Raw genomic sequence first — 243,793 nt, forward strand, 5'->3', positions numbered from 1 at the left:
TTAGCAGGAGAGCTTCCTCTCTTCTGATGCACGACTGAGCTTCCACTCCATGGCTGTAGGCTAAGAAAAGCAAGGATCTGATTTTTGAAGGGGAGGAAGTCTGCAGTCTTCATGCCTTGTTTGGCATCGCCCACTCTTGCCGCACAATAACTTAATTTGCCCCGAAGTTGCTTGTGTGTGTTTCTGCGTGTGTGCGGTGTTGCACAATGTACAAGTGCTAAAGATGGTCCCTTCCCGTGGGACCAGCACGTCCATGCACAGACGATGACTGAGAAACACACAAAAAGCTGCCCAAGTTTGAAACAGCTTCATTAGATTTGCAAGCTAGACTTGTAGTCATCTTGTAGCGGAGTAAACAAATGGTCTGTTCTGTATGGCATCTGTGCTAAGACGCCAGTCATGAGGAGATACAGCGTACCCCCTCAGGTTACATTTTATTCCTATCCACATCACAGACACACATGCAAGCAAGCCAGGCTTCAGACTACCTCACGCACCCACAGATATATAGGTTAATGAACCTGCTGTGTCCCCTTTAGGTCTGTAGCATCTATATAAGAAGTAATGAAAATTATACACTTGAAAGCAAAATATGTCTTAAACAAAGCTGATTGTTTCCAGCTGATTTTGAAATGAAAGAAAAAAGCAGCTTAAATGTCCAGAATAACATTTCCTCCTCTTCTTACAGGAAGCTTCATTAGTGATTCATGTAATGCATTCATCTGTCATGTGAAGACAAGTGTGTTTACACATAAATCTTTACCATAATGCATATATTAGCATATGTAATGCGTAATTTGCATAATGAGTTCTCTTTGGGAAATTTCCTTTCAGGATCTCAACCTCTACCTGCAAGACAAGGTCTACCTGGCTGGGAACCAGTTCACCATAGCTGATACTTTCATGTACTATGGACTCCATCCACTCGTAGTAAGTGACCTTCCCTGTTCTTCTTCACGGCACCTTGTCATCACTCTTATCATGTGGGTCAGTAGTTCTGCCACTTGTTTTTTTTTTTTTTCTTTATGTGCAGATTTTACAACAAAACTTTTGGAGTGTTAAATTTCCTTATGCATGGGTAAATTTAATTGATTTATGGTGTCTGGGTTTGTTCTTGTCACTGCTTACTGAGGACTCAGCCATCCATCCCTTCTTCCATCCTTTTCCCTTCCTATCAGCGCTCACTTTAGTCAAACCACAGCTCTAATTATCAATTTGTTATAGTATATAAGACACAATTAGACCAGTCATCTGGCCAAAGGGCATCGAGAGCAAGCTGGCAATAAACACACGGATTATAAACACATTCTCAGTTCTCTTCAAACAGATAAAGTGATGTGGCATAAAGTGATGTCTTTAGCCTCAGACCAGGGACAAGTAAGTTTGTTACGCCTTATAGGATAAAAGACAAGCGAGTTCAGAAATGGGAAAGGCAGAATGAGATGGAGGGAGGGGAGAGATCACATGTTGAGAGATGTCAGTGGTTGTGGCGGAGATGGAAGTTTGCCCCCCGCCACCAGGCAGAGGAGCGTCACTTTGGTTTGCAATCAGTGTGGTTTTTAACCTCGGGGACAGCGGGTCAGCGAGCCCGACCCTCGGCCACAGCCTGCACCGATGTTCAATTCATAGAAAACAACTTTTACACAAACATTAAACCTGACTGATGCTAGAATGGTTTTAGGCTCAGTTGTTGTGTGTGTGTGTGTGTGTGTGTGTGTGCGTGTGTGTGTGTGTGTGTGTTTGGGGGTGGATTTCCATATTTCATTTAATGAGATAATGAAAAGCCAAACGCCTGATTAGATTTAATTTGCAAAGACGTCTCAGTGAGTCTTGCTGCTGTGTTGAATTTGGAGACACCTGCTTTGTACGAAACTGGTGGAAAATTTCTACTGGACACAAACTTCTATGTAGTTTTCAGATGTTACAATGAAAAATCTGGTAGGTATTTTTTCTTTTGCTGTTATCCAAAGCATTGATCTTATTATGTATATCCGCAAATATTTTCACGGTTTAGAGGCTTGAAGTGGAGCAAATTCTCAGATGGGCAGTATTAACTCAAAAATAGCAGCCATTTCTATTTTTATTTATTCATTTTTTTTCCCAGTGATCATTAGGAGATTCTAAGTTAGACAAAATATTAAATCAATCAAAAATTAGGTCATGTTTACTAGAGGTTTAATTCACTTTATTTTCTTCTTGTACTTATTATTTTGCATGTTTATAAACTTAGTTTGGAATAAATACAAGTTGAGCATGTCATTGTTAAAGTGCACAAAACACTTTATGGATTTCTTGGCATCCTCAGTGGTTGGGATTTTTTTTTTTTTTTTTTGATAAGCTGTTCTCTCTTTTTCTTCCCACTCTCCTCCCTTAGGTGGACTTATCCATCCAGGAAAAGGAGCAGTACGTGAATGTTGCACGATGGTTTGACCACATCCAGCACTGCCCCGGAGTCCGACATCATCTCCCTCCACTAGTTATGCTCAGGAACAGAATTTACACCAGCAGACACCACTGAGACCTGAAAAGCATCAACTTCCTTCCCTAAACCTGCCCACCCTGTCTCGTCACAACTCTTCAGACCGTCAGAGCAGAGGGCAAATAATCCTCTTTAACCCGAGACTATGTTACATCTGCATACTATCTTCTCTTATTCCTGGTTTTAGATAATTATTTCTGCCTCGATGATGACTTGTAAACAATTAGTTCATATTCCTGCAATAAAGTCAGTTATTTTATTAATTGCATTAATCAACAGCACCAGTTTTTAGAAAGGGAAGTAATAATATAATCTTAACCTCTCAAACATCCAGACATGTCGACACTATTTATGAGGATTCTGGCATCTTTATCTGTGTTTACTGTTTTGTTTATGCTAATATTTGTTGCCCATTTATAAAGGGAAGGATGTACAGTTGTGATGTAGTGCTGCTTGCCTTTTTCAAAGGTGTTTCTATTTATGAATGATTGTTTAATTTGAGCCTTGAACGTGCAAATTAACAGAAGACTTAACTGGCAGTGTGTTATTTTCCAGTATAACCACATCAAGACCACAGTCCATATTCTGTTAATCCTGCATCATTTTATCGTAATTGTTATTTTATTTGGATGTGGCAGTTCAGCCATTTGACTGGGCATTGTAGGTTCTCTGTTTTTAGTGTGTGTGTATTTGCTCATTCCCGATTACATCCCCGTTCTCCGTTCTAATTCCTCACCACCAGTTGTGTGGGCAGCAGTGAGCAGTTGAACGTCAGCCCCAGAGTCAGAGATCAGAGTGAGGCTCCAATCAGTCCCACTACCACCACTGTTGATGCTGCAGGCCAGAGAGAGGGCAGCGGGCTCACCAGCTGCCATACAGATCCAGCCAGCCAAGGCCAGAAACCTGGGCCCCTGGGCGACAGTCAGCCACTGTGTGTCATTTCAACCCTCACGTTCCCACGGGGCTGCTGGAGAGAGAAGGACGAAGGGAGGCAGCAAGCGAGCGAGTGAAGGAGAGAGGGAGGAATTGAAGTGATGGAGGCCACACAGGAAAAAAAAAAAAGCACCCAGGGGCCGTGGGATCTTTTTGTGACATGTGAACAATGATCTGTGCCTCTGAAAGCCCAACTGCTGCTGGCTGGATGTTTTCTATTAGCGCCATTAGCACGCTAAGTCACAGTGGCAGAACATGTGTGTTAAAGGTAAACAAATGCAAATAAGGTACAATAAAAGGGAATAATTGATAGTCTTCACCATTTACCATTCGTCATTTCAGTTCTGTTGTAGCCTCTTTCCAGATTAAAACTTCTCAGCATATTTCCTGCCATGTTTTTAACTCCTCCCCACTAACAAGCTCTACATATTAAGTCTCTGGCTTAAAAGTTCTTGGCTTTGTTTGTCTGATGCAAGTACGATGCTTATCTTGTGCCAATAAATCAAAGAGATGCAGAGCCCATGACCTCTGACTCCCCTACTATTTATTCAATGTGTACTTTTGGTATTCTCCAAGAATTTATTTTGCGTAAACCAGCCAGAAGACAGAACTATTGTTCTGTGAAGTTCTGTAAGACGGCTTGCTGTGTTTGTGGCAAGTGTTACAAAGTAGATGTGAAGGATAAAAACAGCTTGCAGTCATTTGAGCGAGCCTTGTGACTAGTTGGGGCAGTTTATGCTGTGGTCTCACATTAAAGAAGGCCTTGTCCTCCCGGTTATGTTAACACTGCTGGAATTCTGTTTATCAGTTTCACTTCGTTTTTTTGAGGTGTAAATAATCAAGTTTTGCCCGCAAAAGTTGCATCTGGACAAATAGTTTTAAATACACTTGTTTGTGATGAGGCCATAGCTACAAAGAGTGGTAGATAAATGTGAGTGCCAGCATTTTGCTAAATATTTAGGTATAAATAAAAGATAGTGCCCATTAGAGAGGATTAGATATTTAATCTGGCTGTACAAAGTAAAAATAAAATGTAAGAGCCTGATTAAATTTATGGCTTATCATATAAATGTTTAAGTAAAATATCATTAAACCAGCCCTTGATTCTTTATAACATGATATAAACAGATTAATTTAAATTATGAATATTTGTAAAGCACTGCACTCATAAATGTTCATTATATGTTGCCTAGTGTTCAACTTTTTATTTTACAAACATGACTTTTTGTCTTTCTCGGTTCAGTTCGATATTAAGTCCTCAAAGCATTCAGTACAGTTAATTTGAGTTAAATTATAATCCAATTAAAACAAATTATTATATGAGCCACATTTTCCAATTTAGAATAACTGTTCATATAAACCAATTTGTCAAAAATAATTGCTTCGCTAAGAAAAACCAACAAACTGCGTCACATCTTTTATTCCACCATCCTGAGCATGAGCAGGGTGGCAGGTGATGGTGGAAAGGAACAAAACTGTAAACATGAGCAAAAATTCCTCCAGCAGAACCAGGCTTATTGAAGGTGGCCATCAGTCTTGATTGGTAGGTGGGGTGGAGAGGAAAGGCAAAGAGGTGTTGATAAGCTCCATAACTCTTAACCAGATATAACTGCTGAGGCAGTAGTAATGTTATATATTTATACATGGAAGTGCTCTGTGCATTATATGCTGTCACCTAGCAGCCTAAGCCTATGGCAGCTTAATTAAAGTGATGGGTAAAAATCACCCAAGCCAGCCCAAACTATAAGCTTTAATAGAAAGTAAGTTTTATGCCTAATCTGAAAGGTAGAGAGGGTGTCTGCTTCCTGAAGCCAAACTGGGAAGCTGGTTTCACAGAGAAGGACCTGATAACTGAAGGTTCTGCCTCCCGTTCTACTTTTAATCTCTAGGAACCACAAACAAACCTGCAGAGAAAAAATGAGTCGACAGGAAAAAAATATGGAACTATGACATCTTTTAAGAAACAATGAGATTGGTCACAGAGCACTTTATATTTGATTATTTCATTGTACAGGGAGCCAATGAAGAGAATCTGAAACTGAATTATCATCTCTGCTGCTAGTTTTCATCAGATCCCTCACTGTAGAATTTTCCGAACAAAGAGCAAAACTTACATATTACACTGTGAGCTTACTCTTTGATTGATGTGCTAAACTGTGTACGCCGATAATCACCTTAAAAAATTGGCAGATGTCATTATATATACATAAGTACACTGTTTGGTTAACTTGAGATAAAACTGCTTTCTTGCAATAACTAATATAACTTTAAGATAACTTTATTTTCCCAGGGTAATAGAATAACTATTTAATAAAGTACAATAAAACAAACTGTATTATATAGATCTAGAGTTTAGAGAAGCCAATACAGGAAAGGAAATGATAACTCATGTAGGCCTGTCACAGATTCTTCCAAATGTTACAGCAAATGATGCAATTAGGTGCTAGTATGCTAACCGTTCATTTTTTAGCTCAAGTTGTTCTTTTGTTTTGTCTGGAGGTAATAAGATAAATGAACTTGTTATCACGTGAAAATGAGCTTTGTGATCTCCAGATAACAGAATAATTAACTTGTGATCTTCAGATAACAACATCAAAATAAATAATTGCAGATTGTTCTTCCTTTCCATAGTAAAACTATGATTCCAGCTCAGACTAATCATCAATGCACTTTTAAGAAAATTTTCTCATTTCTTCTTGCCTCTTTGCAGATGCTGGTGGCACAATCTCACAATTCTTTGATGGTTATGTTCACACAGTCGGGTTCCTCCCTCATCAAACCTAGACGGGCTCAAAGCGAGACCCAGTCATGGGGCCACAGTAGGGAACCAGGACAGAGGTAGCAATTAAGGATGACCTTCATGCCAGCATCGGAAGGCCAAAGGAATGACACTCCACAGGGGTGGCCCACCGTTGATGCCATGGGTCAGCACATACAAGTCCCACCATCTGTGCCAACTGAGCCCCAGCTGACCCAGCAGCCACATAAAGGCCAATTTAGCTTGCTGCATAGTGAGGAAGAGGTGAAGGTAAGTAAAGTAGGATTATCATCAGAATGAGTTGATGAGTTCACCAAGGAGGTGTATGCAAAAGAGATGGGCCTGCCACCAACCTGTGTCTCAGTTCAGACACATACATGTAGGAGTGATATTTGATCCTAAAATGAACTGTCTGGATCTGTTTACATAGTTTTAAGACAATAGTTTTTGTTCAGTTTTGGTCTGACTAACAAGTTTTCATGCATTTTAAAAGTCTTGTTTTTAGTCTGACTAAGCAATATTTTTTTTTATCAGTCTTTGTCAGACACATGACCTAACTATGACCTATCTATTTTCTTTTATTGTAATTTAATCTTTGTACCGTTGTGCTGCTACTGTTTATCATGACTGTGTATTTCAGTAAAAACCACTTATGTGAAAAAGTAAAACAGTCAAGCTTCTCATTTTATGAACAATCATGTATTCAGTTCAGTGTTTATCTCCACAAGACATTTTTATGTAATTATGGATGAAGAGTAATTTTCATTATCAAAACTGACACTGGTTATTTGTGTGCTTAAGAGAGGCTAAGAGACAGTCAAGAAGACTTAAAAAATGCCACTGACACACTTTATTATTCATGTTAAAATCATGTAAAAATGATTTTTTTAATTAGAAAATGTTTGTATGCAGGAATATGAAAACTTCCACGTGTCCAACTGTACACATACATCATCATCATGTCTTTGTTAGTCATCCCTGTTTCTAAACTATTGTTGAGCAATGTTTTGTCAGTGCACAGCACACAGTGACAACCTTATCCAACACTCTGCTTTCTTCACCATCATATGGGAGAAGCATGTTTATGGGTGTGGTTCCTGTTAAGATCCTCAACCTGCTGTCCAAAGCCTCTTTTACAAGTGGGAAACCAAAAAAAATCTAACGTTGTGGCCTACTTTTCTACCTTTTTTATCATGTGACTTAGTATAGCAGCCTTTCACACTACAAGAGACTCCCATTTTATCAGATTAAAACGCTGCCAAAGACGATGCACAGTTTACGAATAAGCAATCAACATGACGATCGACCCACAATACACTGCAGCTATCCTGAGCGATATGTCACCTGACAAAGACCGAATAATTTTCTATACTGTTTAGTCCAATTCAGCATCATGATGAGAGGTAGGGTACACCCCGGACAGGTCGCCAGTCCATCACAGGGCCACAAATCAAAATATTAAATTATATTTATTGATCATGTACACCATGTCCTCCAGGCTAAAAAGATCAAAGACCATCAGGCTTTTATCGTCACACAGTTCAAAATTCAACATGATGGTGAGAGTAACATGCAGACTTGTAGAGATTGTATTAATGTTAAATGATAATATACAGGTTTTTATGGCAATGCAAAGAAAAAAAAAACAAAAACATTAGGAGTCATCAGCAATCATCCTGCTGAGACATCCTGGATTGTAGTAGATAATCTAACAGTGATATAAAGAACTGCATGTAAGCTATTTATATTAAAATCCAATCCCAGTTCATGGAGCTGATCTAAATCACCTCATTTGGAGTGCAGAGTGATGACGGCTAAACTGATGTTGATGGTACACAAGAAACTCAAGGTAATTGGTTTGGCTTGTTTTGTCTTGCTGAGATTCTGTTGATGCTAACATGCCTTTAAATTAGTTTGACAATGACAGCATCTAAAAATTTTATAGGAACATATAACACACTATGCCATGTAATCGGATTCTAAGATTGTTCTTGCTGCAACGACCATGTTGTGTTGATGGTTCTGGCTTTCAGTAGCATAAAGCTAATGCAATTCACAGCTTCATCAGGATTAATAACAAGAGTTGAGTTCCCCCCCCCCCCCAAAAGCAATAAAGCAGTGGCTGACAAAAAACTGGAGGATTCTTCCTGGTGTTGTTTAGGTTTTACCCCCTTATCATCTCCCAACACCTTTGTCAAGTTAAGTTTAATAACCATATAAGATGAACAGCCCCATCCCCACCTACGCAGCAAACAGTCACTCAGCTGCCACCATCCTTCATTAATTCTTGTTAACAACATCAGGCTGAGGGAGAGGCATCAGCTAAGACATCTGCTAAGAACAAGGCTGGCCAGCTCTCACTGACTGATTCAGTGGAACAATCAACACCGCGTGGTGGTGAGGGGAGCGTTAGCATGTCGTAAGCTCTTTTGACAGGACTTATCGACCACGCTTTATCGTGCTCTTACACGTTGTGACAGTTGTACCATGCGCCCATAAAGATGGCATCTGATTGTCCATTGCAATTATACGAGTGTACGAGCAAGGATGCAGCGATGAAGGGCACAGAGGGAAGGGAAGGGGGGCATGTGTTTTTCACAGCATGTTCTGCGCTAAACTTATTTCTATAGACGGGAAGGAGGGAAATGTGTCTTTACCTCTCAAGGAGTGAGGATGTACACGTTTACGTACATATTGCTGCTGTGAAACTAAAGATAATCACATCAGTGTGCTGTATAGAAGCATTCCCATTATTCATACACCACTCTCATTCCTCTTCCTCTGTTTTCTGCTGGTTCTTTGTTTACTGTTTGTGTCAAAAACAGTGATTGATTGAATATGAAGTGCAACAAATCTGGTAAAAGAGAATGTCTTCTTTCACCGCTTTGGATAGCAGGTCATAAGTCAAATATGAAAGCAAGGAGTGACGCTGACCCTGGTTATCCTTGCACAATAAAAGTTGCCAGAGAAGTCTTTCCAAAGACCACAAACAAGACACGTGGAAGTGAAAAATGTTTCCTTGGAGATACCAGGCGCCTGTGTGCTCATGGTCCTAGCTGGAGCATGTGATCTGATAATATATACAGTTACAAAGAGTCTGCACACTTTTATGTCCTCACTCAAACTTTTTATCAACAAGGACAGCTCCTTCGGTTAAAATGGAGCTTTGTTACGTGGCAGAAAGTAGATGAAAGTAACGTGTTATTCCACTACCACCCCCTTGGCCTACCAGATAAGACTTTGCAGGCCCTTTAAACCTAAAAAATTCCTATAAGCAATTCTTTTTTTCTGAGTTTATAGACATGCACACACATAAAAACAAGAAGTCATGTCCTTAGAAAGAAAGACAGATTAAATTTAATTGGATTTTAGCTGCTGAGCACTAAAGGTAGGAGACAGCACAAATACTAAAGGATAATTTTGCTTTATAATAGACTTAAACAGGTGTTACTATTAGTTATCATAGACTGCACTTAATAATGTCATGCTTGGAGCCAGTTGCATAAAACCCCAGTGTACTAAAAATGTGTACTTGTTGTGTTTATTTCCTGTTCCCCTATTTCACCTATTTGCTGATCACCACACCTGCTCCTTGTTAAATCATTAGCCACCTCAGTATAAATGCTCCTTGGTTTCCCTTTTTATTGCCAGATCCTCATGGGTCTTGTCCAGAACCTTTATTTGTTTAAAAAAAAACACCTCTTGATTTCCAACATCTGACTAACTCCAACCTGAAATCTTGCTTTTAGGTCCTTCCTCTTTGGTGATCAAATATTTAAGGTTAGACCAGAAGAACCTGACAGACGTGAAACAAAGCAGCCAGATAAAACTATAATCAGCATCAAAATTCAAGAAGACAGGTAACAGTTGATAAACTATTAACTTGAACAGTATACAATCTTCCATGGAGATAATTAGGACCCTGATGCAAGGATGTGTGTATTTGTAGCACCAAAATTTAAATAAGAATATTCAAACTATTTATTTTATCATCAGTATTTTGTGTGTAGAAGGTGCACATATGGTTTTTGTATATATGATCATTTATGTACCTTTGGGGAGACTTGAAAACTGGCAGGCACACCAAGAAAAACACAATTTAACTGCTTTTCTGGGGCAAATCTGACCATTGAAGCTCTTTAAGTGTAATCAGTGAGTAGGAGCTGCCATAGTTTACTATCATCACACCAAAAACAGACATGTGGCTGCAAGTAATTACGTTTTGGCCATGAATGCAAAACTTAGAAATATTAAACATTTGGGTGACTTTAAGAACCGTGATTGTTGACAAAAAGCATATGTTCTGGGTCTCAATTATAGTAGAAAACAAAGTAAGCTGTAACGGTTTCTCTGGGTTTTTTTTTTTTTTAATTCTGTAACAAAACTGTCATATCACAAAGTGAATGAACCAATGTAATCACACTTTGAAGTAGAAAAACAAACACGCCTTCAAATCATCCATCTGCTTAAGCAGTACTGATATCAGTGGGCAAAATCCGAAAGCTGACCTTTGAATCAAACCATTTGTCACATGACCCGACTCCTCTTACCCCTTGACATGAATCTGCCTGTTGGAAATACTTGTTCAACTGGACCTTACATACTGACATGAGTTGTGCAGGCAAACTCCATTTGTAATGTGTAATGTTCTCAGCTGTAACTTCAAGGGTATATTAGCAAAAAAGAAAAAAAAAAACTGTATGAATCCAGGCCAGCAGAACTTCACTTGCTCTTTTTATTCCCTTTTCATGCCTCTCTGTTGAGACAAAGCCTCTCTTTGAGTTGCGTAAGGATCCCAGGTGTACAGAGAGATCAGAGTTTTGCGAGATGCAACCACTCAGCTCATCAATCAGAGAGATGGGTGGCTGACTCGGCACCTAGGTGCAAAACTACATATGTGTGACCCGGGGCAAGGAGATTGCACAAGCCTGCACCTTAACCCTCTCTGTCTTTCCTACACACAGGCACAGATGACTCTTCTTGAATTAGCCGCCTCGATTGCTCCTCACCCCCTTTCTGCAGATCTACCTCAGCTGCAGCTCTTTCTTCCTTTTTCTGTCAGCGTGTGTGCATGTGTGTGTTGTCATCCACCCATTCATGAGGGTTACAGTTTTGGCCCTGGGGGGGGTAAGAGGTGAATTAAGGGTAGAAAGAAGTGACAGGATGGGGATAGACCGGTTCGGCTGAATGAGTTGAGAAAACTGGCCTGTAGCAGTAGTTGCAAAATATTCACACAGAAACACAAAGTAGTAACAGTTTGAAATGTTTTCACTGTCTAATTTAAAATTAAAGATGTTTTCATTGTGTGGCCCTTATTACAATCCTTCTGCCTTTATTCAAATATTCCATAAATTTGCCATACATTTACTCTCCCCCCTCTTTCACAACTCCATCCAACCCACAGGTCATGCCACTTAACTTCACCCAGCCCCCCTGCTGTAATAGCTTCTGATAGAAAAGCTCCAGGGAAGTTGACTTCTCACAGAGAAGTGATACTAAAAGTAATTGCAGTTGAAACCCTGTGACAGGGGAGTGTGCTTTGGAAAAAATGGGGGTAAAATGGAGAGTGCAACACAGGGAGGATGGCATTTGAAATCAGCACAGAGGATAGCAGCAAGGGGAGGGGGCATGGATACTGGTGCCGTCGGCCTTTTCCTGTAATTTGACCTCCATGGGAAAAAAAAAACCCACCAACAGTCTCCTAATTTGCATATTTCTTCTCCTCATCTGCATACGTCACCGTCTTTTTTCAAAAATTATAACAGCATGGTTTTAATTTGAGGTGACAATTTTTTTAAACCTGGAGTTAATACAAAGTGCTCTTTCCTTCACAACGCATCTAATTTCCTCCATGATTAAAAAACATTTCATAGAACATAAACAAGGTTTCATATCATTAACTTTGAATATGAGTGGTTACCTTAATGACCCCCCACCCTCAGTTTATTATTCCTGTGTGTAAACCAGCTAGTTGTTTTTAATGAGGACACGGATGTGGCTTGTTTGTGTGTGTGTGTGTGTTGGTTACGGCTGACACAGAAGAATGACCTGGCACAATATTTTCCCCGTAAAAACAAAACATTTTATTCAAAACAGAGAGGAAAAAGCCCATCTGCAGACAATTTAATACTGCTCTAAAGTTCCAGTAATCTAAATGTAAACTCTCCCTCCAGAATCACCGGTTTCCCCTGGGCAGGGATTAATTCAAGACACAAAAGTACTTTTCTTACACAGCTCCTCAGTTTCCATTTAACAGATCAATCTAATCGCTATTAATTGTCTAATTTCTTCTCTAGCTTTACACGTCCACTTCTTGAACACTAGACAATGAAACACAAACAACCTTAATAGTCCTTGACTGTTATATTCAAATGGGATTAATTTTTTTTTCCACTTCATCATTTCTCTGCTTTTTCTTTTACAAATGTTTCCAACTATAGCTCATTCAATTAAAAATAAAAAGTGACGGAGTATTAGTAACTTGAAGGATATTCAGAATACAAAGGTTCAAACAGAGCAGGAACATAACAGGTTAAGTTACACTAAAATACTGTGACACTGAAAAAAGGAGAAAGCTGGTAGTATATTTACGCAGGTGTTTGGTAGGAGTGTAAATCCCAAGTTGGATCATGATATAAGATCAATTCAATTGATAATTCAGTATTTGTCAATGCCACATTATACGATGGAGTATTAGGGCCACGTCAAAAAAAGTATTTTTCACGGGCTTCTGGAATGAAGTTGTAATATTACGAGAATAACGTAGTAATTTTATTAATACAAATTTTATTTCTATTTGCATGTGTTAAAGTAAATGTGTTTTGATGGCACAGACATGTATTATGTACATTCCTGGAGCCATCTTTCCCAGCAGCATCCTGAGACTGAGAAACTGCATTTTATAACTTTTTTTTCCCCCAGGATGCTTCATCTTCTTACAGCAGTGATTCACTTTATGATACCACATCACACACTAGCAACTAGAAATCAACACACTGGCCATTTTCAATGCATGGTGTGGATGATTCATCAAAGAACCGCAAAAGTACAATATTGGAGGAAGTATTCAAAGAAAAAGAAAAGGATACAGCAAACTGACTTTTATTGGCTGGCTGTACGTGCAGCATTCTGTTGGAATATGTAGCATTAATATGGATATTACTTGATGCTTCTCACCTTTCAAGGCATTTATTTAAACTGGTCATTTATACAACCCCCCACGACAACAGTACATCACTAAAGTAGCAGCCTTGCCCAGCAAGGATATACTGTGATCTAAAACAAGGTTATAAAGAGCTCAGAGAGATCATTCTGATGCATCTATGAGAAGCAAACCCGATCCACAAAAATCCCACTTCGTTATTTACAAGTGAAGAGCAGTAAGTCTTATACACTGTCCAGGTATCCGAGCAAAATCCTGTCAATTAACCCATCTTTTACATTTCTGTCAGATTATGTCCACATTTCCACAGAAATAGAGACAAACTTCAAGCTGTAAGTGAGCTGAGAGAGAGAGCAGCCTATCAACAGAACTTTAAACAATTTATCTTATTTATGAAGCAGAGACACAAACTTGTCTTACACTTTTTGTGTGCGTTAGAAGGCTGGCTTTACTGCTGACTGCTTTTAGAGTGGACTTAGGGCATGAAGCAGCAATCTGGCAGGGACAGTCTCCCACCAACACACACATAAACGGACACACAGCCAGAAATGCCAACAGTGCTCCTGGATGACAGTACTCAGATGACTGCTCTCCCTCTGCCCTGCTTTCTTTCTCCATCACACACACAGAATACAGAAAGATGAACACATGACATCCCACAGAGAAACAGGCCTGTGTCATTAAGATGTGGTTTAGTTGGACTCCTTTAAAAAGCACTATGAATTCAAACACTGTTTTTTGCAAAAATCCTTAAATTATTTTGCTGCAATCACTTCCATTTGTCAGTTTTGTCTTTTGTCCTGGATCCTCTGAGGAAGTGGAAACATCTTTAACCCACATGTTGCAATTATTTGCTGAAATGTTCTCAAACACGAAGGGAAGAAAAATGGTGACTTGTAGGGAATGTAATCAAACACCAAATGTGTTAGTAAAACACATTTTCCTGATTTGTTGCTGGACCAAACCAGAGAAGGCAGATATTACTGCTTGTCTGGCAAACATCCTGTTAATCAAATTTCATGTAACATGTAAAAACACTCCCTCCCTGGACCGCCACCTTATTGTGGTGGAGGGGTTTTGAGTGTCACCAAGACACCCCTCCAGGTCCCGGTGACAGGCCTGGAGGTGGGGCATGGAGGCGAGCGCTTGGTAGCCGGGCCTATGCCCATGGGGCACAGTCGTGCTTCGGCCTGAAAGGGTGACATGGGACCCCCCTTCCTGTGAGCTCACCACCCCTGGGAGGGACCATTGAGTTCGGGTGCAATTTGAGTTGGGCGGTGGCTGAAGTTAGGGACCCTGGTGATGTTTTGTTATTGGCCTTCTGTGCTTGTCATAGATTGTCCATAACAATAATGTTCAAGCATAAGTGTGTCCACATGTGCACATGGCACCAGAACACTTCAAGCAACAGGTTGATTATCAACTTTGTAGTCATGTCGTCAGACTTGCGGCCGCATGTCTTGGACACTTGGGTGAAGAGAGGGGCAGAGCTGTCAACTTATCACTACCTGGTTGTGAGTTAAGCTCAGATGGTGAGAGTCTGCTGAAAACATCTTGTGGAGTCCTTTTTCAGAAAAACCTTCAACTTCCTCCTACAGCAGAGCTTCGACCATGTCTCCAGTGAGGCGGGGCACACTGAGTTTGTGTTCCATGTCTCTATTGTTAAGGTGGCTGACCGGAGCTCTGGCCATAAGGTTGTTGATGCCTGTCACAGCAGTGATCCCCGAACTCGTTGGTGGACGCTGGCAGTTAGGGATCATCTTGCAGATAAACTGTTTACCCACCTGCCCTCTGGTAAGCACTACAGGAGCCTCCGGTCAAGGACCCCCAGGCTTAGAAACAGTTTCGTCCCATCAACAGTCTCCCTGAAAACTCTGCCGCCACACAGATACTGTCACCCCATCCCCCCTAACCTGTATTTATGCTCTATGAATATCTGGGACTATCGAGTACCAGATCACTGTATGAGCTTTCTGGTCCCTGTACGACCGGTGCCAGAGCTTGGGCAGCATTGCCGGCAGTAAAGGCCCATTTATGCTCAATGCAGAAGATGGACACGCAGACTGATGGATAGTTTCATCCATTTTCTACGTTGGTTACGCTCTTAATTTGGTCCGTTTTCAGGGAGCTTAGCTATCCGTCACTTGACGCAGAAGATGGAGCAATACCACTGGAAATCACGGAGGCAGTGTTGAGCAAACACAGAACCAGTGAAAGGAAAGAAGAAGAGGAAGAAGAACTACCAAATAAAAAGTACCTGAAGAAGAAAAAGACGTAGACAAAGAAGAAGAAGAAGTTAACAACACCAGCATTCACATTTACAGACACAACTGCAGACATGGCTGGAGGATTTGAAGAGAAGAGAAGAGAAGAGAAGAGAAGAGAAGAGAAGAGAAGAGAGAGAGATTTGTTCAGTGTGTCCGAAACTACAGCCATATTTATGATGTCATGTCGCCCGGGCACAGGGCCCAGGCACAGGGACAAGCATTTTTTGAATAGCTGGGAAGAAATTGCTCACAAATTGTGACTCCAAAGATGACAAGGGAAAAATGGAGGTGTGTCCGGGACAAATTTGTACGTGCACAGAACAAAACCACGTGCAAACGGAGTGGGGATTCAGCCGATGGCTTTTCTCAGCTGCCTAGTCTCTGTCGTCTTGGTTGGCACAAAATATATATAAACCATCGACCAACAGCAACGAATTACCCCAGTGATGATATGGTGAGGTTTTGGATTAGTTTCCTGTGAGGGTCAAAGCTGCCCTTTGTCACTGATTCTGTTAAAAACTTTATGGACATAATTTTTATTCACAGCTGAGATGCTGAGGAGAGCCGATCTGGTGGCTTTAGGATTGAGTCTTTGTTTTTTGCAAATGATGTAGTTCTGTTGGCTTCTACAGGCCATGATCTCCAACTCTCACTCGAGCAATTTGCTGGGATGAGAGTCAATACTTCCAACTCCGAGACCATGGTCCTCAGCTGGAAAAGGGTGGAGTGTCCTCTCCTCGGGAAACCCTGGATAAGATGGAAGAAGTGGCCAGGAAGATGTAATTCTGGGCTTCCCTCCTTAGGCAGCTGCCCCATGACCTGACCCCAGATCAGCGGAGGATGGATGGATGGATGGATGGATGGATGGATGGATGGATGGGAAAACACAGTTATGATCAAGTCTGATCATAGGGATCTGTACAGAATTCATATCTTGATGAAGCCCTTTCAAAACAAATGCATATTTTGAAGAAAAAACCCTTTAGCTTTAGGGTAGATTGAGTGTTAAACAGTGACAGGCATGGATAAGCAGTAGACAAACAGATCGCTAAAAGGTTAAAAGCAAACTATTCACCAAATTGCAGGGCATGTTGTTAAGGATCGCTTTTATTTATTCTGGCTGTGCCCCATGAAATGAATTACACCCTGCCTGTAGAGCACAATAGCCAGTGGGCCCCGTTGTCAAAGTGAATGGCCAACGGGAGGCCTTGATTTGCCCTCTCAAATCCAAACATGAGTTGTGTCTCAAAAGACAACATTCAGTGGACAGCAGCTTCAATAGACTGATAAGTTGAAGAACTCAACATTGATTAGGTTCAAATGCCATAAGAGAATGTTTCCCCTGTAAACAGCTCCTGTTTAAAGTGACCCAGAGGGACAGATGCTGATTTGTATGCTTCAGAGCAAAGTTAATAGCAATTGATCTTGAGGGGAGACCCGAAAACACTCGTTGTTCAGGCTAAATTTAACAGCACATGACACACAGCTGATCACTGACTTCTTTGAAAAGAACCCACAAACGAGGGTGGCGTGAAATCGACATTTGGGCAGGAAAACACAAAGTCATCTCTGTATCTCCTGATCCGCTAATGTTGCACTTCTGAGGTTAACGCACACACATATGCACACACATTGGGCTATCTATCCACCTCAAATATGCCTCTGCCTTTCACAAACTTTGACCCATCTGAAACCACCAGTCTTTGAAGTAAATCCTGGGGATATGAACACACAGTCTCCCTCTCAAAGACACACAAATACACACACTGTCTGCCTGCAGGGGTGAAGGTGGGAGGATGAGCTGGCAATGAAAGATGCCGTTGATGAGGCGAATGGATGGGTGAGGAGACTGAGGATGTGGGGCACAGATAGAGTGCTGATAGACTCAACAATAGATTCTATTGTGGAGCGTTTAGCTTCAGGATGAGCCACAAGCTTGCAAACAGGCACAAAAACACACATAAATCCTTGCATATACCCAATGTGGCTTTCTCTTTTTTTAAAAAATATGCACACATATACACACTACAACTATTATATGTCCTCATAGACATATGTATTTCCACACACACATACCCAGGTCATCCCCAGAGGGAGGGAAACTTTGCCTTCTTTACAGCACTGTTGGACTCCCCTTGTGACTTTTACAGCTGCCATGCTCCTCTTTACAGCCTTCATTCATCCACTAACCTAAGGGACAGGAGCATGTGATGATGCCTCGCACATCACCACTCATGCACATACACACACACAAACACAAACACAATAATTGTACAGAAATCGATAGATACAAGTAAAGAAGCTGCGACTCGGGCTGACATGGTGTTAATGCAGTGTGTTATTTGTCCTAATGATGTTTCACACTCTGATCTGCCATTGCAATACTAATGATATGGAGTGTTATGAAATAGGGGCTCTGGGTGGAGGCTTTATCAAACATCACAGAGGTGTCAAACTGATCTCTGTTACAATTAGATTAGCTTGATTTTATGTGTCTGGATTATTGAGAGTTAACTTTTATATATCAAGTAAAAACATTAAATATGACACTAAAATATGATCATGTCACCTTTCCATAAGCGTCTCTCTTCAGTTAATGTGACACCGAAGTCTTCAGCACTTCTGTGGTGAAAGAAAATGAAGATGTCCCCTCATATCACAGCATCTCTAATAAAAATACACGAACAGCCTTTTTTTCCATGTCTGTTGCCAGAAGTGCCATGCACCCCGCCAGTTGGCTTTTTGTGCTTTTTATAAGTGACACAGTGTGATAGACCCTGCCCGCAAACCCTCTATTATAATCATATTGGTATCCTCTCAACTTGGTTCCTATGGGGCACCGTCACTGTCAAGACTGGCTGAAGTTTAGTCAAACACATTAAGAGAGCACCTCCAGGGGACAGACATTGACAGAGAAGAGAAGAGAAGAGAAGAGAAGAGAAGAGAAGAGAAGAGAAGAGAAGAGAAGAGAAGAGTTTAAGATGCTCAATCACCTTCATTCTTAAAGTTGCCCGTAACATTCAGAATGTTTGAAAGCAACCTGAGCATCCACAATTCCCTCAATCAGCATGTTACTGGTATCAATCCAAAAGAAATAAATATAGATATTTTTTCTGACTTTAACTGGGATCCACACCTGTGTTAATATCAAATGTTCAGGATTCATTTTGATTAAAAAATCAAAACTGTGATTTCCTGACGGTTTGATCCAAAGCAGAATGACAGAGCATAAAATCTACTGGTTTTTGTTCTTTCTAATCATTTAAATTGAGCTTCAATGAAATGTCTGCATCACATACTGTAAAACTTTGTGTGTTTGCATAGCCGCCACCCTAGGACTAAATCTGGAGAAAAGATAATCAGAATGTGTGTGAGAACGCTTTAATAATTAAACAAGCGTGTATGTGTGTAATAATCTCCATATTTGTTTATCAATATTGTGGATATGAGAATCTCTTACTGTGAACTTCTTGCAGACACTTTGAACAAAGCTCACACCTGAGCTTCCAGACATTCCTGTCTCCATCTGTGTTCATTTGTGGAAACAGCTTAAACTTAACAGACATGATGTATAGCACTAGTCAAAAATTTGGACACACCGTCTTATTGCAAACAAAAGGGGAGGCGAGATAGTGTATTTAAATAAATAAATAAGTAATTCCTGTCACTCTGCTTAAGACTTACTTTGGATCTTGTATCTTTTATGTTATGCATGTTACTGATGATACCTAATAAAACTGGAGTGGAAAACTTCAGTTTTGGCCATATCTGCTTTTAAAGTGTTTTTCCTAATTCAATACATTAATCATATACTTCTATTATTTTACCCAGCTGGAACATTAGAAAGCTGTGTAAAGATGGAGAATAGTTTCCAAATACAGTAGGAGTTATCCTCTGGGGACCATGAGTATCTACAAATATATATTACAAATATATATATATATATAACATTTTAATTAATCTTTGAGATATACTCATGACTGATATAGTAATCCAACAAATTAATGTTACAATCCCGACTGTAAGACTTTTCAGCTGCATCCATGTGAATGGACTATTATGGGATATACAGTTGTCACGGAGATACAAACTCCAATGTCTTTTTTTTTTTTTTGGAAAGACATGAACTTACACTGAAAAGGTTTATTAAAGTTGAGCCAGATCAAGTTCACAGCAAACCTTAAACCCTGAAGAGTGGCGGTCTCTCCCTGAAGATGAGCACTGCCAGTTCTCACGTGGTGGTTGTCAGCGCTAAACTCCTGTCAGGCTCCATCTTACACCCTAACACACACACACTGTGCTGTCTCAAAGTGGGAGAGGCTCTTGATGTGGGTCACTGTGTTTTCACACATACCAGGAAGCCATGCTGTTATTGGCAGTTCCTAACTCTTTACTTCTGCCCATGTCACCTCACACACCTCACGCTGGGACTATTAGCGTGCCGGCATGACAGGGACGCTGGTTTCACCCTGGCTGAAATAAGGCAGATAGCTTTTATTTATTTATGCATATACAGCCTTTGTGATGTTGTACCAAACATGGCATATATGTCTGCAGTGGTTAAGATTTGTAATTAAATTTATAATAATGGAGAAAAATAGTCTGAATATTAGAGCAGCAGGTTGCCTTCAGAACTGCCTTAATTCTTGGTGGTGTAGATTCAACAAGGTGTTAGAAACATTTCTTTGAGATTTTGCTCCATATTGACATGACAGTTACTGCAGATTTGTTGGCTGCACATCCACCACATTCCAAAGATGATCTATTGGATTGAGATCTGGTGACTGTGGAGGTCAGTGGTATCCAATGAACTCAGGGATGGACATGGTCAGCAACAATACTCAGGTAGGCTGTGGTCTTCAAAGCAGGTTCAGATAGTACTACTACAGGGCCCAAAGCATGTCAAGTTCCTGTTTCCATTATATCATCTCCAACACATCTGCCCATTCTCCTCTGACATCAAGAGCATTTTGGTCCAGACAACTGCTGCTCACTGATATTTTCTCTATTTCAAACCATTCTCTGTAAACCCTAGAGATGGTTGTGTGTGAAAACCCCAGTAGATCAGCAGTTGCTAAAATAATCAGACCAACAACCATGCCCATTCAAAGTCACTTAAATCTCCTTTCTTTCTGATTTACCTTCATCATGTCTGCATGACTAAATGTATTGAGTTGCTGTGATGTGATTGGCTGATTAGCTATTTGTGTTAACAAGCAGTTCAACAGGTGCACCAATAAAGTGATGGGGGAATGTATATCTGATGTCTGTATATGTTTAATGTTTGTGTGCAAAATCTCTGTTTATCTTGCTGCATGAAGTAAATGAACTATGTTGGCAGGTAAGTATGTGACCTAACTTTGACCAAACTGAGAACTTAATCTTTAAAGCACACTTTCTACACACTCAACAGTTGCTCCTCGTCTCACTTTAGGAACAGTTCTCTCCTCATAATTTCCCATAATGGTACATTTTTATAGTGGAAAACATTTACGGTTTACTTTAATGTCATCTTTGATCATGTGCCTGACATTCACAGCTGTCTAACAACTGGGACAAGAAGTGATGGCAAAAAAAATAAAATGAATAAATAAAAGTCTTGGTGGAAATGCCTTTCCACTCCAGCATAGTACATCTCTCCCAGGTGACTGCTTAGCTCTGGCAGTAATTGAAAACTTGCCCCTGGCTCTGTGTATGTGAGGTTGCTTAAATGTGTAGCTGTGAATGAGCATGCAGGGTGCATGTGTGTAAATCATGAAGCACGTGTGCATGTGCTGACGTTCTTTTTGCTGCATTTGAGAGTACGCATCTGCTAGTATTAGCATGTATGAGCGTGCATGTGTGTGTTTGTTGGTGTTGGAGCAGTGTGCATGATCATTACTGAGCTTCCCACCTCCACAGGTTCACACTACTTGGTTCCACCTTTCCCAATCTCTGTTGTTGGAAGTTCAACTACTTTTCCCAATAGGAGAATGAATTAATAACATGTTTTAATACAACCCTCCGTTCTTGCCCCCCCACCCTTTTTTTTTTTTTTTTTTTTTTTTTTTGCTCTTCCACAACGAGGGGCCAAATCTCTTCAGCATTTCCAGCCCTGTGAGCTAATTTGACAGCTCACGGGGGTGACGCTGATTCCACTTCGCAGAGACAGGTACCCTAGGGCTAGCCAGCTGGATCGCAGCGGATGCTTACAGATTTGGCTTTAGCTTCATGCTGGGTGTCATCTGTCTCTTTGGTCTGGCGCGGGATAATTTTTGTGTGCGTGCATGTGTGTGTATGTATGTTCGCCCTGACATCATGTGCCTGAGCAGTTTGTGCCTGGCAGGCCTTGTCTGTCCAGGTTGGCCATCAAACACAGCCAGCATGGCCCTAATCTGACGAGGCACTGCTCCAAACATGCCACAGCAGCCTGAGAAGTGTGTGTGTATGTGTGTGTTTGAGTTTCTGCGCATGTGAGTGCGACCCTCAGGGCAGACCCCCTTTTTTTTTCCTTTTTTTCCCCTACTCCTTGCCTTTCTCCTCAGCTCTGTCCCACGTTCAATATCACCCAACACACACACACACACACACACACACACACACGGACGCACACATGCACACACAAAACTGATGGAAAAATTTCAAAAAACATCAGTGGATTCTTCCCCTAAACCTCACAGTCTAAACTTCTGTTTAAGTTGTGTGAACATGTGTGTTCTTCCAGTCCATGCTTATACATTTAGTCCCCCAGAGCTTAAAGGAAAGGCGGATATCCATCCTTCCATCCTACATCTGTTGCTTTGATTGTGCACACTTTGCAAGATGCTCTTCTTCAACAGGTTTGGAGACTCCTCCAGCTTGTTGCCTCTGAGGACTTCAACACCTAGAGAAAGAGGTAATCCCTTTCCATGCCTTCCCATGGCAGGACAGGAGAGGAAAAGGAGACAGCCTTTCACAGGGAGACATGACAACGCACTTCCCAGTTACTTGGGACGAGGCCCAAAATGGCAGAAGGGACACGCTACAAATGCTAATCGTAGGCGACACACTGTTCTCCCCTCTATGCACACACACTTCTCCTGTCCTGTCTGAATGTATGAGCGCCAATCTCCAGCTGAAAGGAGAAAGGGCAGTGTTTGCAGGATGTGACAAGGTTTTGTTCTATTTTGCCAAAAAGAAAAAAAATGGAAAAAAAGAGAAAAACATTTCCCTCCCTGAAAAGTGCAGGATGTTGAGTACATATGTTGATTTTCAGGCTGTAAGCCTTCTACTGACAGTGAGTCTGCCCATCAGGCTGCAGGACAGCGTGACACGGGTTAGAGTCACTGCAAACAGAAAGGGTTTTAAGTGTTTCTTCTTTCTATTGTACCTTTTATTCTATTTTCTGCTTTAACCCCCCACCGCCCCACCCCCGTGGTGAACAGCTCCGAAGCATCCTGCCTCCTGCAGGCAAAGGGACAAGAGACTGGTGGCAGTCAGATGAGTGACCTGCTTCCTGTCCAGGCTCGAAGAGAAAGCCAGACATTAGATTAAACAAGAAACTAGATATCAGGATTAAAAAAAGGGCAAAAGCAGGTAGTTGGACTGCTGGGCAGCAGGTCCTCTCCTACCAACCTTCCTCCCCCATCTTCCCTCTAGCCAGAGGCCTTGGCATCCAGTGAGTAACACCCCCCCCCCAACTCCCTTCACTTTCCCCTCTCCCATCACCGCCCCCCCACCTGTTCAGAGCCGTGGTGCAGTCAGTGGCGCTCAGCGTGTTGTGAACACAAAGCAACGGCCCTGCGGCCCTCCGCCTGGACCTCAGTGTCAAGACCCAGCCAAGCCGAGAGAGAGAGAGAGAAAGAGAGAGACAGAGCAAACATGAGAGAGAGAGAGAATGGAGAGCAGCTAAATGCAGAATAATTATACCCGGTGGGTTCTTACGAGCACCGTCATTGCAGAGGTCTGTGGTCGGGGCCGGGGAGGAGAAAGGAGACACACAGGCGAGAGCGTCGCCGGGGCGAGCTCGCAGGGCCAGTGGGCATGTTTGGTAAAGCACACTCACAGACATCCCGCTGCACCACTGAAGCACCGTTGGTGGAAGTGCTGCGGGAGATCATCTGGATGCTGCCGAGCGGGAACTCACAGGGGGCAAAACACTCTTAAACACACCGTGCACATACACCATGGTAGTGAAACAAAAATAAAAGAAGAAAAAACAAAGGCTGAAGGAGAAATAATGAAATATTTGAACATCTGTGCATTGTATATTCTAGTAAATAATGATAAAAATTCATTTTAAAAATCTTCAATTTATTTAAATTTGGATACATACTACAGATGATGAAAATATTACATTTACTATAACCCTTAATTATTTTTTAATTATGTCAAAGGCACATAAAATCCTTGATAAGAACATAAATTAAAGAAAGAGAAGTTTATGGCTTGAACACAGTGAGCAGAACTAAAATAAGTACAGTAGGGGCAAAAAAAAGAAGAGAAAAAAATTACATTTATTTTAGGTTTAACAAGTTCTTTTCTCCCTCTCTCTCTCCAGTTTTGGAGAGTGTCCCAGAAAGGATTTGTAAACTGTAGGGGTGTCAAATATAAAAAGTAGAATTCACTTAATAGACCTGTGAGACTGAAAAACAGCGAAACACGATCTCCTCTCGTGCAACGAGCTACCGCATGCAAGCTGCAGCCCAACATCCCAGCGCCTGCACATGATGATGCAGAGGGACAGATATTTCCTCATTATGTTGATGTTGGCCTGCCTCTCCTAACTTTGTAAAGCTGCAGAGATCTCAACTTTGGAAAAGTTTTACAGCTTTTTTTCCTCGTGCAGAGTGGAGTATTGTATAATTTGAATATCAGACAATGAATTTAACCTTTTCAATGAAAATTAAAGTTATTAACAGTCATGCATTCAACACTCCAAATTAAACTAAATGTTGTGTTCATTGTGTCGACAGGTTCTGGTCAGTATTTTAGTGTAAATTCAACTTATTTCAGACTTGAATCCTTTAATATGCATGCCAATTTTATAATAATCTAAAATAGAAAATTGGGGGGGGGGGTTTTCGTTGTTTTTTGGGGGGTTTTTTGTTTTTGTTTTTTTGCTTGAGGTTTAGCTTTTAAATGTGTGTGATAAAATATGTGATATATATAAGACTACTTATTGTTTTAATTCAAACTCTGTTCATTTACATTGTAAACTATATAAACAGTATGTAGCCCTGTGGTATGAATATGTAAATCAATGCTGCATTTAACTTCCCCCCTTTTCCAATGCCATAGTTGATCTTAATGTTTTTAATTTCACCCTGAAGAATCATAAATAAACAAAACAACAGAATGCACATTCCTGTCAGAGACCCCCTTTCCTTTTTCTGACATCGTTTCTTGTCAGACATCCTCTCATGCTTTTCACAGAAAACCTGAGGCAGCAGCGAAGGACTCCAGTTTGTCCCTCGGCTGTTGATCAATCATTTAATCTTTTTAATAGGCCCCAATCAAAACTAATGGTGCATATAATAAGTGTTTAAGTAAACAAATGTGGACAGCGGGGGAGGGGGGGACTTAAGTGGTGTCTTAATGATTTTGTCTTAACTGAGAGCGACAGTTCAAATGAATTTGGGACTCAGGAGCAAACTTTTAACAATATGCAGCGTTTGCCCCGAACAATGCCTCTTCTCACTCTGACTGAATTAATTTGCTTTTTCCACGAGTGATGTGTTTATTAAAACATTTATGCCGATATATTTGAATTTCATAAAGTGGAATAAAAGCATTTGCTAAGCCAAGATAAATCAGGCATGTGTGTGTTAAGAGCTTTGGATTTTATAAGATAATGTGAAGACTTTAGTGCCACCCAGTGGTGTAAAAATGTGAAACAAATTCTCAAGTTAACAATAGTGGAAATAATAATTATCATTGCTATGGTTAGATTTATATTAATTTTTCTGGTGAGCAGTCATAAAAATGAAAGATTTATAATGTTGTTTTCTTATAAACTATTTTGAGTCTATCATGCACAGGGCTCTGTTCTTGGTCCTGTTTTGTTTTTGTTGATGCCTCTTCAGCTAATCCGTGGTTTTAAAAATGTGTCACTTTTATGCTGATGATATTCAGTTGTATTGTTCTTTCAATGACTCAGAGTTTCACTTTTTATCTTTGCTCCTGGAATGTATGTTCTGCATCAAAAACTTCTCTCTTCAAATTACCTTCAGATATATTCAAGCAAAACAGAAACTCTGATCATTGCTCCTGATAAAAAGATCCTTCTTATCAAAAACCACCTTGGTGCTCTATTAAAACCAGCCTCAGGAACCTTGGGGTTGTGTTTGATCAAGCTATGTCTTTGGAGGGTCATTCCCGACAACTGACCAAAAATAGCTTTTATCGTTTGAGAATTATCTCTACAGTTAGGAGAATGTGGTCAAAATCAGATCTTGAAATTATCATTCATGCTTTTATCTCATCTCGTATTGATTATTGTAATAATGTTTTCACTTGTTTCAATAATGCAACTCTCAACAGACAAAACTCCGCTGCCAGACTATTGACAGGTATGCCCAGAACTGCCCACATCACCCTTATATTATCAAGACTTCATGGGCAGCCTCTTCACTCTAAAAAGACCATTGCAATACGGTTTAGGTTTGCAAAGCTGCATCTGAACAAACCACAAGACTTCTGAAACAATGTACTTTGGACATACCAGACTAAAGTAGGGATTTTTGGTCATAATGCACAGCAGCATGTTTGGCAAAAACTAAGCACAACATATCCGCACAAGCACCTCATACCAACTGTGAAGGTATTGCTGATGATTTAGGCTTGTTCTGTGCCTTGAGGACCTGGACACCATGCAACAGGACAATGATCCAGTACATTATGGCTGAAGAAGAAGATCTCAACCAAACTGAAATGCAATGAGAAATGGTAAATGGTCTGTAGCACTTTCTGTACCTGGAATGATCCCCAAAGAGCTTTACATTATACATCTCATTCACACACTGATGGCGGAAGCTGCCATGCAAGGCGCAAACCAGGACCAATCAGGAACCCCATCAATTAGGGGTTCAGTGTCTTGCTCAGGGACAAGGATCAAACTGGCAACCACTCTACCTACTAAGCCATGCCGCCCCCCATTAGAGCTATGCAGAAACAAATCCTGTAAACCTCAATAAACTGAGGCAAACTTGTAAAGACATTTCTTCACAGCCATGTGAGACACATATAAGATCATCCAGAAAATGATTACTTCAAGATATTTTTACTAAAGGTGGCTCGATAAGCAGCTGAATCATGGGGTAGGCTCTATTTCTTCATTATAGCTTAAATTTTTTAAAATAAATAAGTGGGCAGTGGAATATGTTATGCGATGTTTTAAGTTCTAGTTAGAGTCAAATTATTATTCTTTCTTTAATGTCTTGAATTCATCTTGTCTTGAACCTGCAAAACCTTATAACTGAAAGAGAATATATTTTCTTTTTCTGCATGAATCTATAAATCTAGACTCATATCTTGCTGACAACTGACATTTCTTTGCTGAGAACATACCTGTTGGCAGAAAAGGAACCAGTCAGTGAGCGATTTCTGCTTTATGAAAATATCAGTTTGATGGGGGTATTTTACTATAACTTTAAATAGTAACTATCTTCTTATGCCCTAAGAAACTTAAGGATGCATTTATAATATTAACTAGGTTATCTGGTTATTAATAAATATAAATTTCAAAGCAACTATTTGCAAAGGAAATTCCTATGAAACTTTAGATTTAGAGTAGATGCTTGAAATAACAGTTTGCTTTACCGAAGTGCAACACTGACATCTGCTGTCCTCAGTAAGGCAAAACGCGCACATAGCACACCATCATATACAAGCAAGCAGTATTTAAACGTTACATTGTTAAGAAAATGTTACTGCATAATATCTCGGAGGAGAAAATATTTCATGTTGAGTTGTCTAAAAGCTCCAGCTGCAAGAGAAAAGAGCACATTGGTTTTTTACACCCCCCCTTTCAATCGTTTGGTTCAGTCCACTCCCTAAAACCCGGAAGTAGTTGTAAATATTTACCATTTTCGTCAGCTGACTTCCATTCACCTGACTTTGATTTGGTACTATGGTTCCGATCTTACAGTGTTAAAAAAATAAAAAGCGTTAATTACTAATAGTTTATCTAAGTTGCTATATCTTTGGCGTAACTGTTAGCCATGTTTTAGCATATAGCTTAGAACCTCTAACAGTAACTGCTTGTTAAGCCAGCTAGCTGCTCCACTGAAGAAAATATCTCACCCCACCGACGTTCAGTAGTTAACAATAATGGACAAGGTTATTAAAGGTGAGTTTTAGTCTCACTGTTTTACTTTTAAAGGTTGTATCTCACACTGAGCCGATCCAATAGCACGGAGCTGATCAACATGCCGCTAGAAAACAATGTTAGCATGTGCTATATTCTCTTTGGAATACTGAAAATGCCAGACATAGAAATGTTTATAAACTGTGTTGATTCTGCAGATGTGGGTGACATCCAGTCTCGACTGTTGGACCACAGACCTGTCATCAATGCAGAAGTCCGCTACTTTGTCAGAGAGTTTGAGGTAATTCACATAACATGAAGATGCAGCCTGGGCTCTTCATAGACCAACTAAGATGCTGCAGACACTTAACACAGTGATATTCACCCTGAAGAGCACTTTAAATAATCTGATAATTAAAACGTTTGTGTTGTGTAATGAACCCTCCCTAAACCGAACACTATAAGACCTGCATCGCTTGAATCTAAAGGTTTAGACCTTTATTATATTAATGATACTTTAACTTGTTACTGGTATTTCGTCACTGGTTTAGGGTATGTTAAGAGTCAATCTAGAGATGCTATCATTCTGAAGCATTTTGATGAACAAAACCTTTTATTAATTTATTACATTTTTCTTGAAATTTCATCCCGTCACATACGGAATATATGTAAGAAAGTAGCACCTCTTAAAGAATTATTAAGGGTTAGATTATTCCTTGTGATACATGTACTTGTCAAAGTTCCACATATCCGCACCAGAAAGCTGTTATAAACTCAAGTTTTGTTGTTTTGTCAGCAGAAAATCTACTCTTGTCCAATAACTGGAAGGTTTGTGGTTTGAATCCCACTCCATCCTAGTCCTGTTGTGTCCTTGGGCAAGACACTTCACCCACCTTGCCCCCAGTGTCGGCATCGTTGGTGTATGAATGTTCAGTGTTGGATGGTTGGTTGGAGAGCCTGTTGGGGCGGATTGGCTGCTCAGTTTTGCTGATATATTATTGAGCACTAACGTGTTCTCCTGCCAGGACCCACATTTTTCTGAAGAAAAGGTTATTTGGTGTAGATTTTCTTCTGTTATTTGACTGGCAGCAGTTCTTCCAGTTTAAAAGGTCACTGCAAACATGATGGTCTGCAGGGCACTGTGTACTGACAGGAGTGATTATATTTATTTCCAGTGCAAGTAGAACTCGGGCTCCAGTGTACCTCAGGTCCCCAAAGTCAGTCTGTAAATTCTGTCATTTTGTTGACACAGTTCAGGGCCCTTCCTCTTTTCTTTTACGTTTACAGTGTCTGTAAGTCTGTGAAATTCCTTAGACACTTCCTGGTAGAGAGGGGAGAAAAAGGGCACTACCAGTATTAAACCAAATGAGATACCACAGTCATTAGCATTTTCTTTTTTTTTTTTTTTACCGGGAAATAGTTATTTAACCGTAACTGATGCAGGGGCATCTTCTCATGTCTTAAACAACAGTAGGTGAAGACAAGCAGTTGCCATGGAAAAGATGTTACCCTCTTTCAGACAGGACATTAATTACTGGTCTCCATCAAGCAAACTAAAGAACTAAAAACAAAACTAATAAAACTGTGATCAGAACCATCAACGCCTGAATTTATTTACAATAAAGTATAAAACAATATTAAAACAAAATAAATGCAGGGGGGAAAAGACTGGAATAACAGAAAATACAATTAAATATTTAATGAATTAATAAGAATTAATAATAGGCAAAGGCAAATTTATTTGTATAGCACATTTCATTTACAAGATAATTCAAAGTGCTTTACATAAAACATTACAAGTGCATTAAAAGATACATTTTATTAATAAAGATTAATTATAATTAATACAAATAAATACATAAGTTAGTAAAAGCAAATGGCTAGATAAAATAAATCAGTTTGCTAAAAATGAAATAAAATTAAGGTCAGAAGGGATTTGTCACAATTTTGCAACAACAGGCATCAACGGTTCAAAGTCTGGAAGGAAAGCAGTGAACTATCTTTGTTGGGGAAGAAAACTGGTCAGAAAAAAAAAGTCCAGACTAATGAGAGATTATTTAAATGCCATCAGTACAACTCATCACAGTATTTAATAGTGATATTAAAAACATTTATACACAAGCAACCTTTTTTAATCACTAGATTAGCCTCTTCTTCCCTGATGCTACAGGCATATTTTAAGGTGATGATAACAGGATTCATCAGGCTCAGACAGTTCAGTACATGTGATGTTATTTTCACACATGATTTAGCCACGACAGAGTCCTGACCTTTAAGTCTTATTGATAATCTTTGATATGTGCTAAAGAAGACTTCACTTAGTGGTCCGACTTCCTTATTATTAGTAACAGAGTTCAGCGAAAATTAAAAAACTCCAGACGAAATAAAACTTGTAAAATTAAATTAAAACAACGCTGCAGTGAATGCATGCCATAATGTGAAATGTTGCCCAATTAAATATTAGAGTGTATCTCATACACACATATATCTCTGGAGGAATCTTATTACCAAAAAAAATTCAGATGAATAACAATGTTAAATTTACTATAACGTCTCATTGTTCACGTTTCTTGCTTGGTTGATTAATGTAGTTAGTATCGATTGAATGATACTCATGACTGATATCTAGTTTTATCCATTCATTTTACTCTGTCATCAACCCCAAAACAGAAGAAAAAGATCCAATGAATCTGGTGAGGGTCATAAAGAGCAAGGCTACAAACCAGAGCTGGGCACCCCTGATCTTTGATCCCTCAGACAGCAGCATCAAGAACTGTCATTAATCAATAGTTGATAGAACTACATAGTTGAGGGATTACTGTGGGACATTTTCATCCACAAATGTTAGTTTAAATTTTTACTGTACAAAATACAAGAAACAACATATCAACCTTGTCCAGAGGCACTGTTGGCTTGTTTGGGCCTGAAGACGTCTCTGGAATTGAGGTTGTATGCTCCAGACCAAAGATGAAAAGGCCCATCTAGACTGTTTTCATGGCTCTGTGATGTCATCGGCTTGTATCAGTGCCCTGTGCATTGTGTTATGGCAGCATTAATACTGAAAAGTTCACTGAGATTATACAGCAAACATATGGTTTTTTTTAGCCATCTTTTCCAGAGATGTCCTTATATATATGAGCAAGACGATGCAAACCCATATTCTGCTTAGTATTGCTTGCGTTAACATTGCAATATAATTCACCTTAAACACAGATGCTCATATATGAGTTCTGGGCTGGAGACGGAACACTACTTCTAGCACCATAATCATTTTTACTACTATTGTTTCACCTTGTAATTATGTAAACTAACTTTCTTTGCATCTGTTCAGGAGAAACGTGGCTACAGGGAGAGCCGACTGCTGGACAATCTTAATAAGATGGTGCACGAGACAAATAAGCAGATGCTGCCAACAAATGTAGATGACATGAACCAGCAGCTGTCTGATGTCATTAAACGGTGTAAGTCATCTCCTGCACACTCACACCTGAGTTGTTTTTTTTATTACTATTATTATCTCTTTTTATTAATCAACAATATATTTGAACTTTTAGGGAAAGAAATTTCACACTGAGTTTGTTTCTTCAAAACAGGTTATGCATGTTTTTTATGGGATGTTTTGCATCTGTCCCACAGTGGAGGCTGCCAATCACATGGCAGAGAGGGTCCAGCAGAGGGAGCTAGAGGAGCAACAGGTAAAAATGCAAGCAAGGGACTGACAGCAGGTGTCAGACCCAGGAAGACAGATTCCACTGTAGGCCTGTCTTCCATCAGGCTCGGTCCCTTCATACACAGTCTAACAGATGATCTGCTTACACATTTTCCAAACGTGTCATCCTCATCTCCTTCCAGGGCAACCAGCTGCAGGCCAACGTGGAGAAACTGAAAGAGGACACGGCAGAGTTTCTGAAGGAGCAGCAGAGATTAAAGGAAAAGATGGATGAGGAGCACGCCAAAGCTGTGCAAGAACTTAGCACTCGTTTCAGTGAAAAGAAAAAGGACTTGGCCCAGTATTCAGTCATCTGATTGGTTATTAAAGTATGAACAAGTCTTTTTTTTTTTTTTTTTTTACATTCATGCACGGCTGTTCTGCACATGCAAAACAAAGCTGTTGTCTTTGTTTCTTACTGGCAGGAAAGGAGAACGTGGGAGTGTTGCTCCTGTACAAGAGTCAGAGTTTTCCACATCATAAATATGAAATTTTGATTAACAGTGTGGCAGTTTCTGTCACTGCTCCGCATGAAAAGTCTGGAATATGTCGTTTTTAGACTAGCAGCCTGTCGATTGTTACTTGGCTGTGAAGTTTTCAACATTTCAGATTTTTAATGGATGGCTGCCTGAAGGCTTCTGATGATAAATGATCAAATTGTTGAAAGGAACCCAGAGTTTGGCATCAAGGCGTGATATTCAAAGCGCTGACGGCAAGATCATTCAGTGCCTGAAAGGCTCCTCTGAGCATGTGTGTTTAAAGTTTGGCTAAAGTGAATTCAAACTGCAAGAAATCACCCCTCAGCAGTTCTGACCTTTGACCTCTGACCCTGACTTTAAGTAAACTGACTGTGAAGTAACTTTCATCATGGAATGTTTTTTGCTTAAACCAGTTTGGATGCAGGAAAGCATATGCCTAGTTTTTTAATAATTCATGAATGCATTATTTCTTTTGTGTGTTTATGTTTTTTTTCTTTCTTAGCTTAACATTTGCAGAGTGATAAACAGAAATTCCACATATAACTGTTTCTACAAAAGGTTGGAGATTGTAAAATAATAAAATGAATAAAACGAAATGCAGCTTTTTTGCATTTCTGTAAACAAAGACAACGTGCTGGCTAGTAAAATCATGATGTATTTGAAAAAAATGCAATCTTGATTGTGCACAAATCTGTCAGTTTTTGAGTAAACCTGCTGACATTAACACACAAACCAAACTGATTACAATTAATGAATAAAAAAACATTAAATATCTCACGTATACTTAGAGGAATTGGCGACAGGTGAGTTAAATGTTCAAGTGTAAAGAAAAAGGGTTGCTGAGATGTAATCACTTACCTAATAAGATAATATCTAAATTCTTAAAACGAGTAGCTTCAGACGTTCCTTTTTCATATGAACATCATCAAACCTTGTTGCTTTCTTGTCTTCACTGAGCCAGAAATCCTTTCAGATGGGCCGATGTTTAGTGGAAATAACTGGTTTGGCCATTCAAATTATTTTTAAGGAAATTAGAAATGCTTTATCCTTTAGCCTCTGTGGTCTGAAATCTGACACTCTGAAAACAAAAGGCACAATTTACACTCATCACCTACTTTATTAGATTCATTTGTTGTTAAATAGTAAATCAGCCAATCACATGGCAGCAACTCGGTGCACTAAGGCATGTAGACTTGATCAAGACGGCTTGCTGAAGTTCAAACTGAGCATCAAAATAGGAAAGAAAGGGGATTTAAGTCAGTGAATGTGGCAAAGTTGTTGGTGTATTTCAGAAGCTGCTGCTCTACTGGGATTTAAATACACAGCTGTTGAGCTACTGAAACTCTGCTTTGAGCAAGATAAGTTGAAAAAGTCCAGCAGTTGGTTTCAGCTCCTAAAAATATACAGAGCACTTTTTTTCCATTTACACCCCTGTAAAAACTTTAAGTTGCTTGTATCAGATTCAAAATAACTTTATCTCTAATAAAGAAAACACAAACATTTCTCAGCTGAATCATTTGCACATTATTTGTATCACAACAGCGTCATGTCACTGCACCACCATAAATTTAACAGAGTACAAACAACAAGTAAAGGGGAAGAAGCACAATCATCTGTGTGTGCCTCCTCTGTCACACTGTTGTTAGCACATGCAGCACTTTTAGTGAGGTGTTTTCTTTTCCTCGCACAATGGCGTGCTTTTGGACAGGTTAATGGATGGGTGGGCACACAGGGCACATTCCTGGCATGGCTGAGAGCAGAGTTCATTTTGAGCTATAAAGAAGAAATATTTGTGGTACCTCCCTTCACACCTCTTTGTCCTGCACTCCTTCAAACTCAACATGCAAATGTTTAAGTCCCATAATTATCTAAAGGATCTCAATTTTGAATCCAACTCCCCCCCCAAAAACTGATGGAAAACAAAGTATCGGTGGGAAAAGAAAGAAAGGGAGTTCCTCTGCAGAGTTCTCGACTCAAACTAAATGTTGGATTTTCTCACAGAAGCTGCAACTTTTTTTCCATTTGGCTTGCAGTGACCTGTCCCCCCCCTCCCTCCCCCCTTCACTTTCTGTGGTTGCTTTGCCTGCCTGTTCTAGTGCATACACATGTCTTTAAGTCTGGCATCAGAAAGAAAAGCTGATGACATGGTTGGCATGTCATCAGAGATCACAGAGGCCAGGACATGCCAGCTGATGTTTAATCAACAGGCCAGAGCCTCTCTGCCTTGTTTACATCTGCATGTGCATGCATGCTTTCCCTCTGCCTCGGTGACTGGAGCTGTCTGACATGGAGATGGTCCATCATCAGCTAATAAGGAGTGACAAAACGGAAACAAAACCAGCTCATGCCAGCCAGGCATCCTTTCATCTGCCCTTGCTTATTTTTTTGGTTTCAGTGGGAAGAAAGAAAAACAGAGTTGCTGGTAAAACCATATGAGTGTTAGCTTTTCATGAGCAGAAGGTCATGGGCTTCCAGTAAATACTTGGTGGGCTTGATAAGTTTAGGATTTATATGAGTTGTAATGAGTTTTGACATCGCTGTTTAAAGTCAGAATTTGAAATAAACTGAAGCCAGAAAAGCCGTGAATAATTTTCTGGGGTGATGTAAGAGTAAAGCAGAGATGATCTTTTGTTTTCCGTGGAGAACAAGTCAGGCTTAAAGGGAAAAAAAAGCTTATTTCAGGATTTTAGGATCTGCTCAAGTTGATCTTTTTTCTGTTGCAAGATTCTTCCCACTAATTAGACTAAGCGTGGGAAACTCCCGCATGAAAATAACCTTCCACCATCCCATCCCAATACCACTAAATAACTATTGCTGTCAATAAGGGCACGCTGTGAGCCAAAATAAATCAACATTAAAACAATCTGGGATTTCGATCAACATCTGCTTGTGAATAAAGGATTGCAACAACACCAGGTTTTGACATTCAAAGTCAGAGAACACAGTGAAACATCAGCACCTGGTCAAGTAATTGTTCTGTGAATGCTTTTTGTTTGACAGCCAATCAGCTGCATCCAACCCAAGCTAATTTAACAGCAAGACATGGAAAAATGAGGGTAAAAAACAAGCTGGAATATATAGCGTTACACTTGGAGAAAATGCAGTGAAAAACATCAAGCTGGTCTTCTTGTAGGTAACACAGCAGAGAACCTTCTCTTGTCATTTTTATAAGACGACTCCATGTGCAGGAAGCCAGAGGGCACTGTCAGAAATCTCATGTTATCATCTTCCTCTGTCTGCTGCCTGACGTCTCTGGCTTGTTTTCTGTCTCCTGTGTCTATCTGAAAGCAGTGTGTTCTTCCTGTTTTGCAGGGAGTGCAGCGCTCTCCAGCCACAGAGCTGCTGCCCTGCCAATATAAATGGTAAAGGGAACAGCAGCACCCAGCTGGAGCTCCACGAGGCAAAGGGACAGAGATAAAGGGTGTGTTGGTTAGTGTAATCAGAGACTGAGAGTATAGAAAGAGCTTTCCTATCAGTGCAATCTCATACTGGTTATAAAATATTTTCCTGCCAATGAAATGCAACACCGGACAAAAGTTATGACCCACCTACTCATTCAAAAAGAATGTGGAGATGTTAACATATTAATGAAGATGAAAATCTGAACTCTACCAACGTCTGTCTCTACACCAAAACCTGAACTTAAAAGGGGGCATTTGGGGACATCCAGAGAACGGCACATTTACATGACAGGCCCTTTTTGTTCTAATCTTCTGTGTTTTCCCTCAAATTATGTAATATCTCTTCTGTCAGTTTTTTAATAAAAGAAATAAACATGTCAAAAAGGGACTCCTTGCAAAGCAGCAATTTGGAGATTGATTAGTGGCAGCATAAATTAGACTGAAAAGATATTACATCCAGTGGCCAAGCCACTAAATCACATCAGCTTACATTTTGCTATCAGAACATTAAACAGCAAAGCTACAGCTACAGCCTTGTAGGGTAACAAGAATCACAACCTTTAAAACTGCTTAATTTCTGTCCCTATTGTTTGTAAAAAAAAAAAAAAAAAAAAAAGCACACTCACATATAAGCCATTTCTATAACATCAACTCAGTGCTTTTAGTCATGTAGACATGGTGAAGATGTCTTGCTGAAGTTTAAACTGAGCATCAAAATGAGGAAGAAATTAGATTTAAGTCTGAGTATTTCATAAACTGTTAAACTACTGGGATCAAAAGGGGTCCAACCTGGTAGTAGCTTTGTAAACTACTTGTTTTCATCTGTGAGGAAAAAAGCAAGACAATATCCCACATAGATACAAAGTAAACAAGCAGAAAAACCAGATTCCAGATTTGAAGCAGAATTCTTCTTGTTACAAGGCATCAGTTCACATCACAGATGATCTGTTTGGCTAAACCACAAAGCAGACTTGATTTGGACCAGGGATTTCCAGAGTTCAGCCTTCGTAAGACATTTACAGTAACTTCTCTTTCCTCTTCAAATATATACAGGTCTAACTGATCATCTCTGGGTTTTCAAAACAGCTGCAAGTCAGATAATTAAGGCCTTTTTTTTTAATTTCAATAACAGCAGTTGTATACTGAAGCACATGAGAGCACATCCACATCTGTACACTCTAGATTTACAGATTTAGTCAGATGTGAGCGAAATAGCACAGATGGATGGAAATGAAAGCAGGAAAAACTATCATGTATCTGTCTTAAACAATATTTAGGTGGGTTTCCTTCATTTACTGTCAGTAAATTTGTAGTTTGAGCACAGCTTATATCATGAGCTACTGAAAACGAATTAGCCTTCAGTTTTTGTGCTTTTTTGCGTAGTTTTTCATAGGAACAAGATATTTTTTGATATTACATAGTTACACTTTTTCATGCAGTCAATTTTAAACAATATGATATATATATAGTATAATGAGAGATAAATAATATTTATCTCTCAGAAATGCATTTCTATCACATTTTAAGATTCAAATCTCAGTTGTACAAATTAGTAAAGAAAAGAGAAAGAGACCAGCTGACTTTAAAGTGGTAATGCTGCATTTTTGGCCAATTTTTGCACTTCACCGCGCCCCTGTGATAGCTAATAATTCAGCATGCATCTTGCATCCTGTCACTTTTTTAACTTTCTCCAGCCAGTTAAAGTCAGTCTGGTGTCAGTTTTTGCTCTGTCACTTTCTCAGTTTCTTTTCCTCGCTTACTCCAATAATGTCCTCTTGCGTCCCTTTACTGAATCAGCCATGGTGCACACTACTTGTAAATGTGCAAGATACACACACACAAAAAAAAAAAGCCCAGTTTTGCCTTTAGCACCATTTTTATGCCTTACATGATTTTTTTAACTTTACCATTGAGTACATAAATTTAACCCTTTTGTGTGTGTGTGTGTGTGTGTGTGTGTGTGTGTGTGTGTGTGTGTGTGTGTGTGTGCGTGCGTGCGTGTGTGTGTGTGTGTGTGTGTGTGTGTGTGTGTGTGTGTGTGTGTGTGTGTGGGCTCAATTTCTTATTTTAGCATGAAAACAAAAACTTTTTATGAGTTTAATAAATCTCATGTTATGAATTTATATATGAATCCTCTTTTTGGAGGTTGAACCTCCTAGAAGTAACATAATGCATATAACCTAAGCTGAAGCTTTTCTTTCCTTCTTTGACCTTACTGGCCACCCTTCAGTCCACTTGAGTGATGAGAAAAAGCAGGTCCAACATGAGCACAATTTCAGCATTTTGTGAGGGAACAATAGAAAAAGAGGAGGTAGGTCACCCTATCTTTCCTGACAGCTTATGGGAATTTTCAGCCTCTGCATGCTCACTTTCTCTCTTTTGTGTCACATTCTGGGCCCCTGTTACTCAATTACTAAGGGTGCCAAATGAAAATGCCAATGAAAGTACTGCTTCCAAGTTAATAACCCAACATAACAACACTTCGGGGAGTCCGTGATGGGTCCTGGGCGGACGGTGATGCAGGTTGTAATATGAATTCTTTGGCAATAGTAAACATTCACCCAGTGGATCACTATGTAAGAGAATGAGAACCCTCAAAGCTGCTGTATGAAATTGAGATTTCTCGAGGGGATGATTATAAAGCATGCTGGACAGTCTGAGGTCCTGGCAGCTTTAGAAAATGAGCACTGGGTGGCATATAAAAGCGATCAATGGAACAAAAAGACTTGGATATTAAATATCCCATGTCTCACTATAAATGCCAGTTCTCCCTTATTAGCAAGAACTAATGTGCTCCCTTGTGAAGCATGCCTAGTTTTTATTCTGTTCATTATGGAAAGTCATATTTCCTTATCTCATTCTTGGAGGCTGCCTATGACAAGAGTTCTCCCCTTTTGTAATCAGCATGTAATCAGCTGAACTGTGCATGATGTTTTGCATCTGTTAAGCCTCAACTAGCGGCCTCACTAATACATCAGCCCCCTGCTCCTGCCTTGTCCAAGAAACACAGATAAAGAGTCCAGCAACAACAAACACCGTATTCAGTCAATCATAGGCTAAACAAAAGCCAGAGACGATGCTGAACACAGGTTGTCATCAACCAGCGGCTACCAGCAGCAGCAAGGCTTGTTGTCGTCTGGATTCCTGAACCTTTGAGGAATGTCTGGCTCCACTGCCAACCAACATGCCTGCTCTGTGCCTTTGATTTTTCCTGTTCTCCGAATCAAGCAGGTATTTTTCTGCTGTTGTCTTGACTGGACATGTTTTATGAGGACTAAAATTGGTTTTACTAAAAGGTGAAATTTTAAAAAGTCTGGGTAAAGGGAATACTGCTACTGCAGGATTGTGTAGTGATTCTAAAGGAGTTCTTATCAAATCACTAGAATCGGTTCATGAAAACGTTTTGCTCAGTTTACTTTCAAAATCACAGCATTGATTTCAGAGTATGTTCTTTATTTGAGGAGTCTACTAAACTATGTTTATATTTAAAGTTTTCTCACTGAATGTATGACACATTATTGCTCTTAAACATGGCTTTAGTCCTGCAGTGTGAACACTGAAAAACTCTGAACACGTCTCTTTTTCATCTCTTCTTTTTTATTCTTTATTAGTACATTAAAAACAAGATATATTCATTCCTTCCAAATCAAGCAGTGGAAATGTGCCTAATTTGCATTTGCATTTTTCTTTTATCAGTAGCCTATCTCAGTCTGTCTCAGATGAGCTTGGCAGTCACAAGGAAATGAGATTCCTCATATCCAGCTGAGCTTCACTGAACTAAGAATGTAACAGGTCACAAAGCCCTTTTATTTCCCCCATTCAAAGTCAGAAAAGCTACCAAAAAAGTCACATTAGTGTTCCTCTGGAGTTACTCACAAAGACAAAGCTCTAGCTAGATGCTAACTAGCAAGCTGCTAATTAGCTGATAGCTAGCTAGCACTGAAGTTCGGTGGCAAAGCTATGAGATATTTGTGGGATTATCTTTTTTTTTGTCTGGAAATGAACTTATTAGGAAGTGAGAAAGCACAGTCTTCGAAAATTATTTTAAAAAGAAAATTCTAAAATCTAAATCTAAAATCAATGTTAAAAAAAATTCAACTTTGGTCAGTTCCCTGAGCTTGCTGCTGGCTTATTTGGGTCCAGATTTATTTATTTATTTATTTAGAAACATGGTGTGTAACATCAATGTTACACACCATGTTTCTAAATCTGAACTATGTTGTATTGTGTTGAGAGCATTTTATTATTAACATGTTAACCATACCCACAGACCTTTTTAAATGAATATTTTCACTTTCAGCATTATAAAACTATCATAAAATAAAATTGAAATAGCAGTAAAAGTTAAAATAGTCCATAAAATCAGACACCATTCTTTGTGAAGAGGCACAACATGTGGGATCCAGATTTTAAGTTTGTAGCCACAATTTTGTCTAATCGACCCTATAGTATCGTCACTTCAAATCCACTTAGATAACTAGAATTACATCCTAAAAATTAGCTTTCTTCTAATTTTTCCCTAATATTTCCTATTACCACGTTTATTGTTATAATACAAATAATGACTTTTAAAAGCGAACACAACAAAAGAAAATTAAATTTGTTTATAGCAGAATGGAGTAAAATGCCATTTTTTCTGGTATTCACAAAAGCTGTTCTCAAAAGGTCATGGTGGCATCTGAACAATAGGATTATTCTTAAATATGTTTTGGAAGCTTAACTATAATGGAAGAATAAGTAGAGAACATTTCACAAAGCTCACTAAGCGCTGATGCCCTTTCAAAAATACTTTCATCTCACTGTCAGTTTCAGGAGACCTGGTCCCTAGGCAGTGGAATTTCTCTCCTGTTGTTCTCAAATCAGGGTCTTTGCTCTCACTCAGTGATCTCACAATGAGATCTCCAAGGAGCATCTAATATCCCACCTACCTCAGCCCCTGAAACCCAATAAATCAATCAGTTATCCTTTTACAAGGCTGCATGTGTGTTACCATTCATGAAATAGAAATTCCCTGCTGTGGACCACATCTAGGAAAAGTATCCTGACTGACAGAACAATGAAAGAGACGGGAGGCGGAGGAACTAGGTGCATTCAACAATGTGTATGTGATTGCACACTTCTTTGTGTCTCTGGTAGACTTATGTGTCTGTGTATCACTGGAGCAGCTCCAACCCATGAACCCCCATCCGAATGTGAGTTCAGCCTCTCATCCTGGCTTTCTCCAGGGAAGCCCCAGCTCTTGGCAGAGGAATGCATGGGAGTGGGCTTCTTCAATAAAGGCAACTCTCTTTCAGGGTCCTGGAAAGCCCTGGGCTTTACTTTTCATGGTGTTCCAACCCCAGTGTCTCTGAACCAAAGTGGGCTGCTGCCTTTGCTGTTGCTGCTCCTTCGTTTCAAGCATAATGGCTTTACCTTGAGGCTGACGGGAAAAAAAAACACACCATGAAAAGGATGGCTCTACATTTAAGCTTATGACTCATCTACTGCGTGCCCATGCATTTGGTGTCATGACATCTGTAAGGCTTCGGTCTGGGTTTTCTTTGCATTTAGCAGATCTACATTTTAGACAGATATTTTTTTTAAAAGACTAGATTTTTCTTTGGTTTACTTAAAAACAGAAACCAACAAAACAAGGATATTATAAAGACTCAGGCAAAACCATAAAGAGCACATGTATGAGTGAGGAAAAGTTTGGCTTAGTAAAACAGCTATTCCTCTTTTAAAGAGCAGATGTTATCCTTAAGGGACAGATTTTAATCTGCTTCCTTGCTGAGAGACAACAAAGATGATTTACAGTAAAATAGGGGTATATCGTTGTCAAAATAACCACAATCATGCATGTTCACCTTGATACACACATGTATCTGTGTTTCTTAAGTGTATATAGTTATGTGACTTTAAGCTGGTTTCCTTATCGATGAAATCAATGAGAGCTCATGAGGTATGTAAGTGTAGGCGGTATGTTTGAAGAAACAAATCTGGTTTAGATACAGCAGTAGAAGTCTTCATGAGCTCTATGGTGTTTAATTCAGCTCATACCATGAAATATGCAGTACAGAAAGAAATAGAAGGCTAACAACTCAAGTGAATTGGAAACAAAAGTTTGCTACTCAATTTGGTCCTACGAGGGCCGCAGTCCTGCAGGTTTTCAATGTATCCCTGCTCCAATACACCTGACTCAAATTAATGAGTCATTGTGCTGAACATCATAGTCTGATCCGTTTTAATTTGAGTCAGGTGTGTTGAAGCAGGCATACATTGAAAACCTGCAACACTGCAGCCCTCGTAGGACCGAACTGAGTAGCCTTGTGTTTGAGCACCGGCCATCGTCCATTCACAACTGTGCAACCGTTAAGTTGAGAATCAGTGGTTTAGAGGTGCCTGAGGCTAAACTAATCTTGGTGGTTATAGCTTTATATTAAGACAAAACACAGATATTGGTCTTCTCATTCACTGCCACTCTGAGCAAGAAAGCAAAGTGATTTCAGTGAACTAATTCCTTTAAAAGTGAGGCAACATTTTACATCCTATTTTCTTACCTTCAACCTGTCTGCTCTGCATAATGAATCAGAAAACCAATTCAATATTGGTAGCTTCCAGCTACCTCTCTTTAATTGATCCACTGAATGCATAAATTTATTTTTGCACTCATTGCTCTGCACCTAGCAGTGTCGATGATGTGCAGCAGCTGTGTGGCTGCAACACAACTAAACCGCAAACTAAGGGAGGTGGGGGGGTAAAACAAGAGCAAAAGATGAAGAAGAGTCAACAGTCAGACAAATGGAAATAAGTGGGAGGAACAAAGATGCAGAAGGAGGGAAACAAAGAAGGGGTGGAAGAGAGGGACACCAAAAAGGGAAAACTGGTCCCTGGATTGCAGATCAAAGCAGGGAAGAAGCAGAAGCTCCAAGCCGGTCCTCCCAGCACCTGCTGCTGCCCCGCAGCCAAGTCAAACACATTATTCCAACAGACGCACTGCTTAATGGCTTCTGTGGAGAGACCTTTACCAGGTCCATGACTGCCTCTGCAGACTCTCCAAAGTGCAGCCCACGCTGACATACACACAGAGTAATACACAAACGCTTCCTCCGCTCACACAGGGTGACACATTCAGAACAGCTCACACACTGCTGCAATTTTCCAATGTGTGAGCCATTTGATCATTTTATCGCACAGCTGCTTGAGTTATGGACAAATCCAACCAACTGTCAGAATCATAAACTCCCCCACAGATTAAACGTACACACAACCGTTCCCACTTTTGCAGTAAAACATTATCACCTGGTTCAAGCATTGTGGCCCAGTCTGCCCACTCTCAACACAGCACTCTCTTAAAGTGACCTGCAGTTGGACCTGAGTCAATATTGAGCAGAGAGCAAATCATCCCTAGAAAAACAGTAAACATCTGTTTTGTGACTTGGCCACCACACACTCACCATGTCAGCCTGAACTCAACAAGGCTGGGCCCCTTTTACATTTTCCATGAGAACCAGCAGAAGTACGGTGACAGCATCTGTAATTACTTAAAAAAAAAGAAGGAAAAACATAAACAAATGTTGATTCAATGGCTAGAGGTACTAGAGGTACTGGGGTGTTCTTAAAGTGTACTGCTGTCCAGCCAAAAAGAATAAAACCACAGACAGTCCTTATATATGGCTTTTGCTCAGACAAAATGTAGCCTCATTGATTATTGACGACATTTATGGCTCGCTTCATATGAAATACTGTCTGCCTAAATTTGGCTTTAGAGCCCTGTAACTTCAAGCCTAGATGGCAGTTGTTTGATTTGTGGTATTTGGATGCACCATACATAAGAGCTGACTAACTTCTTCTTTTCCTGGAATCAAAAAGTATGTCATCGTCTACTCATCCTGTTTCGGTTTCTCCAAAAGAGCACATTTGAAGTTCGTAGCAATTCAGTGTATTGCTTGCATCTAATATTGCTGATAACCTGATGTCACATTTTTATGTAACTAAAAACTGGATATTGTAGGAATTAAAAAAAATCCTCTTCTCCTCTTCTCTCATTTTCATTGCTCGCTATTTTTCTTTTCTTCTCTGCTTCATTTTAAGCCCCTCACACCCTGGTTGTTCAACCTGATGGTTTTTCCAGCAGGAAGTGGTCCCTTTACAAAAAATAAAAATTAAAAAAAATAAAAAGCAGTGACTGTGAAAGATAGCCTCCAAGTCAAGGTGATTCCTATCACCTTCTACAGGGTCACACTTCAGGTGACAGGTATAAATATTCATCAAATTTCTTTGCTGAGTCAGTTCTTCCTTGACATAAACAAGGAGGAATTATAGTACCAGTTACAACACTGATATGACCAGTATAGGCAAAATTAGCACTGTACAAACTGGAAAGTGGCTGGGAATGGATCTGCTATATCTGCTTAAAGCAGGGGAGAGTTTCGAACATTTTTGATGGGGGGATTGTGCAGGGGTACAGACTGAAAAAGAGCTGCATTTTTAAATCAGACCATAAGAATAAATGTTAAGAAGTAAAATAAAAAAATGGTCTAGATTTCCAGAAAGAATTAGCTGATTGTTATAACTAAAGTAGTCATCTGATGATAAAATAAATTTAGTAAATGCACAAAAGCAATTATATTTTTACTTGTTTAATTACAATGATCCTGGATTGTATGGCTTTAATTTAAGTTTAGTTTTGCAGGTATTGTTGTGATACCTGATGTATAGTTTAAAGTTCATTGAAGTTAAAATACTTTACATCCCACAACAAGTGGGCGAAAGTGGCTAAATACCTGTCAGTGAAAAGATTTAAACAAATTGGGTAATATTTGTAAAGCTGCTTTCACTCCAAATGTTGCCCAGTGTGATGCCTGAGCAACTGAGGCTATGAAGGCTTCTAATCTACTTTCACAAGTATTGCAGTATTCCACATTGTTGATAGTACATTGCACAGATATCAAAGCCCCTTCTGGTCTTCTTTTTTTTCTTTCTTTAGTTTGCATGCTTACTTATCTATTGATGTAGCACCTATATTCATTGTTCTTGTATCATTTGGAGAAGTGGGGTCTAACAGCTTTGTGTGTTTGTTTAATTGCTGGAACCAATTCTCAATGTTTTTTGGATGCGGCTTTACAGCTAACTTGCATAGCCTGCAATGAACCAATCAATAGATAAGTTGGAAAAAGCCACGAGAAATTAATACAAGTTAGGTGAAGAAGACAGTAGAAGCTTGGAGGAGAAGCTATGTGGTGTGTTTTAGTCTTGTAAATGTGACAAACCTGACATGATATGTTAATAGCTGTAACAGTTTCTGCCCTCATGCCTTACCCTAAGCTCTTAAACTGCAGTGTCCTAGAGGTCCTCAGGGTTCACTTTTTGGACATCTGCTTTTTTACAAATTTGACCCCAACATAGTTGATTTTTGTCACTTAAGTCATTCCAAAGCCTCTTGGTTACAGTAATTTATCCAAAAAGTCTCTTTACTTTTGTCTGCTATCCTTCTATATTTCTACTTTTATGTCAAACAATAACTTTCAATTATTTTGTTTTCTCTTTGTCTCAAAGTTACCAAAGTAATGGGTCTTTCAGTAGCCTACACGTTGCATCAGCCGGACACTTGCATGCAACCTCATACAATTTAGCTTTCCCTTCTTAAGAATCACTCTAGTGTCACATATGTTTTCCTGAATAAGCACAATTTTAGATCTGGCCATTGTACAACACAGTGGACATGGGGTAACCAGCATCATCAGATGGGGGATGGAAATATAGGTGGGGCCAGATTAGCATGCTGGTTAAGATCCTTGCTCATAAAGTGAAGAAATACACCTTAGACTGTTTTCAAACCAACCTACTAAATACTATTAAATACTACACATACTACATAGTATGCAATATGGAGCACACACTGCATAATAAGTTTTGTAGCATGCTATGGCATTTTTTGACAGCTTCCGTTTTAGAAAAGCATAAGTATTCATTGTCATAGCTGCATTTATCATGTTTAATGCTTGTGGAAGAAACTTTAAAGATGTCCATCTTTATTATATAACTGGTAAATGAACTTAAACAGCAGAGGAATGATGCCTGCTTGAAAATGTAGAAAATGGAGATATTTCCATAAAAAAAAAAAATAAAAGCTGAAAAAACCGGTTGTAATACAATAATAAGAATAATAACAATAACATTTTCTGTTTTGAGACCACTGCAGCACATTGCATTATGGGATGCAACACAGACTGGAGAAATTTTTTTTATATCAATACACCATCTGTGTAGTTTGTCCATAGTGCAGATTTTCCAATAGGATTCAGCATACTGCGTCAATGCAGTGATGTAGAATGTCACTATGTGCTACTAGTATGCATTGATATCAGTATACTGATACAGTATAGTGCAGTAGCACAGTACAGTATAAAGGTTTCAAAAACAGGGAAAATAATGTACAAATGATTAACAGCTTAAATGATTTTAAAAATGATTTTTTTTTATTATTTTTTATAAAATTCTGATAAAAATAACTTAAAATTGTACAGTTCTGAATTTTCAGGTGACTTTTTTTTAGCTGCAATTTAGATGTGAATTTGTGTTTTCTTTTATTATTTTATGTTTGTCTTTGAGCTTTGTCTGTCACTGAGACTGTTTTAACACATTTTCCTACTATTTGTAGTCAATGACCAACTTTTATTGTTAAAATGTTGCTGTTGCTAAGGAGACGGAAGTTCTTCATTCTGATCCTCTATTTTTTACATCAGTAGGTGACCTGTTTACATTTGCAGGGATTTTTCTACAGTAAAAAGTCAACTGAACCAATAAATGTTCAGACGTCATGGAAAATGATGGCTAATCCACACTTTAGATACCATTTGAAAGGGTGTTGTCATGGCAACCCATAAGCATCAAAACCATCTCAGATCTTTTTACTTTTCTCTGCTATCCCTCTGTTTTCTAGTTTTACAAAAGTTTCCTTCTTTCTTAATCGCTTTCACTTTTCATTTCCTTCATTGCACATCTTTCTTTCTTACTTTCTTACACCCACGTTATGCTCTTTAGTCACCCAGATGAAGAGACAAAGTCCTTCCCGATTTCCATGCTTTCATGCTTTCATGTTTTCCTTTTTTTTTTTTTTTTTTTTTTTTGGACTGATTCAATCATGTGGGAGAGCCCTTTCCCCTTATTTTTTCAGCACAGGTGCATGTGGCAGTGGTTTTAGTAAGCTGTCTGGAAATGAAATTGGTTCCCCTCTGTTGGTCACATCCTGTGTCTCGGATATGATACTGCCATGAGTCCTGTGTTCCTAATGGAAACACTTCTGGCTTTGGATTATATGATGCTCATTTGTGGGAAGACGAGGCATAAAGCATTTCTACAGACAGAGAGAAATGTCCAACAAGGTAATTCCCACATGTTTACAAGACAGAATTAGAGTTGGTCAGAAATAACCTCTGAAATGTTTCAGAGAGTCATGTAAAAAGGTTCTCTCGGTGTGTCCTTGGCAATGTCCAAGAGCTGGCGTTAGAGGGGAGTAAAAGATGACTGGAGTTTTCCGGGAGAGGCAACAACATGGGAAGGCTGCAGGAGATGGCCTTCAAAAATCAGAGAAACCAAGGAAAAACAAGCAAGTTGAAAGGTCATCCAGAGGTTCTCTGGCGTGCCAGTAGAATCTAGTTGCATGCATATTTCATAGCATATGAGCAATTACAGTCCTGATGTAAGAATTTACTACATGAATTTGGTTGTATAGCTGAGAGAAGTTGAACTAAAAAGGAAGAATATTTATGCTAAATTAACTTCACAAAGTCATGCACATACTCTGCCATTCATTGTCTCTCAGCTCTCACTTTTCACCCCGTGTGCCGCCTGCTGACTCTCGCACTCTCGGCCACTAAGTTCAGGCAATTAAGAAAACAAACACAATGTCCTCGGGTCCCCAGAGTCCATTCATCATTCTTTTTTCCTATTACAACATATTATAGCTGGCCTGGCAAGATGCCTAGCTATCAACAATGGGTAACCAGCAGACACCCACAACTATGTGGCTTCCAGTTCAGCAGGCTAAATGTAAAATATGTCAGCGGTAATACTTATAAAGCCATTTGACAGGTTAAGATTAAATGACTTTGTGTGAATGAAGGCTCACCATAGTAACAATAGAACCCCTTTAGTGGGCTCAGATTTATGTGTGCATATTATTTATGTGTAAAAAAAACAAATAATCTTATTATTTTTTCTTCTACAATTAGCTGTAAAAGTTTTTTGTGTTTTACTGAGCGGCACCTGAATGTAAAGTGGTGGCATGTACGGTCTGTCAAGAATATCAGTCAAGGCCACTTTTCTTTTTATTTAACAGACTGAATAAGCTTTTGTCGGTGGGAGCTCTCATTCTGCCAACACCTTGGTGTCAGGTTAACAGACTAAATCAGGGCAGGAATACAGTATAATCAGTGCAGCCGTAACAGTCAAAAACACCTTTGACGTGAAATGAAAAGGTTAGAGAAAGTTCTCACTTTGTATTTCACTCCATGGCACATAGAGGTGCTGAACTTTCTAATCTTCAGTTCAAGAATTCAATGCTGGTTAGTTCACAGCTTTCACAGGGAACAGCTTAAAGGAAAAGAAGAAGAATCTACAGTTTAAAAATGATGCTTGGTCACTTACTTATAAGTTACTGTAGATTAAGTGATGATACAAATCTCTTGCAAATCACCATTTAGTCAGTTTAGGTACAGCTAAAAACACAACTGGCAATTAGCAAAAGTTGTTTGCACACAAACTTTAACCCAGACATTTTCTTTCCATTTTCTGTTTCTTGTCATTTCTGTGAGAAATGTCCATATAGGATTGACCAGACTTTGTTGAAAGAGTTAGTTAATCTCCAGAAAATTGCTTGCTTTCTACTGTTTTGTTTTGCTTATCCAGAAAAAAAAAAAAAAAAAAAAAAAAAATTAATATATATATATATATATTCCCAAATTTCCCTGAGGACTCTCCAAAGGGATTAATAAAGTATTTATATATATATATATATATATATATATATATATATATATATATATATATATATATATATATATATATATATGTGCTGGAGGCATCATCCACTATCTTTTATGTGCTTTTAGTGAAACCCAATTTACATTTTCTACATGTCCTACTTCCTGTTCTCGGTGAAGTATTTTCAGTTTTGAGGAAGCACCTGTCACTAACAATCTCCTGCATGTAAAAGAGCATTTGCAAAAAAAGCATCCGGACGTGATGTAAACAAAAGCCTAAATCAACTTTCCAAAAGCCCCTAAAACCCAATAGAATATTAGCTATTGATATTGGCCCTAAAAGATGTCTTTGGTCATAGTTTATTTTTTACTAGACTAACTGTTGACTTGCTATCAGCAGCAGCTTTGTAATACTGCACTGAGGCACCAACCCTAACAAGAAGCCTACCTCCTAAATTATTAAGTAAATTAAAAAAATTACTCATAGAGTATGCCTGCTTGTGTCTGGTCAGTAGGCTGTCAGCATAGATTGAGAATTGGTTGAAATTGGTGAATAAGTTCCTATATAAATATATGTTGGACAAAAGTATGAGACCTTAATGTTTGGTGACTTTAGGCTTCCCCCTTATTGGTTCTGTCAAGATCTTCCCTGGGACACAGCTCTCTGTGTTCCTGGCCAATCATTATTGTTTAATTTTATGTATTCATCAAATGGGAAAGATTGTTCACCTGTCAATATAAAAATCACACCCATCCAAATGTGTAAGCACAAATGTCGGCATTTTTTTTCCTTCAAAAAATTTAATAAGAAAACCCGTTAACATACAGTGCATGCAAGAAAGAGACATAAGATTCATTGGTATGAGTTATTTTGATAGAATTTCCTAAAATTGTGCAGAACATCTCAGATAAAAATGAAACATAAAACATGTATTTTGTTTGTAAAAGTTGGCTAAAATAATTGGAGAAAATTAGTAATAGGTCAAGTTCTTTAAGGACAGTTTCTTTAGAATGATGAGCACACCAATGCGAGCAGACCAATCTGAGGAGAAAATGGCAGCATCAATAGAAATTAAAGAAAATTTGGTGATTTCTTTAAGATAAATCCTTTCATGTGGGGATCACTTGGAGAAATGAGGAGGGTAAATGAGCTTGGCCCAGACACACCTGATTTAAAAAAAAAATCCTCTTCAGGTCAACATAGAATCATCTGTCTCAGAGAAGAAGCCTCTTAAAACTATATTGCTTCTCCTTTGACTGGATGTACTTACTGTAGGCTGAATCATGAATTGTGTGTGAATTACAGTTTGGAACTACAGGACACACAGACCACGAATATCCGCCTGCAACTCAATACATCTATATCCCTTGCTGCTCTGCATGGTAGAACAATTTAAGCCCTTTTACCAAATGGTCACAGCCAAAAAGAACTGGCTTGATCAGACAGTCTGTGTTAGTTTCAAATATAGTGCCCCAGGTCTGTAAGCAAATCCTCTGTCTAATTCCATGCCGTAACCTCTTCCTTTCTTTTTCCTGTTCTTCCTGTTTAACAGATAAAAGAAAAATAGGGCTGATGAAAGAGAAATTGTCTTAATTTCAAGACTGTCTACACTTGGTGTCATGAAATCATGACTATATTAAAAGAGGAGAGGACTTTCCAAAAGGCTGTCAGTTCAGCAAGCCAGCAGGTACTTTGCACTCTGAGTCCAGACAAACACAAACATAATTCACTGTGGGAAATGAATGCATGATTTATAACTACTGTTGCTTTTACACAAGGCAGCTCCCACAAGACGCATCATTTGTCCAGTGCATTATGCTGGATTAATTTGTACTCATTTTAAAGCGTCATTGGAAGTGATGATGATGATGAGAGGGCAACTCTGACTCATATCTGAGCATTCGTGTCAAAAGCCAACAATCCATCTGTCATCTCAACCAGCAGCGCTCACACCTGATCTGTGATGTTCATATTTTTGCACATAAAGCAAACTGTCCACTCTTTTTACTCACAGTCTATTTCCTTAATACATCATCATTTAATGTACGTCTTAACATATTTACACCACCATTTATTATAAAGGCTGTCAGTTCATTCTCAAAAGACAGCCTTCGACATGAAAGAAACTTTCACCGCCTGCCAAAGTGGTGCAGCTGACCATGACTTACTGGACCATTTGTAATTGCCCACTTTGGCTTTTTCTTATATTACTAAAGGTTGTCATGTCTTTTTTTTTTTATATATATATAATTCAAGTTTTTATTAACATTTCTGACATGACAGAGTAACAAAACATTGTGTTAAACATCGTTTAACATTGGAGAGGTTGACATAAATTGCTATTTAATTTGTAGAGTATACACTCATATGAGGCCATTTTAACCATCAGGTTGACCCATTCCTTAACTTGTAGGGTTTTGGGAGTTTTCCAGTGCTTAAGAATGACCCTGGATGCTACAGAGATCCCACCTATAATAACGGAAAACTTCCCTTTTGATACATGAGACATCCGTCCTCTATCACCAAGCAAACAGAGTCTTGGGCAGAGTGGCACTGTTTCACCCAACCAATCACTCAGGATTCGTACAATACTCAACCACAGGGGTCTTATAACTGGACATTCCCACAGACAATGTATCAGTGTACCTGCATCTTTTTGACATTTCCAGCACATAGAGTCACTTTTAAGACCCATTCTACTCAGTCTCACTGGTGTCCAGTAATATCTCTGCATAATTTTGTACTGTGTAAATTTACCTTTACATTCCCTGCATTGACTGTATTTTCCAGTCTGTGAAACAATTTTCATCCATTCCTCATCGCCGAACACGTACCCAATGTCCTTTTCCCACAAAACCTTTAAATTTTTACAGTCACTGCTGAGGGCGTAGCTGATTGTTCTGTAAAAAGTGGAAGCACGATGATGATGATGAGGTGGCCTTGCGAAGTAATCCAGAATGAGGTTTTCTTCATTTTGCTGTGTGAGTGACATGACACAGTTCCTGATCTGCAGGTATTTCCAGAAATGTTCCTTTCCAGTCAGGTTGTATTTCTTCAGCAGTTCATTGTATGACATAAACACTCCACCATCATAGAGATTATCCAGTGTACATATACCATAGTTATGCCAGCTCTTCCAGTAAACTGGTGTTTTCCCAATGCTAGTTAAGGGGTTTTGCCATTGGGAGGAATACAGGTGTTTACATTGTGACAACCCAAGCAGCCTGTGCACTTTTGTCCAGACGTCCTGTGAGTGTAATATGACAGGGTTTGTAGTTCTACCCGTACTCTGAGAGAGGCACTCAATAGGTGTGAAGGGGGAGTATAAATATTTTTCGATAATAATCCAATCCAATTCATACTGTCCCATCCAAAGTTTAGCTAGTTTTGCCATCTCAAAAGAAATGTAATATAATCTTGGATCCGGTAACCCCAAACCTCCCTTGTCTCTTGGTGCACATAATTTAGCCAGCTTAATTCTGGGCCTTTTCTTTTCCCACAGAAACTCTTTAATCAATGTGTCATATTGACTAAATATTGCAGGGGGAACGACAGGTAGCATCATTAAGGTATAATTGAACTGTGGAGACACAACCATTTTAATTACATTCACCTTCCCCCACAGCGTAAGTTTGATCTATGTTGTCGTGCCTTTTTGACAAAATTCCTCCACAGCGCTGTAAAAGACTCATTGCAAGTTAACACAAATGCTTGATTGCTGTTGTTGCTGCTATGGGTGGCCCAATCAGTTGTTAAGCATAGAGGACAATCACTTTTTCACACAGGGCCATGAAATGCAGTTTAAGTGCCTCCCACTGGTCTAAAATGCATTAAACCGCTGGTTCAATGGAGAGCCAACATGTGGCACACACCTTGGTTATCTGTAAGGGTTTCTCCCCACATTCGATGGTCTCATATATGGCTTTGTAGGCCTCCCTGCGCTTTGGAGACACTGAAAACCAGTTATAAGTCTCCCATACCAAGTACTCCACATTACGAGGGATGGTGTCATTGGATGCATGACTTACAGCAAGCTGCAGAGAGTGACTCACATAGCAAATAAGAACCAGATCTTTGAGGCCATACTCCTCCTTCAGCACTGTATGGACCCCATTGTTAATCCTGTCATAACCAAGGGGTTATCAGTCCCTATCCCCAGGAGTTTTTCTTTTTTGAGACAACACTTCTCTAGGAAAGCCACAACAGCTCAGGCATCGCCTCCTTCCAATTCAACCAACCCCAGAAATGTTGAGACAATTGTGTGTTTGGTGTCACTAAAGTACCTAATCACAACCCCCAGGTATTTAGAAACACTTACATTTGTGGACTCATAGAGGAGGAGGCTGAAAAGCTGGTCACCCACATCTGCGACCAACCTTTTCAGTGGTGCTAGAACACCATTAATCATTTCCATGCACTTTGTCCTGCGCATTTTGAAGTGAGTAGCAGCAGTGGAGTCTGAGAAAGCAGCTTGACATGCTTTCCTAATGTGGTCACATGCCAGCATTGGACAGTGTTCAGCAATAGCAAATGCCATGGTGGCTTCAGCCTTTTTTGCAATTATTAATGGTAGCTTGCTCTGGGTGAAACTGTTATAAGGCTTTGCCTTTTGAGTATGTTTTTGAGTGGTCGTGTGTTTTTTTTATCACAAAGTTTGGCGTAGAAACCATCCTTACAAGACAGGCAGTATGCTAGCGTATCGTCTCCAAACGGCTTCAGCCAGCCTTTGAATTCAGGGTTTGAGCCCCACTCCTTTCTGTATTTGTAAGCGTACAGTTTAGACTAACACATGATGAGCTACCTAGGTAGATGTTTAGCTTATGTCACAGAGGAGCGCACACACAATGGACAAGGTAAGTGATTGAGGCTGTGAGTCAAATGTAATTATTTATTTTAGTGTGACAGTGAAAAACAATTCCATTTACATCCCGCTGTAAGCCAAAGCAGGATCAGTAGCAGCTTTGCACAATTCATTTTCAGTGTGTACGGCAAATGGTGTGGGTCTCCTCTCTGCTGCTCTGACTGCAACTGCTGCACAAGCGTACTGTGAGACTGACCACCTGTGAGTGCTTTGGGACGGGGAGAGGCTCTCGGCAGCGGGTGCTCTAACAACAGAGCATGTTACACAACGTCCCTTTAAATGCACATAGAAGAAGACAGTACACATGTATACAATTTTGAAGAAGTTACCTGTAGTGCATTCATCAGTACACCTGAGGCCACTGGATCCACTTCCAGATGAGAATATGTTTATGTCTGGAAGAATTTTGGCCACTGATAGTCCCTGTCCATTCACAACTGTGCTTGGCATTTGATGTAATTTCTATACCCATCTTTACCACTAGATGTCAATAAATCTTACACATTGTTAATCAGGTGATCTTTACAAAATAAAGTAGTTTTCTCGAGATAACAAGATAAATTATCCCATTATCACAAGATGACAATAAAAATAATATTAGCCTATTAGGCTGCTCTCAGTTTCCGTAAAAAGGAACACATTCCACCATTGTCTGTTTTAGGTAGGAATTTGCTCATTTCAGCAAGACTTTCCCAAACATTCTGCTAATACAACTCCATAGCTGCTTTGTACAAGACACTTCATCAAAACTCATGGGCTCATTAAAAATGAAAGCAGATCTTGACCTGAAATTAAGAAAGAGAGATATGTTTTTTTTTTTTTTTTTAATCAACATACTTTAAAACTTGAAAGAAATTGTTCATACAACACTACAAGCAGTAATTTATTATTTTTAATTAGTAATATTCTCCAGCAAAATCTTTTATAATAAGCATACATAATGACAAGTCCTTAAACCTGTCGTGTTGAAAACTGCTGCAAAGCATTTCCCGGCAGCCACAGATCTACACAACATTGTGACAGTATGCTCCAATGCAAATTCAATGATCTCCATCTATTCGCGTCCCATCCAGAGTCTACATTCTTTTAAAGTGAAGACACTGAGGGGCGTGCTCGTTGAAAGTCAGTCCTTTTACACCAGCAGGGACACTATTCGCATAGGAGATTCACCATGGCTTCTGCACTGAATTATACACCTTTTGTGTTTTATTTTCTATATTTGTCGTTATTCTTTACTGGCGTGTTTTGCGACGCTGATTCAGAAGATGAGCATGCCAAACACACGTACACGGTGGAAATGTTCAACGAAGCGGTACCAACGGCACCCCACTTTGTCATGTTTTACGCCCCATGGTAAGTAACTAGTTAGCAAATTGTTAAAAAAAATAAAGTTAAATAAACTTGCTGATAATAACACTTGGTGTCTTAAATAGCATTTATTACCGCATGCAGAAGTAAAACCCTTCCTGTTAAAGTCTGATTACACTTGACCGGTGAATTAGCAAGCAAGCTAGTTAGCACTCTAGCCAGTTGGGTACGTCGCTCATTCCTTTTAAAAGCCGGTACGGCTAGCTTAGCTGCTAACTAGCTTAGCCAAGTAGCAGCTTAACGGATTGTAACGGTTCTTTTTACATAAGTCTTGATGCGTATTGTCTTAGCAAGCTTTCAGCTTTGGTAGTTAATTAAAAAACTTTTCAGTTGTCATAAATTTAACATTGTAGTCTTAATATGTAATGGCGGTGTTCTGAAACACAAGAGAAATTCAAAGTTATATATGGGGTAGCTGCGCTTACGTGGCACACACTGATTGACTAATGTTATGTCAGTAGTTTTAAAACTGGGGTTCACGGACCTCCAGAAGTACTTGTTAATGCATACAATGCAACATGAAGGTGAGCAGAAAATAACGCCAGACTACTGTGGAAACAATTTTAAAGTATTTGTGTTAAAGGCTGACCGCTGCACACCTTATGCAGCGTCATACATGGAAGGTGTTATAGTCACTGACAATATAATCTGAACTTAATACGATGTTTGGCATTTGCCCTGAACAGCCTGTAGCTCAAATATCTGATTTTTGTCGCTGATATTTTTATTTTTGGCCATTGACACAAATTGTTTGGGTCAGATTACTTTATATTATCATCAGCTGCTAAATATGACTTATGTCGCAATTTTTGCAGCTATATTGCATTCAGTTGGTTTTGGAAGTTGGTATAATCTAATCTACATACATATAAATCATGTAAATATTAGGAGATTTCAGTTTAAGAAAGAAAAGGGACAGCCTCAAAATGAATGGATCCACAAATGTTTTTATTTATTTATTGTTTTAATTTTAAATACAAATCAGTTGGATTTTGCATGTTCAGAATTTGCATCTGGTCAATTTAAATGACAAACACAAAATAGATAATAATGAAGAAGTAAATCATTTGTTAAAATGCCAATTAATATTTAGCTTCACCTTAAAGAGACAAGTGAAACATGTAAAATCAGATGTCTCTTATTTTTTCTATCTGGCTGATAACATCAATATACTGTACGTGTCCTCAAGACCTAAAGTGTTCCAAAAGGTTGAAATTTATCAATGTGATTGATTTAATTTAACTGAGTTTGCTGTTACCTTGTACATAAACCATGTTTACCACTGTTGTGTCCAGGTGTGGCCATTGCCAGAGGTTGCAGCCTACATGGAACGAACTGGCAGACAAATACAACAGCATGAATGACCCACCAGTATATGTGGTCAAAGTAGACTGCGTTCAGGACACCAAGTTCTGCTCCAACGTCCACGGTGTTAGAGGCTACCCTACGTAAGTATCACAGTAACGTCACCTGTCAAGCCTCCTTATTTCTTGGCCATATCAGTTTATATTAATTAGTTATTTAAATTGATCTGCAGAGATAATGTTACAGTTATATAATGAATGTAGGCTGAAAGAGGCCCACAAAAACCTGATTTATGAGAAAAAGAGTGAGTGATCTCAGAGATGGAAGTAAGTGGTTGTAGGTGGTGATAAGATCCTCTCTTGTAAAGAAAACCCTTAACAAAATTCAGCCTGGTGAAGAACGCTCACCAGGAGGTAGATTTAACATCCATGTGTATCATAAAGAAGACAACTTTGACAGCGAATACAAACATCACAACCAGGTGTGTAACATTCATATGTCCCAGTAACACAGTCAGCCTGGTGTAGGGGCTCGAGTAGAAGAGATTTCTTTTTATTACAAGTATCATTCTCAAAGAAGGAGGCAGGGAAATGCGGACGGTCCATACTAGATCCACTAGATCTACCCCTCTGTTTTTCTTTTCTGGATCAAGAAGTTGTCCTCATATAACTTTCAAAAAGGCTCCCAACACTCTGGTTGAATGACTGGGTGATCAAGAAAAAGCGCTCTTTACTGCAGGAGTTGGGATTGATCCTAAATGGAATGACGCAGTTAGCAGAAAGGTGAGAAGCCATTGTTTAATGCTAAGCCAGCAGACCTGAAAACGGGTGGCGGTGGAGCAAGGTTTTGTTAAATTGAAAAAGCAGCTGTAGTACAGATTTAGTGTGCATGAATACAGATAATGACTGAGGCAAATCATTATTTCAGTTTATATTTAAGGCTCAAGGTCAGTACTTATTTGCCCAAATTAATTATTTTGCTGTTACTTGAATCTTTTTGGGTCAACACCTTTAATAGACAGAACTGTAACAGAATGGAGGAAATTTACTGATGCATTTAAGTAAAATAAAAACAGTAAAGTTTTCATCATTGATTGACAGATGTGGCACGTTGACCTGGATGTAGTTAAATATTCTGCCAAAATGAGCCCTTTTCTCGTTTTTATTTTTGATGTTGCTGACTTCTCACCTGCAAACACAGCAATCACTGAATAATTATTTACAGACCGTCTTTTTTTTTTTTTTTTTAAACTAAATAGTACCTGATCCTGTACCTGATCTGAGGATATGAAGATGCTTAACTTGCATTATGCTACTAATCATTGTATTGTTTTTATTATGTGCAGACTGAAGTTATTTAAGCCAGACCAGGAAGCAGTTAAGTACCAAGGTCCTAGAGATCTGCAGTCTCTAGAGACATGGATGCTGAAGACCCTCCAGGAGGAGCCTTCAGTGAGTTATGTTCATTCATTTATCAGTTCAAGTCTTAAAACGGGTGCTTTTATGATTAAGAATGCTGCTCATGGTTGCACCTCCAGGAACCAGAGAGCGAGCTGGAGCCTCCTAAAGCTCCAGAGCCTAAACAGGGCATGTATGAGCTCACTGCCCTCAACTTCAAGGACCATATATCCAAAGGTAAAAATGTTTTAATGCTTCATCAAAAGGTGGTTATAAGTTAATAGGTAACCTCATCTTGTGTGTTGATTCAGCTGCATCCTGCCTTAACAAATGGTCAGTTTCTGTTTTGTACCAGTTTTTGAATGCTCTTTCAGTTTTCAGCCACACTAAGCAGCATTTCTGCATCCCTCATTAGAGAATGGAAACACCTCATTGCCTTGATTTACATAACTGACATTTCATCACAGTGCATGTGCCACAATCCACAGAGTCTGTCAACACGAAGCGACTGTAAAACCCTCCTGTCCTGTCACATCACGTTTCTGGATTGTCAGAAAAATAAACAGCGATCAGGATAACTGTCTCAGAGAAATTACGACTCTTAAGCTCTGCTGGAGTTGAATGTTTTGGTTTTGAAGAAAAATAAATGAATTCTTGTTTGGATATGAAAAAAAAGGCAGGATATGACATAAACATTTTAGAAAGTGTTTATAGGTCCCACCTTCACATCTTGGAAACAGTGCTGCAATAAATGTAGTGTAATTAGTGGCACATAATCTGAAAGAGGTGTATATTTTCATTTACAGCAGGCTGGGTTGAGTTCATGGTAGAGTCAAAATTTTTTCATTAATCAAATAAAAAAAATCTGAAGTCACATTAAAACAGAAATATGGTGTTTTATCTTCTGCGCCCGGTTTCATGACCTGGATTCAATTTTTCTTTTGTTCAGGTGCCCATTTCGTTAAGTTCTTTGCACCATGGTGTGGCCACTGCAAAGCCATGGCACCAACCTGGGAACAGCTGGCCACCACCTTTGAGCACACCGACGATGTAAAAATAGGAAAGGTGGGTCATTAGACTTGTCCTGTCCATGTTGTTCAGAACAGATAATGTTACGCCATGAAATTTCACACGCAGAGCTATTTGTTCTCCTTAGTTTGATTATCCTGCTGTCTGCCTGACAGAACAGGATGTTTGCATGCTGGGTTGTTCAACACCTCACAGGATCTGTGTTTGCATTGTCGATCTTGTTGAATAACAGGTTTATTTCCTTATAACTCAGGTGGATTGCACGCAGCATTATGAGGTGTGCTCTGAGAACGGTGTGAGAGGATATCCAACGCTGCTCTTCTTCTATAATGGACAGAAAGTAAGAAAAGTTCAGTTTTTCTAAAAGCTCATCCCTACAGATTGCTTGTTTCACAGCAACCTTAAAATTAGCTCTGCTGAATCATGCAGGTTCACGAACTCTCTAGCTGTAACAGGTAACCCACTTGGTGTGTGCTATATCGTATCGTTCACAATAATACCAGTAGATTTTTTTTTTTTTTACACCAATAGAAAATGTACTGTCATGATATTATATGATCACACATTTCCAGCGCGATGATGTCATTTTAACTGCATTTCAGCCTTTGCAGCACAGGCGATCTCAGCTCAGCGAGAAACACGGCAGAGCAAAGCAAATATATATTTTTGCAATATGTAGAATGTTGATTTCAGCTTCAATCACTAAAACAGTAATATAGACAAAAATGGATTCTTATTAAAATTATTTTTCTGTAATTCACTGCTATTTTATCACATCCCGAAAGACGCGCACACTTCTGCTGCTTCCGAAGGTGAAAATGGGCAGATACTGGAAGTAAACCCTCTGCCATTGCTGCTCAATGTTGCCAGCTTAGCGACTCTGTGGCTGTATTTAACAAGTATTCAGACCCTTTTAGCGGGAAAAAAAAGCGACTAGCAACAGGTTTAGCTACTTTTTGGGGTCTTATTGGAGACTGACATGAAAACAAGTATCATTCTTATTCTTAATGAGCAGCAGGGCTGCCGTAGGCCCCTCCCACATCTCAAAGCGCTCACAGGAGACCTGGTGTAGTGTTGAAATAAGTACCCTTATTTTATACCCTTACACCAAGCCTTACCCAGCTGTCCCTCACCTGCTTTGTTTTATTTTTTTTTTTGTGTTTCACGAAAACTTTATTAACCAAAAGGTAGAAAAATATTATGATTTAATTTTTTGGCAAAATTTCCCACCCCCTTTACTTTCAGATGTACAGTATTACAGTGTGTATATAAGACGTGATAATGACAACATAATTTAAGAGCGACACACAGCTGTGAAGTCACATCTCATCATAAACTAATTTTCCTCAAATTGACTGAAAGGTTGTGACATAAAGCAACAGGAACAAAAAGAGTTCAGCTTCTGAAATGTCCTGATGAAGTGAATGATAATGGTTTTACTCAGCGAATTTACTCTAAATATTCTTAAAGTTCAGATCTTAGATAATAGAGTAGAAACTTAAAAATAATATTGGATCCAGTTTAAGCTGCAATACTCCTCTGAAGTTACAGGTAGATCCAGCTTGTTTATCCATGCATGTTTCTATCATCACCACCAAGAAGAGTTTAAAAAATGCTCGTACTTTTGTCTGATTTTTAGGTGGTTGACAAAGTGGGAATGTGCTCACCTGTGTGCGCATGCACATGTCTGAGTGGGCACCAGGGCAGAGATCTCTGTACGATACAGAGAGCAGCTATGACACAATGTGGCATAAATCAGATAAATAACAGACTTTTTTTATGAAAAGACAAAAAATAAACCTGATCCAGAGGAGAGGGAACCTGAAATGACTTCTGTTGACATCTGTTGCTATATTAAAAATAAGATTAAACTATCTTTGATGATAATTGTCTAATATAATGGTATGAGAAACACTTGAGTTATTGAGTTATTAACTTTTATATTTGATGTTGGTCTGTTGTAGACAGAACAGTACAAAGGAAAAAGAGATCTGGACTCTTTCAAAGACTTTGTGGACAACCAGCTGAAGGCTGCGCTTACAGAGGAGAAAGAAGAGGAGCCAAAAGAGGAGCAGAAAGAAAATGAGGTCCCCACTGAAGAGCCAGCCAAAGATGAAGCAAAGGTTGGTGTGCACCACAGACACACGCGTATGATAAAATACAAGAATCCTTTAATGTGTTTACTGACTTTTAGTGATGCATTAATGTGGCTCGTTTCAGCTACCAGCATACACCTCCAGTGCTATGACCTCAGTGGTGTAGTTGCACACAAAAATGATCACACATGTTATCCATCAGGCTCTTTGTAGAGTCTTGACTCCCTGCTCAGCACCATGCTCAGCAGGCATTTAATTCCACAATTAGAGGTTTCAGACTCATTCATTGTTCTTATGGGCACCTTTGCTAGAAATCAGCACGAGCAGCTGTAAAAAGGATGACTGATGTTATGTTACAGCTACAATCAGTCATGTTTCCTTGTAATGGACCGCCTGCATACACTAGATCGCAGAACTTGATACCCGCTTAAACACTGTTTTCTGTGAGGTGAGCCATTTCCTGCTGAATGATGCCAAAATTTCACATGTGCATGTTTGCACAACTGAATACCTACCTTTTTTCCTTATTTGTTGATCCTGGCTGGTGTTTCTTTGCAAATCCCCTGATAAAGTCTCTCCTCTCTAATGCTAAATCATGCACATGACTCATAAACTCTCAGTTGCAACAGTTAATGCTGAGCTAACGTGGATCCGTGCAGTTTAAGGTTAGTATTTCTGTCCCCTGTCTGTCTGCAGTCCAATGTGGTGGTCCTCACGGAGAGCAACTTTGATGAGATCGTAGCTACGGGCTTCACCTTTATCAAGTTCTATGCTCCGTGGTAAGATCATCAAATAGTCCTGTGAAGATTCAAAATAATTTTTCTTTTAAATTGATTCAGAATGTTTGCAACAGCTGTTAATGATTTCTTCAGTATGAAATAATAAGCATCTCTAATATTTTTTTTTTCCCCCAAACCATGTGACTTTTGTGTTTCCCTGCTGCTTAGGTGCGGCCACTGCAAGAATCTCGCTCCAACATGGGAGGATCTTTCCAAGAAGGAGTTTCCCGGCCTCACTGATGTCAAGATTGCCAAAGTGGACTGCACTGTTGAGCGCACGCTCTGCAACAAGTACTCTGTAAGTGTACCTGGATATCATCCACACTATATGCCCATAAAACAGAACACTTTGCCCTCTGACTCTGACTGAAGTATGTGAAACTGCATATAATAAAACAAAGATGAGGATTTATGTTGCAGCCATAAAGTAATACAACCGCATGTGCTTCAATTAGATGCTACAGACTGAAATCCTAAAGCAGATTCCAGCAATGCTGGCGTTCACACACTTTCAGCTCGCGTTGTGTGATGCTTTGATGAAAGGCCTCAGCTAATACTGAGAAGTTAGAAACAGACGGACTTCTTGTCTTCATTCAAATTCACCAAAAATGTCTGTAGACTTGAAATTGAATCAAAGAGTGAGGCTGATAGTAGAATCGCTAGCTGCCACTCTGAGTTTAACTTTGGACAAAAACAAGCTTTATGACGATACCAGCTGCTCAAGTGAGTGAAATTCAAGTTGTTTTCTGTAGCTGGAATTTACAGATGTCCAATAAAGTACTCACGTGGAGGCAAGAGGTAGTTATGAAAGCATTACGGAAGCCTTTAAAACAAAAAGCACTCTGGTCACTTATTAGGTACATCTTGCTAGTATAATGTTTGACCTCTTTACCTTTACAACTGTCTTAATTCTTAGTGTCATAGACTCAGCAAGCTGTTGGAAACATTCCTCAGAGATTTTGCTCCATATTGACATGATAGCATCACACAGTTGCTGCAGATTTGTCAGCTGCACATCCATGATGAGAATCTTCTATTCCACCACATCCCAAAGGTGCTCTGTTGGACTGAAATCTGGTGACTGTGGAGGCCATTGGAGTACAGTGAACTCATTGTCATGTTGGAGATGATTTGAGCTTTGTGCATTATCCTGCTGGAAGCAGCCATCAGAGATGGGTACACTGTGATCATAAAGGGATGGACACAATACTCAGGTAGGCTGGGGTGTTTAAACCATGATCACTTGGTACAAAGGGGCCTAAAGTGTGCCAAGAAAATATCCTCCTCACCATTAGACCACTCCTGATCCTGAACTCCTGATACAAGCAAGGATTGATCCATGCTTTTATGTTTTTTTTTTTTTTTTTAATGGCAAACCAGGCAGCTTTTTTTCTATCTTCTATTGTCCAGTTTTGGTGAGCCTGTGTGAATTGTAGCCGCAGTTTCTTGTTCTTAGCTGACAGGAGAGGCACCCAGTGTGGTCTCATGCTGCTGTAGCCCATCTGCTTCAAGGTTGGACGTGTTGTGTGTTTGGAGATGCTATTCTGCATATCTCAGTTGGAACCAGTGCTTATTTGAGTCATATGTCATTTTGTGTGTGGAAAATCCCAGTAGATCAGCAGTTTCTGGCACACAGACCAACAACTATGCCACGTTCAAAGCCCCCTTTCTTCCTCATTCTGATGTTCAGTTTGAACTTCAGCAAGCTGTCTTGATCATGTCTACATGCTGAATGTATTGAGTTGCAGCCATGTGATTGGCTGATTAGATATTGGTGTTAGCATGCATGAACAGGTAGACCTAATAAAGCAGTTGGTGAGTGTTTGTCAGCTGCTTATCCAGGTGTCTTCAAACACAGCAAGACAACAACCATGTTATTTTGCATTACAATTTAAAAATTTATTTTTAATAGAGTGGAGAGGATTTTATATATTTTTTTTTATTTTTATTTAAAATTTCCTCATTTAGACATAATTGTTTTAATATTGAAGCAAATAAAGCCCCTGCTGTTTTCCTGTTTACTCAGGTGCGAGGGTACCCCACCTTGATCATCTTCAGAGCTGGCGAGCAGGGCGACGAGCATCACGCAGGGCGGGACTTGGAGAGCTTGCACAACTTTGTGATGAGGCAGGCGAGAGATGAGCTGTAGAAACGGGGTTGGTCGGTGCTCACTTTTCTCCACCACCGTACTCACCCACTCTGCACATCTGGCCAGCAGGACACCAAGTCTTTGTCCTGCAGCAGCCAGATCTCCGTCTCACTTTCCACTCCGGTTCTCTTCAGGAAGGAGTCAGACAATGATGGACTGATGCAGTCGGTCACATCTCCTGTTTTTTTCTTCTTCTTTCTTTTTCTTTTTACTGACAGAATAACTGTGTTTGGGATGTGAATGTATTTCTCATTGCTGTTGCCCAACTAGATTCTTCTGGAATCTGTGACCTCGGTTGGGACTTTAAATGAAGCCTGACGACCACTGCAAGCACTTCTCAGTTGATTACAACCAAAAACTTCTTTCACAGTAATGTTTGTTAAAAGGTGGAACTCTGGTTTAAAAAAATAAAACATGACTTTTGTTCTAAATTTATACGTTAAATCTGTTGTTTGATTGTTAATGTTGCGGTACTGTTAAAAAGGCTGTAAAAAATAAGAAAAAAAGTTGGCGCACATCTGTGAGGTTGCGAGTACTTTATATCCACACCGCTGATGGCTTATCTGACTTAACTCTCAGGGAAGCACCCATTCAGAGTAGAAGAAGTCGTGGTGGAGGCATACTCATCACACCATCCTGATGATGACTTTTTTGACAGATGAAGACCAGATTCTTGTTGCTTGTATAAAAGGGATGAGAACTGGTAAAAACCTGAGTCATTTCCAGCTGTGACGTTGTGTGAGCTTTATCCGCCATCTAAGATTCAGTCTCAGGCCTGGACCATGCTGCCCCGTTTGAAAATGTATCCCAATTCTGATCCAGATTTACTCAGCTCATTTTGGAATGTGTCTAAAACAGATCCTATATAATATATATATATATATATATATATATATATATATATATATATATATATATATATATATATATATATATCTCCATCAGGCTAGGCCCATGTTGAAGAGGTATTAAAGGGTCAAACATGCAGCTGCTCAGGGCCAGGTGGACGAGCTACCACCATATGTTTGTGGCTGTCAATCAGATTCATCTGTGGGTCCATATCATTTGATTTTTCTGGACTCAGGATTCTTTATTCTGACAGTAAGAGCTCCAGTCTGTTAGTTGAAGCACGTGAACCACTGGATTGGAAAGATACTCTTGCCTGCTTTCTGGAAAAAAGTAATCAAACCAAAAAATGTGTTTAATTGTCAGGAATAAATCAGCTAAAGGAGTGTCATCTCCCACAGCGTTGCTGTTTTTTTTAGTGTGATGAAGCAGAGTGTAATAAACTACATCCACCTGTGCAGATGCTCTTTGACCCAGGTTATGTGAAAAACATGCGCAGCGTGATGCAGGCCACCATTTATTGTCTGGTCCAGGTACACAAACAGTCAGAGACACAGCAGTTGTTTTTTTTTTTTGTCAGTAAAAGTTTTTATGGATAGCACATGGTCTGAGGAACTCCAGTGATGGATTTCTCCTCATTCTCCTTTTATCATGGGTTGCCGTTGTGCACTACCCACACATTTTGTACAAAAAGTGAATAATGGCAAGTTGTAACATGAGATTTCCTAATAAATTTTTCAAAAATAAGTTTTTCATTCTCTCGCATCTGCCCATTAATAAGGTGATTTTATTTATCTTTTCTTGATAAAAGGTGCAATAAATAAGCTGAGAATGTACAAGTATTTACAAAAAAAAACAGTCTAAACATGATCACAAATGTAAACAGCAGCTTACCGGAGGTATATTCTGTAATTTAGGGGCAGTTAGGCACGTAAGGTATTTTAATCATATTAGTTTTTCATTCAGATATGTTCTCTAAAAGATTCCAAGTCATTGGAAGCTCACAGTTACATGCATCAACATAATTTTATCCTCTGAGTTTGGAATAAAAGCAAAAGGCTAATTTCAGAAAGATGGCAGAAACTGTCCCGCTGGTTGTTTTTGACTCGCAAAATTATTTTCCACAATCTCTTGACGGGCTGTCAAGGCTGGAAAAGTTTGTTAGCTTTGCGAGTGCAGCAACATGGAAATGGACATTTGTGGTATGTTGGAGGGATAGGGCTGTATTCTTCACTTCTTTGAAGAAAAACAGGAGTTTAGCCACAACATGCATCATGTTGAACCAGCCTGGTGAATCGCAGCTCAGCCTGAGACTGGCAAATATTGACACAGAGGGGGATTATTTGGAGCAGTCCACTACTAAAATAGCCTGTGGTCACTGGTTCAGTCCATATTATATTTAGAGAAAGCAAATATGGCTTGAGAAAGAAAACTGTAGGAAAGAGGAAGGATATATGGATGTACTGACTCCAATGTATCACTCGCTTGGATTGAGTTAATATTTGCACTGAAAAAAGAAAACTGGACCTGTATATTCCTGTTTGATTCAAACCATTTACACAAATTTTCTGTCATCTGAGCTGGTAATCGAGTCAACAGAGAAGTTGTACATCAATAAACTGAATCTTAGAACTGATGCCATGTTATTTTGTTGGAAAGTAGATGGAAAAGAAAGCAGTGCTCCTTCTGGTCCAGCAACAATTCAGTTTAGCCCGCACCCTCTCAGCGACGCATAGGTGCAGTAGCTTGTAAGGCATTTACACACACCTTAATTAGTGCCACCCTCCACACACATACAGTCACCAACTTGGTTGCAGACCCATGAAGAGAAGGCTCCAGTCTACAGCTAACAGAAAAGCTGTTTCAACACTGCAACAGAGTGAAGCTTTGTAATAACATTTTTGCATCAGTCTCCTCTTCGTTGCCTTGTTAGCGAGGTTAGTAGGTGGATTTTTCAGAGTTGTCCTTGATTACTGAAACAGAAACCATTGATAATCTTTCAGTGGACATTTCCTTTCAGGCTGAGGAACATGAAGTCCACAGGAGGTCAACTTTGTCCATCTTCCAATGAAGAGCGACCAGTTCTCTGTGATGTCAGTGGCAGCCACAGGCACGTACCACCATGTTTTTGTACTTCTTTAGTATGACGTTGGAGTTGTCATCGAAGTAGAGCACTGAGATGGCGTGAAGTTTGGTGGGGGCACAGCATGGCTTTGGTACGTTCTCAGGGTTCATCAGGTGCACCTGGAACGATGGGAAATATTTTTAATTTCTGCATACAAAAACATTTGTACAGACTTGTTTCCACTGGACCAAGTTCCTACATGTTATTAAAGATCATCTTAATAAATAAATCGACTTTAAATGCGATACAACAAGAGCTAAATACATCCAGATTAAAATTTTCTGGATTTTTAGGCCACAAAATGTTGAAGCCTAAATTTCCCATAATGCCTCACCAGCAATTTCGTAAATACAAGTTTAAAATTTATACGCCTAGACTGATAGCAGTTTCAACTTACCACATTTAAGATGGACATTTTGCAACTATGCTTGTATTCAGCTGTGACTTTCACCTACTTCAGAAAATAAAGTGGTCACATAAACCAAAATCCATGATGTTGTATAAGAAAGATGCAAGACATCTGAGTATTTTCAAAGTTTATATGCAAGTTCATCACTAAAAACCATGAAAAAGTTGTGATGTGATGGAGCAGATCCTTATATGTTATCCAAGGAAGACTTGACAGCTACTATCCTGCAATTTTTAGATATAGTAGCTCTCAAGGACTGGACTTAAGCTCCGCTGACTTAAGCTTTGAACTGTAAAATACCCATAGTTCAGATCCCTGATAACTATCTGGTGTGTCAGACATGTTTTTACAAGGCAAAGCAGATTAAATAAAATTTCACAGAAACCCAGTTTATGTCATCTTTATCATAAAGATTGCTAGGACATCCTGGTGAACGAACCAAACCATTAGCTCAAATTAGCTCAGCTCTGTCATCGGCTTCTTGCTTGGCAACTACAATTTCGGCAAATAAAACAAGAAAGCGGCAACAGCTTCTAATCAACCCATGTGCTTTAATTTACTCATAAAATAGCAGAAGTTACCAACCAAGTGATTTACAAACTCTAAACGAAGGGGTCACTGACAAACTCCGGCATTCTTTGACTCAGCTACTTCGAATCAGAAAAACAATGTTTTTTAATAAAGATCCTTAGCTAGCTCTTCCTCTTTTATTACTTCAAGGGGAACCTTGAAGTAACCATGGATTAGTTTCATAATGTGAGCGATCAGAACCCAATATTAAGAAAAATGTCAGGCCTTTGCACCAATCAAAATGTTCGCTACACACACTGATTTACAATGAGCTAGCTTGACCACCACTTCATGTTATGCATAACAAATTATGTGGATATGACGTCATATGAATAAAAGCTGTTTTCACATGTTTACTTGTTTTCATAATTAAAATCACTTGAATAACTTAGTTATCTCTGCAAAGTTACTGATCTCTAAAAACCCCTGAAACTACATATAATTCTCATTATGTTTTCAAGCCAAATGTCTTTTTGCAAAATTCTTCTTTTCTATGACTTCACAAGAAATCCTGAAGTAACCTCAATATGTTTCATGATATGAATGAGCCACGGAACAGCCAAAAACAACACAAATGTAATGTATTTTCAACAAGATCACCACACATACTCTGGCATACGATGAGTATAAGTTGACCACCACTTAACTGTGATGTGATGCCGTGTGAAAACAAGCAATTTTCAAATGTTGTGCAAAGTTACTAATCTTTAATAAAAATGCAAGATTAGCCGTGTTAGCCAAGTAGCAATAGTGTAATTATTTTAAAATCATTCAGATTTTATGACAATGCTGTAATTAGTCAGTTTATTATATCTTGTTGCACACTACTAAAGCTACCCTACATCCACATGATGAACTATACAAGCAAAACTACTTTTCCTCTCTAGACCTAAAGAGACTTCTCCATTAAGTCTGGAAAAAGCTCACACGCATACTGAGTATGGCAAACTGTACTGAGCTGGACTTACCAGCGTCTGGACGATGGCGTGATTGGTGGCGTTCATGTGGGCGTTAAGAGGGAAGGAACACTCTCCATCACAGTAGTTGGCTGCGTAGCCCTCAGGTGCAATGATCCAGTCCTAAGAGACACATGTGACATCAGTTTAACTCGGTTGTTAAGGCAATTTCTTCACTAAGTTTATGTCTCTATGTCTGGTAGTATCTAGCTGTGTGGTAACAGTGAGCGGCAAGATTGGGCAGAGTTGGTGGTCAGGCATAAAAAAAGTGGCATTCATGTTTTACAGTGTGTCACCTGATGCCGTGGATCACCTGAGTTAACAGCCTCAGAGGACAAATTCCAGCTATATGCTGCTGTCTGTGATATCGCTCAGGAAGCAATACTTCTCTCATCCTTCCTTTCTGTGTCCAACTGTTTCCATCAGAGCAATTATCAGCATGTTTTACTTCACTCTGACTTGTTCTTGTGTTTTTAATCTGTCCGCTTAGTTTTCTGTTGTTTGCTTTTTCTGTCCAGCTCCCTTCCTGTTAGCGATGTGCACTTATATAAATATAACATAAATCTGCTTATAAACCAAGACTGAAGGGTGAGTCTTAGTATGAAAATGAAGTTATGGTGATGTCACTTTGTTTGTTTGTTTATGTGTTATTGTGTATTCACGTGAAAGATTGCTGGAAATCTCCCTCTAGATGTCAGTGCTGTATTATCAGCTAACAGCCTTCTTTTCTGTTTCTCCTTTTTCCTTTTCCCTCCAAAAACACACTCCTACACCTGCAGTCTGACATCTGTGTTTACTCCCACCCAGCTACTTAGAACCAACTGTCTCTTGCCCATCATGCTTGCTGGTACCAGTTACTTTTTACTCTTGGGTGTTTAAAATGTGAGAGGTAAAAAGGTTGTCTTTAGATTTATTTATTTATTTCGGTAATGATAAACTGAAAGATTTCTAAGATTTATGTTAAATGCGATAGTCTCCACAGTGATGAAGTAAAAACTGCTTTTGGGTGTTTTTAAAATTTATAAATAGGCTGAAATATGGACGTTTATATTATATTGACCCTCAGAGGTTAAGACACCTTTGTTAAAAACAACCTCAAGTTTTTCTTATTCTTCTACACTGAAACACTCAATTTAAACAAGGTTGGTGTCATTGTACAGCCCTTTTCAGGTCTCTGCAGAGGTGTTCTGCTGGGTTCAGGTGCGGATGTCAGGGTCACTGCTGGACATTCAACGAGTTTTATTGATTCCTGTGTTGCTTCAGGATTTTATCTTGTAAAATGAGACATTTTCTCCCAAGATGGCTTTATATTTTTATCAATCTATTGCTCTATCCCATAGCATGATACTGCCACTGCCATGTTTGGGTATGTGGATGGTAAGTCCCACCTGACTGTCATGTAACCCTTAATTAGTGATAACTCTCTGGTGGATGGATGGTTGTACCTCTTGAAGGTTCTAAACTCTGGATCTCAGTCATGATGATTAGCGGTTTAATGGCTAGCTGTCTGACCAAAGCTGTTTATACCTGATTATTACGTTTTGCTGGCAGCCAGATCTACAAAGTGTGTGTGATTTCAAACATTTTACAGTTTAGTTTAAGAACATTATTGTGTTTCTTTTATTCCTCCACAGATCTGCACCTTTACACAGTCCTGTCTCAAAGATCTGCAAATAATTCCCTCGTATTTATTTTGTTTTCACTCTGACATACACCATCAGCTAATAGAGCACTAACCAGTGGTTCCCGAACTGCAGTTGTTTTACTTTAGCACCATCCATCTCATCGAAAGCTCACATGAGGTAGTCTGCAGAGTGTGCTGGTTTAAAACACCTCACACTATAGTAGAGGAATCGATCATTCCTTCTGTCACTGACACGATTTTAACTTTCGTTAACGAAGTAGCAGCCAGTAAACTAAAGACTATTTCGTAGAACATTTCTTTGTACGTTTCCTTGTAAGCAGTGAGGTGCATGTGGTAGCAGGATCAGGGGTGGAGGGGCTTGACGTTCAGAAAAAGTTTGGGAACCACTGGCTTATACCAAACAGGTGCATCAAATTAGGCTCTCAAGGATCACAGATGGAAGGAGGACGAACCAAAGCTTCCATCAGCATCTCTTCACTGGCTGTCTGTTAAATCCAGAATAGAATTTAAAAGCTCTTAATGACCAAGCTCCATTGTATTTTTAAGATGTCATTGTTCCATATTTTCCCAAAAGAGCATTTTGCTCTCAGACTGCAGGTTAACTTGTGGTCCCTAGAGTTTCGAAAAGTAAAATGGGATGCAGCTCCAAGTTTGGGTTCAGGAAACAGACATCCTGTCTTCCTTTTAGATTACAATTAAAACTTCCATTTCTGATAAAAACGTATAGTTAGGGATGGCTTGGTTAACGCTTAAACATCTCTTTAGTTATGTTGCCGCAGACTGCTGGGGAACTTCCCATGATGCATTGAGCACCTTCCTCCACTATCCTCTCTTTGCTGTCTGTAAAAATATACAACATTATTATTGTCATTAATTGGACTAACGTAGGTCATGTATAAGTTTCGTTTTAATTGGATTACAATTGGACTACAGTGAATTGGACTGCATCTCTAAAAGTACCTTGAGATGATGTTGCATTGACTTGGTGCATTATGTGCAGCTTCGCATCCAATGTTCAATATTGCCTTACATGGTTCTATAGATTTTATATAAGTGTATCTATGTAACAGTACTTTCAAAAAGTTTGACCAGCCCATAATATTGTTGCACACACAGTATGTAGCAGTCAGTTACCACTGATTAGAAATAAACTGGTTCTTAAGTGACAGCTTGAAGACCATATCTTATTAGCATCCAGTAGGACTTGATAAAATGTGATGAAATACCTGCCAGCCCAGCTCTCGGAAGCTGACGTACAGTTCATGTCTTCTGCAGGCTGTTTTCTGATCGCTGCTGTTATAATCTGAAACATGAGAAGAAATTGCATAAAGATTAAAATCTACTGTACTTTATGAAGAGCTGCCCTGATCATTAGCATGACTTGAGAAAGGATTTATAACAGAATTGCTAAAGGATTCCCGGTTTTAGTGTCAACCATCATCTTTCTCTCAGCATTCCTAAACTCGGCTCTGTTATTTGAAGTACATCCAACTGCCTGATGATGAGCTCTTTCTTGTGTAAATGACTATTCAAAAACCCACAACCATATCCAGTAAAAATGAACACTGCAATGTGAATCTGAGTGCAGGAGGAAAACACAACACCCTCATGTAATGCGCTGGGTGGAGAGACATGTGAGGGCGTAAACCAGAGCACAGACACAACAGCTCATTACAGCGGCTGTAGGACTGTTCGTGCTTCACATTCATCTGCTGGCAAATGTGTTTGAAAGCACACCTGACTGAATTCATCAGCAGTCAGATACTATTTGGCATAAACACAAGAGGTGAGACAGTGACGACTGTGTTTATGGACTCTGCTGCCATGCAGTTTGTTGTTAATTATCTCTGCTCTGCTGCCGCCCTGCAGACAGGTATAGCTTCAGTTTATTAAAGTCGAAGAGGTCATTGCTGGCACTGGTCACCATGCTGAAGTCAGGATGCTGACACACACTTTCCAGCAAAGGTTTCAAGAGCTCCTTTTTTTTTTTTTTGCTCATTTACTGTGTTGCCTCATTGATTCGATTGTTTTGATTTTGTTTTTTATGACTTAGCTTCCAACAAAAGACAATGAGTAGGAGAAAAGTCAATATATGGTGCTGATTCAGGTCCTGATTCATGTCTGGGAGGACAGCTACATATTAGTGTAGCTTCCTGGTGGCCCTCTCCACATCTTTAGAAAGCGTGAGCTCACAACTATAATCAAACTTGTAAAAGAAAAAATGAAATAAATAAATATTAGATAAATAATAAATAATATAAATAATAAAATAATGAAAAACAGATTTTAAAAAGTTGTAAAAAAATGTAAAAAAAGATCATAAAATAAAGCATTAAATACAATAATAAAAATAGTAAAATGATAAGATTATATAATATATAAAATGATGTGAAATAAAAACGAGTAAAAATAAATTTAAAGAATATAAAATATAATAAAATAGATAATAACAGAATACAAAAATAAATTATATCAAAGTAAATGACAAATAAATTTAAGTAAAATGAAAATGTAATAAAAATGATATACTAATAAAATACATTAAATAATGATAAACTATAAAATCAAAATAATGTAAATAATATGACAAAAACAAATTAAAAGTTATAAATAATAAAATGATTAAATAATATATTAAATATTAATCTGTGCAGAAATGTGGATATGTGCATAAATGAACAAATAAATAAGAAATTATATCAGTTGTAGATGCATCCAATAGGCATTTCAGTTTGGAAATTTTTTTTTCTTTCCAGGGAAGGTTTGTGTCTTTGCCCGTCAGAGATGGCATGAGTCAGACCCTATAGTCTTAGATTTGTCACTCAGTCAGAGCCACCACCCAGCCACTCATCTCACTGGCAGCAGCCTCGTTTACTCAGCTGGACGTGGAGGGACAGACAAGACAGTATATACAAACAAATCGATTATGTAAGGGTCACTGAATTTAGTTCCTTACATCTGTATGTCTGTATTTGTTACCAGTGCCTTTACAGAACACAGAGTTAAACACCCGCAGACACACAGATTCATGCCCCAAACCCACTCAGCTGCTCATTAAAGCAAAACCTTGCCATTTAAATTCCCCAGAGCGGGTTGTATTAAGATGTCGTCATCAAACTGAATTTCATTTTAACAGACAAATTGAACGCACTGCCCAGACCCGTGTGTTTTAGCTGGACTCGTCTCAAACATAAAAAAAATGGCAAAGGAGGAGAGAAACTTGGATTAGTCTCAAATTTAAGAAATGAGGCAAGAAGAAACACTGAACACGGTGCTTAAATGGCCTGAGAAACATGTTTTTTATTTAAATTTACCTGAGCTGAAAATGTTCACATTTAATGATTAGGAAAGTGAAGGAAAGAGTTATTTTCTTCATATTATTGGCAGCAGATTGGATGGATTCATTCGGGAAGAGAAGGGAAACTGAAGGTGGGATAGCACACAGCCGTCCGTAGTGCATTGAGGTCAAAGGGCCAACTGTAACTGGCGGATACAGTCAGGTGTTTCCCCAGTTTGCGGCTCCTTCCTTTCCAATAGGAAGGGCAGTTCGTTGGGTGTCTGCTGATGTGGAAACACGTAGGTTACTGTACACGTGTCTGTGAATGCACAAGCATTCAGCCCCATGTTCATCAGTGTGTAGAGCAGACGAGGTCGGGGGTAGGGTCACATGTGTTGGTCCAGCATAAAGCACTTGGATTTAACAGATTTACTGCACGGAGACAGGATCAGCACTTGTGGGAAAATACTATTTTTTTCTTTAAATATAATAATAAAAAATCCACTTGACCTTGCACTGTGTGGGGCTGTAATAGTGTGTATAGTGTTTATATACAGGAAATATCCAAGGATTGAGGAAAAGTACCGTAGGAAGAACAAAGCTGATTGGCTGAAAACTTGGCTGACCTGATTAGACCCTGAAGTCATGTTTATAGACAGAAATGGCACATATCTGCAGTGTGATTCTGCAGGTCAGTATTTATGGAAAGACTTCATTTATAGCCATTTAGGAGTAGACATTAAAATATGACCTATTGGAATTTTAATAACTAAATTAGTGCCAGTCCACGAGTTTCTATAAGTCACCCACTGAGCACTTCCAAATACTGTAATATACTCACTACTTCCAGGTTACACACACACTCCTGCAGAGACACCCTGCTCCCACATCCAGGTTTGCTTTATGATGCATGACATTCAGCTTCGGGTCAAATCGCAGATCAGGGTGGAGGGTGGAGGAGTGCTGCCGGCACACACGTCGCACCTCAGCGCCAAAGGCCATTAATACCATAAATCACGAGGCGTCTGTGGTGACTCTGCAAACGTTTGATAACTGGGTTTCTTTATTTTTTCTGCTCTTGTTTTTTGATGATGACTTTCAACATGTTTTCCAAATAAAATTGGTCATTTTTTTCCCAAAAATAACTGAGTATGCATCTGCGCCTACAATTCAAATGAGTCCTGCTCTGCAGAGCACTTGTTTTTAACCCTCTTGTCACACATCCACACTTTTTCCTTGCACCTCCTGGCTTTCAAAGCCATCAGCATTTACAGTCTGAGGGGCTCTTTAAGAGGAATTAGGCTGATATTCACTGTGGGCTTTCATTGAGTGTAAAGGCCCAGATTTGGGGTGCCCATAAACCACATCTCCCCTTCCTGCCTGTAAAAATTTAATGCCACACAGCTACCGCTGAGCTCCGGCTCCCATGAGGCTTCCATTCATTTCTTTTTTCCTTTTGCTGACAGAGAGCAGAGAGGGCGAGAAACGTGAAAAACAGACTTTTCATAGTATAGCACTGCAATTAACCCTTAAAACTCCAAATAATTGTTTGCTATTTTTAGTCCACCTGTTCAATTTTCTAATATAAAATTGCATCTAGAATCTCAGCCTTTTTAAGAGGTCAACATACAGTCATTATTTTTCAGGACAGCCTCAGTTGTCAGATTATGAGGCTAAAATGATGTAAAATTAATGTATCAGTAGCAACAAACAGTACATTGTAGAAATAACACACAGATCAACAGTGACCAAGCCTTTCCTCATCTGCATATTGTTCTAAAAAATATTGCCATTGAAGCAAACACACAACAAAAACGTTTTTTCACTTTTCTCCCTTTTCTCACTGTTTATAGATATTTATAGGACTTTTAACCGTCACACAACCTTTTCTACCTCATTTTTGGCACCACCGTGCATCAACAACATGAGAAATTGCTGACAACAAAAGTGATAGCGATCGGGGGGCACCAGCAATCAAGCTGAGTTTTGAGGGTTAAAGATTGTACTTTAGCAGGTGTGTTTACAAAACAAACAAACAAAAAAAAAACATATAGGAAGGCTTAGTTAAGTGCAGTAGCAGTAAGTCATATCCATTGGAACAATCTGCAAGAAATCTGAGTATATTTTCCAAAAATTCTTATATTAAAGTTGCATCTTTAACAAGTGTCGATAATTTTTTGCATTTCATGATATCAAGACTAATCAGGTGAACCTTAGTCCAGTGAAAGACAAATATTAGAAGAAAATACAGAATTTGTGGGAATTTTCTAACTTTCACAAACCAAACCACAACTTCTACTTTTACCTTCCTCCTGAACTACAGTCACAAATATTTGAGTTTCCGGTAGGAGGAAAAAAAAGGGAGGATTTCCTTTAATAAGAAGTTAATGTGAATGCAAACTGTGGCACAGAGCTTTACCACCATAATAACTCAGTGTTTAACCTGGAAATGTTTCTCTGTGAGTGGACAAACATCCCATTTCACCACGTGATACGTCAACGCTCCACTAAAAAAAACCAATTCACATTGAATTCACTGAGGTGGGGCAGGCTTCCCACCCTGTCTATTCAATAGCAGGGGAAACAGTTTCTCACTGAACGTGAGCGCTGTGGCTCTAACTGTGAGACTTTTGATATGACGGGCTGATATTAACCTCTCTACAATACCTGCCATTCATGAAACCAGCCCCCTCTGTGAGGAGGAAAAAGCTGTAAATTATATTTATCACATGTTCCGAAAATATAAGAGTCAAGTGCTGCCATTTCAGATGTCGGGTTTAGAGGCAAAAAAAGGCTTTATAGGTTGCTGTTTTAAATTCTCCATTGAGAAATTCCCAAACTTTTCCCACGGACAGGACAGAAAAGTCAGTTCCTTAACCTGAAGAAGGAAGGAGAGCGTCCCAACAGCCATGAAGACATGAAAGGAAAATGTCACTCTTGTCTCTGAGGTTTCTCCTCTTTTTTCTTTCCTTCCCTTCAACCATGACTACTGAAGTTTATCTTTCTTCCTGTCTTTCATCACAGAGGTTATTAAACCCTGCGAGGGAGCTCCGCCATGTCTAATTACTGAAACGGTAAACAAAAGGAGGTTGGGTGGGGAAGGAGTGAGGAGAGCGAGGAGGGAGGGAGGAGCGGAGCGACAGATGAAAAAACACAGCTGGCTGAGCGCCGTGTTATTATAATTCTTTGAGTGATACTGTTAGCTTGGTCAGTCTTTTAGCTGTGCAGCTAATGACTGGCTAGACCTAATTACAGGCCGCCAGTGCTGTGCCGGGACGCAGTATTCCTTCCCCGGATGGTTGTTAACCTCCCCCACAGCCAAAGCCCAACCCAACTCCCATTACCTCCCCCAGTCTTCCTCGCCCACTAAACCCCAAATTACCTTTAAAGGTGTTGTATTGTTCTTTTGCTGAGGTATACAAGAGCATTTTCCACTGTGCACAAATCAGGCACACCCAGAGTGGGTGGAAATATCACAGTTGTAGTCAAGAATGTCAAAGCCTCTTTCACATCACTCCCAAAAATAAGCGTCTGTCCTCAAAAAAAGCTAAAAAGAAAATCACCGGTTCTGCTAATTGTGCATTTTTAAGAGCAAAAAGTGGAAAACAAAGATGATTTATAGCATTTACAGTTATGTCGTTATTTCACAGCTAATGTTGCAGAACTTTATTTGGCTCGAGTGGACATCTTTTATCATCTGGAAGATATTTTATATCACATGTCCTTTTAAATCCAGCAGGCTGAAATTGTGAATATGAGAAAATAATGGGCCAGAACCTCACAGGGATTTCATTTGGGAAAATAAACTTTCATAGTTAAAAGGCTGATTTACAGCCAGAGGGAGCTGAGTAAAGGTTTTTGCGAATTTTATGACAAACCAAGGACAAATATCTCAAATTAAGATATGAAAACTGACAAAAACTAGAGGACAAAATGAAACCAGCATAGGGGTCAGGAGGAGTCTGAGGGTAGGGTAGAAGGTGAAGTTATTTTTAGCACAAAACATAAATCAACTCACACTCACAAGTTTTAAAAGCCACTGTGTGGAAGCTAGTGCACACATAAGCAATTAAAAACAAACACCTTGCCGCCTTCCGGCCTTAGATCTCATGTTATTCTGAAAAAGATGTAAGGGTGAATGTTCGGTGAAATGCTCCTTTTAGCTCGGGTGGCCTGAAGTGACGTGCTGCAGCTCCAAACAGAGATCGAGGGGACGGCGGCTCCCCATGAGTGCTTCACAAGACAGATGCTCTCCCCAGCCATCGCGGCCCCCTCCCAGTCTCTGGAGCGAGTGATGCGGTATTGAAACCATATGCCCTCCTGAATTCCTCAAGGATCCTCCCATCCCGTCCAATCCCAGCAGTCCTCTGCTGGCCACGGACACACGGCTGTCGCGAGGGGGGCCTCCCTGCTTCCTGTGTAAGATCTAAATATTTACACTCCCAGTGGTCCCGAGTGGCGAGGCGGAGAGGTCTTGATGTTTTGGGTTATGTAAAGTGCATATTTAACAGATTGCCGTTGTTGGAACAGATCTTTGAACAGATTCACTTCACTGAAAGCTCGCTCATCTTCCTGATACAAACTAGGAAATAAAAGTGGTTTAAAGTCCAAGCAAATAAGCTGTTACACACTGTTGTTACTTTGTCACCTCAAGCCAGAGGTGACAGCTAGCTAGTGGAGTTCAGCTCTGAAGCCAAATCTGAACTTGAAGTAAACTAAGCAGACCAAAAGATGAGTCTTTGTTCTGAGTGGTGTCTGCCAAAGCTTTATCTAATGCACGTACTGAGAGAAAAGAAGGAGAAGTAGAAAAAAATAAAACCTGCTGGGATTTTTACAGAGAAACATCTTGTTTTCGCAGCAGTGCGACCTCCTGATAGAGTCACCGAAGATGCACTAAACAAACAGAAAAACACAGCGAACAAAGACCAAACCTGTCCTGCAAATACATCTGGATACCAAGCAGATGGTGGAACCATTAAACAGAGCAGATGAAGCAAAGCAGAGGTAAATCGCTTCCCAGGTAGCCGGCCAAGATGGGCTATTTGTAGCTCTGTGTCAGCGCACTAAGCTGGGTTCTGGCACCAGACCACGAAAAGCGAGTCAGTTCTGCCCAAGATTTGGGAAGATTTTGTGGGGCGCATATTTAAGCCTCTTTAATCTAGTGTCACTTAGCAGTTCTGTGACTGGCATGAAACATTCTCAAATATTGGAATCTGCACAAGTTCACTTGGCTGATTCTGGCACGTCGATTATTACAAAGCCGGAGAGCAGGTGCATGATTGAGACTGTGGTTGGGCAAAATTACTATTGTCTCTGAAGGTTTGTATGAGTAAAGTACTGTTTATGTATCATGGTATGAAATAAATAATATTCTTTCTCCCCAAATGACCCATGTTTCACTATTCTTACCAATAAAACTTTATATACAGAGATGAATGTTTCTGCTTTGCTGTGACACATTTGGTGCTGCTGAGGCTTACGAGTAGCACGACGCGAAATTAGGTGAAGATCAAACCGACGTTGCCAGCAGGCTTATTAAGTCACACAATGAAGTCTCACAGGAGGAGCTAAGCTTTAAGCAATACATCGTCTGGCCAGAATTACACAGCAGGTGAAAGGTGGGTGGATTAGGGTTTGATTTAATTTAAACAGCTTGCAGAGCTTATTACGTCAGGATTATACTCATCATCATCTAATAAGTAGGAAGAGGACCCAAAGATGAGGTCACCTGAAAAAATTGATCATACATCATTGAATATTCATAGGTTTTGGGGTATTTTTATGCTTTTTGTAGTGAACTTATACATATTATACACCTAAAACTCCTCCATCTTGCACTCTGTATGTATCACCATATATTATCCTACATCACATAAATCTTGTCAGCCTAAATTTGTGTTCAAATCCTCCCACCATCTGTATAACTCTCTGCCTCCAAAGAGACCCCCTTTACAAAAAAAAAAAAAAAACAAGAAAAAAAAAAACGCTATATTCCCGGATGAGGATGTAGATTTTAAGATATATTACACTTCCCTTATTCCATACAGAAAAGCTGCAGTAAAATCAGAATTTGGACATCAACTCCGAGCTACAATTTCCCTCTAACGGGAGCTGATTAGAGACAAATCCGGCTGGAGTCAGGTCCAATTCGTCAAGTCTTTCAAAAGGGAACCACTTGAGTCAGACTTCAAACACATGCTGCACATCCACTGATCTCGACAGGTCCTGGATGTGGTGAGGTCAGGATGAGGTCGGTTTCGTGTCTGACTGCGTTCACGGTCGAACTGTGTGATGAGGTCAGTTGAGGTTTAGTGTTCATGCGGACTGACCTGCTGGGCCGGGCCCTCTTGATCCCTCTTGCGGTTGTGTGGACCGGTTGCGGTTTTGGTGCCTACGTTTTCCATTAGCGGAGCGTGTAGAGCGGATGTGCACTTCACTGACTTTAAAGAATGCCACCATGAACGGCTGCTTCTCCAGTGCACCGTCCCGTCCAACGAGGCCGGCGTCCTTATAGCTGATGCTCTTTCCTGTTCCAGAAAACACAACACAAAGTGGGATTTCCTCAGTTTGTGGGCAGTTCTGGTATTTTTGTAAAAAAACAAACAAACAAACAAACAAAAAAAAAACAACAAAAAAAAAACCAATTCCTCAAGCTAATAATGGCTTGAAATGAACATTTTCATTTATCTATGGATTTCAGAGTAAGTAATTCCCTTACCGCTGCTGGTCTCCACGCTGACCTGTAGACCCAAGTTGTGCAGCGGACTCACCACCCACAGGTTGCTGGTAGCAGTGATGTCAAACTCCAGCCAGCCCTCCTCAGGAGCCCACAGCCGGCGAGATTCCAGCAGGAACAGGTCGGCCTCTCTATTTCAACATGGCAGGCAAAACAACAAAACAAAAGACAACAAAGAGGTTAGTTTTTTTATACAAAAAGACAAAAATGTGCTAAGACTTCCAGTTGCATTAAAAAAAGCAAGAAATATGATTGATGATATAGAATCTAAAGGGTTGTGTTGCCCTTTAGTTACATGGAAAAGAAAGCTCACTCTGTTACAGATCCAAAGATATATGTCAGGAGAAAAATCATCTTAAAATGAGGTAAATATAACCTGAGATTAACTGCACAGTGTCATTATTTATTTAAGAAAAACTAAGCCAATATGAAGAAGCAATGAATGAAAAACTGTGTCCACCCCCACTGCTTTCATAGGTGTTAAGATGGTATGTAGCAACCAGGTGTTGCTGATCAGACACACTTTTGTTAACTGATCATCATCAATGTGAGCATCTCTATAAAAAATTTAACTAGTTTGTTGTTCTGTAGCCTTTGGTATTGTGTTAACACAACATCAAAGAGGAAAGTCATCAGCAATGATTTTAGAAAAGTCATTGTTCATTCCCATCAGCCTTAAAAAATTTATAAGGTCATGCTCAGAAAAACTGTAAAAGTCCAAGAGCTACATCTCAGACGCTACAGACCTTAGTTAGCACGTTGAATTATAAAGGGAATTTTAAAAAAAAAACATTGAACAAGCATGTTTTGTTTGAAAGAGTTGCAGGAGAAAGTCTCTTCTCACCAAAAAGAACATTGCAACACAGCTTAAGTTTGCAAAATGGCATCTGAACAAACCACAAGACTCCTGGAACCATGTCCAAAGTAGAGATGTTTGGTCATAAAGTACAGCATACCAACTAATAAGCACGGTGGTGGAGGGATAATGATTTGTTATCAGTTGTTAATTCTTCATATTGGTACTTTTAGTTCTTGCATTTTATCTTTTTCTAGATTACTTAGTGTTTTTACTTCCTTTTGGTTATTCTCTTGAAGTTTTGAATGCTTCTTCTGCACCCTGATGTAATGCTTTTGATGTTATATGTAAAACACTTTCAGCTGTCTTGTACATAAAATGTGCTGCTTTGTTCTGCAGCCACTGGAACTGGAACCCATGTAGTCACCGGACGGACTATGAACTCCCCTGGTTACCAAATGATTCTACAGTCAAATATAAGACCATATGTCTGACTGCTGAAGCTTGGCTGAAAGTGGCTCATGTAACATGACAACGATCCCAAACACAGCAGCAGATCTACAACACGACCGAAAGATAAAAGAGTCCAGTTGCTGCAACAGTCCAGTCAAAGAAAATTACAACAATAGGTTAATCGCAGACGTGTTAATGTACACACTGGTTAAGTGCTGCTAGAAACAGTTAAAAACAGGAACACGTTTCCAGCGATGATTTCACAAAGTCACCTGTAAGTCTTTTAAAGTCTGTAAATGGAATTAAGTGAGAAAACTTCAGGTGCTTTTGTAGAATTTTTCCATGATGATGGAGCAGAAAAGGAAAGTTTTCTTCCTGAACTCTGAAAGAAATAATGACCAGAAAATCTGGTCCTGAGACTGGAGACAACAAGCACATTGTTTATGTGACACATAATCCGATAAACAAAGGGCAACGAACCAAAAATAGATTTATAAATGAAATACTAGTGGACTATCCCATGAGAAGCTGATGAAAACCAACGTGTGAATAGACCTGAAGAAAGCTGAGCATAAATGATGTCATGTGTTGTTGATTTGAAGTTGTTTTTTTTTTTATATGGTAAATGGACGTGTACTTATATAGCTAAAGTCTCCCATAACTACATTGAAGAAATATATTATTTTCATTTAAGTAAAATCAAATATATAAAGGCATAATTCTATTTTTCTGTAGCAACATTCCAACATATTTCATAAATGTTTAGAGGAGCCTAATATTTGTTATTTGTTACTCTGCAGCATATTTAAGTATAATCTGAATATAATGTTAAACTTTGAAATTAATCTGATCTGGACTCAATACAGTTTTATATCAAGGAACTTTAGCTGGTTGTGCTGGTTTAGGAATTTGTTTAGCTGCATACCACATAATGTACACTGACAAAACCTATAAAAGTTCCTTTCCTTCTTTTTTTTTAATGTACGAATTCTTTATTCAGAATTTTATGTCTTAGAACAGAAAACTGGTAACACAAATATTATGACAAATTCTTTTTCTACCCTGTTTATAACGTTTATTTGTATAATAGGGAGGGTCTTTACCTGGAATACATCTGGGGAATAAATGACCTAATAATATGAGGTTAGGCACATTGAAAATGACTGGAAAAGATGACCTCTAACCACTTCAAATCATACGTCTGCTTTACCATATCATAATTCCAAGTTAAAAATCAATAAGCTATTTCTTCTTTTTATTATTATTATTATTATTATTATTATTACTTTTATTATCTTATAATGAAAATATTTAATTAGATTTTTAAATTATCATTGTTTTGATTTTTTTTCTACCTCACCCATTTAATATTTGGTCCTTAATGAGTTTATATCTTTCTTTTTTTATATTTTCTTAAAATCTTTAAAAGATTTTTATTTCTTTTTAAAATAACTTGATTTAATTTAGTTTTTTACATGATTTTATTGTTTTTTTTTTTTTTTTTTTTGCACATCCTTTTAATCATGTCATGATATGATTTTGTTTCTCTTTATGTTCTTTTATGCTTCTTCTTCTGCAGACTGCTGTAACGCTTGTAATGTTTTATGTAAAGCACTTTGTCTTGTACATAACATGTGCCATACAAACTTGCTTGGTCATGTTTTCTTCTAAAAAGTTCTCATAATATAAAAAAGAAGAAAAAAAAACAACTATAAATGTAAAGTTGTTTTTTGGCAATAAACTGTTGAAGAATCAAAGCTGCATTCAGAATGATGGCTGCTCTGTTTCACATAACATATACGGGTTTAATAGTTTATGTGGTGTGCTTGTTTTTTCAACTGCTGTAAAATACTGGAGTGAAGTGTATCACTGAGCTCTCAGGATAACGGAGATGACAGGTCTACTTTTTTAAAGAACCAAAGGAAATGGAGAGGCTCTTGGTTTGTATCGGGGTAACAGTATCATCACAAAATGACAGCAAGATGGATCGCTGCACTTAACAGAAAACGCTGGAATAGACTGTATTCCACTTTACTGTAGACCTGACCTTAAAGTCTACCTCTCTAAGGGCCAAGAGGAGGAAGGAAGTAAAAGTTTGGAATAAAGCTTCATGTATGTTAATATCATTTACAATATTTAGTGTGAATGAGTCAGCTTGAAAGTGAAGGAATGTGTTGAACCAGTGGAAAAAGTGGGACTGTTTAATGAGAAGAGAGCAGATGAGATGTAAGGAAAAGGCAGCGTCTGAGTGATAAGAGGGCCTGTCCTCCCACTGTCACATTACAAGCGTAATAACACAGCAAGCGGGCCTGTCAGACCCTCCTCCAGAACCGACTTCAAAGCCTCGCAATCATCCAGGTGTTCGCAGAATGCCCCTGCAGTCATGCCTCTGCAGCCCCTCTTTATTGGTCATTAATGAGAGTGTTTGTGACAGCTTCACTCAACCACTGGATTGGTTTGTTTGTCACAGCTGGGCCAGAATGCTGATGTATCTGCTTCATCATCCTCACACGGAGCCACCTTAGAGCAAACTGTAAAACTTCTTATTTGCTAACTCTTTAAATGAACTGGAACAATGAGGTCAAGAGTCAAAATTGTGTTTTTTTTTCCCCAAACAATAAACAACAGTGACGGGGGTTTAACCTTTCTTACAGCTGATCTGGTTACTTCACACATTTTTATGTTCAAAATACTCAAAATGTAAGCTTAAAAAGCTGTAAAATCAACATAGAGGTAAAAAAAATAAATTGAGAGAAATTACACAGAAGCTCAATATCTCAGGTTTCCACATTTATAATGAGCTTGAAATATTCTTAGTCATATTGTGGACATGTGAGCAGATGGAGAGCTGGAAAGAAGAAGAGGATCTGAGAGTTCGGGATGGACCAAGAATATGGAGAGCTTCGAAGTTGATGAGGAGAGCTTTTGAATCAATATGGTATTGAACAGGAAGCCAATGAATTTGTATGAAGATAGAAGTGATGTGTTCTGTAGCTGAGGCTCTGGTTAATATTTGTTGAGAGCAGCTTTATTCTTCAACACAGTCAAACCCTCTAAGACAAGTTTTCTTGTACGCTCTTCAACGAGTTTTCAAAGCTCTTCGAAAATTCAGTCCGGTAAAAAGTTGCAACCCCCAACTGAACCGAGCCCCCAATCGTACCGAGTCTAGAAAAAAGTCAGGTACAAGGAGAGGACTAGAACTTTCAGAACGTCTGGAGAACTTTTGCTCAGGTACGATTGCAAGAAAGTCTGGATCCTGTAAAGAAACAAGAGGCGGCTCAAGGCTTTGTCACAGTACTGTGGACGGTATATTAGCTAGAAAAATGCTGCTCAGTGGTTCTGGCCTTTGCAACGGCCTGCCTTTTCTCACGTCAAGCTTGCTACATTTCTGAAATTGTAATCTCACATTCCTCGCCTGCTGTTAGAGAAACCACTCTCGTCAAATGAAAAGTACAAAGGGTGTCAGGCTAATTAAGCGCTCTATCATTACGGCTCAGAGCCAGAACAGGAGTCAGGTTTTTACAGGAAGAGAGGGGGGGGCACAGGAAAGTTAATAGGCTTCCCGCTGACTGGGTGATTACAAAACACAGTTTTGCAAAAGGTGAAAATGGGGGAAAAGAAGCAAAGACTATTTTTATTTTAATAAAAGCTTAATTCTGATATCTTGCCAACTTTTTCTGAGTCGAATGAGGATTAGAGTGTAAATAAGTAACAAATCTACTGTTTTTCTTAAATCCGTACTGCACGTCATCTTTTTCTCCACCTGATATTGAGCATTGCAGGCTGTTATTTTCTTCAAGGTACAAAACCTGGCCTACAATAATACAGATACATGATATATTTGGGCCCTTTAATCTACAAATATTTTTCAAAATAAATGGTTTGACCTCCAAGCTGGAGTGCACAAACCACTCATTGTCGTGATAAAAGGAATGCAGTAAATAAGTAGCTCTTGATACCATATGAACCTTTTGACATGCAGGAAAATTATACTAAACTAACATATAGCTCAAGGATTTAGCTTGGAACTATTGTCTGAAAACATGAAATAATAACTATGTCAACTGCACAACTGGATAAAAAATCAACAGATTTTTAATTAGTTTTTTTTTGTTGTTGTTTGTTCTGTGTGTTCACTAATAAATTAAATAAACTATATATAAAAGACATCATAAAGAAAGATATCAAAATTATCTCTATGCTTCTTCTCAGAGGTCGAGTTTTATAAAAGACAAATATGATTCAGACATCTTGCTGTATTTATGTACCCCTGCAGACGTAATGTAAATGTTTGGTATGAATTAAGTGTGCTTGTTTTAGAGGATGGGAGGATTTGAACCCGGGGCTATTTCTGAAAGAAGGTGTTTGGTTTGATTTAACTTTATAAACCTGAGAGTTACACACAAAGAAAGAAAACATCAAAAGAGAAGAAGTTCACACAGCACAGTTGAACAACTGCAGCTCCTCTGCACATCCACTGGAATCGGGTTTTATAGAGCCATATTTTATATCTGCATTTTCCTTTTGTGTGAAATCTATTTTAAAGGGGGCAAGAACTTAAATGGCGAAAGCTTGTGGTTTTCTTGTGGACATGTGGCTTTTACGTTTTGGGTATTTCACGTAAAGCAGTAACTTGAAAAAGCAGCCAAATTTAAACCTTTACTGACTAGATAACCATGAGTAATTTGTGTATACAAATAAGAGGTCAACTGTAGCCTCTTATAAACATCAGTGTAAGAAGTGGTGTAACAACACATTTATCTACATTAGTTCAGTGATCGGTGAGCTGATAGCATCACTCCAAACTAAAAATTTCTATCAAATATTGATACAGTAATCATATGTGAGATGTTCTTAATCCTTTAACTTTACTGTTTGGTAGAGCAAATGTATAAATGACTATAACAAATCTTATTTCAGTTTTGTGGAAGTAAACCTTCCTGAGCCATGTCTACCATTTAGTTTAGGTTCGTAAAGCCAAAAGCAAGTGTTTGTTTAATTAATTAATCAGCATTTATATACATAAAACCTTCATACAATTTCATAACTAAAAGTGCTTTAAAGAAATAACAGAAAAAAGCCAAAAAGTCTCTGAACCACACACACACACACACACACACAAACAGAAACCATCTGATTTAAGCCCACAGTATGCTTTATCAGTAAGGGAAAAACCTGTGATGAGGTGAATAAAATAGAAAATAATAAATACTGAAAATCATAGACTCAAAAAGGAAAATAAAGTAAAGTAATACATAAAATTAATAACTAAAAGAAACAAATAAATAAAAAAAGATTAAAAAAATAAACTATAGCTGAGACATTAAATTTAAAACACATGAAATGAAACTAAAAACAGAATAAAATACTCATCAAAAAACCTTAAAAAGCTTAATTCAATTGCTTTTATCTATTTAAATAAAAGCCAGGTTGAAAAGGTGTGCTTTTAGTTTGGTGTTAAAACCTTTTGAGTTTCTGTTGTCCTCAGGTCTTTTGGAAAGTTGTTCCACAGACATGGAGCATAGGAAAGAAAGTTCTTTCCCCATGGATTTTGTTTTGCTCATTTAAGTATTGTTACTATATTATTATCTGTTATCTCAACCCAAAGAAAAAAAAAACATACTTTCTTATTACTATTGTTTCAAAGGGGAAAAAAACGAGCCCATCAGGATCCTGGGTGAGGAAGTGGAGATTGCAGACAGATATAAATACTTGGGTGTGCACTTGGAAAGCAGACTGGACTGGAGGATCAACACAGATGATGTGTACATGAAGGGGATGAACAGACTCTACTTCTTGAGGAGGCTCAGATCCTTTAATGTCTGCAGCAAACTGCTGGAGACGTTCTTCCAGGCTGTGGTGACCAGCGCCATCATGTATGCTATGGTGTGCTGGAGGAGCAGCATCAGCTCCAAGTATTCCAGAAGGATCAGTAAACTGATCCATAAAGCTGATCATATAGCTAATCCATAAAGATCCTGGAGACAGTCAGAGACAGTAATTCTCTGAAAAAGCTGGTCTCTATCATGAACAGTTCCTCACATCCACTAGACAATATACTGGAGAGAGAGCGGAGCTTGTACTTTAACAGACTGCTGCAGCTCCGCTGAGTGGTTCAGGAAATCATCCCTTCTTTTCACATTAACCCTGTTCAATAACTCCTCCATGTGTGAGAGGTGATCCTCATCTCTGCATTTTACCCAAACATACCCGACAATACATATTCATAACTGTTTATAGTTTTGTGTATAGCTATTTTATGTTATTTGTGTGCTTTTAGGCTTCTCTTGTATATATTATATATACTGAGTTTATTTGCTATATGTTTACTATTTTCTTATATCAGATGGCCGCTGCTGTAATTTCCCTCACGGGATTAATGATGTATGTAACTATCTATCTTTTTAAAGGTTTATTATTAACAGAATAATTAACAGAAAAAAACAGCCTCTCTGTGTGGTTTAAAACTATGTCAGAGGTTTCTAAAACACCTGTCAGGTCATCTATCTATCTATCTATCTATCTATCTATCTATCTATCTATCTATCTATCTATCTATCTATCTATCTATCTATCTACCTATCTATCTATCTATCTATCTATCTATCTATCTATCTATCTATCTATCTATCTATCCATCCATCCATCCATCCATCCATCCATCCATCCATCCATCCAAAGGTGTGGTGTATAACCCTATAAAGTCATTTAGGTTTAATGGGTAAGCGTATCCAAACATTTAGTATATTGATTATAATTTGTAACCGAATCATTATCCATTTATTGTATTTATTATATTGTGATCAAACTTGAGATTTCTACGTCTAATTATCATTATACATGACTTTATTCTTGGTAAATCAGAACTTGCATAATAAAAACATAAACTGTGCCCACTTGCGTGCAGCACCCATAGTGAAAATAAACATATTGTGTTCCCATTAATGCAGATTGACCTGTAGTAAGAATGTAGTTTTTTTTGTAGCAGATTGAAGATAATTTAGGATAAATTTAGGGGGGGAAAGTGTTAGCAATATTGAGTGTATTTATTTTTGTGTTACCTGTCAGGATGCTCCATGACCACCTGGTAGACTTTGATTAGGAAGGTGTCGTTGCGGAACGCTTGGCTTACACACTCCTTGTAGAGGCGAAACTCGGCTGCGGTGACGGCCTCGCCCTCTGGGATCTGTGAGAGGTTGAACTTAAACTCCTTGTGGTGACGCCGGTGTGGGGAGAGCTCCCTGTCGTACTCCACTGCAGGGTGGAAATACACACAGACACAGGGGGACATTAAAACCCAGTGCTCATCACAGTTTGATTAGGTTTCTGCTCAAGCACATCTGCTAATTACCACCTTAATGATTGTATTTAGCTTTTCTCAAATTCGAGATCCATGTTCTACAAATAGAACCAAACTATATTTACAAATAGGGTTTTCATGTAAATATACAGGAGCGAATGATGAGCGGATATCCTTTTCACAGACATTGCACTGATGTCAACCACAGAAGTCTTTCAAGCATGTAAAACATGTGATTTATACATAAAGTCTAATAGGTTTTGCGGCTTCCACTTTCCCAAAATAAATGCCCGTTTTCATCAGTTTGAAGTAAAAACCCACAATTTTTTTCAGCAGCAAGAAACTTAGAGACATTCTGTTACCACTTCTGACAGCGAGAAATGACAAAAACCAACAAATGTTGTCCCTCCTATGTTTTTAAGAGCAATACGCACCATAATGATAACGTGCTCTCTGGGGAATTGGTTCCTGTCTCAGCTGGAGGTTTGTCTCCCACAGCAAAGGGATCGTAGAGTTGACACACACAGAGCAAGATGGGAATGTGAATAAAGTAGGGAATGTTGAATGCATTTACAGGGTTTTGGGCAGAAAGACCTGAAAATGTTAAGTCTTAAACATGTATGATATAGGCAAAAAACAGCCAAATCAAGCATATGCACATCTAATTAGTAAAACAACTTTATGCATTCTGCATACCACCACGCACAGACAGTCATCATCATCTCCAATCCTATTTTCACTCAGAGCTTCAGCCCTCTGTGGTTTCACCGCCACAGTCTGTAAAAGCATACTGACTGGGAACCAGAACTAGATCTATTCTATCACCTCATTTTTACAAACAGTGAAACCAAACATCGGTCCACCATTCCTTTTATCCACCGTTGACTTATCCAGCCTGATTAAGATTAGCTGAAGGTGTAGAATGACTTTTTGGGTGAAAAAATTTCCAAGAAATTTAAGGCTTAAAAAGTAAAGATGTATTGCTGATAAAGCCCCAATTTGTATATTATGATCCATCTTACCTTCACTTGTGCATAAGATCCTGAGAAGCTTACACCCCTCCAGTTGGGGCTATTACTTATACCCAACTCTCACCTGTGGTCATGAGAGTTGGGTAGTGGCCAAAAGAAAGAGACAGTGGATAAAAGGAGTTGAAATCAGCTCAATTCGGAGGGTGAGGAGCTCACACACCTGGAGGGAACTGAGAGGAGACCCAGACGCAGAACTAGAACTGTATCCATTGGTAAAGTGAAGAATCATGTGACTAAATATCAGTGCAAAATTCAAAAAGATGGTTTGATGGTGCATTGGTGTAGATGGCTTCAGCAACAACACAGTAAGTTTAGGATCACACTGTGCTGGCATCATCTTTTCTTAGTGAAATCTTTAGTTATTTTAGCACAACATTGCAAAAGCAACATGACTCTGTACTGAGTTAGGGTGCTGAACTGACCTGCCTGCAGTCCAGACTCCAGGGAGAAGTCATTTTGAAAACACCTGGAGCATTATAAAATGGCAAAATTGTTAAAGGAAGCACTAACCAGGTTGTACGACTAAAATTCTTCCAAACTACATCTATTATGCGCCTTAATGTCCAAAAAGTTAAGTGTTAATGAAACAGGTAATGATGCAATGCACAAGTGAACATCACAGTTCCAAATTTTGTGAAACAAATAGTATAATCAAATTGATTTAAATAAACATGTTTTAAAATGTTATCTTTTAATATGCTGTCTTTGCATTATTTTCAGTTTTGGGTTTAGTGTTGCACATTTTGATTTCCTTTACATTTTATATGGGGTCTGTACTTTTCTGTGAAACAAAGCTGCTTTCGCGTTCTTTCTTGAAAACAGTCATGCTACCATAATAAGTGTAGTTTTGTCCACTTACAACCAAAAGCTGGTTAGCTTAGCTTTATTTAGCAAATAGAAACAGAAAAAGTGGGGAAACCACTGAAGCTAAAAACACTTGCATAGTGACAGCTCCAAATCTTGCAAATTAGATGTTTTGCACCTCATTTGCTAAATAGAGGCTGATAGTTTGCCTGGCTAACCCACTACATGGAAACTATCATTTTCAAGGTGAGATAAATATTTTGAAGGGCAAAAGTTTCTTTTAAATGCATATGAAAATGTCTAAGATTTAATATTCTCTTTGCCATGAAGACAGCTGGCGTCTCTCTCCCGGTGGAGACACTTCTGACTTGATAACATAAAACCACAGATTTACTTTGTTTCAGCACATTTAATTTCGAATAAGTATACAGCCAAAAAATTAGGTAAGAAAATTTCACTTCTGTACCTTAGCCAAGCTTGTTAAACCTTTCTGGTAATTTTCTGATTTGTGGACCCACCCTAAATGGACTTATGACATATTTTGTTCCCAGAGCCACAGCAGAGGAGAAAATTGTGTTGATGTGAGAACGCTGGAACCAATCAGGCTCTCCCAGAAGTGCCAGCCCCACCTCGTACCCACACCCAGGAAGGTCAAAGCTCCCCTTCCTCCCCAGACACGAAACGTACAACTTAACACAGCAGAGGGCTCAAGGAGAAAATACATGTAGTTCTGCTTCTTTTTGGATTTTTGCAAACAAGTTAGAGAGCTGCTGCAATCACTGAAGCATATCAGTTTATGTCTGAGAAGTCTGCCTCTGCACTTCAGACACTTTCCATTGAAGCAAAGGAAACCACCAGTTGAGAATAAGATGTTATTCACATCAGCGTCACTGAGACTTCTATCAGATGTGACAGTGATCATTTCATCATCTTACTCCACAAGCTGCCCACACACACACACGTTGCAGCGACTGTGTGTGATAACAGGTCTGCTCTTGTGATGACGGGTAGATAGATCAGCAAAGCTTGTTTGTCTGTGTGGAGGCCTCAAACAGAGGTCATGATACTCTAAATGGCTTTACAACACTTGCTGTGCACCCAATGGCTTGAGTACAAACAGACTGAAATTTTATATTCCCCACTTAAAAATCTAGTAGCATTTGGGATAGAAAACTCTCTGATAAACTGTGGGCTGGTGAGAAGGTCAGGAAGAGTTTATATGGATTGTATATTTATTGCATATGCTGCGATGATTGTTAAATGTAGAAAAAGACACTTGTACCAACAGGTTGTAAACAGAAAGATCATAATTTCTTTTTAACTTTGCTAACCTTGATTACACCAAATAAATGAAAAATGAGCCAGTTGTGACAGTCATCATATTATATGTGAAACTGCGAGGGCAAATTTTTCTTTGACCTTGTTATGAGCAGCTAAGAAGCGTTCTGGCGATCTTTGATTTAGAATTACAACTTGAAGACTGTGAATAAAAGTTTTCTAACAGGCCGCAGCCATTTTAGTACTAATCAACCTTATGCCTCAAACACTAAAGAACAAAACCATCATACACTTTCAAGGTGAACTAAATAGGTGATTGCATGAAGATCAGCCTTTTACTCGTACTGTCAAAGGACAGAGTGCTGGTTAAACAAGCCAACATGGCTGATGTTGTGCGAGGAACATGCAAGGTGACTGAAGGTTTTTAAAGTTTAGATTTAAGAAACCTTAAAAGTGTTGAACTATGTGATGCCATACATCCGTATACATTATCCAGGAAAGATTCGAACTTTGTACTGGAGAAATACCCATAAGCTCAGCCCCCAAATAACTGGAACCATCTGGTGCTTCAAATGAGCTTCTACAAGGCAAAGCAGATAAAATCATAGAAATATTTGGAAGCTTAAAACTTCATGTGAGGATGTGTGAAAGTAGTTTGGTTTAAAACCCTTTATAACAAACCCTGCATTGTTTCTGCTCCTATAGCATGCATAGTGGTGTTTTTATAACTCCTGCGAGGTGTTTGGTTTAATAAAACCCAAACTGGTTGTTTTACTCTACCATGGCCTGGATTCCTGAGTCTATAAATCTGCTTACATGCACACCTAAAATCTGCTTTCTAGAGTTTTTTTTAGATTTTTCAAGTGATCATGTCAACAGCATATGCTTATACCCTTTATCAAATAACAGCAGTTATCTGATCATGAGAAATCAGAAATTTTCCCCAGTACTCTGTCTTCATGCATGAGCCCGTTTACATGACCATCAAAATCCGATATCTGGAAATAATTAGATAACTGCAATAATCTAATCTCACACATCTACATGCACTTCTCAAATAGGATATTTGAAAAATCTGCGTCTCCATTCATCAGTCCATTGTTGGATTTATTTTGGAGATTTCAAAACATACGATCTTTGTTGAACATGGCGATACTCATGGTCTTAGCGCTAGCTGCTAATGCTAACTGAGGTAATAAGCTGATAAATTGTTTACAACTGCTGCTGTACGCCATCATGTTTTTTTATTTTGTGTTGTACTGATGTTGTGACTACATCTTTTTAAACGGAAGACGTTAAAAGGACAATAGTGTGAAAAGACACTTTTTGCACATGCGCGTTGCAAATGATGTAAAAAGACTAAATAAATCAGATACATGGGTCTACATACATGAGAATATCTGAGTATTGGCAGAGTCGGTTTTGCCACTAAGCAAACTAAGCAACCGCTTAGGGCCCCGCACCACTAGGGGGCCCCCTATAGAAGAAGGTTGTTTCAGTGAGTGGTTTATATGCTTCGTTATGAAGAGGAATTATCCATCTGGGACAGAAAAAAAGAAAAAAAAATAGCTACACAATGACAAGGTAATTTCTTTTGCAATTATACTGTAAAGTAAGGTATTAGTCCAGTGATGATGAAGATTAGACAGATAGACATTCGACAGCACTTTTGAAAATGCGATTTGATTTAGCAGCAGGTGCTAACAGGTTTAGCAACTGGCTGGGTACTGTTAGCCAGCAAAGCAGTTGTAGCTCTTGCTAGCGGTAGGTTTGCCAACCGTCCCATAAAATATGGAATTGTTCCTTATTTGACAATTAACCATCTCTTCCTGACATTTTATTGGTTCAATAGGGATGGTCCGTATTGAACGCAATTTGTTCCCTATTTTCATAAATGTCCAAAAATACACATCTGTCACACACACATCAACACTAAATTTAACAATTATGGACAAAATAAAACACAGGGAATACTCAGGCCAGCTAAATTGTTGTGGCGGGATCTAGACAGGACTGCCCTCCTTGGTGCCTGCGTGTGTTGTGGTCACGGTTGCCTAGAGACAGACGCCACATACCGGTGCTGCTCACAACACCTGCACCTTTTTAAAATGTCCTCTGCACCCAAAACTCCACCACATCCTCAAAAGGGAAAATGCTTTCATCATTAGCTTTACAGTGTCCATGGAGGTGGTTACAAGATAAATTGTAAAATGTGTCAGCGCGTGTTTTCAGTGGCGTGTGGTGGACTGTCTGACATCAGACATCATGCATCAGGAGAGCAACACTGGATGCATGTAAGAACACAGAAGACTAGAGCTCAGTGTCCCAATTCTTCATCCTCCAATCATCTCCTGAGACTGATCCGGTGTGGGACATCATGTCATGACTGATCCATGTCCAGAATTTAGGATGATGCGTTTTTAAAGTTGAATGAATGATCATTTATTTAATATACAGTAGTATTAGCCATTTTAAATATTAGATATATGTCCATTTAAAGAAAAAGTCAGACTAATGGATTAACAGTTATTAAATAAACGTTCAGAGAAAATGTTTATTTCTAAATTATAACTTAATTTTAACTTTAAAAGTTACAGAAAGCTCTTAATATATTTAGTTTATATTTGAAAAATTCATTGTATTCATACTTTTAGTTACTATGTTCCTAGAGTGTTTTGAATGAAGTTAGCATACACCATGACTTAAGGTGTCACATCCACCCAAAAACTTTATTCATGGCATGAAAGGGTAGGGGCCCCAAAACTTATTCTGCTTATGGCCCACTGAAGTCCAGAGCAGGCTCTGAGTATTGGGGAGAAATCTATGTGTGTTCATCTCATTTCTCATAATCTGATAATGGCTTAAGAATATCAGATTTAGCTGTTCACATGACCACTTGAATTATCTGATATCCCCAGAAATCAGGCAATGATCAGATTTTTGGTGTGTAAACAGGCTCCTAGATTTCTCTTCAATACTCTGATGTCTTCATGCATGTAAATCCATATATCTGATTTATTTAGTTCCTTTACGTCTGTGCATGTGCAGAAAACTAGGTCACTTATTTAAAAAGACGGAAGTGGTGCAGTAACAACATCAGTGACATTAAACATTAAAGTTGGATTATAAACAAAGTGCAGCATTTATACATAGTATATTTTGCAGGCTTATTAGCTCCCAGATTAGCAACTAATGCTAAGACAGCGGGCACAGCCATGCTCAACAAAGACAGATGTTTGATAATAACAGAAAGTTATGTCAGCACGTATGACTCAGCTCTTTTTAATCCCATTGAAATGTTTACAATCAGCTTTTCTCAACATCTTTTTGTAAAAATTCTCGGCTTGCTCTCCCTTTTTCACGACTTCACGAGAAACCCTCAATAACCTTAATCACTTTCATGACTGGAACTTCTAAAAACAACATGAACGTTACACGTTTTCCAGAGATCAAACACATGTTCGTCACACGCGCTCCTGTCTTTAATAAGCTAGGTTGACCACCACTTCATGCAACACACAAAGAAACCCAAGACAGTCAGATAAATAAAAAGCTACAAGCAAAACCAGTCAATGAATTAGAGTTGGCATTTTTGACTATCACACCTAAAAACCACCCAAAAGCTGCCAGCAAAAGAAGCCAAATGGTCCAAAAATTTGTGCTTTGGCCATAAAAGTCTTGGATGACCTTTTAACTGGGATTATGTAAATCTTGTGATAATCCATCTACCTCACAAGCTAAAATTCAATACAGGTACAAACAGAGTTATCTATCATAACCATGTTTCTTTCAGTAAGAAGTAGCAAGTTGGCAACTTTTGCATTTCCAGACAACTTGTTTAAAATTTATACGGGTCGTAAAAGAGGAATAAGAAAAAAAAAACATTCCATTTAAGAGGAAAGCTGTTTTCACCGAGTTGAAATGTGTGCATGTATTTCATTAGGCTAAAATGAATTTCACAGTGCACATTTCTTTTAACATTCATTCTCATTACAAATCCAAACAAAATCTCCAGGCACCCCTTCCCTCACTCAACAACTCACCAGCCTGTTCATCGATCAATCATTTTTTTAATCTCAGAGAGGGGAGTCGTTTTGAGCTGCATCCAGGTGAAGACAAATAATTAAATCTATGAAATATGGAGACAGTCGTAGTTTCACATCCCACATTATGGATGTTTTTTTTTTTTAATCATTGCAACCCTCTATGGAGCAGCCTGGGAGCCACAGCGTTAGCCGCTAAGTAACATACCAGCTGCTTCTCCACCTTCTCAGCTTGAAATTCAATTGAAATCCACTGAGGTTTTGCATCAAAAATCAAAAGGAAGTCACACAGCGCATACAGGGAGCATAAATTCTGTGCTAATCCACCACAAACTTTGAGACAGGAACACACTAAAGGGAGAAGTGATTTAGACAGTCCACAAAGGAATTCATTTAAAGTGATTCTAAAGATGGGAGGGGAGCGATTATATTGTTAATTTAGGACAAGAAACACTTGCCGAACAGTCAGAACATTGGAGCAGCTTTTATTCTCACCATTTTGATCACACACATCCAGATAAACTAGAAAACCTGACTGTACTGGGGAATTTTTCTGATGATTCACCAGAATACACAGGGTGATTTAATCTGCTAGGAAAAACAAAATTACACAGGAGACTAAAATTGAAAGAAAAATAATAAAGGAGAAGAAAGAGAAAAGAAATAAAGAGTTAAAGGTTAAGAGGAAAAAAATATAAAAAGTCAAGAGGTGGATTAAAATGACAAAACCAGACAAATTACAGGATTATTGCAGAGAAGCTAAGGGACAAACATGGAGGAAGAGGAGGAAAGAGAGTGACTGGTCTGCAATGAGAGGAGGAGCAGGAGAGGCAGTTGCTGACAGAAAGAAAGTGAGTTGGAGGATTTGCAGATTCACTTGGATGCTTTGAAAGGAGCTGTTCTCTCGTTTCCACCTGCGCAACATCTGGCTCTGCTGTCTGCTCTGCTGCTGTAGGTATTACTGCACCAACCCCCACACACACATACAGTACACAGCCTCAAAACGTTCTGGATCCATATGGTCTCTATTCAAAGCATGAATTCAAAGACTTGTTATCTTTCGTGTATCTAAGAGATAATGATACAGATAAAGGTTTAGAAGATGTTAAAAAAAGAAGGCTTTTAAATCAAGTTCCATCTTAAATCATTTCTTATTTGACAAGAAATCTTATTAAACGTGTCTGAGAAACTTAATTTTGCTGTAAACTGTGCAGAATTTCAATCCAGTGGCCTACAAATCAGCTTCAATGGGGTTGTTAGATTTTTTGGAGGGGAAGAATAAAGTACTGCCAAGATAAGCTGAAATCCCGGAATGATTACAAAGAGACTGAAGGATTTTCTGAAGTTAGATATGTAGGCCTTTAAAGAAATAGGTCAGTTTTTTATGAACCGGAGCTGTGAGAAGAGATGAGTTCTGACTAGCTGCTAAGCAAAAAGCAACCCATAAAAGGGACAGGGAAAAGATCTATTTAAAACAACTTAAACATAAAGCAATCTGATTGTTGTTTGAGAAAATGCTATGTGTGAGGATTTTTACACCAAGTTCCTTTAGAAGAAGATATTTATTCACATGCTAGATACAAGATGCTGCATGATATGTTGGGTTGCCACCAACATATTCTTCTGCTGATTAGTTGAGTTTGTCAGACTTGTTGGATAGTTTGTCTGCTTTTGCAAATACTTGTAAGACTCGTCACTTATTTTCTACTCTTTTACAGCTGGGATTAGACCTGTGAAATTGGGTGTCACAGCTGATCAGTTACAATAATCTACTGTAAAGCGTTCACCATAAGTCACTTTTTTATTTCTTATTATCTCCTAAGAATTTCGCACACCGTGTTATGGAGAGATAAGCAAGTAAAACTTTTGCCCAAAGAAAGATGTGACAGAGGAACAGATGAGTCACATTATGACAGTCACCACAACAAGATAATCAATGAACAAAAGTTTTGAAAGATTCAAGTTTGAAGGCAGGGATCTCAAATTCCGGTCCTCGAGGGCCACTATCCTGCAAGTTTTATGCACTTTCCCGCTCCAACATACCTGATCCAAATTAAATAGTTCAGGCAGCTTTTTGCTAAGTTCTGAACAATGACTCATTCATTTGAGTTAGGTGTGTTGAAGCAAGGAAACATCTAAAACTTGCAGGACATAGGCCTTCAAGGACTAGACCAAAATCCCTGCCTGAAGGTGTGGTGGGATACAGAAAGAGAAAAAGAGTCCATTCTATGGACTCCATAGTTGGATGAAGATAGAATCAAGTCAGAAGGAGCTCTTAAAGATAACAGATATGTGGAAATTAAGTGTGGACACTAGAGAAAAGCAGGATAATCCACGAGAGTCCCCAGGCTGTTAGGGGGGAGGAGCCATCCTTAAATTTATGAGCTATTAAGGAGAAACAAACAGCTTTTTTTCCATCAAACTGGATATAAAAATATTTTTTTCTTATCTAATTTGCATCTTGTGTTAAAAAATCTTTCCTTGTAGTCTAGCAAGTTTTATCTGCAAGATAAATCATAGAGAAAATGGCACCAAAATAACAAGCCATAAAGGAGCTTTTATTAAGTCTGTAAGTTGCATTTTACTAAGCACCAGTCTGATGATTGATTAAGTACATTTTTCATATAAAAAATGTAAAACATTCACACGACACAATATTTTAGAGACAAAAGGCTTTAAGTTTCCAAAATCTTCTCAGAAATATGGTCTTTGAAAGTAGTTTAAGTGTCAAAAATTGGTTCAGGATCAGTTCTCTAAATAACATTTTCCTATAATGAACAAGCATTATGGTGAAAGAGAGACTGAAAGAAAGAGAATGGAAGCAAAGCAAATGACTAAAATGAAGTGAGAAATAAAACACACTTTAATGGCATTTTTGCGCACTAAAAATCTGTCAACATTAAGAGGTTTTGCGGATGGCTTAACCAATAAAAAATGCTGCGGATGTCCAAGGCATGAGAAGAATCCATCTGTGTTTATGTAATTACAGCCCATAATCTGTCTGGTTTTTCTCTCAGTCTTGGTGGCTTCTGAGAACAGGTCACATATATCCATGTCTTCAATTTATTGTTAATTTCTCCAAAGTCCCCATCTAATTAATGGTTTGGCCCAACAGACTTTCCCTGGAAATATCTGCAAACCAACACAATCCCAAATTGGTTATCACCGCTATTAAAAAAAAAAAAAACATCTCATTAAGTAGAAAACTTTATGGTGTAAACACAAGTCTTTACGAAGAGGCCAAAACTAGATTTTTGTGTGTGTGTGTGTGTGTGTCTTGAACTCTTTAACCTTTGGCATTGATGCAGTTTGGAAAAATAAAACACTGAGACAGCTCTTGATCTTTGCATGCACACTGCTGTGGTGCCACCAGGAGCTGTTTCTACCTTCTGCTGAGTAGCTCTTTGTAGTCAGTTAGCAGTGCAGCTCCTGGGGCCGAGGTACAGATGAAGGGGCTGGACGTCTGCTGGGAGTCATCATCAGCTGTTAGCAAGGGGTTAGTGTATGTGTGTGTCTTTAGAGAATTATCCTGTGCTCTGATCTTCTCCCTTGACCCTGGATCAAAGCCGACACACTGAGCACCACAGGACCAACTGAGGCCTATGGGCAAGAGTGAGTTTATATCCAGCACAAGTATGGAGTCTAAAACATCTAACAAAAACAGCTCACACACATACACAGGTTTAAATTAAAACCTATAGGATTAAAACATCACAGTTGCACCAAACTATCAAAGAAGGAGAACGGTCCTTCACTTAATTCCCACAACACATGCACACAGTTGCAGATGTCAGCGGTATGAGAATTCAGAGCCAGGCAGCAGCATCCGTGCATAGAGAGGATATGAGGCAGTGAAACTAGCCCATTTGCAGACTGTCAAGCTCCATTAGCAAACGGAAAACAGCAGCCAACAGCTCTACGCCGCATGTCCAGCAGAAATCTGTAGTGATTTTAGCACATTACCATTTATTGATGACTGTTATGTGTTCCTGACAGGCAGCTGAGAACAGCCAAGAGATATGTTTAATGCTGAGTGGGTCAGGCACACGTAACTGCCTGTAATATTCTTTATCTGTTTCATGGATAAATGTATGCTTAGCTAAGTTTGCATTGGATTGCTTCAATGTTTACACTGATCGAGCTTTTTGAAGTCGTAGTGGGTTCACACCGCAAAGATATCTGCAGCAGGGAGGTCACACAACACAAGCTTTTTCTGTGAGAATTAACCCTGGAGCCATCTGATTTTTATCAAGCAATTCCAGCTGTCATGCTGACAATCTGTCTCTTTACTGTGATAAAGGCAGCTGCTGGTGATTGAATCTGTTTTGCTCTGTTTATTGTTGTTTTCTGTCTCATCTCTGTCATGATATTGTAAGTTGAAAACATCAGTGAGGTTTAGGGAAGTTCTTGTCAAGTTACAAACACAATTCTACTCTTTTCCAGGTTTTCCATGTTATGTTCTGTCACAGGACACTGGCCCAAGAGGTCCACAGTTGGTGATCCTTGATTTGATCATGTCTATGACATGAAAAGTGGGTTTAAAATCTTGTAATGTAAACATGGCTTAAGGCAGGGATGTCCAGTCCTCAAGCATCGCTACTGTCCAGTAGGTTTTAGATGCTTCCTGCTTCTACATGCCTGATTAATGTTAATGACCCATTAATAAGTCATTAACATGCATTGGAAGAACAAGCAAGGAAACAGATAAAACCTGCAGGATGGTGGTCCTTAAGGACCTACATTGGACATCCCTGGCCTAAAGGTTATGCAGATGATACACAACTTTATGTGCAGTCCAACAGACTTACTGTGTTAGTGTCTGGAGCAAATAAACACCTGGGTGAGGGAGAATTTTCTACAATTAAATGAAGACAAAACTGAGATTATTCTGTTTGGTAGCAAAGAGAAGAGGGTCAGCATTGGTAAACACCTGGAGACTCGGGCTCTTAAAATTACCAACCAAGTTCGTAACCTTGGAGTGTTGATAGACTCAGACTCGACTTTAAGCAGCCACATCAAAGTCTCCCAGAAAAACCAAGATAAACTCATCCATGCATTCATCTCCAGTAGGCTGGATTACTGTAATTGTCTTTTAACAGGACTTCGTAAGAAAGAGAATTAAACATCTGCAGCTCATACAAAACGCTGCTGCTAGAATTTTAACCAGGACTAAGAGATCTGAACACATCACACCAGTTTTAAAATCTTTACACTGGCTTCCAGTCAGTCACAGAATAGATTTTAAAACCCTTCTGATCATTTACAAATCCCAGAATGGTTTAGGCCCAGAATACATCTGTGACATGTTCAAAGAATATAAACCTATCAGAGCTCTTAGATCCAAAGACTCTGGTCAACTAGCCCAGACCAGAGTCCAGACTAAACATGGAGAAGCAGCATTTAGCTGTTATGCTGCAAACAAGTGGATCAAACTACCTTTTTAAGTCATCTTGCTTTTAATCATTTGAATGTAATTTATGATTTTATTGTGATTCTTGTTATGTGTTTTACTATTTCTTAATATCTGTAATGCTTTTGTTTTATGTAAAGCACTATGAATTGTCCTGTAGATGAAATGTGCTATACAAATAAACTGTCTTGCCTTGCCTAAAGCAATACTACACAAGTTCCCAACCTGAAAACTCTGTGCTTCGGACTCATTTTGATGGCAGTGACATTCATTATGCACATTCCTGGAGCTCTTGTTTCCCTGCAGCATCCTGAGACTGAAAAATGCCCGTCACAACTGTTTTTTTTTCCAGCCCAAATGATCAAGTGACAGCTATATTTTGCTTTATGGCACCATGTCACATACCAGCAAATGGATATCAAGACACTGCCGGTTTTGGATACACATCATGGCTGATTTAGCAAAGAAACACATGAAAACATAATAGAAGAAAGAGAGGATATGAAAGAGAGAAAGTGACAGAACAATAAATAAGACAGGAGTCAACATATGACTGACTTTTACTGTCTGGAAAGATACAGATATTGAATTAGCCACTTTTAGGGTTCACCAAGGAGTGAAGTTCAGCAGCATTAAGGGGAGTTTTTTTTTTTTTTTACTATTTTTATGTTGCAGTTATCTCTAATTTTCATGTTTTGATGTTCAAATCAGGTCTCGTATTTAAAAAAAAATGTGCTAATTTGCAAACAATTCTAGAAAATAAGTCTGAGAACTGGATAAATGTAATTTTGGCTTCATTGCCTTTTGTCATAATCCCTGCTGCACCAAGAGACAGTAGGCAGGTGGATGTAGAAACTCAGATTTTACTTGAAGATGAACAAATGAAACTAAAAACCTGAGGACCTTAAGGAAACATTCAGGACGTAATACAACAGTTAAAGCAGAAATTCTGTAAGAATTCAAATCAATAGAAGCAAATTTCGACAGGAAAGGGCAAATAGCAGAAGCAAATGCAGCACAGATCCAGACATTTCAACTGCACACAAATGCACATTCATTGATGGGCTAGACATCCATCCTGCTCCTCTTCTATTACCTCCCACAGGTTACAGTACACAATGACCTCACTGGACAAGCATCCACAGGAACAAAGGCTGCATTTGAACCATATAATCACATTTTTCTACAGCCATCATCTCCCATATAATCCTTGAAAACCCATTTGGGTTTTTCTGAAGACAAATCCAAAACCATGACACGTAATGTCAGGCGTACCGTCCCAGAATGCACACAAATACACACATATCTGCAGAATGTTTGATTTTTGTTCCCACTCACCCGGTTTCTATCACCACTCTGCTGCATTCCATGCAGGATGATAAAATGAAGTCTGGAATCACATCTATCTTTTGTGATTTTGAGATTTTCAGCCAGTACTCAATGTGTGTGGGTTTGTGTGTGTGTGTGCACCAAACCACAAGGGTAGGAGGATAATTTGCTGTAATTGCTCCTCTGCTGGGGCTTTGCTAACAGATAGATATCCGAGGTATGGCTGTTCAGCTGTGTAGTATCAGTATTTTCCATCCATGTACTGACAGCTGAGTGGTAGCAGCCTCAGACTTAGCTCTCTGTTGACTCTCCAGATGGCCTCCAGGTAGCTGGATATGTCATACCTGTGTGTCAGTAGGAGATTTTATTCCATCTCTTCAACTACTATTACTCAGGATTAAGATGTGGACCCCTTAACTCAGAGGCTGGGGGCATTTAAACCCCAAGAGTATGAGGATGTCTGTCTCCTTCTGCTCTTCTTCCTGAGTAATCTACCATCCCATAAAGTGATGCAACATAAGGTAAGGTGAAGTGCGCACACACAAGGAAAAGTAATGCACAGTATATAAGGAGAGGTTCTGTACTATAATACATTCCATGCAAGATGAGGTGGTGTAAAATTTTACAACAACAACCCCATAAGACCTGTTAGCCTTTTGGCTTATGTATACCCACTGCAGTGTAAGATCAGCTGGGCTCCTGAGTTATAAATCTAACTTTACATCACTGATGTCAAAACATCTGTAAAGACAACTAAGATGGTTGACATGTTTGTTGCGTCTCCCAAAATTCATCAGTCCTGTTGTTCCCAAGAGTAGAATTTGGGCTTTTGGTGCATTGTTTAAGTGTCTTTGGTCTGCTGTAAACCAAACAGCTGAAAAACTCTTATAAGGTCTGGTAAGCAGGGGTGTGTCTAGAAAAATTTTGGTCAGGGGCTAGGCAGGGGCACAGACTGGGAAAAGGGTGGCACATGTAAATAAGATCTTAAAAAAAGGTGTGTGTGGGGGGGGGGGGGGTCTAGATTTGTAGTAAATAATGAACTGATTGTTTCAACTATAGTGGTGATCTAATGTAAAAATAAAGCAAACAACAAATTGTTTTTTTTAATTCCATCACTGATTGTCTTTTAAGGATGATGCATTGTATGACTTTAATCACTGCTGCACACACATTTATACGTCACTGATAATGACAAAAACGTGCTTTGCGCCAAATCAGCAGTTTTATTAGTGTTTCTTCATTCTTGAGATATTGTTTGTCATATCTGGTGGTTCTGTGACATTGACACTCTTTGTAAGACGAAAACATTTTGGACAGATAAATATTATCACCCACAGGGGCAGGTGGTGAGATGATGCTGTATAAATGCTGCATTATGATTAAGAGCATGGAAGTGTTGATGTAGAACAACATATAGTATAAATAGAACATATGTTGCATTCACTTGCGTTAGGGCACCTGAGTTTTACATAGGTAAAGGTCAGTTTATGCAGAATGCTTGGTTATTTCTTTGGAGTGGCACTTGGGGGACCAGTTAGATTTTAATGTTGGTCCATGCACCCTCTGGCCCCACCCCTGTTTGTAAGATAAAACAACTAAGGGAAAATAAACATAAGGTTGGTCAAGGCTATGTAACATCTCATGACAGAAATTCAAGGGCAAGTATCACAACAGATTTAACTTAAGGATTAAGGAAAAGTTATGCCTAGTGTAAAGGAACCATAACAGAGTCTAATATGTATAATTTTCAATCAATCTCCAACACAAACATGTGAAAAGACATCAAAAAGTTTGAATTGCAAACTATAACCAGGTGATTAAAACCCATTGTACCCCTTGTTCCAATCTTACAGGATGTTCTTTTCTGCCCTATAGCCAGCACCTGGTTTGTTCCTTCTGGGCTACTGTAGTTAACATGTCAGTGCAATGTTGCAAAGGAGGGAAAGCGACCTGCCATGCTTTTTGGTGACATGATAAAGCATACGTCTTAATTTCATTTGATTTTGCACATTTTTTTAATTGCCATGTTATCTATTTTGGTGTGTGAAGGCTTGTTTTATTTTAATATGCATTAATTGCTTTTTTAATCATGTAAAGCACTTTGTGTTGCCTTCATCATTAATTTTATAAGAAAGCATCATTGTGAACATTTTGTCAGAACATTGCTTAAAATGTCAACGTGTGAAACTACAAATAAAAGGAAACTGGGCTTCTTTGGAGGCACAGATGCCTTCTACTTAAGATCTTAGGATCACCATGTCCAGCAAGAGTAAAATAACATTAAAAATAATATTTTAAAAAGTTCTTTTAATCTTTAAAATCCCAGTTTGGCAAATGAGTAAAATCATTTTTAGACTGGGGTGCAATTCAAATTGAATTTGGTAATATGGGTTAACCTTCAAAAGCTTTTCAGAGCCACTTAGATTCGTCCTCATAAAGGATTCTTTCTTTTGCTTCCCAAGAGCTGAAGTATGAAATAAGGTTCAGCATTGGAGCAAAGGTTCAAGATTTCCCCTGTTCACCAAAACTGTTTTACAAGGATTTTGTTTAAGACCATAACAGATCATTGTTTGCAAATTCCAGCCAAAATGTGAGAGTCCTGCAGAGTTCTGGCATGCTGTTTCTTGGACTGAAAATGACAATAGATCTGTGTTTGAATCATTTAAACAAGAAATGTATGTGTAAGGCAGAAACAACCCACATGTATTGCAAGACTGCATGCATATCTTTGATCTTAAAGCAGCATTTGCATCTGTTTGAATGTTGTATGGCCACAGACAAAAACTTATCGATAACAATGGCCAGTTGTGATTTTCCCTAAAGTTACTGTAAAAACAAGTGTTCATTTCGCTGGACATCAGCTTCAGCCAACGAGCTGTCAACGAAAGACGACGCAACATCTTTTTCACATTCATAAGGAAATTCCATGAAATCAGGACAGAAATGAGCTGGAAAATAAACAACGCCGATTTTACTCCCAAACTTTATGAGACGCTAATAAAAATGTAATTCTTGAGCAGAGCAGCTGTCACAACAGCCTCTAGTCAGGATAAAAATGGCCTATGCTTAGCTTCCACTCAGATTAGTGGGTCCAGGATCTGGTTCTGTGGATGGAAGAGCCAGATGCTCGAAAGACAGAGACGATACAAATGAAAGCTCACTAAAATTCAACTTTCTATCCTCGCTTGGTTTGGAAAATCAGATAGTTAAATGGACTCCTGCAGTGAGTGTAGTACTAGATTTCCTCTGGGGTTTGGGGGTTTGCCCATTTGCTAAGTCTCCAACATTTTGATCTCTTTAGGAGCCGATTTGGCAAAAAAATATTAAAAAAAAAAAAATAAATAAAAAAAAAAAACTTTTTAACCTAAGTTAAGAAAACCACTGAGTCAAAATACTTTGCAACAACAACCTTGAATCAGAATGATTAATCTTGCATTATTCTGCATGGTTTCCTTTCATTTCCATAAATTATTGGGGAATGACATCTGCCTTGGAGACAAGTGCTTGACTGTGTCCATGACTGTCTGCTTAAAGCCACAAATCTGTCAGTGATTTTTTAAAAAGAAATAGATTTTTGGCTTCAAAGTTAAATCTCTAAATGCAGGTGAACCCCCTTTTCTAGATTACCATTAAAATCTAAATTTATTGTTTATTTTGGTTCCGTCTCCATATGAGTATCTCCATCTTTGATGTTTGCTTTCTTACTGATCATAGTCCCTTTCAGAATAATTGGCCACCTTTCAGTGTTTTAACAAAACATTTCTGTGGGTTTGAATTTTTCCCAGGCCTCATACTATTTATGTGTCATCACAGCAACTGTGTCCTCAATAATCTCCTTTTATTGACTTGTCAAGGTTTGTTGGAAACCATCTGAGGACTTGCACAGGCTCACGTCTGTGTGTGTGGTAGCTTTCTTGTTTGTTGTCTATTTATTGTTTTCATTTAAGTTGTTTGTGTTCATGGTTTTGCATGTGCGGCTTTATGTAGATCTGAGAGAGCAGCAGGACAGACAGCAAAGAGACCTGCTTTAGTTGTTAATGTCTGCTTTTAGGCAGCAGGTGTGCATATGTGTAAGAATGTGTGTGTGTATGTTAGAGCTAGGCTGGTCTGGTCCTAGATTTAGAGGAGGAAGCCAGTGTCAGGGCTGAGAGATGAATCTCTCCTGAGGGATCCGATAAATAAGGAAAAAATATCTTTGAAAAAGGGAAACACAGCTGTTTCCAAAGGAGAAGTCAAAATACTAGTGGCTTTGCATTCCACAGCCGCAAGGTAGAAGGCTGGCCGATCTTGTAATCCTGTTTTCCCTCTCTGTGAACACTTTGTTTTCTCCTCCCCACACATCTTTTCTTCCCTTTTCTAAGATTATATCTCCCTATCTTCACCTCTGCTTTCTTTCCCCTCCACTCTCTCTATCATAAAGACAGTTGGGCCTCAGTGTGATTCCCTTTGGAAAGTCTGCGGTGACCACAACACATTTCAGCAGCTTAGAGGCAGAGCATATGATCCACTGATAAATCAGTGTAGGCTGGCTTGAGTCTCCCTCTGGGCTGACTTACATGTAAGACCCACTGCTTGTTTTACACACAGGCTCAGATCCAAAAACAGCGGTGGTAACTAGATACCTCGATATTCAAAAAGCAGGTGGGCCTTGAGGAAAATCATGAGAAAAATAATCAAAGTTTCTAATAATACATCTGTCTACAATGTCAGCACAGTGTTGGTAACATGTAAGAGGATAAATCTCAGGCACTCTCCACACGCTTTCAATTTCCACTGAGAGCAAGGAATAATCAAAACTACTTATTGTAAAACGGGAAAATAATGTGTAATGATTTTTTTTTCTTTAAGATTTTGTACATGTAATTACAGCAACAGCTTCAGAGTGAAAAACAGCATAGCTGATGATGGAGATGGTACACATTGGTGAAGGGGTGAATTAGAGGACAACACATCCTGCACACACACATACTGTGTTATGCATTGTGGATTAGCTTAAAAAATGCAGCCTGAAAGAGTAACTCCATTCAGTGATGCTACATGGATTGTATATGCATACAGCCACAGTGTTGGGAAAGTTGTAGATCATCGCCAATATTGGGTCAATTTTTCACAAACTTTGACCGGCAACAGTTCAGAGTTTCTAATACAAAGCTGCCACAAGTAATCATGGGTGGTTTGACTCTTTCCAACTTCCTCTAACATGCTCACATTAATATGTTAACTATATAGACCAGTGATTGTCAATTCTGGTCCTTGCGAGCCAGTGTCCTGCAGGTTTAAAAGTTTTTCCGCTGCAACACATCTGACTTAAGTCTGGCACACACATAAGGATTTTCTAAATTTGAAGAGATTTTTTATCTGTTTGACCCCTCACACATGAAGATAAAAAATCTGGCATTTTGCAGTTTTGATTGTAATGTGTGTGGTGTGCTCTGGTAATTTCAATACAGAACACCGCACACATAACGATTCTGTCCTGCAGCCAATCTACAATCTAGTCCCCCGAGTCAGAAATCTTGCGTGATCAATTGTAAGATAACAAAAACAAAGAAGAAGAAACATAACAACAACCGGAAAAACGAAGAAGAACCATGGCAACAACTGGAAAACACAAATCCAGAACTGGAAGAAAAAAAAAAAAAAAAAAAAAAAAGCAGACTGGGGACAGCGTGAACACAGACTTTATATCCGTCCTTGTTCCCCAGTCAGCTCGTTTTCTTATTGGCTACATTCATTCCACGTCACCATCCACACAGTCACAACTCAGGAGTTGTCGGCTTTCCACACACTTGAAGATTTTTGGGCTTAAATATTGAACATGTTTAATACTTGTTATGACCCGTTACGGAGTCAATTGTCGGGACAAATTCACTCTTAACACACCTCAGACCACAGAATAGTCTTATAGGATAATCTTATAAGACTTAAGATAATCGGCCGTTTGCCTTCCTTGTCCAGGTTAAGACTTGTTCAGAGCTTAATGTCAAGTTTTGCACAAGTCTGCTTATTACCCATTGATTTGATTCAGTTGTGTTCCAGCAGGGAAACTTCTTAAACTTGCAGGACACTGGCCCTCAAGGACAATGACTGAGGATTCCTGATATAGACTGTATATAAGAAGTTACTGGTTTGTGAAATCTTGTTTTGAAGCCTCAAGTTTGGCATTCGATGTTTTTGTCTTTTAGAACTCAGAAGTGATCAAAACAAGAGGTTCATGTTGATACCTTATTGGATAAAAACATATAATGCTGATAAGTGGGCTGTAAATCACAAATTTGATGAGCAAAATTAACATAAAAACTAAGCCACATTCTGCATATTGAACTTCAAAATGTTCACATAATGTAAAAGAAACCTGAAAAAACACATTTTAATTTTTTCAATAAATTAAAGTACCTTAAACCTTACTCCTATTTGCACCAACAACATCTGGTTAATTTTTACCTGCCAGTTTTACAAATTTTCACAAGTGACAGTTCTGATTATGGGATGTATTGCTTCTACAGTTTATTACAGATGGGCTGACACTTTTCCTCTTCAACTAAGGTGCTCACATTGGCATGTTAACAGCATGTGAACATTAATTAAATTCTGTATTAACCATGGATTGCATAGAAGAGGTTTCTTTTGCCATAATCAAATTCATAATTTGTTTGAGAAGTCTTGTTTTTACGCCTCAAGTTTTGAATTTGGCTGTTGTTGCTTTTGTCTCTCTTGAAGCCAGTAGTGCAGTATTGGGGCATAGTGGAAAATTAGTAACTGACCAGATAAATTGACATTGATTTAGGCCAAAAAAAAAAGACCACCAGCACACTAATCAAAATGAATTAAAAGCTCTTAACTTGTGGGAAAAGTGTACGAGGTACTGGGACTTTGTAAAGCAAGCACCTGAAGCTGATCAGTTAGAGAAAACCAAGTTGCCACCTGTGATATAAAATAAAAAATCAAGAAAATTCTGCTTTTAACATGTACAAGTAGCAGAAATGTTACAAATCCAACTGTTTTAATATGTAAAGCTCAGTTTTAAAAGTAAAAATATTGAGTCTAAGGAATAATGCATACCTTATAATAAGAAAGAACTACAGTACCTTTTAACTGATCTAAATTATCTGAACTTTTAACTCATCTCATCAACATCATCTGTTACTTTAAGGATGTCTACACCTGATATTAGCATGTCTTAACTGACCTGATCACAGATCAGTGTACAGATCACCAAGCCTATAATTACATTGATTTATTAATCTGTATATATAATCCTTTCAGAGTGAAGAAATGTGTTGTCTGTGTGTTTTATTACAGGTTTCCAGTTGTATGCCATGGATGTTTAGTTTCTTGTGGATTTGCAACATCTTTTGCATGAAGAAATCATGTAGGTTGTGTGTTTATTTGAATACAGTTAGCAATAAAAGATAATAAAAATTGCTCACTTGAGAAGCATGTGGACTTGCATTTTCCTGGCATTGCAAACACCTGCACTACATAGAAAGCTTCACATTTCCCAGCTGAGTTCATACAGCACATAGCATATGCAGCGCAGGCATATGTTTCAACACAACTCCAAGCAATATTGACCAAAATAACAAATGGGAGACTTCCTCCTGGGACAGGATTCATTCTGGACTTTTGAACACTCAGTCAGATAAGGTATCCAGGAGACCGACTGCTTGGAGGTGTGGGCAGCGTCTGCACAGAAGGAAGGACTGGGCAGAGTTTCCCTTGCACATCCTTAGTGATAAGATCCTTTTATCCAAACGTTCTTGTGGCACTGGAAATGGATGCATTTTCGTCATAGGTTGCCTCAGCTGGGAGTCAAACCTCCTAAATCTGGAAATATCTAAATATATAAATAAAACTGACTTCTTTGTTATATTCAAATTTAGTCTCTTAACATCTCTTCTTATATTTCTTATGTCTCATTCTCTCATGATGCCTCTAGTGGGATGACATAGATGTTAAAATACTTTAGATATTCTCTGTTACAAAAAAAGTAACAGCATATAGATTCTCTTACTCTTTTGCTCTCCTCATCGCAGCTTCCCTCCATCCCTCCGACTGTTTTCCCGTCAGTATCATGCTTGGAAAGTCAGCCTGTGGGTCAAACTAGGGCTCATAAATTTGTCAGCAGCTGTTGAACAGTAAGGGAGGCTACTTGCTCTGGAGGGTCAGGACCGTTTGCGCTCGCATGGGGCCTTTTTTCTCACTGCAGAGCCGCAGTTGTTGTTTCAGGCACGTCCTCTGAGAGGCCGAGGGGTACGGCTTTCTCTGTGACAGGACTGTGTGATGAAGACTTTTTGTGTTAGTCCTGGCTGTCTAACAAGTCCATTCAATATGTTCCAACAATTAGTGGAGACACATGAACGTAAGCAAAGTCACACATGTCAGTGTAAGTAGCCACATACATTCTCTAACCCTTGACCCTAGCCTTGTGGGGAAACTTTACCCTTACAAACTTATCACTGTTAAACAAACATGTATTGTTTATCTACCTTGTGTCTCAATGTCCATTGTGTTTTTCAGGGATTGTATTTTTCAACGTTTTTAAAGATAAATAGTATGGGTGGCATTTCAAGTGAAAATGCTATCGTCCATTCAAATAACCCACCCTCTGCAGGTGTTTGGTGTTGGCTAACACCATGTTAGCATTGTCATGTACACATGCTGCTACTTTTCTGGTCAAAGAACATCATTTTGCATTTGAGCATGCAATGCCATGAGTGTTACATAAGGCTCTGAAGTAAACTGCTCATCAATCTGTGGTGAGACAGCTTGTCAACCCAAGCTGAGCGTGAAGCTCAGCTACAGTATAATCATACCGTTTCTTCAGTGTTGTGCTGATTGTTTTTCTTAATAGGATCGTAAACTCAGTTTTAACAAATTCCATCAAATTTAATAAACTTTTAACAAAACAAAGGGGAAACATGTCTTTAGCTATCATCTTTGGGATGAAGTATGCTATTTGTTCTTCATGTCTAAGAAAACTTAGCATGGAAATGGAACCGATTTCATTTTCATAAAGTTTTCTGTAAAGATAGTATTGTTTCAATAACGGTGTGCGCCCACACATAACCACTGATTACACCTTAGTATTCATGCCAGGCCTGTAAGTGCTGTTGAAACGATGTATATACCAAAAACGAAGAAGATGGTGGACAATTGAGCTAAAAAGGGACATTTTTGTGATTTTTTTTGTTGCTGTTTTTTTACAGACTTTGTTGTAAAAGCCAAATCAAGGTTCTTTTAAAGATTCAGTCCAGTTCAATTCAATTAATTGTAGTCCAGTTCTAATCCAATTAAAACAAATACATTATATGATGCACATTAGTTAAATTTATATTATTTAATTTATAATAAATAATTATATTACTTTTATATTACTTATTATTCATATTATCCAAGTCATAAAATTTAATTGCTTGGCAAAGGAAAGTAAGTACTTGTTTAAAAGAAGATGAATATCGAGACAATAATTACATAAACTTCATAAACCAGAGATCATGAACTCAGGAGCTCTTGGGCCAATTTAGATAACTCAAACAATGGGTCATTAAGAGGCTAGTGGAGAATTTGACAACAAGCTTTTGGAGAATCATTTAATTTCAATCAAGTGTGTTGGAGCAGGGAAATATCTAAAACCTGAAGGTCCCTGGCATAAACTGTTCGATTTTCAGTTATATGAGTATCTGAAAACCATTTTCACCAAGTATAACAACATTTTCTTGCTACTATAAGAAGCTTTATGACACAATACAAAAATAAAGCCGCTTTATTCTTGTATTGTGTCATAAACCCACAACACAAATATAACTAATAAAGAATGAATCCTTCAACAAAACTAAAATCAATGCACCTATTTTTGCATTTCTTTTCAGTAAAATAAAACAAAGTTTTAATTTTTCATTTATTTATTTATGTGTATATTCACCATTCACTCAGCTATCTTCTGCAATCACTTAATAAGTACAACTATTTACCTTAAAGTTGGAAACGTCTAATTTTGACAAATATTTGATGAGCATCTCACATTCGACCCACCAACCGCTCCCATTTTTTCCAACCTTAGCTTGCATCTCTAGATAACACTTATGTTATCTAGAGAATTATCTGGAACATATGTCTTATCTGGGCTTGTGTGTGTTATCTAGAATGCACTTTATAAGCTAATGCACTCATTACTGAGATAAAGTCATTGGGAAAGGGGAGTGCCATGATTTAAAAATCCTGTTTCTTGTTGGTTGATGAGTAAAGAAACACCTCTGCAGAGCTTTAAAACGCCAACAGTACAATAATAAATATATATATATATATATATATATTCCAAATTCATGTTTACTTGTTTTCAATAATTCATTTTCTGTACTGCTTAATCCAGTTAAGGGTTGCAGGGAAGCTGGAGCCTATCCCAGCAATTACCAAGCGAGAGGCAGGCGACGCCCTGGACAGGTCGGCAGTTCTTCGCAGGGCTAAGGTTTATTTGTTTTATTTTACTTAATCTGTTGAGTTTGAACTGGAATTAGGAAAATGCAAAACTGTGATTTGTGGCTGAATATAATTCAGGTGGTGTGAACTAATTTAAATTAACACCATCAATTTAGCTGCAGAGCCAAATACCACAGTGCCACTGTGGGTGCTTGTTTGAGCAAAATGCTGTTAAGGCTGCTACTGTTAAACAAGTAGTGGTATAACAGCAAAATAACAATTAAAACACTAATTACTATAATAAGTGTAGTGAATATTCATCACCCATAAGGGGGTTAATTTCAGGATTGTAAAAGTATTGATTTTCACATATAATAAGTTAACAAGCCGTAACCTAAAAGCAGCCCAGACAGAACAAATTTCATTACAATATATCCAGTTTGATTTGGTAGAAACTGAAAAGGCTGCAGATGATGATGCAGCATGAAAAGTTTTAGGATCCAGCTCAGAGGTGCTTTAAACCTTTTATTAAATCATGAAATCCTCAGAACAAACACAGACATGCACACACCTTCCTGCTCCTGCTCGTTCAAGGTCAGCAGAGGCTTTAAATCACCTGACATCTGCCCCAAGTTTTTTACCCTTCGAAACCTTTTCTGGGTGTGCCTTTCTCTTTCCTCTTTGCCCTCTCGTCTCCCTCCTTATTGATCTGAGATAAATCCCTGCAGGCTTCTCAGTGGTTTCACAGAAGAATGTGATGGCAGAAAACATCCAACATGACATTTACGCCGTTCCTGTCAGCCTCGAAACGCCGGAGTCATTATGATAATGGATGGAGTTTTCTGGGCACACAGGACACACTTGATGGAGTTCAGCAGGTCACAGGTTCACAACCTTTATCCACTCAGAAATTCCAAAGACATACCAGCAGTGTTGACACTAAAAGCTCTTGTCCTGTAGTGTAACGCTGGCTCCATCACCATAGAGAGCTACTTGAGAAAGGAAAAGGTTTATAGTTTGAGAGTATTGGAGGAGCCTACACTGCATTAAAGAAATAAACTATCCTAAATCTTTGACAGCAAATGTCCGTAAAGCAGGTGAAATATGGTTAAAGAACATGCCCAAAAGTGTGTCTTTCCACTTGCAATTTCTACATTTACAGAGGAAAATGATGTAGCTTTGTCCTAGGACCACTCACGGTCATGTGACCCAGTGATCTGTGGGCCAGTGGTCAGGGACCCTGACATATGGAATAAATGTGGCTTTTAAATCAATAAAAAAAAATTCATCACATCTAAGTAAAGTAAAACAGCCTGTGGGGAGATTAGTAGAGCAAATTCCATACATCATGATGGCTGTGAAAGACGACACTCCTTTAAAAAAACTTTAAAAGACTTTAAAAAAGGAAGAATGTACAGATTGTTCTGATTTTCTGGCACAATGTTGGCTTTTTTTTTTTTTTTTACTTCTACAGGTTGTTTAAGAGAACAACCAACATGCACCAATCCATTTGTACGTCTGTGTCTCCTTCCTAATTACCTCCATCTAAGTCTAGCAGCTGGTTACCTCAGTTGGCAGTGCATCCGTCTCCCATGTGGGAAACCAGCGTTCGAACCCCGCAGGGGCAAAAATAAACACCTTCCATGTGGGTCCTTATGCAAGACCCTTAATGCTACTGCCTAACCATGACTAAATGACTGTAATGTAAGACTGTAGAGGTTGATAGCCTTATATACAATGTATTTACATAGAAATTACCAACTGGGGGAGAATCTGCATCCCTTCATGGTCATAAGCTCATTTCTTTATAATGACTGAGATTTATTTAAGAGAAGCATAAACATGTACAACTCGATAAATGTGGCGAAAAGAATGTGGATGAGAGTTATGCATCTGGGTGCAGGTGTTTTTATCTTTCGACAAAATGAAGTGGAATTTGGTTTCATTTTTAGTACAAAACTCAGAAATGGAGATAAATTAAGATGCATAAACAAAAAGCAACATGAGTTTGCATCTCTGTCGCTTTTTCTCCTTCCTTCACAAATGCAAACCCAAGAGATACAAACAAAGCACAAACACTGATCCCCTCTTAATGATCTCCTCTGCATGGCCTCCTCAAAGACAGCTAAACACAACACGAAGGCAGACAGCTTTAAAACCTCTTGAGGAAGAAAGAGCAATGCTGGAGTTAAAATGCAGGCACGCTCTTTCCTTTGGTTTGTTTTAAGTAGAAACCCATGCACTCATGTACTTACACAAGAGTTTGCAACAATCTCGAAACCTTAATCCCACAAAGGCAGAACGTTATTGTCTATTTGATTTCTAAAATAAAAAAAAAAAAGCAGCAATCATATGAGATACGGTAAAACAGAGAAAAAGCAAGTGAAGCTCGACCTCATCCTCTTAAACAAGGCAGAGCAAGCAGAGCAAATTCCTCCATGCCTGCATACTGAGGTGATAAATGGGAGCAGCAGGTCCTAATCAGATGTTCCTCCAGGGTTATCAGCCCTGTTCAGTCGATCGTTACCAGCAGGGAGTGTGCTGCACTTCACCTCCTTATCTGGTCACACTCCTTCATCCCATGCCACTATCGCTCTGAACTGGAATTGAGCCCGACGAAGACATGAGGATTGATGGAAGGGGGGAGAAAAAGAGGAGCGCAGCAAGAGGTGTAATCTCTGTACTTAGCCCCAATCTGGGCTGCCATCTCGTCAAGTTGGAGAGTTATGGCGTGAGAGGGAGAGATATGATCGGGGTGGGTGGGCGCGGGAGAAGGAGGCGTGATGTGAGTACGTGGTTGGGCTTTTAGAGCAGGGTGTGTGACAAAGATTACTTCAACTTTACGTGGAATTGTCTCTTATAAATGGTTTCCACTGACCTTACGATCAACATGTGTGTGTGTGCGCACATCCCCATCTTGCTTAAAAACATTAGCCATATCAGTTCTTCCAGTAACTGAGCACGTAATAGTCAGCGGGCCCACTCATACACCACACTGTAACAAAAGCAAATAGCTTTAGTAATAAAAATGCTGGACAACAGGATCGTTTTTGTAACACTTCATCTTTTTATGACAGATATAAACCCAACAGGAAAACGCATAATATGCTTAATCAGAAATGTTTCCTACATCAGCCCTGTTTGTTTCTCGGAGCAGTGGCGTGTTTTTGCCAGAGAGCCTGACAACCAATACAATCCAAACATGAGAAAAAGGGAAGCGCTTTAAAAGACTGAAACTCAATATGCAGAATTATTTGTATATCTTGGGTCCTTCTTGAACATCACTGCAAGTTCAAGTGAATTTGTGGCAGCAGTCACATATTTTATGTTGTAAACAGATGAAAACAGAGGTCTGAAGTTAGTAAATGTAATTTTTCTCACTATTGCGGGAAGGTTTAAAGTGCCAAGTTTATGTCCCAGAAGAGAGCCTATACTCCGCTGTATGACTTGAATTCCTTGCTTAACTTTTGGCTAATGCTGTTTAGAGTATTCTCAGGGTTGAGGTGAAGTGACGGGTGGTCCTCTGCTCTGGTCTCCGAGGCTTTGCAGGAAGTGTTTTAAGTCGATTTAGTAAAAAATTTCCAAAGCTACATTTTGTTAGAAACAATTGGCTCTTTGATTGGAGCAAACTAATTATTTGATCATGCTGGGGCTTTGGGACACGTTTCGCTGCAAAGGAAGTGGCTTACCTGGGCTTAGGCACTGAGAAGTGTAGCCAGGCATCATATGACAAAACAGCCATCTAATAAGGGCACTTCATTTCTAAATAAGCATAGGGCTGTCTGGACGTGGCTAATCTAAAAATCTACTTCTTCAAGTTTTCTGGCTTGTTTGCCTTTAGAGTGTGTGAGGTAGGTTGGCACAAAGCTTAGCTGTTGACTCAGGAAAGAGGGTTAGTGACAGCTCAGCTTTAGCTATGTAATGAAGTGTGCTGAGCAGGAAAGGAGAAAGGGAAAAGAAGAAAATAATGGTAGTGGTGATGCATCGTTTTTTTTAGTTTGTTTTTTTTTAATGCTACAAATAGCATGTAATTTTATTTTCCAGAGGCTGGAAAGACGAAATCTGAATGCAAGTAATAGGAATTCAGGATCATTTCTGAATAACCTCACTGGCCACTTTATGTCCACCTTTCTAAAACTGCCTTTACAACTTCCTTAACTCTTGGTTTAACATCCCTCAGAGGTTTTGTTCCATATGGACATGAAAGAATCACCCAGTTGCTGCATCTTTGTCGGCTGCACATCCATGATGAGAATCTCCCGTTCCACCACATCCCAAAGCTGCTCTATTGGATGGAGATCTGGAGACTGTGGAGGCCTTTGGAGTGCAGTGATAAACCGCTTGGAGATGATTTGAGCTTTGTGACGTGGTGCATTGTCCTGCTGGAATTGGCCATAAAAAATGCAAGCTGTGGCATTTAAAATGACACTCAAATAGTTCTAAGGGGCTCCATTACACCAGCATGAGCCTAGAAACATGTTGATATTCATGCAGGATGGATCAATGATTTCATGTTGTTTCTACTAAATTCTCACTCTGTCATCTGAATGTGGAGCTGAAATGGAGACTCATCAGACCAGCAATGTTTTTCAATCTATTGTCCAGTGTTGGTGAGTCTGTGTGAATTGTAGCCTCAGTTTCTTGTTCTTGGCTGACAGGAGTGGCGCTCGGTGTGGTCATCTGCTGCTGTAGCCCATCTGCGTCAAGGTTGGACGTGTTGTGTGCTCGTTCTGCATACCTCGGTTGGAACCAGTGCTTATCTGACCTCCTGTTGCTTTTCTATCATCTCCAACCAGTTTGCCCATTCTCCTCTGACCTCTGACAGCAAGACATTTTGGTCCAGACAGCTGCTGCTGACTGGATATTTTCTCTTTTTCAGACCATTCTCTGTAAACCCTAGAGATGGTTGTGTGTGAAAATCCCAGCAGATCAGCAGTTTCTGAAATACTCACCCCAACAACCATACCACGTTTAAAGTAACTTAAATCACCTTTCTTCCTCATTCTGATGCTCAGATTGAACCTCAGCAAGTCGTCTTCACCATGTCTACATGACTAAATGCACTGAGCTGCTGCTATGTGATTGGCTGATTAGATATTAGTATTAACAAGCAATTAAACAGGTGTCTCTAATAAAATTACCTTCAAGTGTAGTTTGAGATGCATTCTACCAAGAAGTTAGAAAAGATGTAAATACACGTAGACAGAGGCAGTCTGTCTATAGTGTACTGGGATGATATTGTGTGTTGGTTCAATGATTACAATTCTTAGCATCTAAATTAAGTGCATGTGGCCCCAGGAAGTCTTTCAAACATTATCCAGATGGTGAATAAGTCTCCTCAATATTGCACACATAATATATTCTGCTGTATCACTACTGTCAAAGAACAATCATATGCATCTTGCAAAGGGCATGTACGATTCACTCAAACAAGCAGGTAGGATGAGAGGTTAAATTTAACCGGTGAGCACAAAGAGAAACTAAAACAAGACTCAAAAACTCTATGTGGATTTTCCTGGATTATCCCAGGTTCTTCCACCTCATGTCTTCCAGCAAACAAACAGACGGATGGGGCAGCAAACAGCCAGACAGGATCAGACTGCCAAGCTTAAAGAGGCCTTCACACCTGTTTGCATGGCTGAAGAGCAAGAGTGAAGCAAACTCGTCAAAGTTAAATGCAGACGACACAAGAACAACATTCAGAGTTCCTGCTTTGTGACCCATAAAACCAGCCATTTCTGTGCATCTTTGAATCACCAGAACCACAAAAACCAAACCTGATAGGAACAGCAAATTTCTCCACGCTGGCTCTTGGAACCCTCACTGCGGATTTGGATATTTATTCAACAGTGTCACTCTTCATTAATCGACTGAGCGTAGACTCCTTGTTTTTGTTTTCCACTCGGAAACCCGATGCTGGTAACTTAATCCACACTAGATTACCTTGTGAGAGATTTTGAGATGAACTAAGATCAGAATGTGAAAAAGGTGGGTCAGTTTTTGGACTGTGTATCTAAACTTTCTTAGTAGAACTTTTACACAGTCTATTGAAATACACATTAAACAAGTGCAAACAAGCCCAAAACTTTGTTAAAAGTGACACTGGCCATTGACCCAAGGATGCTGCTGTGCATTAGGACATGTTCGAAGCTGCATGACTCACACAGCATACAGCGTCACTCCACTGGACCTCAGTGGAAACCAGGACGTCCGCAAGGCAAACAGTGATGAATGTGCTATTCTAGGAATGAAGATGAAAAATGAGCTGGAAAATGTGCTTCTGCTCCCCCAATTCAAAGTTTTCCATAACCTGTTTGGCTTTTTTTTTTTTTTTTTTTTTTTTTTTAATGAGTGATTCTGAAAAAGTGATGACAGCAAAGGAGAACAGATGACTGAACAACAGATCTACATGAATCATGCAGGGGAGTGGTGGGGGCATAGAGGCATATGGTTTGCAGAAAGCCCATTTGAGACTAGATGTAACACAGAGCCTCTTAAATCTATGGGTGCCCCATGAGAATACCTTCAGAAAATGAGCTGTCTGTCTGTGTTTCTGCCTCAGCTGGCTGTGAAAGACATCAGTTTAAACTACACCTAAATCACTGTCATTGTTTTCTTTGCTGTGGGTCAGTTTAATGTCTGAGATTTGTACATCTACCTGTACGCAGGGAGGATATGCTCACATAGACAGATTAATCCAGCTTTTAAATCAATAAAAGAAGGGCCAGTGTCATCTTTTTCTGCTTTGATTGGATGGATTAACTTGTTAAAGTGTCCTCTACTGAACAATATTTGCCACATAAGGAGCTCCCTGATTTGTGTGTGTGTGTGTCAGTTCATCTCGCTCCGTATTTACCTAACCATTTCAGACAGATTGTTCAGCCTCTACACATTTCTTCCTCTCATTTATCTTAATTTTAATTTGCAGTTTTACTCCGACCACACATGATATCCAGATTTTTGAGCAATAAGAAGGACCACCCAGAAGTGTTTCAGGCCTCTTTCTACCAAGTTGCTCCACAAAAAATAGCTCCAATCGAGCACAAGACACATTAAAAACTAATCGGATGGCAGTGACACACAGTAGTCGTGCACAGCTTTATTTGCAAAGCAGATGGAAAGCCTTGGCCTGTCCAACATTAATTACAATCACATTCACAGAGGAAGCCGTCCCTCCTCCAGGGCGGTTAGGACTCTGTGTACGGCTGGAGGAGATGGCAACCTAATCCCCCTGGTCACCGCAGAAAACTGAGGGAATTGTCAAAAGATGCACAGGACGTGATTAATCAAAGTGGAGAAGCCAGATGTGCAACAACACAGGAGTATAAACCAAAACTAACACAGCAAAGGAAGAACAAAACCACAGACACACAAACAACATGCTGCCACCATCACACTCCCCCACAGAAGCCAGCGGATGGGTTTCGATATTTGAGACCAAAATCGATGGCTTCCCTCTCTCTGAATATCTGGTTTTCATCACCACATGTTGCAACACCAACACTCTGAGGACCAATAATTAGAAGTACATTTTCTAACTCAGCCCCTCCAACCTGATTTTCGTCATCATTTGTGGTGTTCAATGACTATTATTGGTTTATTCAGGTGATTGACAAAGCATTCAAAGGTCATAAAAGTCTTAAAAAAAAAGACAAAAACTCATACTTAAGCAGTGATAAAACTCCTGCTCTTAAAGATTATGACAATGGCCAAGAAGTTCTCAAGAACAATGACAATTAGTCTGGTTTTAAGTCTCCTTGTCCACCAGTCTGTGACTCAGGACCCCTGTTTATCTTCACACACTCTGTTTAGACTCTTCCAGTAAACACTGGAGCTGCTAATGGAAGGAAGGGCTTTGAGCTTTTATGTTCCCAACTCGTTGTGATTAAAGTGTCCCTCTTTATCATCGCTTGGGCTAATTAAAGACTAATCTGCTTGGGAAACACAAACAATGCGACGCAATTTACGCACAGAGCCCGCAACTCTCTGCACTGGAGGTCAAGGGCAGGAATAACACTTCATATACAAAATACCAGCGGTGGCGGTTGATGGTTTGCTGAGGATACTGGGTTTATTTTCCCGCGACAACATTAATCACTGGAGTAGATTGCAAAGAAAGTCTCACCACAGGATTTCAGTCCTATAAGTGAACCGAGGAAGGCATTTCAACCCGGAAAGCGGACGTGTAACAATAACTTACTAAAACAATACAAACACTGCTTTTCGAATCGCATGGGAAATTGGGTACTTATCTTGCCCTTGTGGTTCACGCAATTTAAAACACCAAACGTGCGTAATGATGCGTCCCTTTGCACAGTGCTCCTCAACGGAGGGCTTAGTTAAGGAGCGGGTCTACAGGTGGTTTAAACAAGTTTTCCTTTAAAGAACCGCAATACGTTACAATATGTCTTAATTTGGGATTTTATACTTCATTCAGGACAAGAACAATAACAGCACACACAGAAATGATCGATTCAAATAACTCACCTAAATTAACGAAGCTCATCACCATGTCTGCCTCATTTAGGAAGGCGGATTCTTGATATGATGTTAGAGGAGGGCTCTGGGTCGTCCGCATGGATCGGTATCTGTCTAGGACGCCTTCCACTTGGCTTTTTTCATCGCTGGATATTGTGTTGTACAAGTCCAACATAAAGAGCGGAGCGGAGTTGAACTTTCCGTGTGACAAATGCGGCCGTGGTCTGTGTGGCAGCCCCAGGATGGACAGGATCTCCTTTTGCATCTCCCTCTTCTCGTGCGTCCGCAGCCGCCGGTGGACGAAACTCGGATGCGCTTCGCTGTTTCCATCCAGCAAAAAATTACTCCCTGCGACCGTCAACGTGCAGTAATACGCGCTCCACCACAATCCAAGCAAGACGAGAAGGCAGCTGCTCATGGTGCTGTCCCGTTGTGCGCTCCGGAGTCCCAAGTGTGCGTGGCTTAAGAGTTTCAGCCGCCGATCCGAAAGCAATATACGCGAAATGAGTGTAACAGTAACCAAAATTCGTCCAAGAATGCTGCTGTCTGTTGCGACAACTGATCAGAAGCAGAAAAATAGTCGCGATTCAAGCCATTGAAGATACTCCCTGAAGCAAAATAAGCATAAAAGTATCGCTCCTGCTTTCATTTCTGAGTCCCGTAGCGCGCTGTGCTGCTTTTGGATGAAGTGCACCATGTGAAACTTTATTCTGAGCGCTCCGGTAAGTCGGTCAGCAGACACATTTCGATGCCACATTCATAAAAATAACTCCTCTGAAAGACGCCATTCTGTTGAAGTGGATATATTAACCCTTAGAGATGTGCGACACTTCTAAAAAAAAAAGTCCGTCTTCCAGCAGTTTAAGCGGCTTGAGCGGCGGTTTCTGACTCCTACAGGTTGTGTGTGAGAGTCTAGAAGGATTCAGCAGGTTGCAGTCCATATTATTCTTAAGTGCGCGTGTACGTGTGAACGCGACTGTGTGTGTATGAGTTCAGAAACCGCCCACTCCGCGTACGCTTAGCCAGAGGTGGAGCTCTTTAAACCCCCCGTAACATTTTAACATCATATTTTCATATTTTGTTCACGGCGGAATAACCACCCGTCTGTTTTAATCCACCCAATGAGCCAAGTCCTCTTTTTTATGTGCAAGTTTATTTATTTATTCCACAATTTCTTCTTCTTATTTCTGTAAGATGACTTTATCTGAGCCTCTGTTTAATATTTGCCACATCTTCAGTTTTATCTGCAGGACTGTTAGTTCAGGTCTGTGACTTCAAACTGCGTCTCACTGTTTTTGTCTCTTCAGTCAGTTGCGCCATTTCTCGGCTGCGCCTCTCTTGAAGCGGCTCAGGGATGCATTCTGCTTTTGAGCTGCTATGTCCAGTTGAGGCACGACCCCTGACGATGGAGTAGGAAACAGCAAGCAGAATACACACAGCATCTCTCAGGAGAAGTGAGCCAAATTATGATGTTGCTGCACCATCCTGGTTTCACCACTTCAAATGCATTTTGCAAGATATTTCTCCCTCAATAAATGTGGAAGCATACGTGCACAATGTATAATGAATTCCTATCCTCAACATTACCAAATAATTGTGGTAATAATTAGTTGCATTAAGTCCGGATGATCTGAAACCACAATAAAAAACATCTGTGGAGATGTGTTCAAACCAGAGTAATAGTGGCCAAATTATTTTTCAATACCAGGAGTTTGTGATATGCTGACCTCTACATGTATATGTGCTTCTAAAAGAACTGGATGGGACCTGCAGCCCTCTGTGCACCAAATGTTGGTGTTCAGGGGTAACTGGACACATATGCATGAAGTAAAATTAAATAATGTATATTAGTTTTTGTAAAAAAAAAAAAACTAATTTACCTTTAATATTCCTGCTATGGGCTGTTGGTGGAACCAGGATAACTATAACTTGACATAATTACACAAAATCTTTTAGGAGAGTTTTACTTTAGATGTGGGCGCCATTGTTCTTTCATTTATTTCTTCACCCCAATACTTCCTGTTGTTTCTTTTGCAAACTTTGCTTTCTATCACTAAAACACTCTGTTTTAACCTGATGATATTGAAATTGTGGCAAACTGAAGCTTGTAGGGTTGTTCATAGTTTGAAAGCTATGGAGAAATACTCTTAATCTTCATGTTTCTTTGCACTAGAACATTAACTCATAAATACTCCAGTAACATTAGCTTTGCTTGCCCATCGGCCCTGGGACAATTAGAACGTTGCACAAACCTAAAAAAAAATCAAAAATATTCCTTTAATGATTGTCTGAAAATGTCAACCCAAAGAGATCAAAAGGTACTCTTTATCTTCCACTGATGCTTTCATAGGCTTTAAAAACACACCTTCAGCTCTGTTTTACTGTGGGGTCTCTGCCTTTGTCTTTGCAGAAGGAATGCAGCTCAGATTGATATCAGGTGACTAACTCAAACAGTCTTGGAAATTCTACTTTTTAACTCTTGAGGGCTCTGTGGTTTGATGTTTAAGATCCTGCTTTATGATGACATGTTATCTGATGGGGTTTGATGCATTTACGCTGTTGCTCCAGTTACCAGTTTAGTCATCTATAAAAGCTAGTTGCATTGTTTGCCAGGTGAGCTTTGAGTCTGAATACGTTCCCTGTTTATTATTAATAAGTTTCTTCTTTTTAAGCGTTTCCTTTGTCATTTCTATCATCAACTACTTGCTATATTCCGAGTTAAATATGACCTGTTATGACTTCCAAATATACTTAAATTAAAGCTGAGACTGGATGCTTTCACCAAAACCAAACGAAAAAAAGAAAGAAAGAAAAAATCTGGACAGCCTGTATTCAACAAATCTGTCAATATTAAAAATAATTACATTTATATATTTAACTTTTTATTGCAATTTCCCCTCAGGAATTTAATTTAATAAAAAAAAAAGAAAAATCCAGTTTTATTTAAATTATTATTTTAAAGAATATCATTTAATTAGTACTTAAAATACCAGAGCTAAGGAATCCTCCATGTGAAGACTATTTTTCCTTTTTGCATCCATTGTCCCCTCCCACTTCTCTTTTCCTCCCATCATTCCTTTCACCCTACCCTGTGTTATGTCTCCTTGGTGCCTTCAGACTACGATGGTCCTGATGATAAGACCCAAAGGTGTCCATATCTCTCTGCGTCTGCTAGTGCTGCTGCCAGAGCCTATCTTATCTGTATGTGAAGAGTGAGAAGTAGCATCAAAGCTACACACACCATCACCACTACCACCACGCACACACACACAATCACTGCAGGGCAGCTCTCAGACTAAATACCACTCATTTGACCTCCATGCACACCAACAAAATCCCTACAATGGCAAAAATTCTTATTTTATATAATAAGAAATTATTTTCTAGGGCAGATATTTTTAGATATTCAAAGCAGAAATAATATTTCTTTTGAGACTAAAGTATGAGAGTGACTAAACGTGTGTTTGAGAGAAGTGATGGACCCTAAAATAACAAAACCTGAGCTGAAGTCGCTGTTCAGGGCTGACAGAAGCCGCCCTCTCATGAAAGCTATTTATCAGTCTTCTTGGAAGCCATGTTTCCATTTATTTAAAAGAAAGCTTGTTCCTTGATTTATAGTACGAATTCAGTGGTGATGCTGAGCTAGAGGCAGAAATGAATTATTTTGCCAGAAAGGATTTTGTGAGCAGTAAAGATTTTCAAGATGCTTTTTTGGCTGTAGAGCTGAACACAGATTAAAAAAATCCTGGAAGGAGAGGGTCATTTCTATCATCTCTTACAGTGCGAGTCAGTCTTGGTAATAAACAGCATGAGATCTACATTAAACACTTCACGGCCCATTAATCTTGGACATGTGACATATTAAACAAACTCTACCCTGATGCTCTCAAATGCTGTCACAACAATCCAGATAAACAAGCTGCACAGGCTGACGGCAACTTAAAAGGCACTTGAATATTTCTATATTTATTTGACATCTATATTATTGCATATTTGTGTGTGTGTGTAAGTGTGCATCCCCTGAGGAAGAGCAGGTGATGTGTGTGTGTGTGTTTGGTGGATTGGAAGCAGAGGGAGGAGGAAACATTAAACAGAAGCTCTGTGTCCTGTCATCACACTGTCTAGACAGGACACCTCTTAGACCTAATGAGGTCTTTGTCCATCTGTATCTGTTTTACCGTCACACACATGCACACACACACACCCACCTCTGTATTTTTTGGCTTTAGTTCTTCCTGCAGAAGAGACATTTTTTTATTCAAGGCAATTAAAAGGTCACAGAGTTCACACAAACGTCCGCATGCATGAACACGTGTGTATGCAGGCAGTTTAGACTTCAAGCCTTTTCTGTTAGATTAGTTTTACACACTGAAAACATTGACTGATAAAATATGGAGTTTGCAGAAAAACAACTGCACACTGAGGATTCACAGTGATGTAAAACAATTTTATTGTGTTTTATATAATGATGTGCAGCAGTCTTGACCCATTCCTCATTTCTTGATGTATTGGGAGCCTTTGTTTCTGTTCTCTGACCAGATGATCCGTCACTGCTTCACGTTTAGATCCAGGCTCCGGGTAGGATTTATCACTCCATAAGACCTGCAGCTACAGATTTTAAGTCCAGTTCCTGTGTCATTTGGCTCACCTCAGCCTTTTCTCCCTGTTTCTCTTCCTTAATGGCTTCTTGACAGCCACCCCCCCAAGAAGACCATTTCTCACGAGGTTTTGGCCAACAGTAGATGAATCAACTGCAGGTCCAAATGCATCTCTCAGGTCCTGTGTCAGGTCTTTGCTGGGTTTGTTCCCATTTCTTAAGGGGATCACTTTCAAATAGCCTCCATCTGGTGTAGACACATCTTTCACTTGTCCAGTTTCCTTAAGTATTTTCAGAACAAATGGCACTCCATGCTAAAACATGCCAGGTTTTCAGCTAATAGCTCTTTAGGAATCACCTTGTTTTTGCAAAAATACCATTTTTTTGTCCTTTTTAAACATGGCGTTCGCAGTAGATGCAAGAAAACATATGGGAACAAATGATGTCTTTGAAACAAGCTGCTGGTAACAAAGAACCTAAATATCCAGTTTAAAATAAGATCTTTACTAAGCTTTTTGTGAAGTGTCGACACAACGCCGGTTAAATCCTTAAGTGAGAAGCCTTTTTCATGCTTGAATGTTTCATAGGTGAGATAAAAGTGGTTTAACAGAGAAGATAAAGTGAAAAAGCAGCCAATATCCAGAGAAACTCTTCAAAAAAGCTGGTGAACTATTGTTCAAAACCAGTTTAAACAATTACAAGAAAGTCTGACGTATCTGCTAATGGCATATCATATATCATAGCCTACAAGCACAACCCACAACAACATAGTATGTGTGCAGCAAGATGTGTTAGTTCACCTGAAATCAGACTTTTCAAAGGTCTTTGATAGATAAATCTTATGAGAATCTTCCTCCTCTTCCTTCTCCAGAAGTAAATCTGGATGCTCCAGTGATGGCTTCTACTTGGATGACAGGAACTCCATGATCAAATTCATACTGCATGGCCTGAACAGAACAAGAAACATTACTCCAACAAACTTAACAAACCAAGTCTGAATGACTTCAACTCTAATAAACACTTTAGATACTTTTTGTGGTGCATTAAGTAGAAATCAAAATCCCTCCTGCAGTGTGTGCAAACCAGGTGAAAAACCACAGGAAACGTTTGACCTCTGCAATTGCAAACAAAGGCTACTGTACCAAATATTAACATTGATTTTCTCAGGTGTTCAAATACTTATTTGCAGCTGTATCATACAAATAAATTGTTAAAAAATCATACACTGTGATTTCAGGATTGTTTTGTTTAGATTATGTCTCTCACAGTGGACATGCAAATTTCAGACCCCTGCATGATTTCTAAGTGGGAGTACTTGCAAAATAGCAGGGTGTTCAAATACTTATTTTCCTCACTGTATGTGTATGCTGTTAACTATGTTTAGACCAGTCATTTTACTTGTGTTTAGTAAAAATAAAGTGTAATTTTCTGCGTAGAGACACTTAATTCATCACATTTGTTGCTACAGCAATCTGTATCTAAAGGCAGCTTCATGTGTAAAGCAGCTAGGACACGTGGCAGAGTTGAAATCTATCTGGAACAAATCTGAAATTATTTGAAGCCATTTGTCCACTGATTGGTCAATAAAACTAAAGATGTAGGTAAATCTCAGAGTTAATCATGATATTGATTGAATAGAAAACAATCCAATGTTTTCTGATATTACAAATCCTGCTTCAAGATTTTGATTGGATTATTCAGGAGACAACTATTGATATGAGATGATATCACAATTACTTCTATTCATATCAAAACATAAAAAGTGTAAAGAATCCCATATTTTCTTTCTTAAACATTTCCAAATGATTACCGTATCCATGTTTGATCAATACTTTTAGAACTGATGCTAATGGATCAGGCAATGAATCAATGCTGCTCTATGGATTGTTACACAGCTAATAAAAACAGATCTGTGTGATTGCGAAATGCACCCCAAAGCACTTCAACAAAGGTCAATCAAAAGGCCAGATAATCAATGAACTAGACGCGCTGGTACCATAGATCCATAGATAGCATGTGGCAGTGTTAAAGTGAGTATACCTGTGTGAAAGAGGGCGCATCGTAGCAGCTGTACATGGCTGACAAGCGGTCTGCCCGCAGACACTGCTGAGGAAAGGCGCTGATCTGCTCTGCCAGCTCCACAGCTGTCTGTAAAGCTGTGGTTGCAGCAGAAAGCCAGTCAACATTGCGTCATAAAAGATTTAAACTCAGAACACACAAACCTGGTCATTCATAAGACAGAAAATGCGCACACACACACACACACACCTCTGGTCTCTTACTGTCTCCATTTTCCTTTTCTATATTTAGAAAATTGATGGTTCTTTAATGGCTGCTGCTGGGATTCTAAGCTTTCTACCACTCTGCCTCCCACAAAAAAGCACTGGACTGAGTCCAGATCAGTCCTATGGAAACACAAACCCCCATTCTGATGATACACTTTGATGCCTTCTTTGTGTGTTTAGGAGCTGCTACTTTTTTCCTTCGCTCTGATGTTAAACTTAGACTAAGTGGTCATCCTTCAGAGAGGCAATTAGGCTGTGGACCAACTGTGGGAAGAAAAACTTCCTAAAAGAATTAAACTAAGGAGGGAGGAGGGGAAATCAGACGTGATTGAGCTGTGGAGAACACATGGAGCCATTAACTGTGCGAGATCTTTCCTGTACTACTGTAACAAGGAAAACGGCACATGGAGATTTGTGCTAGCTTAATCTTCAGAAGCAGACAGTGCTAATGATGAGTAATAGATGCACTGTAGTGAAGTAAATAAAGAGAACAGATTCACTGGAACAAATTTACATTAGTTATGATTCAGTCTGTTTTGTTTTTTTTTTGCAAGAGTGTTCCTTACCAAAAGAAATAAAAAGTTCCCTGAATGAAAACAGATCCCAGGACTCGGCGTCTATATGATAGTAGATAACAATTTGTTCTGCATGCTGGCAAAACAACAATACTAGGTCAGTTTAGACCATGCTGAGCTAAAATGTTTGGCTCTGACTTTCAGAATAATGGTGTGAATTTCAAATGAGTCAAAAGGGTCCAAAAGTAACTTATATCTTGATCAAAAGGCATAAACTAATCCAAAACAACTTTTATACCTTGGCCATCAGGAACAACTCTATTGGCCAGTCCATAGACGAGAGCTTCCTGTGCTCCGATTGGTCGTCCTGTCAGAATCAGGTCAAGCGCTCTTGATAGGCCAATGAGACGTGGGAGACGCACCGTGCCTCCATCAATCAGGGGAACCCCTAGAAAAAAAAAAACATTTTGAAATTCATTGCAGTGCATCAAAAATATCTAATGCAACCTCCATTATGTTTATGTCCTTTCGCTTTGCTTTCTGGGAGTTTGTTCCAGACATGTCGAACATAGAAACTGAGTGCAGCTTCTCCATGTCTGGTTCTGACTCTGGGAACCGATAAAAAACCGGATCCAGATGGTCTGAGGGTAGTCCCCAATGACCTCCGTATATATCATTTGTTTTAATCTATTTTCGGTTTTATAGTTCTCATCTGTTTGCAAATTTTTTAAACTGTGCGCAACTTTTTTATTTTTTTTTTTATGGTGGATTTATTTTGGTTTGTCCACTTCTTTGTCCTGGTAGCTTTAAGGACAAACCACCTGTGTTGGACCCCTCTTTCTTTTTTAGGCTCTGGGCTTTCACCTCAGCTTATGTCTTCATCAGTATCTAAAATGAGTCTAAAATCATCACAGGAAATCTCTAAGATACAAAAATAGTCTGTGTACTACAGCTCTGCCATATTTTGAACTTTGTGTTCCTTTGCAAAACATGTCCAGAATATATTTGCCTGTAATCAATAAACCGACTTGTGCAAGGTTAAAGGAAAGTGAAGTACTTCTAATGAAAGGAAATAGAAACAACTACTATTATTTTGCACATTTTACATTCATTCATTTAACTTTGTTTTTATTTATTATAAATAATTAAAATTAAAATTATATTCTATTGGGAATAACACAGTCTACATCTGTTAGTGGAGCCATTCTGACACATTTCTCAACTTTATCTCTACTTTCTCGACATAAGGATATGAAAATTCACCATTTTATTCTCAGTCTCACTAGACGAATTCATATAAAGCTTTATTACCCTGTCCACCAGACAGCTAGAAGTAGAGGAGGAAGAGTGAGAGAAAGAGTACACTGTAAGGTACACTGAGCTTCTGGCATCCATCCTAATTTCTAAAGTACACCAGCTGCAACTGGCACACTTTCTTCTGTTCTGTTCCACACCACAATCCCAACTCCCCAGTTTCTCCAAATCACTGATTCTATCTGACCACCTCTTATTGAGAGCACATGTGTCCAACATGTTTTCATAACCCACATCATCAGCATCATGCTGCCTTTGCCTCCCATCTTGTGGGGTTGGCTACCCTCTTTTTCCATGTCATTTAAATAAATTAAAATAAAAAACATGGAATATCAGTGCAAATGCATGTGCGACCACATGCATTTGCATATGTGCGTGTGTGTGTGTGTGGGGAAGGGGGGGTTACTTCATCTGCAACACTCGATTTCACTTAATTTTACAGTCATCAGTCATTATAGGGAAAGAATTCTGACTTCACAGCTGTGACAGCTGAGTTCCTTTAGCTGCAGTTCAAATGTAAAAATGACAGATCACTGCTACACAGGTGCGTGCTTTAGAGAATATACTCGACTCAGACTTTCAGTATTGAACAAGCCACAAACAGCTCAGTGCTTGCTACATTAATACATTTATTCATGACTAAACTATATCACTTGTTCACTGGTGTTCTTGCAGCATTTTTTATTTCAAGATGTACCCGAGCTCCTTCAGAGGCTTTTCATATAAACCCGGCAGCTGAATATAACAGTCCCCGGTGACTCAATCCTCAGTAAACTTAATTAAAGCAAGGAGGTTTTCTCTATGTCACGTCCAGGAATTGATTACAGGAAAAGGCAGACAGGGGAAGAAAAGTGAGTGACGGAGACATAAGGCTGGTTGAACAGAAAGTGAGTCTCAGGAAGACAAAGCCTGACTCTAAGAAGAAGAGATAAAGAGGCAGGCTGACCTCCAGTCTGTCTGTCTGTCTTTGGTGCTGCTGTTGGCACCACAGCTATCAGCAACCGGAAGGATCTTCTTTCTTATCCTTAGCACCCGTCTCCAGCGCCTCCTCCCCTTCACCCTCCTCTTCCTCTGATAGTCCCGTCTCTGATGTGTGCTCTTTGACAGACCTGTACTTTGTCCCACATGAAGGAGAGTCATGTTCCTTGAAGAAGCTTTCAGCTTTTTTTTTTTTAAAAAAGTGTGTGGTTTAGAAAAAAACTTCACTCAAGAGGAAGTATTTGCCAGCAACCCTGATGCAAGATAATCAGTTGTTTTAGTAAAAAGTGGATTTGTCATCTTTGGCTCAATTATTAGCCGAACATTTGGAAAAGAGTGCTGCCTTCTTGTTGAAAGCAGATAAATCCATTGTCAAAATATGGCTTTTTATTCACAGAGATCAACATGAGTTTGCAAAGCCTATTATTAGATAACCAGATAGAAGAGGTGCTTTGCTTCCTGCAACACAGGATGTGTTAAAGTGTAGAAGTCAAGAGGAAAGAGGAGTCCTTGTATTTTATCTGCTAACAACACACAGATACCCTGACATAGCTGCTAAATCCTGAATCCTTCTTGAGTCATCACAAAATGTTGTATATTCAAACTTTGGCTTCTTAACTAACAGTGTGTTTGGGATTTTTCTTTTTTTTTTTTTAGGATAAGTTATCTGAATGTTTCCTATTGTGATTTCTTCAGTCACAATAGATGATTCAAAAGGTTTTTAAATGTTAAAGTTTGTGACAGTAAGATAAGAAAAAGGCTGAATGAGTACGGCTTATTTGGAAGTGCTGAAGAGAAAGCCTCTTCTCCCAAAAATGAGCTTGGCTTTGGTTTGCAAAGTGTCATTGGAACAAACCACAACATTTCTGGAACAGTGGAGCTAGCTCATCAACATCCTTTTACAAATCTAAAATTTGTTCTTAAGTTGTACTAACAAATTTTTTTGCAAAAATCCTCCATCGGATTCATGAAGATGTTTGTTACTTTCTTAACAGATTGATTAACACTAATCTCTCCATGTGTTAAAAGGACATGTCAGTTGGCCCTAGTTTGCAAATGGAAAAGCCTGAAAATGCCTATAAAAGGTCATGAGACAGAGGAACCGTGTGGAGACACAGACAGGTGAGACATAATAAAGATAAAAACAGTTTTATGTTCTAACAGGCAAATAATTACTCCCGTGTAAAGACAGACATCCTCATTGTGTAGTGGATAAAGAGGAAAGTGGTACACTGTAGAATAAATTTTCATCTCTCCTTAAATACTGAACCTTTTAAAGTTAGCAAAGCAAATTTCCACCTGCTGTGATCAAACACATCTTGCATCCCTTAAAGACGCAGTACGCAGACAGAGCTAGTGCTTGCATCTGATCAAATAAAACCTCCAGGTTAGTCTTAAGGTTGGTCAGTGGTGTTATTAAGCAGGAGGTCAAGGCATACCCTCCATCTCCTAATAAAACTAATCCTTAAATAAAAAAAATGAATAAATAAAAACACTGTTAAAGCTTGGCTGATTTTGTGTCATGCAACAGGACGATGATCCCAAACACAGCAGCAGATCTACAACAGAATGGCTAAAAACTGGTCCAGACAAATTTCAGACCTCAGTCTGATTCCAATGCTGTGGTTGGGACCTTAAAGATGCACTGCATGACTTTCCGACATTATACTCCAAGGACCATAATATTTTACTGTGTCCTGATACATAAAACTTAAGAACTGAAAGAAGATGTACTTTCTTCTTCAAGCATGTACTCTGTATGTACATTACAAAGTTACCATGACTTCAGTACCATGTCCCATGGGAGGACACGTGGTCCTCAGTTACTCATAACCCAAGAACACTGTGAAACATGACACACTCGGGTATTCCTGTTTGCTCCTGGTACTGCTGGCATCCCCACCACATCAAAGCTAAACCCACTACAATGGCCTCCCATGAGGGTAATGCGATTAAGTTTGATGTGGATTAACAGTTTCCGGATAACTCCAGACTACACGGACAGAGGCAAAAGATCAGACCTTCAATCGGAAGCTCACTTTGAAATGCTCACTGGGAATTTTGGGAAAATACTCCAGTTGGGCTGGGTCATAAATGAGTGCCACACACTTAACTAGTTTTCATGCTTTAGCCCCTAACTTAATATGAAGGTATTCTTTGGTGCACAGAGCACAATTATACAAGGCCACCAAGGCTGAAAATAAGGCCTTGAACCATGAAAATGAAGGCGTAGCAGCTCCTAAAAGTGCTAAATCACATGAAAGTGTTACCATGATCAGATTGTATTAGGATGGAAATGTAAAGACAAGATTCTGTTTCTTTGTGTAATTACTCATAAATAATTCCCATACACATTTGTAACATCCTTGTTTTTCCACCAGCACCACTGCTCCGTTCATTCATTCTTCATGGATAAAAAAAATCCAGCAGTTTGAGAAAGAGAGTGAGTTTGAAGTAAGGTGATGTAACTGGTGGGCTATGCCGCTCAGGTTCAAACTCACTCAGCAGGTGTTTGGATTGGCTGGTTTCATGTCAGTTTTTGGACTGCAGTTCGACTTGAAGATTTGTCGCCGTCTCTTTTACGCTTCATCCAGCTGCAGAGACATGACGCTGAGCTGGCAAGGCGGGAAAGGTAAGAGAAACTGACTGCAGGATGCTGCAGGTTAGTTCTGTGTTTGTTGGAAGGATCTCTATTTCACGGTGTAATATCAGAAGCATAACATTGAACATCCTCTATGCCTGATTTAGATTCTTCAATGAAATATTAGTAGTATTTTAAGTTCCATTTCCTGTGCCAGCTCTTTTTTTATTTTAGCTTTTTGTTTCTCCAGTTTTAAGAGCCAAAATAATGTTGGGGAATTTAGTAAGCGCTGTGGTTTTTCATTCAGGTCTTTGAAAATTCAAAGAGCAGCTGACACTAATACCAGATTCCTATGATGCAACCGTCTCCTCCCTCTCATTTCCTCCATGGAAGGGCAGAGGGGCCTCAGACAGGAAGCCACAGGTTTTGGCAGCCAATCACGTGCCAGAAAACTGTCAGATCCTTGTGGTGGCCGGTGGCCCACATCAGAGCACCATGGCATGCCTCTGAGAGGTTTTCAACTCCAAAGCCACCAGGGATTCCCTCGGGCTGCTGCCATCTGTGCCCGACTAAAAAATCGTTTTCAGAATTCAACCATTTAAAGGAAATAATGCCTGAGAGACACTGAATCTTTAAATAAGAATAACAGTATGTTTGAAGCAAAAGGGAAGGGAAGTTTGGCTTGTTGTCTACTTGTCCCATCCCATTAATCCTTCCAGCATTGCCTTACTTAAATCTTCATACTGACTACAACAAATACACACTTGAAAAGGGTCAAAATGGTGGCTGTGCAGGATTAAACTATGAAGAAAACAGCTATGAAAATGTTGAACCAACAGTCAAAGTAAAAATCACTCTGTTAAATGAACATCTGAATTAAAAACCACAGCTGGAGGAAACAACTCAAATGTGTTGACAAAAAAGCCCTGAAAATGTGAGGCAATGACAAGACTGAGATTTAATTACTGGGAGGAAATGTGCAACTTAATGTGCAAAAACCGCAGCAGCAACTCTTACTGCCTTCCAAACATACTTTTGAGCTGATGGAAGAGGTTTGAGTACAGGCCTTGGACTCATCAGAGTTGCTAAGTGAAGACTGACTTTTTTAATTTGTTCAATTCCAGATATATGTTGTTAATCAAGTGCTGAGAATACAACAACAGCATTATAAGTCTTCTTCATTTTAGCCTGAAGGGTAATAGTGGTAAAGAAATATTGATTGAAAGCATTGTTATCTGCTTATTTGAAACATTTACATCAAATACTTTTAGGTGGGGCTTTAAATTCTGGTGCATATGATAAATGTATTAGTCCTACATCAGACAGTAGTGGGAGGGTTCAAAGACTACCATGGTAAGAGGAATTTTACCAAAGGTCTAGGAAGCCAACATCAGAATCTTCTGCAGAAATAACACAAGTTCTCAAATGGAAGGTCAATAGAAACAGAAGGTCAAAGCAAGAAGAGGACACATGCTGATCAGTTGCAGCATTAAAACTATTGACCCTGATAGCGTGACTAGATTAATTTTGTCTATTGTCTAGTTGTAAGAATTCTTCTGATCAGAATCTGATCAGTCTGGTCAAAAGAATTCTTACAACTATACTGACCCTGATACAAAGAAGAAGCCCTGCAAGGTCCAGGCTGTTGCTTTGTGCCACCTTCTTTAATGATGTACCAGAACCAGTCTGATCAACAGCGGGCTGAGCCCACAACCTGCAGGGCCTACAAGATCCACCATCAGTGAACCAGGACACTAGGGAAACCTGCTGACAACGTATTTTAAACAGGAAATACAAAAATGAATCAAATCAGTAAAGAAATTAACAGAATTCCTTCTTCAGTAGTTTAGGTGAAGATTTGTCTCCCCTTTCTGTTCTTTATATATAGCACCAGCTATATAATTAAATATATGAAAAAAAGCATTTAAAAAAACATCAACTCTGATGATTTAACAAAGCGTGCTGTTGTCTTACTGTGAAGACAGACATACACACAGAAAGACGAGGGCACTGCCAGGATATTCTACTGTGAAATTACAGGCCTGAGATGATAATCCTTGCATGTTTACCCTCTAAATCTAGTACTGCCAGTAAATTATAGTAGAAAACTGTACTTATAAACACTATAGTTGTATTTTAAGTCTTTCAGCAGCATGGTTTAAGGAGTGAGAGCTAAATGAGAGACGCTGCAACAGTTCAACACTGGCCAATTTTACAGAGCGAAGGGGACCATGGCTTTCTGGGATCAGGATCGGCTTAACATGTTTACAGGAGAGGATCTAAAGTACTGCTTCATACTTTAAAAGTATAGCCGAGTCAGCGGGCAAACCACGCAGCAACATGCCAAAAAAGGAAAATGTTGTTTATGCGGAACTTTTGTGACATAAATAATATGTAAGCCATGTTTGGCCCTGTAGTGGAAGCCTGGCAGTTGGTCGTTTCCTCTTCTACTTATCAAGACTGCCAGGCAGACTCTAGCCATGATGCCAAAAGGTCACGGTCACCAGTGTTATCGCGTTACGACTCCATCCTCGCATATAAACAAGAGGAGGCTGGGAGATAACAGAGAACATAATAACAGAACCGAAAAATAGAAACACAGTCAACTTCCTGGTATTAAGACAGATGATGTATGCTCTGATGCAAAGAAAAGAATGGTTTCTTTTCTATAAGTAACAGAGTAAAAACACAAATGGAGCTGCATGACCAAAAAGTGTTAAACAGGACAAATATATGTGTAATTTCTAAAAAAATTTGTAGTTTGTTAAACATACACTCACCAGCTACATTATTAGCCACATCTGTTCAGTTGTTTGTTAACCAAAATAGCTAATTGGCCAGTCACATGGCAGCAACTCAAAGCATTTAGACATGAAGACATGGTCAAGATAACTTGTTGAAATTCAAAGCAAACATCAGAATAATGAACAACAGGGATTTAAGTGACTTTGTTACTCCTGTCAGCTAAGAACAGGAACGTGAGGCTACATGTCACACAGACTCACCAAAACTGGACAATAAAAGAAAAACTTGCCTGGTCTGATGATTCTCTAATTCAGTGGCATCATTCAGGTGGTAGGGTCAGAATTTGGTGAAAATAACATCTATCCTGCCTTGTATCAACAGTTCAGGCTGGTGGTGGTGTAATAGTGTGGGGTATTTCCTTGGCACACTTTGGGCCCCTTAGTGCCAACTAAGCATTATTTTAAATGCCACAACCTACACCTTCGGTAAGAAGACTTAATGCACCGTGTGCTTTATCCTGCGAGTACTGGGGCACCCCAGTACTAGCAAGGTTTACCTAATAAAGTAGCCGCATGTACACTGAGTGCAAAACAGTGCATAAAAAAGTGTGAGGGACAGCAAATCTAAAGAACCATACAAGCTGCTGAGGTGTTTTAGTTAAGTTAAACTTTTACGTCCCTTTGTTTTGACCTGAAATTCTGCAGCTTTACTTTAACATTGAATGTTCACCTTTAAAATCCCCTGAAATCCAGCTTATTTAAGGAATTACTTGAGCTGTTGTAAGCTATATGGCACCTATATGGCAATATCAGGCTCAAAAAAAAGAAGAAGTTTTGTAAGAACTCCTAAAAGCTCAAAATACCTTAAAAAACCACAGGGTCTAGCACTAGAGCAGCAGAAGCTCAGTCGAAAAATAAGCAGCCAAAAACTGAAAGTGAAACCTAACTTTGAGCCTTTCAGTCAAGAAGAAACTAATCTTTCAACCAGAAAAATGTGCACTCTGGTTTTAACCTTCTGTTTGTAGGACACTTTTTTCTTTTTATGTAAAGCATGTAGGTTATTCAGAAGAGGAAATTCTGGATCTCAAAGTTTGCTTGCTCATGACTGCCTGGCAGGAACTGGCCTTCTGTGTATAGAGGAAACAAGTGGATACGCAGGAGCAAATGGCACTTGTCTTTGAAAACTCCAGTACTCGCCCTGAGAAAAGAAATTAAGTTTTTTTCTTAATGTTTTTATTTTTTTATTTTTTACTCTTGCATGTTTCCTGGAAAATGGTTAAACATGTGAAAAAGCTGCATCTAAATTAAACACTTCCTAATCAGGCTATTGTCACTCACCAATCGGAGCAGACTTTTTGGGGGAATGGGTTAAATTTATGTATTTTTAGAAGATATTTGAAATTTGCATCAATAACCAGCACCTAGCTTGTAGCTTTATGAAGAGTTTAACGTTTTTTAATTGTATTCTTATATTTCTAACTTAACATCTGTCCCTAGCAGCAGCAGTAGTATGAACATAGCAGCAGTCAGATATACTATATCCTCTTTATTTGATACACCTTGCTAGTACTGGATTAGCTCATTTTGACAATACACACATTATTTAACTTTTTCTGTCACTTTTGCTGCAGTTAAATAATTTATTTACATGAAGTGATTATATTTTATTTTGAGCTGCCACTACCTGGACGATACAGTTACTAGCTGCTGATGTTGCCTGGCCAATGAAAGGAGTCCCAGCTGCCTGCTTAATAAGGTTGATGCCCAATGTAAGTGCTTCAGGCAGTGTGGGAAGGGTTTAGATTTTTCTGTTTTCTTTTTGTTTTCTCTTTGACTGGGAGACTTATGATTGTAGCTTATTTAAGAAGTTAGTTTATTTTCCCTGTATGCATTTCCCTCGTGTCACAGTTCGGTTGGTCAGTGCTTGTCTTTCTTGTTTGTTTTGTTGCCCTCTTTTATGGACCCAAAGGTTACTATGGCAGAAATTTTGATTATTATTAATGTTATAATTACTTTTAATAAAGTATTTTCTAATCCCCTGTCTGCACGGTCCATGACAGAACCACACAGCGTATTACAGCAGCATCGTGAGGTGTCAGACGTACCAAACCTGCGGCAGAAGACTCCCATGACAGCGCTCTCCTCCACCACCCTCAGATCTGCCAGCAAAGCCAGCTCCAGCCCTCCGGCCACAGCAAAGCCGCTCACTGCTGCTATCAGTGGCTTGGACAGCTGCAAGCGGGACGGACCCTGGAGGAAACAGCTGGATCAGTAAACCCAAACATACAAACGCACTTACGCTGGATGTTAAGCCAAATGACTTACAGTCCCTGTGCAAGAAATAAACAGTGAAAACAAGGCACAAACATTCTCAAAACAAAGCCGGTATATTTTCTACCTTTTTCATGCTGCTGCGTTTATCCACTAAAATGTTCCAGATTTCATTTTCTAATTCATTTCTCAGACTGTCAAACAAAAGAGTAAGAAATTATCCAAAATTTGGCTGTAGCTGAACAAACGAAGCACTGTGTATTCTGCATGAGGTACAATGCTATCATTTTCTGCAGAGGAGGTCCACTTAACCCCAAAGACTTTACATGCAATCCAAACAGATTTTATGGAAGCTGAAGCTTTTATAGCTTACAGTACATCATTCTTGTTATAATTCTGCCTCTTTCTCAAGCAACAGGAGAGCTCCACAAGCCAGGACTTTCTGCTCATGTACAGCACACATACACAACTGGAGTTATTGAGGCATTCCTATGATCCAGCGTCACTTTCTAAAACAAAATCTTCACCACATGTCTTCTTGAATATTCAAAAGTATACACAATTATTACTGGTCATATTTTCTGGTTTCATATTCAGTGGAAACCTGTAGCTTTCCATAACATCACAAGGAGATGTAGATATAAACCTCATACACACACAATCGTAACCCGAGCAATGCTCACCATTGGACCTGGACCCTTGGTGACATCTTGCTCCAATTTAAGAGGGGCTTTTTGATTGGCCAGCATCTTCAGATCATAACCAGCGCAGAAATTCCCTCCTGGAAGAGACCACAAAATTCCAAAGTATGGCAATTGAAAAGTCAGAGAGGAAGAAAAAATGATGAAGATTAAAATAAAAAAAAAAGGGGGGGGGGGGGGGGGGGGGGCTTCTGTGCGGATTGCAGTTTTATTTCTTTTGGCTCGCTGGAACAGAAATGCTTCTTTTCTCTGAAGAACCTAAATTCAATGCAAAGGCACTGACCATGCATGCGCTCACATCCACCATACTCTCATTAATAGAGGAGCAACCACAGCCTCTTACACTGGATTCATGTGGTAATTACAACAATGCCCAAGAGGCAAACAAGCACTATGTCACAGTTTCAGGCAGGGACCCATAAAACCCTCTTCTCTCTGTAATGTAATAGCAATGAAAATGATCGTAATGAAGACATGTGCCAGCAACACCCATCAACTAGGAACTTTGATTTCAGCTGCGGGTCAGTGCGGAGCAATTACAGAAACACTGTGTGTCCTGGTGTTTATGGGAACAGAGATGCAACAGAGGAACCTAATCCTTTTAGTCCTTATAAGAGGTAATGAGTACAAGCTGGAGATTTATTATTTACTTCTAATGTGAGCACTGAGAAAAAAAAAAAATTGTACTAATATTACAATAAATTAAATTAGTGAATACAATAAATCAAATAAAATTAATTACAATAAAAAAATAATAAAATAAATAGCGGTAAGATATAACTGAATATATCTGAAGCGTAACTAATTTCTTACATTAAACAACCAATGCTAAACATACAGAAACACTAGAAAAATATCTAAATACTAGAAAATAAGCAGCATTTGGCTGTGTACTCACCTCACTCTGCTACAAAGAACTATTGTTGCTGTGCTTTCTGTATCCTTGAAGAACATAAACCATTATATACTGCTGGTTATTTATGGTTTGTGTAATTCAAAACGATCGTGTATTTGGGTCACTGAGCACGAGTCAAAATATTGGGAAGCACCGTTTTAAGACATCCAGATCAGTTTGACTCATTACAGCTGGAAACACCTCAGACTGCCAGGTCAAGTCAAAATGGGATGCATTTACCTCAAAGCAAGTTTCATAAAGAATCTAAAACAGCAACTTTGCATCATCTCTTACACAAATCTTATTAAAATAAAAATACATCTTTACCGGTGAGGTATATAAACCTTGAAGGTGTCCACTGTGACACAGTTGGGTCTATGTTATATCTGACCAAAAACACAAGACATAAATCTGAATCCTTTGCAAATTCAAAACCTGCTGAAAGCAATTACTTTTCATTTTAAAAGTAAAAAAACAAAAAAAAAGCTGGCACTGAAAAACGAGAGCTGAGAGAGTGATTGTGTTGGTGCTAATTTGAACAAAATGGATTCCTTATGTTAGCAGAAACATTACATCCACACTGGAACCCACTCTGCTCGTCATCTCACAGCACTGACACACTGCTAATCACCTCGGAGGGTCAGTCGTCCTGTTTTGCCGGAGCAGCAGCAGAGGACAACCTGCTGACAGGAATGTGTGCCGGGATGATTAAATTTCCATTACAGGAATTGTGGGAATCGCGGAGGAGCCACTTTTGCTCAAACTACCTACTGTGCTGCTAATTGCTAACCCATTTAAGGCAAGCAAATTACTCTCTAACACACTGTTCTCAGTTCAGGGCTGAGAGAAGTATCCAGAACCATAATGTGGAGTGGCTCCAACCCCTAAAGCACCAAAGTATATACTTTGAGGCCACAATGCACCTCATACAGCAGACAGGCTGATCCAAGCTGATGACAGTATTTCCACTGTGGGAAAGGGTTCATTCAGTGTGTGAGGATTATTTTTAGAAGCATTAGGATTGTGACATGGTTCTGGTCTTGGGTGGCTGACACAGTACAGGCCACTACACAGGTGTGTGTGCATGTGTGTTTTTACTGCACAGGCATTTGTCTGGTCTCCTCAGTATCTTGCTAAAATCTACACACTTTGAGGAGGAAGGACTGGATATTTATATAACTCTTGTTTTAAGATCTTTTCTCTCAAAGTGAGAAAGAAACCACACACTGAAGCACTGACAGGCTAGTTTTGAGGGTTTTCATTACTTAATAATGGACTTGAAATTAGTGTTTTACAACTTGTTTGAAGATGCTTCTCATTTGTCTAAAGTCTAGATATTTTTCTTTTTTCATAAAATCTTACAAAAGGGTAATTTTCTTACTGCACTGGGAGATTATATTCACTTGATTATAGTCTGAATCTTTTCAATTTAATTGTTTTCTTTTTACTCATTTTAAGATAGCTATATTTTGCAGTGTAGTAATTGAACTTTCGAACTAACAAGTTAAGGTGAAATGTTTTTTTTTCTCTGATATGTGCTAAGAGTCTAAGAGCAAACCTGCTGCAGGTAATTAGTTTCACGATAGATGATTTAAGCCTCAGACTAAACATCTTCCTGAAATAAAGCAGCTATCCTGGAAAACAGTAAAAAGCTTGTTTTCATTCATCCATTCTCATAATTCTCTTACCTTTTCCATGCAGGACAGCCACGTTCAAGTCTGGGTCACTGTCAAAGGCCTGTAGCTCCTCCAGCAGACGTCTCGCTGTCTCCTGGTTCACCGCGTTACGTACCTCTGGACGGTTTATAGCCACAGTAACTACGCATCCCTTTCGCTCTGAGACCACAGTCTGACCTACAACTAATGACAGAGAATAAGGAAGATGCACAGATGGAAGCCAATGCATGCCACAGCGTTTAGGAAGGAGAATAAAGCATCACAGGAGGAGTGACAGAGGTGCAGAATGTAAATGATCTGGCTAGATTTGATACAAAAAATGGCAGGGAATGGGAAACTAGAGGAGATCATCTGGGTTGAGGTGAGGGCCTCAGCTCTTGCAGTGCGAATGCACCGCAGATTGTGGTTTGAGGTTGCAGCAGGCAGTTGACCTGACATTGTTTAGGTTCATCTCAGGGAATCCGTCTGTCAACCACACCCAGCGACAACTGCATCCAAGAGAGAGGAGCCAGGAAAACAAAGCTTCTGGGTGCATTTGGCTATTCTGAGGAAAACAGACTCCTAAAGCAAAACCAGTGAGGGATGAAAAGCAAAGGCAATTTGTCTCAGGTGTGCCTTCTACTTTGCTACACCTCAAACAAATAATTAAACGCTGGTGCAGTTCCAGTGAAGTGAATCACTTCTTAACTACCACTGTGTCAAGTCTCTTTCGGTTTTATTTCGGTAACATTCTAAAGCTGAAGTGCTGCAAAATTTTTCAAAGCTCTTTTCAAAGAAAAATCCAGTGTTTGCTATAACAGCAAGCAAATAGATTTAATGGTTGCTATCAAGCTGTTTGCAAGTCTCCTCTGGAATAGCATTAATACTAACAGCACTATCTTGGTCTCCTTTAGCTAACATGATTTAAACTACTGCATACAGGCAGCCAGGCATGCAGCTGCAAACATAAACATTTGATGTTTATAATACTAAGCAGGCAGGTGCCTCCTTTTGTTTTGGCACTGACAGATCCTCAAATTTGGACATCAAAAAGAAAATGTAATGTTTAAAAACTTCTCTTACTTTACTTCTATCAGTCAAATCAGGGAGCCTTGTCTGAGTAAAACTTTTTTTTGTTTGTTTTTTTTACATACAATTTATTATCCAATTGTTGGAAAGCTACAACTGGGTCTGGAGATACTTATTGTTGTGACCCTGGTACTGTTCATGCAGTCACTGGAATATTTAATGGCCTGAAGCGCTGTTCAGTGTTATTAATTACAACCCAGTTGTTTATGTTCTGTGTCCCGAAATAAAAAATTTAATCTTTTTGACCCTTTTTGTGTGTTATGAAATACTGCTTTGTGAAATGTTAGCATTTAAGTGTTGATGTGGTTTTGTAATATTTTGTAATATTATTTATTCATTGTTTATATGAATTTAGTGATTTTCGGGGGGGCTTGTTGTATTTTCTGTTGTTGCATTCTCTTAAATGTTTTGGGTTGCACCTCGGGGGAGCCTAGATTTGATAATCTTTGCTTGTTTATGGTAAATGCAGCTGTTATTGATATGTTACATTAATTTAATTGCAGCCGATGTGCTGGTGTGAGACACTGTGGCTGTCTCTGCTGCCTCCTACCGCCCATAATGTGTCATTACAAACTCACGCCTGTCCCACTCTTTTACCTGTCTTGTCATCTTCACCTCCAGTTGAGACGCTGTAAGATTTTGCCAAAATCGAAGTTGTTCCTTGGTACTTTCGAAATGTCCCACCTTGATAAATAGTGTCGAAAACGGGTTTCAACGTTCGTAAACGTTTTAGCGCCATAGCTAACGTCCGTTTTTAGACCCAGAAGCTCGAGCTCGGGAAGGAATTGGAAATGTAAGTGCTCACTAATGCATTAAAAAATAAAATAAAAACCCCATTTAGCCTGTTTGGAAACAAAGTGGTAAACCGTAAAATACTCAAAACAAGTTTGCTAGGAAGGTGCAACACTTTTAAACTTCCCGTCAGAAACTAAAACAAACTTCACAAGGTTCTGGGAAGACAGACGTTATGCACTGCAGTAGTAAAAACTGAAACAAACAGCAAGGGGCGACATTTACCCTGTTAAGTCCACTGTTTCTCCCGCATTTAACGCTTTCATTTTTTGTTCTTTTCCAAAAATAATCTCCTTATATATACACATTTCGTATATTCTAATTTGATCCATTATAATTCCACTCCACTATAAGCTATAGTCATATGAAAGTTGTTTTTAAATTTACTTTCAAGGTTTAGATTTTTATTATTTCAGATACAACACATCATTAAGGTTTAAACATCTGGTTTCCAAACCTCTTGAATCCTGAAATTTAAAAAAAAAAAAGCAGGTTGGAAATCTGGTCAAATTCTAGATGTAATTCACTTTTTGTTTTTGTTTGTTTTGCTTTTTACTTTTTACTTAAATTTCAGAGAATGTCCCCATATGTAACAAATAAAATGAAAGATCAGGAAAACAAATAACAAATTCCAAAAACTAAAAAAACAAACAAACAAAAAAAAAAAACATACTAATACTAATACAAATGTATATTTTGTATTGAATGAAAAAGTCCAAACTTACCTGACTTGGAGCCACACGGAACATTGTGGTGGAAACACTTGTTTCACATAAAAAAATAAATAAATAAAAAAATCATGATGTCATTTGACTATTCTAGTACTTAATAATTTAAGTGTGTTTGCTGCCAACAGTCCTTTTTTTGTTCTATTACAGGACTGGTGATTTAACTTAAGTGAAGGATCTGAAAGCATTATATGATGAAAAACAAACATGATTTCAGATTGCCTTTTTTAATAAAAGATGTGTTTTTTATTTATTTTTTTACACATTTTAAGGCATCATGCACAGAAAAAAAGCCATACTAAAGGCATTATGCCGACCCTCTACCAAAAATTAGGCTCTAACATTTGAAGATTCGCTGATAAAAATAAGTTTGTACAAATATGGCATGTAAGCTGGCATGTCAGTGAATCCCAAAGCAGAGCAGCACCTGCTTTCACAGTTTTTGTAAACATGGCTTTGAGCAAAAAAGGGAAGAGGAAAAGAGAAAGAGAAAGCATGCTTCAATCTGGGGCTAAATTTCCCTGAAAAGCATGCAATGCATTTTAAATCATATTTACAATGCATTATTTTATTTATTTTTTAACATATCTCTTTTGTTATTTCATCAGTTAAAGTTAAGACATTACAATGTTGCCAACATTAACAAACATACCGACAGAAAGAAAGATAGACGTGTCCTTAATGAGTCCCCCAACACAGACACTGATCAGATTTGTCAACAAAACACTGCAAGATTTTTCTCTTCTTAATACCATCTATTCTTAAATTTTTAAACAACCCAACTAGGCTTAAAGAAATCTTGTAGTGTCCAATTTGGCAGACATCCAGAGGGTCTTGGGAACTTTGGCACAGATGTGTCCAGTTGTGCTCTTTTGTGGTTTTCCATGTTCGCTATACGACATTAAAGACCATGGAAAGATATTGTTCATATGAAACCTGGATCCAGCCATCCTGGTCTGTATCATACCGCCTAAACACATCGGTCAACCTCTGTGGGAGAACAAAAAACGGAAACAAGTGACTGTTAGCAAGTTTTTAAACTAAATGAATAAACACAATCATGTAGATTAGATCAGTGGTTCCTGAACTATTTGAGACATGACCCCCACAACTACATGTGTTTGCAGGGTTTTAACACCGTCTTATTAAGCTTAAAAAAACAAATGTGTCCTATTTATGCAGTTACAACTGTAGTTAAGAGGGTCAGGTTTTAAAATCAATACTAAATAACATCACTAACACCATCTTTACAGCCAGCCAAGACGCTGGAGACAGGAACACTGAGATTAGTCAAGGTGGACGAAACATGGACGCAGAGTATAGAGCAATCCTAAAAGTCTAAAAACTCTGTCTGCACAGAAGAGGTCATAAAAAGACATCATGATCATATGACTTCACTGTATAGACATATTGTTTTGATTCACTGATTGTTACCTGTAAAACAATACAGCACTGGATGAAGTCATCAAACGCCACCTGTCCCTTCCTCTGACGGTCAAACTTGTCTATCAGGGTGCCGTAGAACTGGTCTGAGAGACGATAACCTACACACAACAGCAAAAATAACATTAGGAAAGGCAGGGCAGATTTATTTATACAGCACATTTCATACATCAGCAATCCAATGTGCAGTAAAAATGTAAACAAACGAACACAAAGTGAGTTACATAAAATACAGACAGGAAATACTGTGAAAGCTTAAATAATTAAGTTATTATGGGCGAAAGGGTTTGGACTAGATACATGTTTTTTTTTCTCCAGGGGTCTGTAACTTGTGGCTCTTCAGAATTTCCTCACTGGCTACTAATACAGGGGAATTCTGGGTGGTAAAATTGTCCTTTTTATTAGTAAATGTTGCGATCCCCTGTCCTTTACCCTTTTCAAACTTTAAAAGCTTTGATTTTATTTGTTTAATGCTCTTAACCTTAACTTAGAATCCACTTTAAAAGAACAAAGGTTTGGAGGTGACATCAGGTTTTCTGGTAGTTGTTTTCCTGATATAGATAGAATCTAATTTCCTTGTTTAGTCTGAACTCATGGGAAGAAAAGCAAACTTAACCCAGATGATCTTAGATATCTCAGTGGCAAATGATTTAACACACTGGAATCCAGATCTGAGAACAGGGATGAAATGGTTTTGTGAGGACACAGGCAGCAGTATTCTGGATTATTTGCAGTTGTCTAAGTGATTTTTAGAGAAACCTGTAAACTAAAATAACAGCCGTCACACCCACTAAAAACAAATGCATGAAGGAGTTTTTCTAAATCAAGCTGAACCACCAGTCTTCTTATTCTATATATATTATTCAGGTGGGAAAACGTTCGATTTCCGGCTTGAGTTGTTTTTAACGTTGATAATGGTCAATTTTGGTTTCAAAGACAATTGTCTCAGTTTTATCTTTATTTAGCTAAATCAATGGGACCAGAGTCCCTCAGTGAGACAGTAACATAGAGCTGAGCATCATCAGCATAATTACAATATTTGGTTTGCAATAAAGTTGGCTATTCAAAAGCATCCTCTGCTCTCCATTCCCCATCTTAAACTTTCTTTTGGATTATTGAAAATTTGAAGTGTATTTTGGCCCCTTGGACCTCAGAACAGAGGTTTCCTCAGCAGTGTGGAGACATTGCGCAGTAATTTCACAAACTGATCTGTAAATTCATGCAAACATTTTGAAATTAACAAAGCTGTAGACACACAGACTGGCTGAGGTGGATCAGCAAGTTGTGATCAATTGAATGATAATGGTGCGTTCCACTTGTCCCTGAATTCCAAGCGGCTGAGAATATGTGACGTCATTACCAGGTAGTTGGTGTTTCAGCTGCTCCAACTCGGAAAAAATGGACGCCTCTAAAACAGCCAATTTATGAGCATCTAAAAATGTTGTATAAAAACTAGAAAATCATAAAGCTATTGTAAAAATGTGCACCATGAGGATACCAACCAGTTTTGGTGATAATGAGTAATAAAATACACATATTGACACGATTTTTTCACAAACAAACCCGCTGTAACAATGTAATTATCGATAACAACTTGTTGCTGTTCACACTAGAAAATTAATGGACACAAAATATATTGTAAAGAATTTTAATAAAGACAACAATGGACTACAAGTGGTACTGGGCTTAAATCTGGAATTTTGGGGTCTTCTGAAACTTAGGGGTTCATCGTTCAGAAAAACAAAATCACTTCGTTATTTCTGGCAAAAACTCCTCGGTATTCCAATTTCCGAGGTTATCTGGAACACACGATAAGCCTGTCTGAGGCTTCAAAAGATAATCATCTTGAAGAAGAATGTAAACACTGCAATGGTTTTTACAGAACTAAGAGGACAAGACTCAAGATCTCGATGAAATGAAGAAATCATGCAAAGTAATTCAGAATTTCTCTAAATTTGGGACTTTTTTCAAACTTGCCACAGATGCAGCACAAAGAGAAATTCCTCTGTCGTTCCCCAGGTCTTTCCTTTGAGCTGTAAATTGAAGAAGACTGTCCAATATTAATGTCATGATTGCTGCATAGGTGGCAAGTTGAAAACAGATAGAAATCAATACCCTTATCAAATGCATGCTGCTCCACAGATTCTGACACAGAGTTCCTGAAAAGATGGAAACCTGACCTGCTGACCCCCTGAGAAACGACAGTCTTGAAGAAAACCACGGAGCCCGCCACCACGGGGAAAAAATTTGAATACAAAAGCATACTTTGCAGCTCACCGAATCCAGTCAGCGCCTGCTTCAGCTCGTTTTTGTCAATGAAGCCGGAGTTGTCCCTGTCGTAGGTCCTGAAGATGTTCTGCCAGTCCGTGATGTACTTCCACACCCCGGCAAACTCGTTGAAGTTCACGCCGCCTTTGTTTTCTCGGTCAAACATGGCTGAGGGAGAGACGGGGGTCACAGAGTCACATATGTACACAGATCACACCCAACTCTAGAAATAATGGTTGGGACAAACCCAGTCACATAAAAGCAAGCTTTGCAAAGCTGTCAGAGTTAACAGTGCAAGTCACACACACTCACACTTGACTAACGCCTGCCTCATAAAACTGTTTCATAACATAGCAAGAAAATAGCTCCCCACTCCAATACTCCACTCCTCACCCCCATGCGGCTCAATCCAATTACCTCCCAACAAAGGGAGTGTTATCGCAGGATATGCTTCTTTCTGTGGGACCATTAAATAATGGATTTACTGCTCATGGTGCAGAGGGAAAGCAAAAGGAATTATGAGGATTTAAGCTTGAAGTCACAAAACAAATGCGGAGCAAAGTATACAGTACAAGAACATTGACAAAGATATTTAAACTACGCTGCTGAGCTAAAAGTTTTTAACCTCTTGCAGCAGATCAATATTTAGAGTCTCCAGTTTTCTCATTGCCTTACAGACGCCATCTCTTCTTCCTTTTATTGATGGCTGTTTTTTTTCCATTAGAGCAGCACTCCCCACACAAAAGATGAGTTTGTTTGTGCTTTCGTAGCTTAAAATACTTAATCTCGTTGTCATGGCAAAGAGACAAATAAACAACTTGGGTAGTTAAGTAAGTGGGGTATGTCACCGTCAGCAGCTACTTACATATGATGGAGCGCACAGTTACTGGGTTGAAAGGAGTCCATGTCCCTGTGAATCAGATGAAGGGAAGTTAAACATCACGACAAAGAATCTGCAGCAGCGGATCTATGTGGCTGTAAAAGACAAGAAAGTGTGATGAAAGGAGAATAAAAGTGTGAAAAAGAGTGGTTGATGGCTGACACAGAGATGAAGAGGCAGCTGCTGCATAACTTCCAGCTAAGATCCACTTTAACTGTCCTCAAGAGATTATTTTGAAACATTTTTTTTACTTATTTCTTAAGACCAACACTTCTTGACCATATCCCAGTTAAGAGAGTTTATTGTTTTCAAATAAAAACTGATGGCAATCCTAATTTATTTTTATGTATTTACAAAGTTACATCACAGAGTGTAAAGAAAAGGTGACACCAGTGCATAAGAATCTTAAAAGTGGATTTTTATCATGACCAGCAGGAGGCGATTTCTATGATAAAAAGCAAGAAAATTCATAGAAAATTACATTTACCCACTAAAGTGTACTGGATTCAACTGAAAAATAAAAAATACAAAGCCTTTTTTTTTAACATAAAAAAAATGATATTACAAAAAATTATTTCCAAGATATTTTTTAAATATATTTATTTATTTACTTAGCCATTTATTTATTTATCCATTATCTATTAATTTTTTCCCCCTCTGTTTTAATAAACAAAGAGATCCATGATGAGAAGTAGAGGGTACCTGCACCTACTTTTTGTAGGGCTACAATCTGTATGGTGTATAGCTCCTGTAAGAGAATGAAAATCACACTTTGTACTTTAACCCTAACTTTTTGGCAAGCTAACTATGTGAACTGGCACGGCAAAAGTCAAGAATTTGTTTAAATGACACACAATAAGTGTTGCAAGTGGTGCTGAAAATTATCCTGTTGACTCCAGTACAAGCAATGTAAGCTAACTTACACAACAAACAGCACATAAACACTAAGAGTCTACGTTTATGCACTATATGGTGCCCTGAAAATACCATATGCATGCATACAACTGTATAAAAAGAGGATAAGTGAGTTTACAAGGAAGCACAGATGTACAGAGAGAAAAGTAATGATGGTGGCTGCTGCACTGAAATGTCCCATTAAACACAGTCAGTGCAGAAGCATGCACTCTGCCAAAGCTTTAAAATCTGCAGTGAGCATCAAGTTGGAGCCCTGCAGCAGCTGTTAGCATCCTTGCATCATTACTTTTACTAATCTATATGCTTGTCTTTACTGTCCAAAACAACCGAATTAAACAGAAAATATTTATGTTAATTCCATATTAACATATTATTGATTCTACCTGCAGGGCTCCTATTGTCACAAAGCAAAAGATAGTCTGGCAACATTCTTACAAATGAATTCAAATGAATGACATCATATGTGGAAGAAATTCCTGTTGAATGATAACATATTTGGCAACTTTTTTGTCTGCAAAGAGCAAAAAGTGTGTTTGGAGAAATAAAAGGTCTCAAAATGGATCAACCAAGCTTGAGCTTTTGTTATGGGAACTATCGCATTGGTAGAATAGATTAATTTAAATTCAAACTAATTAGAAATGTCACAAAGTCTGTAAAGAGGCTGAAGATGAAATATTTCTGCAGCAGAAGAATGTTAATGTACACCCCTAAATGTCCACAAAGGACAAAAAAAGAGGTCAAAGCTAAAGGTTTTGCACCTCACAGTCCCCTGACTTTAAGCATCATACATTTATTTGAGGACAGGCCTTTAAAGGGTAGTGTATACAAGAAGGTTCAATGATCTCATATTTAAAAAAAACAAAAAACAATGCATTAAAATAAATTATTTCAAATTAACATTGATGAGATTGGCTTATCTCAGCATGTCACTGTCCCTTATTATCCGCTGTGTGTTCAGAGATGCTAGTCTAGATACCCTGGTTAAAACCAGTGCTTATTTGACCTCCTGTTACCTTTCTATCATCTCAAACCAGTCTGCTCATTCTCCTCTGACATCAACAAGCAATTTTGTTCTAGACAGCTGCTGTTCACTGGATATTTTCTCTTTTTCAGACCCTTCTCTGTAAACCCTAGAGATGGTTGTGTGTGAAAATCCCAGGTCAAAGTCACTTAAATGCTCTTTCTTCCTCATTCTGATGCTCAGTTTGAACTTCAGCAAGTCATATTGACCATGTTTACATGACTAAATGCATTGAATTGCTTCCACGTGATTGGCTATTTGGCAGGTGTGCTTAATAAAGCGGCTGGTAAATGTCTATCTCTCTACCGTTTAGTTTCCTCGCGTTTTACCGATTCAGATTTTGTTAGAGAGGCAGAAGAGACCTGAGCGTTGACGAATGAAGAACTGAGGTCAAGTTCAGTTCCCACAGGAACACCCATGCAGAAGACTCACTGACAAAGACAATGTAGACAACAGCATGATTCACCAAACGCAATGATGACTGCAACAGATGATGAGGTCATGTTTTTTTTTGTTTTGTTTTGTTTTTTGTTTTAAAACCAGAGATGTGATACTTCAAGTTAAAGTGAGGAGGAGAAAAAAAAAGAAAAAAAAAAAAACGGGTAAGAATTGAGCTTGGTGCCTAAAATACATCACTTATTGAGAAGACAAACTTCAATTATAAGCATATAAAGCTGTCATTTATATGGTCAGAGAAAGTCTGATAGACCTTAAGTTTAGGTGGATGTTTAAAGCCTGCTTAACACTCAGTTATCAGGACTAGTAGATTTATTAGGACATCTAAATCTTTGCTGAGTCACCACTTCTTTTTATGGCAGGGAGGGCAGCATTTTAACCCCATGAATGGAAAGAAGTGAGCGTGGAGGATACAGCAATTTAATGAGAAAAACACATGAAAGAGATATACATAAAACAAGAAGACACAGGAAAACCCTTGAAGATCAAATGTGTGAGAAAATTCAGTTTAATCTTTCACTTTCTGTTGCAGCAGCTTGACTCATTTTTGCTGACCTTAGTCGTTCCCTACACCTCCGTCTAGACCCTAAAACAGCGTTTACTGACACTTAATATCTTGCTAGCACTAAGGAACCTTCTCTTACGCTGTGCTGCTCGTTTCTGATTTCCCTCTACAGTTCAGCCATGCCAGCAGTGAGCAGTTCTGCAGCATGAAGCAGAGATAAGAGCACCTCATTTACATCATGGTTTCAAGCACAGCAGAACAAGCTGGTTAATTCTTAAAAATCAATTATAGGGTCCAAATAAATATTGTGGTGGCTAAAAATAAAATAAGATTTTGGGACACAACAAGCTGCATGTACTCATTTCTTCTGTCTCTTTTGGCTGGTTTTATTGATTGGTTGGGGCTGTTGCTTTCTCTGAGAGACCCTTTTTACTGAAGCTGTTATTCTTTAAACAAGATTTTAGTAATATCAGGTCTATTAACCTGCATTTACACTTATGGCCGTTCTAGCTATTCTGTACCTATCAATGATGAGGTCAAAACTTTGGTCAAATGCCACCAGTTTGTTTTTAATAAATTAATTTAATTAAGTGACCTAATAATGATGGATAAATTGGGTTTAAGTTGTCAGGGAATCTGCTCCGACACATCCACTCAGCAGCCAACTTTGATGGTCTCAGCTCTCCGAGACCCCTCTTTAGTTGTGTATATAATGAGGCACACTGTGAAGCAGGAACATTTTCAGGGAAAGTCCAGTCCTTCTTCAACACTGCCTAATGAAGCATTCGAGCATTAAGAAGACATCCAAATTGGGAGATGCATTAGTGTTGTGTCAATACATGATTTAAAATTAGACCTTTTTCACACTTCATTACCATCTACCTGTCACAAAGACACATCCTTTGTAGCCAGAGCCTCATCAGAAATGGTTTCTGTGGCCGTATGCTAAATGGCACAAGAACTGGGCTGAAGATCGGTGGCAGCAGATCTGACTAGTGACGAATCCTCCCCCGCGCCCGGACCGCAACATTACTGAAGCAGTGTGGGATCATCTGGAAGGAGTACAGCCCACAAATCGGAGAACAACCAAAGAAAACTTTTAGAAAGTCCCTCAACAACTAACAACTGTCTAACAGGGTTCAGACTGTGATGAAGAATAAAGCTGCTCAGACCAAATATCTTTCAAGTTTGTCAGAATTGTGTAAACTCTGTTTTTGCCTTCAATACTTTTCATTTCATAGATTTCAATAAATCATAGTGCCTACTTCACGTTTCCTTGAAAATATGACAACTAAACAGAGGCTTAAGGCTTTTGCACATTACTGAAGCTCTTTTAAGTAAAACCTTCTTGAGGAAAACTAGCTGACTCAGTAAGTGATTTGACAGCTGACACTCACATTGAACTGCATACACAATGTTTCAGCAATGCAAACTGGTGACAATTTCCTGCCAGTAAAACCATTAATGCCTGTGTATGTTTCAATGCTGTAGAATAAAAATTAATCCCCCTCTTAATGTTTGGAGATAAAGCACTGGTGTGTCATTAAAGTGCTCAATTTTATATCTACGTCTAGATGAAAGTTACATCAAATACTCATTTTGCAACAGTTAGTTGGAGCACACAACGAGCCATGACCTTTACAGCTGTGCGGATTCTTCATCTCACACATGCCGAGCACACAAACGTTTCACATCAGGAGCTAGCTGTGAGGTCACCGGCGTACGCCAGACAGACTGCGGCTGCCCGGTGTGAGGTGGTCGGTTTGTATGCGTCTGTGTGTTGGCAAGCTGGAACAATAGGTCCTCTGTCCCGTCCACACACTGGACTCTCTCACTGCTGACTCCGACTGCCAGTAGTGAGGCAGAGAGAAGTGAGGAGGAGGAGGAGGTGAAGAAAGAGGCAGGCTGGTGGAAAAACAGAGAGCTCTGACTGCAGTGTGTACACAAACATATACGGCCATGATCAAGCTCAGTGAGGTGCTTGTACTAACATACTCTGCATATGCAAGCTTACCTTGATATGAAGCTTTCCAAACCTATTTTTATTTTAACCCTAAACACACACACACACAGACAAACACACACACAGACCACATCCTGTCTGTCAGGAGAGGAGAACATACAACTTGCAGTTCTAGTGAAGGCAAGTTAACGAACAGCTTTGTCTTCTGTACTTTTAACTATATTGCAATGATCATAACCATATTAAACAGTTTCTTCTAAATGATTTTTTCAAGCTCAAACCAATCAACAACAAAAATAAAGACTAACAATCTTGTTTAATCCTGGCTGTCCTATTAGATTGACATTAATAAACTACACTGAGCGGACTTTATATTTAATATTGTTTTGTTTGTATACAACAATAGAAATGGTCACTGAGCAGCTAATCTGATTTGTGGTTCATACCAGACTATAACTGGCTCAAGTCATCCAGTCAGATTAGATTAGCTAGAAATGATGCAGTCAGAAACAGCTGAGGAGAATATCAAAGAAACTGGACGATAAAAAGTCTGTTTTTACTGTCATCTTAGCTCAACTTCAGGGTAAGTGAGTTTTCCAAATGTAAAAAAAGTCTAAAACTAAGTGAATACGCTTCAAAAGCCCTGCTATTCAGGCAGCTTTACGTGTCTGCAGTTTGTCAGTATACTGCTGCCACATGCTTAAAGCAAAAAACTAAAGAGGAGTGTAAATCTGGGTGTGAAGAAGTGGGAGAGTGTAGCAGAACGATGATATATCGGTTCACCGCCGAGAAAAAAAAATCCTTATTTATAGTACATGGTATAGTTATAACACAAAATTATATATATGAAATAAAAAAATACTTAGAAGTCTCATAAGGGGAACAAAGTAAATTAAATGTTTTTTTCATTATAATTAAAAGTATTTAAAATTCATAATGTAAAATTAACTACATGCACATACACTTCAACCAATCACAGTCCCATCAGAGATGATACTGTTCCACCGTGAATGGAGAGAAGGAAGAGAGATGGAAGGGCTAACAGAGATGGGGATGAATGAGGAGGGGTGGGTGAGAAAAAAATAGATAAGTTTAGAGAAGGAGAGGACAAACAGCAGAGGACATGGCAGGGATGAAGATGGTGCCACATCTTCCTGAGGGAGATGAAACAAGAGAAGATCTCAAATGCATTTAAAAAAACGGGGACGTTTCCAGACAGAGCAATGAGCCAAAGCTCAGTTGATGCACCAAACTAAACGTAGTGTTTCAGAGTCACGACAGACGCTCTAACACTGATGGGATTGGTGGTTTTAGCGAGCAAACTGCAGGACAGGATGCAGTGTAGCGTGTGTTCAGCCTCACTGGCGGCGTTTCATATCACAACAGGCTTAATGAACTGACGGAGTCTGGACCGGGAAACCTGCAGTTCACTACAAGAACACACAGCAAGGTGCACTCTCAGTAAACAACACTGAGGACACACATGCACACAAATGCCAAGTCATAAATAAATAAATAAATAAAAAAAAAATAAAAAAAAACTTTGCAAAAACTGATCAAATACATGCCTATGCATGCATAAGCAACACACACACTGACACACTAATCAGTATGCTGAGCCACTGTGCAGCCTGATAACAGCTTCTTTCACTGCTGCTGCTGGCTTCAACCCTCTTTTTCACCCCCTCTCCTTTGAAGTGCCCAGAAAATGGGTGTCTGTGGAGCCTAATGTGTTCGAAAGTCTTTGAAAATCTGGAGGATTCAAACATGAACTTGACTTTCTCATGATTTCTTCATGAGAAAACCAAACAAACCATCAACCTGCACCAGAGTTTGTGGTGAAATGTACTGCATTGAAAGGCAAGGTCAGGAAAGAGTGCTGGTGCAGTGTTTGGTGTGTGTGTGTGTGTGGCAGGAAAGCTGGTTTTATCAGCCTGCGTTGGTGTGACAGCTACTCTCAGTCACAGCAGCAGCGAAGTTGATTTCACCTGCCAGGATGTGGAGCAGAAAAGATGCATCATTTGTTCGACACTTGTCCTTAAACCGCTTCTTTTTGTTTGGGAAGCTCCGTGTGATGTGATACGTTAATCCTATTTCAATCCTCCTCCTCCTGAGCCACACAAGACCAAGAGTGACTGCACTTCCACCATTAGCAGCTGTAATCCTCACGTTGCATCCCTGGCTTCTTTTAAGGCAGATTTATAAATCATTTTTACTGAGACGTTAATCAGATTAACAGCACACTAAGGACACTAATTGATGAATTTAGTTTATTGCTATTTGACTTCAGGAGCACAGTTTAGAGGCTTTTGGAGACAACAGGCTAATTTAAAAGCCTGTAATATTTTTAGACCATCTACGAGTGTATGTTTACATGCAACTGCTTGCCTTGTTGGCCAAATGTTCTTTTTATATCATGGTATCATATGAACCAAAGCTGCTCAAGCCTGGAGCGAGTTCTGGTAATTAAGGAGGGTTGAAGGCAAACTGCTGTGGAGTAAAAGAGTGTGCTGGATTCATAACACCAGAGTGGAAAACCATAGTGAAACCAAATGCAGTTTTGTGGTAAGTTGAGCTACAGATATAGCCTCACTAGGCCATTTTATTTGTACTGCTGTCCTTGTTCCAGTATACTAGCTCGGTCAGGAATCGATTCATAAGACTGAAATATGGCTGACCTCTACAAAAGGTGGTGATAATCCCCTTTCAGCTTGGGAAACCATTCACACTTCAAGTCGCGCTACTGAACTTCCTCACTTTGACATCCTTCAACAACGGCTAATTCAGCATCCATCTTCTATCCTATCTGTCCTCCGAACTCTCTCCAGAGATGAAAAGTCAGTCCGATGTTGACTCTGGTCAAAGTATACTGCAGCCACATACATTGCTTTGTCCCTTTCTTTCTTTTCCTCTCTTCCTCTGATAATGTCCTCTTGTATTGTATTGTTTTTTCTCATTTCAACTACTTGATTACTTTCCTGTTTCCTGTTTTGGGGACAATGGATAAAAATTTGCCTTGGGCTACAATCCAGCATGTTTATATTAATATGCAATGTTCAGAAGTCAGAAACATGTCTTTGAAGGTCAGAAAGTGCTGCTTTAAGACTTTCTTTAAAATGGCTTTTTAAAACTTGAGGATTCTGAAGAACTTAGAAACACAAAAAATAAAAAATAAAAAGGTTAAATCTTCAACTTTTACTGTAAATGACCATGTTTTTTTTCCATGTAAATCGGAATTTCTTAAAAATCGAAATAGTAAGTCTTGAAAATTTCCCTGTTTCAACACTCCTGATTCAAATTAAAGGTTCATAGCAGACTTTTGTAGAACTTAACAAGCTGTTGGAAAACCATTTCACTTGATTCAGGTGTGTTGCAGCAGGGAAACATTTAAAACGGTTTATAGTAGAATGATCATCAAGGATCAGAGATGGTGATCCCTGATTTATCAGGTAAAACAATGAATATGTAGCTCCAGGTCAGGGCTAATTAACTCCGGCCCTTGAGGACCACTGTCCTGAAGGTTTTAGATGACTCCTGCTCAAACATATCTGATTCAAATTACATGGATACAACAGCTTGTTGTAAAGTTCTGAACAATGGGCCATTCATTTGAATGAGGTGTGTTGAAACAGGGAGGCATTTACAACCTGCAGGGCACTGGCCCTCTAGGGTTGAATAACTGCTCCAGATCCTAATGGGTTAATAATGAGCTTTTCACAGTTATTACATCAGAGATTACAACAACTGGCACGTGGTTCAGCAGGTGACAAATTGCCACCTTGTTGAGCTGAACTTAACACCTTTACAGATGCTATACTTTGTGGTTATTCTGTAATTTGACCGGCTGCTTCTTCTGCTGTGCACCAGCTTTTTCAGTTACTTTTGGGTCAAAGCCTGGGATGGAATAAAAGTTAAATGGAGGGAGGTCTTCAGGAAGTTTTATTTTAAGCTGGTTAGTTTATGTTTATTTTAATATGCCAGCGGGTATTGACTGTTTTTATTTGAACATGATTAGAATGACAGAACCGACTCACTCAGAATTTCTATCTTCTCCACTGTAAAAAGGCCTGCACATGTTAGAGTCAAAACAAACAACTTCCTGATTAGATGTTTTGTCTTATCTGATTCATAATGTTTTCCTTCACGTCCTTCTACTTCAATGTTGAATATAAAGTGACCAGTTTAGAGGAGCTTAAACAAAAATAAGAAAGAGACTTAAGAGAACAAGTAGCAGAAACAACTTGGCTACTGGTTTTAGGGATTTCCACCTCATCAGTGTGCCTCAAACACTGTTACACTGTTTAAGGTTGTACATAATCTTCACTGGTCTAAGGATAAACTGTCATGGATTAAGATGGAGCTGAATCCCACATATGACAGATGTAAAACAGCTCCAGCCACACTGTTACGCGTGTTTTGCCACGATGAGCCATGTTTTGGTTGTGTCCAATGTTACATGGATTCTGGAGACTTACAAACAACCCATCCAACTCTTCTGATTTCACTGTTTGGTGTGATTCCTTTTGAATCCTGTCTGAGCAAACTTCATTCAACCACGATTGTGCATTTTTCTCTGTTGGCCAGAAGACTTAAGCTCACTAGTGGAAGAACTCGGGTTGGAAAATTCTCTGCTTCCTGGCAACCATTCATAAATTCTGTTGAGAATGTCAGCTAGTAATACCGATTCATGATTGCGGCATTATGTTGAATGTATATCACTCAAGGATTTATTGATCTACATGTATATAGTGTTGTGTATACAGTACAATGTATCTACTTATGTCTGACATTATCTGGTATCTAACTAGTGGGATATGGGTGAGGGCAATGCTGTATGTTTTTGTGTTTAACTGTTGGAAAAATATTTTTAAAAAACACAATAAAAATATGCATTTACTATTATTGTTAAAAAAGGCCACTATCTAAGTGTTTAAATTTTGAGTTTCCTGTCATCACAGGAAACAGACATCAAATCTAAAGCGTTTCCTTTGAAGCTCCACTGACAAACCTCTCACCAGCCCCCCGTATTTTTTTTGTCCTGGGATAAAAATAAAACTACATTATTCAGGGATGAAAATAAATAACCAATCAATTTTCTGCTAAAACTTGTTAGATGCTTAAATCAAACAGTGAAGTTGAAGAAAGACAGGAGGATTAATGAAAGGAAAAGAAACAAGAATGCATGGGAATGGCAGAAATTTACCAGACATGAATTCCTACCATTGGATAAGGCCTGCTGAAGCTCTGAGTCTGATATCACTCCACTCCGGTCCTTGTCGACCCTGGGGAGGAAAAACACAGATTAAATGTTGCTTGCTTTAACCACTTTACACCTGCACATAATCCAGCACACAATAGCAGCGGTCATCAGCACTCACCTGCTGAAACTTTATCCCCCTGAGCGTGTGTTAGTATTTCAACAGTGTGCAGGGGATGAATGGAGTCTTATGATCAGGATGAACAAGGCAGCTTGTACGTTCACGGCTCTAGACCAGCCAGACAAATATTGAGTGTTTGGGTCTACGTGTGTGTGTGTTTATATGCCTTTAAACCTGACAAGAGTGTTACAAGTTATGTACAATGTTGAAGAGATGCAGCATTAAGCATCCTATGATGGCAAAGGATGACCCCCGGCCCCTCCAACCCTCAATTATAAGATAGCTATTTCAATTGTTCCTGACCTGATAAAAGCCCTAGTTATTCGAAAGCCTCATCAAAGCTAGCATGTTTACACATTTCCCATCATCTAGAGTGGAAATGATCGGGGTTCTGGCAATGACAGGATCCTCCTACTGATATGTACTCTGCCAGGACCTTTATTACTATTTCAAAGGCTGTACATAAAATATTGACATTTCAGTTTTTATAGCTGCTGTTTTGAAGCCTTGAGTTCAGCGTTTAGGTATCTTTTAGGAGCTGGAAGTAACAAGCATTTGTAACTGGAAAACCTCAAATTTTTTATTTTTTTTTATTATTATTATTATTTTTTTTACAAGGATAAAGCATCTGCACTCTGATTGAAAGAAGTTAAAGTAAAAAATGATCCCATAATATTTCATTTTGTTCTGACTTGAAGGAACTGATGCTTTTTGTAAGAAAGTCTAATGGACGCTGCGTTGTTTTGGAGCTTGCACATAAGGACCATTGATGGTTTGTATTTAACTTAAAACCTGAGGTTCATTATTCATTCACCCCTCATTTGTACTTGGTGATGCAAGGCTACATTTGTAGCCACAGCTGCCCTGGAGCAGATTGATAGTGACGTGGCAGCTGATCTGCGCCGAAGGCCTCTCTGACCACCACCGAACAATCATACACTAGCGATGCTGACACTGGAGTCAGGAAGGGACATTCTGTGTCAAAATGGCTATTCACCTTTGCAGAGACAATGTTCACATACTGTCTTGTGATTTTATAAAGATTTAGAGATGCAGCTACATTATTCCAAAAGAATATTCATATTCATCCCAAAAGTGCTTTTGTACTTTTAGGCGACCCTAAAATATTTTTAAATTGTGCTATGTGCCATCTTCATTTAATCTCCACCAGTAACTTATTTAAACACCTTAAAAAAAAATCTAACAAGTGTTCCCTTTACTCCAAAGTGATCCAAATAAACCCTGCGTTTACCAAGATACTTATTTCATTATGCAATTTTTAAGCAGTGGCCTAAAAAATAGGCACAGGACTCAAAGTGACTGACTTACTTCATGTTTTTATACATCTTTGCCAAATTTACATATAAATAATTCAAATATCTGTTTTTAACTGCTTTCCACTAAATAGAGCTTTATAAAATTACTTTTATCATATTCTTCTAGCAGATTAAGGACAAGGCTCAAGACATGTCAAATAAAAGCAGTTAAATATTAAATTTGATACGTTCTCTTTTTAATTCTGTGAATAAATGGCAGAACTGAAGAAAAAGTACAATACTCTGGTTAAAAAAAAAAAACTTGCTATGTTATACTGAAACTAGATTTATTTTATATTAACATCTAAGTTAAGTTTGGAAAACATTAATGTAGCAATGAGTCGTCCTCTGAGACGCAAAAGCCATTAAAACCTCAGAAGGCTAGGTTATGACACAAATAACTGTCCCCACAGCTCTGAAACACAGTTTAGTCAATCATCCAGTGACTCAGTTGTTCCTTAGCAACTCGCCCTTCCTAACCTGTTGACGCAGCGCTCATTTAACAAACACTGTCTGAATTCCAGCGGAGGAGAGAAGGGAGAGGATGGGAAAACCCCCAACACATAAACACACACTGGGAAAAAAAAACACAAGACCAGCCCAGTGTGGAATCTGTGGGTTGGACTTCTGCTCCCAACTGTGATGAATTACTTGGAGGTAAAACCTCCATGTCTGAAGCCTACGTGCCGTTCTTTATGGTGATCATCTATATATTTATGTTCACCTCCAACCACTTAAATAAAGAAAAACAAACACAGAAACTCGCTTTCCAGACTTAGGGGGAAAAAAAATGTCACTCTGCGGGATCCATAAATGAAAGCTTTGTCAAAGTGAGGGTGAGGAGCGGTTTGGGTTGGTGCAAGGAGAAGGGGGCGTCCAACCTTTACCAAACACCGACAGATTAACTCAAAGAAGTGTGTGTGTGTGTGCAGTATAAGCACTTCAATTCTCTTCGTCTACATCTCTGCAACTCACTCCGCCTGGAGCAAAGTTACCTCGCAATTGCAAAAGAAAGAAAAAAAAAAAAAAACATCTGGTGTTTCCATCTTCACACTGTCGAAAACAGAAATTTTCTGCAGGACAACGTCAAATCAGTTGTTCTGCTCAGATTTTTCCATGTTTCACTTTTTCCCTGTTAGGCAATTGTGGCAATAAAAACCCCACCCAGCCTTCTTTCCACATACAAATCCAGTGAGGCCACGTCATTGCAGAGGAAAAATGTAATTAAAGCTTCTTTTTTACTTTCCATTTTCAAACTTCAAGTACCCAGTATTTAGGATAAGGTGAGACTGAACATGATGTTGTTGCTGCATAGCAACAAATCTTATCTAAAGAAGGTGCATTGTTGTACACTCGCGGAGGGCAGGGTGCAAACATTTTTCTCATACCTTCACTGAAAAAGAAAAAAGAAAGCTGATGATTCATTTAGCTACAAGTCATATGTCAAGAAGACACCATTTCTTCTCCTCCCATGAACATTACACTCGATTTAACCGAATAAAAAGTAAGTTACGGCACTTTAATGGCTTTCCAAAAGCAATCCAGCAGCAGGCTGGTGAGTCACAGATTGGTAGGTGTGCATATGTGTTTGCATGACACACAAACTGAGAGACCTTCTGTGTCAGCCATGCTCTACTGACTCTGATCACATGACCAAGGGAATTCCAGCAAAAGCTCTGCCAGATATTCACCAAGGGGCAGCAGAAGAGGCAGCAATGGGAGGAGATGACTGTACGAGCTCATGACAGTCATAATGCCTGTATTTGTTTGACATTTACAGTGAGGATGACTCCAAATGTGTACAGTCATGTCTGTCAGGAAAGGTATTGCTCCTGAGTGTGTGGCAGATCTACACAGGGGCTAAATATGCACATCCAGCCGGATTTCTCTGAGGTTTTGCACCACACATAAATAATTAGTTAAGGTCGGCCAGAGCCTTGAATTGCCTACAGTATTTCAATAGTGTGAGAAACAAATCCTCTGCAGTATTACATAACTGTTTAGCTTATTATTACCAGGAGCCAAACCATATCATCATTTTCCTAACTGCCTACTTACTACTATGACTATCACAGCTGCTGACACACTTTTGAAACAGTCTGTGATTAAACTGATGACTATTACTGGTTAAAAGTCACATGAATGGGTTGAGAATAATATGACATCAATTATCTGACTAATGTTCTCATGTCAGCCATCTAGAAACAGATATCATGTGCTACATGTATCTACAACTACCTTTATTCCCCCTTTTGTTCCAGGAAAACTTCATTCTCACAGAATTTTGACTGACCAGGTGCAGACTTGATGCAGAGGTACGTGTTGGTAAAAGGAAAGTCCTTAATTAGGTATACACTACTAAAGTTTTAAATGAACTACCTTGCTTTGCAGGGAAAAATAACACTTTCAAGGACTCTTGGAGGTCTTTGTACAAGGTTAATAAATTCTCATTGTTGCTGATGACTGCACTGAAAAAGCAGATTTTTTTTCTACGAGTTCTTCACAGAAAAATTAGGATTAGTAATGAAGTCACGTGACATCGTTCTTTGCGCAGTAATGTAACGGATTGTAATGAGAGAAGCTGAGTGACAAGTAAAAGCTAGCGGCCAAGCTGTCCTGTAGTGTTTCCAAAACTGAAAGTAAATCTGAACACTGTCTAATAACTCATTTCACTGCGGACATTTGCTTTAAACCGAAAATAGCTGAAAGGACGCGAGCGTAAAGACACACACCCAGCCCCTGTTTCTTCCCCTTCGCACTACACACACGACAGCAGTTTTCACTGCGGAGCGGACGGAAAGCACACAGCGGTGAAACCAACCACCTTTTCTCCCCTCACCTCTGGAAGATATTCCACAGAAATCCCTGATCCGGAGGAGCGTTGATATGCGGAGGAGCTCTATACGGACTGTGATACGCCATTTTTGTTTATATATATATATAATGAAGACTGTCAAAAAAATTCTGCAGGGCAAGTACGGACTGTTTCCTCTTGCTGTAGTTTCTCTTCCCGGCTGGTGCTTCAATCAGCCTTCACCACCCAATGTTAACTGCCTGCCTCCTCGCGCACAGAGGCGGGGCCAATCATTCACCACTGCCCATAAGAACGGTGACGTTACGCATTCTCTTTTCCGAGTGAAAGAGGAAGCTATGATGTAAGGAAACATTTAAGTAGTTTAAAAGAGCAAATTTACAACAGGTTGAACCAGTTCCTTCTACAGATGTTTAATTTTAATTTATTTGAACTACTACTCGCTGTAGTATTTCTAGTAGTAGTGACAGCATGCGTAATAATATGTTGTATTTAAAATGTCAAAAAGAGAAGAATTTCTCCAAACATAGAATAGAAGCGAATGGAATAGAGTAGAATGGAATATAGTTTTGCAGTGTAACAATAAAAAAGATTGCAGATACAATGTCATACATATATGATATATTAAAAATGGATTTTGTGAATTTATAAGCTACTCACATGTCTAATATATAAGGGTGTGGCTGTATCAATGAATTAAATCTAAATGTAGAACAAAAAGTTTAATTTCTTTAGCAATGTACTGAGGCAGAACACACACCAGAGTGTTGTAATCTCCTAAATGGCACTGACATACTGGCTAACACGCACCACGCGCACCACACAGACGTATCTCGGGATCAAAGTTTTTTATGACTTTTTTCAGAGTCACATAGTAATGATTGATTTTGTGGTAGTTTCCCTTTTAGAAATAAAATATCAATGTAGCACGGGGACATACTCGGAATGCATATGAGACTGAAGTATAATATTAATGTTAATGTTGATTTTTCACAAATTATGACATGCAAAAGTACCATCAAAAGTCTCAAATTTATCATTTTCCTACAGTACTTAAATGCATCACAAATATTTACGTTCTAATGTCATTCCCGCAATCTGATTGGTCAAGTCTGATTCTACGCGGGAAACCCTGACGAAAATTCATACATCAATTTTTAATTCGTCTCCATCGGTTCCTAAACTCTAAAGTTGACCTTATAGTGGTTTCTTAATCCAAAACAAAATGTTTTACTACCCAAACGTCCTCCAACGCCATACAGGATGTTTTTCTACAATTTGGTAAGTTTGAAAATGCTAGCTTGTTTTACAAAGTTATTTTTAAGAGTTGACTATGAGGGTAATGCTAGCTAATCGTTAGCTAAGTCGCTTAATCTTTGAATGTCCTCAGGTTTATGTCTACATTTTATAAACCAGTTTTGTTTTCTAGGTTAGCAGCCACAAGAGGTATTCGGATCACACGCAGAGAGTTTCTCAGAGTTAATGTAAAGCGAACTTGGTAAGAATGACCACTTTTTCTGACCGATTTTTATCCCCTCCAAGAAAGACCTATTTCATTCAAGTCTTTATTTATTCATTTATTTGTCTGTTTTTTTTTCTGTCTGCTCTTGTCGTGTTTTCTAATGTTCTAGAAATATATATTACATATCCTTCTATACTAGGATCACAGTGCCGGCAAAGCTAACCGTTAATTCAGTGATCTCATAGTAAAGAGATTAGCATTGCAGCCTTTGCACAGTAGTTCTGCTGAAAATAAATTTTTTCCAAGAAGATTTAGACTTAATTCAATTTACCATTTTAAACACAGAAAACAAATGAAAAGGCATCCTTTATCACTCAAGCAAGGAATGACTGTAATTCTTGTAGACTGTGCCAACACAGCTGGTTATCATCAGTTGAACACATCAAACTTAAAATATTTTATCTGAAGGAATGCTAACATATATTTGGGTGTCAGTTACAATATTTCAAGATTCAAGGCAACTTTGTTGATCCCAAAAGGGCAATTCATTTGTAGCTCACCCACCTCTGCATCACCTATCAACAATCAGTCGTCAGAACAAGAAACAATGGGCTATGTCAGCTCCGGCAGTCCACACAGACAAAAATGTACTTTTTTAAAAACTTGTGTGCTTTGTAGATTTCTCTTACTCCTTTTATTAAATGTTTACAGCAGCGACATTGTGGACTATGTGACTGCAAAGGTTCCTTCACTGCAGCCGAACCAGCCCAGGCCTCGCTTCTCTCTCTACCTGTCATCCCAGCTGCAGTATGGAGTGATAGTGGTCTACCACAAGCAGTGTGTCATCCTGCTCGGTGAGATAAACGGGGAGCAATATAGAATATAAGTATCAGAAATGGAAAATTCTGATGGCTTTTTTTCTGCATAGTATAGATAAAATGAGAAAAGACAGATGAAAGCTGAAATAAATTGAGGGAATAGATAGAAAATTAAAGCATCTGCTTTATTGAGGAGTAAATATACTATGCCATGTATTATTATGACTGTAAGGAAATGAATTCTAAAATTTAAAAAAGACATTTCTTCCATTTTCAGTAATGCTCTTTTTGTGTTAAACCAAAACAGCGCTAAAATCGCAGGCCTTGTTTTCCAGTACATGTGTGACTTGGAAGCCAATTTTGAGCTGATGAAAGCTGTACCACCAGACAGCTCAACAGTTTTGATTCATTCAGATTAAAATTACACCCTGACACTGACACTAGCAGCTTCACTATCATGCAGTTGTCAGGGTTGATGAAAACTGTGAAACACAATGCAGGATGATCAGCGGTGGGAGAAGCCAAGCAACCAGCCGGTGTTTATTATGCAGAGTGGCATTTCCTTCTATCTATCAGCACTTCACAGAGCTGTTTATTAAAACTATTAACCCATTTTCTGTTTTCTAGAGGAGGCCCAACAAACTATTGATCGCCTGCTGCGCTCCCAGGGAGCCATACGTATCGACATGGCAGAATCTGACAGGTCTACACACATATAGACACACATACACACTGGTGCCTTCGGTCATCTATAGTTGTACAACTGAATTAAAAGCTTTTGGTGGAACATTTGTGAGTGATTGAAAGAATTAAAGGGAGATCAGGTTTTATAAAGTAATTAGTAGACAAATAGCGCTACTCATGTGAAACTCTTATAAATGTTTGATTAGACACATTATAAAGCTGCAGCGTTGTTTGAGCTGTTGTATCTGTTAGATATCATTTTCCACTCTAAATGTTCTCTGTTTTTATTCCAGTGATTTTTATAGTTATTATATAGATAACCAATGGAGCAAATACAAGTATGGGAGCAACTTACATCCATATATATTTTAAACTTGTAAATCAATGTTCAAAAATTATTCTAGAGGTTGTAGTTGTAATTGAAGCTCTGCGATTTTGTGAAATTAAAATAAAAAATAACACAAAGAAATTGAAAAAGGCTGTGGATATGGATTTGTTAGCATTTGTTCACAGATACAAAGCAGAAAAACTGCTCGTAAAACACACATTTATCACGTTTCTCAAGTTATAAGTATACATTTTGGCCTGTTTTTTACTCCTCAAACTGATTTGACAGTGACAAACTTATCACGTATTAAATCATCCAATCAGAGGGCAGGCGGTTCGCAAGTCCTCCCACTTTGCTGAAGATCCCCTAGTCAATTCAAGTACTAAGATGGACAGAGGTAATGTGGATGTTGTAGAAATTAAAATTAGCCATATAGTTCAAGGTATGAGGACTTGTTACTATTATACTGTAGAAGTTGTCCAAGTATATTTTTTTAAGTTGAAGAACACAAAGCTGAAGAGACAAAAGTCTTTATACATTAGATTAAACTGCTTCCTTTATTATCCATAATATAAAAATAGAAACCACCTGTGTTGCAGAAGTAGTAGCAACATTGTCTGGTCCTTCTGGATGATGTGTTAGCAATATAATTTATTTTCCTACACATGCACAAGCCTGAATTTCTCGTTTATTTCACAGGTTAACAAAGCTTCATTTATAAGCTCAAAATATATATATGGGTGTAATTTGATCCAGTAAAATAAATATGGTGGGGAGTAGTACATTAGTAGTTACAGAAGTGGGCCTTGGTCTGCATAATATGGGTTTAAGTCTCTGATGTGCCAACAAAGGTGAACCACTCTGGGTCCCTAAACAAAGCCCTTAATCCCCAACTGAAACATGGCAGCTCACTGCTCCCTAGTAAATTTAGAGATGGTTAAAATACAGAGACTAATTTACTAATTGGGATTAATAAAGTAAGAATTATCATTATTAAAAAACAGTGCAAACAGTTCTCCATCAGAACAAGTTGATCATGTTGAGGGATTTCACTGGTGCCTTTTCATCTGACAGGATGGCCATGGAAGTTCCTGACAACCTGCACATGATGGAAGAAGCTGAGGGAGCTCAGGACCCCTTTTTTGGTCTCATGGAATCTCACCAGCTACCCACCCCCTATAAAATACACCAGGTTCATTTCAAACACACATAAAATCACCCAGAAACTGTATATGTGTGTGTTAGTTTGGTAACATAGATTTAATGAGATGAGTAATACATAAACAGATACCTGCTCTTCGTATTAAATACTCAGTCTGGTTTTTGGATCAGGAGCAGCAGTGAACACAACTATTGGCCATTTTAACACAAATAAACCTCTGCAATTGAAAACATCTGTTATTTAATTATATAATTAAATTTCCCCTCAATAACCGAGTTACTCGGACCACATTTAGCACAAACCATGAGGGACTGTTTCTAACAACAGTTTGACTAAAAATTAGTTTTACAGTTATTGTGTAAAGCAAACCTGTATTCTCTTTGACTTGTTGCCTTATGGCACAATGCACATGAGTGTTGGTCACGTCCTTTCACCCCCTGCTTTGATTCTCTCAGCATAAAGCACAGTAGATAACCAACCCTTACTCACTTTGTTTCTGTAAAGCTGGCAGACGTGGTTGGACTTTGACCTTCTGATAATCTCCATGGAAAATACTGCGTAAATTCTTTCACAAAGAAACAGACAATATAGTAGGACATAGTGTGTGTTACTTGTATATACTCGGTATATACCTATGTCATTATTTTCATTTATTTCTGTGAGTAGAAATGTTCTATTCTGGTTTGTTAACTATCCATTTGCACATAAAAAATCATGTGCAGAGGAGATGACACAGAATGCTGCGGCTTGAAAACATCTGATCATCTGAGGACAATTACTGTAGCTGTTTTAATTAATCTGCATCCAAATAAAAAGTCTGTACGTGGAACAGGAAGCAAATATTTCTTCAGATATTCAGCTTCAGAAGTCTGGAAATATTAGGCTGTTTATCCCAGAGAGACAGTGTGGTCATGAAGAGGCTGTCTTGTTTTTTTTTTCTCTGTAACTTTGTTATCACTCATCCAAGAAATTAACTGCCTCTGATGTCTGTTTTCTATGTTTATAACATTTATTTGTAGACTAAATTTGTGACTGCAGAGATGGATTCTCAGCTCTCCTTGGTGTCCAGTCCCCATATCACACCTGAAAAAAAGGGTGAGACTCATTTCCTTACTTTCCAAACATTACGCGTCATTTCTGAGAAGGTTGCAATACTTGAAATACTTGTGGTCTATTTTGTGTTTATAATCTCATGTTATGGTATTTAATTCTCAGAAAGATTCAGCAATGTGAAAACATAAAAGCTGAAATTAATACACGTTCTCCTGAACATTTCCAGTGTCCATGTGTGGAAGTGGCTGAAAACATTGCAATAAATTTAATTTAGACTAATTCATTTGGGGCAACCTCCAAGTTCAGTTTACTAGTTAGTCTCCAAACTATAAATAGAGGCTGGCTTTTATTTTATTTTATTTGAGTTTGAGATTTATTTATTTGTATTTATTTTTTAGCATATTTGATTTTACACTATATTCCTTGCTTGATATTTTTATACTTCTATTTTTCATTCTGAATTTTATATTTTATTTTCTATTTTTAGATTATTGTGTTTTATATGCTTTTCTTTATTTGGTATTATATATTACTTTATTTATTTTTATGTGTGTGTGTGTGTGTGTTAGTATTTCTCCTTGGCATTTAATTTTTTTTTTCTTAAAAGCTCCACCCTCACAAAGGAAATACCTGCTAAAGTACAAATGTACTTTTTAGTATTGTCATATAAGAATGTGCTAACCAAGGTGGACTAATCTAAAGTGACAGTGACTTGTAATTATGCTTTCTGACTAAACTTAACCTGCTTTTAGATAAAAACCAATGATTACAATTTAAAGGAGTAATGTCATCATTTAAGCACTAATACTTGTTAATCTGTGCTAGTCTCACACTCTTCCTGTACCTGGAACATGCTTTGGTCCTGATTGGTCCTGTTGTGTTAAATCAGGTGTCAGTTCACCTCCAGCTCCCGTCATCCTGAAAGAGAAGGAGGCATTTGGCATCGGCACTGCTGAGGTAAAGTCTCTGTCAGAGGTCAGATACAGGACCCATCTCAGTCATGATGTCAGACACCACAGATGTCCTGTTGAATCAGAGCTGCAATGTGGACCGTGTGCACACAACATCTACTGAACACCTTCACCGTACAATGCTTGCTTTGCCCTTGCCCAATTTTTCATGAAGAAGCCCCATGAAAATCTGATCATATGCCATCTGGTGTATTTGTGGACTTAAAGTATCTGCTTTTCTTCTAAATTCACCTCTTATCAGCAGAGCTTTAAAGGAGACAGAGTTGTATTGTTTTAGTCATGCAGTGCAGCCATGTTTCTCCATATTATTTGAGTGTAAGGCCAGTGGTAACGTCACCCACCATCATCCTCCTCATTCTGTCACCCGGGGACAGATAGATGCTCCTCCTGAAGCATCGTCAGCTGATGAAGTCCATTTCAACTTGATAAGATCTGACTTAATTATATCAGTCTGTGTTCACAGAAACATGTTGTTCACATCTCTGCTGGCTCCGCCCCTGACTTCCTGTCCCGTGGCTTTACTTTTGCTTTGCAGTAAACATCTACTGATATCCACACGTCTGTTTGTTTACTGCTTTTTTTCCTAACTTTATTTATCCCTGTGGACACAGAACTAACTAAAACATATTGCCTCTATTTGTACATGTCATCCCCTTGTTGCCTTGGTCTTGCATTTTGTCCTTGTGTCATTTCTCTTCCTCTGACTCTCCCTGTCAGTATTTTGAGGGAGATGACCTTCCTGAAGCCACAGTCAGAGACATTGAGTTGTTGATGGATCAACCAGACCAGTTCTGGAGAGGTGTGTATGTTTCTGTCATAAATATTTATCTGTCTGTCTGCTAAGAAATGCATTTGAACATGAATATTTTAATTGTTTAGTTGGACATCATTGTGAAGATGTCCCACATTCATATTTTTTTCCTTAAATGTTTATTAGGTTGCTTTATCTCCCAATAAGCATAAATGTGACAGATTCTCCCTGGACTATTATCACCAGTGCAAGAAACTACACAAAACTCAGGACAGATTAAGATGAAGATGAGTTTGACTGATATTGGGACAGTCCTAATATGATTAAATTGTGTTTTGATGGACAAAATTACTTTCCAGCATTACTTTCTTGCTTGAAAAATCAAGAAGAGAGGTTTATGGCTCAGTTTGCATAGTAGCTTTTAACAGATTACAAAAAATTTTCCAGTTAGACTTTTCTTTCTCTGTGTAATGTCTACATATGCCTTAAAATTAGCAGAGGGGCAGCCGACAGAAGAGGAGACCAGAGAGCAGGGAATCATTTCCTCTATTGACCAGTAAGTATCCAAATAATGAAAACTAATAAAATATGTTATGAGAGCATCATCAGAGTAGCATTAGCAGTCATTTAAAAAAAAAAGAAAACAAAGATCACATGTGTTTGTCATAAAAACGTGGCACCAATCTGTGTCCAGGCTGAAAGAGACAACATTTGGGACAGAGCGGGACAGTGTGTGGCTGCTGGACGAGGAGACGGGTCAGCTCGTGGGGGTTTCTGTGGCTGCTGCTCCCTCTGAGACGACACCTCCGCATGTAGCAATGCCAGCTCCACCCTGCGGGGCATTTGTGAAGCTGCAGGATGGATCAACTGGAAGTCTCAATGAAGAGGTGGGACCAGGGCTGAATGAGTAATGGTTTTTAAATTCAAATCACAATTTAAAATGTTGCAATTAGCAAATTGTAAAGAGGATAAATACGTTTTTATGTTATACTGTGTCTCATCCAGGTTTCAAACCTGCAGCATCCATGACTTTGCAAATCCACTCGCTTCATTACGCGACAGCCATTTAAACATCATGTGACAGCTACACTTAGCTGTGAAGTCACATCACATTTTCTAACCTTATTTTCCATAAATGACTGAAATGCTGAGACAAAAAACACAAAGATCAGAAAACAGTCCAACTTCTGAAATGTCCTCAGGAAATGAATAAAGACAGTTTTACTGAGTGGAGTTGCTCCAATAGTCTTAAAGCTAAGTTCTCAGTAACGTGTTGATGTTAATTAAATCTACAAAGAATATTGGATCCATTTTAAGCCGTAATATTCAGGAATTACTACAACGAGGGTAGATTCAGCTTGTTCCGCTGCATCTCTGCGATGGACACAATTTTCTCAGCATAACACCAGTATTCCCATCTTCACCTCCCTGGGAGAGTAAAAAAAAAAATGCAAATTTTTGTCTTGATTTTTATAGTAATTGATCCACAAAATATATATACATACGGTGGGGAGTCATCCTGGACATTATAACTATTGATTTTAGAAAGAGCTCTTATCATTTAACAGCCAGCATCATTCACAGTGAAGAGGTGGAGATTGTGGATTAGGAACTGTGTTTGACTCATATCTAAAATTTGCTGAAAACACTGAGTTAACTGTTAAAAAGGGTCAACAGAGGGTCCACCTGATGCAGAAGCTGCTTTATTTTAACGTTTCTGAAAACATTTTGTTATATTTTTAGTCTTTTAATCTTTTCTTTTATCTGTTGGTTTCAGGGGTTGTCTGTTAGAAACTAAAACAGTTTAATAACATTATTAAAATGTGTTTGAAGATCACTGGTGTCCAGCTGACAGAGTTAGGAACCTTTTATAGAAAACAGGTAATTAAGAAAGCCAGATTCATCTCTGACAAACCAAGTCATCCACTGGCACTAGAGTTTGAACGTGTGCCGTCTGGAGGGCGCTATCTTGCCCCGGGATACTAAAACGCCTTTATCCCCGCTGCAGTCAGACTCTTAAATGCTTCTGATGGAAATAAATAATCTTTATCATTGAGCTTTTCTGCTGCTGGTACACATGGCCAACTGTCACAGTACTGCTGCGCTGACACTTTGTTTGTTGTATGTTTTTATATTCTTAATGACTGGTTTTAAATGTGGTTATTGTCGTATGAACTGAGGCCTATCAAACTGAATGACCCTGTAGGGATGAACAGAGTTGTCTTTGACTTTGACTAGTAATATGACTGCCAGTATGCCTACCAGTTTGTGTGAGTATCAGGGTGGAACTATGTGTGGATTCCAGAAATTGTGTAGAAATGAGGTGTTGTGGTTTAAATAAGATGAATAATATCAGACTGTTTAGTTTTTACGAGTATAAACCTGTTAACCATCAGGCTTCAGTGTTTTGGCTGCAGATTGTATCTTGCAGTTGGTGAACAAATAAGCTGTTCATGCTTCAACCTTTAACCCCTTTTAGAGCTTTTTCTAACCTTTATTTTGTAGTTCCATTGTCACACACAGTCTCTTTTACAAGAGAGACCTGTTAACCTAACATGCATGTCTTTGGATTTCATATTTTGAGGTTTGGATCCCCCTCCATCTCATGTTATAAATTATTTCTGTGTGAACAGAGAACGGAAGCTGGAATTTAAAAGATTAAATCACAAACCAAATTGCAGGCCAAGGTGAGACATGGCTGATGCTTGGCAAGCTTTGCTCCATACTTGGAGCTACTAATACATTCTGAGGACACCCTGTCATTGCCACATATACTCCACTGCAGCTTATTATTGTTTTGAAATACCTAAATAGAAACAAATAATCCATTAAATCTCAGTTTAAAACACTTAAACAGCAATTACAAAACCTCCAACAAAAGTAAAGTTTGCACCTTTTAAAACAATGCCAATGCCATAGAGTAAAAACTACTAACAAGAACAAAATGTTGGTGTGTGAATGTTTCAGTTTCACACTGTTATGTATTTGTATAGATGCTGTTATGTGTTTGTCATCAGGTCGGCGTTCCTCCTCTGAGGACGCATGGCAGAGGACGTAAGCGTCAGCTCATCTTTGCAGACCCTGAGGTCCAGATATCCAACCGTGTAATGCTGGAGCAGATTGAAAATCCTCTAACTGGGACACAGCAGCTGGTAGATAACAGCATCATTTACACATTTGTCTGAATGTTTATAATATATATAAATAGAGATTTAGTTCCCTTAAGTTTTGCTTTGAATTTTTTTTCAATATCAGCACCACCAAGTTTATATCTCCTTGTTTCTGTCAGTCTGATGTGATGCTGAACTTCTATTCAAAAAGCAAGCGTGCCACCCCTGCTCAGCTCTTCAGCGCCCCCTGTGGATGTAAGTGCAAAGCTTTACGCCTCTTCAGCTGATAAAATCAGCAGTTTAAACGATCATTTCTTAACTTTTTTAAACGATGCATCGGCAAAAAAAATATAGGGATTAATAAATGCATAACAATGTTGAATGTCATGATCAAGGAAATGATTTTTTCTTCATTACACTGTGTTTTTTCAGCAGATATTTTGCCTTGTCTTATCAGGAACACCACAAAACTCGTGCTTTCCATTTAAATAAGCTGTTTTTATCAAGAATATAAACTTAACTGAGTCAGTAATAAAAAATTGCCTCTCCTGTACTTTTCTTTTTTGCAGTGACAAGTGAAAATGTCCTTTAAAAAAGGTCTATAGCAAATACTTGTGGCTCTGAAAAGACGAAGAACTGATTTGCATATTAATAACTTCCCCTGAATCCTTTTAACAGCTGATACTCTAAACTAAGCTAGTGCAAAAATAACTCTGCTAACCTCTGAGGACAATACAAACTGTTTATAACCAGTCACCTTGGCAAATTTGCCTTTTGACCTCCTCTGCAGCTCTCCTTCATGATGACCTCCTGTCGCTATGGAAACAGCAGGCCTCACTCACTGTTCTGCCTGGCAGTAGGGCTGAGCAGAGAGCAGAGGGGGAGTCAGAGCAGGACATGGAAATACTGAGGGAGGAGAGCAAGAGGAGGCACTCTCGCAGGAGAGAGGTTGGTCAGATATTTACAGAGTGAAGATTTCACCTGGTTGTACAGGTGATTTAAAGCAGTTTTAGTTGATAAACCTGCACTTGTTCCTCTCAGACATCCAGTGAATCAGCACTGCAGCCTGCAGAGGGCTTATGTGAGTCGTCCACCTCTCTTGTCAAACAAAACAGCAACTTAAATACATCATTTATTTCAAATGTCCAGAAATCATTGTGTTTGCATGTGTGAACAGCTGTCTCCAACGTTATCCTGGACATGTCCAAGGAAGATAAATCAGGAAACGATGTAATTACCCCTGTCAGCACCAGATGGTGAGTCTCAGATAGACGGACAGTTAGCTGGATAAGGAACACATTGCTGAATGTTAGTGTCTCTGCAAAGGTCTCCACAGGAGGACGTCCAGCCACCGATGGAGCCTATAGCTGAAGAAAACATTGAGATGCCCGAAGCTCAGACTGACACAGAGGACTGGAACATGCTGAGGTACTTCATGCTGCAGTGCACATGCATAATATGTGCTAACATACACACAGAAATGAAATGAAAATTACTTTATCCCAGCGGGGAATTATAATGTCATAGTTGTTGTTTTCTTCTTTCATTTATTTATTTATTTATTTTATAAAAACATCAATAATGATTAAAAGAAGATATTATCTTGTTCCGGTCGGTGCAGGCTGCTGGCAGGAATGATCTCCGGTACCTTTCTGACTTGCACTGGACTTGACGAAGCCTCAAGCTGAACACACTTTGTAGTTTCTTCACTGTGGTGTGTAGAAGATGTGAAGAATTGTCCATTATTTTCAGCAGCTTCTGTCGCATTGTCCTCTGGACAATCAGCTCCAGCAGCTCCAGAGTTTTTCCCAGCAAAGAACCAGCCTTCTGGATCAGTTTCTTCAGTCTCTTTAAATCTCTGGTTCTGATGTTGCTGCACCCAACAGATGCTGCAGAGCTGATTACACTTTCCACAACAGACTTACAGGATATGCAACATCTTAGTGCAGACATTAAATGATCTTAGCTTTCTTAAGAAGTAGAGTCTGCTCTGCCCCTTCTTGTAGTTGCCTCTGTGCTGCTTTTCCAACCTAGTCTGTTGTCCAGTTTATATCTGCAGATGACAGGACTCAGAGTTGTATTAGAAGTCTGAGGTGTACAGTGTGAAGAGAAATGGTGAGAGTAGAGTTCCTTAAGGTTTTCCAGTGCTGCTGACCACCATCTCAGGCACACAACCTTTCAGCCTGACAAACTGTCTGTTAGGTAGTCATAAACCCAGCTGGTTATTGTGTCCTCTTGGATTTTTATTTATTTATTATTTTTTTTAGCTTTTCACATAGTAGAGCAGGCTGAATTGTATTAAAAGCGCATGAGAAATCAAAGAACATGATCCTCAGAGGGCTGCCTGATTGGTCCAGATGAGAGCAGGTAAATGATGGCATCTTCAACCCCAAGCCCATTATGATATGCTAACTGTAATGGGTCCTGACAGGTGTTCACTTGCCTGTTGAGGTCAGCTAATAACAGTCTCTCATGGACTTTCATGATGTGAGATGTTAAGGCAAACCTACACTGACCAGGATAACATGTCACTGGAAGAATTTAACCCTTTCATGCACAGTGTTTACTGCAGTGGTTACCCATTTAAAAGCTGTTTCCTGGTACATTTGTAAATTAGCCACTTAATAGAACATTAGTGAGTCATCCAGTACACAGAATAAATAAATATATATACACTGCCCATCAAAAAAAAAGATCACACACTTGAATATTTTGCCTTTAGCTTTGATTACAGCAGCATTCTCTGTGGCATTGTTTCAGTAAGCTTCTGCATTGTCGCAAGATTTTTTTCCATCCAGTGTTGCATTAATTTTTCACCAGGTTCTTGTAGTGATGATGGGAGAGTCCGACAGCTGCACAAAACCTTCTCCAGCACATCCCGAAGATTCTCATTGAGGTTCAGGTCTCGTCTATCCATGAATGAAAATGACTCCTGACATTGTCATCTTGACCTTGTCCTTGACGGAATAACCTGCTCATTCAGTAAATTTAGAAACTTAGCTGGCCTCATTCTTTGCAACTCCAGATCATAGACTGCCCCCACAGGCTTGTACAGTAGGCACTAGGCATGCTGGCTGCATCACTTCATCTGTCTCTCTTCTTACCCTGATGCTCACATCCCTCTGGAACAGGGTAAAACTGGACTCATCAGACCACATGACCTTACATTGCCCCCAGAGTCCAATCTTTGTGCTCCCTTGCAAATTGAAGCCTTTTTCTCCCCCACAGCTGTTTAGTCCCAATACCGTCAGTCAGTTGACATAGTGTGTGTGGAAATGCTCTTACTTTCACTATTAAACATAGCTGTGACGACTTCTGTCGGTTTTTTAAAGATTTGATTAAACTAAACATTTAAGTGATTGGAAATCACCATCATTTAAGATTTTTTTTTCCAGTCACATTTCTTCCTGGAAGTTGATGGTTCCCCACTAACATTCCAGTTTTTAAAAATATGTTCTTAACACAATTTTAGTAGTTTTAGCATCTTCTTAGATGTTTTCTTGGCTTGATGCCAACAATTTGACCCTCCTGACACAGATTAACATCTTTTCCACAACCACAGGATGCGTCTTCTGACATGGTTGTTTAAGACATGAGAAGCTGCTCCACTGCAACAGTCGTCCAATGGGAGGCTTGTACTTGTTTTCTTAGTTAAATCTAGGTTGTACCTTTTTTTTGGACAAGAAGTACGTACGTTGTAATTAGCAAGTTTGCCTCAATGATAAACAGGAAAAACATTATACAGCTATATTTTATAGAATTTATATTTCATATAAATCTGATAAAATAAAAAATATTTAATAAAATACATAGAAATAAGTTGGATAAATAAAATGTGAAATATAAAAAAATTTACAAAAGCATCACTGTACATGTTTGTAGAAGTAAAAAACTATGTAAAAACAATGTGGCTGTTCTTTAAAAATCCATGCATGAAAGGGTTAATGCCGCATGCTGCAGAGACTGTACACACCCTAATGCAAAACACCAAGGGCTTGATTTACTATTTACTACTAATATGCGGGTGATCAACTAGCGTGTTATGGTGTCGCCATGGAGAGTTTAGAGGGAGAGCTGGAAGGTCACAAACACAAAATAAAATATGAGCAAAGAAATCTAAATGTTACCAGAAGAACTTTAATATGGGAGAGGATTTGTGAAAAAGTAAAACAAAATAAACACCAGATTGAAAGGAGGTGGCAAGACATAAGACAAATAAACTAAAGAAAAAATAGCTTTAAACAAAACCTCGTCAGACAGGTGGGGGCTGGCAGAAGGGAATCCTCTGGCCAATATTGAGAGAAAGGTACGGCTCGCTTACTGAGAGGAGCAGGAAACTGGAATACGGGGATATGACATGCTAGAGCTGATGTGCACATATAAAAAAGACAAGATGTTTTCTGAACATCTACCATATTTTTTATTGGCAAAATAACAAAAACGACACTCTGCAGCTGGTCAACGCTGCATCTGCGCTGACGTCATTAAAGCCTTGGCGAGGGATCGAAGGTGGGGCACAGGAAGTGGTGAGGGCTCTTAATGCCAGCGGCCCAGCAGCACTCTGAGGGGGAGGAGCGCAGCGCAGGATGAGGAGTGCATAACCTAAAAGAAACATCCACATTAGAAATGTGACACTGGAAAAAGAGGAAAATAGAAATAATTACCATAAGTTACAGTGGCTATGAATGTTCTTTTTCATTTGTTGAATCGTGGTGTTTGCTGTGTTTTTTGTTATTTAATTAAAGAATAAAAACTAAATGCGCTGCCCTCATTTCACATAAGAAATTCTTTTGGTTCAGTGATGCGAGGGCAGTCCTGCAGCATTGGGCTGTCGCCCCCCAACAGGCTGGTGGTTGTGGTCATTCTCCTCTTTATCTCTTCTTCTCCATCTCCGTGGCATGGGACGTTTTTCATTGTTGTGCATCAACAATGATCTGGGCCACCTTGTCTTGACTATACACCAGTGCTCCCCCAGTTCGGTTCAAACACTCGTTCCAAATCAGCCCTTAACTCATCCAGAATCTACAAGACTGCAACGCTGCATAGGTGCTATATGTCTCAATGCTCTGTTCCTCTGGTATCCCAGAAATGTTTACATGAGCAGGAAAGATGAGCCGTCTGTTCATTTTTTGTGGTATCTACGCCTACTCCTCGCAACAATAAGATGTACCAGTTAATACCTGCCTTTCAGACGAGCTAAACATAGACACACCGCCATCCCAATATTCTGCCTTCTCTGGCAGAGACGCCCATATTGCATATTCATCAGAGGCAAACACGCTAATTGATGCAATCATTCGTGTGTCCAGTTAGTAAATCAGCTGCAATATGTTTTCACGTGTGCATTCAAGTTTGCACACATTGTTACACAATCAAACCCTTTTAGTAGTTCAGGCCCCAAAATGCTTGATGCAAGAACCATGTTTGTCTGCGCTGTTATTACATGAATATTCCCCAATATTGACTTCCAGGTTAGTGGTTTCCAACTGGGTGTGAAGTTGTAGGAGCCTTGAAAATTTCCACTGCAGCTAAAACTCTGTAGTATCATGTTTGTCTTTAAGTTTTATATGATTTAACCCTCTGATGCATGAATTATTAAACAGAGCCACAATATTTTCACAGACAATATTTTACTTCTACAAACATCTACAGTGATCCTTTTATTTGTATTTATCTTTAGCTCTTCTATAGAAATATGTGTGAAATAATATTCTGTCATATTTATATATCTATTGTTTTCAAACATAGCTGTATCATTTTATTTCAACCTCACATGGGCCACAAACGGCCAGTTTCATCAAAAAGCTAACCAAAGGAAGCCGAAGCAGGCTGTGCTGACGTCCTGTCGGTGTGCGGTGGAAAGCGTCCTGACATCTTATGTGGCCGTTTGCTATGGCAACTGCTCAAAGGATGAATAAAAAGACACAGCAAAGAGTGGTCAAGGCAGCTCAAGAAATGAATAATTAAATGATTAATTAGCAGCCTCCGTTCTTTAGAGGACATTTCTGTCAGCAGATGCAGATCCAGGGCATCAAACATGATAAACTATTTTTTCTCCACCCCAAGGCTGAAGTGCTGTTTCTTTCCTGAGGGTCCCCAAGGCTTATGAACTCTGCCACAGCCTGTCCTCTACAGTGCACTTTATTTATTTTATTTATTATGTTTCTTGTTTGTATTACTTTTTAGGCGTTTATTAGATATGAAATGCCTCGACTGTGAGGTTGGTTTGCTCAACTTTAAGCTTTAGTGTCAAAATAAAAAAAACTTGCATCCAGACTGACCAAAAATCTGAGTTTATTCTCCCAGTCAGCACTTCGTACTCATCGATGAGCGTCAGTCTTATTGTTAGTACATCCTTCAGTATGTCCTTACAATAACAAACGAAGGGCAGTAATTTGCTGTAACCTTGTGTCTCATTCCTGGCTGCAGGTTTGCAAGTTTTTAATAGAGAAAAGTTGATTGTCCTTTTTAGAACCCCCTATTTTATTTTATTTTATTCTTGTTAATGTCCCACAATTTCTGTGGCTACATTTGTCTTCTAGCATGATTCTGTTCCAATGAACTTGATCTGATAATGTTCAACATGCATCACAAAGGCTGATGTGATGTTCAGGTGTGAAAATGTGCTCTTTGTTTCCAGCGTCGCAGGCTGACCTACTTTCTGAGGAGTTGCTTTGAAATTCAAAAAAACAAATCAGATGTGAGGGATGAGCCTGAGCCACATTTCCCCATTAAACTGAATCATTTTACCACCACTCATATGCATATGTAATAATGGCCAGTCTGAGTCAGCACATACGATCATGACGTGTAGTTTAATTCAGGATGTTGGTGTGGTGGTCTGTGGGAAGATTAATTGTCAAAACAAAGATTGAAAGGTTGAGATCTTTCTTTATATCCATGAAAGGCCTTCAAATGCCTTGCAGATTGAATCCTGCATGCTCTGCTCACACCACTTGTGGTTTGCAGCTGGATCACCTCCCTGCAGACGCTTGAAAAGGTCACCTTCGACTCTCTGATGCCCCCAGAGGCCGACCGCTCCACTGCAGCTTACACACTTTACAAACTGCTCGGTGAGGAAAAGAAGCTACACATAATAAATGTTACTGTTCGTCCCTGAACAGCAGTGATCATCTGATATTATTTTTATGTTGACAATTAAGATTTTTGATGCAGTCATGTGTTTTTTATCACATCCACAGAGCTGCTGTCAGCTAGACAGGTGACTGTTTGTCAGACGGAGCCGTACGGCATCATCTTCATAAAGCCAGCAGCGATCAGGACGGCTGACTGAGCACAGCTACCATCTCACACTCTTTTCCCAAAGAGTTACAGTTAAGAGTTCATGCTTTTTTTATCGAAATTGTTCAAGGAAAACGAATTCAACCCCATCAGTTTTTATACTTTTTGTTAACAAGAGTTCAAGTTTTTATGCGTTTTCTTTACAATCATTAAGGAAAGGAAAGGTACTACTACTGCAGGACTTTTTCCTCACATTTTTAAGAATTTTAAAGGTTTTTTAAAACTTTTAAAGTGGTTTTAATTTGATCATATGGTAGTGTTTTTACAGAGTTAACATACTGTATTTGTTGGTATTTTATAGTCTTACTGATGTCTGGACAAACCAAGTTGTTTAGAAATGTTCTGTATGAATTTTGATACTGTTGTATGACTGTTATTCCTTTAAAATACTTAAACATTTTTCTTCTGTAAAAACTGACCTATAGTACCACAGTGACTTTATATGAAGCTTCGGACTGAAAAGCAGGGAAGTAAATCCCAGTTTAAACCTGAAGTTCTGTTTATTGTGCAGAAACACGTGAACATAAATCAAATGCGAACAGAACATATAGATATTCAATTTACTGCCTCCAACAGAACCAGGTTGTGCCTCGCTGGCAGAAAACTTTGGTCTGACCCCATGCCTCAGTAACTCTGCACAATTGAAGTGTTTGTGCACGTTATAGTGAGAGCAGATCCATGTGGCACCTCTTTGTGACCGAGAGGCCTGAGCTGAGGTCAGCTCTGCAGTTCGGGAGCAGAAATCCTAATTCGCATCAGCATGTTGGAATGGTAATTTTGTTGACTCTACGTGTGATACACTCAGATTGCAGTGTTGTGCCAGGAAACATCCCCTCCTCTGCCACATGTTTGGATACAAAAATGCAGCATTTATAGCGGCTTTGTTACAATTTTGTGTTTTTTATGTAGAAATGCAAATGTACACAGTTTGCTTTGCTGCTGAAAAGCAGCCTGATAGTTTGTCGCTGTACAAAAACAACAGAGATTCCCTGTTTAGCTACCACCTCCTCTGCTGCTGCATCACTGAAATAAAATGTGAGCATGACTTCACTGTGTTTACAAACAGTACAGTGCTGAGGAGGTCACTGGCTGGACGGGAAGGCCAGAATATCTAAGAGGTCTGGAGTAAAACTAAAAACAGAAAGATAGAAAAAAATGGGTTACTGTCTTTTTATTTATTTATTTTTGGGAGCAATAAGCAATAATCTGATACCAAGGCGCAGTTACATTAATCCAACATGGAAGTGTAAAACGGGCATCAAGTCATTGCTAGAAAGGAATGATTTTAGTCTAGCAATGATTCTTAAATGAAAAACCTTTTTAAATCAGAGAATTTATCTAGCAAAATTTAGCTCAGAATCAAATATGACCCCTAAATTCTTGGCACAGACGATGGAATTGAAAAACAATGTCCATGAGTGGAATAAAGGAGGCCAGAAATGACCACCTCTGACTTACTGTCATTCAGCTGTCGTCAGCTGTGTGATGTCTCCTAACATTTGAGGGCAGATTAATTTGTGGAACCTCTGCGTAGTAATGAAAACTGGTCCCAAAATTGAACCTTGTGGAACTCCACTGGTGACTGGGGCTTAGAGGAGGACAGATCCCCATCTTAACAAAGAAAGTCCTATCAGTTACCTTTTTGGATCATTAGAGGACAAAAAAGTCCTCCCACAAAAACTGATATGATTAGGCAAATACTTTTTCCACTTTTTTTGTTCAAGTCGTGTAATTAAATTCAGTCCGAATCAAAGCTACCAAATATGTAATTATTCAAAATAGTTAAACCCTTTATTTGCCTAATTAATTATACGATACTAAAATCAATTTTTCCATAAAGTACATGTTTGAGAAAATGTTTTTGTTGTTGATCAGACTAAAATGTCCTAAAAAGTTCTAAAAGCACTGAAGTAAAATTTTTATCCCCCTAATACATATTATATGAAAAAAAACTAAAGAAAAATTTCCTAGAAACAATGACGTGATCAATTAATTTGAATGATTACATGTTATTTTGTATTTTTCTATAGCAGCTATTAGGAGAGGACTTTTTTGTCCTCTAATGACACTGAAGGGTTAAAAAATTTGTTCCTGGTGTCCTGCTGACCTTTAAGAAAACTGAAATTGTAATTTCTCTTTAGGGGGTAACTCAACCAAAATGGTGGCCAGAAATTGAGGGGGAAATGACCTGAAAGGACAAAGGACTGTTCCCAGAATATCAACCTCATATCGAAGCTTTTAACTGCCTGTTTAACAGTTCAGTAGAGCACATTTTTCAGTGACTACAGTGAATCGTACCTCTTGGTTTGGGTATGAGATACCCAACTATCCCATTATTGTTTCAAGTTTTGACCGTATTACTATAATATCACAAGTTTTCTCAACCATATAGAAAACATTGATTCCTATTATTATCCAAAAGGGGAAAAAAATGCAAAGAAACTTGACTTGCTTTTCTCTTAGTACAAACTTTAAATGGTTAAAACATGCTGGAACCCAGGGTGTTTTAGTGTGGGATCTCTGCTTCGTATGACACAACACAGAAGGCGAACAGCATATTTCATGTTTACTGCAGCAAATACGGCCTAAACACATTTTATGAACTTGAAAATGTGACACCAGAGTGAAAAGCTCATATTTCAACCTTCGGTTCATCTCAACAGAAATGAGACAGAGGCCACAGGAGGAGGACTGGATGTGGTGGCGAGCATCATCTCATTACACGGTCGTAAATCTGTTCATAATGAACCTGAAGTCAGCAACTGGAATTTGATCTGTTTTATGTGACCTTATTTAATCATTTAAAATATTAAGTCGAATCAAAGCTGCATACTTCCAAAAAGTTTTTTAAGACTCCGCCCTGTTCAATCTGATGATGTAAGGACACCTGGGAACATAAACACCACCATCCGTCCATCACACCCCTGACAGTCTAATAAAACTAACATCTGTGTGACACATAACACACATTCACACAAGCTGCTTATATCAGCCTGGAGGACAGAGCACAACTCTGTATGCATTACACACACTTTCCAAAGGCCTTTATCATCAGAGGAAGTAGAGCTTTGAATCATCAACCCGTTGGAGAGCGTGAACCTGCCAGTATCTGCTTCAACGCCGGCTCTGAATAAAAAAGGTGCAGACAGGGAACGTCGTCCACGAAGATAACACCTAGATCATAAACAAGGGAGCAGAGAGGTGCACCATTTTGTTTTCAGAGCTCCAGAACAGTGAGCCAAACTGGCGGCAGATGAGAAAAAGAGCGTGTTGGAGGAGGAAAAGGCCAAAGGAGGACCCGACCAGCCACAGGCGGTGTTGGTGCGTGTTGAAGTGGAGCGGGACATTCCCATGTCACTGACGCTGCCCATTCAGGTTCAGCCTGATCCGGCTCACCAACCTTTCCCCTTTCTGGACACGACACTGGCCGATCTGGGAATCCAAGAGTGAGTCTGCCATGTTTCAGGGACCCCGAGAGGCTGTTCAAGGTGGAGATATTAACAGCTGTGTTTGTGTGTCCAGGTCAGAAGTAAAGGAGAGGGTTGTGTGGGTTGACACCAAGAAGACGCAGGTGAAGAACAAAGCAGGGAAGCTGAAGGAGAAAGAGATCACCATCCTAGAGGTATGACTAAAACTAAACTGAAGTATGAAGAGAAGGGCGTCTGAGCAGGTGAAGTTAAACCATTTTCATTTTGCTTTAAAGGTGCGTGTGAAGGCACAGAAGCCTGGAGACAAGCAGCTCCAGGAGGTCTTATACAGCACCGAGGCCCACACTGACCGCTCCTTCTGCCGTACCGGGATGGACATTCTGCCCTGGAAGCAGAGAGGTCAGCAAGCAAGTTTATATCCAAAAAATCTGTTATCTGTAAGACTACTGATGTAAATACAGGCCGTGTTTACTGATCCAGTTTTACTGCCGACTCAAGATTGTGTCAGAAAATCTGCGTAAATACTTCCAACAAGTCCCACAGTCCGATTCCCAAAAACAAGATCATCCCAAATGTTTCTTCCACAGCAGACACTAATGTGTTGTATTTGTCCTATTTCTTGGTTTGAAAACACTGTTCTCTGTCTACAGTGGGGAAAAATGGATTGGCACCTGTGGAGATGACCATGACGCTAGACCTGGAAAAAAAGCAGCCTGGATTTACTGAGGCTCAGGGCCAGAGAGAGATCTGAGGAGAAATATCCAGTGGGAGGAAAAAAAGAAAAATGAAGAATGCAATTTGATGTTTATATATATGTAAAGCTAACATATTGAGCTAGTTCACAGCAAAGTACACTTAAAATGAAATATTAAAGTTTGCTTTTATTTAGTCTGGAAAACATCAAGAGTGGCTTCACATCACCTGGAGCTTTGCTGCATTTGTAAAATGCATCATTTGCCTTTGTTATATTTTTTATGTACGATAGTTTTTTAATACTAAAAAACAGCATCATGCAAATTCTAAGTTTCTAAGCAAAAACTTAGTCTACTCAAGGTAAACTGCTTTCTGTTTTTAATTACAATGTGTAGCTATTTGGAGCTCTGGAGTTTCAGAGCTGCAAACAAGATCTCCAAACAAACCCATGGTGTCAAGTAGAAAGATCTCTGAACAAGGCAAACATAAAGTAGAATTCATGGGGCTTTGAATGTAAAGTTCATTAGCTTTGAATTAGGAGGTGAAAGGGGAAAATTTGTCAGGATTTATCAGGAAATTGGATTCAAAGCTTTGTGCTTTCTTTCACTTCAAATGGGGAAAGAAAAAGTAAAGTAATGGGGGTGACTATTCATTTTACATTGCACAGGAATAACAGGAAATTATAATACAAAAACATGTTAACCAGAACTCACAAAATAAAGAAAAAGTCAACACTGAATGCAGAGGAACAAATAAATTATACTTAGAAGCAAAAATGCTGAATGTTAGAACTTTAGTAGAACAGCTGAAGTGCAGTATTTAGATCATTCTGGAGAAACGTAGCACACAAACGTCCCATTCCCCACCTACAGTATAAAATTAATCGTCTTGGCTGGCTGCCACCAGTAAGAAGAAGGGTGTGTTTCAGCTATGAAGTGCTGATGGCTGCGCTGAGTTTGGCTTGCTTCTCTGCAGGGAGGGAGCGTGCAGCAGCTTGGAAGTCTGCGGCGTGGTTCTGAGCGAATTCTCTCATCAGTACAAGCAAAGTGTTCTGAGTTTCTGCAGAGAAGGAGGGGGTCCAGGAGTTAGGGATGACAGCAAATCGTTGAAGACATGAGTAAAACCAGAAGAGAATACTGAGCAGAGCTCCATGCAGGCACAGACTGGTGATGCTTTGCAATGCTTTTCTAGAACTTTAGATGAACAAATACAAACTCAATTTTTTTTTCACCTTTATCAACGTCCTTGTTGTCGATCACGTCACTGGAAGCAGCAACTATGGGCTTCATTAACTTTACAATCTAAAAGGGGAAACAAAAGCTGCATTTAAGTTCCATCCTTGAATCAGAAATTCACTTTTTGACATAAAAGATTCAATAAAAAAATATAACAGACTGTTGTAATGGTGTCTTTACATCTTTCTAAACATGAACAATAATGAATTTAGAATAACCTCATGTTTGGGTGATTTTGCCACCAAATGCAGATTCATACTAGACATGAACCTTTGTTCAAACACACACTTTCTACACCTTTAACACCAGATGAAAATGGAGTTTCTACACCTTTAACACCAGATGAAAATGGAGTTTCTACAGTACCAGGACAGGATTGTGTTTGTAGAGCATAGCCAGGCAGTTATACACAGTTTTGTTCTCCTCAAGATCCTCTTTCAGTGGAAGACGTGTCACCAGGGCAGGCACAACCTGTCAGTGAACACACCATGTCATTTCTCTGCAATGAATTTCCACCCACCAACAACATGTTTTGGTCATGTTTAGTTAAGCAGGCCAGAACAAACCTGCTCCAGAGGAACAGCATCCACGTTGCTCATGATCATCCTGCAGAGGGCAGCACACAGGTTGTCGATCACCCTGAGGTCAGACTCCTTGGTTAGCAGGTTAGAAAACACAGACAACATCATGGGATAGTCTCTGAGCCACTTGGCTAAGGATTAGCTTCGTTTATTTGATTACGTCTTCTTTATTTAACACTTCTTCCACATAGAACACAAACACATAGGTGAGAAGGATACGTTACGATGACAGGTCCAGCTGCTTCAGCCAGGCTTCCCAGCCCGAACACGCTGTTGTTGCGAACCTCGGCATCGCGGTCCTTCACTCCGGCAACCAGCACGGGAAGCAAGCGATTGGACAGTCGGCCTGCCAGCCCTCGGCCTCCTGGTGCACTCACCAGGGCTTGGAGGATTTCTCCAATAGTACCCACAGAAAAGGATCTATCTGCCACGGTGCACGAGGATTTCTTTAAAGATAAAAAGCATCAGTCTGTCAGGAGACTTTCTGCATCTATGTAATCAGAAATCCAAAAATGAGCATGTGGTTCAACTTAGAGGAATTTGAACAGACATGGTGAAGTGCTGTAATAAGCCTGTGTTGTGGATTGTGTACTCACAGCTTTGCTCATGATCGGAGGCAGCAGGTCGTTGAGAAAAGGAGCAAACTTGTCTGCAGGGACAGATGAGGCCAACAAGGGAATTCCTTCCCCTGCAAATTCCTGGAGCATGGCATCATACTCTGCCTAAAACAGATGGTACATCAACAGAAAACACTGAATAATTGATCAGGCAGAAAGAAACTCCTCAGTTTTACATCAATCACTTTGATGAATGCAGCGCACTTTATTAAGGGCAACAGAAGATATTTAAACTGTTCTGTTGGATTTCTTTCTCTGTTGCCAAGTAGCACATATTCCTTAATAAGGAATGTACAGACAAACATTCATGAGTGATTGCAGCACCTGTTGATCTTCATCATCAACTTCATCATGACCCCCATCCTGACAAGCAGTCTGAAAAGAAAACAAATAAGAGATGTGGATGCTTCTTTTTTTTTTTTGTTAGGTTATCACAGTGATAAAATCTCACTAGCTTCTTTTCGCACCTTCTTTGCGAGCACGTCACGTATGACATTACAGATCTCCTTGAGGCGTGACGGGTTTTTGAAAACCTCCTCCTTGCAGGACTTGATCATATTGTTCATGGTTTCGAGGACACCCATTACAACCTGGCGTTCGCGGTCTGTTCGCACCGTTTCCAGAAAGCAAGGAAGCACCACATCCAGTAACTTCAGCAGGGCTGGGTAAGAAACAAGATGAACGGGAACCATGAGGAGACTTCAAATTTCTCAACAGTCTTTAATGACATCTCCTTCAAAAGGAAAAAGTAATACTTGGAATAAGATGCAACATTGCAGTTTATAACGACAAATAAAAAGAAAGAAAATCCACTTTCAAGTCTAAGGTTTTACATCAGGCCATACTGAACGCATCGTCTCATCATCATAAAGTCTTAAAGTAAGTTAAACACAATCTAAGATGTAAAATATATCACGCTGAGTCCAAATGTAGAAAAAAAACTGCTAAATGGTTTGCTGGATGATGTTATCAGTCTCTCTCTCTAATTTTGATTCATTTAACTTTCCAAGGTGGCTTCAGTTCAATGAGGTTGTGTTTTAGTACAGTTCTCTTCAGGTCCCACCACAGCGTTCCAGACTAGTCTGGACTTTGAATGGACCATTGCAAGATTTTTATTATTTTTTTTCCAGCTATTCTGTTGTAAATTTGCTGCAGTGTTTATGATCATTGTCCTGTTTCATGAGCCATACATTGAGCATTGTAACTTACATTGGTATCCAGAGCTTTTTATAGAGGTAATGACACCTGCTGATGATCAGTGAATCAGTGCATCAATCAGCAGCAGACGGCTGCTACAAACTGTTTCAGTTCCTACAAAAGCATTGAGGATGGACTTGTTTCCATACATCACTGAAGCATTTTGCTCTGGGTTTTAATAAATAATATAACATGGTTTAAGCTGTCATCTGTTGATGACATGCACGTTCTTTTTAACATGACTGTATTATAAATTAATTATTTATCTCCACTAGTGCAGAAAGCAGCTTTAACCGTTTATCCATCCTTGAATTTAGCGTTACCCTGGTGGTTGGCATCAGTAGTATTCTCCTTCCACACTTTGTGCTGAGCTCGACAAAACTGGCCCATGGCTCCCAGTGCTGCCCTGCGGACGTCCTCGTGGGGAAACTAGAAAGACAAAAGAAGCCATTAAGTATGTCAGCGCTGCAGAACAAACATTCATATTAACACACAAAGACATATGACAGGTCACTGGAATCATGTGTGTTGCTTGTTCAGGTTTCCATAACAGCAAATACCTACCTTACGAATACATTCAATTTCTATCAATGTACCTAAAAACTAACATACAACCAACTCCACTGGGTTGGGAGTCAATAACGCAGAAGAAAGCTACGATCTACATATTTTTTACAAGAAATTTCATGATGCAAAGAGGTTCTATGAGTTAACTCTGTCAGCCAAAGAAAAGACACATCAACACTGTCCTATATGTCAAAAGGCATTTAGTTAACTGTTAGGTTAACCGGTCATTCTTAAGTAAACATGTTGAGTGTGTATGACTGTCTGTCTATGTGTGTTAGCCCTGGAAATGTGTATAGAAAATGGATAGATGTTAAGACTGGCATTATTAATCCCCTGACTGACACACACCTGCTGAGACACATTGTATGCATCAAACAAAAAGGGATGATCAGGCGGACTTACATCTCTCATCTCATAAACCTGCTGGAAGCTGGACTCCAGGAAGGGCTGGAAGGCAGCACTGTCAGGGAAAACCACACCAAAGAGAGAGATCTAGAAAAGCAGGTTTTACAACAAAATGATTAAAATCAGACCCGATGTAAATATCAGTTACCCAGTGCTGAAGGCAATCTCTCCCAGAGCATCGCAGGCATCCTCCTTCTCATCAATGTAGGAGTTTTCTACACTGAACCTGAAACACGAAGCCGGTCAGAGCTGTCTGCTGATGAACAGAAATAGTAAATGTGTTTTTGTGTACATGAACAAACCCTGCAACATCATTGATGTCTGTCTCTGGCTCTGGCTCATCTCCCAAAAAGTCCTCTGTAGCTTTTTCTTCTCCATTGTTGTCATGGTCATCGTCGTCATCCTCATCTAGTAAGACAAAAGTCTTATCCTCTTCGAGGTGAGCCTGTAACGAAAAGAAGGATATAAAAAGTCAAACGTCAAAGCATTTAAATTACAAAGTTTGAGAAACCGTTTCCAGGGTGTCTGTACCGTGATGCCTTCATTGGACTTTAAGGCGAGCAGCATTACGGTTGTTATGGCAGTGAGGTGGGGAGTCAAGCATTCAGGATTGACGGTGGATACGGCAGAATACAGACTGTACCTGATAGACAGAAACACAGTGAGATGTGAAAATCAGAGACACGTACAGATGGTTTAAGCTGTCCTGTAGTTCAGCCTATAAAGAAAAGGTTGCTCTTAAAAATGTTGTTTAAGGGTTAAAAACAAAACTCTGAATTCCATACGTGCAGCGTCTCAGATCAGGGTCATCAATGGCATCAGTGAGGTTTAAGCCCAGCTGAATACACTCTGCTGCAAGAGGACTGAAGACATCTTTGCCAATGGTGCGGGCCAGTACGGACAGAGTATCTGACAGCAAAAACAAAGCACGTGTGCCATTTACTCAAGTTTGTGACTTCGTTTGAGTCCACAGTGATCTAAAAACTTAGAAAACTGTATTACAAGACACAACCAGTAGTTAAGTGGAGCTGGAAAAAAAACTGTTAAAACAAAGTTTTAGGCTTAGATACAATTATAGAAGTCACCTACCTAAAGACTGAGTTTGCAGAGACCTCATCTCCTCTGTGGTGGTGGTCAGGAAACCCTTGAGGCTTTCAATAATTGGAGGGAAGTAGGGAACCAGCAGCTCCTTGGCAGCATTTGCTGATAAAAGTCAGTCAAAGTAATTCAGGAAATAAGTAACTCTGAAAATGTGTCTGATGGCTTGTGTTTAAGCACATTTGTGTTTTCACTTCACACAGGGCACAGTTACACTGGAAAACTGATGCTAGAAGTTACGTAATGAGTGTTTAATATGTCACTTTGGACTTTTTGGCAGCTGAATTTAGAAGCAAAACTAATTTTTAAGTGCCCAATAAACAATTGGTAAACAAAATTAACAAGGGGAAAAAAAAAATCACCCTCTTTAGTTGAATGTGCTGATTGGGGCCCTTTGTGGTCAGTAATTGTGCAATGCATTGTTTCTCAGTAAGATTAAATCTGGATAAACTCTTACCAATGGCACCAATGGCAGACACAGCCAGTTCTTTTATTTTGAGGTTGCTGGTGTTGTTGAGAGCAGACAACATGGTGTTCATCAGAGTGGGCAGGTAGGGCTCAATATCAGCTCCTGTTTAACGAAACAATTTAGCTTTTTTTTTTTTTCTTTCTGCATGGACTGAATGTCTAGTGTAAGTGGGAACAGTGCAAACGGTCAATTAGTCAATGCTTGAGCATTTCTTTAGTTTACCTAGATTCTCCATGAAGTTCTCCAGAGCATAAAAGGCTTTAGTGACATGTCCGACTTTGGTCTCATTCAGGGATGAAAGGTAGCCCAGCAGCAAAGGCATCAATTCTGCACAGTACTTACTCACTTCAGGCTAGGAAGTTAAAAAAAAAAGGCCACATGGTAAACAACTGAGTTTTACATTTTACATGAACTAGATATTTATACACATATTTGTACTAAAACACAAGCAGTAATCTAACAAAATATTAGAGGATTGATAGTTTTTCCTAGCTCCTGTACACACAATCTCTGATCTAAACACAGCCTCTAAACTGTAGGTGGACTCTGTCACCATACCAAAAGATGAGCAGAAATATCTATTTATAAGCACATTACTCAAATAGTAATTGAACAGCACAACGCTACACGTGATAAGTGAGTCATAACTCACTTGTAAATGTTCAGAGAACTGGCCGAGGGCAAACAAAGCAGCATTGCGCACCACCTGATTGCTGTCTGAAAGACTCTGGCATACTGTCTGCAGCACTGATGACAGCATCCTGTTATTAATATGAAAAGAAAAGAAGGAAAACAGCCTGAAATCCTGGTGATTGCAATAAATTTTAGAACAAACACCAAAATCCTGCAATTTTTCTAAATGGAAAATTTAATTCATAAAAGCTGAAGTCAAGGCCACTTATTTCTGGACGTACTTGGTGCGTATGTGGTCTGCACATCCTTCAGCCAGCACAGCAAGACACATGAGACCCCCCTTCTTTTGATAGGGGTTTTCACTGGTAAGGCAGCCTTGAGTGAGGGGGATCTAATGCACAAGATACAAAAGATGTTTTGTAAAGCAGCTGTACGAGTCCAGGTTCTGCTCAGCAGTTAGTTAACATCTAAATAACTTACGATGTGTTTAAACAGTTGTTCTGGAGGCATGTGGAGCGCCATAGTGTCAATCATCTGAAAACAGGCAAACAGAACAAGTTCACTTTCCTTGGTTCTGCACAGAAATGTTAACATTCTCCTAAGAAAGCTCAATCACAGTCCTGAGCAGCTGTTCTCCACCTGAGCTGCGCAGTGTTTGGGGTTTTCATTGTCTGTGCCATTGCCACTGTCGTCATCCTCATCCTCGGGATCCTGTTCACCAGGTGGAGGGGCTGCAGTGAGAATAGGGAAAATGGCTAGCAGGATGGGGTTCAGCAGCTTCAGCTTCAACACCGTCTGCAAACCAGAAAAAGTTCCTTATTTTAGTTTATAAATGCTTCTATTCCAATGACTTCAGTTCTGCTAGATTTTATAAAAACTATTCAATCACTTAAGACACTTTTGAAACAAAGTATTACAACATTCAGGTTAATGATTTTGTTGATTTTGTCTCTCCTGAAGGTATGCTACACTCCAACAACGTTAACATTTTTGTAGGAAACTCAAATTGAGAATTTTGCCTTTGAACCGGCAACATTTTAACATGTAGCGATGACAGAAGAAATAACCATGACAAGAATGGAGGTACTGCATGGCTGCAGATGCAGTAGACTTGTGCAGTTCGTGAACGGTGTTACTTACTACAATCTGAAGGACAAATGTTAACCACTTGTTTATAGGAGCTTGTGGATGACTCTACCTTACTCTTTAGCTTGATGAGGAAAGTGATGCAGGAGAGCGCTTTCACTCGCAGCGAGTCGCTCAGTTCCGTGTTGCTGCCCACCTAACAAACATTTTGGTTTTCTGTCACTTTAGATGTTAGACAAATCATAAAACTTAGTAAAACTTTGCAAAACCAAACTACTGATCTTACCTCCAGGCAGAAATTAACAATGTAAGCAACATGAGGCATGATAATGGACACCTCAATCTCCATGAGCTCAATAAACACCTCCATGGCCTCACTGGCTTGATCCTAATTAGAGACAAACTCAATGATTTAAAGAATCTCATTCATCTGTAGTCTCAGATCTGGGTAGAAACCCACCAGAAGTAGTTCAAAATCACTTTACCTGATCTGCTTTGATGAGGTGCTTTAGCGCAACAGTCAAATTTGGGATGATAGACTGCATCAGCTTCTGCAGAACAATAAAATGCAATATTTGTCATTAAAAAGTGTCTTTTTGATTATAATTAAGACCTTAGACAGACGACAGTATGAAGATAATGAGTGATTAATCTAAAGTAACGCATGGCTGATTTTAAAAGATCCCCAGCTGTAATAGTTTATACATCCATATGTAATTTTGACATACTGGTCCTGAAAAAGGTTAAAGAAAAAACAGCAGTGTTGTCTCACAATTTCATCTGTGCCAGTGTAGCCAGTTATGGCTGTAATCGTGAGGATGCAGTAGTACAAAGCTGTTGGGTTGTTGAGGTCCTGCAGCACAGTACTGAACAGCTGTAGCAGCTCGCAGTAATGAGGCTTGAAAGGTTCAGGGTTGGACTCTATCACCTTATTCAGCAACAGGAGGCCAACCTGTTAAAAGAAAGGCGTGATTATTCTTCAGGTCCAAAACAATAAATATAAAATACAAGCGACTTATTTATTTATTGCACCTGTCTGTCATGAGGGTTGGTGCTCTTAGTTGACTGATTAAGAAGCTGCAGCAGGGCAGGCCAGCGGTCTGGTGTCTCATGTTTAACCATGACTGCGCATAGCTGGGAGAGCGAGTGCTGCACTGTGTGCCTGCGAAGCGTGAGTACATGAGCAACAGATCAAAATGACATTTCACACATATTCCATGCATGGAATTTAGTATTCATTCAGTTATTTCATTCATGTTACTGTCAATAACATCAAAACACTTACTCTGATTCCTGCATGAAGGCTTGCAACACCACTGTTTTTAGGCTGCACAAAAACCAGTAACATCACAACTAATTTAACCTGATTTACAATAGTTGGAAACGGAATGTGGGAAAAGTACAAAGCAAACCTCTCTCTGTCACTAGGGCTTATTTTCCTCCAGTGCTTCTTTACTCTCAGCCTCAGCATCACTGCAGCTGACTGGCGAATCTGCATGTAAACAGTAAAAACAAAGAAAAGATTAGTTTGCATTAGCTGCTTAAAAGTTACATTAGTGGCTACATAAATCTGCTGCATTGGCTTATATTGCCGATCACTCTTGCATGGTAAAATACTTCTCTTATTTCTCACACTCTATTACCTGAGGGTTTTGGGAACCACTCATGACAGTACACAGGGCTGGTATGATGGCCGGATCTTTAAAAGCCTGTTTTAGTTGGGCTGTGGCCTAAAAGGGGACAAAGCACATCATTGTGAGTAATAATGACTGTCACTAACACTGTATGGAAATCACAGTGAACAGAATTACTCCGAGCCCCAAACACTGACTTAGATTTAAGTTAGCTGCTTTACTGATAGCAGTCTCTCGACCAGTTTGACAGTTAACAGGCCGATACGTTCGAACGTTAAATTGTTAGCTAACTTGGTTTGATAACAGTTATTTTTTTTAACCGTTGGCGTTAGTTTACACACTTGTCATATTTTTGGAAAATAGCGTTAGTTTAAACAAAGTTGTTAGTGGCGTTACCTGCTGAATAACTGCATTGTCAGGCTGTGTCAGCTGCGACAGAATCTGCTCAAGTTCTTCCGTCATCTCGATCGTTAAAAAGCTGTCACCGACGCTTTAAATTGTTAATTTGTTCTGTAACCGTTACCGTGGCTTTTTAAAAATAAATCCGGAGATGAACGATTTGTCCTTTAGTGATGTGGCCGGCTGCCAGTGTGTGCTACAGCTGTCAAATGTGTAAACAAAGTCTTTCTGTGCAGGTTTAGAAGCCAGCTATCGAGTTTGCCGCAAATAACTGCTCTAAAATAGTCGTGTGTGAAGTTTGGTAATCAAGAGCGACAGATTAGATCCACGAGCTCGGACTAGTCCGTGAATGCTCGGACAGGCTGCACGCGGGACAGAACCGGCCAGGAGTTCCATGTGAGTTCAGTTAAAGGGACCGGCGGAGGTTAGTGCTTTCTGATAGAAACTAACAGCGCCCCCTACTGCACAGGAGGATGTATTAAATGTCTTCGAAACCCTGCATTTATGAGGATAACTCACATTTTCTACTCGGGAATAAATTTAATTAAATTATTATTATTATTATTATTATTATTATTATTATTATTATTCTCCCTTTAAAATAGTTCGATATTATTAGTAAATTATTTTTAATAAAAACATTCCTTTCAGGCCTTGATGATTTAGGACACATCTGAGTTAACATGGCAACCACAAGAGAAACCATGGATAGTTTAAAAAAAAAAAACCCTGATAAAAAAAATCAGGTGAAATAAAATAAAATAAAATAAAATAAAAATATTTAGGGATAATTATGTGGTGAGAAAAAGTTTCATGGAAAGTTGAGCTTTGGAAAAGCATAGAGGATTTCTAATTAACAAATGCAATGCATGAAAATTTTATTGGCCTGTTAAAAAATGGTTTTCAAATAAATATTATAAAGAATTTACATTTTTATGATTCTATGTGCATTATATTTTCAAACAATTTAAGAAATCTGGAGGAATTTTACTGTTTAAAGCATGGGGGCACATGAAGATACTGTAGACCTTTCTGGACTAAAAGGCACCTGGGATGGACTAGAAAAGTGTATTGGGATTAGCCCAATCTCAGTGTTCAATCATCTTTTTTTTTTTTTTCTGAGAGAGAGAGAGAGAGAGAGAGAGAGAGAGAGAGAGAGAGAGAGAGAGAGAAAGAGAGAGAGACTGCTCTGAAACAATAATAACCCAGATTGTTGTCAACAAGACCAAAAGCGTATGATGGTACGGGATTGTATCAGTGCACTTAGCAAAAACTTCTGCAGAGGCAGCATCAATGCAGTTATGTTCACAGAGACTTTAGAGCAATTGTGTGTGTTAAAGATGCCTTTAAGATCATATATTTTCCAGAAAGGTCCATGCATTTCTCAACAAGGCAACAAAAAGCACATTCTGCATGCATCACAAAGGCACAGCTGAAAAGAAAGAGGGCATGAGTACTGCACAATAGTCCTCACTTCACCCCCAATAGAGGCATAGACCATGTGCTTTTGCACACCCTAAGATGTATTTTCAAGAAGAATTTGGTAAAATAGCCAAATTTTTAAGCACTTGGCACCCTCAATGGCAGATTATTGTAAAATGAAAACAAGGTAGTAAAACATTTTGTATCCTAACTTTGTTTTCATGTGTTGCAGGCTTGATATGCAAAAATGTATGTATATAAGAATCATGCATTTTACATACTGTCTTAAACGTTCCTGATTTGGGTTGTATATATTTACAAAAAAGACATTTCAACCATTATTGTTTATTCCGGTGAGATTTTTTTTAGTATGAACCAATTTGTTCCTTGTTTTCTAGTCAACAAATATGGAGCTCAAGATGTCTGTTATTTCTGCGATATAGATCAAATAATGAACTTACTTAAATTAAAAATCTGAATAACCAACAGATTAATCTTAAGTTATTCTGAATAATTCAAACAATCAGCTGACAGCTGAAACCATTTACCATGTTTTGGAAACAACATGCAACATGCAAATAACCTTTAACTTGCACATTTTAACCCTTTGCAATGCCAAACTGCCTGCCACAAACACTCCTAAAAGAAGAAGTCAGTGTACTTGGTCATCAAAGGCCAACCTGCAATCCACTCAGCACATACCAATGCTAATGCACTGGACACCTGTTCACCCTCCCCCTATACACCCAACAATATCAACCCCCTCCTATGTCATTGGCTTGTCCAAGATCAGACAAACACAACCTGTCCTGCCAGAAATCAGTTAGAAATGATAATGTCCCCATTAGGCTCACTCTTCTCACATCGTTTCATTGCTAACTGGATCATTACCACATCAATACAGGCAAGAAGGGAGAGCACAAACACCATTTGGATGGTAACACACAAGCTAATGCCATTCATCTTTGTGAAAAGAGTTGCAAATAAAGGGAAAAAGCTGTTTGTGTAAACATGTCCATGACCGTACAGGAAAGAGGGCTGTGGAGATTTGAAGCAGCAGTTTAGTTTTTCTTTCCTCTCTTCTTGTGAACAAGAAACAGTTACTATCTCATGTTTGAGGTTAAATGTGCTGTAAGACTATAAATAAAGTAAGAGATTTCTGAGTCATTAAAAAAAGTGCTGACTAAGAAAGATGATCATAAACTATTTAAGAACTAAGCCCAATATGCTGTATTTAGCCAGTTAATGCTGAGTTGAGTTTAGTGAAAGCATAGTCATGCAGGAGAGATAGTCCACAGAAATGTGGTCAAGGTTTAAAAAGCCCTACAGGTTATGTGCTGCCAAGTGAGCATGTTAATGCTTTTTTGATTAACGTTGATGTTTAGATCGAAGAAAATTATTTTGCTGAGGTTATATGCTGAATGTAAAAAAGGGACACAAAAACTTGCTTGCTTTAAATTAAGTTCATGCATGCAGAAGCAATGCTAAAGCAATGCCACAAAATTACGAGATGCAATGCTTTTCCTTTCTCACTGGGGATATAAATGATTTTTATGAGCATTTAAGTTCTAAAACAAATGTAATCATAATTTACCACAAATTCGATCATTTATTTTAATTTAAAAAACTGCACATTTATGAATCTGACAGGCTGTAACACAGAATCCACAATTAGATACTGAAATTTAATTCAAGAATGTCCTAGGGTAAAAAACAACAACAGTGCAACAATGCAATATCATCCACATCCACTGAAGTGTCAAATATAAAATCTTATACAATATAATAACAATAATGTTGACAACTGTCCCACCCTAAACAAACTATAGCCTAAGGGGGGCATTCTTTGTTTTCTATCTGCATTGTGCACACTATTTCAAATCAAACAAATAAAAGTTTTTAGTCCAATATTTTTACAAATACAAATTATTTTAGCAAAAGGCATCATGAGAACTCAGTATCTGCAGAAATAATGGCTCTAAACAAGAGGATTTTTAAATAAATGTTCTTTAAAAAAAGAGGAATGGAGAGGTTGTGATGGATGCAAATTACATGTGTACAGTGGTAAAATTAAATAAATAAAACTAAAATTACCAGACTGTGAGCCTTTTGGAGCAATTTCTCAAGTTGCTCCTTTAGCAACTAACACGTAGCTCACATGAATATTTAATTTCAGACATTAAACTCTGGACAAAGAAATTGACAGTTTGAACTCAGGTGTAATTAATTTACAGGGATAATGTTAAAATGTTCATTTTAGTAACTTCTTGTAACTGTTTTAAATTGTTTTCATTTGGAAGTCAGAACATAAAATAAAGGATCTTAAAGGAAAAAACGTAAGTGGCAAATAAAAATGCTCGATCCGCCACTCCCCAAGGTAAGAATCAAAGAGATTGGCTCTGATGTGAACACCCATCTTCGTCCACGTCCACACCCACACACCTCCTTATAAGACACTGGGAGGGGACGCGGTAGCGCGCAATTTTCAAACGTAGAGGACCGTGGTTTTGCTCAAAACTTGTTTTTATCGCATGTTTTCAATGTCTTATTTTTTCGGTATTTTTAAGCTATTTTAGATGTAACATTTGAGGCTTTGTTGAAACTTTTATCTCGACACACATTTTGTGGTAGAAAGTTAAAAATGGCAGACTGGAAGACACAGGTAACTTATAACTATAAGCCTTCTTACCACACCTACGCTTATAGTCTGGTTTATCAGCCTGGGCCCGAGCAGAACCACGGAAACCTGAACGGCTGGGGCGAAAATGGAGTCACGAACTTGAGCAACTACAACAACGGGGAAATGCAGACCTACTATGCCGCGACCACCTCCAAGAACCGGGAACAGTCCTCGCCTCGCAGCCCTGAGCTGCATGCCGTGAATGGGCATTGCTACCAGGGCTCCGGGGTTGTCTATATTGGTGATACCCAGGCAGGCCGTCTGCTCCTGGCCGGACAACACCCCGGTGGGTACGAAGCGACGGGGAATGAAGTCAGGCGGACCGCGCGCGACTCTGCTAGTGACTCCGAGGCACACGCCTCACCAGGTATGTGCCCAGCACCTCTGGAACCAGCATTTTAACACGGTTTATTAGGCATAAACGTAATTTATATAGTCAGTTCTTACATTTCCTTGCAGAATTGTAGCTATAACCTTCTCAAATTTTGACAACGAAGTCCAGTTTGCGTCCATCCTGTTTTTAAAAGGTTTTCAAATATGGCGCCCACTAGAGCTTAGCAAATATAAGATGGTGCCATCTGGTGGCATAAATAAAAATTGCACCAAAGTCACAAAATATTAAAAAAAAAAATGGAGTTTTTCTTGTGTTTATAGGTTTTGTTTTTTGCCGTTTCTTCATGTAGATTCATGGAGTTCTGGCAGCAGCAGGGAAGGAAGTCTCCCCCAGGCAGACCCCGCAACCTGGGCTGAGAAAGATGCAGAGGCCATCTGCCAGAGTCCGGATGGTAGTGAGGATGTTTCCAGCTCTCTGATGGAAGAGCCCAAGACGTTTTCTGTGATAGAGAATGAGGCTGCCAATGATGCCACACATTTACCTTGTCCTTCAGTTGACCCAAAAAAGCAGAGCACTCCTGCTGTAACCACCCCTAAAGCTAAGGTCCGGGCAGCCTTCTCAGAGAGTCAGATGAACGCTCTTGTCCAGCGCTTCAGTGTTCAGAGGTACCTTACCCCAGCTGAGATGAAAAACCTGGCCGAAATGACTGGACTAACTTACAAACAGGTGAAGAATTTAAGGCATCTGAATGTTGCCAACAAAAATACTCTACAATACTAAATCTTTTCTATTTGGGATCTCCCTCATCCTGTTTGTAGGTGAAGACCTGGTTTCAGAACAGGAGGATGAAGCTGAGGAGACATCAGAAAGATACAAGCTGGGTATCGGAGCGCTATGCCGTCAGTAAGGACAGCTCAGGTCATGGATCCATTTTCTCAAACATGGCTCCACACATCCCCCCTGTGAGTCTGTCTTATTTATATTCAGTTTTAGTACAGTTAAATGTCTAGCCTATATTTCTCTGTTCACTAATATCAGAGAAAATGTGCTTTAGACATAGAGCAAAATGCTTGTTATGGAGGCCTGACTGTAGTCATTGTTTTTGGCCTTAAAGGCAAGGCATAACAAACAAAATGTCACGTCAGTAATAACAGGAAGCTTTAGATTTGACACTAAATTATGTTTTGACTCATTTGCTTTTCAGTATCAGGGAGAAGGGCAACCAACACATTACAACCAACACATGGCGACTTTCAGGAAGAATCCACAGAAGAACTTGGCCTACTATCTGGCTGCTATGGGCAGCAATGGATCTGCTGGTTACTCACCCTGGTCTTCCAGCTCGACACAGGTTGCAGTGCCCAACAGGTCCCAGGTGGCTGGGTGGTCTGTTCCACCAGGTAGCCATTTTGAATACCACCCCAGTGGATTCAACCCAACCACTACTACCAATGTAAACAACTTTGGGCACAATCCAGGCTTTGAAAGCAAGGATGGGGAGAATGTGAGCAGCCAAGGCTCTTTAACTCCTGACACGGTGCACAATGGTATGCTGTAGCTAAAGCTTGTTGGTGTGTTTAAATAGATTTTTTGTTTATGCTTCAGCAATTAAGTTTTTTTTTTCTCTAAGGCTGGATCTACATATGCTTTGTTTTTCACATGTTTAAAAGGGTTTACATCAAGTTTATTTATTGTATGTTGGTGTGTTCTTTGTGCTCAGTAATGGCACATGTATCCAGCTTGTAATATACTGATGCACATGAATGCATTTCCTCCCCAATATACAAGTTCAAATCTAAATTGTCAAGACTTTTTTGCACTACATTTCTTTTTTTTTCTAAAAAGAAAATAAAAAAAACTAAAGTTGCAAAGCTTTTTTTTTTGCTGTATTGTATTAAAAAGCACTTTATTGAAAAGATTATTTACATCAAAAGCAAAGTTGACTATAGAGTCCAGTTACAATGCTGGTCTCATCACCAACGTGATGCAACATTTCTATCTACAAGGCATCAATTCTTCCATCCACTGCAGGGACATGAGGAGCCTCAGAGCTGGTGCAAAATAATGTTTCTCATCAGGCTGTAGGAGTGTTTGTAGCAGATACCGCTGCATTTTTAAAACTACATTACTAATGTACTACAGCTGACGGTATACCAGTCTAATGCAGCAAATAAGACATTAATTCCACGCTGCCCTGACAGGCTGAAGTACCAGAACAGATGATGCCCCACAATGACTTAAATTCACAGGATACGTGTTACCCATAAACTTCTCATAAAAAGAAACTGTCCCTTTGTCATGAATTTTTAAGTCCATTTTTATTCTTTTCCCCCAAATTAAATTTAACACATCCACCAGTTTTCCCTTATTTCAACAATGGTAGCTATTGAAGATGAGTTCAAGGCCCCTGTTTTTTTTCTTTTCTCCCATTAACACAATGGGAGATGTATATGCGTTTTAAATGAAAGTGAATGCTGTCCAGTCCAGTTCTATGCAGAATTGTTTGTGTTTGAACGCAGATACTGTTTAATCCATCTTGAGGCTGCGGTAGATGTAGCGGATAAAAGCCAGTGAGGCCCAGAAGGACACACTTCCCAACATGAGGGAAAAGACCAGCGCTGTGAGCAGGGAGTACCCGAAGAACTCTGTACTCTGCACCAGGCCGCTCATGGACGATCGGTTCCTGTAATAGAAAACCGAGTAGACGAAGATGAAGAGGCCGGTGGAACCAGTGCTCAGCACGCTCCGCCACCACCATCGGTAGTCTTCACCTGACAACAGGAAGTAGGTCAGCGCCACAGAGATGCAGGCGCCTACTGAGAGGAGAATGGCGAAGACACACAGCAGGATGCCGTACAGGGTGTAGTGCTCTCTGCCCCACACGGTGGCGAAGATGTAGTACAGCTCCACGGAGATGGCACTGAGAGAGAAAGTAGGATTTCACTGTGTGAAACTGCAAATACAATCATAATCGTTTCCCTTATTTTCATCATTTAAGAGGAAATTTAGTTCACCTGAAGGGCAGGAAGCCACCGATGGCCATATGCACCACTGCATGTTTGTACCATGGTTGCGTGGGGATCTGCCGGGGGATGTTACGAGTGCGGCACGGCGCCTGGAAGCTGCCGGCTCTGTTCTTTCCCACGATGCCACCGATGACGGTGAGGGGGAAGCCCACCAGGACCCAGGCACCCAGCAGGAGGAGCACAGTGGTGGCCGGTAGAGCCTGAGTGGAGCCGCTCCACCAGTGGATGGAGTTCACCACGCTCCAAGTGATGAACAGGGGAGCTGTATGAATGGATGAGAGTCAGTAAAAGGCTGCTTCTTGTTTTAATCAGCTCTTGTAGTGTTGCCTTGGAGGGGCTGCTAAAATTAAAAGGATCATGAGGTTTGCTTAATTCTTTTTCTTCCAAACTGTTTCATAAAGCTGAATAAAGTCTTGCAAAGTGATGGCCCAAGCCCCATAGTGTTAATGTTTCACACTCGTTTATTTCTCACAATACGTTTCTTTACAGACACAAACACTTGACTTTATTAATTTGTTATTTTTAGTTTTACCTTGCATCGGGTTTGGTTAGTTTGAGACTTTGTTTAGTTATTGTAAGCCATTTTGTTTCCCCCTGTGTGCTATTTGGTTTGGCCAAACCTCTTTAAATCCCTCATGAGTCATTATTTTAGTTTTCCTCAGATGAGTTTGATTAGTTTAGGTTACTTTTGAGTATCGTTATATTTAGTTAACCTCCTTTATAGACGGTCTGGTTTATTTCTTCTTTTGGATTTTTGTGGGTCAATAAAAACCCTGTTGAAATTACTGTCTGTGTTCTCGATGTCTTTACTGCATAGTTCCTGACAGTGATATTTCACAGATAAGCTAATTAATCATTTATTTAGTATTGAAAGATAACACAGCTGTAACAAATTAAGCAAGTCTGCTCACTTCTTCCATAAGCACAAGAAAAATAGAGAGTATTACAACTACATTTCTTAATTGGGGAAAATAAACAGGTAAAAGCCAGGCGAAATGTTCCCTTTCTAAACACTAAGTAAATAAAAATGAATACGGGACAACCAAAGCTGTCATTAGCTGAGAAAATAGTAACCGGCATTCCAGAAAATCTTTAAAACTATTTTGTGAATTTGGAAATACTGCCCTAAATAATTTATCAAACAATCCTTTAAACAGGGATGTAAACAGTGGATGATAAACATACATAATGCAGTTGACCAGGTTAATTTGAGCTCTAAGCTCTAATAAAGAGAGGACTCTTCAGAGCCGATTCACCCCTCAACAGGAAGGCGTCCGCTCACCTGAGAACAGAGATGAAGTGAGGATGATGTTCCACACCCAGCGCTGGCCGTTGATCTGTGTGTAGAAGCTGCAGGAGACGTAGCCCGACACACAGCTGGTCAGAGCGTACAGCACGATGGCGGCTGTGTTGATGGCTCCGTGGTGGTGGACATTGAACATCCCCAGCAGCGCCATGATGATAATAGCTGAAACAATGAGGAGGCATTAGACGGATCCGACTCATCTGAGGTCTGGTTCTATCTTTGTTATGCAGGTCTGGTGCTCAGTATAAACACCGTCCCTGATGCTGCTTTAGAAGATAACAGCCCTGTGTACGTGTGTGTAGATATTCAGCCATATTCTTAATGCTCACCCGTGGCGAGGGTCAGGAACTGAGCTCCAACTCCCAGCACGGCACACAGCAGGCTTTTGAAAGGGGGGAATCTGAAGACGTCAGTGTGGATGATTTTCCAGCCGTTATCTCCTTGATCCAGATCATCACAGCCGCCCTCCTCCTCCACGTTGTACCTGCATGGCACACAAAATATTTCGTCCGTTTAACTCCATTAGCGGGTTAAAGAAAAATACTTTCTGCTTAAACTTTTATTGGCTCTGAGGATCTCTAACCAGAACATCCTGCAGTCATACCAGAAAAGAATATTTTAACAAATAAGCCAATGTTTGGGCCTAATGAAAACAGTAATACCCCAACGAATGTAATACCCCCCTAATGACATATAAAAACTGATATTTTATAGGTAATTTTTGTGATTTTATCAACAGAAAGCCGATTAATTTTTCAGTTTCACACGTGGTGCCAATAATTACAACCTCCTCAGAGACTTAAAAGTAGAAAAAATATTTTTTTAAACCTGTAATATTTAGGTTCTGCATGTTTTTTGCCATTAAGGTGTTTGGTGTCATCATGCCAACAACTAAATAGTGCTCTAAAAGTTTTCAGAGAAGCCTGTGTGTGCTTTTAGGTCTGTTAAGGAAAGATAGAATTTACTTCTGATAAATTCTTTGAGTCTAAAATTCATCTACACGTGGTGTACATTGTAAACGACGGGACTGTCAGGACCTGGTGTTGCAGGTAAACAAACAGCATGCAAACTCCTGTACGAATAGAAAGAGACTGCACAAGTACGAGCTGCATGTGAGGCATGGCAGGAACAAGCACTTACCTTTTAAAATTATAACTCAAACTAAAACTAAGGAACAGATTTACTATTATTTTGCACCAGCCACAAAATCTGTTTGATATTTATAAAGAAAAACAAAACATGTTGCTTATCTTTTTTTTTTAGGTGCAGTGGCAAGTTAGGGCTAGTTTGCATTGCTCCTTGTAGACATATTTGGTCATATAAGCTGGCAGCATATATGAAGATTAACTTCTCTCCGAGAACTGGACACTTCCATCAACACTGTTTAAGATTCATGACTACGCCTTAGTTTGTCCAGCTTACTAAATCCTAGACAAAGCCTTTAGTAATAAGTAGTAGACATATATGACATTATTTACAGTTACTTCAGACAATCTATGAAGTCAGATGTTTGAGTTTTGGGTTGCTTCACTTTCACCTGGCTTACTGATGATTGTGTTTTAGTTTGATATTTACTAAAAGATGTTTGCTTGTCCAAATAAGGATGTATAACATATGTATGTTGTCAGGTAAAATTAAGTCTGATTTGAGTGAATGATGTTTAGTGATATGGAATAAGACGATATGCTAAGTAGCCCCAAAAACACGAGTCGTTAAAACCAGAAAGTTAAAGTAAAAAATTTAATTTTGAACCAGCAATATGAGAAGACACTGCTGCACATCTGGCTGCAGGTGATCACAATCTTTCAGTGTTACCATGCCAGCGCATTATTATTGAGAATTTTATCTTTGGTCTACATCAATACACTCACATCCTGCATCATAGGGTGGCATTAACATGTACAGCATTATCTTGCCAGCTGCTTACATGAGTAAGAATTATCTGTTTAGACTGCATTTTATAAAGAGGATGTAAAAACTGGAAAGTCACTAAATGTCATTATTGTGCTGAGTTACAAACATGCTGAATGAAGAATGAATGAAATAGCTCAAGTCTTTGTATAGTAGTGAATGGGATTTTTGCCATATGTTTTTGATTTCTTAATATCTGGATTTTATTTCTTTTTTAAGGTTTTTCACGTCATTTACACGTCATGCTTTTCCCAATCTGTGCTCCTGATGAAATGAGGTCTTCAGGTGAAATTACCATCACATTTTAGTTTATAACAACTTTGCCGTTAGGTTACAGTCACAATTAAACTGTCACTATGTGGCATTCAACAAGCTTAAACATGTAGAAAATAGACATTTTCAGCTGCTTCCATCCACGGCTGAAATGTGTCGCACAACTAAGTGACAAGCTAATATAACATTTTGTTAGAAAGCTGGGACTGTAAGGACGATTTATACTTCATGCACTGAGCCACGCTGAAATAAAGAGGAACATTAAAGAAAAAATGCTAACGTGTGAAAGACTTAAAGCCACCATTTTAACCAACTGATAGCCAGCATTCATGCACTCCATCAGTCTCTTAACTGTGGCAAAAACTTCTCAACTTCTGTAGTGCAGATAAATAAGTCCTATTATAATGTGCCTTACTCCAATGTGATGTCTTTAAGTGTCCTTTAAGTGTTTGTTTCTGCCGTTAGAAACACCCAAATATTCTATGTACAATAGAGAACAAAATAAAACAGCAAATTAAATATTTAACATTTTAATTTAGCCAAAGAAAATTTATTCCACTTCGGGGACTGTTGATTGACATATGAAATGATATATAGAGCTGCTGACTGACCTGGCGAAGTCATTCTTAAGGACCCGCATGAGGATGATGATGACGAAGCCCAGCAGCAGCACCACTAGCACCAGTGAGTTGATGATGGACAGCCAGTGGATCTCCAGCGTTTTTGGGAAGAAGGAGTAGTCTCTGAGGCGCTCGGCTCTCCGGGAATGAGGCAGATTGGACTCGTACCAGTGGACGCTGTAGGTGTGGGTCACAGTCACGCTGCCCCCACCAATTCCGACTCCGCCCACCGCCGTGCCCGCCCCCTCCTCCAAGGGAACGGGCTTGACGTCTTTCACCGAGACGTTGGCGAAGATCACAGAGTCGCCGTTGTACTCGATATTGAAGTCCAGGTGAGTCCACAAGCCCACCTGGTGAAAAAAAAGGAGATGTGAGGAATAAACGACGAGCAGCGCTGCACACTGATCGGGGATCAGAGGAAACAGTTTCTATTTACCTTGTGGCTGTGAGGCAGGAAGCCGCTCTCCTCAATGTATCCCACAAATCCCCAGATCGGAATATCATCCAGCACAAACTCAAAGTAGTACAACTCCTCGATGGCCTCACGAAGCTCATCCACCTGACACACAAACACGCACACAATCACAGGTCAGAAGCAGTTTCTACAGCCTTAAATATAAATGGTAATTTAGTGTTTGCATCCAAACTTTTATGGAATTTTTCTTAATTTATCTTAATTGAAACACAAAAGAAAGCTAAACCTAAACAGTGTTTGTATAAAGATTAGTTAAATAATCTTTCTTGGTCCAGAAACACGATTAATTTGCATTTTAAAAGAAGATATATTTATACATTTTGCTGTTTAAACCACATTTGAGTCCAGTGATCCATTAAACAGAAAAAAATTGTCTAGTATTGTTGTTTATCCTTGTAAATACCTGTGTCTCTGAAAGTGTAAGCTGGCAAAGAATTTTTTTCTCTGTGTTCTCTGTGAATCGAATTTGATATAAAGACTCTGCCATCCTGTCACCATCCAGTACTTCTCCCAGACTCAGGGACTTGTGGTGTACCTGATGAATGAGGGTCACAATGTGATTTATGTCAGATTATGTAATACTATACCCTTTAAAAGTGGGCTAAACATTGTAAAAGTAATTAATAAAAGAGATCATCAACACAAGGACAGAACTTTTCTTCTGTGATTGGGTGTAATTTCTCAAACACAAACAGCAACAATGTGGACAAATAGGATATAACATTAACATTTCTATGTTATTTAAAGATACATTTCTGCATATTTTTATCCCTTTTTAATTGTAAAAAAAACAAAAACAAGTTTAATAATTCTGATACAGACATATAACATATTAGACATGATTTAAGACTAATTTCTTTACATACTTCTGTATAATTTTACAGGAGATAATTCTAACTCTGTGGCCAGATGAAAGCATTTAGCATAACAAAACTGTGCTGCAATACATAAAAATAGACAAAATAAAGACTGACCTTCTGTGGCCTGCAAACAGGCAGTGTGTAGTAGTGATACGTCTCCTGGGGGTTATGATAAGGGCCCACTTTGTTGACATAAAGAGTCACATTGTCCCCCGTCTTGTAGCCTGCTGCCCAGCCCGAGAACAAGCCCAGGATCAAGACACAGTGCAGCGCCATCATCCTCTGACAGCCACCAGGGAGGTATCCTGTTCCGCAGAGTGGAAACCCTGCAGCAAAGATGGACAACTTCATCAGTTTACAATGAACATGTGCAGCTAAAACCAGTGTCTGTCCTGAGGCGTCCACCTTGATTCACATTATAAATAAGGAAAGCAAGTCAGCGTTTGAGGTGTAACAGGAGCCTTTGTGCAGCGTCACTCCTGCAACGTTTCAACACACACAGCAGAAAACTTAGAAACACCCCAAACTGGGCTGAGAAACTGTAACCACCAAGACTTACAAAGCATTTCATCATTTTCACCAGTCCACCAGGGCTCTTATGTTGGACTTAAAAGAGTTGGACTTAACATTCAGAAGATCTGGAAAACTATTGATCAAAGTTACTTTAAATGACAACAATAATTTCTGGCATCTTGGATACAAGAAGGGCGGCATGGCTCAGGAAGGTAGAGCGGTCGTCTTGTGACCCGAGGGTTGCCGGTTCGATCCTCGGCCAAGTCAGGTTCATGTCGAGGTGTCCTTGGGCAAGACACCGAACCCCTAATTGCTCCTGATGGGCCGTGGTCGAGCGCCTTGCATGGCAGCTTCCGCCATCAGTGTGTGAATGTGTGTGTGAATGTGATGTATAATGTAAAGAGCTTTGGGTATCATCCCAGGTACATTAAAGCGCTATATAAATACGGACCATTTACAAATTGTAAATAAGGAGTTAGGTTGCTCAAGATTTGCAATATACTGTTCCTGTCAGATGAAAATAATCTTTCTAGTCTTTGCTAACATATCAATAAGAGGCTTTTTTATTTTGTTTTATTTGTTAAAATGCATATCTTGAGCAAAATCAGACATCAATGGTGTCATTTTGAGTCTGTATGCTCATTGTAGAACATAAGAGAAACGGATCGTGAACACTTGTTGCATTGCTAACCTGCCTGTCCTGCAAGTTATGAAAGGATAAGGTAGCACAGGCCACAGAGAGAAATTAGTACAAACTGGTTGGTGAAAACATCATAAGCAAAAAAGAGAATATATCAATTGGTAATCATGGATTTGCATTTTATGTAAGGAAGTCATTTTAAGGCCATAAAAAGTTATTTCATGCCAAACAAAAATAGTATTACTAAGGGCTCAAACGCACCTTTAAATTTAATGGCTGCTCAGCCCAACATGGAAAGAGAAGATCAAAGACTGAATAACTATATGCAACACTAAATTTATATTACTAGTTAATTACTTATCAATTGTCCCCTGAATCAAACAGTCCACTCTCATGGCTTCAGAGGAGCATCACAGTTGCCGGTCTGACTCTTCTGACCTCTTTACTGGTAATAAAACTTAACATGAGATTGGAAAGATCTGTTTAGAAAGACCTTAGTTATATCTACTAGTCAAAGAACAAGACTAATCTGAAGACTATAATCACTTTTCTTTAAGAAAGCCTTTGCAGATATCTTTCAAGTGAGACCAGCAGTAGGCTATAATTACTAGATTCCTCTCTGAAAAGCAGGAAGAACAAGGTCAGAAAGAGCACATCATACATGTCTGGTTTTATCTGTGTAATGAGAAGGGGCCTCACTGACCCCTCTTCACAATCATCAGACCTACATCCACACTATTTTAGATTAAAGAGTAACATTTCCTTTGAACTCTGAAGACAGTAAACCACTACATAATCTCACATTTAAAATATGGGTTACCAATCTCACCGTCGTCTTGCCCAGCCACGATGTAGCAGACAAACCAGTCTGTCCGCCTCGGATTCCTTGGACTCCAGGCCCCGACAGTCTCTCCTGTCCCGGTCTGCGCAGACAGTGGAGCTCACTGTAAAGGCATAACCTTACATCAGAGCATCCTGGAAACAGTTTACCCGCGTATTATGTGGGCTATTCCCTGCGTTCATATCCGGGTACAGCAAGTACTTTTATTGACACATGAGGAAGAGTAGAAGAAGGGCTCCGACTACACGTCACCTTAAAAAAAATAAAAATAACGACGACTCGGTTCAGTTTTCTGGAGGGGGAGGAGAAACAAAAACACACCTGTAACGTTGCCGGAATCTCGCGAGCTCTAATATTTTTTTAACTACTGTGTTTTCTGTGTCCTTTAAAGGCACCTAAAAACACAACTAAGCGTTTATAGGTGTCACACAACGATTCAATTATTTTTTTCTGATGGACCGGATTTCCTTCAATCTCAACTAACCAATAAAAAGCCGTTGCGTGACTTCCGCGTTAAAATTCAGACCAGTTTAATCACACTAGCACTATCGATTCAACGTTTTACATTGCCTTGAGAGCGCTGTGCTCAACAGTTCGATACATAATGCCTTCTATTTGATTTCCCGCGAAACAGACGTGGTTCCTCGCGCTTTAGGCACCGCAGCAAGTGGTTTAACGGAGAGTAATAGCTAACCGGTGAGTTGCTTTAATAAATAAAACGGCCTTAATAAATGTATTGCTTACAGCAAAGTTATTTGTTGTTGCTTTTCACCCTGTGGTTATGTTGAAATGTAAAATTGTTGTTGTAGCGTGCGAGTTAACCACAATCTCACGAACGCTACTTGTCTACTATAAAAATTAGCTTGCTCGAGTATACCAGTGCGTTCTGTGTTACCTTAATAAAACTGCCTTTTCGAATGGGTAATTGGCTAAGCACAAACTCGCCACATATATAGCTGTAAGATGATTATCGCAAGGAGCTAGCAATTTATTCGGCGGGCGCCCAACAGACGCGCTTATATGTAAACATATTGCACTGCATTGTCTCTGCACACGAAAGGGGCATGTGCGTGGGTAATGTAATGGCTTATAGTATACAAACTATGGTAAATGAGTCCCCAGAAAATATAGTAACAGTGCAAGTAATATTATCAACATTAATTTGTTGTTTCTCAGACATCTTGCCGCTATGGGAATACACGGACTTGCTAAGCTGATAGCCGACCATGCACCAGGTGCTATTAAAGAACAAGACATCAAGAACTATTTTGGTAATTAACACATTGTTCTGATTACACTTACAATATCAAAAAGCCAAAGTTTTTGCTAAATGTTATAATAATCCTTTGTAGGCAGAAAGATTGCTATAGATGCCTCAATGTGCATCTATCAGTTCCTGATTGCTGTGCGACAGGACGGCAATGTTCTGCAGAATGAAGACGGAGAAACGACAAGGTACAGTTGCAAGAATAAACACTTAAAATTCAGATTGTATATCCAGAGATACTGTAGTTCTCATATGGATCCTAAATGTGCTCAGGAATTAAACTGGGTTGTTATTTACCTTTTTCTCAGCCACCTAATGGGAATGTTTTACCGTACAATTCGCATGTTGGAACATGGTATCAAGCCAGTTTATGTGTTTGATGGCAAACCTCCAGAGCTCAAGTCTGCAGAGGTTAGTATGGACTTGTTATTCCTTAAATGCATTTCTTCCTGCATGTTGTAGTTGTTGCATTTGTGTTGTTGCTGTGCAGTATTGTCTTGGTTTGCACCTTATCTTGTTCACCTGTAAATTAAACTCATGCTTTTGTGGTTTAGCTTGACAAAAGAGTGGAGAGGAGAGCAGAAGCGGAGAAGTTGCTTGCTCAAGCTCAGGAAATGGGTAAAGATTTTTTTTCTCTTTTATTTGCTGAAGCTAATAAAACTTGAATTTATTCAGTTTTATATGAATTTATTTTATGTTTCAAACCAGGGGAACAGGAGAATATTGACAAGTTCACAAAGCGTCTGGTTAAAGTCACCAAACAGCATAATGATGAGTGCAAAAAGCTTCTGACCTTGATGGGAGTCCCTTACATTGAGGTAATGTGGGGTTTGCTTTATCTTTATTCACTTTCTCTTATTGGCTTAAACAACATTTAAATTTTCCCATTTACCTGTGTAAAATCAATCTTTAATTATCAAAGACTCATAAGTAATTTATTTTTGTTACAGCCACTAAGAAGCTGAATAACTGTAAAATGTTGGGATGTTTTTTGTTTCAGGCTCCGTGTGAGGCTGAGGCCAGCTGTGCTGCTCTGGTGAAAGCAGGGAAGGTCTTTGCCACGGCAACAGAGGATATGGACGGGCTAACTTTTGGCACAAACGTCCTGCTTAGACACCTCACTGCCAGCGAAGCAAAGTATACACCCACAGCTTTGTTTCCCCCATCTGTTTGTGCTAAAGAGTTGCCCACTGTAATTTGATAAATATGTTTATTTAAGGACCAGAAGGGGAGAAAATTAACCTGCTTTTTAAACACAAAAACAAGCAGGAATTTCTGTTTCTTTCAGGAAACTTCCTATTCAAGAGTTCCACTTCAGTCGTTTGCTTCAGGACATCAGCCTGACCAATGAACAGGTGTTTTCCTTTTTTCCTCCAACTGAAAGATAATAAAATCACTAAATAATCTGTCACATTTAAGAGTGACCTTAAGTCTCATTTCCAGTTCGTAGACCTCTGTATTCTACTGGGCTGTGACTATTGTGGCACCATCAAGGGAATCGGCCCCAAGCGAGCCATCGACCTGATCCGACAGCACGGCTGCATCGAGGAAATCCTAGAAAACATTGACACAAATGTAAATTAACGTTTGTTTCAATCCTGCACTGTAGTTCAAGCAGTTAAACTAAGTCTGATTCTGTATGCTTTGCTCGTCGTCATCTTGTAGAAGCACCCTGCCCCAGAGGACTGGCTGTACAAAGAAGCCAGGAGCTTGTTTTTGAAGCCAGAAGTGGTTGATTGCTCCTCAGTGGAACTGAAGTGGAATGAGCCTGATGAGGAGGGGCTGATCCAGTTCATGTGTAACGAGAAACAGTTCAGGTGAGTTATATTTAGATTGATCTCTGCGCTGTGTGTTGATCGCTTACCACGAGGAGGATGATTGGTTGACTGTGCTTAGACTGCCTGTTTGATCACCAGTCTGCCCTGTTGGCCTCATAGACATGTTCTTAAGGCAGGATGGTTGTTGCATGTTTCCTTCTCTGTTCATACAGCTTCTTTACTTTTATTTTGCTTGCAAAAATTTGTGACTTTGCTGATGCATATGACAACACATACATGATTAAACCCCTTTCTTTTTTTAAAAACCTTTTTTATTATTTCTTTGGCTTTTGTGGATGTGTTTTTGTGCAGTGAGGACAGAATTCGTAACGGCTGTAAGAAGATTATGAAGAGCAGACAGGGCAGCACTCAGGGACGTCTGGACTCTTTCTTTACCGTCACTGGATCCCTGTCCTCCAAACGGAAGGTACAGTTAGAAAACTACAGTGTTTATATGATTGCATCAAAAAGGTTGCTGTTAGGCCCACTTAGTCATTATGTCGTATTTTTGTTTCAGGAGCCAGAAACAAAAGGACCTGCACAGAAGAAGCAGAAAACTGGAGCGTCGGGCAAATTTAGGAAGGGCAGATAAGCTGAACAGAATCTAGTTCATTTCACAAGTTAGTTTTGTTATAAATAACACTTATTAAATAAGGAGAATAATGATTTGTGCAGTAGGAAGCTGCATAAATCATACACATTCATTTGTGTAGCCATTAGTTCAACTGAACAAACTATGCTGTAAATGACAAAGCAAGATCCAAGCTTTGTTTCATTGTGTCTTGAAAGGTTTTTATCAAAGTGTTCTGCAAATAAATCTTTTTGTTTGAGAGAAATTTGTCTGTTGACTTTAAGATATTCATTTGAAGTTAATTGACAGCTGAAGCTGACACGACTTTAATGGTGCAGCATGTAATAAAAACAAAGGTCTGACAGAAAAATATAAAAATTTTTCTATTGTATCTAATCACTTCACCAAACTAACTGTATACTTTATTCTCTTAATATAAGCCTTTTATATCTACTTGCTGTGGCTCCACATACATGGAAGCTGCCGTATTAGTGACACCATTTCTACATCGTCTGTGAATGGACAAACAAGTCCATTCCCTGAGTTTTAAAACTGCTGCACTGGATTTGTTTGATAGGTGCTAGAACACAATTTGGGGTAAGTAACACCTTAAAGGGCACCTAAAAGAAGAAAACTGGATCCACTTGGATTAAAAATATGTTTGTCTGGACTCTTTCTTTCACAACTGCTTACATGATGTAATTTCTTTGCCCATTCTTACCACTAGATGGCAGTAATTCTCACACTAACTTAAAAATGAAGAAAATCCATATGCATGAGAGTAAATTATTTAGTCCACAGCATGTGAGCTGCTTTTTCCTCTAGGGAAGCATTTGCTGTCATAATTTGGGGTTAAATAGAGCTAAAAGTCCAGTGGAGCTGGGCTAGTTATTGCTTTGTGATAATGTGATAAAAATTTTCAAATGCTATTACACTTTGTTGTGATAAGGCAGAGAAGTAGCAACAGTTTGTATCTGACGGTGGATTCGGTTGGGTGGATTTATTTATTTTAAGGTGATGTTGCACCGTGTTAACTACTGTGCAGAACTTGGCTTGCTTCCTGTTTCAATCCAACAGAGCAACACTATCAATGAAAACATAAACACTATAGCTAGTTGCATGGCTGTAACACATTTTATTGACAGAGAAATGACATGTCCATACTAACATTGTTCAAAATGATATGAAAATCACTCAGGCAATAGCAGTTTTTAAGGAAGAGGCGTGAAGCTTCTCACCACAGTGACAAAGCCTGGTTTCACAGCTGGGTAAGTGCTGCAGCATGTCCTTATACTGCACTTATTGTAACGTGGTTGCTGTACCGGACAGAGAGAAGCTCCAAACATCTGGCATGGTCAAGATTGAAAGGGGTCTGGATGCTTTGTGTGTGTGTATGTGTAGAATGTTTAAAAGATTTCATCAACTTGTGCCTAATTTTGCAAATGTACAAGAAAAAAAATTCAGGTTTTATGTTGAAATCACCTCTTAGTTTATCGTGATCACGTGTGTACACGTGTATGAAAAGAGTACAAGATGTCTGTATAATGATTTAAGAAAGCAGGCCTAATTGAAAAGATTTGGGGTAAGGAAAAGATCATCTCTAAAAATGCTCAGACGTTGCAATATCTGACTTCCTGTCTCATAAGACTAACAGGAACAACCAAAAAAAAAAAAAAAAATTGCAGTGTTTTAAGTCACAGGGACTGTCATGTGATGTTGAGCAGCTTTGCAATCGAGAAAACTAATTTATCTTTTATCTTTTGTGGCATCACAGCAGCTTTGCGACACATGCACTAAGATCTGTTTATTTCCCTGAGAAACACTCATAAGACCTCCTGTATTGGTAAGAAAAACTTCTACCATTTTTGTTTTTAGGTTCCTACGTGAATATTTTCTCTAATGTTTGTCCTGGTCATGCTTCATTTCCTGATGTTGATGTTAACTGCTGAAATAACTAAAATGTTATTCATGAAAGAAAATTTTGACTGAACAGGACGAGTTTAGATACTAAACAGGAAAGCCCGTATAAAGAATAAGTAATCTGTCAAATCAGCCTAAAGGAAATGATTAAAACTGCTGTTTCTGTTTGTGAATCAAGGAGCGAGTGTCTATCAGTGAAAATGTTGACATCCAGCATCTTACTGGTTTTCTTCTTTTTTGTGTCAGGTAAGCTGTTTGTCTTTGTATTTGTTTCTCAAATAATTCAGATTTTTTTTAAACTATGAGCAGAAAAATCTATTAGCCTCCTGACTGAAAACTGAATTGCTTTGTGTGGAGATGATAAGACAGCAAAATGAGCCCACATTTAACCGTGACTCTAAATTTACAGGTGTTCTGGCTAAATGTCCGAACCCAGCTGTGCTTTTTATTACTGCACCCAAGAAGATGGAAGCATTGAGTGGATCCTGTTTGCGAATCCCATGTAGCTTTGCTCCCAAGGAAGAAGGGAAATTCAGCAGCACGAAAGAAAGCTTTGGAGTGTGGATTAAAAAAAATCCCAAATTTCAAATAAGCATTGACAATGTGATTTTCAACAGCAGTGGGGCAGTGAAAACCTTTCCCATGGAAATTACTGGAAACCTGAGTCAGAAAAATTGCACAATTCTGTTTAACAGCATAGCTGGAAAATATGCAGACATGTACTACTTCAGAGTTGAAAATGTGGAGTTCATCGCAACAGCTTCTTGTGATCCTGTTCAAATTACAGTAAATGGTAAGGATTTATTTATTTTATTTTTCTCTGTGCACTTTAAGGCTAATCTTATATTGTTTGCTGCATTTTACACCAGAACATGTGACAGCTAAGCTGGTTCTCTGCGCATTGTACTAAAAGTTTTGACAATGACTTACATTTTGTGGTCACTAACTTTTACTAATACACGTTTTAAAGCTGTGCTACCGAAGGCTATCATCTTGCACCCTGTCTCTTCTCTGAGCTCTCTCTAGCCAGTAAGAACCAGTCTGAAGTTAACTTTTTTCTTATCTCTTGCTCTGTCCCTCTCTCTCTTTCTTTCCTCCGATAATGTCCTCTTGCACTTCTTTGCTGAATCAGGTATGTGCCATGTTCAAAACAGTCATTGTACTGATCTCCAGTTGCTGGCGTGTGACGTGGTGCCGTAAAGCAAATCTCGGCTTTCACATCATGCTCCAGGCTTGAAAAGAAAAGTTGTGAAGTGATATTTCTCTGCCTGAAGATGCTGCAGGGCAACGATGTGCACAATAAATGTCAGTATATCATCAAAACTAGTCAGAAGCACAGAATTTTAAGGTCAGAAATGAGGGTTTGTGGGTTTCTGTTTGTCCTCCAGCTGTTTGAGAATTGCTTCTGAGTTTCTGATTAGATTAAGATCTGATGTAACAGATCCAAACTTTTCAGTATGATGACCTCTAAGCTACTTCCTTATCAATTTTCCCTTCTGACATGTTGCTCGTCATGCTGGAAAATGCAAAGATTGAAACCAAGTTGGTCCTGGATCATTGCATTCCTTGTTCCTGGCAGCAACAACCACAACCACAACAACATGTACAGTCTCAGGGTGCTTCCTCACTGACACAACACAGGACTGGTGGTAGAGTCCTGTGTACTGTACTCAGTCACTCTTTTGCTTTGTGCTAGTAATGAGAAGTGATGTTAGCTCATTATTTCTGACCAAATAAAATTTGGGATTAAGTAATAACATCAGTATTTATACTAAAGGCTTTCTTTGGGATTTAAAAAGATTTTTCTGACCGCTCAATAGAAGAATCACCAGCATGAAAACTGAAGTCTGTGCCAAAATTGCCAACTTTGCTTTCTTTTCTAAATACGGAGCTTCTGCTGAAGAAACATTTAATACTTAATCTGACTGCAGTTGCTTGTAAAAAGGAATGAGAGGTCAAAGCATGAGATGATGCACTGTCCAAGAGCTGTTCCACACAAAACTCCAAAGTCCTTTACTTTTCTCTGGCGTGTTTAGGATTGTTGGAGGCAGAAAAAATGTATGGTTTGGATTTAGATAATTAATATTCATGGTTTGGGGTTCCCATCATGTCACACAGTGGCTGCCTTTGGGTTGTGACACTACCTTGTGTTTGAGGTACAAACATATGTGTCTATCAGATGTTTTCTGGTGAGACTTGGCTGTAGATTTACAACTTATTTATATTTACTTTTAGATGTTTTACACACATTTTCATTTTTAAAACTAATAAAAACTTTAGTGCTCTGGATTCTTTGTAAAGTGTTTGTTTGTTATGAAAACCCAGATTCTCCTCAGAGACCCAGAAGAGTCTGTCACTATAACCTGCTCAGCTTTCACTCCCTGTCCACACTCCCCTCCTGAACTCACCTGGAATCTCCAACAAGACTCTCACAGACAAACAGAGGAAAACACAGATGGAACCTTTACAACTAAAATCCAGCAGAACATCACTCTGTCACACACACATGATGGATACACCATCACATGTTCTGCCAGATATCCTGTGGATGGAGGAAAACATGTGAAGACATCAGAGACAAAAGAGACTCTCAGTGTTTCATGTAAGTGATCCTGTCAGCACATCATGGTTCAGCTGCTTCTGATCAATAAAGTTCATGTGTGTCACATTTTCCTCAGATGCTCCTAAAGACACCTCAGCATCCATCAGTCCATCAGGTTTGGTGTCAGCAGGTAGCTGGGTGAAGCTGAGCTGCTCCAGCAGAGCCAAGCCTCCCGTCAGCAGCTTCACCTGGTTCAAGATCAGCACAGAGGGACCCGTTAATGTGTCTGAGGGACGGTTCACAGCTTCAATGCAACGGATGGAGGAGTTTATTACTGTGTGGCTGCTAATAAACTGGGAAACCAAAGACTTAATGTGAACAATGGAGGTAAATGGAAAACTTTATTCAGCATTGGATGGAAAGTAAGATAAAATGTTTTTATACCACTGTATATTGCAAATGCTGTAATTCTAATATATTTGCAGAAAGTAAACAAAAAGATGAAAACATTCAAAAATTGAATATTTCAGCAACAAATAAATAATTTATAATAAACACGATGTCTGATACTGTTAGCAAATGCTTTTTCTTTTATTATTATTACTTCCAATATAAAATTAGTGTTGGTATGGGTTTTTCATTTATGTTGAACATGTAAAGAAAGTATACTCCAGTCACAAAATAAACTTATGCATATATATATTTTTTAAAGAAACAAACTAGAACAAAAACTTAGATATGTTTAAATGAACTATATCAATAATTATCATGTAGAAAAAGTTGCGGGATGAAGTAACTACATATTTATTCCTGCATCTACTGATCGTAACTTAATATTTCTATAGCTGCATCCCTAAATCAAATAAAAGCATAAAGAAGCATATATATCTGTATGCTAGGCACACTGTATACCTACATACCTATATAGATACATAGATACATTTTAAATACCCACATAAATACAAACCTGCACATACATGCACATATGTATTCACAAAGATTCATTAGCTTACACACACAGATTATATATATATATATATATATATATATATATATACATTTGTACACGACAATGTAACTATATGCACACATACATTGTCATGTTTACATTTGTTCTCTTTCTTTATACTTTTTGAAAACCATCTTTCATCCCACATCATGTCTGTATAGATGCATTACAAACATACCTGTTTCTCGTTACCTGTTACATCCTAGACTAGTTTTCTAACTTTTATTTCTTTAGAAATGGGCCAGTCTTCATCATGGGGAGCTGCTGTTGGAGTTATCACTCTGATCATCCTGCTCATCTGTGTGGTTTTTCTTATTAGGTTAGCATCTTTAACTCCCATCCTGCTCCATGATTCTTCTTTTATGTGTAACCATTTTACTGATTTAGTAAGTTGATGAAAATGATCTGTCTTAAACAAGGGGTTGAACATCTGGTGTGTTTTTGAGCTCATGCCTTTAGTTTACTTTGTTTTTTTTAATGTGCAGCTTGTTTATTTCCATTATAATATAATAATGATTTACTTATAATCCAAGAATGTTAATGCATTTTCCATGTGATTTGTAATTTCTGGAGGGAAAACTCCAATCTGACCTCTTCAAGCGGTTCATATTTAGGCCTAAAACCTGTTTTTGCCAGATTTTTCAGAAGATGGAGAACTGAGAAATAATCAGTCCGTGTTTGGAGTCATTTTAAACGTCACATTTTCACACTTTGTGTTAGAGCTCTGAACATGCAACACATGTATGCTGCTTTCACAAGGAAATTTCCTTACTGACTTTGCTTCTTAACTTCCTTTTTCCTCTCAGTTTAGCATGTTAAAAAAGATTGAGCTAACAGCCCGGATCTTTCTTCCAGGTGGTTAAAGTCCAAACATCCAACTTCACATCACAATCAGGTAAAAAAAACTGAACTGCATTTGAACTTTTGCTTATAACTGTGATGTTTCTGTTTATAGTTACAGACAAATGAATCTGAGTGGATTCCTTGTGAGAAAGTTGTAACATAAAACGTGTAATAAAATGTCATGCTGGAAACCACAAACACGTGCGGTTTTCCAGTTCTGCTGTCACAGCCGACTGGTTTTAGCTTCTGAGTTTCATTTCTTTCTTTCTTTCTTTCTTTCTTTCTTTCTTTCTTTCTTTCTTTCTTTCTTTCTTTCTTTCTTTCTTTCTTTCTTTCTTTCTTTCTTTCTTTCTTTTTTTATTTGTTTATTTGTTTATTTGCAGAGTCTGGTTCTTCAAGAACCTGGCAGCACTGCTGAAAATCTGGACATCCATTATGGAGAGATTGACTTCTCCAGGCTGAGACCTTCCTCAGACTTGATTCACAACAGCACACAGATGCAGGATGTTGTGTATTCATAGCTTAACGTGAACGTGAAGATGGAAAACTGCTTAACACAGACAGACATTAACGCCCAAGTAAAGAAGAAATGAGTGTGGATGTTTACACGCAGTTCATTTGCAGAACCTTTACGTCTAAATTTATGCATATGAACTCATTTTATATTGCAGAGTGTGATGCATCCGCACATGAAAGTAGAGACATGATCACTATTATAAAGACACACTAATGTGTAGCTGTGCAGGTATAAAAGCTGTACTGAAGATTGTGTTTAAATGTTTAACCGTTGTATGTAATTTTAACACCAAATATAATTTATTTGACAAATTAATTGTTAATTTGTGTTGTATTTGATGCCAAAATAATACTAAAGATTTCAGTTTTGTGGGTTTTTATTGCTCTTTAATAAAATACTGGAAATTTCATTCAAACTTATTTATTCATTTAGTTTATTTATCAGTCAGGAAAACTAAATGTGACACCTTTAGCTATTTATTTACAATTTAACAACAGCAATTTAATAGACAGACAGGCAGACATAGATGTGGGGATAGATAGATAATGTAAACAATACCACAATGTAAATCTCATGAAGCAAATCTTTATTTAAAACAGAACACAGAAAACATATCAAATGTATTTCAGTCATGAGCAGTATGGGCACTGATGTTTACAATTTCTTTTAATACATTTTAATTATAAAGCTCTTTAGAAAACATGGACATGTGTGCAGAGAAATGCTTGTGAGCAGGTTCCCTGTCATTCAGAGATGTGGGACCTCTATTTACAATCAATCTGAGGAGAAAACAACAAATGCCATGATGGCTGTTTGTGGGCAGCACACACATCTTTTGGAGCTGTAATAAAACTGTTCCTGTGTGTTTTTATTAATTAAGGCTTTTAAAAAGCATTTGGTGGAAGTAAAATGGTTTCCCTCTCAGTCATCTTGACTGTTTTCATTTTGCAAACACATGAACTTTTGTTAATAGTTTAAAGTAAATTTAGATCTAGATCTTTATCTAGATTAGACAACATACCAACAAATCAACAAAATATTTTAATGTGAGCCACTAAAGAGTTAAAAAATTCTTGTGGTTACATATTAAGCTCCTAAACCAGAGCAGGTTAAAAAAGCACTTTTTTTTTTTTTGTATTTATTGTTGTTTTTAAAGAGTTTGCAGAACTTCTGCCCATCTTTTCCTCTGAGAGACTTTGCCTCTGCCTTTCTAAAATGCTCTTTAAGTTTGGATGGATGGATTGATGGATGGATGGATGGATGGATGTTAAATCGATAACCTTGTCATTCTGGCACATTAAAATCTGCACAATCAATGGCTGGATTGATGACCACTCTCAAAAACTCTCATACAGGAAAATGAACTATTTATTCTACAGCTAAACGGTGGCTTCATGGATGTAAATTCAGAAGTTTTAAAACTCAGAAGTAAACCACTACAAACACTCTAAAGCAAAAAGGCAAGTTTAGACTAAATGCTTTAACAGCTTCCAAAGACCTAAAAAAACCTGGAGAAATGAGAACGATAATAAATGAGAATAAATTTGAAAAGTAAAACAAGTTTTTACGACTGCTTTCTGAAACATTTGACCAAACAGTTTATAATAATTTTATAGTTTATATCTGAGAGTTGGTGCAGACAAATCTGTAACTTACTTTAATTTCTCTTTACATTAATAACATTATGTAGTGATGAACAGAAACTTTTTCACCTTTAACTGTTATATTAACAGGATCACATTCAGCTGTTGCCTTGAACGGTTTGTTCTCAATCCTGAAGAAGTATCTGTCTGTATGACTTGTGGTTAAACTAGAGAACAAAGTGGTGCAGTTTTTCTGATGCAAGTTTCCAATAATTTCCACTGGATGGACGTTTTCTGACTTGCTGCTGTTGAAAATAACAATGCTTGGAATTTGAGTAAAATCCACCCAATTTTTCATCCACACTCCATAGATACTTCCTGAGGGATTTGCAAACAAGATCCACTCAGTGCTTCTATCTGCTTTGGTGTTGTCATGAAGAGATGTGGGTTCTTCTCACAACCAGCAAAAACCCCCGGAAAATCCAGATTATTGAATAAATAACCAACTTCACTATCTGAAGGCAAAAATATTTCAAAGTTCACAGATGTTTTCATTCTTCCGTCTTCTCTAAAAGAGGATGTCAGCTTTTTTTTGTCCTCTTCAGCTCATTAGTATGTAAAGAAAAGTTTCCCTCTCAAAGATAACTTGTGCCACTTCATTTATATAAAAGTTTTTTTCAGCCACATCTTTATAAAGAAGAAGCTGCATTTACTCTTGTTATATTTCAAATTTATCTCTACTTAGTTTAAAGGAAGAGCTCATAAATTGACTGAGCAGACAATGTAATCTATCTATCATTTAAACGTAAACTATTTTAGTCTTTGTTTCTTGTTCCGCTTCATAGGCTGAAGAAAGAACTTAAGCGAAGTAAGATGGGACCGAAACACGACGCTCACAGCTAAATCCAGTTTCTAACAACCTGGTGAACTACTGGCTGCAGCTCTGCACACAATTAAAAAGGGGAACACTTTAAATAATTTGTAACTGAGGACAGAGCATGACTGAATGCACGCAGGTTGGGCTTAGCTGTGATGCTGGTTTGTGGCACAGAGACAAAAAATTATTCCACAAAAAGTGTTTTACACGCTTCCTTTAATGAACCTCATCAAATTGTTGCACTGAAGCCACTTTATTAGGTCCACCTGTTTAAATTCTTGTAAACACAAATATCTAATCAACCAATCACGTGGCTTTTAGTCATGTGGACAAGGTGAAGACGACTTGCTGAAGTTTAAACTGAGCATCAAAATGAGGAAGAAAGGGGATTTGAGTGACTTCGAATGTGGCATGGTTGTTCTGAGTATTTATTTTTTCTTCACTTGGGCATAAAGACCTTCTGGATCCTCAACCATCTCTCTCAAACCACTGGGTTGTTCAGACACTTTGACCTGTGCATAGACTGTATCCAGATCCTGTCGGTCATCTTGGGCTGAGTCAGAGGACGGAGCAGGTGTCCTTTTGGAAAATCTAATCTCTCCATAATGGATGTTTTCTTCTTCTCTTTGTTCTGTTTTCTCTCTCATTTGTTGAACAGTGGGCCCTTGACTTGTTTCATTCTGCGAATGTGAACTTTTGTTAGTAGCTGGAAGTCATCAACATTTACATTTACGTCTGAATTTGGACAAAATATCAACATCAAAATATTTTAATGCGATTCACCAAACAATAAAATAATACTGTTTGTGGCTGCATGTTAAACCATATCAACTTTTATTTGAGATTCTTTATAAAATATTTGCTGTAGTTTTTCTTTTTAACTTCAGTTTTTGTCACATGTGGTTGTTTTGCCTTCCGAGAGACTCTGCCTCTCTAAGGTGCTCTTTAAGTGTTCAATCAAGTGATCTAGTGCCAGTTAATCTAATTAGCTTGAAAATGTTGAATGAGCTGTTTCATTTTAGTTCCACATTTCTTTTTCGTGTTGCTGTCAAATTTTTTGACAAAATATTAAAATGTCTCAGTTTTAATATTTGATACAACTTTTAAATTTTTTTTATTTAAAATCTCAATCCAGATAAAGTCACAGCTTTACAGCCTAAATAAGAAGCAAAAATTGTAATTTTCTAAAGTAAGATTCATATGTTCTCACCTGATGGTCTTGTTCGGTTGATTTTGCTGCCTTTGTCTTCCTCCAACACAGAATTGTACTGTAAGATAAATCACCAATGACAAACCAGAATTAAAATCAGTTTCTGTCTCAGAACAAGCTAATTCTCTTTTTAGATGTTGGTGCAGTTTAGCAACAAAATATTCTACCAGCTGGGACTCACCAAAAACACACAACCAGGAAAAGGATCCCAATTATTCCTCCAAAAATTGCCTCCCAGAATACTTCAGACAAACCAGAACAAATTAAACGAAAAGTGAAAAATTACATAAAAATGACAGAAAAGCTGAAAGTCATCAATGAAAATGAAAATAAAATATAAAGCAAGAGTAGTTAACTGTTTACCTTTAATATTAAGACAGATTTCTTGGGACGTCTGGTTTCCCAGTTTATTTGCAGCCACACAGTAATAAACTCCTCCATCCGTTGCATTGACGCTGTGAACCGGTCCCTCAGACACATTAACGGGTCCCTCTGTGCTGATCTTGAACCAGGTGAAGCTGCTGATGGGAGGCTTGGCTCTGCTGGAGCAGCTCAGCTTCACCCAGCTACCTGCTGACACCAAACCTGATGGACTGATGGATGCTGAGGTGTCTTTAGGAGCATCTGAGGAAAATGTGACACACATGAACTTTATTGATCAGAAGCAGCTGAACCATGATGTGCTGACAGGATCACTTACATGAAACACTGAGAGTCTCTTCTGTCTCTGATGTCTTCACATGTTTTCTTCCATCCACAGGATATCTGGCAGAACATGTGATGTTGTATCCATCATGTGTGTGTGACAGAGTGATGTTCTGCTGGATTTTAGTTGTAAAGGTTCCATCTGTGTTTTCCTCTGTTTGTCTGTGAGAGTCTTGTTGGAGATTCCAGGTGAGTTCAGGAGGGGAGTGTGGACAGGGAGTGAAAGCTGAGCAGGTTATAGTGACAGACTCCTTCTCCTTCAGGTCCTTCACATCACCTGAGATTTCTATTCTGGGTCTCTGAGGAGAATCTGGGTTTTCATAACAGACATTACACAGAAGCAAATCAGTGTTTGTTTTTTATTTAAATGAAGTTTATCAAGATGTGACTGAAGAGTTGACTTTCAGCTTTATTGTTTTACATCAGTTCATAATGTGTTATGGAGGAGGAAGAGCTCATAATGGAAAGCACATCATGTGTTAACCATGAGGGAGGCAGTGTGATGGTATGGACATGTATGGCTGCTAAAGAAAATGAATGACGTGGCTGTAGATAAATGTAGCAGGATGAACTCTTTCAGCTGGGTCATATTTTCTTCTATTGCTTCTCCTCACCACTAGGTGGTGGTGTAAGAAAGGTAAAGCAGAGAGAGTCAGATGTCTGACGTACATGATGATTTACTGTTACAGACATGTTGTTAAATAAAAACACTTGTTCTACATTTCAGTCTGTTTCATTCCAGCTGCTTTTTACTCACTGCAAACTAAACTGAGGGAGGACTGACTCTCAAACAGGCAGCAACTAAAAACAGCTGCAGTAAAGAAGGAAACTCAACATTTTCTGAAGGTCAAGACACTTTTATCACATCATGTTTCTTTCTATTAAAATCCACCTGAGGTGAAAAATAACCAAAGTTACAATAATATTAGGATTATTTAAATACTAAAACAATAAGCATCTTGTTTTATGCAAGGTAATAAAGATATCATGACTCAGCACTTCCTCCTCTCAAACGTCTGCAGAACAGTCTGTTCATACAATAAATACGGTTGTTGTGAAATCATGGTGAGATAATGCAGACGATGCTGAATGAGAAGAAATTTAAAATGTAAAACAAGTTTCTACGACTGATTTCTGTAACATGTGACCACACACTTTATAATCCTTTTATAGTTTATATCTGAGGGTTGGTGGAGCCAAAGCTGTAACTTGTATTTCTCCTCTTATTAATAACATTTTGTAGTGATGGATAGAAAACTTTCTCACCTTTAACTCTTATCTGAAGACGATCACAAACAGACGTTGCTTTGTACGGGTTGTTTTCAATTCTGAAGAAGTATGTGTTTGTATGACTTGTGGTTAAATTAGAAAACAGAGTGGTGCAGTTTGTCTCATTCAGTTTTCCAATCATTTCCATTGGATAGACGTTATCTGTTTTACTACTGTTGAAAATTACATTTTCATCCTTGTGAAAGTTCGATTCATTTTTAATCCAAATTCCAAAGATCTTTTTCTGGCTGTTAAAGTCGTTGGCTAAAGGAGTAAAGCTACATGGGATTTGCAAACAAGATCCACTCAGTGCTTCCATCTCCTTTGGTGTCGTGATGGAGAGGTGTGATATCATCCCACAATCAGCCAAAACACCTGTAAAACCAGATTAATGATGAACATAATGTGGAGTAAAATCTGCGTGAAGAGAAACTTCATGATCTACAAAGTCAGCTGCTGCATGTTTAAACAATATTCATATTTTAAAGTGTAAATAATTCCATTAATGTCTCCAAATGAAAGTGAGGAACAAACATCTCACCTGAAAGAAAGAAGACACTCAGTAACATGTTGACTGTCACCACGTTCACAGACAGGGCCGCCATGAAACTCCCACATTCCTCCTTCATTTTTAAGACTCAAGAGAAACTGGACAGAAACATGTTCACCAAATCAGCAAGTTTTCATGCACAAGCAGGTTTTAATCTTCCAACATCTGCAGGGTTGCAATAGAAACCTCTAATTTCTTTGAGAATAATTTAGTCAAGCCAGGAAAAAAATAAATAAACAAAAAAAATAAAGATTTTGTTGAAAATATGATACAAGTTAAAAACTTTTCATATAAAATTACAATGATCATTTTTACCTTCAGCCCTGCAACAGAGAAACGGTTGAGAAGCAGGTGATGTGTGGATTCTAGGTGATCCGCAGCAGATCAGATAACGAACTTCTCTGTCTGAAGGCAAAAGTCTTTAAAAGCTTACAGACGTTTTCATCCTTCCTTCTTCTTTGAAAGAGGATGTTGACTTGTTGGGCATCTTGAGCTCATTAGCATGTCAAGACAAGTTTCCTTCTCAAAGATGACATGTGTCACTTCATTTACATATCACTCATTTTCATCAAAATGAAGATGAAGATGATGAAGATGATGAACAACCTCATGTTCTTCTTCATCATGAGGTTTTGATTGAAAATGATTTATAAGTAAATGACTGAGAGGAAAACAGAGCAGCGAATGTCACACTGAACCTAACTGACCAACTTCCTCTGCTTACTTTATTCACACGTTTTTTTCTCTTTGTACACGGTTTCATCAGTTTACAAACCACTACCTCTATTTAACAAACTCACTGCGGTTTATCAGACACAGTTTTAGTTTCACACATCCATTTTCTATATTCACTTATTCTACTTCATGGTCATGAGTGGACAGATAGTCAATCACAGCAAAAACCGCTCAAGCTCAAGCTATGTATCTTCTAAGATCAGTTTAAAACCAGCACCTCACCCAGAGCAGGACTGGGGCACAAAGTCAGGCCAGGAGTTACCCAGACCACCCCAGCTCATATACTGCACATACACACACACATAAATGCCTAAATAATCACCAACACTCAATATTCTGTGTAGACCAACATTCACACACAGCTGTATGCTGCCAGTCTACAAAGTCCCCTAATCAGCATTTAACTGAACTAATAAAATGTTCATTATTGACACAGTTGGCAGCTTTTTCTGAGGGGGACAAGAATAGATGTGGACAGTATTACGTGTACAAACTTGACTGAGGACCAATTCACGTGTCTGTCATCTAGTGGTGGAAAGTGGTAACAGCTTTAAGTTCTCTTTCTGGAGACATGGCTGGTGTTAGGCTTAGAGAGTTAAAAACCACAGCAAATTTAAAATGTGGATAAAACCAACATCAATATATAAAAACAAACCACAAAACTATCAGCTAATTTCAACACAAAATAAATTTACATGTCCACAAGTCATAAACTTTACAAACTTTAAAGGTGCAGCAAGTAAAACAGATCAATGACAGAAAAATTGAGTACGTTATTAAAAACTGTGCTGCTTTTGGTATCTAATCATTTACCAAAACAACTACTGAGTTTTATTCTCTTAGAATGAGGCATTTATATCTAGTTGCCATGGGTCCACATACATGGCAGCTGCCATATTTGTGCCACCATTTTTACTACAGTGTCCTTGAATGGACAAACAAATCTGTGTGTGAAATAAGATCCCTCTGAGCTTGCACCTGTAGTGCAGGCATTACTGCACCTGAGGCCACTGGATCCCCCGCAGATGAAAACATGTTTATGTCTGGAAGAATTTTGACACAAAATTTCTATTTTATGTTTTCAAATTAGTTGATATTTGTGTGCAACTGTAAACACGTTTGCATTTACTCAGAGTTGCAAACAAAATGATTTGCACAGTTTACAAATCCTGTGTAACGTTGCTGAGTCTTTTTTCTGCTGTTCTGCACCTTAGTTAGCTTCACATATTTATTTCAGTAAGTTTTGTTTCCTGTTCTTGCACCACAGCAGACTTTTTTGCAATTCTAACATCATACATGAAAGAATTCAAGTTTTTTTCAAGACTCAGAGAACAAATAAATATAGAAAGATTTTAAAATGTATAAAATAGATTAAATTAGATAAGAGCAAGTACTGAACATTGATGTTGCACAGCCTTGTCCTTGTTTAGTTCTTATGTTATCTGACAGTTAAATTTTGCATAAGCCTACCTGACATATTTCACCGGTAGCTTTAAGTACTTCATCTTCATCCTCATGAAGAAGAACTACTTAAAGCTGACGTGATGCTCAGAAACATCAAAGCTGAGTGTAGTTTTTATCTTCGCTACAGCAAGACCATCTTAACCTTAGTCCTTACAAGTCTCTAACTTTCATTCATTATTCATGATATTTTTTCAAATGACAGCAAGGAAAAGATGAGTGTTACAGTGTTCAGGAAACCTTCATTTTAACTTCTGTAAAGAGCTGCAGCTGGATGTTCAAGACAGTAACTGTCAGTATTTTGGTGTAAGTGCCATCATCATTTCTTCCTTCAGTCCATGAAGAGGAAGACGAAGCAGAGACTTAAACAGTTCACATTTAAATCAGCAGCTAAAAATAGACACAAATGTAAGAGATGTTCCTGTAAACAAAGTCGCTCTCCCACTTCGTTGTGTCAGCAGATATTTTAATGATATACTTTATTTCCTTAGACCATAATTCCAGCGTTTCAAGAGTTTAAAGTAAATAATCCTGATTTAACTCAAAACCATCATAATCACCTAAAATGAATCTTTTTTACAAGAAGAGTCAAAATCCAAATCATGCACACACCAGGAGATAAATTAGAGTTTATTGTTTGCTTCATAGCACAACTGCTTAAGTTCTAAAGTTTAACAAGCAGTGATGAGCAGTGACTTTGGGTCGGCAGTGTTAAGAGAATAGAGTTCGGCAAATGTCACAAAATGGTCAAAATGTGACTTATTTAATTTCAGTTATGCTATGATGCTAAAGATACGCAGCTAAGATGATAATCAGCAGTTAAACAATCTACTGATCTTTTTTATTCTTTTACTTTTAGTTGTTTCAACATGAAACACTTTGAATTGAACAAACTGAATTCAAAAGTTTGTTGCAGGTTGGTTTGGTGGTTAGCACTGTTTCTTCACAGCAAGTAACTTCCTGATTCAGTGGAAGCCTTTCTGTTTACATGCATGTTAGGTTAATTTTGGACAAGAGGATGTGGATTTGTGTTCAAATTTCTATGGTTGGACTGATAGTGTCATGAACAAGGAGGTCAACCAGATGGTTCCTGTCACCAGTCATACATGTTTTGTCTCATAGCTACGGTTTTACTGAGTTCATCAACAGTCATGGATATGGATGAGGAAGCTTCTGTATGCTTGAATTACTGTTAATCACTGTTTTCATCTTATTTTTAATACATTTAATACACTTGACAGATATGTATCACTTACTTTTCAATGCAATTTGTTGAACGCCAGCTTGATATATAATAAAAAAAGATGGTTTTATAACAAATAGTGACATCTTAAACATATATGCCAGCTAGTCTTTAGAAAACCCAACTGACCACGTACGTCAGTGCTTTATATATGCTTTCTCAGACAAAGAACGTACTTGAGCCCATCTGGACCCAATCCTCAGAGCTGCTGAGGCTATAAACATATAATGTTACACTCTATGATGCTCATGTGCTTCTTCAAATTTTATGTTTACATCCTTAGCTGTGTGAATTTTGCTAAGTTGTAATGTCCAGTCAGCCTGGAGACAGACCCTTATATGGAGAAAATTCTAAATGTGTCTTACATAATGCTATGCTTAGATACTACTAGGAACTTATAAGCCTGTCCACACATGGAATCTAAACTTCACTACTCTTAGCAAACAGCAGTCTGCTTTACAGCTGCTACCAAATAGAATCCTAATCTATCCAAATCTATTTAATTCTAATTATGAAATGCTGAGAATCAGACACTACACTAGCCAACAGAAATAAAATAAACACACCAGCTATTTTAAATGTGCATTGTGGCTGATTCTGCAAAGAAATGAAAGAAGACATTATCAGAGGAAGAGAGGAAAAGAAAGAAACAGAACAAGAGATAAGACAAGGGTCAAGATAAGTTCAGTAGTGTGTCTTTACAGACAAGGGACACTCAACTGAGGACAGTAACATGCCCTTTTTGGACAGGAAAGACAGATGGATTGAGATAGGACTGAAAGAAGCCATCTATGTTAAATGGGAAAAACCCAACATTAAACAGGGGAGGTGGCCTCAAGTTCATCTGTTCAATACCTTCAGTGCAGCCACGACTCTCATTCTCAGGCAGTTTCAAAACCATTCACACCTGGAGTCTTGTGACCAGGACTCATCACATGTTGGTCAGGCAGGTAAACAACTCACAGGATTGTTGGTCATGTGACTCTCAAGCGTGAATAACCAATAACCAGATATTCCAGCTTATAACCCTGGTACTCCTCACCAGTCAGTTTAGAACTGAAGAACCCTTTTGGAAAAGAGGGGAGTTGTTTCAAGAAACAAAAAGAAGTTCTTAGGACATTTATTTAAATACATTTGAAATTCAAAGTAGAAAATAAGTAAAAAATGTGTGCAGAGAAGTGTTTGTGGTAGCAGGTGGAAAGGTTTCCTGTTAGATGTGAGACCTCTATTTACAATCAATGTGAGCTCCACTGTGAGCTGGCTGGCCTAAGAGCGGCTGGAAAACAGTGAGGCGAGGACCGCAGAATCCAATCCAAAAAAGGTTTTTATTTACCAATCATCGGTTCAACAGAACAGGGTAGTCCAGTCGCCATCAGCAGCCACACCTCAAATGAGCAAATCCTCCTCATTTATTCTCTGCTGCTGATTGGGCTGTACCATTCCCCCAACAGGTGCCTTCTCAATTAAACACATTTCTCTATTAAAATTAATTTTACAAAAGCTAAAAATATTTACAGACTATATACTTAATATGACAACCATAAAGTTAAACCAAAAACCCAATATACAAATAACTCCAAAAATCTTCCTGCCACATGGTCTCTCCCAAATCATTAAAAGAAATCCAGGCCACCTGAAACCCATTTGCCCGGTCACCCTGGAGAGGCCATGTGCCAGGTAAGTAAAGCTCCATTAAATTACCTATGGACTTCAAATTTACACCCAATGTTCTGCCTATCACTGTTAACGGCTGTCTTTGCAGGTATCTGTAAAACAAACCACATCAGTATTAAATAAACAGTTCAACCTTTGTGCATAATTGTAATTCTTTAAGTACCAAACTGTCAATTAATGAAATTGTATATGAAAACCAAATAGTGTGCTATACAATATTTACAAGTCCCAGGTAACGTAACGAACCTCAGCTTCGTTACATCCACACAACAAAATCACATGACAGCAGATGTGTGTGGTCAGCACACACATCAAAAAAGCTGCAAGGTTGGAGGTTAAAAGTTTCCTTTTGAGGAACTAAACAGCGTCCCAGTGTCCTTTATGTCCAATAAGACTTTGGTAGAAGTGAAATATTGAACATGTTTATTTTGAATCCAAAACAAGCAAAACAAAAGCTAATTTTTCTTCACTTGAGCATAAAGACCTTCTGGATCATTGACCATTTCTCTTAAACTGGTTGGCGGCCCAGATGCTTTAACCTGTGCATACACCGTTTCCAGGTCTTTTCTGTCTTGCACCAATGCAGAGGACGGATCCGGTGTTCGCATGGAGAATTTAATCTCTCCATAATGGATGTTTTCTTCTTCTCCTTGTTCTGATTTCCTTCTCAGTTCTTGAACAGCCTTCTCTTTGCTTGTTTCATTCTGTAAAACATGAACATAACATGAACATAATGTTCAAAAGATAAAAGATGAGATAATTAAAGGATATGAAGATAATAATAATATCTGTTGAAAGCTATGTATATTATATATTATGATTTATTGTGTGAAGTACCAACTTCTTCCAAAACCTTTTTGAACTTTGAAAGCTTTTTTTTTTTTTTAACAAATATTTACTTTGTTTAAAATTATTAATTTGAAATAAAGAAGAAGAAAAAAGTCTATTAAGGGTTGGAAGTAATTGATATTTAGATTTTTCTCTAAATATCAACTAAATAAAAATGTTATGTAAGTCACCAAAGAGTCTCATCAAAATATCATTTAAATTGTTTGTTTATACATTATTTAACTTATAATCCTAATATTTGCAAATTGCTGAACTCTGCACCGCTTCTCTGCCTCTTTCTCTTTAACTACTTAATGAAATCATTGATCTGGTACCAAAGTTAACCTGATTAACTCAAACATGATTCTCAGCTGTTAAATTTTAGTTCAATTATCTTTCCCATGTTTGGAGGCAATAAAAATTCAGATTTTTAATTAAAGGGGTAATGCACCCAAAATGTGTTTTTTTTTTTTTTTTTTTTTTTGCTGCTGTAAACAACACAATATTACCTAATTGTGATGAAACTCACATACTGTTCATAAAATTAGTATTTTTGTAGTTTTTTTTAAAAACAGGATTTTGTGGGTAAAAATGGTTCATAACGCCCCCTACAGGGTAAAACCAGGTTATCTTTTTCATGACATTGAGAGGTTATCTACATCATGAGAAAATTTTAAAAACCCCACAGCCCCTCCCTCCAGATGCAAACAGATGGGTCCTTGCCTTACAGGCATAGAAAACCACGCCCACCAACGCATATGAAGGGATGTGAACTTATACGGTGTAGATTCAGCCTTCTATTCTTTCATAGAGTTTCTGGTGAAATATTCCTGCAATGGGATGGATTTGTGCTTTTAGTAGCTTTTACACAAACTTTTGCAGAACCTCTTCCAATCTTTTCCTCTGAGAGACTCTGCCTCTCTAAGGTGCTCTTAAAGTATTATTGAATACTATTAATTTTTTTTTCAGTTAGAACTTAAAAAAAATGAATCCATATATTGCTTTTTTCTTTGTTTTTCTCATTAGATCCTTTCTTATCATGAAATGTTTTAAATAAATCTAAATTCAAAGAAAGTCTCTGCATCCAAAGCTTTGTAGCCTAAATATCTTGTATCATGTTCAGAGTGTAATTCTCTACAATAAAGTTCAATACTTTCCCACCTGGAGCTGATGTTCATTTGAATTTGTCGCCTTTGTTTTCCTCCAATAAACACTGTGAGAAAAATGATCAACAACAAACCAGAATTAAAGTTAGTGTCTGTTTCACAAGTTAAACCAACAAGAAAATCTCTTTTAGATGTTGGTGAAGTTATAATTACAACCAGTCCTGTTGGTTGCTCATGCCATACTCACCAACCACACACAACAATGAGAAGAATCCCAATTATTCCCCCAAGAACAGCCTCCCAGGGAACAGCAGTATTTCCATCTGACAAACCTCCACAACATAAACAAAAGGTAAAAAGAAAACATCCATTACTGGGACTGCAGCTCTAAATCATTTGAGTCCAGTTAAATGTTTACCTGTAACACTAAGACGGATTTCTTGGGACGTCTGGTTTCCCAGTTTATTTGCAGCCACACAGTAATAAACTCCTCCATCCGTTGCATTGAAGCTGTGAACCGGTTCCTCAGACACATTAACGGGTCCCTCTGTGCTGATCTTGAACCAGGTGAAGCTGCTGACGGGAGGCTTGGCTCTGCTGGAGCAGTTCAGCTTCACCCAGCTACCTGCTGACACCAAACCTGATGGACTGATGGATGCTGAGGTGTCTTTAGGAGCATCTGAGGAAAATGTGACTCACATGAACTTTATTGATCAGAAGCAGCTGAACCATGATGTGCTGACAGGATCACTTACATGAAACACTGAGAGTCTCTTCTGTCTCTGATGTCTTCACACGTTTTCCTCCATCTACAGGATATCTGGCAGAACATGTGATGTTGTATCCATCATGTGTGTCTGACAGAGTGATGTTCTGCTGGATTTTAGTTGTAAAGGTTCCATCTGTGTTTTCCTCTGTTTGTCTGTGAGTGTCTTGTTGGAGATTCCAGGTGAGTTCAGGAGGGGAGTGTGGACAGGGAGTGAAAGCTGAGCAGGTTATAGTGACAGACTCCTTCTCCTTCAGGTCCTTCACATCACCTGAGATTTCTATTCTGGGTTTCTGAGGAGAATCTGGGTTTTCATAACAAAGTAAAATTCACTAGATATTACAGTAAAAACTATATGTTTTATCAATGCAGATTTTGAAACATTGAAAATGTATCACATTTGAATGTTATTTTTACCAACAATATATTGAACTGATGGAAAACTGTCTTACCTTCTACGCTTATTTGACTATCATTACAAAGAGCTGTTGCTCTGAACGCTCCGTTCTCAATTCTGAAGAAGTATTTATCTGCATGACTTATGTTTATATTAGAAAACAGAGTGGAGCAGTTTTTCTGCGTCAGGTTTCCAGTGATATTCATTGGATAGATGTTGTATGGATTGCTGCTATTGAAGACAACATTGCCTGGAAATGTGGCAAACCTTTCATCTGTTTTAATCCAAACTCCAATGATAGTTTTTTTGTTGTCAAATCCTGCTCCTGATTTAACACTAAAGTTACATGGGATATGTAAACAAGATCCACTCAGTGCTTCCATCTTTTTCGGTGAGGTAATGAACAGGCCTGTGCCTAACTGACAATCAGCCAAAGTGCCTGTAAAAGCAGATACAAAATTAAGTTAAATGAGAAAAGAACAAGAGAAATCCTTGATGCAAAGATAAACTCTGGATCAAGTATCGATCTTAAATGACTAAACTGAGATAGCTCACATGAAATAATGATGACACCAAGTAACATGTTGACTGAAACTTCATGCTAGACAAAATAAGGACTGATAATTAATTAAAAATTATGCATCATTGTTTTTTGAAGAGCTGCACGGTGGTGTGGGGGTTAGCACGACGGCCTCACAGCAAGGCAGTTGCTGGTTCAAGTCTTGGCTGGGGGAAGGTTCGAACAGTGGCCTTACTGTAAGAAGTTTGTTCTCATGTTCTTCCCGTGTATGTGTGGGTGCTCTCCGGGTACTATGGCTTCCTACCACCGTCAAAAGACATGCATGTTAGGTTAATTGGTTTTCCTAGGAGTGAGTGTGAATGGTTGTTTGACTCTCTGTGTTGACCCTGCGATGGACTGGTGACCTGTCCAGGGTGTACCCTGCCTCTCATCTGCTAAATGCCGGGTTAGGCTCCAGGTTCCCTGTGACCCTTAATTAGACAGAACTGTATCGATGTTTTTTCAAGCAGTTAATGATGCAATACATTGCTGAACAGTAAAAACAGCAAAAGGAATTAATTATTTTCAACAGGAGAATCTAGATTTTTTTCCCCTCACCAAAGAAAGAAACAAAACATGAGGCTGGGAACAAGTCATTTTCAAATTTCACCATAACTGCAATATCCATCCATCCATCCATCCATCCATTCATCCATCCATCCATCCATCCATCCATCCATCCATCCATCCATCCATCCATCCATTCATTCATCTGTTTTCTACCGCTTTTTTCCTTTCCCCAGCCACATTCGCCTGCTCATCCGAGGGGATCCCGAGGTATTTCCAAGCCAGGCGAGAGATGTAGTCCATCCAGCATGATCTGGGTCTTCTCCATGGTTTCTTCCCAGTAGAGTGTGTCCAGAACACCTCACCGGGGAGGCTTCCAGGAGGCACCCTGCCCAGATGCCTGTGCCACCTCTCAATGTGGAGGAGCAGTGACTCTACTCTGAGCCCCTTCAAGATGACCTGGCTTCTCACCCTACGTCAATGGGAAAGCCCGGCCACCGTGGAGAGAAAACTCATTTCAGTCGCTTGCATTCGCAATCTCGTTCTTTTTTGTCTCACTGTCGTTGCCCACATAAGCATTGAAGTCTCCCAGCAGAACAAGGGAGTCTCCCGGAAGGAGTGCTTTCTAACACCCCATCCCTGTTCGGTGCCTCTCACTGGGAGCAACTCCAGAATGGAAGAGGGTCCAGCTCTTCTGGAGGACAGTGGTTCCAGAGCCCAAGCTGTGTCAGCTCAGGCTCCTTCCCTGCCAGAGAGGTGACGTTCCATGTCCCTAGAGCTAGCTTCTTCAGCCGAGGATCAGACTGCCAGGGTCCCCGCCTTTGGCCCCTGCCCAACTCACACTGTACCCAACCCCAATGGTGCCTCCTGGAGGTGGTCAGCCCCCAGGAGGGGGGCCAATCAAATCCTTTTAGGATGAGCCTGACAGAGCCCTGTGGGCAGAGGCCCGGCCACCAGGTGCTTGTCCCCGTACCTCACCTCCAGGCCTGGTTCCAGAGGGGGGCCTCGGTGACCTGCTCTTGGGCAAGGGAATTCTTTGTTTTTATCCATCACAGGGGTCATTGAGGGGTCATAATTGCAACAGACCTGCAGCTTCCTCAGGGAGTTATCGTCATGTGTGGAAGTTTTCTATCTTATTAGGATGCAAAAGTTTAAACATTGATGTTTTATTTATATTGGTTGATATGCTTCATCCTCTTTATACATTATATTAGTATATATCATATCCCACAAAACCCCCACTTATATCAGCTTAACATCTTGTGTATGTGTAACGCATGTAGCAGGTGGCACTACAGGGTTTGGTTCTGGCCTCAGGGTTGTTCCCCCATAAAGGGGAAATGTGGCACTTTGCCAGGCAGTGCCAGTTTCTCATTGAGTGGGCAGGGTCTCGGGCATATGTTGACCTTAGCAGCTAAATGTGGTTTTAATATTTGAATTTTATATATTCTGGATGACTTTTTAATGTATTTTTATGGCGTGGGTTGTGGTCTGATAGACGTTGATCCACCTGAATGAATATTTGACTGGGCGTGGGAATTTGATGCAGCAGATTTTTTGTTTTTTTAAAAAACATTAAAATGTTTTTTGTTTGTGGCAATTTTGTGTTTTATGTTTGCAGTTTTTGTGTGCCGCTACCTGTTTTTTTTTATCATTTGTAACACACACACAAAGTAAAACTGAAGATTAATTCGTATTAGATGTTAGTAAATTCTATGCTTATGTTACAGAAGTTCTGTTATTATACCTTAATAATAATAAAAATAATAGCAATGGGTGAAGTTTTAATTTCTTGATTAGAGGGCTTGACAAAACCAGCCAAACTTTCCAGTTTTTGCTCTGTAACTCTGTAAAACAATGCAGGACTGATGTTTTACATTTATCTTACCATTAAAACAAATTAACAGTACCTTTATTTTTTGTAAAAAATATTTTGCTCACTTTTTCATGCAAAACATTTTGCAACAAATACATAAAAATACATAAATATGGCATTTATAATTTATATACTGAGGCCCAAAAAGTCAAATTACAATATAAAAACTCTTAATCAGCCTTTAATAAAGATCCTGGTAACTCTATGAATCCAGTCCTCGAGAATTACAACTTTTAGATGTGCCCCTTCTCCAACACACCAGATCTGAATGAACTGCGGGTTACCAGGCCTCTGCAGAGCTCAATGACATGCTGATTAAGGAATTCATCCAACTTCTTTTAGACTTTACAGATAGGTCTTTCCTCTTTTTTCGGTAAAGATTTATTGGAAAAACCTCAACCCTGCTTAAAACTATCAAACATTCAAACATTTTAAAACATTTGCCTAAATGGACAAAAAAATAAGCACTTTGATTAACAATGGATAAGTAAATAAAATAAAGAAATAGAGTTTACCCCCACCAAAATATACCAGAAGCCCTCTGATATTTACAACTTCACTGAGCATGTCAGAAGCTCAGAAATCAAAAACCTATAAAAAGAGAACGCTGAAGTGTCTCATTTAAGATCGGTCTTTAACTGGAAGTTAAGGGCGTGGTCCTGTTCTTGATTTTCATTTGTGTGTGTGGAAAGAAGAGTGGATGTTACAGCAGCTTGTGGCTGCTTGCAGAGATTTTTTTGGTATGGTTGCAGCAATCTGTGTCTTCCTATCCATAAACGTCAGCCCCCCCACAGCCCTAAGCACACGGTGAGATGCACATGGAGGGGTCAGTCTATTAAATCAATGCCATCTTGATGTATGTAAGCGAACACTGGATGCAGGTCTGATTCACCTTTGTGTGGCGCAACCTTATAATTACCCTCCTAACATGGCTGCCTACGTTTTTTTTCTTGACAAATTGTGACATCTACCTCCCCAACACTACTGCTACATCATCATTTCCAAAAACATTAAAAGATGACTTCTGGCAATTATGCTATGAGGCTATGATGTGAAAATGAATAAAGTTTGCATCAAATTTCTCACATAAACTCCCATCTGTTCTTTCCTGTAGGTCTGATTTTGGCCAAGATAAGATTGTCAACAACCTACATTTTGATGTACAGAGCATTAACATCTTCGTATAGCAAGACATTTAACGTTTCATGATCAAATATAACAAACTATTTTAAATTATAGACACATATGTGAGGAAAACTTTGTAAAATTCTAAATCTTAACTTTGAAAACAGCAGGGTATATGTATATACAGCTTACCAGAAAGAAAGATGAGACCCAGTATCACCACACTCGCAGGTAAAGCTGCCATAAAACCCATCACCTGGATTTACAAGCAAAAATATAATATTATTCAAGAACTTTACTTTCCATCTTAGTTCCTGAGCTGCTTTTCTTCCTTAAATAACTTTCAGTCACATTCTACTAGTACACAATGTATTTTTTTTTAATTTTTAAAAATGATCCTCCAGTTAAGGTCATGTTAAAAATATGTCAGAACCACCCTTTAATTTTGTTGATGAAGAGTTAAGAGTATTATATTCCCATCTGTGCCATTCATAAAAAACTAAGGATATAACATAATATAATCATGTATCAATACTAAACACAATGTTTGAGGTATAAATATTGCCTCTTACCAAACAGGTCCAAAGAAAAGATCACGTAGGAATCGTAGGCTGTGAAGCGAGATATGGTTAATTTCTTTCTGAGTTCAGTGCAACAGACCAAACTTCCCCGTTTTGCTGATGTTACTTAACTTCCTGTGAGTAAAGCAGGTGCGGTCAGATTTAAATAATCTCACAATCCTAACTCACAAGTTTCCCACCCACGTCTTGTAAATAGTTTTAGTGAAATCAATTACTTTATGAGGATATGCTGTACAGCTAAACATTTCAAACAACTAATTCTCATTTGTCAACTATACTGAATAATTCCTGCGGTTACCAGCAGTCTTGTTATTGCTGAAATATTATCTTATTTCCGGAGAAATAGGTTTTCTGTTAACACGACCTGGTTGTGAACTTATCATGTGCAGCAGATACTAAATCTTATGGTTCACTTTTTATTTTGCATTTTCAGTCTTCTCATTATCCTGATCTTAAAAATATAATTATTACTGTCTTATTTGTCTTCTTGTGTGTAAATTAGAAAACATTTTGTTTTTATTGTATTTCATTATTTTTGATCAGGTTTATCTGCAGCCATGAGAGTTTTAATTCTCATGAGAAATCAGAACTTTTGCTCTTTTCTAGTCTTAAGGGTGCAATAAATGGGATTCACCCACCTGTTGGTTATACTGTTATTGTTTATTCTACGCTCTGATCCTGGTGTTAGGGATGATGCAGGGTTTACAGTAGAAGATTTGCTGTCATTCACTCTTATCTATGAATTTATTTCCACATTTTTTTATTTATCTTTATCTAGTAATTGTCATTATTTATTTAATATTTCAGAGAACACTGGCTCGTGCCCCCCCTTGGGGCTGCAGATACCTCACAGTACAGTATGTATTAAACCCAAACTTCACTTTTCTATTACCTTATTATGTATTTGTTACGAGGGGGGTTCTGGACCCACGGAGCAGACAGAATACCACAAGTAAAAATTCAGTGAGTTTTATCGTTAAGCATAAAAACCAGTATAAGTTCCACTGAGTTTTCCACCTCTGAAATCTATTTGGACACTACAGGTGTCACCTCAGGTGATTGACAGGTCATTGGAGAAGGACAGAAATGAATATCCAGACATGCATGTGTCACCAGTCTCACTACACCCGTGTGAAGTAAATTTTAAAGTAGTTTCATATTTAGTTTTCCTTTAAAAGTATTTACATTTGAGATTTTTGTCCCTGTGTAACAACTAATGTTATGTGTGACTATTAGCCTGATGTTAGTATGAAGCTTGTGTCAGTGCTAATTTGACTATTTGTAGCACGAGGTTAGTTTTAGGATAATGTGGGGAAACTTTGTCATATTTTATTTTTAGTGATTGTATTTAGGGACTGCACATCTACTTCACACTACGTTACCCATGATGCACTCAAGCATAACAAACCAGGAACGCTCCGCTGAAACGCCGGTGCAGCCCTGCTCTAAAACCACAAGTGCAAGTGAAAAGTGTGTACATCTGGCGCCTTGTCTGCTCATGATTACGGGAAATATGATCTGGTTTCTGAGAATGAAATCTGATATTTCTGTGCAAATAATATCACCTGATTTTAATTCTGGTTTGTTAATGATCTTTTTTACAGTACAGTACTGTATTGGAGGAAGACAAAGGCAGCAACTACAAATGTGTAACGGCTCCAGGTGGGAAAATATTGAGGACTGGTGCAGAGAATTACACACTGATGCAGTGCTGCAACTTATTTTGACTGCAAAGCTTTGTGTGCTGAGACTTTAAATTTAGGTTTGATTTTAAATATTTCAGGAAAAGAAAAACATCAACATGTAATAAAGGAACAATGAGAAAAAGCTATGAATGGATATATAGATGTCCAAAAAAAAGGGCCATCAAATAATAATAATAATAATAAAGTAATTCAGAGGCACCTCAAAGAAGTAGCATCTCTTAGAGGAAACTGTAGAAAAGGCTTCAACAATCCCTAAAAGTTACTACTCTAAAAGTATTAGAAAGCATCATCCATAATCTAAGAGTTTTGCCCAATGTAACCACAAACTATTTAAATATTTTACTCACATTGTTCTAAAAATCTAAATATTGATTACTTCCAGATATTACCAAACATTTGTTTGCAGATGAAAGAAGTTAAGAGCAGGCAATTGACTGCTCTTAACATCTTAAATTCTCCAGAAAGACACCTGATCTGTTCTCTGAATGTGTGCAGGACAACAAACAGGACCTGGATACAGTCTATACACAGGTTAAAGTCTCTGAACCATCGCATGCTTTAAGAGAGAAGGTTGAGGGTCCAGAAGGTCTTTCTGCTCAAGTGAAGAAAAAAATGAGCTGCTTTATTTGTTTTTAGATGCAAAATGTTCTTTATATTCCACTTCTACCTGATGAAGGAAAGGACACTGGAACACTGCTTGCAGCTTCTTTAGATGAGTCGGTGTGCTGACCACAAACAGCTGATGCCATGTGATGTGTTGTTGGTGCCTCGGACTGATGGTCAATGGAGGTTTCACATCTCTGCATTGACCTGTTACAACAAGCATTTCTCTGAACAGATTTCTGCTTATTTTCAGGAGGTTTGAATTCAGAGGTGCATTAAAACAAATAATCATCATGGCTGAGACTTCTTATGACTGAAAGAGGTTTGGTTTGAGATGTTTTCTATGTTCTCTTGTAGGTACACTATTGATTCATGAGATTTGCAAACAACTGCATTCTGTTTTATTTAAATTTGATAAATCTCCTCAGAACTGATGTTTTAATAATAAAAAACTTCACTAAAATACTTGCGTAGTTTCCTGGTTAGGTTTAATCATCTAAATTCACTTGGTTTGGTTCAGAAAAACAAACATGGCTCAGACCAAGATGTATTCTCTTCACAGCAGGGTGTCTATAGATGCCACTTTTACTCTCTCTTACATAATCTGTAAAGATAACTACGTTAAACCCCTAAAAGTAAGTTGCAGCAAATTTGTTCTGTTTGACAAAATATCAGTTTCTTTACATGTTACATTAGCAGCTTCTGCTAAACACTATAACACACTGAGAACTCTGCAGGTAGTTGTTGGCATCAAGGCATCATTGCTGTTGGTATTGAAGTGTCTTATTCTCAACATTTGATAATTAGAATTACTTAAAAATACATAGACTGGGACTATTCTTCATTGCAGCTGTAAGCAGACTGCTTTGCATTAGAATCCATGCATGGACAGGCTTTTAGGCTTCTAGGAGGATCTAAACATAGCATTGTGTAAGACACACTTACAGTAGATTGTTTCCTTATAAGGGTCTGTCTTAAAGGATGTACTCTGCAACTTAGAGAAGTTCCCAGCACAGGATATAAACATGAAATACGGAGAAGCACACACGAACATCCTCTATGTAAACTTGTGTCTAATCTATGATTGGCCGATTCAGGACTGAGGAATGATCTTTGTTTCAAAGCAATATAAGAGAGACTTACACATTTTGTAATAAACCATCATTTTTACATAAAGCTGATGTCCGGAGCTCTTCTTTTACCTGAAAGTATTTTTGTCACATCATAAGCTTAAAGTAATTTGCTACAAAATAACATGATCTAGCGAGTAATATCTTCATATGATGAAGTCATCATATCACAGAAGCGGCTATGAAGACACCAAAGGGGAAACAACAGTACGGCACAGAGAGAGGAGAAGTCGTCAACCAGAGGATGGCTTCACAAAACTATAGTATGTTATCAAGGAAAGTAAACTACAAAATGCCATCATAGACTATTTCTCCACAACACCTGCTTCCACAAAATAAACCACACAATGGCACCAAGAGTCAGAAAGTACTCCACAACAGTATCTTGGCTGTGTTGATGCTGGAAGTTGATTTTTAGGATAAAGAAGTGGAGATGAAGTTGTCTCCTTTTCAGTCGATGAGGAGGATCTTTATCCAGCTAGTCTGACTTGGAGGTTCTGAAATGTTTATTGTAGCCAAGCACAGCTTTAGTGGCCATACATATGTCTAAATCAAACTTTATCAGATAATATAGAAGATAGATGACCCACTTCATCTAAATGTAAGAGGCCATTTGATCAAAATATTTTTAAGATATTATTATTATGGTTGTTATTGTTTTAATTGTGTTAGCAAAGTATAGTTTATGACTGTTCTCAATGTGAAGCCTCTAATTTCTTGTGGTTAATAAAATTAATAGTATAAAAGCTCAATAAGAATAAATTCATTTTGTTCAGTTAGTAAATGTTTCTGATGAGTACAACACATCTTATATTTATTATA

General features: G+C 38.9%; 14 protein-coding genes and 1 pseudogene across 22 annotated transcripts in view; 8 read left to right on the forward strand and 7 right to left on the reverse strand.

Annotated features, from left to right (window-relative positions):
• Positions 1 to 3,937, forward strand: part of eef1e1 (eukaryotic translation elongation factor 1 epsilon 1) — a 6,467-nt gene extending 2,530 nt beyond the window's left edge. The window contains exons 3-4 of the mRNA XM_041968775.1: positions 835 to 930; positions 2,375 to 3,937. Of these exons, the coding sequence (XP_041824709.1) occupies positions 835 to 930; positions 2,375 to 2,518 (240 nt within the window). The 3' untranslated portion in view covers positions 2,519 to 3,937. The remainder of the gene's footprint in view (positions 1 to 834; positions 931 to 2,374) is intronic.
• Positions 3,938 to 27,656: 23,719 nt separating this feature from the next.
• bloc1s5 (biogenesis of lysosomal organelles complex-1, subunit 5, muted) lies at positions 27,657 to 32,648 on the forward strand. 2 transcript variants are annotated; one of them, XM_041968946.1, is made up of 6 exons: positions 27,657 to 27,906; positions 28,083 to 28,165; positions 31,196 to 31,325; positions 31,501 to 31,559; positions 31,717 to 31,902; positions 31,999 to 32,648. In XM_041968946.1, the coding sequence occupies exons 1-5, from the start codon at positions 27,888 to 27,890 to the stop codon at positions 31,888 to 31,890; spliced, it is 465 nt and encodes a 154-aa protein (XP_041824880.1). In that variant the 5' UTR covers positions 27,657 to 27,887; the 3' UTR covers positions 31,891 to 31,902; positions 31,999 to 32,648. The 2 variants fall into 2 exon arrangements, with proteins under 2 accessions (XP_041824880.1, XP_041824879.1); XM_041968945.1 differs by having other exon boundaries at positions 31,717 to 32,648.
• Positions 32,649 to 54,393: 21,745 nt separating this feature from the next.
• On the forward strand, positions 54,394 to 63,834 carry txndc5 (thioredoxin domain containing 5). The gene is made up of 10 exons (XM_041967634.1): positions 54,394 to 54,633; positions 55,944 to 56,096; positions 57,299 to 57,404; positions 57,491 to 57,587; positions 58,300 to 58,415; positions 58,633 to 58,719; positions 60,344 to 60,502; positions 61,172 to 61,254; positions 61,423 to 61,552; positions 63,281 to 63,834. The coding sequence occupies exons 1-10, from the start codon at positions 54,452 to 54,454 to the stop codon at positions 63,401 to 63,403; spliced, it is 1,236 nt and encodes a 411-aa protein (XP_041823568.1). The 5' UTR covers positions 54,394 to 54,451; the 3' UTR covers positions 63,404 to 63,834.
• Positions 63,835 to 64,753: 919 nt separating this feature from the next.
• Positions 64,754 to 122,240, reverse strand: bmp6 (bone morphogenetic protein 6). The gene is made up of 7 exons (XM_041967633.1): positions 121,318 to 122,240; positions 88,278 to 88,470; positions 79,950 to 80,098; positions 79,561 to 79,758; positions 71,181 to 71,257; positions 68,322 to 68,432; positions 64,754 to 66,493 (listed from the first exon to the last, which is right to left on the reverse strand). The coding sequence occupies exons 1-7, from the start codon at positions 121,724 to 121,726 to the stop codon at positions 66,344 to 66,346; spliced, it is 1,287 nt and encodes a 428-aa protein (XP_041823567.1). The 5' UTR covers positions 121,727 to 122,240; the 3' UTR covers positions 64,754 to 66,343.
• A 3,428-nt stretch (positions 122,241 to 125,668) lies between these two features.
• On the reverse strand, positions 125,669 to 143,868 carry zgc:101569 (uncharacterized protein LOC449822 homolog). The gene is made up of 7 exons (XM_041968952.1): positions 143,531 to 143,868; positions 141,878 to 142,048; positions 139,277 to 139,374; positions 138,428 to 138,572; positions 129,004 to 129,153; positions 127,946 to 128,061; positions 125,669 to 126,852 (listed from the first exon to the last, which is right to left on the reverse strand). The coding sequence occupies exons 1-7, from the start codon at positions 143,670 to 143,672 to the stop codon at positions 126,745 to 126,747; spliced, it is 930 nt and encodes a 309-aa protein (XP_041824886.1). The 5' UTR covers positions 143,673 to 143,868; the 3' UTR covers positions 125,669 to 126,744.
• An 803-nt stretch (positions 143,869 to 144,671) lies between these two features.
• On the reverse strand, positions 144,672 to 163,636 carry pdcd6 (programmed cell death 6). 2 transcript variants are annotated; one of them, XM_041968475.1, is made up of 6 exons: positions 163,438 to 163,636; positions 159,125 to 159,186; positions 149,030 to 149,074; positions 148,162 to 148,332; positions 145,888 to 145,997; positions 144,672 to 145,443 (listed from the first exon to the last, which is right to left on the reverse strand). In XM_041968475.1, exons 1-6 carry the CDS (start codon positions 163,518 to 163,520, stop codon positions 145,345 to 145,347), a joined length of 570 nt encoding a protein of 189 aa, XP_041824409.1. In that variant the 5' UTR covers positions 163,521 to 163,636; the 3' UTR covers positions 144,672 to 145,344. The 2 variants fall into 2 exon arrangements, with proteins under 2 accessions (XP_041824409.1, XP_041824410.1); XM_041968476.1 differs by having other exon boundaries at positions 148,174 to 148,332; positions 163,438 to 163,633.
• A 902-nt stretch (positions 163,637 to 164,538) lies between these two features.
• Positions 164,539 to 181,544, forward strand: rec8b (REC8 meiotic recombination protein b). Of its 2 annotated transcripts, none has more exons than XM_041969035.1 (18): positions 164,539 to 164,691; positions 164,840 to 164,908; positions 165,584 to 165,726; positions 166,318 to 166,393; positions 167,777 to 167,894; positions 168,884 to 168,959; positions 169,807 to 169,874; positions 170,606 to 170,687; positions 171,135 to 171,195; positions 171,334 to 171,526; positions 173,657 to 173,791; positions 173,929 to 174,004; positions 174,540 to 174,697; positions 174,791 to 174,830; positions 174,927 to 175,005; positions 175,076 to 175,177; positions 180,719 to 180,822; positions 180,952 to 181,544. In XM_041969035.1, the coding sequence occupies exons 1-18, from the start codon at positions 164,636 to 164,638 to the stop codon at positions 181,041 to 181,043; spliced, it is 1,728 nt and encodes a 575-aa protein (XP_041824969.1). In that variant the 5' UTR covers positions 164,539 to 164,635; the 3' UTR covers positions 181,044 to 181,544. The 2 variants fall into 2 exon arrangements, with proteins under 2 accessions (XP_041824969.1, XP_041824970.1); XM_041969036.1 differs by having other exon boundaries at positions 171,138 to 171,195.
• A 1,679-nt stretch (positions 181,545 to 183,223) lies between these two features.
• On the forward strand, positions 183,224 to 185,494 carry si:ch211-196f5.2 (uncharacterized protein LOC556372 homolog). The gene is made up of 3 exons (XM_041967750.1): positions 183,224 to 184,673; positions 184,755 to 184,878; positions 185,130 to 185,494. Exons 1-3 carry the CDS (start codon positions 184,509 to 184,511, stop codon positions 185,228 to 185,230), a joined length of 390 nt encoding a protein of 129 aa, XP_041823684.1. The 5' UTR covers positions 183,224 to 184,508; the 3' UTR covers positions 185,231 to 185,494.
• A 456-nt stretch (positions 185,495 to 185,950) lies between these two features.
• On the reverse strand, positions 185,951 to 199,723 carry ipo4 (importin 4). 2 transcript variants are annotated; one of them, XM_041967717.1, is made up of 30 exons: positions 199,643 to 199,723; positions 194,704 to 194,790; positions 194,473 to 194,552; positions 194,346 to 194,387; positions 194,093 to 194,222; positions 193,833 to 194,012; positions 193,546 to 193,611; positions 193,347 to 193,448; positions 193,173 to 193,256; positions 192,614 to 192,769; positions 192,455 to 192,508; positions 192,256 to 192,365; positions 191,994 to 192,102; positions 191,564 to 191,693; positions 191,330 to 191,443; positions 190,864 to 190,977; positions 190,560 to 190,683; positions 190,306 to 190,417; positions 190,077 to 190,219; positions 189,923 to 190,000; positions 189,772 to 189,829; positions 189,126 to 189,231; positions 188,073 to 188,266; positions 187,930 to 187,980; positions 187,585 to 187,710; positions 187,208 to 187,434; positions 186,974 to 187,106; positions 186,774 to 186,878; positions 186,404 to 186,473; positions 185,951 to 186,231 (listed from the first exon to the last, which is right to left on the reverse strand). In XM_041967717.1, exons 1-30 carry the CDS (start codon positions 199,706 to 199,708, stop codon positions 186,101 to 186,103), a joined length of 3,282 nt encoding a protein of 1,093 aa, XP_041823651.1. In that variant the 5' UTR covers positions 199,709 to 199,723; the 3' UTR covers positions 185,951 to 186,100. The 2 variants fall into 2 exon arrangements, with proteins under 2 accessions (XP_041823651.1, XP_041823650.1); XM_041967716.1 differs by lacking the exon at positions 199,643 to 199,723 and adding an exon at positions 195,091 to 195,496.
• nanog (nanog homeobox) lies at positions 198,949 to 201,378 on the forward strand. 3 transcript variants are annotated; one of them, XM_041967741.1, is made up of 5 exons: positions 198,949 to 199,562; positions 199,879 to 199,983; positions 200,083 to 200,255; positions 200,348 to 200,491; positions 200,734 to 201,378. In XM_041967741.1, exons 1-5 carry the CDS (start codon positions 199,157 to 199,159, stop codon positions 201,085 to 201,087), a joined length of 1,182 nt encoding a protein of 393 aa, XP_041823675.1. In that variant the 5' UTR covers positions 198,949 to 199,156; the 3' UTR covers positions 201,088 to 201,378. The 3 variants fall into 3 exon arrangements, with proteins under 3 accessions (XP_041823675.1, XP_041823676.1, XP_041823674.1); XM_041967742.1 differs by having other exon boundaries at positions 199,879 to 199,980; XM_041967740.1 differs by having other exon boundaries at positions 199,879 to 200,255.
• A 540-nt stretch (positions 201,379 to 201,918) lies between these two features.
• tm9sf1 (transmembrane 9 superfamily member 1) lies at positions 201,919 to 210,452 on the reverse strand. Of its 3 annotated transcripts, XM_041967723.1 has the most exons (10): positions 210,316 to 210,452; positions 209,983 to 210,097; positions 208,115 to 208,326; positions 207,544 to 207,675; positions 207,102 to 207,224; positions 206,657 to 207,015; positions 204,191 to 204,345; positions 203,838 to 204,023; positions 202,544 to 202,817; positions 201,919 to 202,449 (listed from the first exon to the last, which is right to left on the reverse strand). In XM_041967723.1, the coding sequence occupies exons 3-10, from the start codon at positions 208,277 to 208,279 to the stop codon at positions 202,056 to 202,058; spliced, it is 1,788 nt and encodes a 595-aa protein (XP_041823657.1). In that variant the 5' UTR covers positions 208,280 to 208,326; positions 209,983 to 210,097; positions 210,316 to 210,452; the 3' UTR covers positions 201,919 to 202,055. The 3 variants fall into 3 exon arrangements, with proteins under 3 accessions (XP_041823657.1, XP_041823656.1, XP_041823658.1); XM_041967722.1 differs by having other exon boundaries at positions 209,983 to 210,450; XM_041967724.1 differs by having other exon boundaries at positions 209,974 to 210,450.
• Positions 210,453 to 210,549: 97 nt separating this feature from the next.
• Positions 210,550 to 213,918, forward strand: fen1 (flap structure-specific endonuclease 1). The gene is made up of 12 exons (XM_041967744.1): positions 210,550 to 210,690; positions 211,171 to 211,265; positions 211,347 to 211,449; positions 211,570 to 211,672; positions 211,816 to 211,879; positions 211,970 to 212,079; positions 212,262 to 212,398; positions 212,550 to 212,616; positions 212,705 to 212,836; positions 212,927 to 213,078; positions 213,391 to 213,505; positions 213,596 to 213,918. The coding sequence occupies exons 2-12, from the start codon at positions 211,184 to 211,186 to the stop codon at positions 213,668 to 213,670; spliced, it is 1,140 nt and encodes a 379-aa protein (XP_041823678.1). The 5' UTR covers positions 210,550 to 210,690; positions 211,171 to 211,183; the 3' UTR covers positions 213,671 to 213,918.
• Positions 213,919 to 215,354: 1,436 nt separating this feature from the next.
• LOC121628614 lies at positions 215,355 to 220,945 on the forward strand (annotated as a pseudogene).
• Positions 220,946 to 221,558: 613 nt separating this feature from the next.
• Positions 221,559 to 227,125, reverse strand: LOC121628605 (B-cell receptor CD22-like). Its single transcript, XM_041967730.1, has 8 exons — positions 226,990 to 227,125; positions 226,666 to 226,772; positions 226,122 to 226,499; positions 224,851 to 225,165; positions 224,514 to 224,774; positions 224,332 to 224,392; positions 224,151 to 224,208; positions 221,559 to 223,620 (listed from the first exon to the last, which is right to left on the reverse strand). Exons 2-8 carry the CDS (start codon positions 226,751 to 226,753, stop codon positions 223,369 to 223,371), a joined length of 1,413 nt encoding a protein of 470 aa, XP_041823664.1. The 5' UTR covers positions 226,754 to 226,772; positions 226,990 to 227,125; the 3' UTR covers positions 221,559 to 223,368.
• A 4,226-nt stretch (positions 227,126 to 231,351) lies between these two features.
• On the reverse strand, positions 231,352 to 239,699 carry LOC121628606 (B-cell receptor CD22-like). Its single transcript, XM_041967731.1, has 8 exons — positions 239,524 to 239,699; positions 239,144 to 239,207; positions 234,940 to 235,323; positions 234,477 to 234,791; positions 234,140 to 234,400; positions 233,969 to 234,053; positions 233,777 to 233,828; positions 231,352 to 232,491 (listed from the first exon to the last, which is right to left on the reverse strand). The coding sequence occupies exons 2-8, from the start codon at positions 239,202 to 239,204 to the stop codon at positions 232,243 to 232,245; spliced, it is 1,407 nt and encodes a 468-aa protein (XP_041823665.1). The 5' UTR covers positions 239,205 to 239,207; positions 239,524 to 239,699; the 3' UTR covers positions 231,352 to 232,242.
• Positions 239,700 to 243,793: the final 4,094 nt, after the last annotated feature.

The sequence above is a fragment of the Melanotaenia boesemani genome, chromosome 18 (assembly GCF_017639745.1).
Source record: "Melanotaenia boesemani isolate fMelBoe1 chromosome 18, fMelBoe1.pri, whole genome shotgun sequence".
In the NCBI taxonomy this organism is placed as follows: Eukaryota; Metazoa; Chordata; class Actinopteri; order Atheriniformes; family Melanotaeniidae; genus Melanotaenia; species Melanotaenia boesemani.

Excerpts from the sequence above, each read along its gene's own strand:
- fen1 (XM_041967744.1), top strand. The coding sequence starts at position 211,184 with ATGGGAATACACGGACTTGCTAAGCTGATAGCCGACCATGCACCAGGT. Across the intron at positions 211,673-211,815 it reads CAGAGCTCAAGTCTGCAGAG|CTTGACAAAAGAGTGGAGAG; the intron begins GTTAGTATGGAC and ends TTTGTGGTTTAG. Across the intron at positions 212,837-212,926 it reads TAGAAAACATTGACACAAAT|AAGCACCCTGCCCCAGAGGA; the intron begins GTAAATTAACGT and ends GTCATCTTGTAG.
- zgc:101569 (XM_041968952.1), bottom strand. The coding sequence starts at position 143,672 with ATGGCGCTAAAACGTTTACGAACGTTGAAACCCGTTTTCGACACTATT. Across the intron at positions 139,375-141,877 it reads GGCTGTCCTGCATGGAAAAG|GAGGGAATTTCTGCGCTGGT; the intron begins GTAAGAGAATTA and ends GGTCTCTTCCAG. Across the intron at positions 126,853-127,945 it reads ATGCGCCCTCTTTCACACAG|GCCATGCAGTATGAATTTGA; the intron begins GTATACTCACTT and ends TGTTCTGTTCAG.
- nanog (XM_041967740.1), top strand. The coding sequence starts at position 199,157 with ATGGCAGACTGGAAGACACAGGTAACTTATAACTATAAGCCTTCTTAC. Across the intron at positions 200,256-200,347 it reads CTGGACTAACTTACAAACAG|GTGAAGACCTGGTTTCAGAA; the intron begins GTGAAGAATTTA and ends TCCTGTTTGTAG. Across the intron at positions 200,492-200,733 it reads TGGCTCCACACATCCCCCCT|TATCAGGGAGAAGGGCAACC; the intron begins GTGAGTCTGTCT and ends TTTGCTTTTCAG.
- pdcd6 (XM_041968475.1), bottom strand. The coding sequence starts at position 163,520 with ATGGCGTATCACAGTCCGTATAGAGCTCCTCCGCATATCAACGCTCCT. Across the intron at positions 149,075-159,124 it reads TCAGCAGGCCTTATCCAATG|GGACATGGACTCCTTTCAAC; the intron begins GTAGGAATTCAT and ends TCTGATTCACAG. Across the intron at positions 145,444-145,887 it reads AGTGCTGTATTGTTTTACAG|AGGTTGACCGATGTGTTTAG; the intron begins GTAACAATCAGT and ends GTTCTCCCACAG.
- ipo4 (XM_041967717.1), bottom strand. The coding sequence starts at position 199,708 with ATGGACGCAAACTGGACTTCGTTGTCAAAATTTGAGAAGGTTATAGCT. Across the intron at positions 194,013-194,092 it reads CCAACCCTCATGACAGACAG|GTTGGCCTCCTGTTGCTGAA; the intron begins GTGCAATAAATA and ends TTCTTTTAACAG. Across the intron at positions 186,232-186,403 it reads CAACAAGGACGTTGATAAAG|AAACTCAGAACACTTTGCTT; the intron begins GTGAAAAAAAAA and ends CCTTCTCTGCAG.
- txndc5 (XM_041967634.1), top strand. The coding sequence starts at position 54,452 with ATGGCTTCTGCACTGAATTATACACCTTTTGTGTTTTATTTTCTATAT. Across the intron at positions 57,405-57,490 it reads CCCTCCAGGAGGAGCCTTCA|GAACCAGAGAGCGAGCTGGA; the intron begins GTGAGTTATGTT and ends TTGCACCTCCAG. Across the intron at positions 58,720-60,343 it reads TCTTCTATAATGGACAGAAA|ACAGAACAGTACAAAGGAAA; the intron begins GTAAGAAAAGTT and ends GGTCTGTTGTAG.
- bloc1s5 (XM_041968945.1), top strand. Across the intron at positions 31,326-31,500 it reads GTCTGATGTCATTAAACGGT|TGGAGGCTGCCAATCACATG; the intron begins GTAAGTCATCTC and ends TCTGTCCCACAG. Across the intron at positions 31,560-31,716 it reads GGGAGCTAGAGGAGCAACAG|GGCAACCAGCTGCAGGCCAA; the intron begins GTAAAAATGCAA and ends ATCTCCTTCCAG.
- tm9sf1 (XM_041967723.1), bottom strand. The coding sequence starts at position 208,279 with ATGATGGCGCTGCACTGTGTCTTGATCCTGGGCTTGTTCTCGGGCTGG. Across the intron at positions 207,225-207,543 it reads TTACACTTTCAGAGACACAG|GTGGATGAGCTTCGTGAGGC; the intron begins GTATTTACAAGG and ends TTTGTGTGTCAG. Across the intron at positions 202,450-202,543 it reads GGTGGCTTCCTGCCCTTCAG|TGCCATCTCCGTGGAGCTGT; the intron begins GTGAACTAAATT and ends TTTCTCTCTCAG.
- LOC121628606 (XM_041967731.1), bottom strand. The coding sequence starts at position 239,204 with ATGGGTTTTATGGCAGCTTTACCTGCGAGTGTGGTGATACTGGGTCTC. Across the intron at positions 234,792-234,939 it reads TAGTCAAATAAGCGTAGAAG|ATTCTCCTCAGAAACCCAGA; the intron begins GTAAGACAGTTT and ends ATGAAAACCCAG. Across the intron at positions 234,054-234,139 it reads AATCCGTCTTAGTGTTACAG|GTTTGTCAGATGGAAATACT; the intron begins GTAAACATTTAA and ends TATGTTGTGGAG.
- bmp6 (XM_041967633.1), bottom strand. The coding sequence starts at position 121,726 with ATGAGCAGCTGCCTTCTCGTCTTGCTTGGATTGTGGTGGAGCGCGTAT. Across the intron at positions 79,759-79,949 it reads CAGCGTGGAGACCAGCAGCG|GAAAGAGCATCAGCTATAAG; the intron begins GTAAGGGAATTA and ends TTTCTGGAACAG. Across the intron at positions 68,433-71,180 it reads TCCGAGAGCTGGGCTGGCAG|GACTGGATCATTGCACCTGA; the intron begins GTATTTCATCAC and ends TGTGTCTCTTAG.
- LOC121628605 (XM_041967730.1), bottom strand. The coding sequence starts at position 226,753 with ATGAAGGAGGAATGTGGGAGTTTCATGGCGGCCCTGTCTGTGAACGTG. Across the intron at positions 226,500-226,665 it reads GAGTGTCTTCTTTCTTTCAG|GTGTTTTGGCTGATTGTGGG; the intron begins GTGAGATGTTTG and ends CTGGTTTTACAG. Across the intron at positions 223,621-224,150 it reads CAACCGAACAAGACCATCAG|AATGAAACAAGTCAAGGGCC; the intron begins GTGAGAACATAT and ends TCACATTCGCAG.
- rec8b (XM_041969035.1), top strand. The coding sequence starts at position 164,636 with ATGTTTTACTACCCAAACGTCCTCCAACGCCATACAGGATGTTTTTCT. Across the intron at positions 168,960-169,806 it reads TATCACACCTGAAAAAAAGG|GTGTCAGTTCACCTCCAGCT; the intron begins GTGAGACTCATT and ends GTGTTAAATCAG. Across the intron at positions 170,688-171,134 it reads ACCAGACCAGTTCTGGAGAG|CAGAGGGGCAGCCGACAGAA; the intron begins GTGTGTATGTTT and ends CCTTAAAATTAG.
- si:ch211-196f5.2 (XM_041967750.1), top strand. The coding sequence starts at position 184,509 with ATGTTTCAGGGACCCCGAGAGGCTGTTCAAGGTGGAGATATTAACAGC. Across the intron at positions 184,674-184,754 it reads AAGAGATCACCATCCTAGAG|GTGCGTGTGAAGGCACAGAA; the intron begins GTATGACTAAAA and ends TTTGCTTTAAAG. Across the intron at positions 184,879-185,129 it reads TCTGCCCTGGAAGCAGAGAG|TGGGGAAAAATGGATTGGCA; the intron begins GTCAGCAAGCAA and ends CTCTGTCTACAG.